This window comes from Phyllostomus discolor, chromosome 5 (assembly GCF_004126475.2).
Source record: "Phyllostomus discolor isolate MPI-MPIP mPhyDis1 chromosome 5, mPhyDis1.pri.v3, whole genome shotgun sequence".
Classification (NCBI taxonomy): Eukaryota; Metazoa; Chordata; class Mammalia; order Chiroptera; family Phyllostomidae; genus Phyllostomus; species Phyllostomus discolor.
The window spans coordinates 119,292,464-119,503,300 of NC_040907.2; the positions used below are offsets into that span (position 1 = coordinate 119,292,464).

General features: G+C 46.0%; 1 protein-coding gene and 1 pseudogene across 1 annotated transcript; one reads left to right on the forward strand and one right to left on the reverse strand.

Moving 5' to 3' along the window:
* Nucleotides 1–34,278: 34,278 nt before the first annotated feature.
* On the forward strand, nt 34,279–152,857 carry DLG5 (discs large MAGUK scaffold protein 5). Its single transcript, XM_028513605.2, is given in 33 exon segments — nt 34,279–34,814; nt 84,034–84,102; nt 91,262–91,424; nt 93,455–93,598; nt 94,300–94,483; nt 107,723–107,982; nt 109,110–109,422; nt 113,778–113,962; nt 115,529–115,654; nt 119,809–119,941; nt 120,392–120,519; nt 121,974–122,149; nt 122,524–122,627; nt 125,265–125,357; nt 126,793–127,806; nt 128,564–128,687; nt 129,003–129,147; nt 130,568–130,680; nt 131,329–131,418; nt 131,701–131,851; nt 133,638–133,800; nt 133,935–134,068; nt 134,777–134,923; nt 136,071–136,251; nt 136,916–137,064; nt 137,926–138,096; nt 138,955–139,151; nt 146,929–147,072; nt 147,307–147,434; nt 148,715–148,741; nt 148,743–148,825; nt 149,554–149,663; nt 151,099–152,857. Coding segments are annotated over 33 exon segments (5,757 nt in total). The 5' UTR covers nt 34,279–34,510; the 3' UTR covers nt 151,203–152,857.
* Nucleotides 152,858–171,670: 18,813 nt separating this feature from the next.
* Nucleotides 171,671–172,274, reverse strand: LOC114497741 (annotated as a pseudogene).
* Between the last annotated feature and the right edge of the window lie 38,563 nt (nt 172,275–210,837).

The following is a 210,837-nucleotide window of genomic DNA, read 5'->3' on the forward strand; positions in this document are numbered from 1 at the left end:
TGTATGGTGACAACAGAAAGCATGTGTCAGGCTGTGAGGAGAGAACCAGTAGGGTATCCCAGAAAGACCCTCGTTTATCCCTGACCTGTGTGGCTCAGTGGGTTGGGCATCATCCCGCAAACTAAAAGGTCACTGGTTTGATTCTCCGTTGGGGCACATGCCTGGGTTGCGGACCAGGTACTCCCTTGGGGGTGAGCAAGAGGCAACCGATCAATGTTTCCCTCTCTCCCTCCCTTCCCCTCTCTCCAAAAATAAATAAAATCTTGAAAAAAGAGACCTGCATTTAGTATACTCAGGCATCTGCCAGTGAATGCACCCTTGCTAGTGGGTTCTTCAGGGTTTCTGAGGGGGATATCTGCAACATAGGAAAGAAAAGTACATAGCTTGTCTTCTAGAGAGCAGGAAGGGTTTGGTCCTGGAGACTGCCTTCTTTGTGCCAAGTTGGCCCAGGGCCACAGAGAAGAAATAGTGATGGCTGCAGCCCCTCTGCCCCTGGACAATGTAGCGTGGAGCCTCATCCCACTGTCCTGACTTCTTCCTGCCTAGTGGGGCCTTTCAAGACCAAGGCTTCTTGGTTGGGAGTGAGGGGATAGTGCAAAAAAAGTAAGGCTTTGACACCAATTCTGGCTCCATACACTTGAGAAGGTTTACTTATACGACTCAGTCGATTTATCTCATCATGTAAAGCCACTGGAAGAAATAGCCCGAACCAAAGAGATGGTTTATTGTTGAGCAGGAAGATGGTTTGGACGAGTAGAGAGAGGGGTGTAGTAAAAGAAAAAGTGGCAGTCTCAAAGAATTTAAGTGGTGTTTTATAGACTTACATTTTTTGGACATTTCCTAGTTGATTCCCGTGTTACTGAGTTGATGCTGCTGAAGTACTTTGGTCCGTGTTAGAATGGGTGCTTGTTCCCCCATGCTGATATGGTTCTGAATTAGGAATTCTTAATCTGAATTGTTTTTGGCCAAGATTCATGTTTAAAATTCTATTACAATTTGTAGTTTGGTGCTATGGTCCCACTACACCCAGGAGGTTGACCTATGAACTTTCCATAGGGTGTCAGTGATGTGGAAAAAAATGTCATTTTTCTTCTTGTTCAGCCTCCCTGTGTCTTTGAATTGAGTTGGCCTGGTTCAAGGCAAAGGAGTAAGTTTGTTAACGCACTTACTCAGGGTTGCCACTGGGGGGCCTCACTACCAGCAGGGCTGCTCACAACCTGCTAAGAATCCAAGGTCTGCAAAGCTGCCTTCCTGAACAACTGCCTGGGAAGGAAGCTTCAGGCCTGATTGGATCCAGGAATGCTGGAAATACACACTAGGGCCAGGGAGGATGTACTTGGATAGCAGGAGGGAACACCAGCACCCACTTTCCTTTGGGTGACACATACATGAAGTGGGGGAGGAAGATTGTGGCAGTCATGTGCCTCTGTGAGTAGTAAAGGCACATCTCCAGGAGCCCCATCCTGCCTGAGGGAGTACCCTCTGGGTGCTGATGTGTCCCTGGGAGACGTGATTGCAATGGGCACAGATGCGGGCTTGGGTTTACATCACCATGTATCTCAAAACGCAAGGCTTACATGAGGGAGCTCACCACCCAATAAGAAGTGATGTGTTCTGCGTGCACTGGTTCTGGAGTAGTGCCAGCCCCTCTGGGACCACTGGCAACAGCAGTGTTGACTCCGCACTGTGCCATGGGTGGGTAGTAACATTTTCCCTAATGTGATCATTTGCTCTGACCTTGGCATTTGGTGCTGTAGCAAGCACAGAGATTGAAGACCAGATAGCAATCTAATCTCAAGAGTGAGCTCAATAGGTTAGCATTTTAGTCTGGGCCTGTTTGGAAGAAATAAGAAAAACATTTAAATTCTATCCCATCCATTAATAGATATATGTTTCTAACTAGTAATCTGTCTAGTCCTTTCCCCTTTTTGTGTCTTGTACAAGGGGATTAGAATGGCTATTGACTCAGTTACAACCCCCTGCTTTGTTCAACACTTAGATAAACTCTGAGACAGAAACACACCATAGTTTAATTGACAGACACTAAAGCTCCAAAATGTTTCTCCTACTTCCAGAGTCTCAGTGTTTGTCCGTCTATCAGTTAAACTATGGTGTGTTTCTGTCTCAAGAGTTTATCTATGTGTATTCACATTGGTTCATGTATGATGGAACCTGACACTGTATAATGATTTGTCTTAAATTTTTGCTCTCGGCAGAATTCTGTTTTCCTACCAAAACTCAAAAGAGGAAAAACTTGCTGTATGTAAGACTAGCAATTCATCCCTGTAGGTGAGCAATATTCAACATGTGTACTGCAAGAATTTTTAAAACATGCAATACCTATTTAGTCAGGGCACTGATTTTTCCCTTATATTGTCTAACACAGTAGTCATTGGTGTGAAATGAATCAAAACTACACCTATAATTTGTCAGATTGGCAAAAAATATATTTTGTGTGTGACACAGAATTTTGTAATTAGTTTGTGTGTGCCATGAGATGGAAAAGGTTGGGAATCTCTGCTGTAGGTAGTGAAACAGGTTGATTGAGATACACATGGGTTGTAACTCCTAAAATAATGTTCCCTGCAGCGAGTCCACTCTCAGGTGTTGGAGGCCATCAGTCAGTGCCCAGCCCCACCCTGTGATGTAGCTAATTCAAACCCAACGGGAGACAATGCAATGTCCCCTAAGTCTGTGTGTTGGAGGTGCCACCTGGCCAGGATCAGGTGTGTAGCTTAACTGTTCATTCAACAAATAAAGGCCTACTGCCCTGACTGGTGTGGCTCAGTGGGTTGGGTGTTGTCCCAAAACCGGAAACATTCCTGTTTCAATTCCAGTCAGGACACATGCCTGGGTTGCGGGCCAGGTCCCTGGTTGGGGGTACATGAGAGGCAACCAAATGATGTTTCTCTTAAATATTGATGCTTCTCTCTCCCTCTTTCCCCTCTCTCTATAAATAAATAAATAAATAAAATCTTTTTTAAAAATAGATAAAATGGTAAATTTATGTCCAAGGCACTGTTCTAGGTATTAGAAGTACAGCAGTAAAATGGGTAAATTAGACACTAATGTATTTTAAAATAGTTCAGCAAGAGGGGTTAAGAAAAAAGGTTCTGCATCAAACTTGGTAAGAAGTGTATCCAGCACAATCTAGGGCCTGTTCCTGTGGGCAGGCTCACAGCACATTGGGCCTCACCGGGGCAAAGAGAAAGGTCTCTCTGAGCCAGAGCTATCCCCTGCCCACCAGGTTCCAACCTTCAGGGCCCTTCAAGCCCCCAAATTGGCCATCCCTCGGATCTGGGTGTTAGATGGTATGTCCTGAGTAGGGGACAGCCTGTAGTCACTGGTAAGGCATGCTACCATCCTCTTCCTATCCCCAACATACCGGCAGTGTTAATAAGTGGATATTTAATCCCATGAATATTTGTTAATCTGCTGATTTGTTAATATTTGTTAAGGTCCCAAGTGTACCCAGTCAGTGTGCTTGGTACATCGGGACCTTAGGGAAGGTTCCTGCATGTATGGGACTTACTCATCTGGCACAGTCATCTTGTGTTTGAAAGCCTGGATTCTGCCCTGGTCAGGTCGCTCAGTTGGTTAGAGCATCATCCTGATACACCAAGGTTGTGGGTTCCATCCCTGACTAGGACACATGCAAGAATCAACCAATGAATGCATCAATGAGTGGAACAACAAATATCTTCCTCTCACTCTCGCTCACTCTCTCTGTCTCTTCTTCCCCCTCCTCCAGCCTGCCCCCTCAATTCAATCAGTAAAATAAATTCTTTTAAATCCTGGGTTTTGTGAAGGTTCTATAATCAAACTATTGGAACTCAAACCTCAATATTCATTTTGTATCTGGAGACCTTGACCTTAACCTCTCTTTATCTCACTCATTTATAAGTGCTTTTTAGCAGTACCTAACTCAGGGTCACTGTGAAGTTTCAGTGTGATTGTGCATCTAAGGTCTTAGTACGGTGCCTGGCACAGAGAATCCACTCATCAAGTATGTTTGCAGTTATGTGACTATCACTGTTTTTTACTGAAAAACCTGGTCTAGTAATTCACAACTAAAACCCCATCCTCTAAAACACCCTTTTAATTCACAGATGGAGCTGTCCCTTGTGGTCTCCCTAGACCTAACACCCGCCCCACTTCTGCTCAGTCAGCAGATTCAGTGTTTCATACCGCACAGGAAGAGAGCTAGGGAAGAGGACTGATATTCTGCAGTCATGTAACTAAGGGCTTGAATGTTTAAATCTGAGCCATAAAGTAAATGTGATCTTGGATTAAAAATTATGGATAGTAAAACCAAAATGACCCGGATTCTTTATTGAGAGTTATAAAAATTGATGGGTTTATTTATACAGGCTTATTACATAGCAGGCTGTCCCATAAGATGGAACTTTACTTTTTTTTCTGTCTTTAAAAGAAAGCTTGCTGCTCTGGTGGCTCGATTGTTTGGGCATTGTCCTACAAACTGAAAGTTTACTGGTTTGATTCTTGGTGGGGGCACATGCCTGGGTTGAAGGTGTGGAAGGCAACTAGTTGATGTTTCTCAATCACATTGATGTTTCTCTCCCTCTCTTTGTCCCTCTCTTCCCCTCTCTCCAAAATCAAAAATAAAATTATTGTTTTATTTATAAAAAGGAAAGGTTGCTACTTAAGTTCATTAGCAGCCCTGGCTGGTATGGCCCAGTGGATAGAGCACTGGCCTATGAACCAAAGGGTCACTGGTTCGATTTTCAGTCAGGGCACATGTCTGGGCTGAGGATCAGGTCCCTGGTGGGGGATGAGCGAGAGGCAACCACACACTGATGTTTCTCTCCCTCTCTTTCCCTCTCTCTAAAAATAAATACATAAAATCTTTTTTTTTTTTTTAAGAAATTGGTAATGGTTGCCTTTGGGGATAGAAACCAGATAACTAAAGGATAAAGGTGGAGGTGACTTATTTTTTACTCTGTTTTATTGTACCTTCAACTTTGTATCTTGTGAGTGTAATGGCATTTTTTAAATTTGTTTAAATGTTTATTGACTTTAGAGAGAGAGGAAGGGACAGAGAGAGAAACATTGACATGAAAGAGAAACATCAATTGGTTGCTTCCCGTACGTGCCCCAACCAGGGACTGAACCTGCAACCTAGGTGTGTGCCCTGACCTGGAATTGAACCCTCAACCTTTCAATTACAGGACAACTACCCACCAACTGAGCCACACCGGCCACAGCACCAATTTTTTAAAAATCAATGTCTGGTGATAAAGAAATCAAGTCATCACCCTGGCTGGTGTGGCTCAGTGGGTTGAATGCCGGTCTGGGAACCAGAAGGTCGCTGGTTTGCTTCCCAGTCAGGGCACATGCCCGGGTTGCAGGCCAGGTCCCCAGTTGGGGGTGTGTGAGAGGCAGCCAGTTGATGTTTCTCTTGCACATACGTTTTTCTCCCTCTCTTTCTCTCTCCATTCCCTTCTCTCTAAAAACAAATAATTAAAATCTAAGAAAAGAAAAAGATCAAGCCATCAAATCACCTTGGAACCGACATTATTCTGGCAAGTACTTAAGTATTCCGTTCTGAAAGTAGTTGAGTGATCCCTTCCAGTTATATAAATATAAAGCAAGTAGACACCAGATATTCAGGGGGAAGAATATTGTTATCAGAATAAGGTGACAAAAAATCTAACTTAATACAGTCTTAAATACCTAGATTTTCTTCCTGACATAAAGCCAATAGGGGGCATTCCAGGGCTGATGTTGCAGTTTTACCAAGCTGTCAGGGACCAGGTCCCTCTCAGCCTCACCTTCCACCATCCTGATGGCAAGGCCCAGTCCTCATTCCTCGTGGTCCAAGGTGGCTGATGGAGCCCCAGGCATTCCAGCCAAAAGAAGGAGGGAGAGAAAGCCATAACTTTTCAGCACTTTCCCAAAAGTTACTCGATGATACTGTTTACCTCCCCTCAGCCAGAACTAACCAAACCCAGCTCCAAGGGAAGCTGAAAAATGTTGCTTGGGTTCTGGGCAGCCATGGGCTTGCCTAAACGTGGGGGCTTCTGTTATCAAAGAAAAGAGAGGAACAGGAAGTGGGAAACAATTGTGTCTCACCACAATGGTGTATCAGGATTGTTTTTGTGACAAAGCTCTAGTTCCCTAAATCCCTTGGAACTAGAATGTTGCTGGGCCGGGTAGGACCCAGAAAACTTCTTCAGAAGAAAGAGACTGAGACCTTGACCCCTATCTCTCCCTTTGTTTCTGTTTCTTCCAAATTTTATGCCTGAGTTGGGTTTTTAGTAAACTGACTTTTAAATTAGATCACATTCCCTTAGCAGACTGTTCAGAATATATTTGGGCTGATGGAAAATGTAACTGTCAAATGTATTCAATAAATTACACTGTTTATTGTTCACCTACTGTGTCCTGGCCTCAGTACCAGGAGCTAGATACAGAGTGATGAACAGATTGTATGACCCTTTCCTTGCAGAATTGATCTAGTCACAGCACTGTTCAACATAAATACAATACAGGCCATATATGTAATTTTAAATATTCTAGTGCCCTCATTAAAAGTGAACTTGTGAGCCCTGGCTGGTGTGGCTCAGTTGGTTGGAGCATCGCCCTGTAGACCAAAGGGTTGTGGGTTCGATTCCCTGTCGGAGTGTGTGCAGGAAGGCAGCCAATCAATGTTTCTCTCTCACGTTGACATCTCTGTCTCTCTCCTTTCTTCTGTCTCTAAAAGTAATGAAAAAATATCCTCGGTTGAGGATTTAAAAAAAAACAACTGGTGAACTTAATTTTAACATGTTCTATTTAACACAATATATCCAAGATATTTCAACATGTGAGTAATATAGAAATTATGAATGAACTATTTTACACTGTACATACTAAGTTTTCAAAATCCAATGTATGTTGTACATTTAACAGCACGTCTCAGGTTTCAAGTGTTCAATAGCCAGACGTGACTAGTGGTATTGTATTCAGATTGGAAAACACAGGTTAGTGCAAGAGAGAGCAAACAAATATGTAGTTACAAACTGCTAAGAGCTAAGGAAGAGACACCTACAGTGAAAGAGAAGAAATGCAGAGACCTACTTCGACTGGATACTCTGAGAAGGCCTCTGGGAGGAGGTGATGTTGAAGCTGATACCTAAAGGATGGGGAGGGCAAGGGGAAGGGCATGTTCAAGGCAGAGGGACGAGTGCACAGGAAGCTCATGTGCAAGGGGAGATCCTGGACCTTCCAAGGGCCAAGGGCCACCAGCAGGAGACCAGTCACATCCCCTCCAGAAACTAAACTGGTGTCTGAGCTGAGCCCAGACATCATACTGAAGCTAGGCACTCAGCTTGTCCACTCACTGTCCAAGGGACTTTCCAGTGTACACCTCCTGGGGCTTAAACTGTCCAGAAATCATTTTCTGTTGCCTGTGGACCTGACCCCAAACCCCAAGCCTATTTGAAGGTAGGGGATCCACACTCAGAAAAGGCAGAGCTAGCCTAGTGTAGAAGGACTTGAGTCTCACCGCCTTCTTAGTGAGCTTTTGGGCAGAGTCCACACTGTGTACATTGTGTGCCTTGGACCTGTGCTTCCAACCTTCTCCATTTCCTGGAGGAGGTACTGTCTCCCATGGAAGCCAGGGGTTAGGAGAATCATGCCCTTCAGTCTGTCCCGCCACCAAAGAATGAGCATGACATACACGTCAGGGTTGTATGTCATAACCATTTGAAGTTGACATTAGGAGTAAAACAAACAATACTCCTTCCACCCTGACCCAGACACACTAAACCAGTCTTCTAGTTCTACAACACAGTGATTTATTCAGCCTCCTATAACATAGTGCTTGGGGTAGGTATGAATTGGCAGACTTGGTGGTAAGTCCACTGGACTGGCAGAAATGGTTCTGGACTAAGATCTCTAAGATGTAATTTCTGCCAGTAGCCACACTGCCACCAACATGCTGCCTCCCTTTCTCTGCTATCAGCTTCCCAGTCTGTAGAAGAGAGATTAAACTCAGCCATGCCTGTCTACTTCAATGTATTTTGTGAGGCGCCAGGAAGCTAGAAGCCTGAAAATTGCTTGGCTGTTGTGAGGACTTGTGAAGGAGCAGGGTGCTGCTGACGGAGTCCTCCCCTCTCACACCTCACCGGCCTCCCTTTCAGGGAGCCCCTGTGACTGTGGGCACTACAACGTACCCCAGCAGTCCCAGGCTCCTGCCCCACCACTTAAACCACCATCTGGCCTATACATTTTATTATTCATTGTGTTAATTGCATCTCCCCCAGTAGAATTAAGCTCCATGAGGACAGTATTTTTGTTTCATTCACTGCTTAGCTCAGTATCTGACATATAGTAGAGGTTTAAAAATATTGGTTGAGCCTTGGCTGGTGTGGCTCAATTGTCTGGAGCATCATCCCATAACCTTACTGTTACAGGTTTGATTCCCAATCAGGGCACACAGCTGGGCTATGGTTTCAATCCTCGGTCCAGACACATACGGGAAGCAACTTATTGATGCTTCTCTCTTGCACTGATGTCCCTCTCTCTCTATCCTTTCTCCCTTCCTCTTCCTCTAAAGCAATAAAAAAATGTCCTAGGAGATATATATACACACACACACACACACACACACACACACATATATATATATATATATGTATATATAATGAAGGAGTGAATTAAATCTTTTTTTTAAAGATTTTATTCATCCATTTTTAGGGAGGGAAGGGAGGGGGAGAGAGAGAGAGGGAGAGAGAAACATCAATGTGCGGTTGCTGGGGGGTCATGGCCTGCAACCCAGGCATGTACCCTGGCTGGGAATCAAACGGAGTGAATTAAATCTTAAATTCCCTCTCATCATTTGGTGTCAGGTGGTGAGGACCTTGGAGCCCAGCAATCCTGGTTCGAATACCTGCTCAGTCACTTGGCAGCTTCCTCGCAGCTGCCCTTTGTCCTGAGCCCACAGACCTATTAAGGGTGTCCTCTGTCCTCCTGGCTGCGGGATCTATTCAAAGACTGCACAACCCTGGCTGCTTGTCCTGGCACCACTTCCCAAAAGGCTCAATTCCACCTTTGCCCAGAGAGGGCCCCTCTCAGTGCTAGAACCGAGGGCAGCAGGCCCTGACAACTGCCTCCCCTCCTCCTATTTCTGCCTGGGGCCTGGGCCCCAACCCTGGCCCTGAACATAAGAGTCGGAGCCAAATGCTTCTAGCATATACCACCATGGGTGATTTATTTAAGGGTCTCCAAATAATCACTTAAGTGTCACCATGGCAACCCAAAGAGTTACCATGGAGATTGGAGCAGGAAACGTCCCCATGGAGACCCCTGGGAGACTCTCTAGGAAATCATTACCAGGTGGAGGGGGCTTAGGAAGGGGGAGCTGGACAAATAAGGGAGCCCCATGTTCTGTGTACTGGTGGGAGAAGGTAGGTAAAGGGACAGAGTGGGGAAGACCAGCTTGGAAAGGCAGACAAGTTAATGATCTCCACCAGCTATAGGGTCCAATGTGATAAATAACTTCTATTGTGTGCATGGAATATATCTGAAGGGAAACTAGACAGGAAACTGGTAATAGTGGCGGCCCCCAAGAAGGGGGAGGAGAAGAGAAACTTACTTTTCATTGTATGCTTCTTTGTATACTGTTTGAATTTCTTTTATTACAGGTATGTAAATAGTAATTGTTCTGAAATTAAAATTAAATAAGTTACTTACAGAGTTCTTACTGTGTTGTTTATATCCTCACAACAACTCCTTAAGGTAGACAGATATTATCCCCATCGCACAGACGGGGGAACTGTGGTATGGAAGTGGACCATCATCACAGGCTGGGCAACCTGAGGTAGCTGGCTTCCCTTGGGGCCTCGATTTCCTCAGCGGTAAAGTAGTTTGGAAGTTTGGATTGGATAAAGGCAGAAGTCCCACTAGCTCTGACAGCCTGTGACTGAGGCTCTTTAGAAGAGTTTCTGAGGGCTAGTATTGAACTCCTTCTCTTCCTTTTGTCTCCCCCACACACTCCCTAATCCCCATCCTCAGCGGTGAGTCTTTAGGGTCCTCATGAAACACGTAAAGACACCCTTGAAGAGCCTCTAGATTCAGTCTCAGCAGAGGAGGAGGAAGATGTGGCCCAAGAGAGGGAAGGTGAGTCACCAGGGAAATGCAAACCAAAACCATGAGATCCCTTCGCACACCCATTAGGATGGATAAAATAAAAAAGTCAAGCAATAGCCAGTGTTTCAGAAGATGTTGAGAAATTGGAACCTTCGTACTCTGCTGATGGAGATACAAAATGGCACAGTCATGTCATAGCTCAGACAAAATTCCACAGATTGGGTGGCTTAAATAACAGACATCCCCACACCCCGCTCCCGGCACAGTTCTGGACACTAGGAAGTCCAAAATCAAGGTGCTGGCAAATTTAGTTCTTTGTGGAGAGCCCTCATCCTGGCTTGCAGATGGCTGGCTGCCTCCTTGCTATGTCTTTACAGGATGGAGAGGGGAAGTTCTGGTGTCTCTTTCTCTTCCTATAAGGGAACTAAGCCCATCATGGGGGCCCTACCCTCATGTTCTCCTACAAATCTGATTACTTACCAAAGGCCTGCCTCCTAATGCCATCCCACTGGGGTTGAGGCATCTACATATGGACTGGGCTGGGGGGACACAAACATTGAATTCATAACAAGCCACTTTGGAAAACAGTCTGGCTGTTGGTCAGAAGGTAGATTGACCACACGACCTAATACTCCCACGCCTAAGCATATCCCCCAAGGAATTCAAAACATCTGTTAACACAAAAACTTGTACATGAATGTTCGTAGTAGCATTATCCATAAGAGCAAGTCATAAACAATCAAAATGTCTGTCAATGGATGGATGGATAAACCAAATATGGTGACATCTCTACAATGGAATATTATCAAGCCATGAAAAGGATCGAAGTACTAGACACTTGCTACAATGTGGGCAATATTCATAAACATTATGCTCTGCCCTGGCCAGTGTGGCTCATTTGGTTGGGCATTGTCCCACAACGCAAAAGGTCCCTGGTTTGATTCCAGGTTAGGGCACATGCCTAGGCTGCAGGTTTGGCCCCCAGTTGGGGTGCATATGAGAGACAACCAATCCATGTTTGTCTCTCATATCGATGTTTCTTTCTCTCTCCTTTTCTCTCTCTCTCTCCCCTCCCTCTCGCTCAAAAAAAAAAAAAAAAAAAAAACCCAAACACATTATGCTAAGTGAAAGAAGTCACTCACAAAGGACCACATTTACAGTGATTCTATGTGTGTGAAATGTCCATACTAGGTAGATCTATAGACAGAAAGGAGATGAGTGGTTTGCCTAGGGCTGGGGTATGGGAAGACTGGGTATGGGGTTTCTTTCCGGGGGTGAGGAAAATGTTCTAAAATTGATTTTGGTGATAGATGCACTACTCTGAATATTCTAAAAGCCACCAAGTTGCATACTTTAAATGGGTAAATTATATAGTATTCAAATGATATTCCAATAAAGCTGTTTTAAAAAGAGAGTGAGAGGGAAAGTACTAACCCAGGATCACCCCAACACTGAGCTCTTGGGCTTGCCTCCTGGCTGGCCTCCTCTCCCCCTTTGCTCTCTCTGAGGGGGCCAGCAGGGCCTCTAAGGCTGCTTCTGGAATGAGTGGTGCCTAGTGGCAGGGCTTCACGTCATGCCCTCCTCCCCATGCTCCTCAGCCAGCGCCGTGTTCCTCAACAATTGGGCCTGCTTCAGGAGAGCATTTGGAGAAAGAGGCCTACTGCCACAAGAAAAGAGAAGTAAAAATTTGAAAGCCATTGAGAAACTATGAGGAGGGATGACAAAAAGATTAAGAACCTGGGCATTGGCCCTGTAAGAAGCACACCTATTAACAAGTAGTTACACACCCACACTCATATCAGTACTATTCACAATAGTCAAAAGGTGGGGGCAACCCAAATTCAACCAATAGATGAATGAGTAAACAAAAGGTGGTCTATACATGCAGTGGAATATCATTCAGCCTAAAAAAGGAAGGACATTTTGACACATGCTACAACGTGGATGAACCTTGAGGACATTATACTAGACACAGTAAGACCAATTCTGTATGATTCCACCTGTAGAGTTATCTGATGTAGTCAAAAAGAGAAAGAAAGTGCCCTGGCTGGTGTGGCTCAGTGGATTGAACGCCTACAAACCATGGGTCACTGGTTCGATTCCCAGTCAGGGCACATGCCTGGGATGAGGGCCAGGTCCCCAGTAGGGGATGCGCGAGAGGCAACCACCCATTGATGTTTCTCTCCCTCCCTTTCTCCCTCCCTTCCCCTCTCTCTAAAAATAAATAAAAATAAAAGATAAATAAAAAGAGAGAGAGAGTAGAAGGCTGGTTGCCACAGGTTGATGGGAGGGGAAACAGTGAGTTTTTGTTTAATGGTTGTAGAGTCGTGCAGTGGTCTTGCAAGATGAAAGCGTCCTGGGGATGGTCGCACAGCAGTGTGAATGCACTGAATACCACCGAACTGTCCACTGAAAAAGGGGGGAATGAAACTTTTCATATTATGTATATTTTTTACCACATGTTTTATTAAAAAGGCACAGCCAATTTGCTTTTTTTTCTTTTAATTTCCATGCCCCCACACCCTCCTCTTTGGCAACCATCAGCTTGTTCTCTATATCTATGGGTCTGTTTATTTTTTTTTAAGGTTCCACATGTAAGTGAGATCATATGGTATTTGTCTTTCTCTGACTTATTTCACTGAGTGCATCAAAGCCTCTGGGTCCATGCATGTTGTCACAAACGGCAATATTTCATCTTTTTTGTGTTGTTGACTAATATTCTATTGTGCGTGTGTGATATGTCTCACATCTTTTCTATCCTCTCACACAGCGGCGTCCACACAGTGGCTATGTAAACAACACTGCAATGAACAAACAGGCACAGCAAGTCACACTTCCCAGCAAGTCTGTGCACCTGGGAGTAATCACTGTTGCCCCTCTTGTCCTGTAAAAACAACAACAAAAGCTATTCACAGCAGTGGGAAGCAGTCTTTACAGTGTTTCTCCACCAGGGGGGTTGAGACCCTCGTTGGGACTACATTGGGACCCGCTGAGGCTGACACTCTGTGATGGGGTGGGACACGTGGCCCCCCGGCCACACCAGCTATTATAATTTAATTATACACACTTACACAAATGTGCATTTGTACGTTTGCTAATGTGATGGGGGGAAATGCTATCTACTCAGGTTCCAGTTTTTGTTGACGATGTGTTTTCATTTCTCACGAGTGGCCTGCCTTTAACCAAGCAACCAGGACAGCAAGCCTGCTCCCTCTGTTCGCTGTTGCACCGCCTTTCAAACGTTATCGCCCTGTTTTGGTAACTTGCTTTGCCTGGAATCAGGTGTATTAATCAGAGTTCCTGGTAACAAGAAAGAGAAACTAAACCTGGCTAATGATGTGGAAAAGTTTTATTGTTTTGTTTTTGGAAGCAGGCAGCTCACAGAATCGTCATGAAGGCTGGAGACCCATGAGGAGAAAATGGGCAAAACCCGAGGGCAAACTGTAGCGGACAGCCAGCTGTCCACGCCACAGCAGCGGTCTGGTTAGGACCCAGGGCTCCGTGCCAGTGGGCCTGGTGCTGCGTTAGCCCCACTGCCAAAATAAGACTCTCTATTCTTGCTTTGTGGGAGCATCCGGTTGGCCGTGCTGGCCACCAGGGGCCAGGGGCCAGGGACCAGGGGAGCTGCTGTTCCTGTCCCGGGGATCAGGAGGCAAGGGAAGGCCTTCATGCAGTGCAGGAAGAGGGGGTTCAGATGCCAGCCTGTCCAAAAGATAACGCCCACCAACTTTTCAAAGTACTCAACAGGGTACACAGCATCTTCTCTGCTGTTAACTCTTAAAATGACCCTCTGAGGTTGGCAGTACTCTCTGTGTTTTATAAATGGGAGAACCAAGCACAAGAGTGGTTCTAGTGCTTTCCCACGGCACACAGTAAATGTCAGAACCAAAATGCAAACCCAGCTCCACCTGACACTGAAGTCACCAGCCTCCCCAAGTGGTTGATTTCACAACCATAACACCCCCCTCCCCAGGAGTGGCCAGAGGCCACCTAGTGAATAAGTGGCAGCATATAACCGTGATTTTCTGGCTGTAGATCCATTGTATCTGGATCTTTGAATGTTCTTCAAGTTCCCGAGGGCTCCAAACATGAGGCTCCCCATCTGAGTGCTGTATGAGAGACTTGGGCAGGTGTTTCCTGTATATTAGCCAGCATATTTTTAAAAATGTATAAGTTGTGTAGTGAAAAACATTTTTTAAAATTTAAGTATAGTCGGTATACAACAGTATGTTGGTTGCATTGTTTCCAGGCACACTGTCCAGTAATTTGACACTTTTATGCCTTGCATGCGGTCATCCCACTGATTCTAGCAATCATCTGCCCCTGTGCGAACTTGTCACACATCACTGACTGTGTTCCTCTCCATCTTTCTCTCCCATCCCCCAGCCCCTTCTCTTCTGGTAGCCACCCCTTTAGTCTCTGTTTCTATAAGTCTGTGTTTGTTTTATTTTGTTTGTTTGTTTACTTTATTTCAAAAAGACGTTTTTAAATTTCTGGCTCCAGGCACGATGGAGGGGCTGGTTTCACATTTATGCTTCCCTGACCCCTGAGCAGCTGGACAAAAGATACCAAACATCACTCTGCATACATGGGACATCAGCCAGTACAGGGCTATGGTCATTAACATAATGTTTCCCTCAGCATTCACCTTGAGGACATTTTCTGAACCGGAAAATAGTGTCTAAGGCAGCCATTAATTGGAGGTGTGGGAGAGGGATGCAGGGGAGCCAAATTCTACATGAAAATTCCCCATGAGGGCACAAAGATGCTTTCTGAGGTGATGAAAATGTTCTATATTTTGCTTGTGGTGATGGCTACCCACCTGTTTGCATCTGTCAAAAGTCATTGTTCCCTCTCTTTCTCCCTCCCTTCCCCTCTCTCTAAAAATAAATAAAAATAAAATCTCTTTTAAAAAGTCATTGAATTGTACCCTTAAAATGACTGAATTTTACTATAAGTAAATCAGTGTATTGTATTTAAAATCAATAGAGTCAATCATTTAAATGTTCTCCTCAAGGCTTGGCTGACTCCTAAAGCACCCGTGCCCGGGGCAAGACTTGGGAACAAGCAGAGAACGGTCTCTGCAGTAGGACAGCTGAGTCCAGCTTTCCAAGGCTGCTCACTGCCGGAGAGTTGGAGTTGGGTGCCAGCCAGAGTGGATAGACTGAGGGGAAGAGGCTTTCAGCTGAGGCCCCTGGAAGGTTGCACACACGTGAAAGGGGCCATGCCTTGGGTGTGGGGATGGAGTCAACAACACAACAACAGTACACAACTTCTGGAGCTAGAAAACAAATGAATGACAACTAATTTAGCAGATTCAAGACAGCTGAATCCTAAGTTGGCAGGGGAAGAAGCTAAAAGCAAGTAGATTTACTACACGGAATTTCCAAAAAGCTCAGAAATTGGTGGCATCAGAATGCCACCAATTGGTGGCTGAAGGTGGGGGGTGAGAACAAGAGAACTGTTAAAAAATTTAGGAAGAAGGGGGAGGGATGGGGAGAAAATATAGACAACTGTAATTGACCATAATAAAATAATTTAAATAAAAAAAATAGGCAGAAATCAGACACCCCAAATGCCCTTTCCTATTGTACCATCTAGATAATTAGTGGAAGACCAAAAGTTTTTTCTCAGGAGAAGGTAAACCAGAGGCTCTCTGGAGTTGGGGACACTAGCTAAGCCCATAATGGGGCTCTGTACTTAGAGCATGCGGTTAAGCAAATGTTTACAGATGGAGTGTGGAGCCCTAGCCTACTTCATGCCTTCAGCACCCAGGACACTGTAACTTGAGGCGATGGATGGAAGGGTGCCTTGGGGGAGCTGACTGGCTGCCTCCCCCACATCAAAGACGTAAGGATGCTAATAATAGATTCCTGAATGAAATGGCTCAGCCAGTCAAAAATGTCCAGCTTTGTGCTCAGAGTTTCCAATCACCTTTTCATTGCTCTCATTTATAAAAACATCATCATCAGACATCTGACAAAAATATCTAACATGAAAGTCAGACATTAAAAAAAACTTGGAGGAAACGGCTGAGTCAAGGGAGAAGAAAAAAATTTAAAACAAAACAAAAAAATTATCATTTATTACCCTTCGAGCAATTTTTAAAATATAATGCACCACTAAAATTAGAAACACAATACTATTAAATATATAATGCATATATGGACATATTTTACATAGACATTATATACTTGTCATATAAACCTGAAACAAGAGCACAATATTATGCTCTGACCAGTGTGGCTCAGTTGGTTGGGTGTTGACCTGCAAAGCAAAAGGTCACCAGTTCAATTCCCAGTCCAGGCACATGCCTGGCTGGTGGGGTTCAGTCCCCAGTTGGAGTGCATACAAAAGGTGACTGATCAATGTTTCTCTCCCTCTCTTTCTCCCTCCCTTTCCCTCTCCCTTTTCCTCTCTCTCTAAAAAAAAAAGGACACAATATTATTGTTTTTTAGCAAGGGAAGATTCAAAAGGCAAAAGGAGCTCTTAAAAATTAAAATTTTTTTTTAGATTTTATTTATTTATTTTTAGAGAGGAAAGGGAGGGAGGGAGGGAGAGAGAGAGAGAGAGACATCAATGTGTGGTTGCTGGCGGTTCTGGCCTGCAACCCAGGAATGTACCCTGGATGGGAATCGAACCTGGGACACTTTGGTTCCCAGCCCACGCTCAATCCACTGAGCTACGCCAGCCAGGGCTAAAATTAAAAATATTTTTAAAAATCTCAATAGAAGTATTAGAAGAGACAATTAAGGAAATCTCTCAGAAAGTAGTGCGAAAACACAGACAGGAAAAAGATAACAAAAGTAGTGGACTAACCCAGGAGGCCCGCCTTCTAAATAGGAGTTCCAAGAAAGAAAGAAAGAAAAAAAAAAAAAAACAGAAAATGGAGTGGAGGAAATGATCAAAGAAGTACATGAAGAAAATTTTCCAAAATTGAAAGACAGATTATAATGGTCCACTGAATGTCTGACAGAATGGATGGAAACAGACATACATCAAGACAAAGTATTGTAATTCAGAACACTGACAACAAAGCGAAGGGTCTACAGGTTTTCAAAGGGATTGGAGATCAGGTCAGAAATTACAACAGCTTGAATGTTTCAACAGAAGCGCTGGAAGTTACAAGACCCTTAAGCAATGCTTTCAAAATTCTGAAGGAAAATTATCCCCAACTTCAAAATTTATACCCAACCAAACTATCAATGAAGTTTGAAAGTAGGAGACATTTTCAGTCATTTAAGGTGAGACTTTTTTGCATGTACTCAGGAGGATGTGTTTCACCAAAATAAAGTAGTGAAGCAAGAGCATGACAGACAACAGAAGCAGGAATCTGACGCAGGGCAGGGGGCCGAAGACCCCTGGGTCAGCAGTAAGAGATGCTACAGGTTGAACACAGCACAATGAGCCTGAAGAGCAGCTGCCTAAATCAAACTAGGTTGGAAAGCTCCTGGAGAGATGTTGTCAAGAAAATAAAATTGGTAGAATATCATCTGAATATATTCAGGGGAAGTTTTAATAACTGGAAGGGTTTGGCATTGAGTACAAAGAAAGCTAAGTGAATGGGGTAGGGAGGATAAGTGTTCACTCTGGGGCAAATAAAAACTCATGCATGGAAAGAGAAGTAATCATAGTCTATCCCAGGGCTTATTGTGTAAACACACACCGAGCTGGTGTTTACCTAGTGGTAACAACGTAAACACCGATTGCTGCTCTGACCAAATTATTGTACAGCTATGTTGGGAGCATGGGGGCCAGGAAGGGTGAGTGGGTTATTGGGGTGGGAAACACATAAGTAGAGCCTAAAACTGAAAAGTCATGAAGGAATAATAAAACTCCATTACTTAGGAAGTTGTGATAAATGCCAAAAGAATGAGTCATAAAGATTGAAGGGCTATATCTCTGATGAGGGAGTGGGCTCTTTCTTAAGGTTTTTAAAAATATTTTATGTGTTTATTTTTAGAGAGAGGGGAAGAGAAGGGAAGGAGAAAGAGAGGAAGAGAAACATCAATGTGTGGTTGCCTCTCGCGTGCCCCCTATTGTGGACCCGGTCTGCAACCCAGGCATGTACCCTGACTGAGAATTAAACCAGTAACCTTTTGGTTTGCAGGCCTGCATTTAATCCACTGAGCCACACCAGCCAGGGCTCTTCTTCTTAAGTCTTATACCACTGTTTGACTCTCAGCTGTATGAATGAATAACTTTTATAAAAATTAAAACCTTGTCCTGATTTCTACCTTAGCATGTGCAAGCTGAGACAGGCAGATATAGGATGCAATGCTAAGGAGACAGAGATGCAGAATCTAGGATCCTAAAAGGAAGTTTTAGCTGTAGACAGGGAGGGAAAGAGTATAGGCTAGAGGGATAGTGGTACTTTCACAAATAGGCAGGCCCAGGCTAGTAGAAAGATGGGCACACACAAAATAACCTTTAAATTTGACCTTCAGGATGCAGTCCTGTTCCTCCAGAGGTGGCAGGAGAGAGCTTCTCCAGGGAAGGTAGCGTGGGATGGAAGTGCCTGGAACCCAAAGCAGCCACCACTCCCTGCCCTTGTCCTCTGTTCCATCCTCCACCAGCCCCTGCTCTCAGCCTCAGGACTCCTGCCTGGAGGTGAAGACTTGTGCTCAAGCTTGCAGAGATCAAATTGGCCAAGAGGATTAGGATACAGACAAGCCTGGGTTTAGTTTTGCCCCCAGTTTCACCCCCCACATCCTCTATCCCCAGTCATGGTCAGGTCTGTAATATCTGGGGAGACAGCTCTGCCGACCCACCTGCTCAGCTTCACCAGACATTCCACACCCAGACAGTGGTGCCAGACAGTAAAGCTGCAGAGAAAGGGAAGGTATTAGGGGAGAATTAAGGTGAGGAAGTGAGTCAGCCCAGTGCAAGCCTGCAGGCATCCAGAGGAGTTCTCAGGCAGCAGTGGCAGTCACTTTTTTCAGCTTTCAAGTCAGCCTGCATGACTGTTGTTGCTGAAACGTGACTGGCTCTGCACCACTGAGCAGTGGGGTGGGGGGGAGCTGGCTCCTTTCCCCTCCTTACCAACTGATGCCCCCAAAGCATCCCTGGTGGGCTGGGGAGGCCTAGGGTCTTTGGATTTTGCAGGTCAGAGGGTTCCTTTTTCCTGGATTTGTTTGCCTTGCCCAAGATGGAACCAGGCTGGTGAGATGACTCTAGAGAGGAGCTGCCTACCACCTGTCCGCCCCGACCCCCCAGCCCAGGCCCCACCCCCTAGGATCTACTGACCAAGAGGGCTAAAGCTGGGCCTTTGGGGCCTGGCAGGCAGGAACAAATGCCTTGGGGCTCAGAGGAAAGCTTCCATCATGTACAGAGTTTGTGGTTTTGCAGTTCAAATTCAAGCTCTTGACCTTGGACAAGACACTGACCTAGTGGAGGCTATTTCTTCATAGGCCATATCCTTGAAACCAAAACTATGTCATCCGTTTTTGGTCAAATTCATTCATTCATTCATTCATTCATTCACTTTGTAAGCACTCTGATATGCCAGAGTCTGGACTTATTTAGCAAGAATTTTAAAAAAGTAAACCGCCACACACTCATTAGAATGGCTACTATAAAAACAAAAACAAAAAATAAACAGAAAACAAGTGTTGGTGAGGATATGGAGACATGGGAACCCTCATGCACTGTTTGTGGGAATGTAAAATGGTGCAGCCCCTGTGGAAAACAGTACGAGGTTTATTACAGATAAAATTATCATAGATCCAGCATATACCCATATGCTTCTGGTCATATACCCCAAAGAACTGAAAGCAGGGTCTTGAAGAGGTATTTGCACACCCGTGTTCACAGCAGCATTATTACAATAGCCAAGAGGCAGAAACAACTCAATGTGTCCACTGACAGATGAATGGATAAATAAAATGTGGTCTGTACATACAATGAAATATTACTCGGCCTTGAAAAGGAAGAGAATCCTGGCATGTGCTATAACATGGGTGAATCTTGAGGGATCTATGAAATAACATAGTCACAAAAAAGAGAAATACTGTATGATTCCATTTATCTGATCTACCTAGAGCAGTCAGACTCATAGAGACAGAAAGTAGAAGAGTGGTTGCCAGGGGCTAGGGGAAGGGGGAAGAAGGAGTTCTTTTTTAATGGGTGTAGTTTCAGTTTTGCAAATGAAAGGGTTCTGGAAGCTGGCTGAACAACAATGTGAATATGTGTAACTACTGAACTATATACAAAAATGGTTATAATGGTAAATTTTATGTTATCAGTATTTCAGAACAATTAAAATAATATACACATATATTTTAAAAACAGACTCAAAGCCTTCCATCTACATACCCAGGTCTAGCTGGGCAGGAAGACAGGGACATAGCCACATACCCTAAAGCATAGTACATAATAGGTATCCAGTGATATATTGTTGAATACTAGTTGGAAAGTGCTATAAACAGAATGAGCATGGTACAGAAGAGCACAGAGGAGGAAGCATTGCATTTTGCTTAGGAGTCAGGAGGTGAGTTGTAGAGGAAAGGACATTTGAGCTTCACTCTTGAAGCAGGATTTAACCATATCAGAGAATTCTAATATCACAGCAGTTTTAGGGCTTTGGGAAAATTCCCTGATCTCTTGGAGCCTCAGTTTCCTCATCTGTAAAATGGCAAAAATGCCAATAATGTAAGGGTCCAGTGAGGATTAAACGAAAGAAATGTGTGTCAATAGCTTAAGATGGAAATGGCACATAATATAGAATAATTTAATGGTAACTTCCAGCATAGGTGTTATTATTATCACCACCATCATCATTATTTTGTAAAAGATTTTACTTCTTTACTTTCAGAGAGAAGGGAAGGATGGGAGAGAAAGGAGGGAGAGAAACATCGATGTGAGAAACATCAGTTGCCTCTCATACATGTCCCAACCGGGGATTGAACCCACAACCCGGGCATGTCCTCTGACCAGGAATGGAAGCAGCTTTGCGGAATGACATCCAACCAGCTGAGCCACACTGGTCACGGCACCATGATCATCATCATTATTGTTACCATTTTATTTTGGTCTGTGTTGGACAGCACCCATAGTTAAAAAGGTGGGTGGAGTCAGGTTACAAGGGGCCTTGAAAGAGCCTTGGTTCTATTTTTCTAGCAGCTAGGGAGCTTTTGAGGCAGAGGATCATTAGAATTGTTAGAAGTGGACTTGTCTGCAGTTAGGTTTATATATTTACTCTATGTTTACCTGGGCTGGACGGGTGGGCTTCTAAGATACCCCATGTGGTTTTAGTGCAGCATTTATGTTCCAAGGGGACTTTAATTACCAGTTCCTTAGGAGAGGCTGGGCGGGCAGTAGTGGAGAAGCCCTAGACTTAAAAAAAATCAGGAGTGGAGAACTTAGAGAGGAGGATGCCAAGATTACAACTGGGGGGAAAAAACTTCCTTTAACATTGGCCAGTGGGCACCACAGTTTCCTAGGTGAACAGAGAGTTAGCTTGCAATGTTTAAGGATGTGGCTTGTCAACTACGTATTTCACTCACCAACATTTTGTGTCATGGGCTGTGCATGTGCATGTGTGTTTGTGTTTGTGTTTGTGTGGTGAGAGTATTAGGCAGAACTGCTTGGAAATTCTCTTCTGAGCAAGGACATCTAGGGCAGACAGTGTTTATTGTCCTGTGAGTCCATTTTCTCTTCTTTAAATGATAGAGTTCCCAGCTTTCAGGTGAGCATGAGGGCGCCAAGAATGAAGACTGCATTTCTGGGTCACATGCAGTTAGTTGTGTCCGTAAGCTTCAGTCTGGCCACTGGGATAAGGGAGGAAGTGTCTTGTGTGATTTTTCTGAAAGTGCATTCCAAAAAGGTGATGACACTTTCTTTTTTTCTCCTTTTTGTTAGCTGAAATATAGATGTGATGGCTGGAGCTCAAGCAGCCATATGGGAGTTTAAGCAGCCCAAGCATGTGCAGAGGAGAGTGGCACAATATGGAAGGAACCTATACCGCGGAGCACTGTAACAACCTGGGCAGCAGGCCTGAGCCATGTTTTAGGAGTCACACACCGCGGCATTGTCAGTAATCACCAAAGGCTGGACACAATTCCAATAACCATCGACAGGAGAATGGCTATGTAAATGAGGGGGTGTTTTCATAACAGAATCAAATGAACAATAATGAGCATCTACATGGGCAACACTCCAAGAAAATCACGTTGCACAAAAGAAGCAAGCTACAGAAGATACTGTGCAGTTATAGAAAATTCAAAACCAGGCAACTCTAGACAATGTGTTATCTACTGATACATACATTCATGGCCAGTCTATAAAAAAAGGCAAGAAATGTTCACACCAGATTCAGGACAGAGGTTGGAGGGGGGGACATGAGGGGAGATAGGCTGACACGGAGGAGAAATCAGGGGCCTTCTGGGGTTCTGGCAAGGATCTATTTCCTAGCCTGAGGGTCAAAAAGGGGGTGACTGTATGGGTGTTCATCTTGGAATTATTCTTTAACTCTACACATGCACATTCTGCTTTCTTCTTAACGTGCGGGGGGCAGGAAGGGAGGAAGAGTTAAGAGTCTGTTTTGACAGTGCAGGGGAGAGAGGATGAATGCCTCTTCCCTCTTCCTTCCCTGTCAGCAATAATGACTCATTCTGCCACCATTTAGCACTTACTCCATTCTGCTTGAATTACTGTTAGCTGTTAACACATCTGTCTCCCTCTGTCATTAATTTATTCATTCAGCTGACAGTTACTGAAAGTCCCAAAGTGTCAGAAGGAGGGAGGGGGTGACAGGAGGGAGTTAACCAATAAAAATGAACAAACCTGGCCTTTTTCCTCCTGCAGCTCAGAGTCTAGTGGGGGGGGGCAGACAAGTCTCCACCAACTGGCCTCACTTGGCCCTGTGCCTTCAGGGCCTGGATTCTAACAGAGGTGGCAGCAGCAGAGGTTAAAGAAGATCTACTTGGCGGCCCAAGGGGACCTTGCAGCACTGTTCTCTCTCCACCTAGCATTGCTTTGGGGATTGTTGGTTCAGGCCCTTATGCAAATCAGTGTGAAGTTCTCCAAGCTTAAAATACAGGCTGCATTCACTGTCCCTAGAAAGGGACTTTGTAGAGTTCCAGTTTGAAGTCCACTGTTTCTGAGACTATTGATTAGGTTATTCTGGGTTCAGATTCTCCATCCTTGGCCCTGGAGGGCCTGGCCTTGTAGGCCTGGGCTGGCACCAAGAATCTGGATGTCAAATTCACTCCCCCTTCTGGTGTCACATGTATTGTCTATTGATATGTACATCCTGCTTTCTTCTGAATGTAAGACACATTTCACCATTTGGGAGGCCCTGAAGTCACTGGTAGGAGGATTAGCGGGTGGCCTCCTCGTTCCCAGAAAAGTGCTTGATCTGAGGTGGAGAAGGCCTTTTTCATTTCTGCCCTCTCGGACTTCCTCAGGGCTTGGTGAATATTTGTGGAACCAAAATGCACTAAGGATGAATAAGGTAGACCCCAGCATTTTTCTGAGATGTCGATATATCTTGCTCCCAACTTTGAAACACCCCCCAAAGATACTTCTGTTAGCATTTGTGTTAATTTGAAAACATTTAGAGGTGGTACAGTGAGGCAGTGAAGAATTCATCTCCGGACATGGCTTTTCATCACTGTTCTTCTTGCTCACTGTGTGACCTTGGGCACATTACTTGACTTCTCTGTGACTTCCTCATTTTTGAAGTGAATATGCTAATAATGGTACATACTTTGGAGGCATGTTCTGAGGATTATGAGTTGATACACGTGAAGCTGTTAAAATAGTGCATGGCACGGTGCTTAAAAGGATGGTAACTACTCATTCTTGTGTTCTTGCTTTTGTCTTAGTGAGAAGGTGGGGCCAGCCTTGGGTGAGGCTGACCTCAGGAAAGGAGAAGGGAATTCTCTGGAGCCAGGCAGCCTCCCTGAATAAAAGTGGGTTAGAGAGGCTGGGTGGGGTGCCCTGACACTAAGGAGGAAGAGTCCACGGGGCAGAGCTCTATGTATAGGCCACAGCTGGTCTTTCTGTTGCTCTCTTTAGCCTGCTTCAGTTTCACCAAAGGCATATGGTGATACCTGTGGAGTTCCTCAAAAGGCTCATGTACTTGCTTTTGGAGTCTGGGAGTAAGTGGAAAGAAACTGGAGACTCAGACTGGTTTCTTGAAGGCCTCCACAGACACTTTTCCTTCCTGGGCTTCAGGTTCCTGTCTTGAGAACAATGAAAGGAACTGAACTTGTGGATGTACCCAGGTGTGCTAAGAACAAAAGGGAAGTAGGTTATGTGGCAGCTGAATTGAGATCAGAGATGACCCAGGGACAGGGGTAGTATCAGGAGGCTCCCCCACCATCCAAGGCAGTTTCCTCCCTAGAAATTTTTGCCCCAAATTATTATCCCATGTTATAGGTAAGAAAACTGAGTCACAAAGCAATTAGACAATTAGGAGGAGTGGAAATAAATGAACATTATCCAAATGAGAACAAGCAAGGCTCTCTATTTGGAGTTTGCTCTAGCAACAGTGGCAGCTGCTATCACTTGCTTTGGTGGGTAGCAGAGTGGTGGGAAAAGGGAGGACTTTGTGTGCTCTGATTGGAGGCTGTTGGCAGGGGGAAGCGGGAGGCAGATTAACTAATGAGCAGTCTATGTGATTGTCTAGGGGAGCATTTTTGGCTTTCTCCAGTTAGTCCTAAGCTGCAAGTGGATGCAGAAATCAGGGAAGCTGTCAGTTATTAAGTTCTGGCTGTTTGAGCCAATTTCTACTGGAGTTGATTTTTGGTTTCCAGTACTGGTTGCTGTAGATGGTGGGCTGGCACTCTGAACTGGCTGCTTCAAATTAGGGGTCAGAGTTCTACTTTTTATATATGGTCTGGCCATTGTCCATTTGTATATCCAGTCTTTCAGAGGTCTTCATGCCTTACACTCAGGCAGCAACCTCTTCTATAGTCTGATGCAGAACATCTCATAGGACCTACTTGCCTAAATGAGGCCTCCCATGGCGGGGCTTTCCCACCGAGGAACAATCCGGGAAAGGTGATGGCTCAGCTGGAATCTGGAGGCCAGCGTTTTATAGCAGCTGTTTCTCCAGCTGCTGATTCTGCACAGAAGTGACTTGGTTAGAAGGAGTGCTGTGCTGACACCGGGACAGTTGCTCCTAAGGCTGCTGATGATAACTCTGATTCCATCACTTGCCATCTTCGAGGGCCTGGGCCGGCTGCTTCTCTGAGCCTCCATATGGACTTGAGACATTGTTATCACCACTCTGTGGAGGGGAGAAACAATTGAGAGGATGTGTTAAATGACTTTAAATGCCCTGGAAGGGTTGGGGTCCAGGTAGATTTCTGATTTACCCAAGCCAGAGTTCCAAGCTGCACTGTCCCTTCTAACATGCTGTTTTTGGCTTCAGGGTATTCTCACACCAAGAGTCTGACCAGGCCCACGAGTTCATTGGCATCTACTTTACATCTGCCTGCAAAAATAGGACCACTATTGATTTCTGGCTCATTTTTCGGCAGCTGGATTTCATTCCTTTGAAGGCAGGGGTAGTTTTGATGCATTTTCGAAAACATTCCTAAGTCTTCTTGGCCACTCCCTGCACTAGAGATTTTCTCCCCTGTAAGACGGGAGACACATACAGCTAGTAAGGCTTGGAGGTATAGGAATATTGAGCCTTAGGTCCCTCATCTGTAAAACAGAGCTGATCAAGGTACCTACTACCTCTGGGTGTGGTGGACAATAACTGGGAGCTATGGTGGAAACATTCAGTATAGTGCCTGGCATGTACTTAATACTCAGAAAAAGGGGACTGTCAATTTGCTTTGTGGCTGGTGTTGTAATAACCCCACAGATACTGGTCCTTTCAGACTTGGGTTTGGTCTAGGCTACAGAGGTAGAAGTGCTCCCTTAGGGAGTTCCTGAGTAGAGTTATAGGCACCAGAAGCAAATAATCTCCTCTTCTTCTCTAATTTGTTCTTTCAACAAATAGCTTTGAGACTATTATTCATCAGATTAGATGCTGGGGATACAGAGGTGAACTGGATAGGTGTTCAGTGGAGCTACAGTCAGTGGGAGACAGTCGCTAAACACAGAGTCCCATAAAAAATAATGTAAACAGTGATGAGTGCCAGAAAGAAAAATTACTGCTTAAAGGGAATAGAACCACACTTCTGATAATTGGAGGAGATGCCAGGATAGGTGGGCTTCTAAAAAAGAGACCTTTAAACAGAGATCTAGAGGCTGCTAGCTCTGTGTTGCCCCACTTTCCCTTGCTTTGGTTCTTTCAATCTTCAAGTTTTTCTGAAGCACCTACTCTAGGTCTTCGCTACCCTAGGCCATATTGTGAGAGAGCTGAGAAAAATAATAGTGCTAGGCTATTGACCCCAGTGTGTTTGGGTGGTGAAATACAACCCAGGGAAACTCATGAACAATGTGAAGAAATAGATAACAGCAATGTGGGAGAGTGATTCGAGGGGTAAACACATCTGGAGTTCTGGGAAGGGACAGGTAAAGTGAGCAGGAGGGTTTCCTGGTCCTAAAGAATGAGAGGGGGGCTGTGCAGGTAAAGAGGAGCCAGAAGGAGTGGCTCCCGAGGGGAGGACAGAGTGGGTAGGTCACTGGAGCACTGGAGGAGGTGAGAAGATAAAGTTAGAAGACAGCAGGCTTTGGATGTCTATCTAAGGTGCTGCATGTTGCCCTGTAGGCAATGGGGAGCTAGTGAAGAATGTTGAGGAAGTGAGGGAGTAGCAGTGTTCTGAAGAATGGACGGAGTGCGGATGAAGACTATGCCAGCCAGTCCTGACCCAGTGGGGTTCACCCAGACAGCTGCTCAGACCTGAGGTTCAGCATCATTGTTGTCAAAATGCCGATCCTTTGGCAGGAGTAACCAAGAAGTTATGAATTAGTTTCAGATACTTTCCCAATGTGACCTCAGGCTGGTTTCTGTAGAAGAGACACACCGTAGGAGTGTTTTAATGAGAAGGAGAGGTACAGGGTGAGGAGCTGGGGGATAAGACTTGCAGTTGCTGCAGACTGTTTGAGTAGTATTCAGAAAGGATGGAGAACTGAAGCTGAGGACTCCAGCAGAGGGCAGGGTCTGGAGTACACAGAGCAATGAATTTAGGTGACGAGTGTAAATCCTTGCCCAAGTTCTGACAGTAATTGACTGTGTGGTTTTGGGCAGGCAACTTCCTGGCTCTTCATTTGTAGAAGGAGCTGGGCAGCCTTAGGGTCTGGCCTGGTGCCTAGTCCACAGTCGGTGCTCAATAAATAGCTGTTAATTATTATTAATCATTAATTAATCCTCTGTGAAATTGTCAAATGCTTTGAATCTCTGATCTCAGAATTCTGCCCTGTCCTGGTCCTGTGGGCAAGATTCATCACTAGATGTGAGGCTCTTTCAGATTTCCTGTTTTAAAGTATCAGGACATTTGCCTCTGGGCTATTCCTGAACTAAGAACAAAAGTAGTCCAGAAGAAAAATATCTTCGTGATTTGAGAAGCCACCAATAGCCAAGTGTAAACTAATTTTTTTCTAAACAGGCATAGTTCATTCACTGGCATAACATTTCTAAAAAGTTGTGTGAAACACGACATTTGCATAAACAGAATTTCATCTTCAGTATGGTGGGACAGTTCATTGCTTTAAGGAATTCTTCAAGGAAATCCTTTTATTTTATTTTTACTTTTTAAAAATTGAATTTATTGGGGTGACATTGGTTTATAAAACCATACAGGCTTCAAGTGTACAACTCAACAAAACATCAACTGCACACTGCATCATGTGCCCATCACCCAAAGCAAATTCTCTCTCCATCCTCATGTCCCCATTTATCCCCCTTTTACCCTCTTCCACTTCCCCTACCCCCCCCTTTTCTTTTATGGGCCAGTAATATTCCATCGTGTGAACATACAGCAACTCTTAAACCAACAAACAGCAGGTGCTAGTGAGGATGTGGAGAAAAGGAAACCCTGGTACAGTGTTGGTGGGATTGCAGACTGGAGCAGCCACTGTGGAAAACAGTATGGAGTTTTCACAAAAAACTAAACATGGAACTGCCTTATGACGCAGCAATTCCATTTCTGGGAATATATCTGAAAAAACCCAGAACAACTAATTTGAAACAATATATGCACTACTCTGTTCATTGCAGCATTATTTACTAGATCCAGAAGCAGCTCAGCCAAGATCCAGAAGCAGCTCAAGTGCCCATCAGGGAAGGAATGGATATAAAAGGAAATCCTTTTAAATGTCACATCTTGGGTGTTGGGCCACCTGCAATTTCCAGGGTGGGATGGAAAGCCATCCTAGAAACAATCGCTTCTTCACTCACACACATCCAACTTGTACTCACGGACACCCACACTGACACTGAAACTGTCCCACTGCTGCCTACGATGCCCTCACACTTCTGTCACAGTGCACACTCAGGCTTGCATGCACACACACATGCTCTCACACGCACAGACTCTTGCAGAACGTCTTGTTTACTGTCAAAGGAACTGCGCATGTGGAGGAGGGCACTGGGACCCGTTTCTCCCGGGAACGGCTGTTGCTTTTCCATTAAAGATCCAGGATCAGAGGCCCCAGTTCACTCAGCCTACACAGAAGGCCCAGTTTCTTAGGTATCTTCATTTGAAAACTTTTCCTCCAGTCGCTGGTGGAAAACTGGATTTTCTTTTTCAAACATGCCTTAAGTAATTAGCCCAAAACCAGCCCTGGTGGATGAAGAGCTTTCCGTTTCTTCACCCAGCAGGGTTTCTGGAGTGCCTGCCAAATGGCAGACACTGTGGTTAGGTACTCGGGGTTTGACAGTGGACCAGTTTATACTGCTGCTGTCCCTGCAGAGCTCATAGTCTTTGGGGATTGTTAGTCTTCTATTGTGGCCATAACCAAATTTCCATAAACTTAGAGCTTTAAAACTATCTACATTTAGTATCTCATAGCTCTGTGGGTCAGAGGTACAGTTTGGCTGGACTGGTTTCCCTGCTCAGGGTCTCACAAGGCTAAGATCAAGGTGTTGGCCAACTGGTGTCTAACTGAAGGGTCAGCTGGTCTCCATTTCCAGGCTTGTTACGCTGTTGACAGAATCCAGTTCCTTGCTGTTGTAGGACTGAAGTCTCTGTTTCCTTGCTGGCTGTTAGCTGTGGACTGCCCTTCGTTCCTAGAGCCTCTCTCTGGTCCTTGCATGCGGGCCCCTACATCTCAGAGCCAGCAATGGCAAGTCAAATCTTTCTCCCTGACTTTCCCTTCTATTGCCTCCAGCCTGACAAATTCTCTGCTTTGGGCCTGTGTGATTATATTGGGTCCACCTGGATAATCCGGGCTACTCCATATTTCAGACTGTAACTTTAGTCAAATATGCACAGTCCCTTTAACCATGTAATTTAACATATTTCATACTCACAGATTATGGGGACTATGATATGGACATCTTTGAGGGGGCATTCTGTCTACTACAGGGCTACAAAGAAGTACACTATTTTAACAATACACACTGAATAATGTTAATAAAAGGGAGGTAAAAAGCTGCATTGAGAGCAAGGAGCAGAGACATCTAGACCTTTAGAGTGGAGGTTGGTAAGGCATGCCTGGCTTCCTAAAGCAGGTAACACCTAAGTTGAGATGTGGAGAAAGGGCTCTGAATCAAAGGGTTAACTCTTCCAGGCAGGACTGTGCTTGTAGAAACCTGGAAGGGGCTGGGCCCTAGGACTACCTTCGCTTTGGTGCCTTCAGCTCAGCATGGATTTCTGACCAGGGGCATCTTTAGTAAAGTCTGATGGACCAAGTTTATAGGCAAGGCAAGGCAGGAAAGAGAGGGCAGAGGTCTTGTGCTTAGTCTCCAGGAGGCAGGGGCTTTGCAGTGGGCAGGGCATGGCGTGGCATTGAGCTCCCAACTTGCATCAGACATCCTGGGGCACCTGAGAGAGTGTGTGAACCTCTGCCTTTGCTTATGATGCCACTCCTTTTGCAGGTGTCGTCCTTCCTCATCTTTCCACTTACAGCAGATATGTTTTTGAAAAGGGGCTTCAATGCAAAATTCTTTAGTTCATTCATTCATATGTTAACTTATTAATTATAAAATATCTAGTGAGCACCTAACACATGCCAAGTGCCTGCTAGGAGAATACAGCAGACAGCAAGGTAGAAGGGGCTCCTGCTCACCATCTAAACACAAGCAAAATGCAAATCTTTCATTCAGGAACCTGGAAACCTCTGTTCAAAACCTGTTGCTATAGGCTGTGAACAGTTTTTCCTTTCAGATGGATGGGAGTGGGAGCTACAAGAGTAGCACCTACCACTGAGCATTAACCACTTTGATACTGTCATCGATACCCCCATTTTACAGATGAGGAAACTGAGGCACAGGTAGATTTAATCAACATTACCCAGATAACAGGTTGCAAAAATAGTATTTAAATCAGGCATTATGACTGCAGAAGTTGCCAGCTCCCGCACTACATTCCGGGGTCTATACTATACTATACTTCTGCCAGAGACCAGGCATTATGCTAGGGCTTTGTGTAAGTCCTGGCATTAGATTCTCCTAATAACCCTCTACTCCCCATTTAGAGATGCAAGAATAGAGGCCCAGGAAAGTTCAGTAACTAACCTAGGAATACATAGCCTGTGAGTCTCAGCATTGGGATCTGAGCTCCTATCTGTCCAGCTCCAAAGTGATTTCCCATTATTATGTGGAGAAGGAAGAGAAATGAAGAGTCGACTATGGGGAGAAAGGAGCCAGTAGGGAAGGAGGGGCTAGAGGGAGAAAAGGATCTTCTCAGAGTGGGGTGACATAGGGCAGAACTGAGGCTGGAGGAGGTGTGAAGGAGAGGTCTTATGGTGGCAGCAAGGGATTAATGGGAAGAGAGCAGTTTTCTGTGCAGAGCTGTTTTCAGAAGCTGGACTGTAAAGCTCCAACTTAAAAGCGAGAGCTCTGTGAACACATACAGGTCCCCATGTCAGGTGGTGGAGAGAGGGAAGGGGAGCTTTGAGCCTGTTTGCTGAGAAAGGAGAGGGAAGCATGAGCCCGAGGGAAAGGAGACTGTGTGTGTGTGTGTGTGTGTGTGTGTGTGTCTGTGTGTGTAAGGTGCAGGGATTATATCCAGACCATGGGAAGGCTGTTCTCAAGGAGGAGAGACCCTCTTTTGCTAAGTTCACAGGAAAGCAGGAGAGGTGGGTAAATCTATAGGGAAATTCTGACAGTAAAAGACTAATGTGACAGGGTGGCTTGTAAAGGGGATGCCCATCTTTGTTTTTCCTATCCACCCCATTGTGATGAGACTGTATTAATTTCCTGGGACTTCCATGACCAGTTACCATGAACTTTGCGGGGGCGGGGGGTGGCAGCAGGGGGAGCTTAAAGCAGCAGAGATGTGCTTCTCACAGTTCTGGAGGCCAAAAGTCCAAAACCCAGATGTCGCAGGGTTAGTTCCTTCTGCAGGCTCTGAGGGAGAACCGGTTCCCAGCCTCTCTCCTAGCTTCTTGTGGTTCCCAGCATTCCCTGGTGGTCCTTAGCTTGGAGACACATCACTCCAACCTCTGCCTCCGTCTCCATATGGTGTTCTCCTCTGTGTGTGCGCACCTGAGTCCAAATTCCCCTCTTCTTATAAGAACACTAGTCATTGGATTAAGGCCTACCATAATCTATGACCTCATTTTAACTTGATTACATCTGCAAAGGTTTTATTTCCAAATAAGGTCAAATTCACAGGTACTAGGAGTTAGGGTTTGAACATATCTTTTTTTTTTTTTTTTTTTTGGAGCAGGGGAGGGAGGAGCACAATTCAACCCAAAGCAGGGCACAAAGGATATAGTGTGCGGGAAGGTGCCCTGAAGGGTATAAATGCTACAGGAATTCAAAGTCATACCAAAATCACTGGTTCAAGGAACTTTAAAGTTGAATATACTTCTAAAGTAAACTATTTCTTCCAGAATTTATGTTTTGCATAAAACCCCAGAGTTTCCAATAAAGGGTTTGTTGAAAGTAGTGTCCATCACAGCACAGCCCCTGGGAGAAAGTACTCTTAGCAAATGGACTTCCTCACTGCTTGCTTCCTGGGAAGTCTTCCAGGGACAAAACACACATGCTCCCCACCTTCCTTTTAGGGGTTGCTGGGAGATAGTGCCTTCCTTTTGCCTCCTTCTGTCTCCTGTACCCCTTGCTTTTGAATGGAGACTTACTATTGGTTCTAACCATAAACCAAATTAGTCTCAATTTCTCCCACTCCCCATCCCCACCTTTTCACCTTCCTCCCACTCCCTAGATTTCTAGTTAATACAGCTAAGAACACAAGTCCAGGTGTGTCCTGAAGGGTGCATGCCTTATGGATGATTTAGGCTCTGCAGTTGCTGTAAGGTAAGTGTCAGCCAGAAGGGGGAACCACCTCTCAGGGGCAGGGGGGGGCCCCAGGAGCTAGGGAGCCCGTCTGGACCCCAGGCACTGTGCAAGAGCCAGCCTTCCCCTCTCCTAGAACCTCGCTTGGCCACAGAAGCCCAGAGTCTCTGAGCAGGGAGGCAGCTTAAAATAGTATTGTTCTGCCAGTGGTATCTATTTGGGGTCAAGGAAGCTTTAGAGAGTTCAGTCAAAGCTATGGACCTCTATCCTAAAAATATACATAAATATCCACAGAAAAGTTCAGATAATTTCAAAAGCTTCATTGACACCCTCAGGCTTATTCATGAACCCAAAGCTAATAGCCCCTGATTGAACACACTCTCCACACCCCATTTTCCAGAGGAGATACTGAATTCAGCCAGGGTAATGGATTTGCTCTCATGTTGTGCATTTACTTAAAGGGAAACCCAAAACTGAAGTGCAAATTCTGGTACTCTTGTTTTAATCACAAATATAGAGTTTGTTTCCATTAAATACAAGCAGCTCCTCCCATTTGAAAAAGAGAATCTGAAGGAGAATTTCGCTTTTGTTGGAAGGAGAATGATGGGAGTGGGAGTGACAGTAGGAAAAGCTTGCCTGGCTCCCAGTGTTGGTGAGATTCACCCATTACAACGCAGACATACATTTGCAATGGCCCTGGGATCTCACTTTGCACTAGGGTAATGGGGTAATTGAGTGCAAGCAGTTGGGATTTAAGCTTTTAAGAACCTTGTTCTCTCTGAAGGTAAGTGGTATGTGTCCGCAAAGGATTGTGATGGAAGCAGAAGACATACTTGGGGCAGGACCTTAGATCCTCATTGGGGCATCACAGAAGCAAGGTTTCTATTTCTCTAGTCCATTGATGGCCCTCACCCGCTGGGGGTGACCTCTAGCAGGGAGAGCACTTCTGTTGCCCAAAAGATTAATAACGCTCTACGGTAGACGACTGCCACTTTCTTCCGCATCCGGAACACATCCCTTCCTCTTCCCAACATCCTTTAGATTCTGGGGACAAACCCATCTCAAATGGGCGTGAGAAGAAAGGTCCTGATTAACCAAAATTCAGCCGATTATATTGGGAAAGTCTCTGTATTAAAAGCTCTTCGGAGGTGGGGAACTCTCACAGATTCCGGGGAGGTCTTAATTTGGAGATGTCCAAGTTTAGGGGAGCCCATTCACCCTCAGTTGTCTCCAAGTTTTCTTTTGGAGTTCTCAGATTAAGAGGCCCTGGATGGGGTCAGTGTTCTTTGTTTGAGAGGTCTCCAATTGTTTGAGGGCTGGCTGTGTGCCTGGCCGATGGGGTTAGGGGTTCCGGCGGCTTCTCGTGGGGCTCCTAAATCCACACCCCTCATCCCTGGCAGCGCCTGGGCCTCACGGACTGGGAAAGCTATTGAGCACTGTGCCCCCACCTCCGGGGCAGGACCCCTCCCCTGGTCTATCCCCTCGGGGCCCGCCATCCCAGCGCTGCGAGGGACCAGAGTGGAGGACCGGGCGGGCGAAAGCTGGGCTCCGGCCGTGGCGGGGCGGAGCGGGCGGCGGCTGCGGGGGTTCCTGTGAGCCGAACCGGGGCTCACGGGCCGCGCAGAGCTGAGCCGTCGGGGCCCTGGCGAATCCTACCCAGGACACTTTCCACTTGGAATTGGGATCTGGTCTGGGGAACGGCGCGGGGGCCGGGGTGTCTGGGCGAGTTTCTCGCGGGGCCCGGAGGGAGCGACCGGCGGCGCGCGCGGAGGGGGAGGGGGAGCCTGCCCAGCTGGAGCCCGGCCTCGGGGCGCGCCCCGGCCGCCGTCCCCACCTCCGCCTCCTCCTCCGTCTCCTCCTCCACCTCCTCCTCCTCCTCCAGTCCCGCCGCCGCCGCCAACATGGCTGCGCTCCTGAGCCCGGGAGGCGGCCGCAGCTGAGCGCCGCCCGCCGCCCGGGCCCCCAGCCCACCCAGGACCCCCGGCTCATGGCCCCCGTCGCCTTACGGCTCCCGGCACGCTAGGGCTGCAGCCAGGCGCTCGCCGCCCCAAGGCGCCGCGGGGCCCCTCGGGAGCCCGGGAGCCGTCCGGCGGGGCGGGGCGGCCCGCCACCATGGAGCCCCAGCGCCGGGAGCTGCTCGCCCAGTGTCAGCAGAGCCTGGCCCAGGCCATGACGGAGGTGGAGGCCGTGCTCGGACTGCTGGAGGCCGCGGGAGCGTTGAGCCCCGGCGAGCGGCGGCAGCTGGACGAGGAGGCGGGAGGCACCAAGGCGGAGCTGCTGCTCAAGCTGCTCCTGACCAAGGAGAGGGACCACTTCCAGGACCTGCGCGCGGCGCTGGAGAAGACGCAGCCTCACCTGCTGCCTATTCTCTACCTGAACGGCGTTGTCGGCCCGCCTCAGCCCGCCGAGGGCGCGGGTGAGTGTCGGACCCCTGCCTAGCCTCTGGGACCTGCCTCCCACGACTTCTCTCTCCTGCTCGCGGAGGGGGAACTCGGGAGGGCCACTCCTCTCACTGCTGCTGGCCACGGGGACAGCCTTTTCTCCTTTAGCTCGCTTGGGGAAGGGGTGACGCGCGGATCTTTATTTCACACCTCCTCCGCCAGCCTCGCCGTCTCTGTGAACAATACTGGGCACTGCAGGCCTTGACTCTCTGGTGCCAGGTCCAGCCAGGTTTAGCCTCCGGGGACCGCTGAGGGATGTCTGTCAGGCGCATTTCTAAGGCTCTTTACCATCCACCAGCTCTTTGAGAGCCTCTGTTAGCCTTTAATCAGTGGTACGGTATAGAAGCATGGAACCTGGCCCAGGACCTGAATTTTGGTCCCTGCCACCTGGTTTCAGGACCACCGGTGCTTTTTCACTTTCTGGATCTCCCCGCGCCCTCTGCCCAGAGCTCAGTCTGTTCGCTAGTCCAGACTTGTGGCTGATTATGCACAATGCCTGCTAGGTTTCTTTGGAAACTGTGGGCCCGGAAAAGTTGGGGAAGTTGCGTTGCACCATGGGAAAATCCTAGTAGTGGCTGCTGGGGCTCAAATCCCTCCCTGACGGTGCCGAGCTGTGAGGAGGGAAGAATGGTGGTCGGTTCCCCGGGGTGGGGGTAGGGTGACGGATTTGTGAGTTTTTGTGTGTGGAGGTTATGCTGGGAGTTTGTGACGAGTGGTAGGCTTGGACTGGCCTGGTTGGGGAGTGTGGAAGGCCACTCTTTCAGGCAAGGAAGCTCCAGAAAGGTGTAGCACTGAGAAAGAAGAGAATGAGCATTTATTAGGCACCTACTGTTGTGGCAGGCATTCTGGTTTATCACATTTAATTGTTGTTACTTTGTGAGCTATTATTCTTACCTTGCCAGAGGGAAAACTCTGCCTTGAAGTGGTTAAAATGCTCAAAGTATTGGACACCAGTTTTCAATTATGACCTGCTGTTTTATTTAACACGCTCAGAGCCAGGAAGCTGCAAGTGCCACCGTTTCTATTTCTTGTCTTTATTTTAAGAGTGAACCTAGAGGGCTGACAAACTGTAGCAACTTGTAGGCCAAAGGCTGATGAGACCCGTTTATATGGCTGTTAGAAGCCTCACTATTAAGCAGATGATTTTATAAGGTGCTCTTGGTAACAGCTTCTATGTATATTGACCCACTCCACCTCACTTTTTATAGTGGAGGAAACTGACACACAGAGAGACTAAACTGCTGGCCACTCAGCACATCATTTTTTTTGATGGCCCTTTTGTCTTCCCTTTGGGTTTGTGACTCTCCAGCATTTACACCTCTTCCTGCCCGTGTGCTGTCCCCCCTACTATGATCATATCTGAGTTTCTGGGCAGATCAAGTCTTGGGATGGTGCTTTTGAAGGTACAAAGATGGATAAGGACAGAGGGAAATGTCAATGGGGTAATTTTTTTCTTTTTAATTGCTTTTTATCTTTCAGCATATTGTATCTTACCACTTGCTTTACTATCTCACTTAATTCTGTGGCAACCCCAGTGAAATGAGTGATGTCTTCCCTGCATTGTGCTGGATTGTGTGACATTATCTGTGAGGTGTGAAGACAGGCCAGAAGTCTGTCTGTCCATTTATCTGTCTTTGAAGGAGGAGCTTTATTAAGGAAGCATAGAAGTTAGAGTGTAGACTCAAGTCCTGTTGGGGTGTGTAAAGTTAGTACTAACTTTAATCTCTGGAATAGATGGGTGAATTGCCATTAATTAGGTCCTCTCCCTTTCCTTGCCTGGTGGACAAGATGGGGCCTTGCAGGGCCAAAGTTCTAGGAGCTGGTCCTGACCTCTGAGGAAGGAATGGAATAGAGTTTGGATTTTATTCCCAAGGGTAAGGATTTCAGACCCACATTTTACTACAATGCAGAGTTCTGTAGCCTTGCAGAGAGTTATTACATCCTCAGAAAAATAATTTTCAAGGGGAAGTTGAGTTTAGTTAATACTTCAGAAAAACATATAGGGTAGCATTTGTTGTGGCAAGATGCCATCTAGAGCTTCTAGGGGAGAAGTGACGTGATGTACAAGTAAACAACAGAGTGTTGAGGTCTTTGTAATGGGTGACTTACTGTGCGGTGGTTTTCCTACTTTTTTTTCTTTTAGCCAGAGAGCCCTCCTTATGGGAGAAAGCTCAGTCTGTCTCATTCCTAAGTGTGATGAGGGATGTCTTTCCTGCATTGTGCTGAGTTTTGTGACCTTACCTGTGAGGTGTGAAGACAGGCCAGAAGTTGCAGGGCATGGAGGAGCTGGAGTCAAGGTGAAGCACAGTGCTCCTGATTCTGTGTGGGGCACACTTTTTCCTAACACCTGATTAGGCCCTCCCACTATAATGTCAGGCCATTTCCTGCATTGTGGAATTATGTAGACTTTCCTCATCCCTATACATGGATCTGTAAGGAGGAAGTGATTCTCTCTGCACCCCCCTCGCAGAGTAGAAATAGGAGAGAACTGTTGTTTTCCTCTGAGTGGCTCAGGTCTCTGGGGTTTTTTCCACAGTTGTACCAGGATCTTGTTTGTTCACTCGGAACCCACACAGTCCTTTGTTTTTTCTCTTTGATTCAGTTACTAACATCTGGGTTTTTTCACTTGAGGAAACTCCACTGCCTGTTCCTGAGAGCCCCTTTCTGGCTATGAGCCTCAGTGTCTTCATCTGTGAGATGGGGCTAAGGGTGCCACACTGCCTGCCTCAGCCCCTGGGAGGGCAGAATGTGACTTCAGTCAGGGAGGACTGAAGTGCTTGGTTCTGTGCTCAGTCCAGGTGGGGCTGGGGTGCAGACAGAGATGGGGTGCATAGGATGTAATTCCAGCTTGCAGCTCGCTGCCTAGTGGGGGGAATGGGACACTTAGGAGAGTGACATTAGGAGACAGATCAATTGAGTGATACACTGCAAGCAGGCTTTTTCCTCCTTTTAAAGCTCTGTATACTAGAGGCTTTTCCTAAATACTCTCGCCCACTCCTAGGGGCTCTAATTACCATCTAAATGTGTAGGGCTCCCCAAACCATTTTATATCAGGCCTTTCTTGTGGGGCAGAAGTGGCAGAACTTGGTAGTTGCCCACTGGCCCCTCTAATGTACTCAGAGCTGAATGTTTTCTTCTTGTTTCCTCTTTACCTCCTCTTTAGTTTCCTAGTGAGCTGGCTGACTCAGCTTCACCAGAGTTAAGACAATGAAGACAGCAGCATCTGCTGGAGAAGCTGAGGGAGACTTTGTGGAGGGACTGGACCTTGAGATGGGTGTTGAAGGGGCACTTTGAAAATGCATAGGGAAAGGAGGAGGACATTCTGGGCAGTAGGCTTAGCCATGAGAGGAGCAGTATGTTTCCAGGTTGCAGAATTAGACCAGCTCGGGTAGAGCAGGGGATTGGCACTGGCTCTGGGTGGATGGGGATGTAAAGGTAATCTGGAGGGTCACAATGGCTAGCTGAGTGAGGGGTTTGGATATCTCTTGGAATTTAGGCATTGTACACTTGTCAGAAGTTACAGCTGGAGGAATTTTTTAAAAAGGAATAACCCTGCCAGGTTTTTCCAGTAGGACGAGTGCAGTTGACTGCCGATTGTCAGGTGTGGATTATTTATTATTCATCAGAGGTTACCTGGGCCTTTTGTTCTCTCCCTACTCTCTTAAGTACCAGCCTCCTTTTCTTCATCTACTTAGTCCTGGAGGGTCAGCAGGGACAGTGAACTAAGTAAAAGTTTCAACCATTGTAGTTTTTCTTTTAATTGTGTTATTTGAGAGAAAGGGGTGGAGGAACTTGGACGTAATAATTGAGAAGAGTTTTCTAAGAGAAAGATTATTGGAAGTGACAGAAATGTAGCCCAAAGTGTATTAGTCAGAAGAGAGTAATTTATTTATTTATTCATATATTTTATTGATTATGCTATTACAGTTGTCCCATTGTTTCCCTTCTTTATTCCCTTCCTCCCAATACCACCCCTTCAACCAGCATTCCCCCATTTTAGTTCATGTCCACGGATCATATAAGTTTTTTGGCTTCTCCATTTCCCATACTATTCTTAATCTCCCCCTGTCTAGTTTGTACGTACCATTCATGCTTCTTATTCCCTGCACCTTTTTCCCCATTTTCCCACCTCCCCCTCCCCCCTGATAACTCTCCCTGTGATCGCCATTCCTGTGGTTCTGTTCCTGTCCTAGTTGTTTACTTGGTTTGTTTTTGTTTTTTTAGGTTTGGTTGTTGATAGTCGTGAGTTTGTTGTCATTTTACTGTTTGTATTTTTGATCTTTTTCCTTTTATCTAAAGGGATTTAGATAAGTCCCTTTAACATTTCCCATAATAAGGGCTTGGTGTTGATGAGTCCCTTTAACTTGACCTTACCTGGGAAGCACTTTATCTGCCCTTCCATTCTAAATGATAACTTTGATACGTAGAGTAATCTTGGATGTAGGTCCTTGCCTTTCATGACTTGGAATACTTCTTTCCAGCCCCTTGCCCTCAAGGTTTCTTTTTGAGAAATCAGCTGATAGTCTAATGGGAACTCCTTTGTAGGTAACTGACTCCTTTTCTCTTGCTTCTTTTAAGATTCTCTTCTTATCTTTAATCTTGGGTAATGGAATTATGTGCCTTGGTGCGTGCTTCCTTGGGTCCAACTTGTTTGGAACTCTCTGAGCTTCCTGAACTTCCTGGAAGTCTATTTCCTTTGCCAGATTAGGGAAGTTCTCCTTCATTATGTTTTAAAATAAGTTTTCAATTTCTTGCTCTTTCTCTTCTCCTTCTGGCACCTCTATGATTCCGATGTTGGAACATTTAAAGTTGTCCTGGAGGTTCCTAAGCCTCTCCTCATTTTCTTGAATTCTTTTTTTTTTTTAAAGATTTTATTTATTTATTTTTAGAGAGGGAAGGGAAGGAGGGGGGAGGGAGGGGGAGAGAGAGAGAGGGAGAGAGAGAGAGAGAGAGAGAGGGAGAGAGAGAGGGAGAGGGAGAGGGAGAGAGAGGGAGAAAGAAACATCGAAACATCAATGTGCGGTTGCTGGGGGTTATGGCCTGCAACCCAGGAATGTACCCTGGCTGGGAATCGAACCTGGGACACTTTGGTTCCCAGCCTGCACTCAATCCACTGAGCTATGCCAGCCAGGGCCATTTTCTTGAATTCTTGTTTCTTCATTCTGTTCTGATTGAATATTTATTTCTTCCTTCTGTGTCAAACCATTGATTTGAGTCCTGGTTTCCTTCCCTTCACTGTTGGTTCCCTGTACATTTTCCTTTATTTCACTTTGCATAGCCTTCACTTTTTCCTCTGTTTTGTGACCATACTCAACCAATTCTGTGATCATCCTGATTACCAATGTTTTGAACTGTGCGTCTGATAGGTTGGCTATCTCTTCGTCGCTTAGTTGTTTTTGTTCTGGAGCTATGAGCTGTTCTTTCATTTCGGCCATATTATATTGTCCCTGTGTGTCTGTTATGTAGTAAGGTGCAGAGCCTTAGGTATTCACCAGGGCAACCCACTTGGCTGCAGTTGTGACGCTGTATGTGGGGGAGGGGTATGAGAGGGAACCCTGTTGGCTCTCTCCTGCTTTCAGTTACTTCCCGAGTACCCACAAGCAAATTGGGGACTTGTGGTGCTGGTTCCCAGGTGGGTGGTTTCGTGTATGTTCTAGGACCCTGTGGGTCTCTCCAGCAAACTCTCCTGTGAGGCTAGGAGTTTCTCATGCTGCCTCAACCCCCACAAGTTTTTTAGTCAGAGGTTTTGGGGGTTCATTTCCCCGTGCTGGAACCCTGGGTTGCAGTCTGTCTTGCTCCCCAGTTGTTCCTCTCAGTTTATCCACACACAAATGTGGGCCCGCCTGGTCTGTCAGCCACATCCTTGCCTGCCCTGGTCCTCCAGCTGCTGCCTTGCTGCAAGTCCTCCCTGCTCCAGCTGCCACCTTTGCCCCTCCTACCAGTCTGGATGAATGTTCCTTCTTTAACTCTTTGGTTGTTGGACTTCCATACATTTTGATTTTCTGGCAGATCTGGTTATTTTTTATCTTTAAATTTGTTGTCGTCTTTTTTTTTGGTTGTGTGAGGAGGCAGATCCTGAATCTACCTACACCTCCATCTTGGTCAGATGTCCAGAAAAGACAAATTTATTATATATTCCAAAACCTTGGCATGAGTTGGGGAAACTGGCCTTTGGATGGTTGATCCCGAATGTGGCCCTCTTTTCCTGTGGGCCTGGAACATTGTCTCCAGCCTCTGGGCTTCCATCTTCACAGTCTTTTGACCAGGGAATAAGGGAGCTCTACCCAATTAGCCTAGACAGAGAAATCTCATGGAAGGATTTCGATTGGCCTGACTAGGCACATGTGTCCATGTGAGGCTCAATCATCGTGGTCAGGGAAAGAGGACTGAGATTGGCCCAGCAGTGGACCCAACCAATAGGGGTGGGTGATGGGATGCTGTATTGGTGTCCCATACCAGTACCACATGGTTCTTTAGAGTGGGGAGAAGCCTTTCTCCAAAGGACGAAGAGTGGGAAGGATGTTGTACCAGTAAAACAGCTGGTGAATTTTCATGATGTGTGGTCTCATCTTCGTGTGATGATGCAATTAGCAGGTAAGTTCATTGCCAGAGTGGGGTGACGTGGGAAGACTTTACTAGGTTTTAGACTTTGAGCAAAGCATTTAACCTTTCTGAGTTTATTTCCTGTTCTGCAATAGCTGCGTTACTATGCTATTTCACAATCAGTGGGAAGGAAAAAGGAGGAGCATTTGTTAGTGTGGTGAGTAGTACAGCCTGGAACCAGACGTAGAACCAGAAACCTGGGATTCTCCTGATATTTCTGAGCCTTATGTGAGAACTCCGTGTAAACTATGTCGAACAGATGTCGAACAGGGTTGCCTTTTGTGCGGCTGTGGATCACCAAGAGTAGAATGTAATCCCCATGAACTGAATTTGCTGTTATATTTCTAATGCCTAGAATAGAGCCTGGCCCAAGATAGGCAGGCGTTCAGTAAATTTCTGTAGAGTGGATGACTAATGAGCTGTGTGTAGAATAAGTGGTGCAACCCTGTGTAAGTGTGAGTCCTCTTCAGCAATACATGCAGATTTCTTTTTTCTTCTTATTTTAAAATTGAATTTATTGGGGTGACATTAGTTAATAAAACTATATAGATTTCAGGGGTACAATTCTATAACACATCATTTGTATATTGTGTGTTCACCACCCCAAGTCAAGTCTCCTTCCATCACCATTTATTCCCTTGTCACCCTCTCCTACCGCCCTCCACCCCCATGTGCAGGTTTCTTAAGTGGTGACTTCACAGTGACAGAAGGCTGTGGGAGTGCAGGAAGGCTAGAGTGAGTCCCAGATGCAGACACAGATGTCACCACCCACAGTATGTCTGTGATGGAAGCAGGTGGTGTGACATTGGTGTCTGAAGTTCCCAAGGTCACCCATCAGGTACTGGCATTGTGGGGCTGGCTGCCAGGAGCCATACAGAGCACCCACATTGCCTTTTGTAGGATGGAGAGCTCTTCCTTTTCTGCGCTTAGAATTTGAATGTCAGCTTAGTGTCCCTGACAAAGTCTTGGATGGGTATCTGGTTCGGACTGCAACATCTTAACATTGGATGAACTTCTTCACTACCTGGGGCTTATTTGTTTGTTTGTTTGTTTGTTTTCCAGTACAACAGTAAAACTAGCAGAGGTTTAGTATTGACTGAGAATGTGCTCAGTCCTTTGGGATCCTCAGCGCTTAGGTGGCATTAGGTCCAAGGAGGCTCGGTGATAGGGTTGTACTAGATTTCTGAAGCTTTTTTTTGCTCTGTACCATGATTACTGTTTTCTCATTTAGTGTTAGTGTTGAGTGATTTTTGATACTCTGGCTTTCTATTTCCTGAAAAAGTAAGCAGTGGAGGAGAAATATTTTGTCTTAGGTTTTTTTTGTTCCACCTCATTCCAACCACCTATACATTCTGCAGGCCCGTGCAAGGGTGCTCTTCAGTAGTGTCCTGGAACCTTGGGGAGACGTGAGCCCCAGGCATAGTGGATATAGAGCAGGAGGGCTGGGCTGCCTATCAGCCTGTGCAGGGGGGGATGCTGAGCTTGTTCTGCAGGAAAGAATTTTCAGGAGGATTGAGTTGGGGAGGATACTGCATCTTTTTTTATCTTTTACCTGGCTCAGATTGCTTATCTCTAAGTTGTGTGTCTCTGTTGATCTTTTTGAGACAGGGTTCCATGAAAGTGCTATAGAAACCTTTTAAATTGAACAGGGATGTTTGGGATATTTCATGTTAGCTGTCCAGATATAAACTCTTAATGGATAATTGGGGGGTGACTGTTGGTCTTGACATTTATTTCACATAAAGTGTCATGGCCTATTTGCTTTTAAAAAAATGTGGTAAAATGTACATAGCGTAGCATTTACTATTTGAACCATTCTTTCCTATTTTATAAAATCGTGGCAAAAGATACATTAACATGAACTTTTCTGTTTTAATCATTTTTAAGTGTTTAGTTCAGTGGTAAGTACATTCACATTGTTATAACTCTCACTACCATCCATCACTAGAACCATTTCATGTTGCAAAGCTGAAACTCTGTAACAAATAAACAGTAACTCTCTATTCTTCTCTCCTCCCAGCCCTTGGCAACCATCACTCTTCTTTCTGTCTCTGAATTTGACTACTCTAGCTATCTCATGTAAGTGGAATCATACACTGTTTGTCATCTGGTGTCTGGCTTATTTTATTTAGCGTAATGTCTTCAAGGTTCATCCATGTTGTATGTCAGAATTTCCTTCCTTTATTTTATTTTCTTTATTTTTAATTGTGGTAACAAACACATGACATAAAATTTCCCTTCTTAACCATTTTTACGTGTATGGTTCAATAGTACTAAGTATACTCACACTGCTGTGCCCCTGGGCTACAGGGCTCTTTCATCTCGAAAAACTGAAACTATATCCATTAAAGAACAGCCCCTCTCCCCCCTTCCCCTGGCAGGCACTCTTCTCCTTTCTATCTCTATGAATTTGACTGCTCTAGGTACATCAGATAAGTGGAATCATATGGTATTTGGCTTTTTGTGACTGGCATATTTCTCTTACCACAGTGTCCTCAAGGTTCATCCATGTTGTAGCATGTGGCAGGATTTCCCTCCTTTTTAAGGCTGAACAGCATTCCATTGCATGTGTAGACCACATTTTGTTTGTCCAGTCATCTGTCAACGGACACTTGGGTTGCTTTTCCCTGCCGGCTGTTGTGAGAGTGTTGCTATGAACATGGGCGTCCACATACCTCTTCAAGACCCTGCTTTCAGTTCTTTTGGATACACATCCAGGAGGGGAATTATGGCTCATGAGGCAGTTCGGTGCCTAGTTTTTGGAGGAACTGCCGTACTGTTTGTTTTGAGTTGGAAATCCATATTGTCCACAACACCTTGATTTGGGGGCCCTTGGTCTGGCTGGAGTCTTAGTTCTGACATTTTTTTCCCTATTTCTTCTAAAAATTGTTTCTTTTTTTCCAGACTTATTTTGGAAAGTCTTGGGACAGTTCCTTTGGGCTTTAAAGAAAAATTAAATTTCAGTAGTCGTCTATCACTCCATTTTGAGGCCACAAGTTACTAACCATTGAATCCCAGCAGTATTCGTATCTGGCAGCCAAGGGATGTTCACACATTTCCTCTGGGTTTCCAGTACTAAAATCTTTGTCCCCAAAGGCCTTGAAGTATGTTAGTTATTTCTGCTTTGTAGACACTTCCTTCTGTATCCCATTCAGGGTGGTTTGGTTTCTTAATCTGGAATCTAGGGTAATTGGTTGTCAAGATTTTCTTCTTTCTTTCTTTCTTTCTTTCTTTCTTTCTTTCTTTCTTTCTTTCTTTCTTTCTTTCTTTCCTTCCTTCCTTCCTTCCTTCCTTCCTTCCTTCCTTCCTCTCTCCCTTCCTCCATTCCTTCCTTTTTCTTAAAGCACAGTAGTTTTAAAAAATATTTATTTTTTTAATCCTCACCTGAGGATATATTTCCATTGATTTTTTAGAGAGAGAGGAAGAGAAGCATCAGTTGGTTGCTTTCTGTATGCTCCTTTACCAGGGATTGAACCCATAACCTAGGCATGTGCCCTGACCAGGAATCAACCCTACAACCTTTTGGTTATAGTACAGCACTCCAACCAACTGAGCCACACCGGCCAGGGCAAGACCTTCTTTCAAAAGGCTTAGATCAGCATTTCTCAAGGGAACATCTAAATACTAGTTTGGTGGGATGTCAGTGGTGTTGCTCGATTCAAGGGGTCTGTGGTCAAATGCATTTCACCAGTGCTGGTTCCAGCAGGTCTCCGGGGCTCCCCTGCTGGGAGCCTCTGAGGACACTAGTAAGCCAGAGTGCTTTGGGACTTCACTGGAGTGTGTTCACTGTGCAGTGTTTCCCAAAGTGATTTGACCACAAAATCCTTTTCATTGAGCATTTTGCGACATCAGTGTTCTGAGAAATGCACTTTTGGGAAACTTCAACATTAGTGCATGGAACTGGAACATTAATATATACCATTGCTTTTCAAAATTTCCCTCAGTTGTCTCACTAGGGGGACCAAAACCTTAAACTTTCCCATTCTTCTAAATTAAGCTTAAGTGGGCACAGGTGATTCTGGGCCAGCAGATTTTTGGTTGTATGATCTTACATGAGGTGTGTGTGGCCTCTCTGGGCCCCCATTTCCCCAGTGTGGCTTGACAAGAATGAAATCTGGTCTGTGATGGTGATTCTTTGAGATGGTTCACCCTCTTGCGGTCTTCTCCAGCAGTGGACTTGGATCCCAGAAGGCTGACCAGGGGCTGATTGGTGGAAGGTACTGGAAGGTAGAATTGAGCTGAACTTAAGCAAAGGCCTTTCTTTCTTCCTCCCTTATTTCCTTGTAAACTTTGTAGTATAAAATTTCAAACATTTCAGTTCACAGGCCGGCGGCATTCAGTCTACTGAGCCACACCAGCCAAGGACCCACGGACCAAGTCAAGGGGTGGGGAGGCTTGAATGTGGGAGGTGGGGGGTGGTTAGGGCAGGGAAGTGTAACTGAGTAAAAAATGGGGACAACTGTAACTGAACAACAATTTTAAAAAATTTCACCCTGGCTGGCGTAGCTCAGTGGATTGAGCGCGGGCTGCGAACCAAAGTGTTGCAGGTTCGATTCCCAGTCAGGGTACATGCCTGGGTTGCAGGCCATGACCCCCAGCAACCGCACATTGATGTTTCTCTCCCTCTCTCTCTCTCTCTCTCTCTCCCCCTTCCCGTCCCTCTCTGAAAATAAATAAATAAAATTCTTTAAAAAAAAATTTCAAACATATGCAGACATGGAGAAGATAATATAACAAACACACAGCTTTCCTAACAACTTTTGTTTTCTGTAGTATTTTAAAACAAATCACAGACCGCATATCATGTCCCTCAAAAATACTTAAGGAAGTGTCTCTAAGACATTAGGGCTTTAAAAAAACCATTGCCAGAAGACCAATTTTACAAAAAAACAGTACTAATAGTTACTAATGTCCTCTGATAGGCAGTTGATACTCAGTTTTCCTTGTCTCAGAAATGTCTTTTTATCATAAAGTAATATAAAACAGCCTACGTTTCAAACAAAAATCAGTCACTCTCTGTATCAAAAACAAGGATGATCTCAAACTAAATAAAAAATGTAATTGATAGATGTCAATACCAAGATGAAAAAGAAAAAAAGAAAAAAAGAAATGTCTTTAAAAAAATTTTTTTTTTACAAATATAAACAGACACTTTTTTTTAAGATTTTATTTATTTATTTTTAGAGAGGAAGGGAGGGAGAGAGAGATAGAGAGACAAAGAGAGAGAGAGAGAGAGAGAGAAACATCAATGTGTGGTTGCTGGGGGTTCTGGCCTGCAACCCAGGAATGTACCCTGGCTGGGAATCGAACCTGGGACACTTTGGCTCCCAGCCCGCACTCAATCCACTGAGCTATGCCAGCCAGGGCAGAAATGTCTTTTTATAGATGGTTTGAATCAGGATTTTAATAAGGTCCACATGCGGCATTTAGTTAGCGTTGCCCTCTGAGCCTCTTTTATAAACCCCGATACTCCCTTTCCCTGGGCCTTTTGTTTAAGGATGAACTTGTTTTAATGGTCAGTGCCAGCCAGCCATGGAGTGGACTGTCCTAGGTGGTGATATTCCTTCCCTAGAGTCCACATAGACACGGGGTGAGCACAGGGTGGTTCTCAGAGAGTGGGCTGTGAAGTCTGACCGGAAGCCTCTTCAGCCTCAGTTTTCTTACGGGGCTGTTGTGAACAATTAAATAACATGTAAAGTGTAAATATCCGTTATGATTGGACCCTTTTCCTTAACTGGACTCTTACAGGAGAGCCGGATGTGTACAGTGGGCAAAGAGGTGCTGAGGTGATCAGGCGTGGAGGCCAGGAGCTTGCCCCCTTTCTTTGTGGCCTCCCTGAGGCTCTTCCGCAGGGTTCCCCAGGCTTCCTCAGGGTTCCACAGAACACAGTTTTAAAACTACTGGTTTGGAAGCTTTTAATATGCTCCCCATGCTGAGAGAGACAAGAGCCCCCACACTGCCCCCGCTCTCCAGCCCCCCAGCCTCACCTTCCTTTGCCTGAGCTGGGTTGGCGAGTCTCAGGTGGATGCACGGACGGCAAGTGGTGGCAGCTGTGTTTCTATCAGATACTCTTGTCTCCATCTGCCTCCTCTGTTTACCTTTGTAGGCTTCCTTTCTGAATGAACCATGGTTTCAAAAATGACAAATAACCACAATGTGACTAATAAAAAAATACCCATTTGCTTCTCCAGACTGTGATAAGGGAAGGGGCAGAGTGAAACCCCATCAAATGGTCCCTTGTAGTGGGAAGTGGTTGCTTTTTTTGAAAAATTATTGTTTTAAAAAATATGTATGGTCACTAGCTTGCTCTACACCTATATTGCATAAGAGAACTGTTAGCCATTGATGCATAATTAAGCCCCTGCCCACATGCATCCTTCAGGTGGGGTAGGTGGAGCTGCCTGTGTGTGGGAAGCTGCCCTGTCAGAGATAATCGCCTGCGACTCCCTGCTGCTGCCTTGCTGCCGAAGAGAGCCAGGGAGTGTTTTTCTGTGCCCACAGTGTTTTCCCAGGTGTGGCCTGTCTCGCAGGCGGCTCTCAGGCCTCTTACGGAGTCAGCTTTAAGTTACTTGCCTAAATGGTGTCTGACTCCTTAAGGTGGCCTGGGACCCCCAAACAACTCTCGTGCATCATTTGACCATTGTGAATGTGCTCAGCAAAAGTGAAGGAAATCCGTCCCACCAGCAGTGAGTGATGTGATAACAAAACAAAGGGGCAGGAACTGGATTTTTATATTTTGACGTCAGAAGTCATACTTTAAAAAAGTTTAATGCTCTTTTCAATACTCATGAGAACCTCTGTTCTTACTTAGGGTAACCTCTTCTCATCTGGCTAAACTTTTTTTATTTCTGTTTATGTTTCTTAAGCAGCTTAAGACTTATGTATCACAGCTGGAAGGGGTCTTAGAGACCATTTTGCCCAAACTGCGTATTTTACAAATGAGAAACAGCAGCCCAGAGACACGAAGGGACTCCACCGGGATCTCATAGCATGCCCCTGGCAGAGTGGGACACAGGGTCCAGGCTTCTTCCCACGCTGGGGTTCCTTCCAAGGCATCTTTGCCAACCCCAGGCTGGGCAGGGAGGCTCCAGAGCCTTGGCGGGTTTTTGCTGATCTGGGACTGGCGCTTGCAGGCACCAGCCTTTCCAGCGAGAGTAAGTAACAGGGCATTGTAATTTGTGGAGCTGTGCTACAGCTTCTCATTCCTGACCACTCAAACAAATCTTTTGTCAGTAATTGGTATTTACGTTCCACAGATGGGCAAAGTAGGCCAAGAGATGTTCATCAGTTTGCTTAGGGCCGTCAGCTGCTCAGAGACTGGCCAGGTTTTGGACAGTTTCTTTATCAAGACTGCATTTGTTCTGTGCCTGGGGCCAGCCGGTGAAGGTCACTGTTGAGATGTCAGTGTCCTGAGCCTTGGACACCCCTCCCTTTCTCACCACAGCATTCATTCATTCAGCAGATGTGTTCTGAGAACCTGTCACACAGGGGGACTGTTTGGATGGAGACATAGGTTGTGACATCTGAATTTAGTGCTGAGTCAGATAATGGGTCTGATGTTGGCAGGAGGTACCTCCTTTTCTCATTGTTTGACACAGCAAAAAACTTCCAGGGCTGACTGCTGTGGCTTCTTATTGCTTAGTCACAGGACAGAGTTCAAGCAGGAAAATGACGCCACTGAGTCTCTGGCCTCAGAGGGAAAAGCCTTGAATAAAGATAAGAGGGTAAAGGCCCCAGGACACTGAGTTGGGGCCCACCCCATGGCCAACCTCAGTGGGAACTGGATCCAGGAAAAAGAAAGAAAGTAAACAAACCAAAATGTGCTGGTTCTGGGTCTTTTTCCTGAAAAACAATTTTTTTCTTTACATAAACATATTAAAATATATATTTTTGTATATAAAATATATACATATGTAGCTGAACCTCAAGCAGCTTAGAATTTAGGGGCTGTGAGAGAAGATATATGCCTCTGTATTCTCCTAGTTTTTGACAGAAAATGGCAGACTCCCATTATAAGTCCTGTCATATTTTCTCCTCCATTTTATGAGCCCAGGGAGAGGGAACGAAACAGTGACTGCTGTCCTTGCCTTCTATGGAGTTTTGCTTTGTGGAATTTCACGTAAGCTTGTTCTGCTCTCAGCCTCCCTCATAGTGAGGCTTGTCATGAAAATTCAGCGGAGCTGGTCACGGTATCTTCTTGCATGAGATCATACAGCCTCTAGGGTGTGCATCCATTCATCTGTCCACCCCTCCATTGTGTGTCCAGCACGTGCCTTGGTCCATGGCTCTGCTAAGTGCTGAGTATGTAGCGATGAGACAGACACTAGCATCGCCCATGATCAATACCATAGACCCATACCAAACACCCTGACTTTGATTTGTTCTTTTAGCTGGAGTATGTATCCTGTTGTTCATCAAAGCTTTTCATTTTGGGTTGCTCTATTCTGCCTCTCTATTCTGCCTGTACTGTCAGAAGTAATCAGCCTAGCTTATTGACTTCTTATTCCTTACCTTCCATATTTTGATTTATAGCAAGTGGCAAGTGCTTTTGATTGCAAAACTCTGTAATATTCTCAAAAGGGCGAAAAGAAGATGGCTCTTGCCCCTTTGGACTTTATTGTCTCTTTGGAAAGCCCACACCTGTAGGAGCAGGTGTGCAGCAGTACAGATCACACAGAGCAGGGGAGGCCGCCCAGAGGAGACTGTACACTGAGCTGGGTGAAGGCAGCTGGAAGATTGGATGGGTGCTGGAGAGGGGGAAGGGGGAGGCAGGCCTGGCGAAAGCTATGTGCAGGACATGGGAGGAGATTTGGGAGGGAATCCATTCTCTGAATAGTGGGTCTTTGTGGGAAGTACAGGTTTCTGCTGGAGGCAAGCATTCAGCAAGCATTCGGCAAGCCCTGGGAAAATGAGTACAGCCTAACCAGCCCCTGGAAGACACAGGGCAGGCCTGGCTGCTGCTTCCCGTCATTCTCCCTGCCATTGGGTCTCTGTGACGCTGCTTGAGCGTGGGGCTGGGGAGAGGAGCTGCAGAGTTGGCATGGAGTAGAGGGGTGGACTGTGGAATGTGGGGGAGGGTGCTGCAGCCAGAGGAGGGTGGGGTGAGGGAGATAGGCCGACTGGCCTTTGCAGAATCCCTAGAGGTGTCTGATCGGTTTTCTGTGAGTTATTAGATGGATTGGAAAGACATCTTTTTGCTAACTTTCAAGTCTGAGAATTACAGCTGGGCTGTTTAGAAACCAGAGTCCATGAGTCCTCTGGGGAGCTTGAGACTAGTTCCCATCTGCTGGCCTTCTCTTTGTGAAGGAGAAGGGGGTGGTTGAGGAATAAGTGGCTGACGGGGAATGAGTCCCGATGGCCACCTCACGTAGTTTCTCTAAGCCTTATCCTTATCTCTCTGATGGGGTCCATGACACCACCCCCGGCCCACAGCTGGTGCGAAAGTGGGTGGTGCAGAGACATGGTCACATGCATGTAGGCAGTTGTGTGTTGTGTAGATGGTGTTTTTATTGCCCAGGATGCTTTGTCTTTATTTTTGTCTTTAATTTCCCATTTGATCTCATTAGCAGCCCTTTGGGAGTCCTTACTCCACCTTACAAATGAGGGAACAGGTGGAAGAGGCCACGTCATGTGGGAGTCAGCTTAGTAGAGTGGTTAAGAGTCTGTATCTAAGCCAAGTATTGAGTTCAAATCCTGAATCTGCTACTTACTGTGACCCTGGGCAAGTTACTCTCCCTCTCTGTACCTCAGTTTCTTCCTCTGTGAAATGAGGATAATAATAGGCCTTGTATGGTAAGGATTACAGGAATTACTATTTGTAAAGTGTTTAGAGCAGTGCCTGGCAGAGAGTAAACACTACGTAAGCATAAGGTGTTATTGGTATTGTTATTAGAGCCCCGGACCCATGGCCGTTTAAGTGCACATGAAACTGGTTTTCGGAGGGGATGGTTGGTTGGTTTCTACACTCTGTCCCACACTCAGGGTGTGGTCTGCAGATCAAGGTTGGTCTGTAGCTCTTGGTTTCTGGACCGTGATGAAGTTAGCACAGAGATTTAAGAGTGTTTAGCAACCTCTAGAGCAATTTGACCTTGCTGGGACTCATTGAACAGGTACAGACTGCTTCAGGTGCTGTCAGATCACATGGCAGTCACATGCGGTATGAGTTGTGCGTAATAGTCATCGGGTAGTAGGACCGTGTGATTGCAAATAAAAGTGGAATGACATGAGAGCTCCACTGTGTTGCCGCCTACCTGAATGGTCGGCTTCCTGGGGAGGAGCCTCTGCCCACCAGAACAGGCGGGATCCATGGCATTTTGCAAGCCAGCATGTGATATTTGTGCTCCAGCAGTCCGTGACAACTCAAGGCAGTGAGGTCTCCCTGTGAAGATTCTCACTTGTTTTTTAAAGACTTTGTTTATTTATATTTAGAGAGAGGAGAAGGGAGGGAGAAAGAGAGGGAGAGAAACATTGAGTAGAGAAACAATCAGTCATTTGCCTCCCATGTCCCCAACTGGGGACCTGGCACCCAAAACCCAGGCATGTGTCCTGACCAGGAATTGAACCCACAACCTTTTGGTTTGTGGGACAACTCCCAACCCACTGAGCCACACCAATCAGGGCTGAAGATTCTTATTTTTTTTTTTTAAATATATGTGTTTTTTTTTAAGATTTTATTTTATTTTTTTTATTTTTAGAGAGGAAAGGGAGGGAGATAGGGAGAGAGTGATAGAAACATCAATGTGCGGTTGCTAGGGGTTATGGCCTGCAACCCAGGCATGTACCCTGGCTGGGAATCAAACCTGGGACACTTTGGTTCCCAGCCCGCACTCAATCCACTGAGCTACACCAGCCAGGGCTAGGGCTGAAGATTCTTATTAATGAGCAGTTGTTTCTATTCAGCTCAACTTATTGTGGCAAACACCTCCCTTGCTGTTTTGGCAGGCGTGGTTCTGGCAGGTTTGGTAGGAATCCACAATGAACTCTATTTCCGCCTCTTAGCTGGTAGAAAACTAGAACGCTGGATGATGTCAGTGGGCAGTGGTGTGTGGGGATTCACACACTCCCCTCTGCTGGTGCAGCTGAGCTGGAGCCTTTGGCAGAGCTCCTGTAAAAGCCCTGACCCTGTGTGAGAGCCTGATCCCCATCCCCCGCAGGCTCTTACCCAGGTCCCTGGAGGTGCCTATGGGGTGGTGTTCAGCCCTGGGAGAACTGATGGGTGCAGTGGTGGACACAGGCCAGCAGTCCCCTGAAGCAGTTCCAAGTGACGAGACACACATGGCCGTGGCATGGATCATAAAATATAGAGCTCAGGGAAAAAGTAAGAAGCTGCGTGAGAGGGTTAATGCAGTACTGATATGTAAATTAATGCAAAAAAATCTCTACTTTGCAAGAACACAAAGAAAAAAATTAATACAAAAGAATGGTCACCTATGGGCATGGGGGAGGAGAATGGGAAGAGAAATGGAAATAAAAGGAAACTAAATGAGGGAGGAAAGAAACATCACTTTCCTGCCCTGCTGCTTTCTTTGCGGGAAGGCCTTTCGTGTCTGGGCGGCACTTGGTCCCTCAGCTTCTAGCAGTGCAGCGTCTGTGTGTCTCAGCAGAGCTGGCAACTTCAAGCAGGTTGTCCACCCAAAAATGTCCTCAGTAAAGAGTTACTGGCCAGTGGAGCGACCAGTGGGGGCAGGACGACTGGCCATGGAACAGTTCACGCAGTAGGGACACAGGTGTTTTTAGTAATCCTGTGATTGTGAGGGGCAGGCCGTGAACCACAGTCGCTGTAAACATGGTGTCGTGAATGTGCAGCAGCCATGGCCACAGAGCCCCATGTTCTCGTCCTGGCCACCGTGGGGGAGTGCGGGCGCTCATCCTGTAAGTCCGTTCATTTAAAAGAGAAGCCCTGTTCTTGTGTCTATTCAGCTTATGATGCCGTGCACTGCAACCTGTATTAGGGAGATGGGAGATTTCCACTTCGGGAAGGTAGAATCCTGTTGAGGATAGGGAACAGCTTTTTCATTGCCAGACACTGCCCTGGGGAAGGGGGTGAGCTATTGCCACACTGCTGAAAGCATTCAGGTAGAGCCTCAGGCATGGCAGGGAAGGAGTTCTGCCATCCTCAGGGCTGAAATAGTTGCTCTCTTCAATCCCTCCTGTTCTCTCTGAACTACTGGACCTCAGATTTTAGGTCTGATGCTGGTAATTCAAACAGAAAAGTTACTTGGTTTTAAAAATACTATGTAATTAGCCATGCTGATGGTAGAGAGTTTAGAGAAGGCAGATAATCAAAAGGAAAATAAGTCAAAGGTAATGTTACTAACTGGAGATAACCACCACAGATTTTTTTTTTAGAGTGAAAAAGGAATTATTTTTAGTGGGTGCACAGTATTGCCCTAGCAAGATATATGTCACAAGTTTCCTTTTGTGGAGATTTAGAGATTTCCCATTTTTCAGTATAAATCATGTCACAGTGAACATTCTTATGTATAGATCTTTGTGCATATCTTTATTCCCTCAGGATAAATTCCTGGAAGTGGTGCTTTTGGGTCAAAGAGTGTGTACATTTTGAAGGCTGTTGATACAGCCAGATGATCAATTATCAGGCTGATGGCATGGGTCCTGAGTCACTCCTGGATTTCCCCAGGTGTGGTGTTTGGATTGGTGTCCTCAGAATCACCTAGGAAACCTCTTAAAAATGAGGACTCCCGGGCTCCACCCTGGGTCTCCTGAAAGAGAGCCTGGGGGTGGGCTGCTCTCAGCAGCTGCATTTTCACCAGCACCCAGGAGATTCTTATATGCAGTGCAGGGCATTCCTTCAGTGTCCCGAGCCTGCCCAGGGAAGGAATCTGAGAATGGTGTTCATTCTGTCTCCCCTGAGGGAGAACTGTGATGTTCACGGGGGTCAGGGAGACAGTAGAACAAGAAAGGCATAGTCCAGGGAACCCCCTCTGGGCACCGGTTTTTTGTTATCTTTTTGTAAAGTGGGAGTCTCAGACTGGTTGTGATGATTCAGAAGTACACCTTATATTAGTATGTATGTGATTGTTTCTCATACTGATGTCACAGGGAAGAGAGAGCTCACTGGGCTGGGCCAGATCTGGGAAGGGAGCACTGGGAAAAGTGGGTCAGGAGGGAGAGCTCATCTTTCTGCCTCTTCCCTGAGGGGACCTGGTGCTGATAAACTCATCGAGCAGGGTGTAGTTGCCCAAGGCCCTTCCAGGTCCTGGCGTCTTTCTGTCCAGGTCAGTGGAGAGGAGCTGCTGCTTGTGTCCAGGAGTGAGTACCAGGAAGCCTAGGGGCTGAGCTCAAAGTGGGTTCCTCTGCCAGTGCCAGGAGGGGGTGGAAAAGGCCCAGTGGTCCCTCCTCAGCAGTGTGGCTCCCAGAAGTCACTGATGCAGCCTTTACCACAGCTTCACCATGTGGATGTGCTACTTCCTAGCACTGCAGTGGATAGTCCTGATGAGGTTGCTCACGTGCACCCAGCTAAGGATAAACCATTGCCAGAAGGCTACTCTAGACAGGCTGTTTACCAATTTTCCCTGCAAAGGTCAAGTCCACTTCTGACTCTGCTTTGTTTCCTGGTCTGTAAGTCTAGCAGGGAGATCATTCACTTATTCAAGCCAACACACTGAGCTGTGGTGGTGACGAGATGAATGATCGACATTAGGGAGTAGACAGCACTGCTGGCTTGGGGACTGGTAAGTTGTGCTCTAGTGCACATCCATGGAAGGGACTGACCCTGTCTTGTGGAAAGGAGAGTCATTGGGCTGAGGGTCTCTTTTCATGGAGAAGAGAACCGGAGAGCCGGGCTTGGCGGGTTGAGTAGAAGTTGTCAGGTGATGTATAGCTGCATTCCAGCCATGGAAGAGGAGCCTAAGGAAGGGCAGTGAGGCAGGAGGGAGCTGGGCATGCTGGGTGACAATGGGCACTGGTAACTGGATGGCGGCCTGGTCCCGGGAGGGGCTGGAGGGGAGAAGCTGGAAAAGGAGGCAGGGGCAGGGCTGTGGATCTGGCCTCCAAGTCTGCTTCTGATGCTTCTGAGCTGTGTAGCTTAAGTAAAATGCTTAGTGTTTCAGCGCCTTGACTTCCTCTCCCTCTGAAATGCAGTAACAAGACCAACTTCAGAGGGAGTTATTATATGTGTAATACATATAAAGTATGTAGCTGAGAACTTGGCACAAAATGAGATGCTCGATGAATGTTCGTTTCCTTCCTTTCAGTGCTGGTGTGGGACTTTTTGACGTTGTCCTGACAGGTTGAAGGGAGCCACGGAAAATTGTAGAGCATGGATTAATAAGATTATATCTATTTGCTTGAGTGTTTGTGTGTTTTTGGTGGTCTGGTGGAGGATAATTTTGGGGTCTGGGGTGGTAATGCTAGGGACATGGTCCAAGGCCAGGAGGGATGAGAATCCTCCCCTGTCATGGTCCCCTGTTGCATTTCTTGTCTGCCTGCTCCTGTGGCTGCTGGGGTGGCCTGCCTGAGCTTTGGGCATAAGTTTCCGGGGAAGAGACTAGAGTTGGAAATGTGTCTTCACTAAGCCAGCTACCCCTAAGGGAGGTTGTAGGGTTGGACACTGGCCGAGCATTAGTCTGGCTGTGAGAAGGTAGGGTGTGTGTCTGGTGAGGGGCAGGAGGTGGGCCAGAGCCTGTGGCAGTAGACCATGATGGCAGTGGTTTGGTGTGATGTAGACAGTCATGACATTTACAGTGGGTGCCTGGTTATTTACATGGGTGTCTCATGGGTCATTCCAGAAACCCAAAGATGAGGGGCTACTGTCTCCATTGTACAGATGAGGGAACTGAAGCACAGAGAAGGGAAGTTACTTGCCCAGAGTCCCGAGCCAGTGAGCCAGGATTTCACCCCTGGCAGTCGGAATCCAGAGGGCACACCATGAACTCCTGGCAGGTCTAGGGCAGTATCGTTCTCTTTCCTCACCAATCGGTCAAGATGCTATTGCTTGCCGAGCCTGCCCAGGGTCACAGAAATCCTCTGGCATAGAATTCCAGGCAGCCCAGCACAGCCGGTTGATGGCAGCTGTTCTTGAGCTGCAAACCTCTTTGCCACATCTGGGTAGAAGAAAAATCCTTGTGTGATGCCAGCCTGCTCAGCGACCGTGGGCCAGGGCCTTCCCTTCTCGGGTCTTTGCATCTGGCATTTGGGGACCCTGCTTAGCACAGCAGCTTCTTCCACTCCCTCACCTACTCCCTGTCCCAGGCATGCACAGGCCTGTTGAGAAGTAGGCCTTGGAGGAACAGGGGCCCTCACTTCCTTAGGAGCACGGGCAAGCCCTGGCCTGAAGGGAGAGACCCAGGGCCCCTTGTGACTCGTGTGCCCTCAGGAGTCGATCTTGTGCTGCTGCCACATGGTGTCATGTAGGGGTTGGATTAAAAGATAACTCTGTTGGTGGAAGAAACAGCCCGTTCCTGCCTTTAATAACCAGGCCCCTTGCGCTCTGTGCAGGCTCTCTCACCCCTGCCCCTGAGTGTCTCCGCCTCTCTTCTTAGTCCCCTCCAGCTGCCAGGACAGCCTTCCTCAGCTGGTGCCTCCACTTTTGTCTCTTTCACCTTGTCACCAGCCTCCTCTCTGTGGACAATTTAATAATTTTAATGAGCAAGTTAGCAGGATTCTCTTTCCCTTTTCTCCCTTCCCCCTCTGAGAAAATCAGAGTCCCCAGGAATTACAGTGTAAGTGAAGTGGGGCAAGGTAGAGATGAAGAAACTGAGGGGGCCGCCTCGGCCTAAATAAGCCTGGAGCTTTGCTGGGAGCCGTATCTCCTCGTCACTGCTGCAGGAGGCTGTGCTGGCACCTCGAGGGGAGGTGCTGCTCACATGGGCGTTGTCATTTGTCATGAGTAGTCTCGGGTGGTCCCATGTTCCGGGACCCTGAGGAGGTAATCTCAGGACTCTCGACGGTCTGTGGGCAGTGGAGACAGAAGGGAGGGCCCCGCCTGGAATCCCTGCCGCTGTGGTTGTGTGGCCCACAGGTGGATGGCCCAAGTGTTCTCCCAGACCGTTTTCAAAGGGCCCCCCCACGGTAGTGCCTGTCTTTGCACAGGCCCTCATTGAAAAATCTCATTCTACCACCAAGAGATGATGCAGTGGACTTTCAAAACTGTTATTGGTTATTTGCTTGTGCATTGGTTTAGTAACAGAAAAAATTCTCGTAGGGTATTTTCATTCTTGGGCAGATTAAAACATGGTGGACGCACAGCATTACTTACATATTTTTATTTATTTATGTATTTTTAAAATTTTATTTTTCAGTTATAATTTACATCCAGTATTTTTGTTAGTTTTACAGAACACAGTGGTTGGGCAGTCATATACTTTACAAAGTTATCCCTCCAATATTTCAAATACCCACCTGGTACCACACATAGTTATTACAGTTTTACTGACTGTATTCCCTGTGCTGTACCTTACATCCTCCTATTTTATAACTGCCAATCTGTACTTCTTAATCTCTTTACCTTTTCAGCCAAGTCCCCTACCTCTCATTACTCATCTATTTTTATTTTTATTTTTTTAAAAGAGTTTATTTATTTTTTTTAGAGAGAGAAGAAGACCCATGCATGTGCCCTGACTGGGAATCAAACCAGTGACCTTTTGGTTCACAGGCCAGCACTCAACCCACTGGGACACATCAGCCAGGGCCCTCACCTATTTTTATTTTATTTATTTAAAAAAATCTTATTTATTTTTAGGGGGAGGGAGAAAAAGAGGGAGAGAAACATTGATGTACAAGACATACATCGATTTGGTTGCCTCTTGCATGCCCCCAAATGGGGACCTGGCCAGTAACCTAGGCATGTGTCTGGACTGGGAATTGAACTGGTGACCTTGCAGTTCACAGGCCAGCACTCAGTTCACTGAGCCACACTAGCCAGGGCTCATGTATTTTTAAACTCACAGTTATCAAAAGAATTATCTAGGCCCTGGCTGGTTAGCTCAGTTGCTTAGAGTGTGATCCCATACTGATACACCAAAGTTGTAGGTTCGATGCCTGGTCAGGGCACATATAAGAATCAGCCAATAAATGCATAAATAAGTGAAACAACAATCATTGCTTATCTGTCTCTTTTTTCCTCTCCCTCCATCCCTGTAAAATATAAAATAAATTAAAAGAATTATCTAGGCAACGGGATTATAAGCCATTTAATTTTTTAAAATATTTGTCTATTTTAAACAAATTTCTAACAGTGCTACTTTTACTGTGATACTTTGTTTTGTAAATTTTCAGGTTCACAGAAAAGTGGGAAGCATAGTGCAATAGATATGTGTATTGTCTTCACCTAGGTTCACCAGTGGGTAGCAGCCTACATATTTGCTGCTTCATTCTGTCACTCTCTCCATAGTTGTTCACATATAATTTTTTTCCTGATTCATTTAGGAAAAAGTATACCTTAGGACACTTTACCCCTAAAGACTGAAGTGTGCATCACTTGTGAACCAGAATGTGCTCCTACTTAACACACCGCCATGATCATACCCAAGGAATTCAGTGCTGATACAATACCATTATCAACTCTGAAGTCCATTGTGAGTCTCTTTAATTGTCCTAAACATTTCTTTTGTAGGCTTTTTAAAATCTAAGCTCTAATAAACATTTATTTGGTTATTATGCTGATGTTATTAAAAGATACGGATTATAAACTTGATTATTGGTGATTGACCTTTGTTAGAACCCATTGTTATTATACAGACACACATGTACGTGCTGTACTGGTACACGCCCACCTCCCCCCCGAAAATCTTAGAATCCTTGAAACTTGGGAGGGGCCTGGGAAATCTTCTCTCTTCACAGAATCTGTGGTCTGAACAGTTAAGAGACCTTTGCAGTGTCCCAGGGTGGTGGTTTGCATATGTGGCCTGAATTTCTTCCGTTTATGCAATCTGACACCTCCAAGTCTGGACATTTTAAACTGTTCGGCTAAATTCTTTTAGGTACGCAGGGCTCCAGTACACCATTGCCTGGAGTGTTAGAGGTCATTTGACATAAAACAGAGAAAAACCAGTAGTATCTTTGACAAAGCTCAAACTCTCCTCCTGCCCTCACTCCTTTTAGTGTGGGGTCCTTGGCTTCCTTAACTGTGGACACCCTCAGAAGGGCCGATGGTTGCTGTGGGGCCACTGAGGACCGCAGCCCCACCGGGGAGGAGGGAAATCCTAGAGAAGAAGGAGGAGGGATGTGAGAAACGACAGGAGGTGGGTGGGAGCGAGCGGAGAGAGCGGTGCTACCTTGGCCAGTGCAGCTGCCACGCTTAGTTGGCCCTAGGGCCTGGTAGCTGAGGGCCGGTTCTGTGCCTCCCTTGGGGAAATAGTGTTGGGAATGAGTCTTTGATTGGAGTTGGTCAGGCTGGCTTTAAGTCCAGTTGTGAGACTGGCTCGTCTCTTCCCTTCCTTGAGTCTCTCCTCCACTCAGAGGGTTGTATGTAGTGAGGTCCAAGAAGAGAGTAGGGGCGAGAGTCTTGAAATTGCAGGGGAAGGAGGCGGCCTTGCCCTCAGGACTGTCTGTTGTGGTGTTGGGAAGCTTTTCATGCCTGGACCTGGCAGACGGTGCAAGGTGGGCTTGGTCTGGGTAGGCGAGGACCAGACGGGAGGGCAGGGGTCAGGAAAAATGGTGTTCCCACAGAGGTAGGTGGCTGTGTGGGCCCTCAGGGAGGTCTTCTCAGAGGAGGCCCGGGAGACCAGGCTGCAGTCAAGTCCTACTGGATGGGCAGGAGTGGAGAAGACGTGTAATGGGGGTCAGGTGGCAGGTGGCTGCCCTGGACGGTAGTGCCGCCTGCCCTGAGGGGATTCCTGAAAACACCAGCTCGGAGGAAAGCGTTCCTTGGGATTCTGAATTGTTCTTCCTACTCCGTCTCAAAAAATAAACATAAAGCTTTATTCTTTGCTGATAATAAAGCATGCACATTCATGTAGAAAATTTAATTAATGAAGAAGGGAAAAGAAAAGTGCACAAAATCCCAGAGGCAGCGCTGTTCACATTGTGCTGGGGGAAAATGGAGCTTTTATGGTTTGCCAAGCATTGGCCAAGTGTTATCGCACTTCAGCCTCACAGAAACCCTGGGAAGCGTGTACTTTTATTATCCCTGTTCTAGCGGTGAGGAGAGTGAGGCACAGAGCGGTTGAGGAAGGTGGCCTAGTCACACAGAACCTGCAGGAGCTGGGCTTCCCGGCAGGCAGGCAGGCTTCAGAGCCCACACTGGTAACCAACCCCTCCAGGATGCTGACCACCCCTGCAGACACCTGACGGTTTTCATGTGTGCACGCATGTCCTTATACACACATAGGCTAGGACTCAGATTCTAAGAGGGTGGTAGAGACTCTCACCACCATGCCGTGGCTGCAGTAGACATGGCAGTTTGCACCGTCTTCCGCCCCACAGCTCCCTGTGGGAAAGCCTTTAGGCAGTGTGGCCTGGGGTTTAGAAACAGAGGTTTGTCTACTTGCTGTGGGTGCTGAGGGATAGAGGTCACTCATCTGTGGGAAGGACCCAAGATGGCTAGATTAGGAAGAGGAGACAGCGGGGAGTGGAGGAGGGGACGTCTCCAGCTTTGGTCCAAGAACAGCTGGGGTCTAAAACTGCCTTCCTCCTCCCCCCATATGCTGTCAATAACGTTTACTCCAGGAGAACTGGAAAACCAGGCAATAGTGTCTTTGTTGACTTCTAGACTATAGGGTGTGGTTATGTTTTACTTGGCTGTTTGAGCTTCCTTGGACTTCTGTCCTTCTGCCCCAAGACATGGGACCATTCACAGCTGGTGCTTCCCTGTGGCATCCAGCAGTTGGCTATAGGCTTGGCAGGTCACAGCCATAATCGCTGCCCAGAGGAACATGGGATTGGCAGGTGTTGCTATCTGGGGGATAGGCACTCCTGGAACCCTTCCCCACCCCCCACCTCTATTCCCCACCTCCATCCCCCAAGGCCTGAGTCAGTTGTTGGGGCCAGAGTGAGTACCAGTGTGTCCAGGGGCACTGCAGGCACTGGCGTGGCCTCTGGGACCTTGTTTTCCCATCTGTGCAGTGGGGCTGATGATGTCTGTTCTCCCTGCTTACCAGGGAGCTGGTAGATGAGGAAGAGGCAGGGTAATTGGGGAGTTCAGTCCCGCTCCTGTTGTCTTCAGTACACATGCATATTCCTTTTATCCCTCCTTGCTCTGACACTGGTGGGTAGGCAAGGTGAGGTTTATTTATCCTCTAGCTGAGAATGGAAGAAACCAAGGTTAAGAGAGACTGCTCGTATGGTGACAGTGGCCCACATGCCAGTGTTAGAGGCAGGGCTGGAGACAGGTCTAGCCCCCAGGCCAGTGCCCTAACCCTGCAGCTTACTGTCTCGCCATTCTGAGGTTTTGTTTTTTCCCTTAGCCATCCAGCACCTGCCGCATTCAGTCCAAGAAGAGAGCAGGAAGCAGCGGACACAGGAAGCCAGGCCTCCAGAGTCAGCTTTGTTTGCCCCGATTGACTGCGTGGCTTTGGGAGGCTTCTGTGGGTCATTTGTTTGTTCAACAGTTGTTTATTGGGCACCTGTGGTGCCCGACCCTGTGAGAGATGCTTGAGCTGCAGAAATGAAAGGAGTGATGCTCTGGTGTCAGGGAACTCACAGTGCGGTGGGGAACAGCAGTTTGTAAACAGTCAGTGCTCTACAGTGCCCAGGCATAGTGTCCACTTGGAGTGCGGTGGGGCTTGAGGAGCCCAAAAGTTGACCATCTTGACCTGCTGGAACCTCAGTTTCCCTATCTGTCAACGGGTGCTTTGGATCGCTTTGATTTCTGGGTCCCTCTGTCTTTACATTCTGTGACTCTTCATGAAGACAGTGTTGTGTTGAGGGTTAAACAGACCTGGTGTCAACCAAGATTTTATGTTGAAAGTGCTTCCAAGTCAGATGGAGATGGAACAGTCTGCTGTGTTCTATACATTTATCTCTTCACAAACAATTAGTGTTCTAATGGGCCAGATGCATTTGTTTTGTATGGCCAGGGAGTGTTTTTCCTGCACGTTGGTTTGGCTTATGGCTCTGTGCCGGACCAGGAGGTTGCTTACGGGTCACGGGGCAGTGAGGGATCGAGGGCGTGTGTCAGATGTGATGCTGCAGGTCTGAGCCAGGGTTGGGTGTGATCCCATTAGCAGGGTGTCCCAGGGAAGTGGCTGCTATCCCTGGTTCCTAAGGCTGTGTCTGGCCTGTGGGTGTGTCTGTCCTCCTGAGTGTGGGCCTTGTGGGCACCATGAATGTAGGCTGTGAGAGCAGAGTAGGAGTCACTGTGAGCCTGAGTCGCTTGAGGCAGGCTGCAGGTCGGGTCAGGGCTGGGAGCAGGTCTGATGGAGGGGCAGGGGCAGGGAAGGCTGGAGAGGGCCCTGTCCCTTGAGGGATCTCCCTTTCCAGGCCTCATACTAGGCTTAGTCGAGGTTGTCCAGCCAGCAAGGAGCAGAGCTGGGATGACCTCTGAGTTGGAGTTCCTGCATTCTAAAGCTCTGCAGAGAGTGAGCTTTCCAGCAACCAGTGTGTCATTAAGTTGAAGCACTGGAGGTGCTGCCTTTTCATTAGTGTCCAAGGGCCTTTTTCTTGGTGTCCTGTGGAGTGAGGTGTAGTGGGAGGCAGAGGGGAATGTGAGTTTAGGAAACGACCTGCAGTGAATTGCTGCTCTCTGCTCTGTGTCTGTGCACGTGTGTGTGGGGGAGACAGGTGAGTGGCTGGAGGTGCAGGGACCTTTTTTTTAAATTTTATTTTAATCGTTCAAGTACAGTTTTCTGTCCTTTACTCCCATCCCAGCCCACCCACCCATCCCTCCCCACCTCCCTCCCATTTCCACCCCTCCTAGTTTTTGCCCATGTGTCCTTTATACGCGTTCCTGTAAACCCTTCCCATTCTCTCCTGAAATTCCCTCCCCTCTCCCCTCTGGTCGCTGTCAGCCTGTTCTCTATTTCGGTGTCTTTGGCTATATTTTGCTTATTTGTTTGTTTTGTTGTTTAGGTTCCTGTTAAAGGTGAGATCATATGGTATTTGTCTTTCACCGCCTGGCTTATTTATTAACTGCTCACATAGAGCAGAGACACCTGGACCTTCACCTCCTTTTCTCCTGCATTAAATCCCTACTATGTAAGAGGCACTACTGTGTGCTGTGGGCAACACAGAGATACACCAACGCCTCTGCCTGGAGAAGTCCTCAGTGGAACTGAATATGGAACTTTTGGCCCACTGCAAAGTGAAAATGTGGGGCCCCTTGCTCATAAGTCATTAAGAATTTTAAGGTGGCAACAGCAGAGTGTGAAGCCAGGTGTGGGGCCTTGTGAGACTGCATAGCTGGTGTGTTCAGGATGCCAGCCCTGGTCTCATCTCAGAGGCGAAGCCTGGCCTGGTAGACGTCAGTTAGAACCACAGAGAGGAACAGGCAGGGTGGTAGTAACAGGCCATTTTCTGGTGGAGGGGTCTGGGAGACTGCTTAGAGAGGTTCCGTTTAGCACTGGGTCTGGAGGGGTGGCTAGGTCAAGGAGGTGGTGATGGTGGAGGTGGGGGACAAGTGGGCAGGGAGTGGTGAGTACGAGGCCCTGTGGCCTGGCCGGGGGCCTGCAGGGGCATGAAGAAGAGAGATGGTGCAGACAGGCTAGGCCCAGCCCTTGACTCTTAAAGACCCTCGGATGCCAGCCTCTAGGTGGGCTTTACTGTGTAGACAGGGACTTCTGGGCACTTGGAGATGGCATGGAGCTGGGCTCTGGGGGGCACTCTCGGGAGGTAGGGCTTGGTGACGTCCCAGTAGCTGGAAGGACTGAGCTTGAGATACTTGACAGTGGCTTTTTTCTTAATCTTCTGAGCCATTGTAGATGAGGAAGTGGAGATGCAGAGAGGTGTTCTGTCCTTTGCCCACGGTGGCAGGTGGCTGAACTGGTACCCTAGAGACCTGAGCAGGATTGGGAGGTGGATGAAACAGTTGAGCTGGGAGAGGTGTTACTGCGATGGTGGCAATAGAGAGAAGGGACAGGCATGAGGAGGTGTGGACGTAGGTCAGCTGGACATAGGCATCTGAGTGAGTTGCATAGTCGAGCATCCCCGAAGCTGAATACATCCTGAGTCCGGGGGGGTGGCCATCCCGCTGCAGCCCAGAGACAGCAGTGGTGGGCGCCCCCTTCTCCTGACTCGTCAGTAAGTCCTGCCTGCTGCTAGCTCTTCGTGTTTTTTTCACCTTAATCTGTTTCTAAGTTTCCTCATCATCAGTCTTTGGTCATGTAAAGGCAGGAGTCTGTTCTCCAGACTTTTTATGTTTTTGCAACTCTTGGTACTTCTGTACGTCCCACACTTGTTGCGGTTTTATGCTGAATATGGTGGTTCAGGCATGGTTAGAACAGCTGGGAGAGATGGAACTGACTTACAGCCTGTCTCAGTGGATGTCTTTGGGTTTTAGATATTCCTGCGCTTTGAAGATGTTCCTTATCTTTGCCACCCCCACCCACTGGGGGCCAGTAGTGCCCCTCCCCATCATATGTCCACTGAACTATGTCCGCACACATACCTTCCTCAGAGGGCTAACTCCCATACCCTGTACCCTAAGACCTGGCCAGGTTACTCATGTGACAAGTTCTAGACTTGTTCATGTGGCCTGCCTTTCTTCTTCTGTCCCCAGCTGTCAGAGGATACAATACTAGCGTAAAGGGATGAAATAGCCTGCAAATGACCCTGCCCGACCCCTTTCTGGGTCTGGAAGGTGAATCCTACACAGTCTCCCAGCCTGGCAGGTGACCTGCGGTGCTTGGTAACACAACACTGCTTTGCTAATTGTCTGCTGAGGTCACAGGTAGCCCTTGCCACTGCCCATCCACCAGGACCACAGTCCTCCAACTGGGCTAACAGGTTGAGCCACTGTTCTGGGCACTCATGGGAAACAAGTGGCCTTTGTGGTGAGCCAGAGGACAGAGTGGCCGTCAGCATGGGCGAGGTGGCTGCACAGACAGGCCTTCCAGGCTGGACGGGGCCCAGGGAGCTGGGAGGCCTGAAGCAGAGCCCATTTTTCGTGATGATGTGGGGCGCAGAGTTGCAGGGACTGCTTTTCTTCCTTTTTGGTTGCTGTTGCAGGCAGTTTTCTCCTGTTTTTACAGTGCCTGTGTCAAGAAGCTTCGATGGTTCCCTGCTTGGCCTAGGCCAGAGTTTACCAGGGGGCTGTGGCACTTATGCATGGCTGCTTTTTTTACACTTGATCTTAGCCAAAAGGCCTAGAAGTGATGCATGGCTAGGTTTTTTTTTTTTTTTTTTTTTTTTTTTTTTTTACCAAGTCTCCTTGAGATGCAAACTGAGAGAAAATCAGACTTTAGGAGATTTAAATGTTTCCGTTTTGGCAGTTCTTCCTTAGATATCTCAAGGGAATCTCCACACCACTCCACCAAACACAAACCCCAAATGTACCACACATTAGGAAAGACCACACACTTCAAAGGAACTAGGTAAATAGTAGGTGACTTGGTTGAATTAGGTTTAACACGTGAAACTTAAGAAGGTAACTTAGTAACCAGCTGGGATGGTCCTAGGTATCTTTGCCTCAGAATTTTATTTGTTTGACATACTCTAATGGTGTAAAGGTGGATTTGAGACTGTTTTAAGAGGCTCCAGTGAATGATCTTAAAATGAAAAAGTGACTGGCCCTTTTTAAAAAAGATTTTATTTATTTATTTTTAGAGAGAGGGAAAGGGAGGGAGAAAGAGGGAGAGAAACATCAATGTGTGGTTCCCTGTTGTGTGTCCACCCACTGGGGACCCTGCTCGCAACCCAGGCGTGTGCCCTGACTGGGAGTCGAACCTGGGACCCTTTGGTTCCCAGGCCAGCACTCAATCCAATGAGCCACACCACCTCGGGCTTGCCCTTTAAAATGGTTGCAGAAAAGTCAGTATCATTAACTAAAACTGTGTTTAACGGCTCTGCCCGGTGAATATTAGTAGTACTTTTAACCCCCTCATCTAATGCTTTCATAGTGTAATTCTTTCCTCTCTCATCACAGTTTTATTGCTCCTTCCCCACCTTACAACAGCTTTTTGCAATTCAAAAACAATTAGTTCTTTCCTACCTCCCACATTTGGTGTGGGTAATGCTGAATATCCTTAGAACGGCTGGGAGAGATGGGACTGGGGAGGGGTGCATATTCTTCTGTACCACGTCCCTCTCCAGGACCTTGCAGGTCCTCTGGAGGAGAGGGGTGCTAACTCAGCCTGGGGCTCCTGTGCAGGAACTGCAGGAGAGGGAGCCGTCTCCTCCCACGTCGACTCTCCTGAGCTCATTTCTCTGAGATTGACCCTGCGGGCTTGAGCAAAGAGGCTCCTGCTGCCTTTTGCCTCCTAGGTATTCAGTCCCCGAACTTTGTATTTGCTCTGTTCTCTGGTGCCCTGGACAGCCCTCCCCACCTGCGTCTCTCATCTTTGATGTAGTCGCTATGGACAAAAAGCTCAAAATGAAAGAACAAGTTGTAGACTCAGAGTGTTTGCCCCCAAGGAAAGCGCATGTTTGCACAAAATCCTGTCTGACAGTTTCCATTTAAACAAGGAAGTTGGGGGCCCAGCAGGCCTAGGAAATATGAAAATTGGTGCTTTGTTGGGCTGTAAGCTCGTGGTAGCTCTGTGTCTGAGTCTGTCTGTCAGCAGAGATCTGAATTTTCAGATGAGAATCACTGACTAGCCGGGAGTGACTGTCTCCTCTGTCGCTGCAAGCATGCATGCTGCATGTCGCTTCAGAGCCTGCTCATCTGTCCCCCAAGGTCTCCTCTTTGTGTTTCTGAAATGTGATGAAATGGAACATGCTTTCAAAAATACACATTTTCTGGAGATAGCCTGGCTGGGATGGTTGGCCTTGGCGACCTTATTTCTGCTCCTGTAAGTCCCTTATCTCTTAATGGGTGATGAGACCCTCCCAAGGGTTATTTGTATTATTATTTTTTTTAATCTTAATAGTCTTTCTAAGTATAGTCCTTTGATCACTTATTTATTTCCACACTGGCTGAAGATTCAGTAGAATTCCTTAACCATGTTAACTCTTTTTTCTTAAGAATATTTTTTTTCATAATTACTGAAGTATTGTTTATTTTAAAAAAAGAAGAAGAAGAAAGGAAAAGATTCCACAACTAAACATGACAGAAATTCTGAGTTCTCTTAAGTATCTGCCAGGGGCCTGAGGCTGGGGAAGAAGGCACAGGGGTCGCAGGGCCGTTCTGGGGATCATACTGTGGCCCCTGAGTGGGTGAGGGATGGGCAGAGGGAGCAAGGTTTGGCTTAGAGGCAGCTCAGAAGTAGTTAAAGGTGCATGGCACATCTGATTTCAAGTCTAGCTGATTGGCCTAGGGCTAGTTCCTTAACCTCTCTGAACTTCAGGGTCATTCTAAATTGGGGCTACTTTTTCCTGAAGTGCTGAGGGTTTTAAGTAAGATAATATGTTCATTTGACGGTTTTTCAAGGGCTGCGTAGAGCCTGGCACTGTAGCAACTGTGTTAGTGTGATAGGGCTGTTGCAACAAAGTACCACACATGGGGGGCGGGGGATGCAGGGCTGGGGGTGCAGGCTGGTGGTGGCAGTGACTCTCAGACAGCAGCCATTTATTATCTCACAGGCCTGGAAGCCAGAAGTCAGAGATGAAGGTGTCAGCAGGGTTGTTTTCTTCTGAGGCCTCTCTCCTTCACTTAGACATGGTTGTCTCCTCTCTGTGTCCTCACATGGTTTTTCCTCTGTGTGCAGACATTTTTATGTGTCCAAATTTCCTCTTATAAGGACTCCTGCAGAAGGCAAAAGGACCAGGAGCTAGGAGGAGACTGGGACCTTTGGGGGCTGGCTGGTGCAGTTTCATTTGCTCTACTCTGTGGTTGTGCATGTGCACAAAATAATAAAATATTTTCTCTTGTTGCTTAAGATCAACTTTCTCTGCTCTGGGCTGCCTCAATGAGAAATACTCACTCCTCTTTGCACATTTGAAATACTTCTCTTATCTACTCCCTATTTCTTGGAGTTGACTTGGGGCAATTCAAAGACATTATGTGACCAGATTTTGCCTAGGGTGGAGGAGCTCTTTTCTCTGCATTAGAGGAAGGAATGACCATGGGCCTGTTTTCTGAGCATTGGCATATGATTGTTTATGCACTTGGTTGAAGATATGCACCGGGTTTGCCGAAATACTAGGTGTGAAAGTGGATCATGATGGAAGGCTTTGTTGCCTGCTCAGCAAGGCAGATGTTCAAGGTCTTTCACCTTTATTTGGTGGGAGTGGGGGGTGGGGGAGGTTGCAAAAGGAACACTCACTGCCTGAGTGCGTTGGTGCAGTGGGTCCATAGCCCAGAGCCTCGTTCGGAAACTCCTTGCCCTGCTCTGGGTGTGACAAAGGTGAACATTTGATACCTAAGTGGATTTCTGCAGGTGAGGACATGCAGCTCTCTTTTTTGTAGAACACTGTAGAATGGACTGTTTCCACTCACTTCTGCAGGTTACTGTTTGAAAAGCCAAGCTCTGTGTAAATAAGGGGTGAACCCTCCTAGGTGGTATTGTCTTATCCAAGAGCAAGTTGTGTAAAGTATCCGGTAGCTCATCTTGTATGGGAAAACCATCTGCTTTGGGCTGGGCTTCCCACAGACCCCTTGAAGGGCCAAAGTCTTGACACTGTGTTTCTCAGGGCCTCAAAAGAATGTATGGGAAGAGCTCATCATCCTTTTATCCCCCGCCCCCCCCACCCCCCCCGAAGGCCCTTTCAGTCTTGGAGTCAGGTAGGGAAACAGGATTTTGGAGTTCATTCCAATCACTAATTTGTATGGTAAACTTGCTAAGAACTCGCCACCATGAAGTAGTGTTTCTGTGGGTGGACACCCTTAGAAGCCCCCAGTGGAGGAGTGATGCAGCCCTTGGCAGTTGTCACTGATCCATCCCTCCTGGGCTTGTTTCTTAATGAGCCAGGTGTGGTGTACATTCTTTTAGCAGCGCTGTGCTTAGTACTTCTGGCGGTTATTATGAAACATGGCAGTCTCTTAATGATGAATCTCTCACCTTTTCTAGTCTGATCCAAGCCCTTCGATTCTGATGGGGAAACCCATCAGAATTAGTTGCCTTAACATTGACCAAATCAAATGTTTCTTTGCAGTCTGTGTCCTACCCCAGCATTTGTTGCGGCAGACAGGCCCCTCCAAACACCCTCCATTCCATTGCCTTCCAGAAGATTTCATTCTCTTGTTCTTCCGGTGCCCATGAGTCGTCTTTCTGTGTCTATTATATGTCTTTCCCAGAAATTGTTATTCCTTCTACCTTCACCAGTCATATGTCCCAGGATTTTGTCCTGTATACGCCTAGGACAGTATTTCCTGCGTGGGTGCTGTGCCGGAAGTCCTAGCTCTGGCCCTCCCCCTTCCCTCATTTTTTTTCTTACCCAGGGGCTTCACGTTACCATTTAGTGACACTGGGCTTGTCACTCACGTCCTCCAGGCTCTGTGGGGCGACTCCCATGTGGACTGCATAGCCTGAAACTTTCTCCCGAGCTCTAAGACAGCAGGCTGTCTGCACAGGGGTTTTCTTTAGCACATTCAACCTGAATCTTTTCGTTTTTTTGTTTGTTTGTTTTTTTCCTTTTGTGTCTGGTTTATTTCACTTAACCTGAATCAGTATCATTATCCCTCTCAGCTGGTCTCCTTAAGTTTACTTCCTCTGTTCACTGTAGTACCTTCCCAGATACCCCAGCTGAAGCCCCCAGCATCTTCCTGCACTCCTCCCACCGTGGTCTCCTTATCCCATCCTCTCACCTCTGCACAGTCTCTTGAGCCCCCTCCCAGCCTGCACTCCTTGACCAGTGGTTCAGGTGAGCTCTTGCAGGAGAATCCTAATTGTTTCCTTTACTTCCAGACACCCCTCCTCCCACTGTTCCTGTTCATAGTTGCTATGACAGTTTCCTGAAGTTTATCCCTGCTCTCTTGTTTCTGTGCTCAAAACCTTGGGCCTTCCTGAGTCCCGGGGCTGAGGAGCTGGGGCTTCACTTGTAGGGACCAAAGTGATGATAGGATTGTGTGAAGCCAGATGAGGTTTGGACAGCCTTGAAAGCCCAGACATTTTGGATAATAACTATAATAGAGAGGGGGGGAGGTAGAGTCCTCCCCCCCGCCGGCCTCACCGCACTGTTGGATTTTTGGGTGCCAGTCTTTTTTTTTTCCCTGCGGTAAGATACATATAACAAAATTTACCGTCTTTACCATTTTTAAGTATATAGTTCAGTGCTATTAAATACACTTATAATGTGCTGCCATCACCACTGTCCATCTCCAGAACTCTCCATCTTGTGAAACAGAAGCTGTACCTGTTCAACAGTAACCCCCATCTCTCTCTCTCCCCCGCCCCCAGCCTCTGGCAACCACTATTCATTCTGCTGTCTCGGTGATTTTGACTGCTGTAAGTACTGCATGTAAGTGGAATCAAAGGGTATTTGTCTTTTTGTGACTGGTTTATTTTACTTAGCATAACACTCAGAACGTATTTGTGTTGTAGAATATGTTCAAATTTCTTATGTTATTAAGGCTGACTAGTAGTCTTTTGTAAGAATAAACCACATTTTGCGTATCCATTCATCTGTCAGTGTGTACTTGCATTACGTACACATTTTGGGTATTGTAAATAATGCTATGAATGTGGTATAGGAATGTCTGTTTAAGACACCACTTTAGTTTTTCTGTGTAAATGCTCAGTAGTATATTTGTTGGATTATATGGTAATACTATTTTTAATTTTTTTGAGAAACCAGCATATTAGTTTTCAAAGTGGCTATTCTATTGTACATCTTACCAACAGAGCACAAGAGTTTGAATTTCTTCACATTTTCACCAACATTTATTGTTTTCTGGGATTTTTGTGATAGTAGATATCCTAAGAAGTGTGAGGTGATATCTCATTGTGGTTTTGATTTCCATTTCCCCAATGACTAGTGATGTTGAGTATCTTTTCATGTGTATATTGGCTGTTTGTATATCTTCTCTGGAGAGGAATGACTTACTCAAGTCATTCGCCTATTTTTGAATCAGGTTGGTTGTTTTTCTACTGTTGAGTTTTAGGAGTTCTTTATATATTCTGATATTAACCCCTTATCAATTTGGTTTAAATATTTTTTCCTATTCTATGTATTGCCATTTTACTGCTGCTGGTGTGTTTTGGAACCCAAATTTAAAAATTTTAGTGAAGCCCAATATGTCTGTTTTTTTCTTTGGTTGCCTGTGCCTTTGGTGTCAACCCAAGAAATCATTGCTAAATGAAATCCCATGAGGTTTTGCCTCGTAGTTTCTTCTAAGGGTTTTATAGTTTTAGTTCTTATGTTTGGGACTTTGATTCACTTTGAGTTCATTTTTGTATATGGATAAGGGTCCAAATTCCTTCATTTGCATGTAGATGCCCAGTTTTCCCAGCATCATTTCTCGAAAAGATCGTTCTTTCCTCATTGAATAGTCTTGGCACTTTACAAAAATTATTTGACCATCTATGCAAAGAGTTATTTCTGGCCTCTTTAATCTGTTTCATTGGTTTCTATGTCTGTCTTTATATCACACTGTTTTGATTACGGTAGCTTCATAGTCAGTTTTGAAATCAGGAAGTGAGAGTAATCAACTTTAATTCTTCTTTTTCAAGATTGTTTTGCCTCTTTGGGATTCCTTAGGCCTCCCTGTTAAAATTAGGATGGGTTTTTCTATTACTGCAAAAAATGTCATTGGAATCTTGATAAGGATTGCATTGAGTCTGTAGATTGCTTTGTGTAATGTGGGAGTCTTAACAAAGCCTTTGCTTTTTATTAATTTCCTTGTATTTGTTGTTTTTGTTTGTGTTTTGAATAAGAGTAGAAAAAAAGGAGGTGGAATTTCTGGAAGAGGAGAGGCTAGCAGTAAAGAGTGGAAGAATGAAGGAAACGAGGAAAGATTAGCAGTGGAGTCAGGGAACAGTGAGACTTTGGTCTCCTGAGCATGTTAGAACACAGTGTTTGTGAGCATTTCCTTTACAGGTAGAAAGCACATTCAGCGTCTGTTATTTTTTGTGCTTGGCACAACAGTCTGTGAACTACAGATAAATACTTCCTATAGCCCCAGTGTACAGATGTGGGAACTGAGGCTCATAACAATTAATTGCCCCTGGTCACCCCTTGATAGTTGTCCAAACCCAGGGAGAGCCCAGATTCATTCAGCTGCTGATCCTGTGCCCTTTCTACTGTGAAGAGTTACTTTGTACCTCCCACTTCTGTGTCAGGGGCCTTCTTGGTAGGTTCAAACTCAGTAGGAATATTGTGGGGAGAGGGGCAGGGGGGAGTGAGCACTTCTCCATGATCTCAGAGTCCTGGAGACCCAGCCTGAGTAGCTTCAGTGATCAGTAATTTTTAAGGCACCACACAAAGCAGATAGGGAATGTGATGTTGCTGCTGCTGGAGGAGGGGGCAGAAACAGCTTGTTGCTGGTCAAGTCAAGACCTTTCCTTTGCAGTTCCCCTCTTTGGCCTTTGTGGACTAAATGTCCCTGGACTGTCCATCCCGCGTTGTCATCTCCTTGTTCACTTTCAAGCTTATGCCATCAGACTTGGTCTGTTCCCTGGGCCGTCATTTTCTCTGACTGACGCCTCAGCTTACCCTGATCTGAGAAGGATGGAAAATGGCCATTTGGGGGATGACGTGGCATCAAGGGGACAGCGGCAGAGAGACATCTTTTCCAGTTTTTTGCATTCAGCCTGACCATCAGAATCATAATTGGGTTCCTCAAACTCCATGGGACATTCTATTTCCTGCTGCCTTCTAACCAGAATGGTTATCTAGTTTGGTCCAGAGATTATACTGGCCCTCCCTGGGTGGATCAGGATTAGTGGATGGCTGGAGGAGTGACAAGGTTGGAGGGGTCGAAATCATGAGCAGAAGACAAGGCTGGCAGCTGAGGTGCAGCAGAGATGATGGGAACCCAGCTTTCTTCCCTTTCTTCCTTTTCACTGCTGGAAAAGTTAACCTTGGCCACAGCGCTGAACACTGGCCCATAAACTACTTCCTGGCACAGCTGCTTATCAGAGTTACTGACCCATCAGTTGTGACTCCTAGGTGCCTCTCACCTGAATGTTGTCACTGAGCAAGGGATGGCTGCTCACATCCTCTGCTGTCCATTGGGGCAAGGAATTGGTGAGTTTCAGCTTTACTGATCTTATTAGAAAGGACGTAGATAGAGTTAGTGGATAAGAGTTATGTGTGAATCTGGACCCACCACTTACTAGCTTTGTGGTTTTGGGCAAGTTACTTGGCGTCTCTGAGCCTGTATTTTGCCATCTAGAAAATGAGTTGTCTGTAGTCTGTTTTTCATAAGGCCCTCAGGAGGGTTAAATGAAATAATCTTTCTAAATAGTGCCTTTTCTGTGATAAGTACTCAATAAATGTTAGGTGCTGTGAGTAGTCAGGGTGTGGTAGTACATTCAAGAATACTGTAACTTGAGCCAAAATAGGCAAGGTACTTACTCTATGTTGATGGCTCTTCCTAGCACTCCCTGAATCATTTCCATCAGTCTCTTTGATGCCCAGGAAAGTTCGGGGAGTAGGAGAAATGCAGGTACAGTTTGATCAGAAGTCATGAGGATTTTATGTCCACCTTACCTTCACCATTAAGCATCCTGGGCACATCAGCCCACCTCTCTAAGTCCCTACCACATGCCTTTGTGTTCATTCCTTCACTTGGCCAGTTGGCTCTCCTTCTACCTACCACCTGCTCCTCCTTTGTCATCTTTGATGATTTCTCTTTTCATCCTCAGCCCCGAATGCTCAGGGTTTATTCTGTGGACTTCTTCACTGCCCCATTGTCCACACTCCCTCCTTGGGTTGTCCCATCAAGTCTCATTGCTTTGAATATTGAGCATATGCTGACAGTTCCCAAATGATAGATGTAGCCCCAGCCTCACCCCTGAACTTCAGACCATACACCCAACTACTTGTATGACATCTCTACTTGTGTGTCGGTACTTATCTCAAATATGCATGTAACTTGGCCAAATATGAACTCATGATTTTCTACCTCCCTCCCCCAACTGTTCCTCCTGAAGACTTTCCCATCTCCCCTAACGACCAACTCCATCCTTCCATTTCCAGGCCAAGAACCTTGGAGTCATTCTTAACGTCTCTTTCTTTCCTGCTCCACATTTAGTCTGTCAGCAGACACTTTCGGCTTTACCTCTGAACTGTCTCCCAAATTCAGCCACTTCACCAGCTCCATTCTTATCACCCTCCTCCTAGCCACCAGCGGAGTTCCCTTGGATTATTGTATTTGCTGTCTGACTGGTTTCACTGTTTCCACCCTTCTCTGCCTGTGGACAGTATTTAACACAGCAGCAGTGATCCTGTTAAAATATGAGTCAGATCATGTCTCTCCTCTATGCAGAACCTTCTAAAGGTTTTCCATCTCACTCAGTAAAACTCAGTGCCCTCTTTATTGCCCACAAAGTCCTTTTTGAGTCCTTCATGCTGCCCCCACACAGGTTTCACTCACACACCTCAGAGTTACCTGGGAAATGGACACCCCTTCACCAACCCCATTCATGTTAAAAGATGGACAACTGGTCCTTATAATGACCACAAAAAGTGGAAAATAAGCATCATTACTATGATGTTTTAGCAAGTTCATGACTCTTGTTCCAAAATTTTGCGGAAGGTACTGCAACTACATCTCAGTTAGGGAGAACCAATATTAACTTACAAATCTCATACTTTGTGGGTGGTGGACTGTGCATACTAGGGGGTGACTCTTCACCTGACCCAAAGATAACAAATAGCAGCCTTCCTCTGTGTCGCCAGCCTCCTTGTGCCTGTCAGGGAGAAGGGGAATTTTCCATCCCAAGCTGGGTGTGTAGGGTGCATGAAGCAGGACTTCCTTGATGGATGTTCCAGCCTTTGTGGCTGCTCCATTCCGGGGCCATAGTCACCCATTCCATCCTGAAATGTTGCAGCTTGTCAGCCGCCAACCTTGGGTCCAGTGTCCACAGCCTTGGGCCATGTTTTTAAAGGGAAGGAGGCTGAGGCCATGGGGTGGAGTGTGGCTGCCCTGAACCCTGGTTCTGCAAGAGGGCTTCTTTGCAGCCGAAGGAACCCATCCTCCCTGCACCTCTGGAGATCCTCTTAAATGAGGGTCCCCACACTTGGGGGCCAGTCTCTGCACTCAGCATGGACATGGGCATTGGGGTGGGCAGGAAGCAACAGCCTATGTCAGTGCCATGAAGCCGTGGCTCGTCGTCCTCTCTTTTCCCCTCATTTGTAGTCCCTGTGCTCAGCTCAGCTCACAGTGCCTGTTGAGTGTCCTCTCAGTGTGGGGAGAAGGGCAGGGAAGGGACAAGCTCACTCTGGGGAATCCAGGCTGGGAAGCCGTGGGTGAGGCTGTTCCTATTCTGAGACCTCACTTGTGCAGGGTGACAGGTTTTGCCTTTGTCTCCTACAGGCTGATCTGGCTTCTCAGGTGATTATCCAAGTCCACTCTCTTCCAGGGCCAGCTCCAGACCCTTCCTCCATGAAGTTTCCCCTGCCTGCTTTTCCACCTTTAGAGCCAGGCAGTACCATTGTGTAGAGGGAAGAGGAATGTAGACTTTGGGCTAGACTGCCTGGGCTTGTATCCTGTTTGCCCCCTCAGTAGCTCTACCATGACCTTAAGCAAGTGACTTAATTGTTCTAACCCCTAGTTTCCTCCCCTGTGAAGTGGGGCTAATGACAGCTTCAGGGTTGTTGTGGGGATTAACTGATACAACGCTTACGAAGTGCTTACACATGCTGGCACCTAATGGTGCTCCGTGTCTATTAGCTGCTGTTATTATTGTTAGCGAGGTTCATACAGTCCAGCAGTTTGTCATGGTGCACTGGGTAACCCTGTCATGCTAGTACAGCTTTCAATTAGGTAAGCAAGGGATTGAGGGCAGGTTGGAAGGTCTGGTTTGACCATAATAGCAGCAGCTTACATTTAGAGTGCTGTTTGTACAGGTGCTATTTCAAGTCCTTTCCCATGAACTCAGTTGATCCTCTATGAGGTAAGTACACTTATTATCCCATTTTACAGATACGCATATGAAGCCTGAGTGACTTACCTGAGGGCACAGAGCTGCTAAGTAGCAGAGTTGGGAGTTGAACCCAAGCTGGGGTGGGGGGCAATGGTATTCTAGTTACTGCCTTGATTTATAGACAAGGGCTCCAGGCTCGGAGAGGGGAAGGGACTTCTGCAGAGTATGCCAGCAGGTGGGCACCTGCCTTAGCCCCATCTCCTTTCTCCCAGAACTGGCCCAATGCCTTGCAGGGCTCAGGTACTCATCAGGAACGTGGTGGACACAATGAGCCCTCTGTCATTTGTGTGCTGGCTGTGGTTCCTCAGGTATGAGCTAGGATACCGGGGAGAGGGTACCAGGGAGAGGCAGGTGGCCTGGTGGTGACTCCCACCCTGAGACCAGGCAGCACCTCCCCCCTCTTTCACAGAGCCCTGAGGGGGTGGTAGCTTGCCTTCTCCCTCTCTTCTTAGGTGCTCTGGGGTGGGGTGGTGCACATCTTCCATGTCAGCTTGGCAGGCCAGCCTCTGTTCAGCATCCGGAAGCTCAGGGAGGACTGTGTGCTGCTGGCTGAAGGCTTGGAACAGGTCTCTCAGCTCAGTGTTGCAGGTTTCACAGGGAGAAAGTGTGAGTCACTGGGGCCTTGACAAGCTCCAGGTGAATGGAGGCCTGTGTTTGGGACAAATATCTTTCTCACTTGGGCCCCACAGGCTGGTTATCGCTCGGGTGATTTTACTGGAAGTTCTTTTCAAGTGGTCTCCATGACCCAGTGGGTCTGAGTCACATAGTAAACAGAGTTGGCAGGGGCCTGCAGTGCTCTTTGGAAGGACGCAGACAATGTGTGGCCCAGGCCTGTCCCAGTTTGCCGGCTCTCTTCCGGGCTTCTGCTTTGGTTTCCGTTTGCATTCCACCTGCTAACTGTGGTCAGCCTCGGTACTCTGCATCCATTCCGTCTGTGGGCCTGTTCCCTGGGGGCTTGTTAGTAGTGCAGAGTTTCAGGTCCCACCCTAATCTGCCCAATGAGAACCTGCACTTTGACCAGGCCCCAAAGTAATTCCTGTCAGTAAAGAACCCTCTCTTGTCCACACATCATGAAAACCTAGGTTCATGCTCTCCTCTCCTTTGCTGGAGACATTTCCAGATCATCCAGCTTTCCCTGGATCTTCTCAGGCCTCTGCACAGGCTTGCATGAAGTTGTGGGGAGCGTCCTGAATGGCAGTGTTTGCTGTCCTGTGGGCTTGGGGGTGTGGATGGCAAGGGGATGGGGGCAGTTCCGTGGGGCAGCTTATTAGTCTGGGCTTCTCCTTGAGGTGGAGCATGTGCCTTAGGTTTCAGGGCAGGTGGGATGGAGGTGCCTTCTGGGAGCCCCTGGGGAAATTGTCTTAGATAGGGCTTAGAGTGAGGGTCTGTGAGGGGCAGGGACACGTGTGCTTATGTGACAGGACTCCTGTTGGCCTCCAGATTTGATTGTGAAACCCCAGGGATAGATGACACTCGACACCCGCCCCTCAGAAGCACTGGCTTTGAAAGGACACCTCGTGACTTTGGAGGAAAGTGACTCCTTTGCCTTTTCCCGAAAGTCCTGACCACACAGGCTTTTTAAGACCACAATAGCCACAAAGACAAAGCATGACCAAGACAACGTCATCTTTGGGCCTTTTTTTTTCCCTCTGAATGACGTCTAAGGCCCTGGGAACATTGTAAAAGCTGGGCCCTGTCCAATTTTAATCACTCCTGCCAGCCCCCACCTCTAGCTCCCAGAAGTCTTGCCAGTTGACTTGGGGGGTGATGATGCCCAGAGATGCAGACAGAGTTGTCAAACCATCCCTGGGTCAGGCCCCAGAGCTCTGACAGGACTTTGGGGACAGGGAAGAGGAACAGAATGTGTTGGTTGGCCAGTTGACTCCCCCAGCTAGGGCGGGAGATGGGCAGAGAGAGAGTAGGGTGTCTGCCAAGTTTAATTAACAGTAGAAACTCACTATGGGGGAGGAGATAAACAATTTGAGGAGGAGGGGCCGTTTACTGGAAGATGGGGCACTGCTGGTGCCAATAATGAGAAAGAGGCGAGGCGTTCCTGAAGGGAGCGTCCACCAGTGCACGGACCATGGCGTCTGCGGTGTTGCAAGCAGGATCCGGTTGAACTCGGATCTTAGAGGTGTGAGTGGGAGAGTGTATTTATGCCTGCTTTCTGATTTGGTGTCTTTGGAAAACAGTCCACCAATATACCAGCTGGCCAGTCTTCCTTACATAAATGAAAGAAATAATTAAGAAGATGATTGAGTTTAAAAAATAGGCATTGTGTCGCATTCTTGTTCTTTGAAGATATCAATGGATTGCTTGGATTGTATCTAACTTTGTTTCATGGATCTTTACACAATACTTAACATTTATGATCTGGGAAGAGAGATGATTTGAGAAGTTTTTGATGCTCATTGTTTCAGACAAAAATGCAGAGATACTGAATGGACAGTAAAATGAATGGTGTGGGTTGAACTTGAAATACAGGTGGTATTTCAGTGAATGTTGCTATTCATTTTTTAGTAGGATCAAGGAACATCAGGGCTAAATGGGGTTTTCTGCTTCTGTCTCCCTTCTGATGCTGTGCAAATCCCTCTCTGATACCTCTGCCAGGTGTGCTTGGGGTAGCATGAACTGTTTGGCAGTCCTGACCTGCAGCTTCTCCTGCATTTACCTGCTGTTTCTGGAGGCCATACCGAACAAATTGAATCCCTCCTGACAGTCCTGTTTAAAGACAAAACACCTGTCCACTCTCCAAATCGTCCTTTCAGTCCACATGAAATACCTGCAGGTTCTTCAGAGATTCTCGGAAAATGCGATAATGAGGTCATTGGTCATTCCTGGCCACTGTCCTAGCTTTTGCCATTACCAAAGTCCCTTTTTTCTTCTCTTTTTTTTTCTTTCTCATGTGGGCATACCTGCTAGCTCACCAGCACAGTTACAGCCCAGTTGTACACATCTCTGCCTTCCACATGTGGTCTTTATCTCCTTCCCCCAAATCTTCGCCTTTCCCTGGGGCCTCTCCTATCTCCCCTTCCCTCCCATGAGTGTCCTGCCTCCTCTTCCTCTTCTCTGTCTACTCCCATCTCTCTTTCCTTTCTCTTCTAAGGATGTGCATGTATAGGATGGCTAGTAAAGGGTTGAGATGGGAGAGAACCCCTTAAATTTGGCCCCCACACTTCTGGTCCTGGAGCCCAAGGTCTCATTAGTTCTTGGCCACTTTCTGACATAAAGTCCTAAGCTTTGTTCAAAGGCTTTATTGCTAAAAATCCTGTCTTGGTCTCACCCACTATGCCCAGTATAAATACCTCTTCATTGCATAGTTCTTTTGGTTCCCAGGACAAAACATTGCATTCCTCCCATTATCTTGATTTAATCGACCCACCATCTTTGCATGTTGTACTTTTGTAAACTCCCAGTTTAGTCTCTGAGTCTGTTAACTGTGTAATTTTGTGTCACCTGTGGTCTTGGTAAGCAAAGCACACTTCCTATTTCCATTATAAGTGGAGAATGTGATCATTGGAATGGGACAGGGGAAAGGACCTCATAAGCTGTCTGGTTGAACCCTTCCTTTTACAGACCTGACACAGAGTTTTAGAAAACGGAAGTGATTTGCTTAGCATCACCCAGCTATCTGTATATGGACAAGAGCTATGTTCACAAACTGGGTTTCCTGACCTAGAGGCCTTTCCTGATGCCAGGCAGGTACCACCCTGTCCTTGAAAATATGTTAATTCAAACCAAAAACCATGGTGGTTGTGCGTCTGTAACCAGGACTTGGCAACATTATGTCAACAAACAACAACAAAAATGTGCTACTCCCTGGCTTTGATGACGGTGTAATTGCTCATAATTTCATGATAATTTTTTAAAAGATTTTATTTATTTCTTTTTAGAGTGAGAGGAAGATAGGGAGAAAGAGAGGGAGAGAAACATCAGTGTGTGGTTGCCTCTCACGCACCCCCTACTGGGGACCTGGCCTGCATCCCAGGCATGTGCCCTGACTGGGAATCGAACTGGCAACCCTTTGGTTCGCAGGCTGGCCCTCAATCCCCTGAGCCACACCAGCTAGAGCTGATGATTAATTTTTAATAAGGGGGTAGACTCTGACTAAATTATTAAGGACTGAGCTTGAATACGGTTAGAACACAGGTGGCAAACACAAGGCCTGAGGGCTGAATCTGGCTCTCCACCTTGTTTTATCCGGCCTGGCACCTTGTTTTCCCGCTGGCAGTGCCAAGCTCCTTGCCCCCTAATTAAGGAGCAGTTACATTTATACAGTCTTAAAATTACATTTGGCCCTTTGAAGGCAACCGTGAGGCTGATGTGGCCCCCGGTGAAAATGAATTTGACACCCCTGAATTAGAACCTAAGAACAGAATAGTCAGGCAAAAACAAAAAAGAAAAAACAAAAAACCCTAGTAGTTCATAGACATTTAATTTATGCTGTTACCCTCTGCATGAAAGCCAGAATCATATTCATACAAATCTGTAGGGAATCACCAGACTCCATTTTTAAGTATATTTTATTAATTATGCTATTACAGTTGTCCCATTTTCTTTATTCCCTTTATCCTCCTCTGTCCTACACCCTGCCTTCCACCAGCATTCTCTCCCTTGGTTCATATCCTTGGGTCATACATATAAGTTCTTGGGCACTGCCATTTCCTGTACTATTCTTCACTTCCCCTTGTCTATTTTGTGCCTACCATTTATGCTACTTATTCTCTATACTTCCCCCCCCCCCCCCCCACTCCCACATTGATAACCCTCCATGTGATCTCTGTTTCTATGGTTCTGTTCCTGTTCTAGTTGTTTGCTTAGTTTGTTTTAGTTTGTTTTAGGTGTGGTTAATAATTGTGGATTTGCTGTCATTTTACTGTACATATTTTTTATCTTCTTTTTCTTAGATAAGTCCCTTTAACATTTCATATAGTAAGGGTTTGGTGATGACGAACTCCTTTAACTTGACCTTATCTGGGAAGCACTTTATCTGTCCTTCCATTCTAAATGAAAGCTTTGCTGGGTAGAGTAATCTTGGATGTAGGTCCTTGCCTTTCATGACTTGGAATACTTCTTTCCAGCCCCTTCTTGCCTGCAAGGTCTCTTGAGAAATCAGCTGACAGTCCTATGGGAACTCCTTTATAGGTTACTGCCTCCTTTTCTCTTGCTGCTTTTAGGATTCTCTCCTTATCTTTATTCTTGGGTAATGTAATTATGATGTGCCTTGGTGTGTGTGTGCTTCCTTGGGTCCAACTTTTTGGGACTCTCTGAGCTGCTTGGACTTCCTGGAAGTCTATTTCCTTTGCTAGATTAGGGAAGTTCTTCATTATGTTTTAAAATAAGTTTTCAATTTCTTGCTCTTTTTCTTCTCCTTCTGGCACCCCTATGATTCCCATGTTGGAACATTTAAAGTTGTCCTGGAGGTTCCTAAGCCTCTCCTCATTTTTTTTGAATTCTTGTTTCTTCCTTCTTTTCTGTTTGGTTGTTTCTTTCTTCCTTCTGGTCCACTCCATTGATTTGAGTCCCAGTTTCCTTCCCATCACTATTGGTTCCCTGCACATTTTCCTTTATTTCACTTAGTGTAGCCTTCATTTTTTCATCTAATTTGTGACCAAATTCAACCAATTCTGTGAGCATCCTGATGACCAGTGCTTTGAACTGTGCATCTGATAGGTTGGCTACCTCTTGGTTGCTTAGTTGTATTTTTTTCTGGAGCTTTGATCTGTTCTTTCCTTTGGGCCATTTTTTTTGTCTTGATGTGCCTGTTAGGTAGGGAGAGGTGGAGCCTTAGGTGTTCTCCTGGGTGGGGCCACCCGAGTCGCTGCCTTGTGACGCTGTATGTGGGGGAGGGGTCAGAGGGAACAATGGCGCTTGCTCTGCTTTCTGCTGGGTTTCAGTCACTCCCGCCGCTTCCCTCAAGCAAACTGGGCCCTTCTGGTGCTGATTCCCATGTGGGTGGGTTTGTGTACATTCTAGGATCCTGTGCGTCTCTCCAATGAACTCTCCTGTGAGGCTGGGAGTCTCTCCTGGCACCTCAACCCCCACAGGTGTTTTCAATGAGTGTTTTGTGGCTTTATTTTCCTGCACTGGGACCCTGGGTTGCACAGTATGTCTCACTCCCCAGTTTTACCTGGTTTATCTGTGTGTGAATGTGAGACCGCCCAGTTCTGCAAGCCACCTTGCGCGCCCTGCCCCTCCACAATCCGCTGCCTTGCTGGGTCCGCCAGCTGCCACCTGTGTGCCCGGGGTCCACCAGCTGCTGCTTTGCATGCCCAGGGTCTGCCAGCCACCGCTTTTTGTTTTTGCTGAGACCCCTCTCCGCCCCACCTTCCAGCTCCGCCCCTCTACCACTATGGATGAACGTGTCTACTTTAACTCCTTGGTTGTCGGACTTCCATACACTTCAATTTTCTGTCAGTACTAGTTGCTATTTTGTTTCTAAATTTTTGTTGTCTTATTTTGGTTGTGTGTGGAGGTACAGTGTGTCTACCTACCCCTCCATCTTGGCCAGAAGTCTAGCAAGAACCCTTGGGCCATATTTTTTTGTCCCCACATGCCTGTTATGTAGTAAGGGGTGGAGCCTTAGGTATTCACCAGGGCCACCCACTTGGCTGCAGTTGTGATGCTATATGTGGGGGAGGGGTATGAGAGGGAACAGTGCCTGTTGCTCAGCTCTCTTCTGCTTTCAGTCACTTCTCCATTACTCACAAGCAAATTGGGGACTTGTGGTGCTGGTTCCCAGGTGGGTGGTTTCATGGATGTTCTAGGACCCTATGGGTCTCTCCAGCAAACTCTCCTGTGAGGCTGGGAGTTTCTCCTGCTGCCTCAACCCCCACAAGTTTTTTAGTCAGAGGTTTTGGGGGTTCATTCCCCGTGCTGGAATCCTGGGTTGCAGTCTGTCTTGCTCCTCAGTTGTTCCTCCCAGTTTATCCACACACAAATGTGGGCCCGCCTGGTCTGTCAGCCGCAGCCCTGCCTGCCCCGGTCCTCCAGCCGCTGCCTTGCTGCCAGTCCTCCCTGCTCCAGCTGCCACCTTTGCCCCTCCTACCAGTCTGGATGAATGTTCCTTCTTTAACTCCTTGGTTGTCAGACTTCCATACAGTTTGATTTTCTGGCAGTTCTGATTGTATTTTGCTTTTGAATTTGTTGTTGTTCTTTTGGTTGTGTGAGGAGGCACAGTGTATCTACCTATGCCTCTGTCTTGTCCAGGAGTCCTGCAGATTCCATTTTCACCTGGGGCCTGTCACTCCCTTGCATATTGTTTTCTCCAAATGTCTCAATGGGAAGGCAGCTGATTGATTCCAGGTTCCACTCTGCCTGTACATAGATAAGTCTCCAGAGCTGGAGCATAGTGGAAGGTGAGGCAGAGGGTCAGGCAGAAACACCAAAGACTAGTCCCAGCCGACTGCCCTTCCCCTGCCTGTCTCTTGCGATTTGATTTCTGTTCCCTGGTGCAGTGTGGGTTCCCAGCCTGGGGATGACTGAAGATCAGTTGGTCTGATGGTGGTTTGTGGTATACCAAGAGACCCCTTTGTGGTTAGTAACAAATGGTCTCCCTTTCTGTCCCCAGGCTCCACGTACAGCGTCTTATCCATCATGCCCTCAGACTCAGAAAGCAGCAGCTCCCTCAGCAGTGTGGGTGAGTACCTCTTTTCGGGGCACCTGTGCTTCCTGGAGACAACCAGATAGGCCAGGGTCTGGGTGCCAGCCACAGCAACCCTGGGTTCATAGAATGGGAAGTTGGCCCTCAGCTTCCATATCACTCACGGAGTCATATTACTTAGTATGATTCCATTCGCATTTTCTTTCATCAGCAATACGTCATCTTAATGGAGGGCGAAAATCTGGTTCTGGCGGTAGAAGGGAGCTGGGGTAGGCATAGGACTTCTCAGTGAGCCCCACCCTCCCACCTATGCCAAGGCCACCCGTCCCTGAGACTGGCCCCTTTTGGGACTGTGCTTTGTAAGCAGGAACAGCCCATGAAGGTTGTTGCCTTGGGGACAGGATTAGCCAGTCCATGCTCTCATGGATGTGTTTCCAGAAGCCCATTGTGAGGCCAGCCCTGCTTTCACTTCTCTGAAGATGTCCCGACAGGAAGACTGTCATAGTCTCCCAGCTTTCCCACACCTCAGTGCCCTCTCTTTAACGCCCCTAGTGCAGTTTCTGATGTCCTGACTGATCCTGATGGGTGGATATACCTTCAGTGGAGAGTCCTGGAGTTTTTGAGTTGAAAACGCTCCCAGAGATCATCTGGCTGTGCTAAAGATTCCAGAACTATCCAGGGGCAGACCTTTCTTGTGTCAATTGACTAACACTATGGACCACCTCCAGTGTGCCTGAAGTGGGCTTGGGATACAGTGGTGAATAGGCAGGTGTGGTTCCTGTGCTTGTGGATCTTAGGGTCTATGGGGGAGACGGTTAAATGAGTCAACACGAAAAGTGAGGTCAGAGTGATCAGAAGGGAAGACAGGTGCAGTAGGGGTACCATATTCATTTGTTAGAGCTGCTGTAGTGGCCCTTACCCTAAGGGCCACAGACTGAGAGGTATACTCTCACAGATCTGGAGGCTAGAAATCTAAGATCAGGGTATTGTGTTGGCAGGGCCACGCCTCCTCCGAAGGCCCTAGGGGAGGGTCTGTTCCAGGCTTCTGGTAGTTGCTGGTAATCTTTGATGTTCCCTGACTTGTGGATACATCACATAGTCTGTCTGAGCCTTCATCTTCACATAATGTTCTCTCTGTGTAAGTAAGTGTTTCCAGATTTCTTCTGAAAAAAGACACTAGTCATACTGGTTTAGGGACCATCCCTACTCCTCCACTGTGACCTTCATCTTGATCATCTGTAAAGATTATTTCCAAATAAAGTCACATTCACATTTACTAGGGATTAGGACTTGAGCATCTTTTTTTGGAAGACACAGTGCAGCCCCTCATGGTCTTCCTCATCCTGTGTAGCATTTAGGGAGAACTCTTCTGGAACTGTTGTTCAGATCTGCTCAGTATCACTTTGTCCTTCCTGTTTTGGACATGTTGACTGAATGCTGGGATTGTTAGAATTTTGAACTTAGGACTGGCTCTCAGGTAGCATGGGGTGGTACAGTCAGGGTAAGGGGAGCCAAAAGGTGGAACTTGTGTAAAACTGCGAACCGATTGAGCCCTGAGTATGTATTTCTTGGCTCTCTCATGCTTCACCCTTTTCTGGTTCCCTGTTCTCTTGGGAACAAGGTACAATGATCTAACTAATTTGTATCACACTGGCACTTTTAAGTTAATCCAGTACATTCCTAACTGCATTTGCCTTTTAGAAGGGGACTCCAGAGAGAGAGGTCTTGCATAAACCACAGCAAGTATTGTTAATGGTGGGATTTCAAGCCAGAGCAGGAGGCATTTTTCCTGCAGTGAACCCTTGCGTGCTCTGGGAGAGGCCTCATGTCAGTGGCCCTTCATTTGGTTCTCCGTGCACTTGGTGGCCCTCGGGATGGAGGTGTCAGCAGTGTCCCTGGATACTTACTTGTTGGCAGGCAGGCAGAGAGCAGCGCTGTGTTCAGATCTTGAATGCTACAACACCAGGTTGCATCCCTTCAGGTGAAACAAACCTTCTTGAGTTCACCGGGAACCAAGTTTTGTTGTTCTCCCTCTTCTGCATGCTGGTGACATTGCCCCTGGGGTAAGTGGCTCCATTTTTTCACGGGCTGACTTGAATGTCCTCATGGCTGCAGCAATAGGGATTACCTATGCACACTGCCTTAAACAGTGAAAAAACGTGACCTCATGTAGTAAGAAGGGCCGCTGGGCTGAGCACGTCAGGATGTGGTTCTCTGATCCCCTCTGGGTGCCTCCCCTCAGGCTGATGGCCAGGGTGCTGTAGCAGCATTTCCAGCTGTTACATCCTGACAGTGCCCTGGGCTCTGATGTCCATTATGGGAGCCACAGGTGGTTTTTAAATTTAAAGTAATTAAAATGAAATAAAATTTCCAGTTTCAGCAGTCACACTAGCCACATTTCAGGTGCTCTCTGGCCTCTTGGGGATAGTAGCTACCATGTTGAACAGAGCAGATAAACGAATATCTCCGTCATCACAAATAGTTCAGAGGATGAGGAGGGTTGTCTCCTCTAGTGTCTCCTTATGAGCGAAGAAGCCTTCCCCAGAAGTCCCTCAGATGGTCTCTTCTCACTGACCACGAGTGAGTTGCTTGTCTGTGGCCAAACTACTCGTTCGCCCAGAGTGGTTGCTGGCCCAGCAGCACTCAGACGTGTGTTAGAGTGCAGGTTCCTGAGCTTCTTGTCATGCTTGCTCCGTCAGAAGCTCTGAACGTGGGCACCGCATCCATATGTAATAGCCCTCCTGGTTTGAGATGGACTGGCCTCACCCAAGCCTTGGTGAGAGAACTGGAGTGCCTGTGCCTGGCTTAGACCAGCCCCTTGGTGTGGAGTGAATGGTGGGGTGAGCTGTAGGACCACTGCAGCGCCTCCCAGAAAATTCCTCCTGGCTCAGACTTTGCCCAGTGACAGGCAGAGCTCTTCCTTTCCCGGCCTTCACAGGTGCACCACCGCCTTTGCAGAAGGGGGTGCTGGTAAGTCAGGTGGGGAGACTGGCTGTGTTTGTTCGTGGTCTCTCTCCGTGAACCTAAGCAAAGGCAAGAGCAAGGTCTTAGAATAAAAATATCACTCTTACTCTTCCAGGTATATTTCCCTAACAAAGAACATTTGGGAAAAGAATGGCAGCTTATATTCAGCATAAGAGAAATTGGTAGATGAAGCCTGGAGGATGTAGCATTTTCTTAGTGACTGCAAGTGACTGGTCAGCTCCCCTAGTTAGCGTTAGATACCTAGGTGGGCTGTTCCATTTCAGCTCTCCAGCTTGACCCTACAGACAGCTCACCTGCCTTTGCCATCTAATGGTCTTACAGGTTGCAGTGTCTTTCTGCTGAGGTCTTCCCAGGCAGTTGTTATCAGCTGAGGGTGAGTGGCTTCTTTGAGTCCTTCCCCATCCCATGCCACCTGCTGTTAAGTCACCGGCCCCTGGGTAAGCCCAGGTATTGCACACTCATTTTAGGCATTCCATGTTTTTTCCTCCCCATTCATCTTTTATTTTTTTAAAGATTGTATTTATTTAGATTTTTAAAATATTTTATTTATTTATTTTTAGAGAGAGGGGGAGGGAGGGAGAAAAAGAGGGAGAGAAGCATTGATGTGAGATGAGAGAAGAATTGATTGGTTGCCTCTTACCCTAACTGGGAAGGGCCCGCAACCTAGGAAGGTGCCCTGACTGGGAGTCAAACCAGTGTGACCTTTCACTTTGTGGGACGACACTCAGCTGACTGAGCCCGGCTGGCCAGGGCTCCTCTCCATTCACCTCGATCTAATTTCTGTGGTGCCTTTTATTTCTCATCTTGAAAACTGGGAAAGTTTTAAGAAGAGACATTCTTGGGTGGCATTTATACAATGGGACTTCAATTTCACGCAAATTGAAGTAATGAGAGAGATTTCTTATTAAACAGAGAGTTCTCCTGTCTTGCTGGCAGGACAGGGAGCTGGCAAGCTTCCTTCATATCTCAGCGAAGATTTTTTGAAAGTGCAACTTCTGCTTGACAGGGAAGGTGGAGGCAGGACTGCACCCCAGCTGCTTGTGCCCTCTGACCCTTCCTTCTCTAGGCCTTTGGGTTCAGAGGCCTATTTTCTCTCTGTTCATCAGATGAAGGGAGCATGTGTTCAGTTCTTGTAGGGATCAGAGGGGCCTGGCCCCTGATCTTAGAGTCCAGCCAGTTGTCTCGGTCTATCAGGCTGCTATAAGAGCATGGATGGCTTAGAAACAAACATTTATTTCTCATACTTCTAGAGCCTGGGAGGCCCAAGGCCAGGCATGAAGGCAGATTCAGTGCCTAGTGGGCTCATTTCCTGGTTCAGTGATGACACCTTCCCCCTGTATCCCCCAAAGTCTGGGTGGGGTTCCTTTGTGACGCACTGATCCTATTCGGGAGGGCTCCAACCTTGTGACCTAATCACCCCCGAAGGCCCCACGTCCTAATACTGCACCTTAGGGTTAGGATTTCAGTGTAGGAATTTGGTGGGGGCACACACACATTCTGACCACAGCAGCAGAGAGGTAAGCTACTGGCTGTCCTGCCCTGTCCTGTGTAAAACAAACAAATAGCTCAGGGGAAGGAGCACTTGTTTCGGATGAGGGGCATCAGTGTAAGTTTGAGGGAGGAGGGGGCCCTTGAGTTGGGCCTTCCAGGAATGGTGCTCGGGATGCAAGAGCAGCCAGGAAGCAACAGGCCAGCTCTGTGTGTCTCTGAGTTTAGGATTCGAGAGCAAGGAGCTTCTCTGGGAGGCGATCTGGGAGCTGGGCAAGGCTGCAGCTGCTGTGTTGGAATCTAACTTTCTGTCACTCTAAGGCCTTGGAGGAGCTGAGCTATGGGCTGGCACTGATCAGGGAGGGTGTCTCCCTGGGCTTCCACACTAGGGAAGGGGCCTTCCCTGCATTTCATCAATGGGTGATGCTTTTAACTGCAGTGGATACCAGACAGTCAATAAAACGAGGAAGGAAAAGCCATTCTGGCCAGCAAATATAATTGTGGTCCAGACAGGAGGTTCTCTAACTTTATCAGACATCAGAATCTCCTAGAAGGGATCTCTCCCAGCGTTTCTGATTCATTAATTCTGGGTGAAGCCTGAAATGTGCATTTTTAACAAGTTCTCTCCTGAAGTTAAGGTGGTTTTAGAAGTGCTGGCTCAATGTGTGAGACTGTGTTTTCCCCATGGCTCTGGCTCTCCTGGGCTGGAGGTAAGGTTGGCTTTGCTCGCTCCTGCCTGTGATGACCACATTCTGCTGCTTCTCCCCTGACTGCCAGGGCCTGGAGGTGGCCAGGAAATTTACCTGGGCATCCTCACTCCACCTGACTGCTTCTGGCCAATACCAGCTTCTTCCTCAGCCTCTAGTACCATGGGGCCACAGGGCCCTGAAGGAGAGTTGTGGCCTGTCCAGCTGTGAATAAGACTGAGGGGACTGCCTTTGGGGCCGGCAGAAGCGTGGTGATGAGAGAGCCAAGGACAAAGGCGTTTATGGCCAAGAAGACCACTCAGCTGTCAGGCTGCTCACTGGGCCTCCTGGCCTGTGGTGGTGGTGGTGGGGGGCACACCAGCAAGGGCGACCTGGAGGAGGGGCCAGGCCTCTTGTGATGGTGAGAGGGTCTCTGCTGATTCTGCCTGCTCTGGCTCTGCTGCTGCTTCCCTGCTCACACCAAGGCCCAGGGGAGTGACTGCTCTGTGTCCAGAATCCAGGGCCTGTGCCAGCTCTTCTGGTATCTCCCACCACCCCCTTTGGGGCCATTTTTAGTGCAGTCCAAATCCCTTATCCCCTGAATCCCATTTTGGACACCAAAAAGGAAAAGAAAATTTGCCGCCTTAACTGGGTTCCAGATTTGGAAAGACGAAGGAGTGAAGCTGGGAGAGAGTGGACAGTTTTGCGCTTGAATTCAAGAGAACAACTATACTGGATAGGAGGGAAAAAGAGCGTTGGACATTTTTTGGACAACTCACTTCAAGTTAGTTTTATTTTGCTCAGCTCTTCACCAGTCATACCACTCTTGGGATGATGGCTTCTTAGGGTACTACAGGGTTTGTTTTTTTTTAACTTTTTAAAAGTCATTTTTATTGAGGTGTAAGTTTACTTTTTTTAGTACATAGTTCAGTGGGCTGTGACAGACACATATGCATTTAACCACAGTCACAGTTAAGACACAAAACAATTCCTTCACCCCCAAAATTTCCTTCTGTGGCTTTGTGGTTTGCCTTTCTTCCTCCCACCCCAGGTCTGGCAACCACTGATCTCTTTTCTGCCTCTGTAGTTTCATCTTTTCCTGAACCTCATAAGTGGAGTCATATAGTATAAAGCCTTTTCAGCCTGGCTTCTTTCAGTTGGCATATCAGGCGTTTGCCATTCCCCCGTGCTTTTGTGTGTATTAGTGGTTTGTACCAGTAGCCCATCCCTTTTTATTGCTGAGTAGTATTCCATTGTGGGGATGTAATTCTGTTTTATCCCTTCATGGGCTACTATAAACACTTGTGTGCTGGTTTTGTGTGAACATAAAATTTCATTTCTCTTGTGTAAATACTTCGAGGGAGATTACTGAGTAGCATGGTAAATGCATGTTTAACTTTATTAAAGACTGTTAAAGTGTTTTCTAAAGTGGACGTGTCATTGCGTATCCCCACCGGCAATGTTTGAAATTTCCAGTTCCTCTGCATCCTTGCCAGCACTTGGAAAAGGGAGCTGTACGAAGTGTCCAGCACTGGTCAGAGGTGGACGGGCACAGCCCTGGGACCCCAGCTTTGTAGCCAGCCACCTTGGTCCTCAGGATCTTTGATAGGATCCAACGGGATCTTCGTCCTCAGGCTATGTCTCCTGCTCTGCTCAGGGCTCAGATTGGCCTCTCCATGTCCAGGGGAGGGTGATAGCTGGCGCTTCCAGACAGGCAAGGATGTGAGAATTTGAGCCCAACAGTTTCACCTGGGAGTGTCGCAGCTGGGTTGGGAAGAGTGGAGGTCCTCAGGGCTCTTAGCCAGGGCCAGCAGAATGGAGGGTGAGTGTGTGGCTGCCGGGGCCAGACTGCCTGGCCCTAGGTCTTTGTTTCACCTCTTAGCTCTGACTTGGTGTTGTCAGCTGTGAAAGGGGGTGCTAACAGGATACACCTGGTTGGGCTGTAGGGTGTAACTAAGGCCAAAAGTCACAACAGTGCCAGGCACCTGGTGACTGTCTCTGAATGCCAGTTCACTTTATTATTTTCCTCCTGCCAGGAACCACTGGGAAAGCACCGTCCCCGCCGCCCCTCCTCACTGACCGCCAAGTGAATGAGAAGGTGGAGAACCTCTCCGTTCAGCTGCGGCTGATGACCCGAGAGAGGAATGAACTTCGGAAGCGCCTGGCCTTTGCAGCCCATGGGACGACCTTTGACAAGAGGTAGTGATCAGCCAGCTCCCCTGCTGAACACACTTACCAACTCGCCAATGGGCAAGGGTTATTATCCTGATGCCATCACCACCCCTGCCCACCAAAGGGGGCGTCTTTAACTCCTGGGGAGAAGGGCACAGCCTTGTTCTGCTTCCTCCAAATTAAAATTGGAGCCCATGGCTTGAATCCTACAACTTGAGGATTGAAAGGTATAACACAAATATGTGTCTGTAATGAGTCTGGCCCCTGATACTGGTGCGCTCATCTGTGTGTGTATGTGCACACGCGTGTGTGCACAGCAGAAGAGCCTGGGGTGTGCCTCCTCGCCTTTCTACTGGCCTTGCAGATGGTTGTTCAGTGGCCGCAGCTATAAGGGCCTGGTCCTACCTTGGAACTCCTCACCGGTTGATTGGAAGGCCTTGAGTTCATCATTACTGCCCTCTAGGTCTCTGTCTTCCAGCCCCAATCGCTTCCCTCTTTATCCCCTGATGCTACTGTGTGCAGTGCCTGCCCTAGCAGAGACAGCCATCCCATTGCTGAGCCCCAGGAGGGTCCACCTCTGTGTGTGTGCATGTGCCACTCTCTCCCAGAAGATCCCTGCCTGCCTCCTGTTGGGTGGAACTTTATGCAGTTTGTAAACACATTAACTGTACCCTGCCATGTGTGTGTTTTAGGAAGGGTGTATTCCACCTGACTTCTTTGTTTTGAAGAAAACCTTTAATTGCTTCTTTTGCCAGGGAAGGGCAGTCCAGCAGGTGGGCAAAGGGAGACTCTTTACCACCTGCATGATCCAGGGGGGCTTCATGGGGGAGGGGGAGGGATGCAAAGTGGTTTATCCTTCCAGGAGATCCTGGAGAGGTCCTGAGTAGTTTAATCTCTTCCCTTTAGGACAGGGATGTCAAACTCATTTCCACTGCGGGCCACATCAGCCTCGTGGTTGCCGTCAAAGGGCCGAATGTAATTTCAACTCCTTAATAGTTAAGGAGTAGTTACATTTATACGGTCCTAAAATTATCTCGGCCCTTTGAAGGCAACTGTGAGGCTGGTGTGGCCCCCAGTGAAAAGCATCAGGCTATGTGCCTTGCTCTGAGGAAGGTCCCTCTGGGGGAAGTGTCAGTGCTGCGAAGCCTGCTCCTTGAGATTGCTTTGATGAGCATATGCCCCAATCAGATGTCACAAAAGGCAAGGCCTATGAAGACAGGGTGCACTGGAATGCATGTTGTCCACTGCTACTTTCCTGCTACCAAGGCAGAGTGTGTGGTTGCATAGCAACCGTGTGACCAGCAAAGTCTAAAGTGTTCGTGGTGTGCCCTTTATAGAAAAGGGTTGCTGATGCCTGCTTTAGGGCAGGTGTTCTCAAACCTGAGCATGCAGTGGGTTCACCTGGAGGCCTTGTTAAAGCACAGATTGCTAGTTAGTCTGCCCTCTGTCCCTCCATAGTGTCTGATTCAGGAGTTTTGGGGCTGGTCTGACAATTTGCATTTCTAACAAGTTCCCAGGTGATGCCAATGCTGCAGGTCCTGGAACCCCACTTTGAGAACCACTGCTCTTAGCCACTGTTCTCGGCTTTGGCTGCACATTGGAATTCCCTTGTGAGCTTAAAAAAAAAAAAATTCTGATGTCTGAGTCCCACTTAATGGGTGCTGATGTAATTGGCCTGGGGATTTTAATGTATACCCAAAATAGAGAATCACTGGTCTAAAGAGTGAAGAAACTTTATCACAGGTTTTTGGTGGACCCATTGCATGTGCAGACCCATTACAAGATCTCCTGGAAAGTGTTGAATGGTAGGTACTTTCTTAGCTCTCTAGGCCCATGCAGGAGCACAGGCAACCGAGGGTCCCTCCATCCTGGGGATTCTGATTCTGTTGGCCTAGATGTGGCTAGGACATCTGAGCTGAGCAAACATGCAGGTGGTCGTGGTGCACAGGAGACCAGTATTTGGGAATCACTGGGCTGCAGTGACCTAGGACATGGCTTCTGCAGGGAGGGACATTTCTTGTCAGTGTGTTCATGGTGCTGTTCACTGTCTGGGCCAGGCCCTACCACAGGCTGAATCCTGACTACGAGAGGCTGAAGATTCAGTGTGTGCGGGCCATGTCGGACCTGCAGAGCCTGCAGAACCAGCACACCAATGCCTTGAAGAGGTGTGAGGAGGTGGCCAAGGAGACCGACTTCTACCAGTGAGTGGGGCCTGCCTGGCGAGGGCTCCAGCATCCCGGAACGGCTCCCTCTTACTCTTCCTATTCCTGGCCTTGGAACCAGGCCTTCTGGTCCTAGTCCTGCCTTTGCTGTGTAGTGAGTAGTGTGCCTTCAGCAAGTGGGTTTGTGTCCTTGGGCCTCAGTTTTCCTAAGTGCAAAGTGAGGCTGTTAACCCTTCACACCATTGATTGCTACCCATGCATGGTAGGTTGGAAGGTGACTGAAAACATGAGACAGAGGGCCAGGCAGACCCTGGGCTTCTGGGTCACTGCCTGGGGGCTTTGCTGCAGCTCTTGCCACAGGAGAGGCAGATGGGGTGTGTTCCCTTTCCTTCTCCTGGTGTCTCTCTGAGGGTGTTTGCCTGCCTACCTGCTGGTGTTTGCTCAGGCCTAGTACCTCAGTACTTGGAGGTGCCAGGTTTATACCAGGTAGAGGAATCTCTCTCTCGCTCCCTTTCTCCCTCTCATATATGTACCCATTTTGGTGTGAGGTTTTTCACAAGTGGTGGGTCCTTCTGGCATCTGGCTGACAGCAGGCTTTGGTCTGCCCCTGTGTGCTGGGGACTCAGCTACTGATGTTCCCCAGCTGGTGCATTGGGAGTATTGGGCTCTGGAGGGGCAGGTAATGCCTTGGGGTGGGGGTTGGAGGTTGTATGGGGCTCACTGTGTGTGGGGGATTTCAGCACACTCCACAGCCGGCTCCTGAGCGACCAGACCCAGCTGAAGGATGACGTGGACATGCTGAGGCGGGAGAATGGGCAGCTGCTGCGGGAGCGTAACCTGCTGCAGCAGTCGTGGGAGGACATGAAGCGGCTCCATGAGGAAGACCAGAAGGAGATTGGTGACCTCCGGGCCCAGCAGCAGCAGGTAGAGCTGGGCCAGGTGGCTAGGGGCAGGCCAAGTCCGGTCACCCACCCACCCCGACACCCACTCACCCATCCGCACATTCGCACATCTACTCACCTGATCATTTAGCTAGTATTCCTGGAGCGTCTGCCTCATGTGAGGCATTGGGATATCTGTGAGCAAACACCTTTGCTCTGGCGGACTCTGCAGTCCAATGGGGACACAAATGTTAATCAAATAATCACACGTATCTTTCATTACGAATGTTGCAATGCTGTGAAGGAGGAGGTGCTGTGCAGTGCATAACAGGATTTACTCTGGGGCTTGGGGGTCTGGTGGTCGGTAGCTTCTTTCCCACGTATGGATCACATGAGATTACAGATGGAGGGAATCTTGGAAATTTTAAAGCCCTGTGCAAATACGGATGGAACAGTTATCATTATTTTGGGTGGGAGTATGGCCTATGGCCCTTGGCTGTCTGCATTCCAAGTTAGATTCTTAGCTGTGCTCAGCTCTTGTTTCACATTGATAAAGGCACAGAGAGCAGGCCAGTCAGAACTGGCTTGCTGTGAGTAATGTTGATCCCTTCTCTTGATGCTACCAGCGCCGCCCAGGGATGTGGCCAGGCTGATGGCGTGCTCTGTGTCCACAGATGGCTGGATGTGTGGGGTTGAAAGGCAGTCCCAGGAGGAGGCAGTGTGTTCTCTGAGCTCTGCAGCATAGCTCTGATTAGGTAGAGAGCTCCTTCCCCCTCGGAGTCATTGTGGTCCCCAGAGTTCAAGCAAGACTGCTGGGGCTTGCCCGACAGTTTGGAACAATCTGACCTTACCTGATAATTTAGCATGATGTTATCTAACTTTATTGCTTTTTCATTTATAATTAAAAAATTTTAAATTGCAAAACTGTACCAAGTTACAGGAGAGTTTTAAGTACAGTGCAGAGAATTTCCCCCCCTTAATTCAACAGTAAGTTTTCAACTAGGTGGTCCTATCACCCCCGCATATGCTAGTGTGTACTTTTTACAAACAAGGATATCCTATATAATAGCAACATAAACATCATCAGGGAGTTAATGCGCATACTACCAACTGATCAGTCGTCAGACCAGTTCATGTTTTGCTAGTTGTTTCAATAGTGTCTTTAGTAGGAAAAGAATCCTGTCCAAAATACGGTGTTGCATTCAGTTGTCACAGCTCCGTGGTCTTTTAAAATCTGGAGCAGTTCCTCTGGCTTTGACCTGCTGACCTCGATGCCTTGGAAGATGTCAGGCCAGGCCAGTTATTTTGTAGGCTGTCCCTCCTCCTGGATTTGGGTGAGTCTCACTGTTTGATACCTGTTCCGCATCTTAGGCAGGACTGTCACGGAAGTGATGCCATCTTCTCCTCTTTGCATCCTCTTGGTTGGGACGTGGCTTGGGATCACCTGTTACTGATGACGTTCACCTTGATCACTTGACTGAGGTGGTGTCCCCAGGCTCCTCTCCTGTGAAGTTACTTGTTTTCCTTTTGTGTACTTACCTACCTACCTGTTTACTCATGGTTTCCTGTTTTTATCCAATGGGTTATGATCCACTGTGGCCAGTAAGAGCCCCTTGAAGCTTGCTTCTCCATCTTTTTGTTGTGTCCTCCTTAATCTTTTGAGTGCTTCCTTGTTCTCTGGCACAAGATATTCCAGGCTCATTTTATCATTTCCCTGTCCTTGCCCTGGAAAATCAGCCACTGCTCCAAAGAGCCCCCACTCCTTTTAGTGGAGAATGGTATTTAGCAACCATAGCTGGGTGTCCTCATGGCTCCTGTGACATCTATCACTGCTCCCAGGCCCTCTCAGTGGGCAGAGCAGGGAATAGCTGAGTGCACCTCTGCATTCCACACTTACACTTCAGTATTCCTCTCTCTCCCCCGTATGCGTCTGTGTCTGTAATATGTGTCAAAAGTCGTGAGTTCACTCACACTAACACTTTCAATTTCAATCCAGTGCTACAACACCACAAGGTTCATTCTAGTTTTCTCTTTCCATTTTTGTAATTCCCTTTTATAGCAGTATGAAAACTGGTTCCTATTACTCTTATTTTTTAAATTGATTTTAGAGAGAGAGGAAAGGGGAAGAAAGAGAGAGACATCAATTTGTTGTTCTACTTATATATGTATTCACTGGTGGATTTTTGTATGTGTCCTGATCAGGGGTCCAACCTACAACCTTGGTGCACTGGAATGATGCTCTAACCCAGCGGTCTCCAGACTTTCTGGCACCAGGGATCAGTTTTGTGGAAGACAATTTTCCAGGGACCGGGGTGGTGGGGATGGATTCAGGATGGTTCAAGCGCATCGTGTGCAAGCTCACCTCCTGCTGTACCGCCCGGTTCCTAACAGGTCTGGACTGGCACCAGTGTGCGGCCCAGAGGTTGAGGACCCATGGTCTTACCCACTGAGCAAGCCAGCCAGGGCCTGGTTCCTGTTATTGCTAACCTGTTGACTTACTCGGTCAGCCCTACTGTGTGCTCTCCTCTCATCCCCGCTGCCGCTCCTCCCCGCACCACCCCTTTCTCACCTGCTTAGCCCTCGGGCTTCACGCTGTGCCTCCCCGAGGCCTTCCCCCCCATGTGGCTTCGTCCTGTGCAGGCCCTGATGCCCACGCCGGGCACCACAAGGGCCACGCGCCAGTGGCAGCCCCTGTCCTGCTCTGCCTCACTCGTGGCTGGCAGGTTAGATTGCTCGGTCAGGGGAGAGGCAGGGCTTTTCATTTTTTGTACCATAATAAAAGAATCCAACAATACAGACATTTTAAAAATAAAAAGAATTCTTTCAGTTGTCTCACTCCCAAGAAATGACTGCTGTGAGTGCACTACCAGGGAAAAGTTGGAGATATTTTATATGTGTGCATAGAACCCCTGTATCTTGTTAGTTTATTTCACAAAATGGAATCATGTGCGTTCTGTGTTAACACAGCTTTCTACTGAATATATATTGGTGCATCTTCCTGTTTCAGTACAAACTCTGCTTCTGGGTCTCTCACTGCTGCAGAGTATTGAGTGTCAGAGAAGCACCGTGACTTAACCAGTCTCCTGTTGACTGACTTCTGTGCCCTTCTCAGTACCTCCCCATTATAAATGCATTCTGTTGGGAAAATTGGCCTCTGTTGTTGGTTTTCTTTCTCTTAGATTTGTTATGTGGAGTCTTATATGGAATACCCAGTGTAGACCCAGTGCACACCTCAGGTGGTGCACTTGGACTTACCTGACATCTTCTTCGTGAGCATTCTGACTAGGGGACTTTGTTGTGTGTGGTCAGGTCTGGGGGCGGGATTTGGTAGGCCCTGAGGGAGCCTTGGTACTGAGGAGGTTTGTGGGAGTTGGGGTAGGTGCCGGGCCAGGGCAGCTGGGGCCCAGCTGGAGTCTCCCTACTGTACCTGGGAGACGCCACTGCCCACCTGCTCTCTGATCCCACGGACGCTGCTTCAACATGCTCCACTTTCCTTTCCGTCTCTTTAACAGTCCTAGCCTGGGGCTCGTGGTTCTGGGGGAACGCTGCTGTAAGGGCGAAATGAGGTACCAAGGAGGAAGTGCCGTACCAGCTCGTGGTTGGTACCACGTTGAGTTCACTGAGTTTCTCCGCAGAGATCCTTCCTCCTGCACATCCACGGAGCTTCCTAAAGCAAAGGGTTAAGACTGGGGTTTTGATTGTTTAGAGGCAAACCATGTTTACCCCAAAAGAACTCCTCTGCAGAAATGAAGTGTGTGAGGCAGATTAGCATGAGCTGCTGCAGGGAGTCAGGGCAGAGGCAGGCTGCCCAGGAGGCAGGGGCGGCCCCACTGAAGATTTGTGACCCTCACTGGGCTTGGGTGCTGGCTGCCCACCTGAAGGCAGGCCACCCCATCATCATCTTCGCCCCACTTTGTTTTCTTGCTCACTTATTCGCTGACATTTTTCACCCTGGTCTAAACTTGACGCAACCTTTGCCTTTGAGTTTAGTTTGGATTTTACTTTTCTTTCAGCGATCCTTACTTTCAGATGAGTTTGTCGCTCTATCTTTGTCTAAAGGCAGTCCCACAGCCCTGCTACAAAGTGGCGGAGCAGGACTTTGTCAGTGTAGCTGAGTTGGTCTCACAAGGTAAGATACCACAGATAACAGCAGTGGTACCGTGCCTGTGTGTGCAAAGCACACAGTAAATGTTTGCTGGCATTGTTTTTATTCTAGTGCTATCAAGCTAGACTAAAGTCTGCTCCCACTGAGGGCGGGGCATGGCTGCAGCCCTCGTGCACCCTTGGGAACCTAAGGGGACGCAGTCACTTCAGAGACCTGTGGGCCTTCCTCAGATCGTTAAACATAGTTCCGGGTGACCCAGCAGCTCCACTTCAGTGCATACACCAGAGAGAATTCGAAACATATGTCCACACAAAAACTTGTCAGTGTTCATAGCAGCATTATTCCTAACAGCCAAAAAGTGGGAAAAACCCGAATGGCCATTGGTTGATGAAAGATCAGTAAAAGGTGGCATTTTCCATGCAGTGGAATATTACTCAGCCCAAAAAGGAATTACATGCTGGTACCCACCACAGTGTGGATGAACCTTGAAAACATTATGTTAAATGAAAGAAGCCAGGCACAAAAGCCCATACATTATACTATCCATTCATGTGAGACCTTCAGAGCAGGGCAACCTATAGAGGCGGAAAGTGAAGGAGTGGGTGGGTGCCTGGGGCTATTGGGACTGGGGGGTGCGGAGTGGCTGCTAATGGGGACCATTTCTTTCTGGGGTGATGACAGTGTTCTGGAACAAGTAGTAGTGGTTGCTGCACACCCTTGTGACTACACCAAAAACCACCGAGTCGTGAACTTCAAAGGGCAAATTGTTTGTTATGTGAATTATGCCTCAAAATAAAAAAACGACTCTAGTTATTACCTTGTCATAAAAAATATCTGCCCTCACGAGGCATAAAATTTCATTTCCTCACATTCTCTCTCTTCCCTTAGGCCTGTCACAGCTTGTACAAACAGGCTGGGATTATCCTGCCACCCCCACCTTTCCTGTTCTTCCCCCAAATGACGGGGGTAGGTTTTCTCCCTCACCCTCCCTCCCATTCCTCGTTCTCCTTTCCTTTCCTAAGGCTGTGACCCTTGGAGGGGGGCAGTTTATTATAGTGGCCAATTTCCCAATTCTGTTCAGCTGTACTGGTGCCCTTTGCCATGTGCCTGCCACCTGGGGATCCCCCCGCCTCCCGCCCAGGAGAGGAGGCATGGCTGCCGGGTGGGGTGGGGGCAGATATCTTATCTGAGTGGCAAGGGTCGTGTGCTGTCCCTGGCCTGGGCTGTCTCACTTTAACCAGGTCAGAGGTGCGCTCCTGGGCTGAGCAAAGCCCAGGCCTTGGGTAGGTCAGCAGCAGAGGAAGCAGGGAACATGGGGGTGGCCACAGGTTTCCTCCCAACAGGCCTGAGGGCAAAGGTTGACCTTGCTGGACAAGGCCGGTTTTGTTGCCTGGTTCCTCCCACGCCTTGTTAACTTGAAGAGGCCCTTGCGGGGTAAATGGTGCTGTTTGACTTGCATGTTTGCTTGAGGGATTTGTGGGGCTCCCCAGCTCTGTGTGATTTATCTCTGAGGAAATGAGGCAGCCCTGGGTGAGGGTGGGAGGGTGCAGCGCTGCAGGCCAGGGGCCTGGGGCCTCTCCCACTGGAGAGCGGCAGACAGGTGGTCCTCCTTGTGTGTGTGTGTGGGGGGGGTGGAGGTGGGAGGTGGCCACAGCACGGCAATTCCATCTCCAGGGCACCTCAGTCAGAAGGAGCCATCAGAATTCTTCTTTTTTTTTTTGCGTCAGAAATGTCCAGGAGACCCTGGGCACTCACTGATTGCCAAACTTGGTTTGGGGTGCAATGTAGAGGATAGTTTTACATCGTCTTTCTTTACTATAATAATTAATGTTCTTTGCTAAAAAAAAAAAAAAGAAAAGAAAACTTCAAACAGCAGTGAAGTCTCCAGTCCCCACCCCCACCCAGTGTCGCCCCTTGGAGACGACTGACCTCTCTGAACCACTTGGGTATGTCCTTGTAGACATTTTCTGTGTCATACTTAACACACAAAATTTTGTTTTTATTTTCTTCCACCTGCCTCCCCCCCTCATAAATATATCACGGGCCTCCTTATATTTTCTGTACATTTGGAATGTCCATATGTTCCTTTGTACCTGTTTTGTGAAGTTACATTGTTAGAGATAAAATCGCAGGGTCCAGAGCATTGCTTTTCTATTTTAATTGGTTCTGCTAATTTATTTGGGAAACTTGTAAGGCCTCGGGAGTCTTCTCTCTCCTCCTCCTGACCCCAGCCCCTGACTTAAATATACTTTGGTGATTCATGAAAGTTAGCTTCTTTTCCAGATACTCCTCTGAAAGGCATGCCTCGCAGAGAGGCCCAGAGAGAACGAGGGTTTCCGACCAGTGCAGGGACGAGGTGAGGGGACAGCTCGGGCTGTGGCCGGAACCAGACCCTGGCTCGGTGCCTCCCTTGTGCCACTCCTGTCCCCTCCTCACGGGCCCCTTCCTCAGAGTCTGGGGAGGAGCCATTCCTAAAGACTGCTGTCTGCCTGAGACCAGATCCCTTGGAGGTTTTGGGCCAAATGTAAATATTCTCTTTCACTCGGACTTCTGTTACAACCTCAGCCGGGAAGCTAGGCATTTGATGGTTGTGTGCGTGTGTGTGCATGCACGTGTGTGGGGCTTCCTCCTGAGAACATAATCTAATGATGAAAAGGAAAACAAATTCTAACTAATAGGATGTTTTTTCACATTCTGTGGGGTTAACTTTGGCTGTGATTTCCCCAAATTTCTTCAGATGCTTTTGATTATGTTAGCACAGGTATGATTCTGAGTTTGCTTGTAGAGAAAAGCTGAGAAGTGTTTGGAGCCCCATGAGCCTCTTTGAATATGTGGGTGCTGTTCTGTGGGAAAAGGGTTATTCTGCGTGACTCTGGGGCTCACTGAGAACAAGAGGTGAGCAGCTGGGGAAAGGTCGTCGATTTCAGCTCACAGCAAGTAAGACCTTGTGCAGTTTCCACCTGCGGGGCGGGTGGAGCCATGGCCCTGTTGGCCTGATCTCCCCTGGGCCCCTTCTGTTCCTGGATCTACCGTGTTCACACAGGTGGGTTGTGCACCAGGAAGGATCCCTGGGCTGCTCTGGAACTTTCCCTGACCAACCCCATCTCACTGGGAACTTGTGACCCATCTGCCCTGGATTGTACCTGGATTGACATGCAGGCACTAATCTAGGCACCTGGTGGTTAGGGCATTTGGGGGACTATTTCCCCATGAAGAAAGGTCAAACCATGGTGTAGAATCCAGATTCTGTCATGGAGGTGGGTAGGCTCTGCTGGGCCAACACCCTGAACAGGGTCTTTGTGTCATTTCAAGGCTACCTTTAAAATCAGGGTTTTTTTTTCCTTTTTTTTAAAATTTTAATCATTGTTCAAATACAGTTTTCTCCTTGTTACTCCCAATCCAGTCCCCCCTCCCCACGTCCCTCCCATTACCACCCTCCCCTTAGTTTATGACCATGTGTCCTTTAAGTTTGTTCCCGTGAACCCTTCCCACTGTCCCTTAAATTCCCTCTACTCTCTTCTGTGGGCACTGTCAGCCTGCCCTCTATTTCAGTGTCTTTGGTTATATTTTGCTTGTTTCTTTGTTTTGTTATTTAGGTTCCTGTTAAAGGTGAGATCACATGGTATTTGTCTTTCACTGCCTGGCTTGTTTCGCTTAGCATAATGTTTTCCAGCTCCATCCATGCTGTTGCAAAGGGTAGGAGTTCTTCCTTTCTTTCTGCTGCATAGAATTCCATTGTGTAAATGTACCATAGTTTTTTGATCCATTCATTTACTGATGTGCATCTTGGTTGCTTCCAGCATCTAGCTATTGTAAATTGTGCTGCTATGAACATTGGGATGCATAGGTTCTTTTGAATTGGTGTTTTAGTATTCCTAGGATAGAGTCCCAGCAGTGGAATTGCAGGGTCAAAAGGCAGATCCATTTTTAGTTTTCTGAGGAAGTTCCATAGTGCTTTCCATAGTGGTTGTACCAGTCTGCAGTCCCACCAACAGTGCACTAGGGTCCCCTTTTCTCCACAACCTCTCCAACACTTGTTGTTTGTTGCTTTGTTTATGATGGCCATTCTGTCTGGTGTGAAGTGGTATCTCATTGTGGTTTTAATTTGCATCTCTCTGATAGCTAGCGATATTGAACATCTTTTCATGTGTCTTTGGATTTTCTGTATGTCTTCCTTGGAGAAGTGTCTGTTCAAGTCCTTTGCCCACTTTTTAATTGGATTCCTTGTCTTCTTAGAGTGCAGTCATGTAAGTTCTTTATATATTTTGGAGATTAAACCCTTGTCTGAGGTATCATTGGCAAATATGTTTTCCCATACAGTTGGTTCTCTTTTTATTTTGATACTGTTTTCTTTAGCTGTGCAGAAGCTTTTAATTTTGATGAGGTCCCATTTGTTTATTCTTTCCTTTATGTCCCTTGCTCTAGGGGACAAGTCAGTAAAAAAGTTTCTTCGTGAAATATCTGAGATTTTCCCACCTACGTTCTCCTCTAGGACGTTAATGGTGTCACGTTTTATATTTAAAAAAATTTTTTTTTAAAGAAGCTTGGACTGCAGGACATTTGACTAGTCCCAGGGCTGCCACCTTGTGGGGAACTCCGGGAATGGCGGCAGTGCCTTTGCTCTGAAGCAAACCACTGACCTCCTTTGGAGACACTGGGCTTCTCTACCTGGCTTAGGGGATTTTAGAAAGTGAAAAATTTGAAGCGATTTTTATCAAAATGTTGGAGGCACTGCCCACAAGTCAGGCAGTCCTTTCTAGAAGTGGGACCTTTTCCAGATGTGAGTAGAAGGTACTGATTGACCTGAGAGTCAGGAGAGCTAGCTCTCCATTAGCTCTGTGTGTCCTGGGCACACATGCGCACACCCTTTGGGATGCCCTTCCCATCTCGCAGTGGTGGGCACCGTGTCAGGTATGTCCTAGTGTCCTCCAGCCGTCACTGCCTGCACTTAGACAAACGCAGGTGTCCTTACTTTGTCCTGCACTCAGGGTCCCAGTTCTCATTTGTCAGTTGATTTATGGAAAAGCATAATGTTATATTTCCATCTCATACCATACACAAAATATATTCCAAGTTGTTTAATGATTTGAATATATAGAGTAAACTAATAGTTTGTAGCAAAATATAACAATATCCTCATAATCTCAAGGTGGGAAGGAACTTTTGAAATAAAACTACCAAAGCACAAACCATAAAGGAAATGATTGGTAGGTTTTACAGTATTAAAATGTGAAAGTTTAGTGTAGCAAAGACACTGCAAGAAAACTGAGAAGCCACATATTGGGAAAAGATATTTGTAATATAACTAGGAAAGGATTAGTACCTGGAATTTAAAAATGAACCCTACATAAAGAAAGGGAGAGAGAGAAGTAGAGAAAGTGTGTATAGTCAGTAAACATAAGGAGAGTTGCTCTTTTTAGTAATCAGAAAGCAAGTTAAAAAAAGATCTTTTTTTTTGGTCCATGAGATTGGCAATACTTTAAAATATCTGACTCTTTCACACTAACCAAGAGGTGGAAACAACCCAAGATCCTTCACTGAGTGAGTGGATAAACAAAATGCAGTATATACATGAAATGGAATATGATTCATCTTTAAAAAGGGAAGAAATTATCACATACTTCAATATGGATGAACCTTGAAGACATTATGCTAAATGAATAAGTCAGTCACAGAAAGATTAATTAGTGTATGATTTAATTCTGTGCAGTACCTAGAGTAGCCAGATCCATAGAAACAGAAAGTAGAATGATGGTTTCCAGGGGCCGAGGGGAGGATGGAATGGGGAATTGTTTCTCAGCGGAGACAGAGTTTCAGTTTTGCAAGATGGAAAAGTTCTGGAGACTGGTTGCACGATGATGTGCATACATATAACACTACTGAAATGTACGCTTAGAAATGCTAGGCTCTGGTCAGGTGGCTCAGTTGGCTAGAACGTTGTCTCAGTAGTCGCACTTGTTAGGTTTGGTCTCCAGTCAGGGCACATACAAAGTCAACCGGTGAATGCATAAATAAGCGGAATAACAAATCAGTCAGTCTCTCCCCTTCTCTCTTTCTGTCTCTGACTTCCTCTCTATCTCTAAAATCAATAAATAGAAAAAATGGTTACAACAGTTTGTATTTTGTCACAACTAAAAATTAAAGAAAAATGTAACTGTATGAAATTTTGGTGAGGATGTGTTGAGGATAGTCACTCTCAGAGCTTGCCCACAGCTGGCAGATCATGCATTGGTAGAGCAATTGATGTTGTCCAGAAAGTATGAACAAATCCATGTCCTGACACTTGGCTACTCTGCTTCTAGAGTGAAGTCTCATAGGTGTGGGAGAGGAGACATATATGACAATGTTCACAGCAGTATCATTTATAACAGCCAAAATAAGAGGGGGGACAATGTAAATGTTCATCAAACAGAAGGAGGAGAATGTGTGATGTATTCATACAGTGAATTGCTGACTGTATCACTTGACCAAACCTCAAAAACATCATTAAGTAAGAAGCAGCACGCATAGTATGGTACCATTAGAAATGTATGAATACATATGTAGTATAAAGAAAATACTGTGAATGGAGATGATTGACAGCAAATTCCAGGGAGCGATTAATTCTGGAGGGGAGAGAGGGGTTTGAGATAAGGGTGCACTGGGGGCTCTAGCAACGCCAGTAATACTGTATTTTTTTAAAAAAACAATTTGACACATGTGACAAGATGTTAAGATTAGAGCTAAGTGGTGAGTAGTTAAAATTTTGTTACTTTGTTTGCTGTACTTTTCTGTATGTTTGGAAGATACTCGGTTTGTTGTTTTGTTTTTTAATTTTTAAAAAATACTTATTTTTTAGAGAGAGGGGAAGGAAGGGAGAAAGAGAGGGAAAGAAACATCGATGTGAGAGAGAAGCATCGATAGGTTGCCTCTCGTCGGCACCCTGACAAGGGACCAAGCCCTGACGGGGAATAGAGCCAGAGACCTTTCACTTTGCGGAAAGATGCCCGGCCAACTGGGCCACACTGGTCTGGGGTATCCTTGTTGTTGTCATTGGTTTAAAGACTTTAAATGATAGAGTGGGCACAGTTTTTTTTTGTTTCTTGGTGTGCAGTCCTGTCTGCAGCGTGAAGCATTTTTACAGAACAATGAAGATTTTAACTGCCCAAGGAACAGATGTCCTGTAGGAGTTTTGTATCTTGGTGTCTTTGTAAGAGTTCCCCTAAAGGAAAGAGTTTTGCTTAAAAAAAAAAAAAAAGCAAAGACACCCTGAGTGAGCTGTTTTCTGAGATTCCCTTCCTCTTCATTAGTTTTCAGTCTTCGGAGCTAATGCTTATGTCTTAGAAGAAAAAACTCATTTTCTTTGTCTCTGATTTCATTGCTAAATTAGCTGTCCCTGGGCATTTCATGCTAATTGTAATTGTAACAGAGCACAGGCAGACCTCAGAGATTTTGCAGATTCTGTTCCAAGCCATCCCAATACAATGAGCTGTGATCTGTTTGCTGGTTGGGAGTCTCACCTTCAGTTTGTAAGAAAACGTAACACCTGTGAAGCACAGTGAAGTGAGGTACAGTAAAACAAGGCATGCCTGTATTTGGTACTTCCGGGTTCTGGTTCCTCTGGGCTGCAGAGATCTGATCGCTTAGGGTCCATGCTGGATAAGCCAGGCGATTCCTGGACTGTCGGAGCTTGCACCAGTAAGCAAGCTTTTCTGGTTCAGTCCTATCACTTGAGGAATAAAGAAACCGAAAGCCAAAGAAGTGGAGTGACCTGCCAAAGGGCACAGATCCCCCAAGGTGCTTAGCAGAAGTCAACAGGCCCCTGACAACCTCTTGAGTCATCTTCTTGTTTTTTATTCTCTGGAACAACGCCCCGAGTGAACCCGTAATTTGCTCTCTTGCTTAAAAATCCCCCAGGGTTCCCGTCTCCCTTAGGACACAGTTTTGGCTTTGGCTGTGAGCCTCCAAGCCGAGCCCACTACTCCAGCCTCCTCTTGAACCCACTGCTCCTTGTTTACAGGGCTCCAGTCACTCTGTCCTCCCCTGCTCCTTGTGCCTAGAACACTCTGGTCATTCCTGCCTCAGTGCCTTTGTACTTGCTTACCCCTCTGCCAGGTGTGCTCTTGCTGCTGCTCTTCATTTGCACCCAAGCTTAGAAGTCACCTTCCTAGGGAGACCTCCTCAGACCATCTCACACCTTCTGCTTTGCTGCTCAGAAGTCTCTCCAGCTCATTACCCTACTTTATTTTTTATTTTCTTGAGGGCTCTTATTCTGCCCAGAAGTTATTTATGTGGTCTTTCTTCCTTTCTGTCTACCTGCCTATCTCTGTCTGTCTGTCCAGCTGGGCATTCGTATCCTCCAGCAAGCCATGGTCTGTATGTGTCCTGTTTGGCACCACCAGCATCTAGAACATTACTAGAACATGTCAGGCACTTGTGTTGGTGGTCCTCAACACCACCCCCAGGTTTGGTGATTGTTGGGGAGACTCACAAGATTCAGCGTATAATTACACTTATGGCTAAATTTTATTTCAGTGAAAGGACACAAAGCAAAATCAGCAAAGGGAAGAGGTGTGTGGGGTGAAGTCCAGAGGAAACCAGGTGCAAGTTCCAGCCAGTCTCTCTGTGGAGTGATGCAGGGCATGCTCAGTTCCCCCAGTACTGAAGCATGACAGCACATGTGAGGTGTTGTTAGGGAAGCCCATGAAATACTCCCTGCCAGGGATTTTCCTGGGGGCTGGCCCCACAGGCACTGCTGCCTAGCGTGTACTGAGATTTCAGACTCCCAGGAGAAAGCCATACTCAGCCTAAGCCACACTATTTGTCTGATCCAGGCATTGGGAGCCCCTCTTATCACTTGGGGCAAGTTTTATATCAGTGTAGGGAACTATTTGCCACTCAAGTTCCCAGGCACCAGCCAAGAGTGAACTGGCAAGCAGGGCTTTCAAAGGATAGAAGTCTTGGGCCTACTAGGGTAACACCCTTTTGCACACTACTTAAGAAATGTTTATGAACAAATGAATCACCCAGTGTGACTGCAGGGCCAGTGGAATCAGAGCTTGGCCTCCAAAGGCCAGAGGCCGTGACCTCTCCTCCCTGGTCAGCAGTTCTACCCTTAGACACAGGGAGGTAAGAGTGCTCAGTCTGTTCTTCCTCCTGCTGCCAGGCCCTGGGTAAGTGTGGCTCTCTGGTCCCCAGGTGTTGAAGCACAATGGGTCTTCAGAAATTCTCAACAAGCTATATGACACGGCCATGGACAAGCTGGAGGTGGTTAAGAAGGACTATGATGCCCTGCGGAAGAGGTACAGTGAGAAAGTTGCCATCCACAACTCGGACCTGAGCCGGCTGGAGCAGCTGGAGGAGGAGAACCAGCGCCTGCTGAAGCAGACGGAAATGCTCACCCAGCAGAGGGACACAGCCATCCAGCTGCAGCACCAGTGTGCCCTCTCCTTGAGGAGGTGGGGGCTGGGGCCACTGAGGGCCAGAGGGACCTTCTTTGCTTGGGGCCACTCTCCTCTGTGGGCTTGTGGTTATCCACAAGGCTCCCAGACACTACCAGAGAGTAAAACAGCACGGCAGTTGTGTTTTTTCAATCGAGAAGTGCTTATTTCCAGGAAACTTTTTTTTTTTTTGGACACTCGCTGTGTCTTGGGAGTAGTCATTCTCATTTGAACAACTTCGGTATGTACCGACCATCCCAGTGCCTAGTGCTTCCGCAGGCCTCTCTTCTTTGTCAGTCACCCACCTAGCAAATAGCAAAGTTAATCATCCTAGGTATTGTTTCTTCCAAAATTTGATTTTTTATTAAGGTATATGATCTGTAGGGATGTGAGCCCTGGCCTCAAGCAGTGTTTCATAAAGTACACTCCTGCAGAATACTAGTTCCTGGGGGCATTTGTTGGTTTCCCATGAGAAGTGGTCTCTGGATATGAAAAGGTTTGGGAGTTGCCAGGTTGCACAAGGACAGGTATCTGCAGTGTGGGACTTCTCAGAGCATTCAGGTTGGTGCTGAGCACTAGACTGTCTAAGATGGGGACACAGAATGCAGTGTTTCCCAAACATAAGTCATCAAAGACATACTTTTTTTTTTTTTAAATGGAGAGCCATGCAGGAGATTGGTGTTCAAAGAACACACTTTCTGAAGTGTTACTCTGGATGCTAGAGCCTTAGGCTCTTAATCTGACCAGCTGTGCTCTGACACTAACCTGGTGACTTTGGGCCAGCCAGCTGCATCTCCTTCTTTTCTGTATTTGTGAAATGAGGTGGGTGGATTAAATGACTGTTAAGCTCCCTTTTATCTCTCATATGCTGTGATTCTAGCATTAAAAAAAATGTAGCTTGACTGTGGGAGAAATTTGCTGTTGTTTTTAGTAGAGCAGAGGGCATGAAGTCCTCAGTTCAGCTTTTGGTTTTGTAAAGGCTGAGGAAAATTCCAGGTCCAGGGCACTGGCACTCCGTGACTTTTCTCTCTCAGGGGTGTAGAGAATGACCTCCCTTGAAACTTCATGCTTGACTGTCCAGCACAACAGAGCTGACCGGGCCAGTCCCCGCCACCCCCCACGTCCTGGCTGCTTTTCTCCCCCAGGTTCGAGGCGATCCACCATGAGCTGAACAAGGCCACAGCCCAGAATAAGGACCTGCAGTGGGAGATGGAGCTGCTGCAGTCGGAGCTGACGGAGCTGAGGACCACGCAGGCGAAAACCGCCAAGGAGTCGGAGAAGTATAAGGAGGAGCGGGATGCGGTATACAGCGAGTACAAGCTCATCATGAGCGAGCGTGACCAGGTCATCTCTGAGCTGGACAAGCTGCAGACCGAGGTGGAGCTGGCCGAGTCCAAGCTCAAAAGTAGCACTTCAGAGAAGAAGGCAGCCAGCGAGGAGATGGAGGCACTGCGACAGGTAGGTGGTTGGGTGGCTGGCCTCCCAGACCCTGGGAAAGCAGCAAGAAAGGAAGGGCTGTGGTGCACACAGTGTCCGACCAGCAGCCTGCTCCTGCATCAGAGTTCGGGGCTGGGTTATTGGACACTGCCCAGGATATCGCTGAGTTCACTACACTTAGTGCTCAACTCTAATCTGGGCTACAGGGATGCAAGGGGAGTTCTGGCTATGGTCTCAGGCCTCCACAGCTTACATTGTAGGAAGAAAGTCAGGTGACATGCCCCGATACTCATGTGCTGCAGCTACAGACACTCACACTCAAACCCAGACTGAGTGAAGTAAGTGTTAATCAGTCATGCTGAAGGTCAGTGGTATCTCAGGGACTTGCTCGCTAAGAAGCTCTATCCCAAGGCCAACTTCCCAAAGCCATAGATACCTTTGGCTTTGTGAGTCACCCTTAGGGCTCTTTTCCCAGCATCTGAAGGGTCTGCTTTTTAAGGGGCAGTCTGGCTCCTGCTGGAAAGATAGTATAGGCTGTGCCAGAGCCCTTCTGTGGGTCTTGCTCCCTCGGGGACATGCCACCAGGGTCAGGGGCCTAGGGTTCATTAGCATTAGAGTTAGGACAGTTAGCTTGCCTCCTGAGGGCTCAGTGTTGATTCTTTGAATTCTTCCTCCTGGCCTCTGGGCCTCATCACCGGCAGCCCTCACCCCCAAGTGCAGATGTGTCCTACTTGTTCCCTGATCAGAGGTTCCCTCCCCATCCTGTTGGTCACTGTTGTGGCTCTGTTTAGAGCTGCTGAACTTGATCATAGCAGATTTTTTTCCCATTGAAATGCCTCCATTCTACTTTTCTATGCAGGTCATTTGGAATGCAGCTTTTAAAAATGGTCTGTGAGAACTGAAGAGCAAGATGTTAGAGGTTGGGCAAATTGGCAGGGGATGGCAGGCATTTGATTGTTGGAGCTGGAACCTCCTGGACCCAACATAAGGCAGGGCTGATGCCCCAGGGGTGGCCTGGCCCTGGGTGGCTTTCTTGGACAGTGACACCTTCTCATGCCCAGGTAGTGCTAGGGGCCATGGATGCAGGGGGAACAGGCCCTGTGCTGGGAGAACAGCCCTTCTCAGTCATGTGACCTCTTATTTTTCTGGATCTCAGTTTCCTTATGTACAAAATGGAAATGATAATAGATAGCATCTGCCTCATGGGCAGTTATGTCAGTCACATGATTTAATATTGAAAACACACTTAGAATTGTGCCCACGCAAAGTAGGCATGACTTGAGTTGTTATTATTAAGATGATTATTAGCTCCTTTGTCAAGAACCCTATGAAATTGTTTTTGTAGGCAAAAGTGGACCAACTAATGGCAATTTCATGTCAAGGGAGTGAGACTTCCATATCATCAAGGTGAAAGCCATTGTGAAAAGGAGAATTTACTTGATGAAATTTGTAAAAAGATCATGAGAAGCAATTTTTAATGAGCAAATACAATGTATTAGGACTCGGTAATTTTTCTAGAAAAACTACCAACTCATTTTCACGCTCTGACATCTGAGAGCTTTTAATGGTTGGGAGAATGTTATCCAACAAGGAGAACAAATTGATAGAGTAAAACTTTGAAAATGACTGAGTCAGTCTCTAAACCAAAAAAGTCAAGGACGATGTGTCAAGCACGTGAGAGGTGAGCCCGGGAGATGACTGAAGCCCACAGGGAGGGGTTTTTGGGATTATGAGGTTAACTGTGCCCTCAAGGATGGTGGAAAGCACCGAGAAAGACGCAGAACCACTGACTCCCTGAGGCGCTAGCATCTGGTGGCAGCCTGTCACCCCTCTCCCAGCATTCATGTGTGCCCTTCACCCTGGAGCCTGGTTCCTGGCCTTCGCAGGGGGGCATTGGCTGGGTGTCAAGTCTGCCTGTCAGCTGAGGCAGGAATCTTTTCCAGGCACTGATCTGAGTCAGCAGGCAGGAGAGGAGAGTGTCGTCCCCCCCAACCCCCCAACAGCTTCCAGAACTGAAACCCTGGGCTCCTCGTCTACTTTGTCTGGCTTCTCCCATAAGACCACTTTCCCACTCATCCAGAATAGGCCAGGGTTGTGGCCTGGCCCATTTTGGCTCTGAGGTATGGGTGGGAGGGCCTTAATCTCCTCATGGCCCGATGAGACCCCCTGGTGTGGGCCCTTCCCCTGCTGGGGGCTGAGGTGCAGTCCCTGGGCCTTTTCCCTGGCCTCATGCCCGAGCAGGGTGAGTGTCTCGCGAAAACTAGCCCATCTCTTCCTTAGCCTGTGGCCCCGAGGTCACCCAGGGTGGCAGAAGGAGATCATGGGTGGTGCTTTTGCAGACTGAGATCTGCGTGTTGTGGAAGAAGCAGCACAGGAGCAAGAGTCCTGGACACTTGGGTTCTGAGCCCAGCTCCCTGAGGTGGGACCTCAGGGGCAGTCACTTCTGGACCCTGAGGTTCCTCATCAGTATAAACAGGTCCCTGGGCAGGGACCTTAGCTCCCCAATTCTCCTGTCCTTTTAAATTAGGACACTGTATTCCTCATCTTCCCTCTTTTTTTTTTAAGTTAAACTTTATTTTTAAGATTTTATTTATTTATTTTTAGAGAGGGAAGGGAGGGAGAAAGAGAGAGAAACATGAATGTGTGGTTGATAGGGGCCATGGCCTGCAACCCAGGCATGTGCCCTGACTGGGAATCGAACCTGCAATGCTTTGGTTCGCAGCCCGAGCTCAATCCACTGAGCTACGCCAGCCAGGGCCTCCTTTTCTCTCTTGGTAAAACTAAGTATTATATACTTCCAGGGTTTCTCAGAAGGAAGCAGTGTTTTGGAGGTGTTCTCATTTTGGAGACTAACAGTGATGGGGGCCCAGTGGAAGGAAGGGGAGACGGGGAGAGGGTAGGCTCTGCCCGATTCCCTGGCACTGGTCCCTCTTTGTCTCCACCTCTGGCCTTCAGCTTGAGGTAATTATCCAGGGCCAAAAGGAAAGACCTTTCATTGAAACCACATGTAACATAGTTCAAGTAGAAAACTATATTACTGTAAAACACTGAGTGAAATATAAACTTAAGAAAATATTATTGTTAAATTTATGAGCACTCTTAATTTCTTGATAGAATTAATAAAAATAATTGTTTCTAAAAATATCAAAATACCCATCACTGCATAAAAATAGGAAAAAATCAAAACTAAAATAATTTGACTTGCTCTTGGGAACTGAGTTCTTAGCGGAGCATGCCACTCTCCCTCTCTCAAGGTAAGGTGTTATTTTTTGTGCAGATTTTTCCCCAGCTCTTTCTCATTCTGTACGTGAGAGACAAGGGGGGAGTTATAAGCTGACTGCATACATTTTTCTGTCTCCCTCATACTTGTCTCTTGGCTGAACTTCTGAGATCTTTTTGAACGTGTTTTAGCGGAGGCTGTGTTGCTGTCTGCTGTGGAGTCAGTGGAAATGTTCTCGGTGTGTTTCTCTTCCTTATTTTTATCGCTCAGAGGTGGAGATCCCAATGCAGAGACAGTAGTATCTGTTCCTCTCCTGTCTTGTTTGTGCTTTGCTTCTCCAGAAAGCCTTTCAGCTAGGGTAGGAGTCACTTTTGCAATAGACACTTACTTGCCATTTCCCCCATGTTTTCTAAAGCTATAGTGGCACCGAGGGAGCTTTCTCTATGAGCACTTCTAAGAGTTTGAATTGAAATTTTAATGGAGCATGCAATGCTTTGAGGAAGTGTCAAGAAGCAAATGCTTCAGATTCAGCTTTGAAAATGAGCTGAGATACATGGGACTTCACCAGTAAAAATGCTGCTGTTTTTTTCAGATATAGAGTTATTTAAAAATAACTCTGTATGCTAGAGTATGAAAACCAGAATATAGAAACCGGTATTGCAGAAACAGGGAGTTGTGTTGTATCATGACCAGTGTCAATACCCTTCGCTGCACTCAGGCCTTGCGTCATTATGTTATGTTACGGGCACCCTTTAGAGAGATGTGGTGGATCTTTGTAGGTACAAACCACACAAGTGGCAGGGTGGGGCCTGGAACAAGCCCTCCAGGGGAGGCATTCCACCCGGGCCAATGAGACCTTGGCTGAGAAGGGACTAGGGTTCTAGTCCAGGCTCTGTGTGGGGTTGTAAGAATTTGGATTGGACCTTAACGTCACTGGGGGTCTAAGCATGGCTGTGGGGCCTGTGGTCATTGGTGTGGGGGGCGATGGTAACAGGCATAGTAGGGTGGTGTTGGGATGGGCTGTGGCTGGGATCCTGCTGACTCCCTCCGTCTAGCTCCCAAGAGTTCAGCCCCAGCCCTTGCACCCTGTCGGATGGTACTTCTGAGCCAGAAGGCCCAGTAACCTCCTCCTCTGCTTGCCCCTCATTCCCACCAGATCAAAGACACGGTAACTATGGATGCCGGGAGAGCCAACAAGGAGGCTGAAATTCTTCGAAAGCAGTGCAAGGCTCTGTGCCAGGAGCTGAAGGAGGCCCTCCAGGAGGCAGATGTGGCTAAGTGCCGGCGGGACTGGGCCTTCCAGGAGCGGGACAAGATCGTGGCAGAGCGGGACAGCATCCGGTACAGTGCCCCTGGGCTGGCCTGGCCTTAGGTCTCCCCAGGGCACACGGGGTCTGTGGGGAGGGCCACAGTCACTTACCACATGTCTGGGTAGGGTGAGAGTGACTAGGTTCTTCCCTTCTCACCCTAGGTGATGCCCCCACCTTGCCTCAGAGCACTAGTATTTTCTATTATGTGTTTCCATCCTATTCCACTTCACCCTAGGCATCCGAGTGGATACTATGAAGTGGCACCAGACCAGGTGTCATTCTAAGTTCTGACAATTAGAACTGCATTCTCTCTGTCAGTATTCATTATGCACCTACTACGTGCCAGGATCTCAGGTCACTTGAGTAAGGAGACCCTGGGAGATAGCCTCCAAAGCTCCCAGGTGGCTGTGATGCCAGGGGGCTGGCACTGTGGGGCTGCAGGCCACTCTGTCAGACAGGGCATTGGGGAAGGAAGATGTGTGGACAGGGAATTCTAGGGTCACAGGCAGAGCTGTGATAGGGGCATGGAGGGTAGCGGGGGACAAATGGAGGGGTCTCTCCAGAAAGCATGGTATTTGAGCCAGAACTTAAGCATGAGTGGGATTTTTCCAGATGGAGAGGGGGAAGGGCATTGCAATCTGAGCAAACCTCATGAGCAAAGGTGTGGTGTGATCAGGGCAGGGCAGGGATATAGGTGTGAAGTAACAGAACAGGCAGCTGACAGCGCCCCTGAACACAGGTTGTTAGGGCCTTAAAAGGGAAGCCTGGGAATGTAGACTGGATCCTTGGTTGAGGTAGAGCCGGGAGAGGCTGGGGGTGGGGTGGGGTGTTGATAGTGAGCAAGGACTTGGTAATGAGAGATTCTGAAAGATCCCTGTGGCCTTTTTAAGGAGAGACTGATGTCCACCTAGGCTGGTCAGGAGATGAGTGTTCAGGGTTGGGAGGATATGGGGCCATGGAGAAGGGGGGATAGCTCTCAGGGTCCATCCAATAACAGGATGCAGCTCTGGGGGTGGCAGAGGGCACAGATTCTCTTGCTGCCAGGCCCCCTGTCTCCACCTCCTCTTTGAATGGCTGAGGTGTTTTCGAGGTCCCAGAAGCCGTATGTCCTTTAGCAGAGGGTTGTCAAGCCTGCCCTCGGTACTTGCATAGAACTCAGGGCTGCAGAGACACATGAGGCATGATTCCTGTCTGAGTGGGGGTCTCATTCTGGTTGTGGGCTGGGGGTGGCTCTGGAAAGGCCTGTAAGTGGGTGGTTATGAGGCATTTGGCCAGCGCTGGAGCACAGAGCTGCCCGGTGGACTGGGGTGAGAGGCGGTCTTTGACCCCAGGCACATTGACAGTGAAGCAGTGGGGTGAGCACTGGATATTTGGAACCCAGCGCTTGTTGCCTGGTATCTGGGGGATGTCTCTTCTCCTGGGTCCTCAGCGTTACCTTTGTCCCTCAGTGGGGTTAGCCTTGATGGCCTTACTTCTAAACTTGCCAACATTCCTGTGCATCTGGGGGCAAGGTGGGATCCTGGGGTGTTCACTGCAGGCTGTGGGTCCTCCATCCCTTACCTCTCTTGGTGACCTTGCCCTTTGCCTCTTCTGCCAGGACGCTATGCGACAACTTGAGGAGGGAGCGGGACAGGGCAGTGACAGAGCTGGCCGAGGCCCTGCGCAGCCTGGACGACACTCGAAAACAGAAGAACGACGTCAGCCGGGAGCTTAAGGAGCTCAAGTATGCTGGGGTGGGCGCCTTCCTGGGCCGCGCTTGTACCTGGGAGTGGAGCGCCCGCTCTCCTCTCAGGGCTGGGCCTGGCCGTCTGCCCCTTCTCTCTCCCATACTCTGTCAGTCTGTAGAAAGGGTTCAGATGCTGCCTCCACACGGAGAGTTTATTAGAAACTCTTAGACCAGCAGAGAAAATGACAGCAGCCCTTTGAGCACATGGAGGTGTGCACTGTGCACAAAGACAGGAAGGAAGGGCCCTGCTCGCAGGCAGGCCGTCAGGAGATAGACAAGCATGCATTGTCCACTCATTCATTCCCTCCCTCCCTCCCTCCCTCCTTCCTTCCTTCCTTCCTTCCTTCCCTCATTCATCAACTCAGCAAGGATTAACTGCGTGCCTGCTCTGTTTGGGTCAGGCCTGAGGGAGGCACAGGGGAAACGACTGAGCAGGCCGACTACGTCCCTGCCCCGTGGGGCTCACAGCTTACAGGAGACACCACAGGCAGCCATCAGAGAGGCAAGGGCATAAAGGAACAAAGCAACAAGTGATTGTGGTGCAGAGTTTTGCAGGTGATTGTGACCACCACTCAGCAGTCTGTCCTGCTGTGTTATGGATGCCCGTCTGGAAGAGACTGTTTGGGATGTCAGACAACCCAGCTCAGCGACAGCCCTGCCCCTGGGGGTATCCCTTAAGACGTGGTGACTCTAAGCAGTGGAATGAAAATATGAAGATCAAAGTTTAAAAGAGAAATTGGCAGAGGCCAGTAGTCATTACTAGAGCCTAGAGCCAGATTCTAATTGGGAAGCAATGGTTCTCTTTCCATTCCAGGGACTTCCCAAGCTGTATAGTGGGGAAGGAAGGTGAAAAGCCTGTGAGTGTGAGTGGACAAGCCTTGCTTACTTGGGGTATGTCTTTCAGAAGGGAGTACAGGTTCCCTCCCCTTCCCATTCAGTAACATCTAACATATAAGACAAGCAGCTGCATTTCTTAAATAAAAACCTAGAACCTCTGGGGCTTGAGTGCTCTAAAGAAAACTTCAGTAGCTCCTCTGGGGTTTCAGCATGGGAGGAGGTTTCCATTTTAATTGGGCTGGAGTTGCCAAGGCTGTCTAAGAAAGTCAGCTTCCTTGGTTCATTCAGCATGTTTGTATTTGTATCTCCTTCCTGCTGAGTTCTCTAACCTGAGGATGCTGTGACATGGTCTGAGCTGCTACACCAGAAGCAATAGTGGGAAAGAGATGAAGCAGGTGCAGTCAGCTTTAAATGAAAAGCTCCAGGCTACGTAGTGGGTATTAGGGCCCAGGAGGCTGGGTAGCATTCTAGAGCTGGCCAGTGAGAGCCCAGCCTAGCCAGAGGTGTGAACCTGGGGGAAGGAAACAAAAGTAGGTCACGAGTGTGCCAGGAGCCCAATAGGCAGGACTGATGAATTGAGAAGGAGGTCTGGGCCCAGGTTTTAGGAAGAAGGGCATTATATGCTAGTGACTGCAGGATAGGACAAGGTTACTATGCCTTTTTTTATCTTCTTAACTGGGTCTTTCTAAGAGCTTAAGTTTTATTTTGATCAAGTCCAACTTATTGATTTTTAAAATCAATTTTTATTTTTATTAAATATATTTTATTGATTGTGCTATTACAGTTGTCCCATTTTCCCCCCTTCAATCCCCTCCGCCCTACACACCCCCTCCTAACCCACATTCCCCCCCCCCCCCCCCACCGTTAGTTCATGTCCATGGATTATACGTGTAAGTTCTTCAGCTTCCACATTTCCCATATTATTCTTACTCTCCCCCTGTCTATTTTCTACCTACCATCTATGCTACTCATTCTCTGTACCTTTCCCCCCATCTCCTCTTCCCATTCCCCTGCTGATAACCCTCCATGTGATCTCTGTTTCTGTGGTTTTGTTCCTGTTCTAGTTATTTGCTTAGTTTTTGTTTTTGTTTTAGGTGTAGTTGTTAATGATTGTATTTGCTGTCATTTTACTGTTCACATTTTTTATCTTTTTCTTAGATAAATCCCTTTAATATTTCATATAATAAGGGCTTGGTGATGACGAACTCCTTTAACTTGACCCTATTTGTGAAGTGCTTTATCTGCCCTTCCATCCTAAATGAAAGCTTTGCTGGATAGAGCAATCTTGGATGTAGGTCCTTGCCTTTCATGACTTGGAGTACTTCTTTCTAGCCCCTTCTTGCCTGTAAGGTCTCTTTTGAGAAATCAGCTGACAGTCTGATGGGAACTCCTTTGTAGGTAACTGTCTCCTTATCTCTTGCTACTTCTAGGATTCTTTCCTTCATTTTAATCTTGGGTAATGTAATTACGATGTGTCTTGGTGTGTTCCTCCTTGGGCCCAAATTCTTTGGGACTCTCTGAGCTTCCTGGATTTCCTGGAAGTCTATTTCCTTTGCCAGATTGGGGAAGTTCTCCTTTATTATTTGTTCAAATAACTTTTCCACTTGTTGCTCTTCCTCTTCTCCTTCTGGTACCCCTATAATTTGGATGTTAGAACATTTCAAGATGTCCCAGAGGTTCCTAAGCCTCTCCTCATTTTTTTTGAATTCTTGTTTCTTCATTCTTTTCTGATTGGATGTTTCTCTTTTCCTTCTGGTCCACACTGTTGATTTGAGTCCCAATTTCCTTCCCTGTACATTTTCCTTTATTTCACTTAGTGTAGCCTTCATTTTTTCATCTGATTTGCGACCAAATTCAACCAATTCTTTGAGCATCCTGATTTACCAGTGTTTTGAACTGTGTGTCTGATACACGCAGTTCAGGTGTATCTCTTTGTCACTTAGTTGTATTTTTTTCTGGAGCTTTGATCTGTTCTTTCCTTTGGGCCATTTTTTTTGTCCTGATGCAACCATTACGTAGTAAGGGGCGGAGCCTTAGGTGTTCACCAAGGCAGGTTGGCCCAGTCTCAGGGTTGTGACACTGTATGTGGGAAAGGGGACCAAGAGGGAACAATGGCACTTTCTCCATTCTCTGCTGGATTTCAGTCACTTCCCTCACTTCCCACATGCAAATTGGGCCCTTCTGGTGCTGGTTGACGTGTGGGTGGGTTTGTGTATGTTCTAGGACCCTGTGGGTCTCTCCAATGAACTCTCCTGTGAGGCTGGGAGTTTTTCCTGGCACCTCAACCCCCACCAGTGTTTTCAATCAGTGGTTTGAGGAAATAAAATTTCCCGGCGCTGGGCCCCTGGGTTGCATAGTCTGTCCTGCTTCCCATTTGTTTCTCCTGGTTTATCTGCATGTGAATGTGAGACCACCTGCTCTACCAGCCACCGCCTCGAGGGGTCCACCTATTGCTCCCTTGTTGGCCAGCTGCAGCCTTGCGTGCTCCGCTGCACAATCCTCCGCCTCACTGGGTCCTCCAGCCACCACCTTTCCGCGAGTCCTCTCTGCCCAGCTGCCTGTCTCCACCCCTCCTACTGGTCTGGATGAATGTGTCTTCTTTAATTCCTTGGTTGTCGAACTTCCATACATTTTGGTGTTCTGTCAGTTTTGGTTGATTTTTGTTTTTAAATTGTTGTTGTCCTTCTTTTGGTTGTGTGAGGAGGCACAGTGTGTCTACCTATGCCTCTGTCTTGGCCAGAAGTCTATCGATTTTTTGTTTAATTTTCAATGAATTGTATTATGTTCAAAAATCCTTCGCCTAACACTAGATCTCAAAGATTTTTCTCCCATATTTTCCTTCTAAAAGTTTTATAGTTTTATTTTTTCCATTTAAATCTGTAATACGTTTTGAATTAGTTTTTATAAGGTATGGTGTTTAAGTTGAGATCCCCTTTTTCTTTGCCATGGTTGTGCAGCTGCTCCAGCCTCACTGGTTGAAGACTGTCTTGATGTAGCTATTCTACCTTTTTTGCCTTTCCCTATAAATTTTAGAATAGTCTTGTCTGTATCTATGGAAATGTTTTGTTAGCATTTCCATAGGAATTGCATTAAACCTCTAGATGAATATGAGAATTTCTGAGTCTTTAAAAAAAAAACAAATAAAAACCTACCGATGCCCAAAAGCCTTGACCTGATGCTCCAGATTTATTGAGAAGTATGAGGTGAAAGCCCCATTGAGCTTTCATGAGTGGTCCACCTGCTTTCCAAGCTGAGACTTGGGGGGGATATTTCACCTCCCATAGGGCCATTGCCATGGCTCCCTCTCTTCACAGGGAGCAGATGGAATCCCAGTTGGAAAAGGAGGCCCGGTTCCGGCAGCTGATGGCCCACAGCTCCCATGACTCAGCCATTGACACAGATTCCATGGAGTGGGAAACAGAAGTTGTAGAGTTTGAAAGGGAGACCGTAAGCTTTCTTTATGTCTTTTCTTCTTCTCCTGACATGAAGACTTTGGATGGTGGAGGAAGGGGGCGCCCTCTTGCATTTTCCCCCAGTGTCATAATTGCTAGTTTGGAGGTTTGGCTTTCCTCCCAGGATGCAAAGGCATCCTTTCCTTGTACTTGTTCAAGCTGGGTTATAGCAGGTTGGTTTCCTATGTCACGGGGCAGGTGCTGACACAGCCCACAGATTGCAGAGGGAAGAGCAGAGTCCCCGAGGGTGATGCTGGTGGGGATGTGTGTTTGTAGTGGCTGAGAGGGGAAGACTATAGCTGCTCATAGGCTGCATCTTGGGGACTAAGTATCCTGTCAATCATGGTGAAGGGAGAGTCCCCACATTAGAGTGAATGGTTTGGGGTTTAAGAGCCAAATGCTTCTCACCACTGCTTTGTAAAGTGTGCTGCTACTGTTTTGACAGGAGGACATTGATTTGAAGGCGCTGGGGTTCGATATGGCAGAAGGTGTGAATGAGCCTTGTTTGCCTGGGGACTGTGGCATATTTGTTACTAAGGTGGACAAAGGAAGCATTGCAGATGGCCGCTTACGGTAAGAGTAGAGGAAGCCCCAATTCTGGAGGGAAGGTTGGGCCCTGCAACCCAATGAAGCCTGGGGAACTTGGTGGTAGTTAAATGCATGCACCCCAGGGTCTGAGAGACTCAGTCTATCTGAGGCCCGCAGGCTCAGCTGCTAACATTGTTCTTAAAGGATACTGTTTGATGTCGAAACACAAGAAAAACATACCCAGGGACAACTGAGTCCTGTGGAGAAATAGGGACGAAATGGCCACTCTCTCTAGTGGAGAGTGCCCTGTTTTCCCGTGCAAGCAGGCTTTTATTAAGAATACAGATACAGTTTTTGGATTCCAGTCTGGCAGGGAAGGTCAAAAGGAATAGGTAGTTTTCAGAGGGACTGACAGAACTCCTGCTGGGATTATGGGCAGAGTTTGTGTTTTATCACTTAAAAAGGCTACAGGACCTAAAAGGCTAGTCTCGTTTCCTGCCCATGCCTTCAAATTCTAATTCAGTAGCATCCTCCAGCAGCAGATCTCACAGGATCTTGCATATTCTATGTCCCAGGCCTGATTACCCTGGGGGTCTGCTGACTCTAGTCTGGACTGCACCACCCCTGTTATTTCTGCAGGCCTGAGTCGGGCAGAGGAGACAAAGGTAGCCAGGAGACTTGGATTTCTCACAGCTAAGAACAAGGAGTCAGCCTTTGACAAAGCCAAGAGGGCAGGGGTTGATGTTGATCACCCCTTCATTTCCACAGCCCTGAGTCTCTTCCCTGAGGCCTCCATGTGATCATGCCTGTCTTAGGCGATTCCCCTCGTGGGAAATCTTATCTGTCATTGGCTAACTGATCAAGCATTGGGGGCTGGCACAGAACAGGCAGCGTTCATGCCAGGGAAATAAGTTTTGTCTCCTTAGTGGCTCCTGGTCCAGAGGTCTCTCACTCAGCCTAAGTCACGGGGGGTTACAGCTTCCTGAGACCAGGTAGGGCGGACTCTAACAGTCTGACTCACAGTTGCCTTTGAACCTGACCTTTCTCCAGTCGCCAGGTGCTGCCTTTCGCATTTCTGTGTAGAAAAGTGCTCAGGCAATATGTATGAGAGCATAGCATATGCATTGCATGCTCATTCCATGAAATACCTATGATGATAAAAGAGTGCTTACTATATGCTCAGTACTGCTTTAAGCACTTCACATAATTAATCTTTACAGTCCTATGAGGTAGGTGTTACCCCATTTTACAGCTGAAGGCACTGAGGTGCTGAGGGGTTAGATCACTCAGCTAGTAAGTGGTAGAGCCAGGATTTGAACCCAGGCAATCTAGCTGTACTATTTGAGTTTAATCATTTGACCATCCTGGAAGGGGAAATCTTTCTGAATGTGTATGTGGGCCACCCGCTTTCTGGCATTTGACTCTCCAATGGGAGCAGTTGGGCTGCCCCCTGGTCCCAAGACCTGCATGGACACTGACCTGACTGTGCCCCTCTTCAGGGTCAATGACTGGCTGCTGAGAATCAATGATGTGGACCTTATCAACAAGGATAAGAAGCAGGCCATCAAGGCTCTCCTCAATGGGGAGGGGGCCATCAACATGGTCGTGCGGCGGAGGAAGTCCCTAGGCGGGAAGGTGGTCACTCCACTGCACATCAACCTGAGTGGACAGAAAGGTAGTGGCCCACAAAAGTGGGCAGAGTGCTTCAGATGGCAGGGTGGCCCTTTCTTATACTAAGGGATATATGTGTTTTCAGGTGTACTTCATTGCCAGGGTTGAGGTGTTGATGCTGCTTAAGTGCAGCCTGTGTGCTTCCCTGACATGTGACCACCTGGGGCCTGGGTCTTGCTTGTCTCTGAGTGATTCACCAGACTAGATATGACTGAGCCCCTGGTGGTCTGGCTCAGGTCAGCTGCTGGAATGGACAGGTCACAGTCTGCCAACTTTGTAAAAGTATCTCCCAAAGATGAGGTGGGACAACCAGTGGACCATGAGACCTGGGGCAAGGATTAACCAGGGACCACCTGTGGTCCGCCCTGTGGTTCACAGACAGTGGCATCAGTCTGGAGAATGGAGTGTATGCTGCTGCTGTGGTGCCTGGAAGCCCGGCTGCCAAGGAGGGGTCCCTTGCCGTGGGAGACAGGATTGTGGCGGTGAGTCTCTAGGAGCCGGGCCGTCTGCTGCATGTGGACAGTTAGATTGCAGATGTGGGAGGTGTGAGCGAGACATAATGAACATTGTTTTTATATTAAATGTGAACATTTAAATGTGGCTTTTTTGTTCTGATAGTATGTTTCTATTTACTGTAGAAAAGGAGGAAGTACGGAAGAAGCTTAGGAAGGAAATAAGAATTAGTATTATTGCTACCACCTATAGATAACAGTTACTAACATTTTTACTGTATTTCTCTATAACCATTCTTCTATATATGAATGTCAAGTTAGGTCAATTTTTAAGAAATTGATATCTATATGTGATTTTTTTTAGAAATCTTTTTACTAAATCTTTTATCCATTTATTTTTATATTTCTTTTTTATTACCAAAGTAAGACTCATTTGCTGTAAAATATTCAAGCAACACAAAAGTGTATAAAGTAGTAGTCCCCTCTTTTCCCTTCAGTCCCACTCCTGGAGGTATTCTCTATCCCCACTGGGAAGGTGTGCTCCTAGCTCGACCATAACTGTATACACAGATTGAGACTTGTGGTTTCTGTTGGCTTTTTAAAATACAATACTGGAATCATCTTACGTTATTCTGCAATTTGCATTCTACATTGTGTTTCCTTATTATTTTTGTCCACGTCATGGTGTTCTGTTGTTTGACTATCTGTAGTTTAAATTATTCTGTGATGGGTGGACACATAAGTTGTTTTCAGTTTTCTGCAATTGCAAACAGCCCTGCTGTGGACTTTACCTGTGTGAAGCAGCTGCTTTGGGGATATTTAACGGCATCCGTCGTGACCATATCCCTGCAGTGCTGTGAGATTGCTCAGTCATAGGGCATGCACATTTAATACTTTTAAGTTACTTTTTAAAATTGAAGGCATACACTTTTTCATGACACACACCCGGAATTCCAATCATTCAGTGGGCTCAGTGACAGTAACTCTTCTCTGGTCCTGGCCACACCATCCCACCCCCATGGCAATTATTGTGAAGAACAAACATTTCTTCCAGAAATGTTTAAAACATGCGCATCTCCCACATTTTGGGGAAAAAAAAAGCAGGTGGGGTCATAATATTCTTGGCTGCTAACCTTGTTTTTGTTGCTATCAGCATGACCTGTGGTTCTTCCTAGGTGTGTCTGGCTCATTTCAGTAGCTACACGGTCCTTAGTGACAGCAGCACCAGCTGTTAAGCAACCCCCTGCCCCCAGTGGTCATTCAGGACATCTTTGCCTGCACAGGTGGAGCTGTGTGGCCACTGCTGCATCCCTGCACAGGGCCCACGAAAGCATGCCACTGGGGCAGTTATTCCTGGGCTGGGGGAATTGCTGGATCTATGAGCATTTAACATTTGATATGGTCCCCTGTGCCTCCAAAAGGTCATGGTGTTTTTAATCCTACCTACAGTGTGTGGGGGAGCTCATTGCTTCACATCTTTGCCAGTGTTTTCCAGATTCCTGGGGTGCCAGACTTTAAAAGTTACACAGCCATTGTGAAAAATTTCAAGATGTGGAAAAGTTACAAAGAAAAAACAATCAAATTAACCTATCACTCTAAAATAATCCTTCTGCATATATTTTTTAAGCTTTTGATGTTGAAATAGTTACATAAGTAATTATAATTCAGTTATATACAGTTATATTAAATAAAAAGTATTAAAAATAAAGTTGCAAAGATAATATAGGGAGGTCCTATATACCCTTCACCCAGTTTTCCCTAATGATTACCTCTTACATAACTTAACTAATATTATAAAGAAAGTTAAAACCAGACAGTTGACATTGGTGCTGTGGGTGTATTTAGTTCTGTGTCATTTGATCATGTTTAGGTAAACAACGACAAAAAGGATACAGAGCTGTCCTACTACCACGATCTCCCTCTGTTATCTCTTTATATTAACACACCCTACTCCCCCGTTCAGACACCCTGGCAACTAATTGGTTCTCCGTTTCTGTAACGTCATCATCTCGTGAACAGTATATAATAAGAAGAGCCATACAGTGTGTGACCTTTCAGTTGGCTTTTCTGCTCAGCACAGTGCTGTGAGAAGGAAACATGGTTGTGGGGGTAGCGTGTTCCTTCTCACTGCAGGGTGTAGTACTCCGGCGTGTGGACACAGCCTGGGCTAACCCTTCACCTGTTGCACATGTGCTTTTCCGAAGATTGGAACACATCTGAGAGGGATGTGGCCAGAAATTTAACCATGAGTGGTGTGGTGTGTCTTAGTGAACAGTGACGACACTTCATCTCATGTGGCATTGTCTAGTCTACAAAGGCCTTTCACCCCACGATGTTGTTTTTCCATCTCTTCCCGCCCCTGTGGGGTGCGCACGCAGGAAGGAGTTTGGAATCAACATCACACAGCAGGAAGCCCCAGAGCTGGGCTCTTCCTCCAGGACCCTTGGTGTCCTGGGCCCAGTCAGATAGGCATCTCCCTGTAGAGTAATTTTAAGGCTGTGTGTTTCATTTGCTTCAGAAAGGTCTTACTGGGGAGGGGCTTTCCTTTCCTTTGCCAGCGTCAGACTTGGACACCTTACAGAACTAGGCCCACTGTCCCACATGGGCCGGCAGGGTGCAGAGCCTTGTCCTGGCAGTGGGCCTGACAGGCTCTCTGTCTGGCCCTAGATCAATGGCATTGCACTGGACAACAAGTCTCTGACTGAGTGTGAATCTCTGCTGCGTAGCTGCCAGGACTCCCTGACCCTCTCCCTCCTGAAGGTAAGGGCCCCACCCATCCCATCCCTGCTCTTGCTGTGTGTGCTCTGAGCAAGCCTTAGCTCCATATACCTGATCTTCTCTGCGTCCTGGGATCCTTGAAAAGGGGGTATTGATTTATAAAGTGCAGGGTGTGCATGAACCCTGACTAGGATCTTGTTTAAAAACAAAACCAAAAAAACAACCCTCCTCCCCCTGCCAGCTTTGAAGGACATTTTGGAGAGAGTGCGTGCTTTTGAATCTGGATTGAATAATTAGTGAATTTAGGGAACTTGAATTTTCTGAGTATATTGACAGTATTGGGGTTCCTGAGGAGAATGGCCTTATTTTGGGTAAGTACATGATAAAATTGTTAGGGCTGAAATGTCATATTTGTAACTTAACTTCAAATGTTCTGCAATATTGACAGATACAGATAATTTTTAAAAATATTGTTGATTCTGAATGGTGGGTTTATGCCTGTTCATTGTACTCTTCTATCAATTTTCCTACAGAATTGAAAAGATTAATAATAGAGGGTTGGGAAAAATAAGTCCATCCACTTTACTAAGTGAAATTTTAAAAAATTATTTAAAAATTAATAGACTTTTTTTGGAGCAGTTTTAGATGTACAGAAAAGTTGAGCTAATATAGAGAATTCTCATATTCCCCCCCTGTTTCCCCCCTATTGTTAATGTGTCTTGTTTTAGTGGGGTTCATTTGTCTCAATGTTAATATTTTAGTATTAACTGAAGTCCATAATTTACCTGAGGGCTTACTCTTTGTGGTGTACATTTTGTGGGTTTGGACATATGTGCAGCAACATGTATCTGCCATTACAGCATCACACAGCATGGTTTCCCAGTAATAAAAACCCTTTGTGCTTTACCTATTCATTCCTCTTCCTCTCGCCCCCATCCCTGGAAACCGTTGATCTTTTTACTGGTTGCATAGTTTTGTCTTTTCTAGAATGTGTTATAGTCGGACTAATACAATATGTAGCCTTTTCAGATCACCTTCTGTCACTTAATAATGTGCATGTAAGTTTCCTACATGTCTTTTCATGGCTTGATAGCTCATTTCTTTTTACTGCTGAATAATCTTCCACTGTGTGAATGTACTACAAGATATGCATTTTTAATAATGAATCTTTTTTTACTTAACAATTTTAAAAAGTGTGCAGGACATTACACAGGTGATATCAGAAAGTGCTCAAAGTCAAGAGCACTTTATGGCTGTCCTGTGGGTTCACAGTGACTGGGGCCATGAGAAAGCCTCCCCTGCCAGGGAGAGGTATGTGTGCATGTCTGTGTGTGTGTGTTCACGTGTGGATGTCTGCCTTTTTTGGGGGTGTGGCCCATTCCTGGCCATTGCTCTACCTGCAGGGGCATTTTCAGGGGCAGTGCCAGGTTCTGTGGTCTTTCCTTCTCTTTCTCATTCCTCTGCAATTCCTACTTAGGTGTTCCCTCAGAGCTCCTCATGGAGTGGCCAGAACATCTTTGAAAACATCAAGGACTCTGATAAGATGTTGAGTTTCCGAGCCCATGGCCCAGAGGTCCAGGCTCAGAATAAACGGAACTTGATGCAGCACAATAACTCCACGCAGACAGACATCTTCTACACAGACAGGCTGGAGGACAGGAAGGAGCCCCCAGGAGGTAGCAGCGCCTTCCTGCACAAGCCATTCCCTGGGGGACCCTTCCCAGCCTCCCCTGAGACGTGTCCCAGCGCCTCTGAGCGTAGCCTGAGCTCCTTTCGCTCAGATGCCTCTGGGGAGCGTGGCTATGGGCTGGTGGACATGCGTAGCCGGCGGCCCCTGCTGCCCTTCGAGACTGAGGCTGGTTCCTGTGGAGCAACAGAGGCTCCCCTGGATAAGGCTGAGCCCGAGAGCTCCAACAGCGGGGGGACCTGGCCCAAGGCTGTGCTCAGCTCCACAGCTGGGCCTGAGAAGCTCTCTGTTTACAAGAAGCCAAAGCAAAGAAAGTCTATCTTTGACCCTAACACTTTCAAACGCCCCCAGACACCCCCCAAAATAGACTACCTGCTCCCAGGCCCTGGGCCTGCTCATTCCCCTCAGCCCTCCAAGAGGGTGGGGCCTCTGACGCCCCCCAAACCTCCTAGGAGGAGTGACTCCATTAAGTTCCAGCACAGGCTAGAAACCAGCTCCGAGTCTGAGGCCACCCTGGTGGGCAGCTCCCCATCCACCAGCCCCCCGAGTGCCCTGCCTCCCGACGTGGACCCTGGGGAACCCATGCACTCCTCACCCCCTCGCAAGGCCAGGGTCCGAATTGCTTCCAGCTACTACCCTGAGGCAGATGGGGACTCCTCCTACCTGCCTGCCAAGAAGTCCTGTGATGAGGACCTCACCTCCCAGAAGACAGATGAGCTGGGACACAAGCGTCGCCGGCCAAAGTCTGCTCCCAGCTTCCGGCCAAAACTTGCACCAGTGGTGATTCCTGCTCAGTTCCTGGAGGTAGAACCAATGCTGGACTGGGGTTTGGGGTGGGGAAGGGTAGCTGTCTATGAGAATGCTCCAAGTGGCCTGCACCTGTGTTGCCAGGCTTGTGCTTGGCCCTGGCTCCTTTGTCCTGAGCATCTACCCGAGGGAGGGGAAGGGGTAGCTGGTGCCTGCTGGTGGGAAGCAGCCTTCCTTAGGAGACTGGAGAGTAGTGTGGGATGTGCACATTACTGAGGATATGATACCAAGAGAGAAACATGTTCTTGGATATAGCATTTAATTTGCTTATTCAACAAGAAGCTTTTGAAATTGTACAACAAAGCCAGGTGACACAGGCCTACCTTGAAGGGTTTAGGGAGAGAAGATAGCACTCGTGAATCTGTTAGCCTGGCTAACAGTCTGGCTTGTTGTTATGGGTACCAGAGTCATTTCCAGAAGGGAGGGTGCTGTGAGCAGAGAACAAATCCATGCTACTCTCTGCAGACAGAGAGCCTCACACAGCCCTGATGCATATACAGTCCACCTTCTACACACAGATGCATAACTTCTCTTAATTGGAAAGAACAGGTTCTTTGTAGTTTTCTTTTAGTATTTTTGAGGGAAATTCTTCGAGGTGTGTAAGGCAACTTGAATGAGCAGTGACATCTCCTGACTGTCACTTCGTGCCCAAATGGGAGGAGCTGGCACGTAAGGAACAGAATTGCAGAGTTGCTTGCAAACACCTATGTGTTCCCCTGTTTCCAGCCACTCCCTCTTACCTTTGGTTCAGCAGGAGCAGAAGTGTATCTCAGCCAGTGGAGAACTCTCTCCAGAGCTTCAGGACTGGTCCCCTTACTCACCAGGGCACTCCAGCCGACACAGCAACCCCCCACTCTACCCCAGCAAAGCATCTGTGGGTAAGTCAGCTGTGGGGGCCGGGAGGAGAAGGGTCTTTGTGGGCCCACAGGGCTACCCAAAGGAGGCAGTCATTTCAATGAGCAGCCAGAGGTCCAGAGAGGTAGCAATTACTGCCCTGCCTGGGGTGATGTTTAGTCTTGTTCCAGTGACATTTCTTAGCTTTTCAGAGTGCTTTCTCCCCATAGCAGCCTAGGAAATAGGAAGCATCAAAGAGAGGTCTCCTGTTTTATAGATGGAGAGAGGCCAGAGGCTTGCACAGGTCTGGGGCTGGCTGGGTGCTTTGGGACGAGTGTTCTCACGCAGCGCATTTCTAGGCACTGTTCCCCGGAGCATGACTCCGAGCACCACTGTGAGCTCCATCCTGAGGAACCCCATCTACACCGTGCGTAGCCACAGGGTTGGCCCTTGCAGCTCTCCACCCGTCCCCAGGGAGATCGGCCCCCAGGTTTTACATCCAAGGTATGTGAAGTCACCCCACACCTCCTGCACCACAGCCATTTAAGCCTACCTGGACACAAAGCCCCCTTGTGCATAAAGAGGCTCATGGACAGAGCTGCTTCCTTGCCTAGCTGGGAAGGGGCTGGTTTGAGCAGCTCAAGGACCTCAGACAAAGTGGGCTTTAAGGATGCTCTCTTGGTTCACCAACATGGAGCTTGAAAATGTATTTAAGGAAAGATGATAGTGCTGGTAGTCAATGCTTTGTTGCTCATGTGCCAGGCACTGTGCTGAGACCCTTATAAATACCCCATTTAATTGCTACAACAACCCTGGGCTCTAAGGACTATTATTGTCTGTTTTATATAGGTGAGGAAACTGATCCTTAAAAAGTGAGTGGACTGGTTCAAGCTCACTTTCATTCATGTGTTCATTCAAGTATTTGACAGGTGTTTATTTAGCACCTGCTAAGTGACATGGACTATTCTAGTTCCAAGAGGATGCAGTGGAAAACTAAATGGACAAGTCTCTTCTCATGTGGCGTTTGTGTTTAAGTGTGGGAGACAGATAGGAAAAGGTGAACAGAGGCATACCAGATGGTGCTGAGTATCTCTGAAATCCATAAAACAGGGTGACAAGCTAGGCTGACTTGGAAGAGGGTGGGGAGGGCCCCCTGGTCAGGGGGAGGCTGCTGTGACCACAAGGCTGAGAAGAGACCAGCTACACAAGACCTGGGGCACAGTCCCCAGGAGGAGGGCTGTTGGCGCTGTGGCCAAGGCATCTGACAACAGTGTGGAGGGCTCTTGGGACCGAGTTGGGGAGCTTGACAAAAGCACAGTAAGTCAGGAGGCGAGTCCAGGTCATAGGGCACAAATCCTGCAGAGGCTGCAGCCATGATACGGAGTTTGGGTTTTATTCTAAGCACAGTGGAGACCCCCAGGGTTTTAGGCAGAAAGGGCTGTAGTTTCATTATGCAATTAGAAAAGGACTGCAGGCCCACTGGTGTGGGTGTTGTCTGGGCTCTCTGCCTTCAGGTTTCCTCAGTTAGTTCTGGTTGAAGCTCTCCAAGGCCCTCTGCCTAGCTAGCCTCTGCCTGCACACCCTGGAGGAGAGGCTTCCCCTCTGAGACCCCACCCAGGATTCAGAGCCTCTGTTTTCCCTGTAGAAGCCCTTCCTACAGTGAGCCCAACCCTGGCTGAGGCTGAAGTGGCTGTGCTGATCCCGCTTCATTTGTGGGCCTTTTTCTACCATGCACAGGGTGCCTCGTGGATGCCTCCTCTGGGCATGGCTGCAGGCAGGGTGCTGTCCTCAGCTGACAGCCATTGGCTTCTGGGCCTCCCTTCTGCCAGCGCAGGGAGGGAGGCCTTGCCTAAGCTTGTCACTTGTGTTTCTTCCCAGGAGCTGTGTCTGGTCCTGGCCCCTCACCTGTCTGGTTCTCTCGCAGTGTTCAGCACCAGGGACGCCTGAGCCTAGACCTGAGCCACAGAGCCTGCAGCGACTACTCGGAGATGAGAGCCTCCCATGGGTCCAATTCACTGCCCTCCAGCGCCCGCCTTGGTAACTGCACCACTAGAACCTTCTCACCATAGTAGGTCACTGGCCTTTTTCATCTCCACCTGCATCATCTTGGCCGGCCTCCTGGTGGCCTGCCTTCGTGGCTCTTCTCCTTCCGGAGCTGAGATCAGCTTTGCAATGCACGTTTCCTTTGGCTTTCTATTGTGTCTCCATGCTTTCCCTAGCGTCAGTGTGTTGTTCTGGTGACCCCTTGGCCCAGGAGCCCTGCTCCCTGTCACTGAGCTTGGTGGGCATTCCAGGGGATTCTGTATTGCTATTCACTTATGGGAAATGCAGCCCAGAGCAGAGTCTGGCACTTACCCACAACGAGACTGTGGTGGAGGTGCTTCAGCCTTGTGAGAGAAGGTGAGCAGCCAGCTCTTTCACTTGGTCACTGTCCCTATTCTGAGGCAAAAAATGAGATTGATGGGATTCTGTTCTGGAGCAGGCCGTTCCTGCACAGTTTACTCAGATACTGGGCGTTAAGTGTCTGCTTTTCTTGCCTGTTCCACATTCACATCCCCTTGGGGGTAAATGTCAGGGCCCTGCTCTGCATTTTGTCATGACTGAGTGTATTCCCTGACCACTAGGAGGGGTGAGGGGTGGTGTTTACTCACAGACCTAAAGTTTTCTCCTCTTCTGGAACCCTAGGATCTTCTAGCAACTTGCAGTTCAAGGCAGAACGCATTAAAATCCCATCAACACCAAGATATCCCCGGTCTGTTGTGGGCTCTGACAGAGGTGAGAACTCAGCACTCCCTCCCCTGCCTGCTGTTTCATGCTGCCCTCACAGTGCAGTGTCTGGGCATTGCTTATAGCTGCCTCATCATTTCAGCCAGTCTGTAAACACTAGTGGTGTGGGGGATAGAAAGGCCATATGGAGCCGAGCATCCGAATTCAAGGACATGTGATGTGGCTGTGGCATGGGGCCACATGTCTGGATCATGTCTCCCTCTGGATCTTCGCTGCTGGAGAAGGAAATACAAGATCAAGGCCCGAGTTACCTCACACCTTTTTTGGCAGGTTCATTGTCGCATTCTGAATGCAGCACACCTCCGCAGTCGCCCCTCAACATCGACACCCTGTCCTCTTGTAGCCAGTCCCAGACCTCAGCCTCCACATTGCCTAGAATTGCAGTCAACCCCGTGGCCCTCGGGGAGCGGAGAAAGGACAGGTGAGCATGACCTGGGCATCTGTGCCGGACACAGTGATGGACAAAGCATCCCTGCAGGTGGGCCAGGGCTCAGGCAAGGGGAGGTGCTTATTGGTAGAAGCAGTGTGAGTTGGAGAGTTCCAACTGAGTTGATCCGAGGGCGAGGCCACCCTTGTTTGGGTCACCTAGCATTCACTGATGTGTTGCCCCAGCAGCCTGCCTTGTCTTCTCAGCCACAGCATGTCCTAGATATCATTATGTGTCAGTCAATCTTGGTATCATTCGTAACGGCTTCATGGCGTCTGTTGTATGGCTGTTATGGTTCAGTTACCTGTTCTTTTTTGAGATAGGTGTGTTGTTTGGAGGAGGAACAGAGGAAAGGGTATTCAGTGAGGAATGAGGACCTGCAGCCAGAAACCAGCTCTGCTGCATCAGCAGGCTGGCCTGGGCAGGCGACCTGCTCACTGCTCTGGGCCTTAATATCATTGTCCTTGGCTGGGGCGTGAGGATGGTGTTGGGGTGGTTGGTCGCTAAGGGTTCTTAGAACATTTAAACTGCTTGGCACTCTAATATGTGTTGAGTCTTAAAGTAATGGAGGGTGCAGGCCGGGGACTGGTGATGCGTCTGAGCTGGAGGGTCAAGGAAGGCATTGCACAGCAGGTGAGTTGGGAAGGGGAGAATGCTTTGGAGTGTGGGAGAGGAGAAGTGACAAGTCAAGGAGGATTTTGACCTCAGCATCTAAGAGGACTGGGCGCTGAGCAGCAGGGACGCAGCGTGAGGCTCACAGAGCTTGAGAGATTGCTGTGCCTCTGGGCGGCAAGGGTGGATGGTTCAGGGCCCTGCCCTCCTCCTGCCCTGCTACCCTTTACTGCATGGATCCACATGGATCCACCCTACCCATATGTTCTGGAGGGCAGCCCAAGGAGATGGCTCTCCTACTGGTTCTATGTTTGGCCGTGATTTTGTCCTGAAAGGAAGAGCTCAGGGCAGCGCAAAGTGCAATTGGCTGTCTTTCTGTCTGTTACATTCCAGGAGTCTGTGGTTGTCTTCCTTCTCCGAGCAGCCCTCTGTTTCTAACCTTTCGCACCTTCCAGATGTCTTCACCACCACAGATCCCTCCTGAGACTGCCCATGGCTGCCAGGCCCAGGGCCTCCTCCCTGAGGAGTCTGAGGTTGGCCTGACTTGAGGCCCCCACTCGAGCACCCGCCCCCCCCCGTGCCCCTGGCACGTGGTCAGCTTTCCCCAGGCCAGCAAGTGCATGGTTGCTGCCTTACTCTCAGGCTTCCTGCTCCCTTTTTAATGGCTTGAGTTTGCATTAGCTTAATTTCCATGATCATTTTACATCACCCGGTATATAGGCAAATATAAAACTGATACTTTATATTGTCTTTTCTTGGGTGAGTATCATCCCAGAAGCCATTTCTTTTCACCTGAGGCCATCTTTACACCCCACTGGGGGTTTGTAAATTGCACATTGTGAAGGAACTGTTCTCATGTTATGAAAATCTTTGTGCTTTCCCCCTGCATATATTAGTCCTTCTAGTTCAGTTGGACTATTCTTTGTGTCTTTGGGGCTGGGTGTTCGTGTCCATTTGGTTTGTTGTGTTTGTGTAGCATGAGGTTGCAGGAATGTGTATCACTGTCATACAAAGGTGGGGTCATCATGTTCCCATCTAGCTGTGTCATCATAGGAGCATCTGGTGCTCACTGGCCCTTTCTGCATAGCTGATTGCATGCCTTGCCTCCAGTCTTGCCCAAACCTTTCCCTTGGCTCCAAGTCCCCCAAACTGTTGTCTCTTTTCCAAGGCCCTACGTGGAGGAGCCACGCCATGTCAAGCTGCAGAAGGGCTCAGAGCCGCTGGGCATCTCCATCGTGAGTGGAGAGAAGGGTGGTGTCTATGTCTCCAAGGTGACTGGGGGCAGCATCGCACACCAGGCTGGCCTTGAGTATGGGGATCAGTTACTTGAGGTAAGTGGGAGCTGCCTGTCTGCACTACTTTCTTCCCTCCCTCCTTTCCTCCTTGCCTCCTTTCCATGGAAGAGCCGTGTTCCCCACATTCCCAGCTCTGCCATATCACTGACCCCACTCTGGGTATTTCCTAGTTCAATGGCATAAACCTGCGGAGTGCCACGGAGCAGCAGGCCCGGCTTATCATTGGGCAGCAGTGTGACACCATCACCATCCTGGCCCAGTACAACCCCCACATGCACCAGCTCAGCAGCCACTCCCGGTCCAGGTAAGGGCCTGGGCCTCTGAAGGACTGTCTGGGCTGGGGGTGGTGAGATGAGTGTGACAGATGCATGGTTCACCACGGGGAGACCCAGGGTACCAGCTGCAACTTTTGCGCATTCTATTGCTGTAAGAGGAGAGTTGACTAGCTCTGGGTTTTGGAGAAAGGACATAGTAGAGGGCAGGTTTCTCCTTTTGAAATAGATATGGAGACAGATGGCTGGGTTCCCCTGAGCTGCAGGAGGCCCCACAGCTGGGGGTATAGTAACCAGGAGCTGAGGCCCTGGGGTAGGATTCACACACACAGCCCCTGTCCAAAGGCAGACACCACCCTTACTTGCCCTCATGCTGTGGGTTACAGGGTAGATGAGAGAAGGGGGACGTGCCCCTGCCATGCAGCCCTGCACAAATCAGCTGAGGGGCAGAATGAGATGCACAGAGGAAGAGGGATGCAAATTTGCATGTCCCCTAGGCTGACACCTTCTCAGTGTGTCCCTGAGTTGAGAACTGGAGATGAAGAGAGGACAGGTAAATTCTCCAGGGTGGATGACCTGAGTTCAAGCCCCCAGGGCATCTGCTCTTCTCAGGGCTCAGGGTGCAGTGTCGTGTAATCTGGTTCCTGTTCACAGCCTAGTCCTGGTCACTGCGGGACAGTGAATGGCTCCAGGCTGCTGAAGGCTGTGTGCTCCTTATTCTTCCTGTCCTGTATCCCCAGCTCCCACCTGGACCCTGCCAGCACCCACTCCACTCTCCAGGGCAGTGGTGCTACCACCCCAGAGCATCCCTCTGTCATTGACCCGCTGATGGAGCAAGATGAGGGCCCTGACACCCCTTCACCCAAGCAGAGCGGCCCCAGCTCCAGGTCAGCAAATGCATGCTGTGAGCCTTTCACTTGTGTGCCTCAGTGAATGGGTGGGCCAGGTGGGTCGTTTTCGTGGCAGGAGCACATCCTCTGAGAGGTGCGGGTACTGGACAGCAGTATTGCCCTGTGCTACTGACACACAATAGGCTTTTCCCCTTCCTCCCTCTTACCCTTTCTTGCTTTCTTTTTTTCTTGTCTTGTACTTGCTAGGAGGGGCCATACAGGCCATGATTGAGCAGTCAGGAGTGTGGCAGGGAATGGTGACAGCTAAGTCAAATGTTCAGGATGAGCAGGGGTTAGGCATACAAAGGGTGGGGGTGGAGAGCAGTCAGAGGAGTAATTGGCTTTTCTGTGGGTAGAAGGAGGCAGGGCACACGTGGGAGCTGGAGCAGGAAATGGGGAGAGGGCCCTGAGGGCCAGGGCATGTGGTCTTGCACGGAGCTGTATCCCTGTCACATTGGGACTTTGACCAAGCCCTGGCCTCACTCAGAATAGGCCAGCTCTGTGTCCTTTGCACCAAAGTCTGTCGTATTGGAACTGACCTACAGCATATTGTAATCAACAGCTGGCATCTCCCCTGAGTTCCCTTTCATCACGTTCCACCCTTGTCCCCTTTCCTTCAGTCAATCTGTTGCCAGTGTTTTAGTCTCCATCACTGCATTGTGAGTTCCTTAATGGCAGTGGGTCCGTCTTTGTGGTTTAGCTCAGTCCCTGGGCCTCAGAAGCTGCCCAGTAAACACTTGCTGAATGAGTTGTGTTCTGGCCAGTGGGACTGGCTCTAACTTTCCTTAGGCAAAATAAGTTTAGGAAAACAAGTACAATCCAGGTAAGAGAGATGCACAGCCTAAGGCACGTGGTTAATAGCTGGGCTAGAAAGCAGGGGGTTTGATTTCCGCTCTGTTCCCAACTGGCTTTGTGACCTGGGGCTCAGGTTTTCATCTCTGCCAAACCTGAGCGTCCTGCCAATAAGCTAAATCACTAGAACTGGGGCCTATGCAGGGACCCCTTTCAGCTCCCTGTGATTCTGAGGCCTCATGAGACATGGGAGCAAGCAGACACGGTTAGGGCCTTGGCCACTGTTTTGTCTTTTCCATGTCCTCCTTCCACCCTGTGCATGATTAGGGAACTCTGTTTTCTTTCCTGAAAGGATGGTGGGAGATGCCAAGAAGAGCCCAGAGCCACGAGTCGTTTTCATCAGAAAGTCCCAGCTGGAGCTTGGAGTGCATTTATGTGGTGGGAACCTGCATGGGGTGTTTGTGGCCGAGGTGGAAGACGACAGTCCTGCCAAGGGCCCCGACGGCCTCGTGCCAGGGGACCTCATCCTCGAGGTGAGTTCTGAGCTGCTGAGCAGCAGGCCAGGCTCCTCTGTCTGCTTTTCAGGCTTCCTGCGTTCTCAGGTGGCATAGGAGGTAGAAGAGCGCACGCAGCCTCTCACCTGGTGACCCTTGTCAGTGTTGAATGCTGCCAAGATCCTCTGGGCAGATCACAGGGAAGTGGGCAGTGCCCCAGCTTGGGCACTGGTGTCTGGAGGGAAGGTGCTCTGCTGTTGTCAGCGGCAGGACTCTGATGTGATGATGAGAGTGTCATCTGCCTCTCACTGGGTCTCCTGTTGGATAGGGAAGCTGGGTTGTAGACATTGAGAAATACAGGTAGCATAAGGAAGTTGAAGTGCAGCATTTGTTGCTGGGGGACAGAGCGGGGCTTCTCCTGGACTGCAAAAAGAATAACAGCACTGATCGACTATGTATCGTGAGGTATGGGTCCTTGTCTCTCGGATCCCCTCCTTGGTGGGGGATGGCATGTTTCTATCCTGCTGTGGAGCGTAGAGCAGACAGTGAGCAGGCGACTTGGCGCTGCCTGTGAGGGGGAGGCAGGCAGATTCTCAGTGAGGGGGATGTTGAATCTGTACTTTATCCTATGATCTTCCCCTCACGGGTGCCCAAGTGGCCCCAGGCCTCTGCCCTCTGACCCCAGTTCCCTGTCTCTGGGCAGTTCGGCAGTCTGGATATGCGCAGCAAGACGGTAGAGGAGGTGTATGTGGAGATGCTGAAGCCCAAGGATGGCGTCCGCCTGAAGGTGCAGTACCGCCCAGAGGAGTTTGCCAAGGTCAAGGGTCTGCCTGGCGACAGCTTCTACATCAGGTGCCAGTGGCCATGGGTTCCAGGGATTTGGGGCCAGGGGAGGGGCTTTTGATGAAGACTGTTCCTAGTAAATGTCTTTGCATTCTTGCCTCAAAGTGTGAGGCCCGTGATCATTACTAGGGTCCAACTGCAAGGTCATGGCAAGGTACTTGTGACTTAGAAAAACCCACGAGGGCTTGTGGGGCCCAGGCAAACCCAAACCCTCTAGGGTTTGGTCCTGGGGGGATTTTGAGGCCTCAGAGCTCCATTTTCCTGTGGGCTACCCTCCTTTCCCAGCCTTCCCCTGAGCCAGCTCTGGTGATCCCGCTGTAGTATGTCCACAGTGCCCTGATTTTCTGCATGAAGTGTGTGTGGGGGGGACAGGCACCTGGTGGTTTCCAAAGGGTGCTCATAGCTTCCTTCATATTCCCTAAGATCTGAGGCCACAAAAGAAATAAAAACACTGGTCAACTGTGTACCATGAGGTATGGGTCCCTGTCCCTAGGATCCCCTCCCTAGTGAGGGATGACATGTTTCCATCCTAGGGAGTTTCCAATCTGTAGGAACCATCAGCCTTGCCTCAGAGAAGGCAGCAAATAGGAAGGGTAGATGTGGTCTTGGTTCTTGGCAGTAAGTTCTGTACCTGATTGGTGTGAGGGAACCCTTGTTCCCAGAGAGCCCCTATCTCAGGGAGGAAAGGCAGCTTCTTTGTCCTGTTGTGTAAAGTCTGGGCTCCCTACTTTGGGAACCACCACCAGGATGAGGGGAGATGGCAGGACCTGATCATGGTCTGGGAGAGCTCAGAGCAGTAGAGCAGACCCAGGAGCATGGCTGCCAAGGCACGTGGCCTCCTGACCTTCTTCCCTCCATCACCTGGTCCAGGGCCCTGTATGACCGGCTGGCAGAGGTGGAGCAGGAGCTGAGCTTTAAGAAAGACGACATCCTCTATGTCGATGACACCTTGCCTCAGGGCACATTTGGGTCCTGGATGGCGTGGCAGCTGGACGAGAGTGCCCAGAAGATCCAGCGAGGGCAGATCCCCAGCAAATACGTGTAAGTTCTTTGTGTATGGTGCTTGGGGTGGCACCTGTGACACTATCCCACAGGATGGGGGACTCATTCTGCTGTTTATTTTGGCTTCTGGTCTGTCTGTCTCGCCACAGTTGTTCATCTAAAAAGCTATTTCTAGCCTAAGTCAATTCTGTACATAAGTCAGTGCTGTACAGGAGCACAGTGGCAATTTAGGAGACATAACTTTTTTTATTTTTAACAAATTTATTGATATGTAATTCACATACCATGTAGTTTACATCAAAGTGTACAACTTGTGGGATTTTGTATATTACAGTTGTGTGCAACCCTCACCAGTCAATTTTTAGAACATCGTCTTCATCTAAGAAAGAAGTCACGTAGCCTTCAGCTACTCTTTTTGTCCTTCTCTTCCCTGCCTCCTGCTCTAACTGTAGGCAACCACTAATATTTCTGTATCTGTACATTTCCCTGTTCTGGACTTGAATGTGAATACACTCATATAGCATGTGGTCTTTTGTGGCTGGCTTCTTTGACTTGGTATAATCTTTCTAAGGTTTGTTCATGTTCAGTGTGTATCAGTGCTTCATTCCTCTTATGGCAGGAAGCATTACCTGTAATACCACCAAGTGCAGGCTTAGTTGCTTTTGACACCCTTCTGAATATAGAAATTGCCTGCTCTGAGAGCTTGCCCCCAGCGCTGGTGTTTGTGTCGCCCCACAGCAGTAGTGCCAGGGGCCCTTGGTGGCATAGGTGGGTGAGTATCCATGACACCTGCAGAGGAGCACTGGAGGAGCCTGGACTCACAGCTGTCGTTCTCCTCATGGGCAGGCCAGGCGGGAGATGGTCCCTTCCCAGAACTGCCATTCCCTGTGATTGCAGGATGGACCAGGAATTCTCCAGGAGGCTCAGCATGTCCGAAGTCAAAGATGACAACAATGCCTCAAAGACACTGTCAGCAGCTGCACGCAGATCCTTCTTTCGAAGAAAACATAAGCACAAACGCAGCGGGTCTAAAGATGGGAAAGACCTTCTCGCCTTGGACACCTTTTCCAGTGACTCCATTCCACTCTTTGAAGGCAAGTGACTGAGCTTGTTTTTCCAATGGGCTCTTGGGATTGGGTGTGCTGTTGACCACAGAATCCTTACAACAATGACTTAAACAAGGTAGAGGTTTACTTTGCTTTTGCACAGAAGTAGTCTAGAGTTAGGGGCCTGGGGTGGAATGGTGGTGCTGCTGTCTCTTTCCTGTTTTTCAGTGCATCTTCTGTTGTGTCCAATATATATGTTCTTATTTTAGAAATTGCATATTTAATTTTAGTTTCCAGTTGATACTTTTGTGGTAAAAACACATATCATTGAATCTACCATCTTAACCATTTTTAAGTATCCAGTTCAATAGTGTTAAGTGTATTTGCATTGTTGTACAACAGATCTATAGAACTTTTTCTTGCAAAACTGCAACTTCATACACACTAAACACTAAGTTCCCTCCTGTCTCCTCACCACTCTTGATAACTATGCCACCTTTTTCTGTTTCTGTAATTTTGACTACTTTGGATACTTTATGTGAATGGAATAATACAGCATTTGTCCTTTTGTGATAGGCGTATACTTAGCAAAGTTTTCTCTTTTTTTCATTTTTAAATATATTTTATTGATTATGCTATTACAATTGTCCCATTTTCCCCCTTTAATCCCCTCTGCCCAGCACCCCCCTCCCACCCACATTCCCCACCCCCTCAGTTCATGTCCATGGCTTGACCGTACATATACGTTTTTTGACTTCTCCATTTCCTATACTATTCTTAACTTCCCCCTGCCTATTTTGTATCTTTCATTTATGCTTCTTATTCCCTGTACCTTTCCCCCATTCTCTCCCTCCCCCTCCCTGCTAAGAACCCTCCATGTGATCTCCATTTCTGTGATTCTGTACCTGTTCTAGTTGTTTGCTTAGTTTTTGTTTTTGTATTTGTTTTTGTTTTTAGGTCCAGTTGTTGGTAGTTGTGAGTTTGTTGTCAGTTTACTGTACATAGTTTTGATCTTCTTCTTTTTCTTAGATAAGTGCCTTTAACATTTCCTATAATAAGGGCTTGGTGATGATGAACTCCTTTAACTTGACCTTATCTGTGAAGCACTTTATCTGCCCTTCCATTCTAAATGCTAGCTTTGCTGGATAGAGTAATCTTGGATGTAGGTCCTTGCCTTTCATGACTTGGAATACTTCTTTCCAGCCCCTTCTTGCCTGTGAGGTTTCTTTTGAGAAATCAGCTGATAGACTTACGGGAACTCTTGTAGGTAACTGTCTCCTTTTCTCTTGCTGCTTTTAAGGTTCTCTCCTTATCTTTAATTTTGGCTAATGTAATTATGATGTGCCTTGGTGTGTGCTTTCTTGGGTCCAACTTCTTTGGGACTCTCTGAGCTTCCTGGATTTCCTGGAAGTCTATTTCCTTTGCCAGATTAGGGAAGTTAATCCTCATTATGTTTTCAAGTAAGTTTTCAATTTCTTGCTCTTCCTCTTTTCCTCTGATACCCCTATGATTCTGATGTTGGAATATTTAAAGTTGTCCTAATTCTCTCCTCATTTTTTTGAATTCTTGTTTCTTCATTCTGTTCTGATCAAATGCTTATTTCTTCCTTCTGCTCCAAACTTTTGATTTGAGTCCCAGTTTCCTTCCCTCCACTGTTGGTTCCTTGTACATTTCTCTTCATTTCACTTTGTATAGCCTTCAGTTTTTTTTCCATTTTGTGACCATACTCAACCATTTCTATGAGCATCCTGATTACCAGTGTTTTGAACTCTGTATCTGATAGATTGACTATCTCTTTGTTGCTTAGCTCTATTTTTGGAGCTGTGATATGTTCTTTCATTTGGACCATATATATTTTTTGTCTCCATGTGCCTGTTACCTTTTAAGGGGCAGAGCCTTAGGTCTTTGTGAGGGTAGGGAAACCTGTGTTGCTGCATTGTGATGATGTGTGTGTGGGGGAGGGGTCCGAGAGGCAACAGTTCCACTTGCTTGGCTCTCCAATGGCTTTTAGTCACTTCCTCTACTACCCACAAGCAAATTGGGCCCTTCTGGTGCTGGTTTCCAGGTGGGTTGGTTTGTGTATGTTCTAGGACCCCGTGGGTCTCTGCAAATGAGCTCTCCTGTGAGGCTGGGAGTTTCTCCTGCTGCCTCAACCCCCACAGGTTTTTAGTGTCAGAGGTTTTGAGACTTTATTTCCTCACACTAGAACCCTGGGTTACATGGTCTGTCTGGTTCCCCAGTTGTTCTTCTCAGTTATCCTCATGCAAATGTGAGACCACCTGGCCTGCCAGCAGCTGACTTGCTCATTCTGGTCCTCCAGCCTCTGTCTTACTATGGCTCCTGTCTGCCCCAGCTGCCTGTTTCCGCCCCTCCTACCTGTCTGGATGAATGTTTCTACTTTAACTCCTTGGTTGTCGGACTTCCATACAGTCTGATTTTCTGGCAGTCCTGGTAATTTTTTGTTTTTTAATTTGTTGTTGTCCTTTTGGTTATGCAAGGAGGCAAAGTATATCTTACGCCTCTGTCTTCAGCTTAGCAAAATTTTCTTGAGGTTCATCCATTTTATAGCATGTGACAGGATTTCCTTAATTTTGTAAGGCTGCATAACAGTCCATTGGATCTGTCTACCACAAATTTCCTATCCAGTCATCTGTCTGTGGACATTTAGATTGCTTCTGCCACTTGGCTGTTGTGAATAATGCTGGATGAACATGGGTGTACAAATAACTCTTTGAGATCCTCCTTTGAATTCTTTTGTCTATTTACCCAGAAGTGGAATTGCTGGATCACATGGTAATCCTGTTTTTAATTTTTTTGAGGAACCACTATGTTGTTGTTTTTTTATTTAATTTTTATTTACTTATTTTTAGAGGGGAAGAGAAGGAGAAAGCAAGGGAGAGAAACATCAATGTGTGGTTACCTCTCATGTGGCCCTCACTGGCGACCTGGTCTGCAACCCAGGCATATGCCCTGACTGGAAATCGAACCAGTGACCCTTTGGTTTGCAAGCAGGCGCTCTGTCCACTGAGCCATACCAGCCAGGACAGGAACCACTCTGTTGTTTTCTGTAGTGGCTGCACTATTTTCCTTTACCACCAGCAGTACACAAGGGTTCCACTTTCTCTACATTCTTGCTAATGCTTGTTATTTTTCATTCTTTTGGTAGTGGCCATCCTAATGTGGTATAAGGTGGTATCTCAATGAAGTTTTGATTTGCATTCCTCCTAATTAGTGACATTGATTATCTTTTTCATATACTTGTCAGCCATTTATATATCTTTTGTTTTGAGAATTGTCTACTGAAATCCTTCACCCATTTAAAAAATTTTGTTGTTGTTGAATTCTAGAAGTGTCTTATAAATTCTGGATATCCCTATTAGATATAGAACCCCTATTAGATATATATGATTTGCTGATATTTTCTTCTATTTTATAAATTGTTTTTTCACTCTGTTGATTGTTTAACACAAAAAATTTTAAAATTTGAAGTAGCCTCATTATCTATTTTATTTGATGCTTGTGCTTTTGGTGTCATATCCAAGAAATCATTTCCCATACCAGTCATCAAGCTTTTCCTCGATGCTTTCTTCCATTTAGGTATTTAATCCATTTGGGGTTAATTTTAGTATAAGGGTGTATGATAGGGGCCCAGTTTTATACTTTTGCCTGTAGATATCAGAGTCTTCATTTCCCCATTGGTATAATTTTGGTACCCTTAGCAAAAATCACTTGGCCATATATACAAGGATTTATTCCTGGGCTCTTTATGCTCTTCCATTGGTCCAAATATATGTTTTTATGTCATTACCTCACTGTCCTTGATTACTGTTGCTTTGTACAGTTGACCCTTGGACATCACAGTTTTGAACTGCACGGGTCCACTTATATGCAGGTTTTTTTCATAAACATACAGTTGGCCCTCCATATACCCAGGTTTTGTATCTGTGGCTTCAAGCAACCATGGATTGAAGACAGTATTTTCAGTCCACAGTTGGGAGTGTTCTGTGCCATTTTATATATGGCACTTGAGCATATGTGGATTTTGGTGTCTATACGGGGTCCTAGAACCAGTACCCCACAGATACTGAGGGACAACTGTAAGTAAGTTTTGGGTAAGAGTTATACATGGATTTTTAACTGTGTGTGCGTTGGGGGGTTAGCACCTCTAATCCCCATGCTGTTCAAAGGTCAACTGTAGTATGTCTTGAAATCAGGAAGTATGAGACTTTCAGGTTTGTTCTTTTTAAGATTTTTTTTTACTACTAATGGTCCCTTGAGTATCCATACGAATTTTAGGATTTTTTTTACAGTTCTGCAAAAAAATTGGAATTTTGATAGGGATTACATTGAATCTATATGGGTAGTATGGACAGTTTAACAATACTGAATCTTCTACACCATGAGTATAAAATGTCTTTACATTTATTTGTATTTTCTTTTATTTCTTTTTGCAACATTTTGTGGTTTTCAGTACAAGTCTTTCACTTCCTTGGTTAGGTTTATTCCTATTTTGGTTTTTGATACTATAGTAAATGGGCTTGTTAATTTCTTTTTCAGATTGATCATTGTTACTTATAGAACTGCAGCTGATTTTTTGTATGTTGATTTTGTGTACTGAAACCTTGATAACATTGTTTATTTGTTGTAACAGTTTTTAAACATACTTTAGGGTTTTCAACTTAAAAGATGATGTCATCTGCAAACATAATTTTATTTCTTGTTTTCTAATTTGGATGCCTTTTATTTCTTTTTCTTCTCTAATTGCTTTGGCTGAGATTTCCAGTACTACGTTGGATTGTAGTGGTAGTAGTGAGCATCTTTGCATTTTTCCTGATCTTAGAAGGAAAGCGTTCAGTCTTTTGCCATTGAGTATAATGTTTGCTGCTGGCTTTTCATATGTGGCTTTTATTATATTGAGGTAGTTTCCTCCTATTCCTAGCTTGCTGAGTGTTTTTTTGTTGTTGTGGGTGTGGAATTTTGACAGATTTTTTTTGCATCAATTGAGATGATATTGTGGTTTTGTCTTTCGTTTTGTTAGTGTGTTGTACTACATTGATAGGTGTTTCTATGTTGAACCATCCTTGCATTCCAGGTATAAATCCCACATGATCATGGTGTATAATCTTTTTAATATAGTGTTAAGTTTGCTAGTATTTTCTTTGGATTCTGGCATCAATATTCATCTGGGATATTGGTCTGCAGTTTCCTTTTCTTGTGTCTTTTTCTGGTTTTTCTAGCAAAGTAATCAGAGTAAACTCACAGAATAAGTTTGGAAGTTTTCCTTCCTCATAAATTCTTTGGAAAGTTCTGAGGTTGGTGTTAATTTTTCTTTAAATGTTTGGTAGAATTCTGTGGTAAAACCATCTGGTCCTGGGCTTTTCTTTTTTGGGAAGTTTTTTTATTACCATTCCAATTTTCTTGTTACATGTTTGTTCAGATATTTTATTTCTTCATGATCCAGTCTTGATAGGTTGTGTGTTTTTATTAATATTTCATGAATTCTAGGTTATCTAATTTGTTGACATATAATTATTCCTAGTATAATAGTTTCTTTTAATCTTTTCTATTTATGTGAAGTTTGTTTTAATGTCCCCTCTTTTGCTTCTAATTTTAGTTATTTATGTGTTCTTTTTTCTTCATTAGTCAGGTATGAGTTTATTGATCTTTTCAAAAAGTTAACTCTTGGTTTCATTGATTTTTTTCTAGTTGTTTTTCTATTCTCTATTTAATTTATCTCTGCTGTTTATTATTTCCTTCCTTCTGCTAACTTTGGGTTTAATGTGTTCTTTTCCTGGTTCTTTAAAGTATGTAGTTTGTTGGTTTGAGGTCTTCCTTCTTTTTCAGTGTTAACATTTATTGCTATATACTTCCCCTCTTGGTACTGTTTTTGCTGTGAAGTGTTGGCTTGTATGCTTTGTTTTCAGTTTCATTTGTCTCCAGATGTTTTTTAAATTTCCTTGTAATTTTTTTCTTTCAGCCATTGGTTGTTAAAGAGAGAATTGTTCAATTTCCACATGTTAAAAAAAATAATTTCCACATGTTTGTGGATTTTGTTTCTGCTATTGATTTCTTGTTTTATCTCATTGTGGTCAGAGAAGGTACTTTTTATGATTTCATTCTTTTTTTTTCTCAGTTTAAGTTTAATAGAAACTGCACAAAATAAAAGGTGATGTCCCACTACTATACACTTCAGTTGGCCCCCATAAGTTCAGGCCATTTCCTTCAGAAAAAGAAAGGCTGGCCTCCCCAAACCCTGCAGGAAAGGCCTGTTTTATCCCAGACCACATCTGGCCTAAATCTAAGATCTTGTGTTTTATGTATGACAATAGTAAAAGAGAGGTTTTGCTCTCACAGTTGTACACTGCTGCCATGACCCTATAATGGCCCAGTGCTCACTTCTGCTTAGAGAAATATTCTTTGCTCTTCTGGACACTGGGCTTGGTGGTGTCACTGCCAGGTTTCCAGCCAGCTGGGCACACTTCCCATGCTTGTCAGTGAACCGGGAAGCCTGAACTAGTCTCAGAGTTTCACCCATAGAGCGGCCAGCAGGAAGGTGACTTATGGTGTTTAAGGTCTTTATAGAGCTGAGGCTGCACCTTGCACTGGGCCATGTTCAGTTAAAGCCACGCTTCTGCCTCCTCTTTCCTCATCTCCTAGTTGCACTTCGAAGCGCAGCTGTGTTCACATCTTCCAGGCTGAGCCTCTCCTCCACCCTTTCTCACAAGCCCCCTTAGTCTCCACCCTCTCATCTCAGCTCTGTCCCCACCTATCGCCATCACCCACCGTCCTGCCATGCTCTGCCTGAGGAACAGCTCCCATCCCACCTCCCTCCTGGGCCTTTCCTGTGTTTCTTCATCGTCCGACCCAACACAGTGTTTGTTTAATCCCGTCCCATCCCTGGGATTGCTTGTTCTGTTGCCTGGAGTTGTCGGGCAGCTCTTTTGTGGTTGTCTTGTCACGTGGTGCTGTCTTATGACACTGGTTAGGGTATGAGCTTAGTAAGGGCAAGGACTGTGCTCTTTTACACTTTTAAAAGTGTTTCTGAAATGCCAGCACTATGACTGATGCCGAGGAGCCTACAAGTGTTCACATGCCGGTTCTTAGGCCATCACCTCCTGCGTGGACTAGATTATTCTACATGTATCAGCTAGGATATTCATTTGACTGCTGAGACTGAGACCAAATAACAGTGGCTGAGGCATGATAAGGAGCTGATTTTTCTGCCATGTACACATCTGAGCTGGTGGGTGGTTTAGGGAGACAGCCCTGTTCTGGTGGTTGTCCAGGGACCCAGGTCCCTTGTCTTGTGCTCTGCCATTTCCTGAGGGTTATCCTCTTCTATAGGATCAGAGCTGGCTCACAGCACCTGGTTCTGTTCATTTTGGCCCATGGGAAAGGGGCTGAGAAAGTAGGGCCTTCACCTCTGCTCACTGTACTGGGCAGGTCTGGGTCACATGAACAACTACCTGCAGGAAAGGCTGTACCTGCTGACCTCTGAGGAATCACCATTCTAGGGAGCAGGGAATTGGTACTGGGGGTGAGGTGAGCAGATGTAAGACACAGAAGGAAGAATTGCAGCAGAAGGAAGGGCGAAATCACTCCAGAATGATGCCTAGGATGTGAGACTCTTGACTCTTGGTGCTAAAACTGGTTAACTACCAGGCATACTGGGGTGGGTGGGACGTTCTACCTGGCTCTGGACTTGTGGAGTGAAGTGGGTGGGCCTGCCTGGAGTTAACAAGACCAAAGAGTGGTGTGTCCCCAGCTACTGTCCCTCCCTCTGCTCCAAGTGGGTTCCCATGACCTGCCCCTCTCTCTCCCTCAGATTCGGTGAGCCTTGCCTATCAGCGGGTCCAGAAAGTAGACTGCACCTCCCTGAGGCCCGTCCTGATTCTGGGGCCTTTATTGGATGTGGTGAAGGAAATGCTGGTGAATGAGGCGCCTGGCAAGTTCTGCAGATGCCCCCTTGGTAAGGGGCCCCCTCCATGCCTGTCCCTGTGTCCATGTCCACCATCTCCTGGGGATGGATCCCACAGTGCTTCAGAGCCCTCCTAACTTGGGTCAGACCAGCAAGTAGCATCCGGTTCTGTCTCTGGAAGACAGGACGGCAGGACTGCGTTCCTAACAGCCCTTCTGCACAGAGTTCTTCCCCAGAAAGTGCCGAGTACCGGGGCATTCTGATTCCTGAGTCTGTGCTTTGCAGAGGTGATGAAGGCCTCCCAGCAGGCCATCGAGCGAGGTGTCAAAGACTGCCTGTTTGTGGACTACAAGCGGAGGAGTGGCCATTTTGATGTCACCACAGTGGCTTCCATAAAGGAGATCACAGAAAAGGTACCCGTTGCTTCAGACAGAGGGTTTGGCACCTGTTTGAGCATTGGACTTGCACCACCCTGTGCTTTTGTCCCCTGCTCTGTGCAGCTCTGACTACTGAGCTCCCCCATGTCCTTTAGTCCAGATGAACCAGATGAACTTGCTCGGGGTTTGCCCCCAGTGCTTCTGTGTGCTTCCACTTCCATAAAGAGAAAGCTAGTCTGGGAGAGGAGTGTAGGAGTCCCTGTGTGCAGGCCTCCTCTGCCCCTCTGATGACAGCTTGAACTCTTAAGAAGGGCCTGTCCCAGGGAGTTGCACAGCAGGGCCCCAGCTGCATCTGTGGAACCTGTGCGCAGAGCATTCCGTGTGCCTTATCTGGGGACGGGGCACACAGCTTCCCTCAGGGCCCCCGCCCCTGAGAGGGCCAAGAGCCACTGCTGTGCATCTTTAGACTCTCAAGTGTTTTGGGATCCATTTGCCAGGCAGCATGAGGAAAAGGGGGGACATCACAAAGCGTGTTGGAAAGGCAGCCCTTGAGGGTGTGGGCACTTCTCCACTCCGTCCTTCTCAGTTGTCCATCCACCTCATTGGGCTTTGCTTTCCTCCTCTTAACTGAAGGAGTGGCTTCTTAAAGCTGTAAGTAGAGTTGGAGGGCATGAGCTCCAGTCAGTGGTGCCCTGGGCAGTTAGCCTGCTGGTGGTAGGGCTGCTCCCTGGAGCTGTCGGAGACTAGGGAGAGCCATAGGCACGGTGCCCATGGTCTTCCTTTGGCTCATACTCCTGGAGGCTCAGAGGACCTCGGAATGCATTTTATTACAGCCCTGCAAAGACGGACAGCCCCCTTCCCCACCACAGGCACTGCTGAGGTTCTTGAGTTTTCATTTGCTCAGTCTGGCAAAAGTAAGGTTTCTAAAGATGGGCTGGGGTAGTACTTTAAGAAGTTCCCCATGTTTGGGCAAAAGCAGGAAAGGAAGTTTGCAGTTGGCCATTCAAACTCTACTTAGCTCTGGCTCCCAGCCTTGACCCCGTCAGAGCTGACAGCTGGTGGGAAGAGAGTTTTCAGGGTAAGCTTTCCCCACGGTTTGCCATGTGTGGTCTTCATAGAAGACGGTCTTGCTTCCTTGTTCATGGGTAGAACTTTATATGTTTGTTTATGGAGTCAGGTAGAGCAGTGTGAGGTGAGAGGTGGGACTCATTGGTGGCAGGGAAGGGTGGAGGGTGTCCTCAGAAGGGCTCCAGTGTTTCTGAGGCCCAGGTCCCGTGGCCTGGCCCTGGCTTTCACTCTCTACCTGTCCCCCTCAGAACCGGCACTGTCTGCTGGACATCGCCCCCCCACGCCATCGAGCGGCTGCACCACATGCACATCTACCCCATCGTCATCTTCATCCACTACAAGAGCGCCAAGCACATCAAGTAGGTGGCTGACTCCTTGGGGGTCAGCCTAGGGCCTGGCAGGGGCCACTGGCTCAAACAGCCAAGGTGGCAGGGATGGGGTATTGGGTGGGGGTGGAAGAATGAGACAGACCCATCGGCCTTGAAACAGCACATGTGGGGATGACCCCTCCACTTTAAGCCACTGTCACATTCAGAGTCAGGTCCTGTTAGCCTAGCTCAGCCCCTCCCTACCTACCACCCCTCTGCCCTGTTTGGGTGCTGCCACAGTTCCAAGTGTGTCCAGCTTTGTCTGCAGAGCACCCCCTTTGCCCCTTCCCCTTGCCCCCTGTTCCTGCCTCTCAGCTTGGTGCTTGCAAGGACACAGGAACTCGGTGGCCTGGGTCAGGTCCAGCTCTGCCAGCAGGCTTATGACTCGGATAAGACTTTGCTTTCACTGACCCTCGGTTTCCCTATGGGTTGGGCTAACAGCTCATCAGGTTCCCCCTCCATTTTGCTTTTTCATGCTTCCAAGCTTCTATTCTCAGGGGCTACTGGGGTGTTTGCTTGCTGTGTGCATGCACTGTGGTGCCCACCTCCCCACTTGGCCCAGAGCTCCTCATCGGTCTGCAAGCTATTCCTGTGCTTTATGAGGGGAGCACACCAGGCCCCTGAAGCAATGGAGATCCCTGTGACTCTGAACACAGGAAGGGAAGAGAAGGGCCTGGGGAAGCAAGAGACTTAGCTTGGTTCCCTGAATGTCCCTACAGGGAACAGAGAGATCCCTTGTACCTGAAGGACAAGGTGACTCAGAGGCATTCCAAGGAGCAGTTTGAGACGGCTCAGAAGATTGAACAGGAGTACAGTAGGTACTTCACAGGTAGGTGTGCGTCGGCTTGGAGAGGAGCAGCAGACAGCAGGGATGGAATCAGGTGTCCCAAAGACATCCTTCTTAGAAGTGGTGACAGCCCTGCTCTCCAGATGCCTGGGGATGCCATGTAAGCACTGGCATTGTGGGCATTCTGACTGCAGGCACAGGGCAATGCCAGAAAGATTATAGGTTGAAAGGTATAAAGTTCACTGATTTGGCCTTGGGTCATGGTCTGGTGTTGTTCACCCAGATATTTTTACATGTGCAGTGGCAGGTGTGTCTCACCGCCCTGTATAATAGCTTCAGTGTTCCCAGGGGGCAGCATGGTGGTGGTGGCTGTGACCTTCGTCCCCAGCACCCTCCAGGGCAGGTCAGCTGTGCCATGAGGTTTGGTGAAGAAAAGTTGCATTCTTCCCGTCTCTGGTAAGGATGCAAACCAAAAGAAGCATGGCTCCAGTTCCTAGCTGTCATTTGACTCTGTGGCTTTCAGTCTGTCCCTTGGGGGGAGAGGGGGTAATAATATTGAGGCCACAGAGAGATGGGGACAGTCATTTTAATTAACTTGTAGAGGGTGTTGTGATCTAGATTGGTGCTTCTCAGGCAACATTTGTTCTCAAAACCAACTTTGGTGCTTCTGTCTATGCGTGTGTTTTAATTCCCAGTCCATCACAGACCAATATTTTAGTTGGTAGAGAAATGAAAATTTAAAATTCCAAAACTTACAAAGTACAAGCCTTGCCTTTTTGTTAGAGTCAGCAGACATACAATTACTCTCATGTTTCTATAGTAATTTGTAAACACTCCCAGCATTTCCTGTACATGCACCTTGTAGCAAGCAGCTGGCACCTGTTTTGTCTGCAGGCACTATTGTCTGGAGCACTGAGCACCTTGGTTTTGTGTCTGCAGGACCCGAGGGGTCAAAAGCCTTCTTTGAGGGCTGGGCCATACACAGGAGCACGCCGTTGTCTTTGCTGGGAATCCCCTCTGGTCTGTGGGCTGTTCAGCTGCTAAACCCACCTGTTTCTGTAGAATTCTGCTGCTGATTAGACTATTATAACACACCTCAAATGGCTTTCTGATATGCTGGCCCCATGGTGAGACAAGGCATATTGCATGTGACGCCAGTAGTTAAATCCTGGTTACCCTGTTTCAGGGGCTGGGGAAGCCAGGCGAGATTTGGCACCAGCTTTCATTTAAGCCTGTGTTTTCAGCATCCTACTGAACAGTGGACCAGAGAGACAGATACAAAGCCAAAGTGATTTGTTTTAACTCTTCATTTCTTTTTCTTCTCCAATTTCCTACTGATGGAAGAGAGTGGGGTAGGAATGAGGCACTGGCTCAAAACAGGCAGAGAAAATGAAAGAGTAAAGGATGCATTTACTTACCTCAAACCTGGGGTTCTCCTCTGAGCTCAGTGACATGTGTGTTTGGGACTGTTTTGCAGGGGTCGTCCAGGGAGGAGCCCTGTCAAGCATTTGCACTCAGATCTTGGCACTGGTCAATCAAGAACAAAATAAAGTCCTGTGGATCCCAGCCTGCCCACTGTAGGAGGACGCCGTGCTGTGAAATGACTGTTGCTTGTCTGCCAGTGTCAATATCTGGCACAGCTCCTTAGTGACTAAAAATAGAGTCTGTCTGTATATAAGCACGAAGGGGAAGGACCCACGAACGAGGACTCCAGAAGCACCTCCTTTGAGACAGAGGGCCGCAGATGAATGGGATCCAGGCCCAGCCCAGCAGACTGTCTTCCTCTCACATGTGTGCTTTAAGACAAAACAAAAAACACAAAAGACTTTGATAGAGAGGTTCAACACCAACCTTTCTTTAGCCAGCTGATCAGAGATGCTGCAAAGAGACCCTTTCATATCACAAGTTTACAAGCCTTTTCTAAGTATTTGGTTGTTTATGTTTACTTGAATGGTCCATGTTGTCGGTGCCCAGCCCCTGCCCTCTGTCACTCCCCTGTGTTGCTTTGGTGTTGGTTTAGTTCCTGTTTTCAGCAAAACAACTCTGGAACCTCATTGGGGCTGATTTGCTCTGGAAGGTTCTTGTTGGTGGGACCAGAGCTCTGAAAAACTTTCTGCTCCTCAACGTCATCTCTCCTGGAAGGACATCGTGACTGCAGATGCCTAGCCATCTGTGGTGGCAGAACCAGTGCCTTTGTGGGGCCGACTCGCCCGCGGCAGGGAAGGCAACATTGGCAGTCTTACAACCTCGTCTCTCAGACTTTCCCTCCTGCCTTCCACGCCCTCTCATTTCTTCTCCATCTGCGTTTACCGTTTCAGCATTCTGTCTGGTCCATCGCAGCCTCTTGGGTTCCTGATGACAACTAGTTGTGGGCAGGATGTTAAGCTGATGTATGCATGCCTTTGGGTCCTCTTTTGGTTCTGTAAATAGTGACAGCCTTTATCAGTGCAGCGTTGGCAGGGTGCTTCTTAAGCTCTGTAGAGTGAGGCAGACACATCAGCTCTTTTGGATGTGAAAAGTGTTTCAAGCTTTGAATTGAGAGTCTTCGGGGAAGCCTGATGATTAGTGTTGTCCTTGTCAAAAATCTAAAGAGAGAGAGTGGGATCTTTTAGTCTTGGCTACGCACTCACGACATGAACAAGAAGTACTCCAGGAGGATGTCTTCGTTCAGGATTTGTTTGGAATTTTTTTTTTTTTTTTTTGCACTTCAGACGCTGGATGTCTCTGGCTGAAGATTTGATGTGGTTCCTCCCTGAACTGTGCGTCCCATTAGTGATAGGTACTGTGCTAGGTTCTGTGTACGTGTCAGTGGGGTGGGACCTATATTTTAATACTGTTCCTAACATTTCATTTTACTAGCAAGAAATCTTTGATTTTGTTTTTTTCTTTGTAATTCTAGACACTAGATTGTAGTTTAGCTGTACTGACATTTTTAAAAAAGGGATATATTTTCTTGCACAGTTGTTCGAAAAGAGACACGTTTCAGTCCTCAATGCTGCCCCTTGTTTTCCAGGTACAAGTTTTCTAGCTCAGACGACTAAGACAAGCTGTAGGCTGTCTCGAGGCCTCACTTGCGCGCGCTCCGGCTGTGGCTCTGCGCTGTGGGCTGTGGGACTGTGATGGTACAGTGTGCACAGGTACTGTTCTGACAGACTGGGATTTTCTGTACTGAAACCTTACTTTGTATCAAAAGTTAAACAGACTTTAGTACAATAAATAAAGGTCAATTTCTGTAACTTGTTGTGATGGAGATTCCTATATTTTGCTTGTTTCCCATCTTTTCCTGCTCCCTCAGCTTTCTAATATTCCTAGATTTAAGAGGACTTTCCTCCCTAGCAGCATGTAACTGGAACTGGCTGATGTCTGAGGTCCTTTCCAGCTCTGGTGATAATCAGAAGCCCCTTTGACCTACTGTATCAGCCTCTCTCTGATCCCCTCCTCCCCTCCCCTGCGGCTTTCTGCACATCCTTCCACCATTCCATCACTCTAGCAGAGTGTTGGTGGTGGCTGCAACCAGGTGGCTGATTTATGTAAGATTCAGATTCTGCCCTCAGATGCTCACATTCAGTTCTGCAGGTTTGGATTGGACCATGGAAAGCAAAGGGGATGGGGTCCTGTAATGTTCTCAGCCAGGGCCCCGTCTTCTAGGGGGAAAGGCCCCCCTGCCCAGGGTAAGGAGTGCCAGCCCTGCAGGGGGGCTGTGTTGCAATATGACCCAGCATTGCAGGGCTGTCCAGAGCAGCCTGCTTGGGCCTGGAAGCCCATGTTCCAGGAGTTTGGGAAGCTGGGAAAAGTAGTCAAGAGGCCAGGGCTGGCCTCATTGAATGCTCTGTTGCCTGGGTCACAGGAGAGCCCTCCTCTTCTGTTCTTTTGTTTGGAGAAGCTTGATGGCAGTGTTCTAGAAAAGCCTCTTGCTGTTGTGGTGGTCCAGCCTGTGGGGTCGGACTTGCTGTTGGTGTTTCCCTTGTCCTTTCCTGCAGGTTCGACTGTGGACCTGTGCTCAGCCTCACCTGTGGCCACTGGAGTGGGAGAGCTGTGTGGGGCCAGTGCAGCTGGCTGGGACCCAGGGCACAGCCCTCTACCTCTGTGCACCCAGCCACGGAGTTGCACACACCTCTTTGAGAGCCCAGACTCAGCACCATTCCCAGAGGGGGAAGCTGCTACATCGATTTTATCACCTGCAGAGTAAATGGGGAGGGGATGCCACTTGTTTCAGGAAATGGTATCTTTTAAAGAGCCCATTTATGTTGCCCAAACCTTAAGAGTTTGCACTTCCATTTTTTTTTAATGTTTCTGTATCTTCCAAGTTTTCTATGGGAAACTTCATTTTATGATTACAAGAAAAAATCCACTACACCTTTTAAAAATGGAAGGCCAGTTAAGTTGAGAGATCACAAACTTTCTGGGTGCACTGAAGCCTTGCAGAGTGCAGAGCAGCCCTCTGGGATACACTGCCAAGCAACACTAAGAGGGAAGATTCGTGCTTGCCTCTGAACCAGACAGACTAGTGGAGTTTGGGGTAGTAGAAGCACTGCCACCTGAGTCTTTGCCCCAAGTGTCTGCCTCATGCAGGCTCAGATCATTCTGGAAGGGCAGAGGTGACTTGTAACTCCAGCTGGGAGACCTTAGTCAGATTGCTCTCTCTTGGCCTCAGCATTGGCGCCTCCAAAGACTGCAACGAACTGCAAGGTAGACTACCTGTAAGGCACCTTCCTGCCAACATCTGTGCTGGCTTCACTCCTGGCCTTGCAGGGGCTGAGCAAAACCCCAGCTCTGGGATCCTTGACACCTGGGACTTTTCGGGAGGCTGGAGGAGAGCTTGACACCTAATGCTTAGGAGCAGAAATAGAAGGAGTCTGGATTAGGAGCCAAGCGCTGGCCCAAAGCCTCGGGCCTGTGGCTCTGAGACAAAGCTTTGAGGCTGAGTAGAGTGGTTGGCCAACAGTAGTTTGGTGCTGGGAAGTTGAGTTGCTACTTAAATTGGTTGACATGGCAGAGGGCCACCCAGGTCATGGATGCCAACTGAGGAAGCAGGCGATGAGGCACAGAGCAAGCATAACTTACCCTCGGGAAGCTTAGTTGGCATTGGAATGATGGTCCTCTCACAGGGGATAGGGCTCCAAGTCTGGGCCTTGGGCAGCTGGCCTCCACAACCCCCTTCTACTGGCATTCTAGCATGTGAGTTTCCCTGAGCTCCTTGCATCAGTCCACACTCTTCCATCTGCTCATACCTTCCAGAATGTAGTCTCTGGCCTCTGGATGGTTCCCCCTTCATTTCTCCTTGCTATTTATTATAAGTTTATATATATTTTCAACTGTGAAATGCATCATACATACAGAAGAACATATACACATGTATGGTCCAAAGAAAAATAAGATGGATGGTGTACTGTCTTGAAGGAGCAGGGCACTACATTACCTTAGAAGCCACCTTATGTCCAACCCAGATGAATTCTCCACATTTTCCACTAAAGTAGGTATTTAACTGAGCTTTGGTTTAATTTGTTTTGTTTTGTTTTAGAGAAGAGGGGAGAAGAAGGCGGGGTGGAGGGAGAGAAACACTGATTTGCTGTTGCACTCATTCATGCATTCATTGGTTGATTCATCTATGTGCCCTGACTGAGGATCAAACCCACAACCCTGGTGTATCGGGTCAGTGCTCCAGGGCCTGGTTTGTGGTTTAATCATTTCTTTGCTTTCCTGTTTTTACCTCCACTGGAGATACTTTGAAATAACGTAACGTTCAGTTTTGAAAACACTGGGCATCAAGAACAAATTTAGCTGTGTGGGGAAAGAACTACGTTGCCACCGTTAGATGGAGTTGGCCAGCAAAGGGAGTGTGCTTGGTGGGAACCTCCGCTTCTGTAGGAATTTACAAGAGCCCCTCTGAGAAGGTCCATGAGCAGGGACCTGAAGGAATCCTGGAACCATGGGGTCCGCACAGTCAGCTCGGGTGACAGCATTCTCCACAGACCAGGGCCTCCCTGTCTGTCAGAAATAGGGTTGGTGGCTGGGGCTGCTGCTTTCCCTTCCCATGCTCAGCTGCTACTCTGGAGAGCTCACGTCAAGACAAGCCTCGGGGAAATGACAGTCTGGGCCAGGGTCACCTTGACCTTTTTTTTTAAAGAAATCTATAGGTAATTTTAATAAAGTCATTTCAAGAATATAATGTGTGTAAAAACCAATATAATGGACTCTAAAATAATTTTTAATTAAATTAATCTGTAAATTCTATAACCACATGTTTATATTCACAAAATCTGAACAAAAAGCAAATATTTTTCATTTCTGACACAGTAATTCAAAAGTTCACTTTGAAGAGGACTTAGTTTTTGGTTTAATTTTACTTTCAATACCAAGGATAATTATTCAGAATTTGATATATTGTTTATTTAACAATATACTGCTCTGAAATAAATGTCATTTGTCAGAATGACAGAATGTTTCTAAAAAGACCATGAAAATGCAAGCTTCGTTTAAAAAAGCTTATAATCATTTATGATTCTATTTGTCCATTTACAATTCTCTGCACTTAAGATAAAAAAACATATAGACAATCTGGAGCATATTTAAGTACATTTTAGTGAAGTTTCTACTGATGTATGTAGAAATATGGTTTACAAACAGCTAAGTAGCATCATTTCTGTATCAAAGATAAACAGCACTGTCTAGAAATAAAGATAATTCTTCAACAATTTTACTTTGCTAAGTAAAAATACTTCCAAAGAGCTAAAGACACACTTTCATTCACATCTAGTAGAGTAACCAACCATAAAATTGTTATTTATTTTCAACTTAACCGATTGACATTTCTCAAACTGTTTTCAATCCTGATCTTTATTTCCTTAAACATATTTACTATGGGTTGCTGTTTTTCAATAGGTGTCATCATGAGAATAACAAAAATTAGATAAATAGGACAAAAGGTTGACGAAGTGTTTTACACCATTGAGCGATTCCAAATCAAGAATTGGGAGAGAAGCATTGCCAAATGAGACTGTGGCCATGCTATTTACATTCTTGCAGTAAAAGCAGCAATGTATCCATTTCAAGAGAGCATTTCAATTACAGTTTCTTCTGAAGAACAATTTGAATGTCTTGGCTATCCAAAGTCTGATAGGCCAATAAAGCTTCTGTTCAATTCTTAGTCTCTTTTGTGTGAGTCTTCAAGATATGCTTTGCACATTCACGTGAATTTCTAGATTGCTGCTCTGAGAAGACTCTAGATCTCCTTCATATACAGAAATTAGTTGGTGATTAAAATCAAAACCACCAACAAAAGCATATTTTTGTGCAGTCCATCCATACTTATTTTGAGAACAAGACATCAATACCTTGCTGAAGAGGCTTGACTATACTTGTGGATTCATCATCTATAGCAAGTATGGGGCTATTTTCATCTTATCAACTGCATGCATATTTGTATCTATTTACTAAAAATCCCACCATTTGCTGTTTGTTTTCACTTACAGCGAGTAAAAGTGGTGTGGGGTCGTCCTTGCTTCTTGCTTCAGTAGTTGCCTTGTAGAAGAGCAGCTTTGCTGTGATAGCTGTGTTCTGACCAATGACAGCACAGCAGAGAGCAGGGACATCATCGATGGCCATTAGCTTTGGATCAGCACCGTGGTCTAGCGGAGTAACTGCACAGTCCTCTTTCTGGCATTGTAAGGCCTTAATCCCAGCTGTTCTATTTTCATTGTCACAGAGATTAAACACATTTTCTGTCTGCCAGGAGAGTTAGTACTCCTGGAGAGTTACACTCACAGGCCAAATGTGGAGCAGTCCTGTTCATCTTGTCTTCATCATTTGTGGACGCTGAGAAAGAATATACCTACTAAGGAGTCCTGGGGGCTAACCAGGCTCAAATTTAAAAACAGCTTAGCAGCCACTGCTGCACAGGGGCTTCTCACGCAAACAGCATTTCACAGAGAAGCTGGCGTTGAAGTGCTTGCTTCTGCATTGAACTGCCTGCCTGCGCTGTGTTCTTGCCATCTGAGTTGGTCCTTACAAATGAGTTCCTAAAATCTGATTTCAAACAATAGGACTGAGGTTTTCCCCATCCAATTAGAGCTGCACAGGTATATCCCCATCAGCTTCTTCACTGACCAATCAGAGCAGCTCCATTCCTACTATTCAGGATAGTTGGTGTCTTGAACCAGTCGAATTGCAAGGATTTCAAGTGCTCATTTGCATGAGGACAGACCAGTCAGGGACCAGGAGTGGGTTCTGTCCCTATAAGCCTGCTCCCCTCTGGCTCTGGAACTGCACTTTCCTTTTTCACCTAAGACTGAAAGGCTACATCTGCCCAGCTGGAGCTGACACACTGATGTCTTGTAGGAGCAGAGGAGCAGAGCTGTCTGGCTGGAGAGGGAGGGGCCTGGCCTCAGGGCCTCTTAATACCTGTGCTGTTTCATAGATGTGCTCCTTGGTAATTGAGCTGTGTTAGAGCTGTGCTAGAGTTGTGCTGTATCATGACAGATGTTTGCTTTGCATAAAGTTTCCCTCTTCATGCCACAAATTGGGGATTCCTGGTGGTGGTGGTGACAACCACCTTTGGTTGACACATTCAAGCCATTTATCCAGTGGAGTAGAATCTGCTGCACTTTTACTACATTGCTCATGCTGGCAGATTTGTGGATTTTTCTGATATCTTTGTCTCAGGTGTGGTACCTGGATTGTTAGTTAACTCTATTACTACTCAGACCTGATGTCCACACTGTTTTCATGGCTGTGAACAGTCCACTGGTGACTCACCCTTCCTACTCCCAAAGCCCAAAATTTTCTTCAGCAGAACCTACAAGCTTCAGAGATGCTTCCTCTTCCCCTCAGCTTTTCACCACCTCCTGAGCCCAACTCTAGGGGTCTAGATAAGCCCACCACCTCTCACACATCATCCAAGCAGGGCAGCTCTACAGTTTGACACTTTTCAGCTCAGAATAACTTCAGCTGAGCACTGACCTGTTCTTAGCTAAGACTCACGAAAATAACTGAGATCATGGTGCTAACAACTTTTATTTAACATTTGTCTTGAGTCCAAACCAGACTTGTTGCCCTCCTGGTCTCATCCTGTTACTTTGACTTTCTTGAGAATTTCCTGGGAATTTTCTTGATTTCTCTCCTTCTCTCCTTTGAGGGATCTCCTGTTCTCTTTGCCACTTGGGAGGAGAAAAAGTTAATTAACCCTTGATTTGAATTCTTTCTCCATAGGAAGGTGACTGGCATTGTTTTCTAGAAGAGTTCCAGTTTCAGAAAAAAGTCTGCATTCACAGTTGCCTACCAGTTGGCACATCTGGGGTGGGAGACCTAAGAGTAGATCCAGGATCCCAAGTGGCAAGGAGGGGTAACAACAGCTGTTGTGGGGCTTTTCCCTTTTTCAGTCATTCACGTGTTGGACCTCCTGGACTGGCTCCCTCAGTTTCGGATTCTCTGCTGACATCCTTTTGTTGTTTTGTGATTCTTTCACAGAGATGCACTCAATTTTACCTTTCAGTCCCTTCTATTGAGTTTCTCAGCTCTGATATGTTTTTAACATCCAAGAACTCTGAATGTCCTTTTTAGTATCACCCTTTGTTTCATGGATATGATATCTCATCTGAGGAAAGTATAGATTATTTTCTCTGTAATTCTAATTCCTCCAAGTTATTACCTTTTTTTCCTATTTGTCTTGGTCTCAGTCTTTCACTTTAGAGGCTTTAATTAACCTCAGGTGCTTGGTGATCCTTGCATGTCTGCCAATGACTCATCAAGGGGCTTTAAAAGTCCAGAGCAAATGGGTAGGAGTGTATGTAGTCTGAGCCTCTCCGTAGGGTAGCCTGGCTGGGCTGCTCACTGGGGAATTTCAGTGACAGTCCCCTTAGGTTCCTTTTCAAGAGTGGGTCCCACTCCCCAAAGTCCTTCCTCACCTGACTGGAAGGGTCAGCCTGGTGGCATCTATGAGCCCACTGGAGAAAGAAGGCTGGGGCTTTTTGTATTCAGCATTCAATATGGTAGCATATGGCCACTTAATCCTTTTATTTCCGGATGACACCAATTCTCTGACTTATCCCTGGGATCCCCTAGTTCAGGAATCCCATCTTACTCTCTCCAGGAAGAAAACTTCCTGGCTTCTACTGAGTTGAAGAAAATGCAATAGCCCTGGAACTTGGAATCAAGGAATCTATTCCTCACAGGCCTTCCTGAATTCCATATTTAAGCCAGCCTCTCCACCCCAAGTTCTAGAAGCAATGACACCAGTTCCTTGAACTTCCTCTTTTGGTTTAGGACCTGGCAGGCTCAGGTCTGCTAAGTAATTTGCCTCAGGTCCTCTGCTTTTCAACTTCCAAAATGACTTTGCAGTTGCTGCCTCTCTGCTCTCCCTATACTTCTAGATTTATGTATTTTTAAAGAAATCCTTTTTCTATATTTACTTTGTTTTAATGAGGTTTTAATAGAATAGCCAAATTAAGTTTATCAATCTGCTTTTTTAACCCTGTGTAAGACTTATACCTTTTCATCCAGAGGTCACAAGAGGTCAGGAAGGCTGGCACCCAGCCACTCTGCACAGGAGGGGAGCTCAGGTTGATAGGCTGCTGCGACTGAAGTTGTGCGCCTAGCAACAGATGGGTCACTTTAAACTCATCTCTGATTTTTAGTTACCTTTCCTATAAATGGTGCTGTTACTGCCTTACAATCAATAAGATAATGTCTTTGAAAGATGAGGAACAATGTACTTGAAAAGAAAAAAATAATATCCCCCCAAAAAAAACAAAACCCAAAAAGATGAGGAACAGGCAGGAAAGGTGGCCTGGAGAGCCAAACATCTCCATCACTGCCAGTAATAGCAAATGTGCCCCACACAACGTACTAATTTAGGTTTTCTGCAGGTCTATCTGGGAGAGTCATCTCTTGTGTACCCATCTGCGAGGGAGCCTGAGAATGCAAATTTGGGTTTGTAGCTTGGTAGGCAGGGCTCATCAATGTGGGGAATTTCCCAAATGGAAGGATATTCTAAAGATTCTGGGCAGCTGAGACGTAACAAATTTGGTGCATTCATGACATGTACTATGCAGCCATTTTATAAGCCTATTTTGAAGAACACTTAGTAGCATGGAAAAATGCTCAAAATATGTAATATGAAAAGATATACAAAGCTATGCACTGAGGGTGGTCTCAATTTTTAAAAGGTTGCATAGGGGAAAAGCCTTGGAACACAGTTGTCTGTTTGGGTCCTTTGAGAAGCAGATACCAATACGGGAGGTATTAGACACACAAGAGGTTTATTGGGGAAAATGTCTGTGAAGAATAAAGGGAGAGGATTGGGCATGCACAAAAGCCTTCAAGCTGGAGTTAGATCTGACTCCTGCGCAGGGAAAGCAGGAAAGCAGGACTGAGGAGGAAGAGCCTTAAATGCAGTGCAATTCTAAGAAAATGTCAGCCAGGCCAAAGGCTCTGAGCAAAAGCTGCCCTTTGCAATTGTCCCACATCGGCAGGAATGAGCGGGCACTACCTCTGCTGTGCTCAGTTACTGTCCGAGAGCAGCCCAGGACATGGGTGGCCTCAGGGCTTGGGGGCAGCAGCTGAAAGCTATCAGCCTGTGGGCAGCTGTGTACCCACAGCATGTTCTCTTGAAGGAGATAGAGTGGTGCACCTTTCCGGCCACTGTTGATAAAATCAGGGTGACTTTCAAGCTGTGTCTTTGCCCACAAGAAATACTGTATAGCAAACAATGGTTATTAAAACTTCCCAAGTAACCCATTTGTTGCTCTTTTGGAATCCATATTTCTGAGAAATAGCATGCATATACACAAGGTACATAAATTAAAATATATGGGTGAGGATCATACATCGAACATCCATGTAACCAACACTCATGTGGAGAGCCCAGCCCTGCCAGTCCCTGCTCCCAGAGCCCCATGCAGTCCCCTTTCACAGGCCCACAGAAGCCCCAAGGAGGGACCCTCTAGAGGGACTTTAGAGCAGTTGCTCTGTGCTCTTCTTAAAAGTTTTACCAACCATGCTTGTTCTTTTCTTTCACTTATTACTTTAAAAAATTTAGTTTGTAACTTGGTTATCCTGAAAATTTGCCTTAAAAAAGGACTAGGAAGTTGCTGAAAAGGCTAAAGGTGGTTTCCACCATTCTACAGTTTGAGTTCTAAGTTTTGGTGTTTCAGACATGTGAGGGCCAGTTATTTGGAAAACCAGCCCATTGATGTGAAGAACTTCATCTTTATGACTCCAGTTTCAATTAACTCAGATTTTACATGCTCACATCTGCTGAGGGTTTCTTCTTCTATCAGACGTATATATATTCAACAGTCTCTGAATGTAGTTCTGTAGGTAACTCAGGGACCTTTTAGAATAAGCCAGATCCTAAAATGGCACACTTAAAAGAACAAAAACTAGAGATTATCTGTTCCCAGCTTTACAAATTAGGAATACGAAAACAGATTTACAGAGAGAAAGTGACTTGCCCAAAGTCCCAGAGCCCTGTGCTTAGGGGACTGTGGCCTCCTTGTCTCCCTGACTGTGTACCTGTGGGCTGCTGAAGGCCAGGGTCAAGCCTCCCCAGACCTCGTCAGCATTTCTACCCCAAGACAAAAAGAAATGTAAAAGATGTGGTATCCTGTGTAAGGGTGAGTGAGTCTCTGGTTTCTACATACAGAATCAGAGATCCTCAAATTAGTTTTCTGTTATCACCATGAATGAGCAACTAGAGGGCATGGATGAAAAGCTATAGTGTCCTGATGAAACACTAATAATAGTAATGATGACAATTGTATGGTCCCTACTGTGTGCCAGGTACTTCCCTATGTATTTCAGAGGTATTAACTTGCAATCTTATTTGGTAGGTATTGTTATCCCCATTTACAGATAGGGAAACAGGCACAGAGAACTTGAAAAACTTGCTTAAGGTCATGCAGCCAATCAGTGGCAATGCCACAGTCTCTGCTCGTACCTCCTTTCCTGCCATGCCTGTTGGGGATGTTGAGGAGGTAGCCATCTCATCCCAGACTTAGGAGACTGGGCCAGGTCTGGCAGGAGGACCAAGTGTCTGGAAAAGCAGGTGGGTGTGCTAATCTAGCAAAGGATACAGCTCTGCCTAAGGAAGTGGAAGCCAGAGGAAAGGGGAACCAAGCAGGATCTGGAGCCTGTCTTTGGACTCAGCCAGTCCTTCAGACCGTGGGCTCTGAAGTCACCATTAGCTGTGGGGCATCCTTAGGTCAGGGGCAGCTTCCTTTCTAGCTTCTGTGTCCCAGCCCCAAGGGTGTGTGAGCCCTCAGAGCAGTTTCTGTGCTGGGTGGCTAATGACATGGCTGGAGGCCTGAAAGAGCCAGCCTTGCCCATGTCGCTTCCAACCTCGAGGCAGGGTTGGCATCAGCTTTTAGGGAGGGCCAGAGAAGGATGTGGGGCCCTTTACTACACTGCAAGCCCATGTACTAATTATGGCCCAATCTGCAGAGAGGCGTCAGTTAGGACAATGACAATAGTCCTTAAAATGTCATCTCACAAGAGGCCCTCTGGTGTGAGAACTTGCAAAACATGATGCCCTCTTCCCTTTCACCCCTCCAGCCCTGCCCCCAGAGGAAGGTAGCAGGTGGACATGATTTTAGAGACAATGATGTCTCTAAAAATGGACATCATTGACTATGAGAGAGGTAAGGTCCTTAAAAATATCCTTTTAAGAATTTATTTTCAAGAAGATTTTTTCTTTAGAACTTAACTAGAAAGGACTGCTAGAAATAGACATATAATTGGTTGCCTGGTAGAAAAATGTATTTTTCAAATATTTTATCAACAAACCTGCAATTTTCAAGTGTCCTGCTACTTCTGTGTGTAGGTGGGAGCTCAAATCAGGATCTTTTCTTGGGGAAAAGTCTCCCAAGAAGCCCCTCTTAACTGTGTCCATGTTAAGAAGAGTGGACAGCCTTGACTGCATGGTGGTAAAAGGTCTCAGACAAAACTCCAAGCTCCCGGGGACAGGGTAGTTCCAAGGTGCATTACTGTGGGGAGGCGAGTTCCCTTGGATTTGTTCTTGGCTGTAGGCCTCTGCAGCTAAGGGTCATTGCAAAGAAGGGTGTCCATGGAGATGTTGTTTTGGCTCCACAGGTAAGCCCTTAAAATAAGACAGAGCAGCTGAGTACCTCTGGGATGATGATATTGCTGTGTCTTTAGTGGGGATCTGAACCACCAAGAACACCATCCTATTTGTGGACATTGTTTGTGGTCAGTGGTCAGCAGCAGCACTGTATAGAGGCAGCAGAAGTGACAGCAGTGGAAAAAGTGCAAAACTGTGGCTGGTTCCTGACTCTCACCCCCAGGAGGCCAGTGGACATAGGTGGAGCAACTTCAGGGGTGCCCAGGCAAGTTAAGTGGAAGAGGGGGTCCCTGGGAAAGATCCTTATACATCCTACCTATCTGGAAAGCATAACATCAGGAGCAGGCGTATATGAAAAAGCTACAAAATAGGCTGTGAGCCTGAACTCACAGAGCAGGCCATGTGCTCACCCAGAGGCAGCATAGAAGCAGGTTCCCTGAGTCCCCACCGCTGCCGTCAGAAGGCTTTGCACAGTTCAGCCTTGCACACATCCTAAGAATGAATCCAAAGATGTTTTAGGGGATATGATGCCTGGCTTCAAGTATCTGAAGGACCATCAGAGCCAGAACCCAGGAGAGAAACTGCTGGAGGAAGACATCAGCTTCCCAGGCATCGCACCTGTTCCATGGTGCAGTGAAGTGCTGAGACCCCAGGTGGGACGATGGTTGGCCTGTGACTTGGCTGGGCCACATGTCCTTGATACCACTTCCCTCATTCCAGTCTTATTCCTGACTGGGTTTCCAGGTTGCAGCTCCCCACCTACACACGAGACTAGTCTGAGGGAATCACAAAGGATCCCTGGGCCTCTTTCCCAGATGTTCTTCTATGGCCCTTTTCAGGTGGGGCCCTGGATGTGGGGCCATTTCCCAGGTCCCCAGTCCCCAGAGTGGCACGGCCTCCATCAAAGGGAACACAGGGTAAGGCAGAGTTCAAGTTCTCCTCTGCACTGACACTTGGGATTATATGCTTGGGTTCCTGAAGACAAGCCCTGCTGGGAGGAGGCTGCAAACCCAGCCTAGGGTGGCCACTTAATGCCTGCTTTTGAAAAATGACCACTAAAATGACTTCTTAATGACACCACTCGGAAGAAGGAGCAACAGCAGCAAAGGGGTTGTTGGTGCATTTCACTCAAGGCTGCCTTCTTGAGAGACTCAAAGAATAACTGCTGTCCTGGCTTCCTTCCTGACTAAACTGTATGACATTAGTGGGAATTCTGACCTAGCTTACAGTATGTGTATTGAATAAGCCATTTGAATTTTCTTTCTTGTATGATGCACTAAAATATTGTTCTGAGTACAAAAATCCCTTCTTGATGCCAGAATTTATTCTTCGCAAGTCAAGGGAGTCAGTGTTAAAGGATTCTGCCTCTGAATCACTGTAACCTTGACGGAGTCACCCAAGTTCTTGGAGTCTCAGTTTTTCTATCTATAAAGATAGGGTTTGGTGAAAGGGAACATGGAAGACTGCCCCTCAGTGAGCAGTCAGCCTAAAGCGCCCTTGGCCACGTGGAATTTGGGGAGGAGCCCATGACTAAGCTGATGCAGCTTGCAAACCAGGTCAGAGGCTGCTTGCCCTATGGATGTCACTCAATGCGAGTGATGGTTGGTGATGTGTCTTGTCCTGCACTAGGGTGGGTTGAATTGGGGTTCAGAAGGAAGGTTGCTCAGAACTTGAGCTGGGTCTCTGAGTGTGGTCTGGCCAAGCAGAATAGGGTGTGTTTTCAGTTTCCCTGTAGTTGGCTCCAGAGCATTAGAGAAGAGCACCCGCTCTGCCCTTTCCTGCTTCAAGGCCTTATGTAGTAGGGGCAACGCTACCTTTTGTTAATAGGAGAAACCTGGTTCTTCTCACCAATACAGTAAAGAATTACAGATCAGCAAGCCTGTTATCATACAGGTAAAGTTTAATAATGCTAAGTTCTAATGGGAGAGCAAAAGCAAGGGTGGCAAGAGCCCAGGTGACCAGCACCTGGCTGGCCAGAGGCCAACTGACCAGGGCCTCCCAATATGGCAAAAGGGCCAGGAGAGCTAAGAGAATGAGTCCTTTGTTCTGAAGATGTATATAGTTGGCAGGATGGGGGTGAAGAAGTTTACATGTTGACTAATGGGGTAAAGGGGAAAGTGCTAGCTTTCCCCTGGAGAGACGTGATTACCCAAACGTAGGTATGTGTGTGGGTCTGTTAGCCCAAATCCTTATCTTGCTTTAGACTCTATTTGTTCATTTTGAGGCAGGCAGTTTTTATCGACTTTTTCTTTGGGCACTGTAGACCTCTCCCCTTCCCCCTCCCAGGCCTTGGGATGAATACACAGATTCAAGGTTTTCCTTTCCCAGCTAGTGGAGATGATACACACAGACTTTCAAGGGCTTCCCCCCTCCTACACTATTATAGTTTTGCTTATTGTTTGGAATGCCTCGCAGTCTTTTTAAACCAGACGCAGGACTACTGGGTCAACGGGTGAGACATGTCTTCCTTTGCTTTTAGCCTCCTGAATTAAGTTAGATTGCACTGGTGAGGGCCCTGCCTTTATTTCCCCTCTGGCCACTCATTCCTAGCTGCTACCATAACACTTCCATCCCATGGGCGAATTTTCTCCTAAGATCCAGAGTGGGAGTCTAATTTTGACTCCTGTACTTTTTTTACGACTTACACAAAATTTCATAAAAATAGAAATGTTGCTCTGTCTAGGTTATACTGACCAGCAAAAAATTAGATCTGACCCATGATACATTGAATCAAATATATCTTTCTGAATTTATAATAGTAAGGCCATGGTTTCAGTTTTTAATTCTTTTTAAAATTGGATTTTTAAATCACAGAATATATGCTTATTGTGAAGCATTTGTCAAAAAACACAGAAAAATATAATGCGAAAAAGGGAAGTCCCCCTTTGTTTCTAGGACCATTTAGTGTACTCCTCTGCCAGGACCACTACTGTAAGGATTTGGCAAGTTACCTGCCTAGATCTTTCTCTGTGCATTTACATGCATAGTTTTTTACATGCATGGGCCATACTGTAGATATTGTATTACTTATTGTTTAAAAAATAAAGCAAAACTAAGTTTATGTGAACTCACTGCAATAAGAGAGAACCTCACCTTGACAATCTTAGCAGTATCTCAGAAAGGGAAAGTCAGAAGTTGAATAACTAACTGTAAAGCTTTGGATATAGGCTCAAAGAATTCAAGCCAGACAGGAAACTCAGACTGGCCAGGTTCGTGGTGCTGTAATAGTTTAGGACTGGGAACAGCAGCAAAGAATATTGAAGTAAGTCTTTATAAATAAATTGTTAATTGTTTGCAGCTGACTTGAATAAATTGATTTGGACTATTCTTTATTTTCACCATTTGTGACACTTTTTGTTTCTTTGTGTAGATCCATGTTTTCATCTGGTATTATATTCCTTCTGTCTGAAGAATTTTATTCAGTAGTTCTTTTTTTTTAAAGATTTTATTTATTTATTTTTAGAGAGGGAAGGGAGGGAGATAGAGAGACAGAGAAACTTCAATGTGCGGTTGCTGAGGGTTATGGCCTGCAACCCAGGCATGTACCCTGGCTGGGAATCGAACCTGGGACACTTTGGTTCCCAGCCCGCGCTCAATCCACTGAGCTACATCAGCCAGGGCTATTTGGTAGTTCTTGTAGTATAGGTCTGATGACAAACGACAATGAATTTTACCACCTTTTGGTAGTATCAAAAAGTCTTTTATTTTTTAAAGAAAATATCCAAATGAATTTTATTATCACGTTTTCTTTGTAATGATTTTAAGGCCAGCCACAGTTTATTAAGTTACCTCTTAGGGCAGCTCTTCTGTTAATGGCATAGCTCTCTCTTTCTACAGTGTTCCAAAGCCATACAGCTCGAGTGCCTGGACATCATTATGTTAAAGGAGAAAATAATTCTTTCTTGTCTGTGATTTGTTATGTGTCTTTTTTAAAATTGAGGTGAAAATACCATACGACTAATTATTTTAGAGTTAGAATTCAGCAGCATTTATTATAGTCATAATGTGAGTGACCATCACCTCTGTCTAGTTCCCAAACATCTTTATGGCCCTTCAGTAGCCACTTCCCATTCCCACTCCAACTAATCTGCCTTTTATCTCTTATGTATTTACCCATTCTGGATATTTCATATGGCGTTTCGTGTGTGATTTCTTTAACTTAGCATGATGTGTTCAGGGTTTGTCCACATTGTAACATCTGTTGTCCTTCATTCCTTTTATGGCCAAATAATATTCCATAGTGTAAATACACTGGGTATTATGGCTTTTCACTCTTTTCTCTTTGTATTTTAATTTAGATCATTTCTATTGACCTGTTCTTTGAGTACATTTTTTCCTCAGCTATGCTGATGAGCCTGTCAAAGTAATTTTTCACCTCTGATATCATGTTTGTTATAGCTACCATTTCCATTTTACTCTTCTACAGTTTCCTATCCTTGTTGAAATTCCCCATCTGTTCAGGCAGGTCGTCCACCTTTTACATGGGATCATTTAACATAATCAGAGCTGTTTTAACATCTCTGATAGTTCTAAGATCTGGATTATCTCTGAGTATGGTTCTGATGATTGTTTTATTTTTTGACAGTAGGTTGCTTTATCTTGCTTTTTGAATATCTTGACATTTTAAAAAATGCTGGTCTCCATTTTACGAGAATAGAAGAAATTAAATTAGTAGTATTTATGCCCAGAAATGGGCATGCCTCTTCCATCAGGTTGTTAGTATGGAGGATGGAGTCAAACTGTTCATTTAGATGAGCTAGGTTTTGATTTCTTTGGTGATGCTGTTGCCTCAGACTTCAAATTCCTTTAGCAGTGGGCTGCTGTTACCTTTTGAGTGGGTTCTGCAGTGCCAGTGGGGCCTGAGGTTACTAGATGGTTCAGTGTTCCTGCTGCACCATCAGCTTTCAGAAGTCCTTGCGTACCCTTGCCACAGAGAGGGTATCTCTCCATTCCCTTGCCTGTCATCCAGCAGGAGATGGCTGCTGCTTATTCCTTGATGCCAGGCCTACTCCATGCATTTAGAATGTCTTTTTTCTCCTTTTTGCTGCTGAGCATAAAGGATTGTTCTAACTCACAGATTTTCCTGCTATCCTGTTTACACTGGACATGAGACATGGACCCAAGGGCCAGGTGGCTGATACAGTCAGATCCCTGAGTGGTTCTGAGCAGAGGGTCTGCTGCAGGATGTGATCACAGTCAGAAGATGGGGCGAGAAGCTCCCGGAACAAAGTGTCAACGTGAACAAGTGTTGCTGCCCATTTCAAAGAGCAAGCCCTTCTTTGCCAGCAACATGTGCAGTGGTGGGTGCTGTGGTAGTGGGGAGAATGCAGAAATGGGGTAAGATAGTGAATTGCTTGGCTGGGGAAAGAGATGGCTGTGAGTTGGGTAAGTCTTGGGTCAAAATATAATCGCTCATCCTTAACATGCATCACCTTCAAAAATATATTTAATGTAGCATCTTCGTTGTAAAATAACTCAAGAGGCTAAGAGCCCAAAGGCCCATCCCAAAAGACATTCTCTGCAAAAAGCTGATGTCAAATTCTTGACCCTAAATGTACCCTTGCACTTCAGAAGACATCAGCTGTAGGGTTTAGAACCTACACCTTCATACCACCCTGCAAAAGAGAAAGGGAATTTAGAAGCCAGCATTTGGTGTTGTCTTTGGGTATTTTGATTGGCAAACAATATTTTAAGGACAAAGAACTGGATTTATTGCAAGGAGAGATTTTCTAATAGAAATGTTTAAAAATGGAGCAGGATTCCTTAAGAGGTACTGAGTTTCTGTCTCTGTAGATTTAGACAGGGGTTCAAACACTGTATTGGAAAGGGTAGGGCAATTAGCGATTTTCTTTGGGCTTTCCCGACCCTAGATCTCAAATTAAAATACAATATACAACCTCCAGAGGGCACTCTAATTCCCCCACTATTAGAAAGGATTCCTTTTCAGGATTATGAACTGGGAGAAAACACATAAATTGAGGAAAAGAAGAATTCTCTACCTGACACAAAAGAGAGTTCTTTTTCCCCTCATATTAAATTATATCAATTCATTTTTAGAGGAAGTATTTTACAAACAATGCTGAGAAACCAATATTACAAAATCAAATTTGCAGGTGGTCTGAGGCAGGATATAGTTCTTATTTTTAGAGTTACTTCCTGAAATAACCCACTGGGAATATTAATTCATCTAGTAAAGTGATATCCTTATCAAGTAATATTTATGAATGAGAAGTGCCATGCTTGCTGTTACACAGAAAGGAATAGCTGTCTTCTAGAAACTTGTGTTTTAAAACAAACTCTTCCCAAAATTAAAAAAATTCAAATATTTTTTAAATTCAAAAGTTTCCTAGAGAATCAGCAAGTCTCAACCAAGATGTCCAAGTCTTCGCAAAGCTGCCCAGGCAGATCACCATCAATCACAAAGTCAAGATCAACAGACCCCCATCAGATGGGTCCACTGAAAGATCCAGCATACAGAGATCTACCTGTATTCTTGGAGGATATAACACAAGGAGAGTTGACCCAAACTCTATCCCTGGATGTCGCAGAGACAGAAACAAGGGTGGAAGCACTGTCAACTGATGATCTGACTCTACAGATAGCAAGAGTGAAAAGACAGACACGTAGAGCTGCCTGGAAACAAGGCAAGCAGAGAGATCAGTGATGCATTAACTGAGACAAAAGAAATTGGACATCAGATAATGAAGAAGATTGACTCCATTCTAGAAGCAATCGACAATGTGGCCAAGTCAACAGAGGCCAGGTTTAGATCACTGGAAGCAAAAATCGATAAACTGGAAACTGATGTGTCCTTTCAATGCAAGGTATCCTTCCAACTGGGATGTACTCAAGTCTTCTTCTAGATGAAGCCAATCTTCCATCAGCCGTCACCATTTCTTTGGCTCCCTTTTCTTATGCACAAAGCAAGACCATTGAGAAATGGGATGATTGGTAATCATTCAACAAATGTGGTAAACTAAAATGTTCTACAAGCAAGATGCTGAGCATTCCTACCTCAACCAGGCAGAGCCATGCCCTGAGAGCACATTGCTATTGCACATCATGTGCAATGCCACTATCATGGTCTATAATAATTTTAAAAATGTACTAGAAAGCTACTTTTGGACTTAGACTTCTGAAAGACTGAGCTTGCCTTCACAGATGTGGGTGAAGGGTTCAGAGCCTCCCATCTCTTCTCTGCCTACTTCCTGCCTTGAATGTGGACTCACAGAGAAGAGGATTTGCAGATTATACTGGGGCAGGGAAGTGGGTGTCACTCATTGCCTCTGAACTGACCCTGCTGTATGGCCCAGGTAACACAGCATCCAATAGATTTTTGATGGAGCATTGACAGTGTACCAGATTCTTTTCTGAGTGCTTAGGATACAAGGGTATTGAATCAGAAATGGGTCCTGCCCTAGAGATGCTGACAGCTGTTTACTGATGCCAACCCTGGGAGGGTCCATCTCCTTCACACATAATCATGGGGAACATTCAGCCTCTGCTGACATTAGAATGTGTGTTTTGTAAGGTGCACAAAGCACTCTTTTATTTATGCTATTGTCTTCACCCCAGTCCTCCCACTACCCCTGGAAACCTTGGGGTTTTTAGCTTTGGGGTGATTTCGAGTTCCACATGTGGCTTTTCTCCCCATGAATGTAATCCTCCACAATCCTCTGCAAAAACCATGGCTCTAGTAGACAGTCAAGTGATAGTTATCCATTTAGAGATTATCTGTCTTTGTGATTAGGCATAGTTTTAAAAACATACTGACTTCTCAGGTGCTTCCTCTCAAATATTGTTGGTGTATTCTCAGAGAAGTGAGACTAATTATAATATTGAAAATATTCACTGTAAGAAAGCAGCAAAAGCAGTGAAATGTAAAGAGAAGGAACCCAGGAGTCAGTGAACCTGCATTCTAGTATTGATTCTGTTATGATCTGGCATTCAGGCCTTTGTGCTGAGCATCGTTTTCTTTTTTTTCACTGCAGACATTTTATAGGCCTTTTGGGTAGAAACGGGAATTTATTTGCCAGGGGAGATGATCCCATCATACTTTTGCTGGGACCAGTGCATGGCCTTGTCTTTGCTGATTCTGTGTTTGGCCTCAGTTGTTTTGTCCTGCATTTCTTGTCTGTGATGCTGAAACCTAGCCCACCCAGCACCACGTAGAAGTCCAGGCTATATATACCAATGCTTGCATCATAATTGATACCCAGATAGATGTGTTCCTGGATCCCAAAACTAAAGCTTCCAGTATCTGACAAGTTATTTTTTTGTGACTCGTACTCTTGTGCCTTCAAACCTTCTTCCAGTGTCTCTTCTGCCTTGGCTTCATGACTGTGCAATGATGGCCATCTGTTCATTTCTCCTCATGCTCAAGGATCTGATGGTGTATCTGGCTTTGGAGAACATGGGACTCTGGCCAGACCTGTGAGCCACTCCAGGACTTTGGCTGCCAGTGTCAGTCTATCTCCACTCTCCCCCACACAGATGTCGAGGAAGAGCTTGCGGATACAGAGCTCCTGCATGGGGTTCTCCTTTTCACCTCAATCCTGTACCATGATGACAAACAGGAATAGGACCTGAGCATCATTTTACTGTCAATAAGCTTCAGGTGACAAACAAATGTAGATGTTATTTATGGAATCACTCAGTGTAGTTTAAGTGTAAGATGATGCATTAGAATTATCAAGAATTTCATGGTTACTCTCCAGGAGGGAAGGAATAGAATAAGGGAGGGGTCTAACTCTTTTTTGCATGGGAGGAGCAGTTGGTGTCATACAGCAGGGGTATCTTGTACATGAGTGAGGTGGATTATTTCTGTAAGTGTATTATGTCCTGGACTTTATGAGTTTATCTTCAGTGGGATTGGTTTTTCGGTCTGTGGGATGCCTGTGAAGCAGGTTCTAATATAGAAGAGAGGCACGGCAACAACGTAAATGAGATGAAGTCAAAGTCAAGCCAGGGGCCTGCCACGATGCTGCCTGACATGGAACTCAGCTGACCCAAGACGCAAGCAGACCATGAAGAGCCACTGGACAAAGAAAATTCCTGCAAAGATTGATTAATAGCTACTCACTCATACCTTATCATTTACCCATACCATGAATAGAAAACACAAAGCCACAAAATATACCTTGTAAAGGTAAAAGTTAATCCCAATTTTTCCACTCTATTTCCCCACACTGGCAATTTTTAGTAGAAACTACAAACAGATATAAGTTCAACCTCTAGAAATGGTTGAGGTCTCTTTTCTCTCATCAGAAGAGTTCACTGGTCTGTCTGTGAAGTACCTTCTCTTGCTTGTCCTTTCTGCTCAATTAAACCTGCTTTTCCACTTTAATCCCTTGTCTTGTTTGGTCTTTAATTCATTCCTGCACAGAGCCAGAACCCTCATGACTCAGGGCTCTAGTGCCCAACAGGGACTTGTTCCTCTGGCGTCAGTCCTGTATAGAGGTGCTTCATTTTTTTATGCCAGGTAATCTAGGGAGATCATTGGCACAGTGGCAATTTTTTTGAGTTCCTGAAATATGAGGATAGTGTATATTTAAACTCAAAATCCTCTGAGTCCTAGACCTTAGTTAAGAATTCTCTAAGGATGTTACTGTAGGTAGTTAGCTAATTATTAATTAGAAAGACACCAAAAGGGATTAGACATTGAGCTTAGTAAACTGGGGAGCATAAGCCTGCTTGCTTAGCCAGAAAGCTATAGCATTTACACACTCATTCACACAATCCAGGGGACTGCTGTGAAGGAGATCTAATCCTAGGAGTACAGGAAGTCTCCCCTGTAGCACTGTTCACCCTCTGGTACTGGGTTGTTGTGGAAGGGTGCAGGGGAAGGTGCTTGACCATAGAGGCCTGTCAGTCTAAATAGGGGCTTGACCCACCAGAAGCCTGTGAAATCTTAGGAAGCTGATTGGTTATTTTGAGAAAGATCCTGGCTATAATGCCTAGAGAAGAAAGAAACTCTATGAATCTCTCTCTCTCCCTCTCTCTCTCTCTCTCTCTCTCTCTCACCAGCATTCACCTCATTTGTTTGTGCAGGAACTTGTGACCATGGCGGTCTATCAGCCACCCGGGGCCTACAGCAGACCATGTGGGCTTTAAAGGGCTAAACTTTAATATGAAACAAACTCTGGACATGGGCCTTTAAAACAAAGGCCATGTTCTCCAAAGCCAGATACACCATCAGATCCTTGAGCATCAGGAGAAATGACCTTGCTGAAGACACAGTTGGACTTTTCCTTAATGGGATGGATAGAGATGGGGCATTGGGAACACAAGGGCAGCCTTCCACCCAAATAAACCATGCCAAACCACAATCTTCCCTGTGCTGGTCCATGAAGTGTTCTCTTTGCAATCCCATAGAAGAGTCTGATTTCTGCTGGCAACATTTGGTGAGCCCAGCAGGAGAGGGAGGGGTAAATCATGGTGAGAACTGGAACCCCAGCTTCCTAGGCTGGAGTTCTAGTCTTCATTTCTCTCTCTCTATTCACTACTACTGCTATGTGGGCTTTTTGCTTCCTTTAGTCTGTCCTCCATCACTGCTGGTTCAGAGTCAGATCCAGAATTCCTCAGCCCCAACTTCATGGGTGTGGGCCAAGCAGCCGACAAAGCCTCAGCAGCCGCCACCCATGACCCAGTGTGCAGTAAGGGCAGGGCCCACTTTTTGTCAGCCAGTCCAGGGGTTCCATTTGATAGCTATGGCCCAGACTGAGAGAAACAAAGCAGCCACCTTTTGTTCTTACCACTGCTGCCACAAATGGCCCCAGCATTTTAGATCCCTGCGAGGGGCAAGAGGCTAATTGGCACCAGAGAATACAGAATGTGGAAAATGTGCACGTGCCCACTGACACTGTTGTGGGCACACAGCTTCATCTCCTTTTCACTCCTCACCTCCACCCTAGCTTGCTTGCTTCCAGGAGTAGCAGCTGGCAGTCATATGCTGCTAACGCCAGAGGCTTAGGGTGTGGCTACAGCCCAGCAGCTGCAGAGCTCATCTTGCAGATTCATCCACCACTTTATTCCCACTACCTCTCTTGTTCTCCTCTACACTCCACCCTCACCCTGGCAGCCCCCTTGCCTCTGTGCAGCTGAGGGCCTGGCACTATGGGGTAGTGAGTAGCAGAGAACACCACTGACTAAACCTGCTTTCCCTCTACAAGCATAGGGTGGCCACCTCTGGTCCCTCACCTTATGGCCTGTGTTCCCTTAGCAATTATGCATTGTTAAAGTGGCAGGAGCTGCCCTGTGGCCACAGTGCCCACCTGGGGCTCACAGCCACTGCTATGCTTTTGCCTGATGCAAACATAGCTGCTTGTTTGTTTCTCTAGGGTATCAGATCTTTAGTCCTCACTAATGCTTCTGCAGGTATACAATAAACAAAAGCCTCAGATATAAATGCCCCCCACAATGAAAGGTTTATATTAAATAATCTGGAGATTGATTGAATGTTTCTTACTCACTAGAGAGGGCCAACTGGATTCACCCAAGGGCCTGGTATTAGGGTGGTCAATGATGTGGGTTGTGAAAGAATTTACAATGAGAGGGAAATACGGAGAGTAAAGTTTACTCAGTTTTCAAGGGAGGAAAGGGGCTAGGCATGGAGAAATGCACCTGTCCTGAGAGGTTAGAGCTTTGAATTTTTATTAGGTTATAAAGGGTAAGGGTGTTGTAGCTAATCAGGGCAGGTAATCAGGGCAGTTGTGGAGAAGGATGTTTCAGTTGGTCTTGTATGGGCTGAACCCTGTGTTTTGATGTTCTCTTGGGTGCAGGGTCTGGGTTTTGTGACCTGGCATGTCCTGTTTTGTAAGATCTTGAAAGCTCTGTGCCTTTAGGGCACTTCCAGTAATTTTCTAGTCCTGAGGCTCATAAAACAAGAGTCAGTCATGCTTTATGGGTACTTGACTAATTTGCAAGCTAACTCTGGCAAAGAGGGACTAAAAAGGGGGTTTTATCCTTTTACTCAGGGTGTTCATTTCTGTATAGCCAGCTTGGCTAATTCTCAGGATGGTTTAACAGTGGCATTTCCTCCCCTAGTAAGGGAAGTATGCCTGACTTTACTAAGCCTATTTAAGGACTGAGGCTATTGGGAATATGAAAGGAAGGGAAACGGGTTACTTGCCCAACTACTAAGGACAGAGTTATAGTATAGTAGTTATGAGTTTTTCTATCCAAGGCAGCAAAGGTACTAGTTTCCCTTCCTACAGACACATACAAGGGTGGGAACCTCTGATAAGCCCAAAGGTCATCAGAATTGCTTGTGTGCCTGATTAGCTCTGACTGTTGCTAAAACTCCACACCTGAACAGAATGTATTGCCATGTTCAGGATGGTCTCTGCTCCATTGTGGGAGATGCAGCCCTCATGATATGGAAGCTGGCAGTAGGTGTTGGGTGCTAATTTCAGGCACTAGTAACATGACAGTGGAGCTAGGGAAATTTGAGGACACCCATATTTTCCCTCAGCTACCCAATATCTCCTCTTTTATGAGGATGAAAGGTTGTTTTCTCCCTCTGTTATGAGGATGAAGGATTTTTCTCCCTCTTATATGAGGACAAAGTGTTTTCTCTCATCAAAGACAATAGGCAATAAAATCTCCATTCACAATACCTAAAAAAAATTCTTTTGGGGTGTATACTTGCTAATTGGTAGAAATTTAACTTGATTTCTCAAGAACAGTACTTACAGATAATTGCCTTTATGAAAGCAAAGTCTGCCTTTGAAAATGCAAGTATCTGGTCTCCAAGAACTCTCATCTGAGCCATCTTTTAAAATGCAAATTTCTGGAAGGTAGATCTTATCAAGAAAGAAAAATCTTGGCTATCTGAGCAAGTCAATTTAACTAACTTCAGCTAGATCAGTGAGTTTTACCATACAATACCTGTTCTAGCTCATGGATGTATTTCTCTCAAAAGTGTGTGTTTGGCATTCAAGAATCCTATGTGTCTAAAGTCATGGAATGTGTTTGCCAATCTAAGGAATGTTAATTCCTTACCTTTTAGCTGTCTAATGAAGAGTTGGAGTTTGATCCTTTTTACTCTCTTAAAGGGACAAAGGTTTTCTTTTTGCTTTATATTTTTCTCCCTACTTGATCCTCCAGAATTTGGCAATTCTTAGAATCATGGCAATATGTTTTTTTGCATGAATTCAATATGACCAGTTTCTAATTGTGGTTTTATTAACGAAGACTTTGACTGGAATGTCATACCTGAGAGAGATGTGCCTGTGTTAGGGAACTCAAGAGCTGGATAATTTTAGTTTAAGGTAAATAGTTAATAAGCCTAGTAGGCAATGCATTTGTCAAAGCTATTGTTTCAGAAACTGCAGATAAGGCCCATTCTGGCTGGTAAAGACAGCCGATCTCCTGGGGCACCACTGAAGATTACCGCCTGGAGAACTAGTGGAGGCATCTGGACCATTGTGTTCCAGGGAGAGGCAGACCACTGCCTGCTGCTGGGAATAGCTAACTTCCCAGGAAATACTGCAGTTTCTGAAACAATAGAAACTTGTTTCTATTGCAGTTTTTGTTTTATTTTTTTAATCTAATTTTCCCTGAATTTCAAAACCCCTCATCACACTTTGTTCTGTGTTATAAAAAAGCTGGCTTGGAAGGAAATGTAAGATGGTCTGTTAGGGGATGAACCTGCCATCTTCTCAGATCACCAGCCATCTGAATAAAGCACCCATAAAGATTCACTCCCTGTTTCTGCTTATTGGGTTTGGTATGTGACAGGCAGCATGAATGCCTGTTCTTTTCTGGTTTCATATTTTGGCAACTTTGCCAGAACAGACTTTGGGAATCTCTGGTAAGTCTGGGTATTTGATGAGGAGTCCCATTTGTTGCCTGGGCTGGGAGGCCCCAGGAGTTTGGATCTGGAGATTCCCAAGCAGCTGCCAAATGATTTCACTTGGGGATTCTGCCCCAGGACTCCCAGCACTTCTTGTCATTTATCACATTTGATTGAGTCATTGTGCTTTCTGGTTCAGGTTACAATCCAGGGTCACAACTTAGGTCATCCGGTAAAGGTGCTTTTTTGGTTTACAGGGCTCTGTCTGGGAAAAGGCTTCTGATCTGGTTAAGGTACCATTGGGTTACAAGGCTCTGTCTGGTGGAAAAAAAGGACATCTGATTTGGTTAAGATACCTTCTGTTTTATAGAGCTCTGTCTGGTAGAATGGTGGGGAAAGACTCCGTTCCAGAAAATAGTCCCTTGGGGTGAGTCCTGGCTAATTGGTCGACTTATGCTTATAAATGTATAATTAGAGCAAATGTGGTTTTATTGTAATACTGTTCAGCTTATGTATTGTATACTCTAGACTCAGGAGAGCACTGGTCACTGAGTGGGTCTTTAAATTACTGTATTATACTGTAACTAGAGTTGTTTTGTCAAAAATCAGGGAAGTGGGACAAATGCCTTACCCAGAAGTTTTTTTTTGAGTTTACATGATAAAGATGCAGAGTTAAAAGGAAACAAATTAATGGTCCAGAGAAAAGGGAATTTGCATGTGAAAGATAGTAGAAGTTCAGAGGAGAGGGAGCAGGAAGCTCTAGATATTATGACTGCTGTGAACAAGATCAGAGTTCCCACAACCCTAGGAGATCTTCCTCCTTATTCAGTTGAGGGAACTGGGAAAGTGCACCTAAACTGGTATCACCGTCTTGTGCCTGTCAGGGAACCAAATTCAGTGGAGGACAAGCCCCTATGGGGCAGGGCAATATCCTTTGCAGAGACTCGTAGTGGGAGTAGGGCCAGAGGGCCAGCCTGCTGGATATTATTGGGCACATACTCTGTTTCTACATCGGATCTGTTAAACTGGGAAAGCTCAAGCCCTTCTTAAAGGGATGATCCTACCTAAATGACTAATTTGGTTGCATCAGTTTTTGCCACTCATCATCCCAATTGGGCAGACATACCAGCCTTATTGAATTCTTTGCTTCAATAAGGGGGATGAGCAGAGGCTGGTGTTGGATAAGGCAAATGAAGAGGCTTGGAGGTTATGCCAAGAAAATCCAGATAGGGCTTTTGGCCCTCTCAGGGCAATACCTCTAACTGAGCCCAACTGGGAACCTAATGGGGATGGCCTTCCTCTCTTCAAGCATTATTATACAGGTGCATCCTCGAGGGAATGAGGAAAGGCATCCCTAAGCAGAAAGGTCTGAATACGGTGCAGGCAGAGCAACAAAAATCCACAAAGGCCCCCTCTCAGTACAAGGAAACATTTAAGGAATTTTCTGGGGATGGCAAGCTACTGCCACATTTGGACTCCAAACTTTGGGCTCATTGCTAAACCCCTGTATGAGGCTCTGAAGGGACTGGAATATAGCCCTTTAGAGTGGACAAAGGAGTGCACTCAGGCTTTTGAATCCCTGAAAGTGCACCTGGCTTCTATACTAGCCTTGGGGCTTCTAAAACTACTGAAGCCCTTTCGATTATATGGGCATGAGAGACAGGGTGTTGCCCTAGGATTCCTCATTCAAATACTTAGTGACATTTCATATCCCATCACATACTTGTCAAGGAAACTAGATCACACTGTCCAGGGGTGGCTGTTACAGAACACAACAAGGGGGGCCTGGGACGATACACTATTATTGAAAGAAGGCCCCCGGTCCATTATGTCCGCCACCTAGGAAAGATGTCTCTCAATGCCAGAGATTCGTGAAAAGGAAAGGAAATGTTTATTTAATGCTATACTAAATTAAAGTAGTGACCTAATGTCTTTACCAAAATCCCAAAGTCCCTTAAAACACCCACAAACAGACACAGTCCTTCCTTCCTTCCCCCTTTGCCCAGTCCAGAGTACCGTATCTCAGGGAAGGAAATAGAAGTCCATGGCTTAGGCAGTCCTCTGGTTCTTCCCAGTTTGTACTCCATCTCGACTGGGAGAGCTCCCTGGGTTCCCGGCACCCTCAGCTGAGTCGCCGGGATCTCTGCTAAAACCAGGTGGTGGTTCCCCCTTCTAAAGCTGCGGGGAGTCCCCACTCTGGCACAGGCACGTGGTCCTCTCTCCCAGGGCCACGGGAGTCCCCACTCTGCCAAAACTGCATGGTTCTCTCCTCCAAGGCTGCCGCGTGGTTCTCCCTCTCTCAGGGCTGCAGGAGTCTCCACTCCATCAAGGCCGCGTGGTTCCCTCTCTCTGGGATGCGGGAGTCTCCACTCTGCTAAAGACTCATGGTTCTCTCCTCCAGGGCTGCCACGTGGTTCCCTCTCTCTGGGATGCGGGAGTCTCCACTCTGCTAAAGACGCATGGTTCTCTCCTCATGGCTGCGCATGGTTCTCCTTCTCAGGGCTGCATGTGGCTCTCCTTCCTAAAGCAGCACAGTTCTCCTCCTCAGGGCTGCGCATGGTTCTCCTCCTCAATGGCCGCCAAATCTGGGTTTTAAATCCCCGCGGCCAATCTTCCTCTGCAGCCCCATTTCCGACTCCTCCCACACTCGGCTTCACATGCCGGAACTCGTATCCTTCCAGCTTTACTGGGCTGCCATCATGAGTCTGGGCAGGTGTGGCCCCATGTCCTGGAGCCAATCCTCTCTGAGCTCCCATGCAGGCGCTGTAACGCAGGGGACCCGCCCCCCGCCAATTACATCTGGGTGGGGAAGTTACTTCCGTTCCCCTGGCTTAGAGCTGATCACAGCTACTTAACATATCTATGCAACCAGTCAAAGGTTATAGATATGCCAAACGACCACGCCAGAGTTTAGCTGCAACGCTGTTGCTATGCTAAACAACTCTCAATGGCCCTGCTCCATTTGTCCCTTCCCCCAACCCACGCCCTGGGGCGGGGGGGATGCAGACATCCCAAAATCTCCTGGACACCTTAAGTTCTGGACCCCATTTCAAATGCCTATTTGGGGCCCCCCACTTGGCTGGACCCTGTAACATGGCCAGTCTGCTTGAAAGCTGTGGCAGCCACCTGTGAGCTTTTACAGGAAACTAAAAAGTTTTCCTTGGCACGACCAATCATCAGTTATGCACCCCAGCAAGTGTTGAGCCTGCTGGAGAAAAAGGGAAATTTGTGGCTCACTGCTGGAAAAAGGGCAGGTACCAAGCCATCCCTCTCGACAATTCCAACATCTCCCTCAAAACTGTAGGTTAAGCCCTGTCTCTCTTCTCCCAGAGCCTGACTCAGCTGTGCTAATACATGACTGTGCTGAGATAACTGATGAAGTGTATTCTAGCAGAATTGATTTATAGGACCATTCTTTAGAGGAAGCAGACTGGACTGTCTATGCAGATGGAAGCAGTTATATGGACAAAGGAAACAAAGAGCCTGGGAATGCAGTTGTGACTCTTGAAGAAATAGTGGAGGCCAAGGCCTTGCCTCCAGGAACCTCTGCTCAGAAAGCTGAACTGATTGTATTGACAAGGGCACTGGAATTGTCATACGAAGAGAGTGAATGTGTACATCGACTCAAGGTAAGCTTTCCTAATTTTGAATGCACATGGTTCCATCTGGAAAGAAAAAGAACTGTGAACCTCCAAATAAAAAGAATAAGCATGTGGCAGAAATTTTGAAATTATTAAAGGCTGTTCAGGTATCTTTATAGGTGGCAGTTATGCACTGCCTGGGGCATCAGAAAGAGGACACTAAAGTGGCTAGAGAAAATAATCTGGTTGATTGAGCAGCAAAAGAGGCTGCTAAAGGAATGTTTATAACACCTTTGTTTCCTGTTCTAGACTTCTCACAATCTGACCTTGAATATTCAACTGCAGACTTAGAGAAAGCTCAGGGTTGGGGTTTTGATGAAGAAGGTCCTGATAGTGGATGGGAAAAGAATAAGAAAGGAGTTATACTGTGTGTCAGATTCTTGCTGGCAGAGTCTGTGTGTTGTGACTGAAGACAAAAACAAATGCACAAACTACAGCAGTCCTGTGGAGAAAAAGGGAAGGTATGGTACTCTCTTAAGATGAGAGTCCTACGGCCACTTCTCTCAAGGGGAGAGCACACTGACCCTTGCATGGACAGGCTTTTATTGTTTTTTTCAGGTCTTACATCAAAGAAGGATTTGTTATTTATTACATAGAATATTGCTGTCTACATTTTAGGTACAATCAAAGAAATGAAAATAACAAATGCAGAAGGGAAAGGTGGAGAGCTGATTAGCTCTGTCCTTGGGAAAATTCACACAGGCTTTGGAAATTACCTTGAAGATAGACAATAAACATCTACTGTTTTAGACCAGGGTGAGGGAGTTTTAGCAAGAGCAAGCCATAACAGTTTGTAAGCATTTTCTAGGCCTGATTCCCATGGAAAACCTGGTTTAAGGATCTGGCTCCTGCTCACCACTTCACTTCTGTAGGTTTTCCATACAGAGCTGAGTCACATTTGCCAGACCAGAATGAATTGGTTCCCTGCAATACTGCTTTCCTGAACATTTAGTAGAGCCAGTCATGAAGTATTTGCATGAGGCCACACACTATGGAAGAAACTCATTAACCACCTATGTCAAACTGTGGCTCACAGGTCCTGGAATTTCTAAAGCCATATGAAAAGCAATTGCTGGATGTGTTATTATGTGCCAGAAGAATAACCCCAAAACAGGTCCCCATCAAAGGAGAGAAGGAAAGCAATACCAAGGACAGTGCCCACTTAAGGCCTGGCAAATAGACTTTATTCAGATGCCAGGTGTCCAAGTGGAAATATTTGTTAGTCTTTGTTAACACCTTTTTCAGAATGGGGAGAAGCTTGTCCTACTAGAATGGAGAAATCTTTGAGGAAGTAAAACCCTTACTGAAGGAAATAATCCTTTGCTTTGGCCTCCCTGGCAGCATCCAGAGTGATAACTGACCCACTTTTCTTTCAGAAATTACATAGGAGCTTAGTAAATTTAGGAATCAAGAGAAGACTCCACAGAGCATGGAGACCTCAGGCTTCAGAAAAGGTAGAGAAGATGAATCACACTTTGAAGAAAAATATAGACAAACTGTTGAGAAACTCATCTCCCTTGGCACTCAAGCTTTGCCTATTGCCCTGCTGAGAATAAGGGTGGCTCCTTGAAGTGGGATTCAATTGGGTCCTTAAGAAATTGTGTACAGGTGACCATTTCAGGCTATGATTAGGGTGGGAGATATGTATATAGATCAAGAAGTGAAGGCAAAAAAAATATGTATAACATTTAACTCAGACCTTAGCTGTAATTAATGACCTTGCCTATATTAGTGACCTCTCCCCAACAGGTTCGCTGCATTCCTTTGAGCCTGCAGATAAGGTGCTACCCAAGACTTGGATGACAGCATCTCCAGAAAGCCAACTAGAAGAAAAGTGGACTGGACCTTGGAACGTTGGGATGCACTCTTCACCACCCCCACCATGGTGAAGCTGGCAGGAATAAAACCTTGGATTCATCACGCCAGAGTAAAGCAAGCACTGGAGGAACAATGGACCACTAGACCTCAAGAAGACCTGAAAGTCATCTTTCAAAAATGATATTTGTGTTCTTTTCATTACCTCTTGTCTAACCCCTTGTTATGGACAACTTATTCCTTTCAAATGGGATGAAAATATTTGGGTATATTTACCAAAACTGTTCTGAATATTTCTGACTTTTGTCTTGTAGGAGGAACTTATGTTGAACAAACTTTCACTTCATGTCTTGTAGGTGTTTGTACTCCCTTGAAAAGCCTTAGAAATTATACTGTGCTTGAGCATATCAAAAAGAAAATGACTGACTCTGATGTTTATAATTGGGGGATCAGTGGTGACTATAAAGGACAGAGAAATGTTTTGCTTGAAGGTTGCTAAGGTAGCCCCAGCTAGAGAGTGTGCAACTTTTGTCAACTGCACTAAAAACTGTTTTGTGCTCTCAGCAGGTGTGAAGGTGAATTGCACCACCACCACCACCGATGTATCTTAAGCTTGTGCTCATGTTAAATTGCCCACAGGATAGTTTCTAATATGTGGAAGGACTCTACTGTTTCAAACTAACTGATTTTATAGAAATAAGGTATTTTAAACTAACAGTGAGGGAATGATAGGGGACTCAAGAGTTAGAAAATTTTAGTTTAAGATAAATAGTTAATAAGCCTAGTAGGTAATGCATATGTTAAAGCTATTGTTTCAGAAACTGCAGATAAGGCCCATTCTGGCTCCAGGTAGAGACAGCCAGCCTCCTGGGGCACCACTAAAGATTACCGTCTGGAGAACAAGTGGAGGCATCTGGACCATTGTGTTCCAGGGAGAGACGGACCACTGCCTGACACTGGAAATGGCTAATTGCCCAGGGTGAGAATACTGCAGTGTTTTGTTTTGTTTTGTTTTATCTAATTTTCCCTGAATTTCAAAACCCCTCACCACACTTTGTTCTCTGTTATAAAAAAGCTGGCTTGAGAGGAAATGTAAGATGGTCTGTTAGGGGATGAACCTGCCATCTTCTCAGAACGCCAGCCATCTGAATAAAGCACCCATAAAGATTCACTCCCTTTCTCTGCTTATTGGGTTTGGTATGTGATAGGCAGCATGAATGCCTGTTCTTTTCTGGTTCCATCTGGAATCTGGATGTCATCAGAAAGCCTTGAGAAATTGAGATTGACTTTCAAAGCCAATAGGAGCCCACTAAAGAAATAGCCTGGTACCTTGCTTGGCCACATGGTTCATGGCAGTGCTTCCAGATGAGGAATGAAGGTTGCTTTCCTGAGAGACGGTGACAAAGGAACCTCAAGACACTTTGGAGGACCTCAATGACTTGAGAAATTTACCCAAACCAACTGGCACTGCAGTCAAAGCCTGATAGCAACTGTGTGGCTTGGCTTCTGTGCTCTGAGGGGGTGATTAAAGCTCAATCTGAAAATTCCTTGTGAAATTCCAACAAAGCAGATTTTAAAAGCCTATGTGATTGCTATTCCTGTTGTGCTCATGCAGATAATCAGGCAAAATTAAACTTGGACTTAGTGCACTCTCTTTGACAAAATTGAGGGTGATTTAGGGAGAGAAATTGTGTTTCAATGAAATCACAATGCCCAGTTGTGGATACTGACTCTAGTACAGTTAATGGTCTTCAAAGTTTTGTTTTCACTTGTAAGCTGAATGGGTTCCTGAATTGTTCTAGTTTTCTTTAACCCTTTAAGCTAACGTTTCATTTTTCCTCCTATCCCTGGACTGGGAATTATTGGGAACTAAATTTTTTCTAAGGCTTGATACACACTTTCTCTAAGTGTTGATATACTCCATATGGAATTTACCTCAGCACCTGATGAAGTCACCAGGGACATTCAAACTATAGACGAGTAGGATCTGCCCAATTGTTTAGGAGGTGCATCACCACTTCCTGAAACAAGACTCAAGGGTTTGGCTGCATTGGCTTGTTAGGACTACATGGTTGAGTTGGGAAGTATAGAGTAGCCTACTGCTTTCCCTTGAAATTGATTTCCCTTTTCTGCCCAGATGGTTCAGAAAGAAAAGGCCCAAAGGTCTTCAGGGGGAAATCTTAGAATGTTGCTTTCAGCCTAATTTGAGTTAAGTATGGTAAACAAGAGGGTTTCAGACAGGTGTAACACCTTTTCCCTGAGACAGTATAGTGAGAAGCTAGGAAAATTCCTTGGCAAGTAGAATAAGGAAACTGAGACAGACTGCTGAACACAATGGCAGAACAATTTACAGCCAGGTGCAGATTGTCACCAGAGTGCTTGGCAGGGGGCAAAACTGGGAAAACAAGGACCTCACCCCCCGAGTAACTTCTCCTCTGGCCTTTCCTCCCTGGAGATAACATCTAAGACCTCAGTTATATTTCAGCTCCAGGCCCAGAAAAACAGCAAAACCAGGTGGATTTGCTGTAATTTACAGTTACAAGACCAACTGTGATGACTGAAGACTCCACACACACCCTGTCCTGTCACAGAACAATCAATGGAAACTACAACCCTAAAGGAGCGCTCTTGGGAAACTGGTGAATATTCTGCTAAAACCCTGCCCCAAGCTGGAACCTAAGATCCCTGCTTGTAAGAGAGGGATAAAAGCCTCAGGACAAAGGACCCAGCATACACACTCCCCCTAGGGAGCTGCCCACTATTCCCTTTTCCTTCCCTCCCCCAACTTCTTTCCCCATGGGCATGCATCTCCTAAACTTTAAGGCAATAGGCAGATGGCAGCCTGTCCCAGGATAATCCCCTTAACCTATTCCCAGAGCCCCCTTTTTTCTGACTTCCCAGTGAGGAAAGGGCAGCCCAGCCAAGGCTCTCATGTTGCTTCTTCTATGGTAAGCCCTTCCATGTTTCACTGTCCCCAGCTTTAATAAATGTATCCTCCTTGTCACCTGGACTCATGCTGTGAAATCTTTCCTACACGAAGTCAAGAGCTCACACACTACAGCTGGCCCTCGGAGACCAGGCCAGACCCCTGTCTGGTTACCTCCAGGGAAGCCATTCCTCCAACCTAATCTGAGACCACATAAAGTTAGTCCCTCCCCGTCACCTGGTTTTTACCTCTCACCAGACCTTTACTTGCTATTTAATTCTCATTTTTTGACAAATTCTTGTCAAATTTGTCACCTCTAGAATACAACAAGGATGCCAGCTTGTCCAGCATTGTCATCCTCTAGACATGCTGTTTTCCAGGGACAGCCAACTGACTTGGACCTTCCAAAATCCCTCTTCCCTGCTTGAAGACTCCCATTCCTTTTGGTCCTTTTTTCCATTAAGATAGGAAGACCCTCTAGGTCTGGGGATAGGCAGAAATGTGCCTTTTGACAGCAAGAAGCAGTTACAGAAGATGAGACCTTCATCCATTTACCTTCATAAGATTACAAAGACGAAGGTAGTTAGGGGTGAATGTTACCATAGATAGTTAGGTGATTACTGTATTAATAAGAAAGGGAGCAAAGGGAATTAGACACTGAGCTTAATAAACTTGGGAGCATAAGCCTGCTTGCTTAGCCAGGAAGATATAGCATTTATAGACTCATACATACTCTCCGGGGACTGCAGCTATGAAGGAGGCTTAATTCTAGGAGCACACAGAATCTTTCCAGCAGCACTCTCTGCCCTATGGTACTGGATTGTCAGTGGGGCATGGGGGAGTTGTTGACCATAGAGGCCTGTAGCCTAGTCTAACTAGGCAGTTGACCCATCAAAAACCTGTGAATGCTTGGGAAGTTCATTGGTTATTTTTGAAAAAGCTCCTGGTTATTACCCCAGGGAAACAAAGAAGCTCTTTGAAGCCCCCCACCTCACCCCTCTCTCCCAATAACCCACACTTGCCCTGTTCATTCGTGCAGGGACATATGAGCATGAGGGGGTGGCAACCAACTGGGGCCTACAGCAGACTGCATAGGCTCCAAAGGACTAAGCTTTAATATGAAACAGAACCTCTGGACACTGGCCTTTGTTTTGACCTTGCTGAAGACAAGGTTGTACACCACAGTCTCCCATGTGTGGGTTCATGAAGTGCTTTTCTCATGATCCCTTGGAAGATCCTGATTTTCACCAGCAAGAGGGAGACTTTCCTCCTCAGCACCTAGACTAAGAGACAGATTCTTTTCTTCCTGTGTGAACTTTTCTAATTTCCCCTTTCACAGTATTGCTTTTGGAAAGTCTCAGTTTTATGTGTCTTGGTTGAAACACCCTCCAGCAGGTCAAACTCATCTGTCTCTCTGTGTGGTCATTAAAGGCCAAGCTTCCTAAAACAAGCCCCATCATTCCAAGCCCTTCTACCTTAGGCAGTTACAGCAGCTGATTATGGTTAATGCTCTGGAGTTCTGTTCCTTCTGTGTTCTGGCCCCTGGGAATTTCCCTTACTTTCTTGTAAGTCCAGCTGGGCATTAAACATATGATTTATAAATTGTACTCAATATTTTCTAGACATTTTATTTCAGGACACTTCAGGATATCCTATCTGCCCTACTGTCAGAATAAAAGCCTCATGGGCACCAGCAGAATTTGAATTTTTTTTTTTTAAAAAAGATCTGAACAGGAAGAGTAAAATAGTAGAGTTTGATAGAGCTAGGTAAGGAGTACATGCATATTTATCCTCAGTACTTTTCAGTTTGTTGAAATATTTTATAATCAATAAAATCAAGAAACTAAGGGTCCTACTCCATATCTAAGGTCCCTTTCTGTTTCCAACTTGGAGTAGCTTTACTTGTTTGGGCAAGTTTCTCTTGGTAGCAGGGATGGTAGGGTTCTTTGGTGTAAATTTTTCAGGGATTAGGACAAACAATTTAGCTCTGTGGACACTGGGTAATAGAAGTTCCAGGCAAAGCCCCTGAGGCTTTAGAACCTTATCTCAGGCCTTGTGAGCTTATTCAGCATTTAGCTAGTCAGTGTCATTGATCAAGCAGTGACCAGCTCTCCTTGCCAGATAGGCTATGTGTCCACTGATACAGGTATGACTACTTATGGAAATGGCTAAAAGCCCTTGTCCTACCACAGCCCCAGCATCATATTGTACCCTCATGACTGAGTGGGAGTAAGTGGCAAATTAATTTGATTGCTATTTCTTCCTTCTTTTCTTAAAATTTTTAAAATTACAGTTGACATACAATAATACTTTTCTTTCTTCTCCTGATTCTTTGTCTTCACTTTATTCATGGTAGGTAAAGAAAACTCCTGAAGAGTCAAAGGGTAGCCAAAGAGACACAAAGTCAGTACAGTTCAGAAACAGCATCTCTGGGAGTACAACCATTTCTCAAGTATGTTTTGAAAAACTATGCAGTGAACAGTTTTTTTCTTAAAAGTGTGAGGACACACTTGTTGGTGGGCAATTAAGAGGAAAAATAAGCCCTATGGATTTCAGATTGCCCTCGATAATTGTTTTGATTTAAAATGCTTAAAATTAATGTTACATTTTGTACATGTATTACCGGTATACATATTCACATAAAAAGTTCAAGAAAGGATATTTTGAAGCAAGGAAATTGAAATACACACTTCAGTTTTTAAAAACCCACCATGCATGAGATCACCTCTGTATATTTTAAGGTGTAAAAACAGCTCTAAGTTAGTTTGCTACCAAGAAAAGTTCTTCAAATTAGAAGTTGGTAGTTTAGAATTACTTAGGTGTATTGGAGTTGTGGCTCATCTTCTCTGGACCCTGTAGCTCCTTCTGTCTTCCCACCCCTATTCCCCTCTCCTCATTTCCCCTTCTTCTACTTCTAATGCTTGCTTCTTGGTGAAGCCATTCCAGATGGAAGGAGCAGCACAAGAAAAGTCAGAGGAACTTCCCCTTGAGGTCACATCCCCTTCCTAGGGCACATGTCCCTGTTTTAATGCAGCTGCTATTGGGAAAGGCTGCTTCTCTTCGTAGCTGAGGTTTTATGGGTTGGAGGATTTGCCCAATATCATGTACTTTCTAGTGGATGAAGTTTGGCTGTTCTGTCTTCAGGCCAGGTCTGCCTTCCCCTCCCACTCTTCTTATGCAGGCCCCTCAATCATTTCAGGTCCAGATCCAGTCCCACCTCCTCCAAGATCCAGGAGCTTTGCCCCAGGTCCCTCCTCTCATAGGGATGGCTCCATTCTGTGACCTGGCACCACTTATTCTATACCCTTCATTTTACTCAAAGGCCCTTGATCATTGTACAGTTGTGGTCTCTGGGAGGACCATCTTCTTCAGACAAGTCTGCTGTCCTGGGAAGGACACGAGTGGAGTGAAGTAAAGGGACCACCACATGGTGGCAAGTTGAGACAAATATTTTCTGGAAAACAGCAGGGTGACAGATATCACAGCCAACTCTCCCACTTCTGAACTGCTCATTCTGTATCCAACAGACCCTGCCTAACTCATCCAGTTGTACCTCTATCTCTCCTCTCCTGAAATACTAAAGTTAATTTTTCAAAAGGAGGGGACACTTCATTTTTTACATCTGTTTGAGACCTAACGCAGGCCTGTGTGTGCCAGAGAGGTTACCAATAAGTGTATGCTGAATGAATGAATGAATGAGTGAATGCTCTGATTACCAAATAAGACTGCTTAGGATCCACAGTTCTCCCACCAGCTCAAGTTCAAAAGCTCTAAAACCCTCATTTTCCCTTTATATCTACTCTCCTTTTTGACCTTCCCATTGCTCTTAGTGGTACAGTCCTCCAGTACTCAGCAGAAACCACAATCGTCTTGGAATGCTTGTCCTCTCGGTCTGTAACTCACTAAGGCCCACTGAATTGAGTATTTCCTTCTTCCTCAACACAGTTACAGCCTAGGTTCAGGCCTTTATCACTCAAGCCAGGACTTGTGTAAAAAGCCTCCTGCTTCATTACCTTGTACAATACTACCAGGCTAATCTTTGTAAAACATTTTTCTATTCAAGTCACTTGATGACATTTAAAAAAATAAAAACATCCATGGTTCCTGTAAGCAGTGAAATACCATTCAGGCACCTTAGGCTGCACTCAGGGGCACTTCAGTCTGACTAGCTGATTCCTCACCTTCCTCTCCCTGCCTGTACTTTGCAAAGTTCCTGTCCAAGTGGACTGGTTTGCTCACTGGCTCCCCAGCAGGGCTCTGGCATTCTTAAATCCAGTCTTCCTGCCACACAGCCCTTCTTGTTTTGTCTTTCCAAATCCTGCCTGTTCTTCAAGGCTCACCAAGCTCAAATGCCATCACTCTGACACCTTCCTCACAGTTACTTGCAAAGACCACAGGCTATTTACCCTTGAAGGTCTTGAAGCTTAACCTTCAGAACATCACACTCACAAGTTCTGGGCCTTGATTTATATTTGTAATTTTGAATTAATTTTCTTAGATCTCCTAATTTTATAAACTTCCAGCCCACATAAAACTTGCACCCCTCTCTGCTTTTGACCATTGATAACTCATTAGCTATTTAACTTATCAGTCAGTGGAGCTGAGTTTGCCTACAAGTGTCTTGTTACAATATAACTGGAAACATGCTCAAAGCTCACACTCAGTCTACTTCCTTTACTTTTGTTTGAATCAAATCCCCGAGTATGTTGTTGTTGTGTATATGTGCACCACATAAGAGCTTTTGGATGGAGCAGAGGCAGGGAAGATATTGTCTGGCACAAAGGGACCTACTGCTGAGAGGATAAAGCATAAATAGCTGTGAAAGGAGGTGGGCAAAGTAAGTACAGTAAGAGAAGTACAAAGTGCTCCTGGGCCTGGCATTTTACCCACAGTCTCCCCACATCCCAGCAGAGCATCCTGGCTGTACTGGGAGGGAGAGAACAGCAGCCAGCCCTCAAGACAGTAAGTTGGCTGGGGGCGGGGGGGAGGCTGAGCTTCTCCTTGGTGCCTGGCATGCAGCTGATGAGGTGATCATTCCTTGTGCTTCCAGTGCTCCCAGCCAGCTCCTCCTTTTTCAGCAACTTGTGGCCTAAACAAAGGTGCAAGTACTTCCCAGGCTGACTTCCCAACATGCAACTCTTTTAGGAGAGCACTTACCGCTTTTGCTTTTGTTTTTAAATCCCTAACTGTATTCATGAATTGATTTGAATTTGTAAAAATCAATGAAAGTGAAAAACCCAAATCTTACTGTTTGCCCTGGATGGACAAAAAAAGGGGAAAGAGCTCAAGGAGAGGCCTTGCGAGGGTGGGGTCCTGAAGTTAAGCTTCATTAGCTTCAAGGCAATAGTCTCCCGTCAACCTCTCTCTTCCTTTTGAGCTAAACTAGTCCTCATTTCTTTGATTCAGAATCCCTCACTATCATCTCTTTGAGGTCAGAGCTCCCCTTTCTATGGATGCTAAAAAATAAGCAGTGGCTTGCTGACTTGCTCCTGAAAAATTGGTAGTGATACCTCCTCTCCTAGGCAGAGTCTAAAATCACCCATCTGCTCTCTCACTGCCAAGAAGCTCAGAGCTACACTTTGTGCTGTTAGTTACTCCAGCCTCCTGAGGCTTTGGGGGATTTTATTTGTCTACTTCCTCTTCACTACCTGACTCCCACCTCCTTTTTTGTTAACAAGCTTTAGTTCTATTATATTTTAATATATTTATACAGGTCAGTTTCAAGCTTTTACTGAATCCCTGTCTCACCGCTCCCCATCTTTTCTTTCTATGGAAAACCTGGGCCCATCCCCAACTGGGGACCCATGGTGGCATAGCTTTCTTCCCTCAAGACTGGGAAGAAAGAACTTCCTTTCTCTTCCCAGGCCTGGCAGCAGCTCTGAGATCTCCTTCGACCCAGTTTCTGAAAGACAGTTTCAGGAGGCTCCTGTGCTTATGGGATGCTGGCTCCCTAAACCCTTGAAGAAACTGCCCACTTCCCTTTCTCCCCATTTCCAAGCCCCTTTCCTGCCTCAGGAAAGAGAACAGTACTGAGGGCTTCTTTATGAGATCTCCTCTGCCCTCCTCTTTTGAGAGGACCCAGCAGCAACTGTCCTGTTAGTCTCAGCAAGCCTGTTGCCCTAGCAACATGAGTGGGGCTTAGCCTATCAGCTGCTGTGACTGTTATTCAAGAACTTTCAGTTAGATTCCACCAGCTAGAGAGATTGACCAGGCAGCCACAGTTTAACTGAATTCCCTGGGGGTTGGGCAGCATGGCTTGATCAGTGACATTTAAATTGGCATTAAAACCTCAATACCCTTTCGCTGAACCCACATCACACTACCTGACACTAAGAGCTGCAGTTCCACTTCTAGCCATCTCAGAGTTCTTACCAGATGGACAGACATAGCCTGATTCTGGTCCAGGAGAAAAAAATCTAGTAGGGAACATATTCCAAAGTGTAGTCTAGGGGTGTCTGAGTCAGAATCATCTAAGAGGATTATTTCAAACGCCAAGTGCCAAGCACCTACCTACAACTGGGGAATGGGTCTGGGAAGATGAGTTTTTTTGTTTGTTTGTTTTGTTTTTTAAATCTTTATGTGGGTGCTTCTTTCAGATAGCCTACGATCTGAGAAGACAGAGGGTTTGTACTTAACAGACTGTCTTACATTTCATTTCAAGCTGGCCTTTTTAAAACCAAGAACAGAGTGCGGTGAGGGGTTTTGAAATTCAGGGAAAATTAGATTTAAAGAAAACTGCAGAATTCTTGCCCGGGCGGGCAGCTGTCCCCCTGCATCTTCGGTCTCTCCCTGGAACATAGTGGCTCAGATATCTCTAGCTGTACTCCAGGAGGTCGTCTGTCTCTCAGGGGAGTCAGGGTGGGCCATACCTGTAGTCCCTGAAACAATAGCTTTCCACATGCGTTAACTCTTGAGCCCCCCATCACTCCCCACTGTTAATTTTAAACTATCTTATTTCTATGAGATCAATTTCAAATGGAAGTATTCATTTTGCTGTTGAGCATGTAACAGCATTGGACCGTCTGGTGGGGGGTTTAGGGATATACAGACCTGCCCTCTATGCAACCAATTAGCTTTGCCTTCCTTAGAGCTTCGCATCAATAGATTACACAGTATGTCCTCTATTGTGGCTGGCTTCTTTTGTGCAGCATAACATTTTTGAGATTCATTCATGTTGTGGCATTTATCAATAGTTCTTTCCTTTTTATTGCTGAACAATATTCCACCATTTGGCTATATAAAACTTTGTTTTTCATTCACTTGTTTTGGTTTGGGATATTTCCAGATTTCCACTATTATGAGTAAAGTTGTTATAAGCATTCTACAATCTGTCCAAAGTTGATTTCTGTGAATGTTGTGGGTTAAGAGTTCAGATTCATTTTTTTTAACCTAACTAGATGTGGATGTTTAATTATTCCAGCACCATTTATTGAAAAGAGTCTTCTTTTCCCCATTGAATTATCTTGGCACCTTTGTTGGAAGTCAACTGATCATATATGTTTGGAGCCCATTTCTGGACTTTATATTCCATCAGTCTACATGGTCATTCTTAAGCCAATTCCATATTCTGTAAATAACTATAGATTTATGGTAAAACTTAAAATCAGGTAGTTAGTATAAGTCCTCCAAATTCTATTGTAGGTTCTTTGCATTTCCATATAAATTTTAGAGTAAGCTTATGAATTTCTACAAAAAGCTTGCTGAGATTTTGATGGAGATTACATTGATTCTATAGATCAATTTGGGAATATTGGTATCTTAAAAATATTGAATCTTTTAGTCCAGTGCTAACCAAAAAATGGGCTTGGCTGGCCACTGCAACAGAAGCCAAACTCATGAGACAAGTGCTTGTGCAAAAGGAAAGAGGTTTATTCAGGTTCTGTGACCTGGAATAATGGTGGACTCCCATCTCAAAGACCATCTGAATCTTCCTGCTCACGCCGTTATAGGGATGAGGAGGGGAGGGCTTTTTTTCTCCTAATTATCTTACTAGTTTTTGACATGCTTGGGCTCTATCCCTTTATCTTTCTAGCCTTTGCATGTTTCTAATGGCCAGTGATGTTGAGCATTTTTTCATATGTGTATGGGCCATCTGTGTGTCCTTCTTGGAGAAGGGTCTATTCAGGCAATTTGCCCATGTTTTAATTGGATTGCTTATCTCCTGGTGTTGAGTCATATGATTTCTTTATGTATTTTGGAGATCAAATGCTTGTCCGATGTATCATTGCCAAATATATTCTCCCAAACAGCGGTTTTTCTTTTCATTTTGGTGATGGTTTCTTTAGCTGTGCAGAAACTTTTTAATTTGATGTAGTCCCATTTGTTTATTTTTTCCTTTGTTTCCCTTGCCATGGGAGATATATCAGCAAAAATACTGCTACACAAGATATTTGAAATTTTGCTGCCTATGTTTTCCTCTAGGATTTTTATGGTATTGTGACTTATATTATTCTTTTACCCATTTTGAGTTTGTTCTGGTGTATGGTGTAAGATGGTGGTCTAGTTTCATTTTTTACAAGTACTAGCCTAGTTTGCCCAACACCATTAATTGAAGAGAGTATCTTTACTCCATTGTATATTTGTGCTCTCTTTGTAAAACATTAATTGACCTCAGAGATGGGGGTTTATTTCTGGGCTCTCTATTCCATTTCATTGATCTATGGGTCTGTTCTTATGCCAATACCAGACTGTTTGATTACAGTGGACTTGTAGTATAATTTGATATCAGGTATTGTGATTCTTCCAACTTTGCACTTCTTTTTCAAGATTGTTGAGGCTATTCAGGGTCTTTTTTGTTCCATATAATTTTTTGGAACATTTGTTCTAGGTCTGTGAAATATACCATTAGTATTATAATAGGAATTGCATTGAATCTATGGCTTGCTTTGGTTAGTATGGACATTTTAATGATGTTAATTCTTGTGTTATGGGAGAAACTCTCAGAATTTGATTCTTCTCACTGATGCAGTGAAGAATTACAGATCAGTGAGCCTACTAGCATTTAAGCAAAGTTGATTAGTTCTAACAACTAATAAACTTTATTTAAAAAATAAAAGCAAAAGCAAGGGTGGCTAGAGCAGGGGTGGCAAAAGCAGGGTGGCCAGAGGCCAGGTGGACAGGGAGCCCCCATGTGGCAAAAAGAGCCAAGAGGGCCAAGAGCCAAGAGAGAGAGACCTTTGTTCTGAGCATTTATACAGTTGGTGGGATGGGGCTGAAGAAGTTACATATTAATTGGCAGGTAAAGGTGGTGCCAGTTTTCCCAGGGAGATGTGACTACCCAAACGTAGGTATGGGTTGGGGTCTATTAGCCCATATCCTTATTTTGCTCCAGACTCTATTCGTTTTGGATATGTTTTGGCAGGCAGGCAGTTAATCAAAGTTGTTTTACCGACTTTTCTTTGGGCACTGTAGTCCCCCTCCCGATCCAGGCCTTGGGACAAATACAGTCTCAAGGGTTTCCTTTTCCCAGCTAGTAGAGATGACATACTCAGACTTTCAAGGACTACTCCCTGCTGCACCATCATAGTTTACTTATGTTGTCCGGAATGCCTGGTAGCCTTATCAGACCAGGCTCAGAATTACTGGGTCTTTGTTAGATTGTGATGGTGAGGGCCCTGCCTTTGTTTCTTCCCTGGCTGCTCATTCTACTATAACATTCCACTTCAAGAGATAGGAGCCCAAATCTTTGGGGACTTTGGGCTTAGGACTGCTGGGTGAATGGGTGAGACACCACTGCCTCCTCCTCCCTGCCTTGGTTTGCTGCCTATCCTACCTAACATTCCCTCCTCAAGCATTCAGAACCCAAATTTTGGAGGCTTTGGGGTGTCAACTGCTCTAGCTGCTTCCTGCTGTAAAAGGGATGTTGAGCCTTCTTTGGGTTCTGTCTGCTCGCTAACTACCAGTCCAAGGAGGTAGAGTGAAATGCCCGTGATATATGTTTGGAGCCTGAGGTCCCAGAGATTGATAGTTACTCATTACAATCATCTGTAGTCTTATAACCTCTATTCTAGAAGACGTACGTTTAGATAGTAAGTTGCTAAATAGAAACATTACTATTATAATTAATAACTGTGCTGTGTTGTGGATCCAGGGCTTGATTCCTATCAGCTCTAGGGAAGAATGCATTGTCAACAGGACATCATAGGGATAAATCTATTGTTCAGCCAGCTGCTGTTCAGAGGCCTTGAGTCTTCCAGGTTTTTAGTAAGACTTGGTCCCTTCACCAGAATGGGTGTAGGGGCTCATTAGGTGGATAGACAAACCTGCAATGAGAAAACTTGCTCAAAATAGGTAATTCACACAATTATCCACAAACTGGTTTCTGCATCTGTGAGGCTGTCTTTTGGGAAGACATCTCGTTGCAAGGCCTTTACTGGAATGATATTTAACAGTGGCAATTAAACAGATTAATGCCTGTAAATTGAGCATCTTTCACGATGTTATAAACTCAGTTTCAACTTCCAAATGAAAACAAACTTTGAAGACAGCTAGCTGCACTAGTCTCATGTCCATCACTGAGCACTGTGATTTTCCTTGAATCACGATTTTTCTCCCTAAGATCACCTTCATTGTCATTAAAGGAACTGTGTTAAGCCCAGTTTTAATTTTGGATATTTGCATAAACCCAACAAAAGCAGAAATTGATCTTTAAGTCTGCTTTGCTGGAACTCACACAAACAACCTTTAGATTGTCTTTTTAGTCTGCTGAGACACACATCTGTTATCTGACCTCGCCTGTAGCACCCACTTCTCTCAACTCCTTATGGTTTCTACTGTGCCTTAAGTTTCCTGTCAGTACAGCTGGTGACCCATTATGAGGCTCCCAGTGCCAGGACATGGGGCACTGGATATAGCACCAATTCAGTTATTCTTTAGAGTCCTATAAATCCTTGTCATGTTTAAAGGTATGATTTCAGAATTTATTCTTAGAAACAAATTTGGGAGGAAAGGGATCCAAATTGTACATTGTGGAAGAATTTGGCATTCAACTGACAAATGACGGGGGCTGTGTCCTAGAATTATCTTCAACCCCCATAATATTACTTGATTTAGAGGCAAGAAATGCAGCATGAAAGTTGAGGACAGAGTAAGTGGTCTCAGTATCAACAAAGAAATTAATTTTCTTACCTGCCACATCAAGCATCATCCGGGGTTCTTTAGTAGAGATTGAGATGCTGGTGTATGCAGGGGCCAGCCTGCTTCCCAGGCACCCTCCATCCTCAAGTGCTGCTATGGGCTTTGGTGATGACCCCTTTCTGCTCTGGGAATGAAGACAGTCTGTCTTCCACCAGGGATCAGAGCTTGTACCTTTGCATATGGGACATGGCCCAGGGGATGGCCTAGTGCCTTCCCTTGCCTAGTGCCCAGGGAGTTTGCACCTAAAGCAGGTTTGATCTTTGTGCCCTTCATGCCTCAGGTTACCTCAAAGTGGCTGGCTATAGCCAGTGTTGCCACTAATAGCTAGTGCAAGTAGCTCGGCCTGTCCCTCCTCTAAATCGCGATAGATAAAGACTGAGAAGGTGACATCCATCTGTTGTGCCAAAGGAGCTTGGTGTCCCCTTTGTAATTTTTGAAGCTTTTTATGGATATCAGAGGCTGACTGGGTGATAAAGTGTTGCTCTATTAATACTTGGCCTTCTGGAGAGAATGAGTCTATATTAGTATATTTCTGAAAGGCCTCCACCAGTCTATTGTAGAAGAGCACAATGTTCTCTTTCTCTCCTTATATCTTTAACTTCATTATAATTCACATTGGTAGACCCTGAAATAGATGTTTCTTCAACCCAGAACAAAGAGATGGAGCATGAGATAATACAAAAAAGGTTGTGTATAGAGAAGCTCTAAGTACTCGCCTGGCCTCTGACAGAATGGATGTAATTGGAATATAGTGCTGTAACTGATACTCCCATTTTCAGGCCATATTTCCTTATTTCCTAACTTATACTGAGACCAGGCTCTATTACACAAGAAAATTTGCCTCTTTTTCTTGAGAGTTTCAGGGTTAAACTAAACCCAGTTCCTAAGAATGCATCCTAGTGGACATCCTGGGGGATAGAGGATATATTTGCTATCTGGTCCATGGTGCCCCTAGGAAATCCTGGGCTCCTAATAGGGGTCTCCCTTGATTGCCCAAGGAACCTTTTGGTGGGTTGTTGGGTGTATCCCATCTTCCCATCGCAAAGCTACCAGATGTCTCTTGTGACACAAGCTAAGTTTGCCACAGACTATTCCCCTTTGCAACTGGTGAAGTTGACAGCTTTGATTAAACTGGACCCTTTCTGCAGATCTCACAGCCTTTTACAAGTTTGACTCCTCACCCACGAGGAGTTGGAGAGAAGGGGTGGCACTAGTCATTTGGTATATTTCCTGCAAGGACTAGAGGTGAATTTAATATTGTTCAACACAATAAGAGAGGTGCCTATTATGGTGAAATATTTGCCACCTATGTGGCCCTGGGTCATTCTAGTTTTAGGGATCTATTGTATTAAAACACAGGATGTGTCTATAGGAGAGATGAAGGCCTATCTCTGTAAAATACTGGATGGGGGAAGTGAGCTGGGAGTGTAGAGTGCCCGTCCCCCCCACCCCGCCCTGCTCTGAGGCTAAAGAAAGAGGAAAAAATTCTTAGTGATTACTGCATTTCTTTAGTGTGCTCAAAAGTGGGCTGTTTCATTATCTAGTGACCTTGACAACTTTTACAGAAGCTAGAGAAGAGGCAGGGGAGATATTCAGCTTGGCACAGCTTGTTCCTGGGACTGCAGCTCCTGGGCCTCCAGAAGGAGAATTCAGAGCATTTAAAAGATTTATTTTTTCCTTCTGAGTTTTACTGTCTACCTAATGGGCTCTCTGATGGAATCAAATCTGAGCCACTCCTTTCTGAAACAGAAACAAAAATGACAAAGGCAGAGTTTCAAGAAGGGCCTGGAATACTAGCCTTCGAATCTTATCTTATACTAACTAGTATTGTATTGACAGGCTGTAGAGAGTGTCAGAAATATGGCAAAGACAATTATATTCAGGCCTAATTGTTGTGTTACTTATCCATAACAAGTTTTTGTTTTTTTTGAAGAGAAACTGGAGGTCCCTGAAGGATTCATAAGCATATGTCTCAGGTTCTGGTTCCTGTGGGGACTTAGAAGAAACAGGTTTGGTTTGAGATAGATGGACCCAACTGGCTCTCCCTATGAGCTTCATTGCTGTTGGGGTGTATAGTAGGACTTGAAGTGAACCCTTCTAGGTTTTTGAATAGACCATGTCCCAATTTGACTTGTTCGTGTTGGTAGTTTTAAGTGTTTCTATGCCACTGTAACACTTGTCCAAATAAATGAGGTCTGCCACTAAATTCTTGGGGGTGAATAATTCTTGGTTGTAGGTTCTCCTATTACTCCTGAGACTGTGAGGAGAGGGATCTGGAAAAGAAAGTAAAGACAGAGTAGATGGCCCCTGTGTAAAGGTTATTATCCCACCAGCCACATTCATGTGTACCCTAAGCTCTAGCCCAGTGATGGTGACCTTTGAATTGGGGCTGACTGGGATGGGCAGCTTTAGTGGGATACTCCTTTGTCTAATGCCTCTTCTTTCAGCACACATGACATAGTGTCTTTGGAGTAGGCTGTACAGGGCCTGTGGAATGTGACTATGAATGTCCTGAAAGCACGGCTAGAACTTGGGCATTTCTAGTCTCCTTCTGTTCTTTCTCCTGAGGCATGGCCTCCCTCTCCTGATTGTAGAGCAGGAGTGTGAATGGGAAGATGCCTATTAGCATTGTGGTAGGATATAGCTTACACTTGTAGCATAGGTCTCCCCTGCCCTTTAAATGGAAGAATGTCTATGCAGGATTTCTCACTACCTGCCTAGACATTTGTAAAAGTTATTACATTGGAATATGGTATATAGCATTGTGATTTAAGCTCCCCTATATTGGCCAAGTTCCCCCATCAACTAGCTGATATTGAGGCCAAGCAGTGTTGCAAAAAGAAAATATTAGTCTTTCCTTCTTTAGAGTTTTGGGGTCAAACTGCAGCCATTTGGAAAGGGTATAGCCTAATGAGGTTCTGTCTGAAAGGAACTCCTGATTTCCCATTTGGAAGGAAGAAATATCTTCCTTTGAGCCAATGGGAGGAGTAACCAGACACAGCTCTTACCTACTTAAAACTGTAACTGACAAGTGAGTCTTTGTTTTTGTTTTGTTGTGGTTTTGCTCTTCTTTTGCCCTATCTTGACTGTTAAAAATACTGTTGGCTATTTCTATCAGTTGCTTTGTGGGTGAATGTATTTCTAGAAGTGCGTGGCCCTTAGTAGACTTAGGATTAATGTTTATATTTTATAAAGCCATAGGTAATTGCCCCTGAAAATGTAGGATTTTATTCTTCCCTTGTCCTTCATTTGTCCTAGTTCAATAGAGTTAGTTGGTGTCCTAATGTAGGATTGTAATTCCCCCTGGTTGATGTGTGCTGTTAAGTATGATGGCTAAAAAATGCCTGTATGTAGGAGATTTTTGACTCCCCCTTCCCCCAGTCTAGGTGTTTGCAAAAAGACTGAGTTGTAGAATTGTATTATAACTTAGGGTCCCATATGGTGGCCAAACCTCCTTGTCCCCTAGTTGATATTGGGGCTAGGCTGTGTTACAAAAAAGATCAGGTAGTCTTTAAGTTTTGGGGATCAAACTGTGACCAATTAGAAAGGCTAAATTGTATGGTGAAAACACCATACATAGGCAGTGGCAAGATTGTCTGGTCTTTCTTCTAGGGTGCGGAGAGAGTCTTAGTAGTTCTTATGTCCTTCTAAGAATAAAAAAAAATTAGTGGGGAGTTGAAGGTTAAACAGTGGCAGCTATTCCCTGGGCATAAGCTGGAAAGCAGTTTGTCCCATCCTTAGAGTGGCCTTTCCCCACTTCTGCTCTGCTCAGGAATCCAGAGAAAAAACAGCTGAGATATCAGGCTAGGCTGAAAAATGGCTTGAGTTTTAAAGTGTTACATTTCCCCCTGTGTTGTAAAGACAAGCACAGCCGTTTCTGCAAGCTGTAATGAGTTTGAGTAATTTTCAGTGTTTCAAAGACTTATATACCTATTTTACTTCTTTAACACACAACATTCTAAAATAAGCATAGTAAGTCCCTAAAACTTAAGCCTGATTAATTTGCTTCCTTTGAATTACCCTATTGTTCTTAGGACCTGGTAGCTCCTAGGTCTAGAATTTTAGTGTTTCAAAAACTTCTATACTTACTTTTCCTTCTTCTTCTTCTTTTTTTTTTTTTTAAAAAATATTTATTTATTTTTTAGAGAGAGGAGAAAGGAAGGAGAAAGAGGGAGAGAAACATTAATGTGTGGTTGCCTCTCACACATCCTCCACTGGGGACCTGGCCTGCAACCCAGGCATGAGCCCTGACTGGGAATCAAGCCAGCAATCCTTTGGTTCACAGCTTGTGTTCAATTCACTGAGCTACACCAGCCAGGCTTACTTTTCCTTCTTATTTCATTTCTACTTCCAGTGTCCATCCTTCCCATGCCACCCATGGATGTGGCATATATCTCCTTCCTTTATTCCTTCTTACTCTGCTCCTTCACAATTATTTACTTTCTTAAATCCTTTTCCCCTATACAATCCCTCTTCAACTTGCACAGATAATCTACGACTTACTTGAATCTTCTGAAATATACATATCCAACATTCTATAATAAGCAAACAAGTCTTTCAAAAGATGGAGGCACAGGTAGATACATTTTGCCTCTTCACACAACTAAAAGAAGAATGACAACAAATTTAAAAACAAGAAATAATCAGAACTGCCAGAAAATTGAACTGTATGGAAGTCCAACATCCAAGCAGTTAAAGAAGAAATATTCATCAAGACCCACGGAGGGTCAGAGACAGGCAGCTAGGGTGGAAAAGATGTGTGGTAAGGCCTCAGATGGTGGACTGGGTAAGGTGGCAGCTGGTAGAGTGGGAGATCTCTATGTGAGACCTGCAGATAAACCGGGAGTAACAACTGGGGAGCGAGACAGACCATGCAACCCAGGGTTCCTGTGCTGGGATATAAACCCTCAAAATCTCTGACTGACAACACCTGTGGGGGTTGAGGTGGCAGTGGGAGAAACTCCCAGCTTCACAGGAGAGTTCATTGGAGAGACCCACAGGGTCCTAGAAGGTACACAAAATGACCTACCCAGGAATTAACACCAGAAGGGGCAAATTTGCTTGTGGGTAGTGGGGAAAGGGACTCAAAGCCAGTGGAAAGCTGAGCAAGTGGCATTGTTCCCTCTGGGACCCTCCCCCCGCCAACAGCACCACAATGCAGCCAAGTGGGCTGTCCTGCCTTGGTGAATACCTAAGGCTCTGCCCCCTACTACATTACAGGCACATTGAGACAATAAAAATATGGCCCAAATGAAAGAACAGATCAAAGTTCCAGAAAAAATACAACTAAGTGATAAAAGAGATTGCCAACCTATCAGATGCACAGTTCAAAACACTGGTGATCAGGATGCTCACAGAAATGGTTGAATATGGTCACAAAATAGAAATAGAAGTGAAGGCTGTGAAAGTGAAATAATGGAAAATGTAGAACAGGGGTGTCAAACTGATTTTCACTGGGGTCCACATCAGCCTCACATTTGCCTTCAAAGGGCTGATGTAATTTCAACTCCTTAATAGTTAATGAGCAGTTATATTTATTCAGTCCTAAAATTATTTTGGTCCTTTGAAGGCAACCATGAGACTGATGTGGCCCCCGGTGAAAAGTTTGACACCCTTGATGCAGATGAAACCAGCAGTGAAGGGAAGGAAACCAGGACTCAATTCAATGATTTGGACCAGAAGGAAGAAATAACTATTCAACCAGAACAGAATGAAGAAACAAGAATTCAAAAAATTGAGAAGAGGTTTAGGAACCTCTGGGACAACTCTAAATGTCCCAACATCTGAATCATGGGGGGTGCCAGAAGAAGAAGAGAAAGAGCAAGAAACAAAAACTTATTTGAAAAAATAGTGATGGAAAACTTTCCCACTAATCTGACAAAGGAAATAGACTTCCAGGAAATCCAGGAAGCTTAGAGAGTCCCAAAAAAGTTGGACCCAAGGAGGAACACACCAAAGCACATCATAATTGTGTTACCCAAGATTAAAGATAAGGAGAGAATCTTAGAAGCAGCAAGAGAAAAGGAGACAGTTACCTACAAAGGAGTTCCCATAGGACTGTCAGCTGATTTCTCAAAAGAAACCTTGCAGGCAAGAAAGGGCTGGAAAGGAGTATTCCAAGTCATGAAAGGCAAGGACCTACATCCAAGATTACTCTATCCAGCAAAGCTATCATTTAGAATGGAAGGGCAGATAAAGTACTTCCCAGATAAGGTCAAGTTAAAGGAGTTCATCATCACCAAGCCCTTATTATAGGAAATTATAGGAAATGTTAAAGGGACTTATCTAAGAAAAAGAAGATTGAAACTATGAACAGTAAAATGACAACAGACTCACAACTATCAACAACTGAACCTAAAAAACAAAAACAAAAACTAAGCAAACAATGAGAACAGGAATAGAATCATAGAAATGGAGATCACATGGAGAGTTATCAGTGGGGAGGGGGAAGGGGGATAAGGGGGGGAAAGTTACAAGGAATAAGAAGCATAAATGGTAGGTACAAAATAGACAGGTGGAGGTTAAAATAGTATGAGAAATGGAGAAGCCAAAGAACTTATATGTATGATCCATGGACATGAACTAAGGCGGGGGAATGCTGGTGGGAGAGAGGGTGCAGGGTGGAGGGGAGAAAAAGGGGGAGAAAATAATGTGACAATTGTAATGGCATAATAAATAAAATATACTTAAAAACAATTGTATTACTGTATACCTATGGAAAGTGACTTTAATAATATATAATACCATTTGTGGTTGCTAAAATTTTTTAAGTACTTAGGTGTAAATATAACAAAATATGTATAGGACTGAATGTAATGCATGACAAAATGCTGATAAAAAATATTACACAAGTTCCAAATAAATGGGGAGACACAGCATGTTCAGGGTCTAGAATATTCAATAAACTGTGGTATATATATATATTTATTGCAATTTCTATCAAAATCCCTAGAAAATAATTTTGCAGCTATAGACAAAATTACTCCAAAATTTATATGGGAAGGCAAAGGAACTAGAATAGCTAAACCAGTTTTGAAAATGAAAAAAAAAATGTGGGAGAATTTGCTCTACCCAATTTCAAGGCTTATTACATAGCTATATTAATCAAGATTTTGTGAAAGACACAGATTAATAAAACAGAATAGAGGATCCAGAAATAGCCCCATATACGTAGAGTCAACTGATTATTTTATTTAAAAAATGTGCAAAAGCAATCCAAAGCATGAAGGATGGTCTTTTCAGCATATAATGCCTGAGCAAGTACACATCCACAGCTAAAATAAGAAAGAGCACCTTGACCTAAACATCACACTTTATGTGAAAATTAACTCTAAACAGGTCATAGTCATAGACTTAAATATAGGACTTCTAGGAAAAAAGAGGAAGTCTTCAGTACTTAGGATTGGTGACGTGTTATTTTTTAAAATATTTTTTATTGTTGTCAATTATAGTTGTCTCATTTTCACTCCACCACACCCCCTCTACCCCATCCATCCCTGCCTCCACCCTCATACCTACCCCCCTTTGGCTTTGTCCACGTGTCCTTTATACATGTTCCCTGATGGCCCTTCCCCCATTTTCCCAATTACCCCCTCCCCTCTTCCTTCTGGTTACTGTCAGTTTGTTCTTTATTTCAATGTCTCTGGTTATATTTTGCTTGATTGTTTGTTTTGTTGATTAGTTTCCACTTATAAATGAGATCACATGGTATTTGTCTTTCACTGCCTAATTTAAAACATAACACCAAAAGCACAATCCATAAAAGAAAAAAACTTGAAAAATAGGAACTTACCAAAGTGAGAATCTTTTGTTCTGTAAAAGGCCTCCTTAATAGGATAAAAAAATCAAGCTAGAGAATAGGAGAAAATATTTGCAAATCATATATCTGACAAAAGACTCATCTAGAATACGTAAAGAACACTCAAAATTCAAAATTTAAAAAACACCATTAGCAAATAGGTAAAAGATATGAAGAAATGCTTCTGTGAAGAGGACATACAGGTAGCAAAATAAGCACATGAAAAGATGTTCAACATTGTTAGCCATAAGAGAAATGCAAATTAAGACCATGATTAGCTAATCACTATATGAAGAGGTGGAGGCAGTGAGAATTACAAGGCAGAGTCCTGAAAAGGAGGGGACTATGCAAAGAAAAAGCTGCAGAAATCTGCCACAAGGGTCCACTTAAATATTAGCTGAATCTGAATCTGTACCACGCATAGAGTGAAAACTCCATAAGGCTGGACAGCAACCACCACCAAGGAAAGAAATTTTTCAGAGAGCTCTAAGTTGAACAATTCTCCGGGCTCGCACAGGCCTGGGAATTGCTTTAATTCCAGAAAGTCATATTTTAGTAGTCTGTCTAAAATAAACTTTAGAGTTCAGGACAATCTGTACCTGACCTTCACAAGCTTGAGATTGACATGAACATCAGTATCTTAACTGCCTGCCAGAACAAAACCAAACACTCTTTAAATAATGCAACAAAATATAGCACTGGTAAACAAAGAAATAATCCCATTTATATTGCAACATCAAAAAATAATAAAGTACTTAGGAATGAATTTAACCAAGGAGATAAACACCTGTACTCAGAAAACCATAGGACACTGAAGAAAGAAATTGAGGGACATCCAAATAACGGAAGCATTTACCAAGTTCACAGATTGGGAGTGTTATGGTAGAATGAGGAGCCAGAGGGAAAAAAAAAGGCATGGCCCTCACCACTGCCATCTAACAAAGACCCAGTGTTTCTGAGCCTGGTCACATAAGGCCTGTTGTATGCTTGCAGCATCTCTCCCCGTCCCCCGCCCGAGATGGCTTCTTGCATCTTTCTCTCCCAATGGCTTCTTGCATCTCTCTCCCCCACATGGTTTTGCAGCATCTTTCTCCTCCAGGTGTCTTTCTTGCAACATCTCTCTTCTCTAGCACTTCAATTTACATCCAAATACTCCTTGCAGGATCTGCAAGGAAGGGTAACGTTATATTGCCAGGCTTGGTCTCTCCCTCTTGAGAAATTGCCACACCCTGTGGACAAGGTCAAGTGTTTAAAAAGCCACTAGGGGTACTTGCCGCAACAAAGATACCTATGAGAAGATCTTCTGGGACGTGGACTGTGACAGAACTCTGGTTTCCTGCCAGCTGCAAGCAGAGTCCACACAACGAGGGACTGTGTAAAGCAATCACACTCCCATCCTTGTGGTGCATTCCCCGGTTAGGTTTATGAAGTTCCTAAGAGGAGAACGCAAGATTTTAGCCTTTAGTGGAAGTTCTGGCTTTTCTGGCTTCTTTGCTCTTAATTATGCCTTCTTCTTTGCATTCATAAGTTCCCTTCTTCATTTCATAGTATGCTCCTTAGGTCAAATGTTGGGTAACATAATCAAGTTAAGTTGCTTTTCTTTTTTAATTTTAATATATTTATTGATATGCTACTACTGTTGTTCCTTTTTTTCTCTCCCCTTTATTCCTCTCTGCCCTGTACACCAGATCCCAGCCTCATTTCCCCGCCTTAGTTCATGTCCATGGATCATACATATAAGTTCTTGGCTTCTCCATTTCTCATACTATTTTAACCTCCACCTGTCTATTTTGTACCTACCATTTATGCTTCTTATTCCTTGTAACTTCCCCCCCTTATCCCCCTTCCCCCCTCCCCACTGATAACTCTCCATGTGATCTCCATTTCTATGATTCTATTCCTGTTCTCGTTGTTTGCTTAGTTTTGTTTTTGTTTTTTAGGTTCAGTTGTTGATAGTTGTGAGTCTGTTGTCATTTTACTGTTCATAGTTTCAATCTTCTTTTTCTTAGATAAGTCCCTTTAACATTTCTATAATTTCCTATAATAAGGGCTTGGTGATGATGAACTCCTTTAACTTGACCTTATCTGGGAAGTACTTTATCTGCCCTTCCATTCTAAATGATAGCTTTGCTGGATAGAGTAATCTTGGATGTAGGTCCTTTGCCTTTCCTGACTTGGATACTCCTTTCCAGCCCTTTCTTGCCTGCAAGGTTTCTTTTGAGAAATCAGCTGACAGTCCTATGGGAACTCCTTTGTAGGTAACTGTCTCCTTTTCTCTTGCTGCTTCTAAGATTCTCTCCTTATCTTTAATCTTGGGTAACACAATTATGATGTGCTTTGGTGTGTTCCTCCTTGGGTCCAACTTTTTTGGGACTCTCTAAGCTTCCTGGATTTCCTGGAAGTCTATTTCCTTTGTCAGATTAGTGGGGAAGTTTTCCATCACTATTTTTTCAAATAAGTTTTTGTTTTCTTGCTCTTTCTCTTCTTCTTCTGGCACCCCCACATGATTCAGATGTTGGGACATTTAGAGTTGTCCCAGAGGTTTCCTAAACCTCTTCTCAATTTTTTTGAATTCTTGTTTCTTCATTCTGTTCTGGTTGAATAGTTATTTCTTCCTTCTGGTCCAAATCATGAATTGAGTCCTGGTTTCCTTCCTTTCACTGTACATTGGTTCAGTTGGTTCCCTGTACATTTTCCTTCATTTCTGTTTGTATAGCTTTCATTTCTTTCTCTGTCTTGCAAGCATACTCAACCATTCTATGAGCATCCTGATCACCAGTGTTTTGAACTGTGCATCTGATATGTGGGCTATCTCTATATCACTTAGTTGTATTTTTTCTGAGTTTTGATCCATTTGGTCCATAGTTCTTTGTCTTGGTGCACCTGTTACATTGTAAGGAGCAGAGCTTTAGGTATTCTCCAGGGTGGGCAACCCACTTGACTGTGTTGTAGCAGTGTATGTGAAGGAGGAGTCGGTGAGGGGTCAGGGAGGGAACGATGTCACTTGCTTGGTTTTCTGCTCACTCTCAGTACTTCACGTGCTTCCCACAGGTAGATTGCGCCTTTTTCTGGAGCTGATTCCCAAGTGGGTGTTTTGTGTATGTTCTAGGACCCTGTGGGTCTCTCCAAGGTACTCTGCTGTGAGGCTGGGAGTTTCTCCTGCTGCCAGAACCCCCACATGTTTTTATACCCCAAGGTTTTGGGGCTTTAGTTTCCTGTGCCACAACTCTGGGTCAGGTGGTTTGCCTTGCTCCCTAGTTGTTTTTTCCACCTTATCTGCACGTGAATGTGGGACTGACTGGTGCTTAAGCCATCTTCTCACCCGCAGTCTGCTGCCTTGCCACACCCCACCACCCCAGCTGCCCATCTCTGCCCCTCCTACCAGTCTGATGAATGTTTCTTCTTTAACTCCTTGGTTGTTGGACTTCCATACAGTTTGATTTTCTGGCAGTTCTGTTCTGTTTTGTTTTGTTTTAAATTTGTTATCGTCCTTTTGGTTGTGCAAGGACATAAAGCGTATCTATCTGTCTCTATCTTGGTCAGATGTACAATCAATTTTTTTATGTTGAACATGTATCTTACAATCTTATTATGACTTCTAGGAGTTGGGTGTTGTTTTTATTTTTAGTATATTCCTTGGGGCTTTCTATATAGTTTATCATGTCATTTGCAAAGGAGAAAGTCTTATATGTCTTTCTTTCTGATCTTTATGCCTTTTATTTATGTTATCGCATTAGCTAGAACTTCTAGCACTATGTTGACTAGCAGTGGTAAGTCCAGACATCCTTGTCTTGTACCTGATATTGGGGGAAAAACAATTTACCTTTCACCACTGAACATGATGTTAGCTATAGTTTTTTTGTAGGTGTTTTTGAGATTTTTTTGCTGTGTTGGGGTATAAATACATACAACTAAAATTGTATATATTTCAAATGTATAGTGTGATGATTTCACATATGTATACTTTGTGAAATGATTACCACAATCAAGTTAATTACTACATCTATTATCTCATATTTATTTTTGTATGGGTGTGGTCAGAATGCTTAAGATTTATTCTCTGAGCAAATTTCAAGTACATAATATGGTATTAACACTAGTCATTATGCTGTATATTAGATCCCCATAACTTATTCATCTTATAACTGAAGGCTTGTACCAATTGACCATGATTTTCCCATCGCCCCCTCTCCTCGGACCCTGCGAGCCAATATTATACAATCATCAGTATCTATTAGTTTGACTTTCTTTTTATTTTTATTTTAGATCCCACCTATACATGAGATCATACATTATTTGTTTATCTGTGTCTGGCACATAATGTCCTCTAGGCTCATTCATGTTGCTGGAATTAATAGGATTTCTTCTTTCTCATGGCTGAGTAATATTTCACCATCATTATCACATAGGTGTGTGTATGTATGTGTATACATATGTATACCACATATGCATAGTATGCATATCACATATATGGACATATATACACATTACATATATATCGGTGTATTATAGCATATCTTCTTTATCCATTTATTTGTTGGTGGACACTTAAGTTGTTCCATATCTTGGCTGGTTGAAAAATGCTGCAATAAACATGGGAATTAGATATCTCTTTGAGAGATACTGATTTTGTTTCATTCAGATATATACCCAGAAATGGGATTGCTGGATCATATGTTACTTTTATTTTTAATTTTTTGAGAAACCTCCATACTGTTTTCCATAATGGCTGTACCAATTTAAATTTCACTCCATATACATGGTCTGGCAGAAGTTAGGCTTGTTTGAGTGTGGCTGTAGGGTAATAATATAGATGTAATAATTTATGGTTTTAATTGGAACATTTTGCCCCCAAAGTGTCATATGTTTTCTGAGTGTGATATTGTTCGTTACAGAATTGCATACCTATGATTTTTGCAATAAAAGATTTTATAACAAAAAGGGAGCATTATTTGTGCTGGACCCTGTGCAATATTCTTCTTTATTTTGTGTCTTTTGCTGTGCAGAAGCTTCTAAGTTGGATGTAGTCTCACATGTTTATTTTCATTTTTGTTGCCTTTGGTTTTGGTTCCATATCAAACCAAGACCGATGTATTTGTGGTGTGTTTAAGAGTTTGATTTCAGCCCTGGCTGGCGTAGCTCAGTGGATTGAGCGCAGGCTGCGAGACCAAAGGTGTCCGCAGGTAGACTCCCCAGTCAAGGTACATGCCTGGGATTTCAGGGCCATAGGACCTCCAGGCAACCGCACATTGATGTTTCTCTCTCTCTCTCTCTCCCCCCCCCTTCCCTCTCTATAAAAATAAATAAAAAAATAAATAAATAAAAATCTTTTAAAAGAAGAGTTGTATTTCAGATCTTACACGTAAGGTTTAATCCATTTATAGAGTTAATTTTTATATGCGTGATTAAGATAAAGAGTCTAATTTTAATTCTCTTATATATGGATATTCAGTTCTTCGCACCATCATTTATTGAAGGGATTATCCTTTCCTCATTCTGTGTGTTTGGCATCCTTGTCAAAGATTACTTGGGCCATATGTGATGGCATTTATATCTGGCACTTATTCTGTTCCATAGGATTGTTTTTTCTGTATCTTTGAAAAATGCCAGTGGAATGTTGATAGGTATTGCATTGAATCAGTAGATTGCATTGGGTATTATGGACATTTTAACAATATTAATTTTTCCAATCCATGAACGTGGGATATCTTTTCATTTATTTGTGTTTTCCTCAGTTTCTTGCATTAATACCTCGTAATTTTTAGTGCACAGATCTTTCATTTCTTTGGTTAAATGTATTCATCTGTATTTTATTTTTTAATGCTATTGTAAGCAGGATTACTTAGTTTTTCCTTATAATAGTTCATTGTTAGTTTGTAGAAATGCAACTGATCTTCTATATTGATTTTGCATCCTGCAATTTTACTGAATTTGTTTACTCTAACAATTTTTGGTGGCTTCTTTAGGTTTTTCTATAAGGTCATTTCATCTGTAAACAGATGATTCTAATTCTTTCTTTCTGATTTGGAAA